The sequence below is a fragment of the Mytilus californianus genome, unplaced genomic scaffold (genome assembly GCF_021869535.1).
Source record: "Mytilus californianus isolate M0D057914Y unplaced genomic scaffold, xbMytCali1.0.p SCAF_5, whole genome shotgun sequence".
NCBI classification, from domain to species: domain Eukaryota; kingdom Metazoa; phylum Mollusca; class Bivalvia; order Mytilida; family Mytilidae; genus Mytilus; species Mytilus californianus.
In genome coordinates this window covers 24,064,777-24,353,134 of record NW_026262701.1, presented here as the reverse complement: position 1 = coordinate 24,353,134, position 288,358 = coordinate 24,064,777, and the positions used below count along the sequence as shown (strand labels likewise).

General features: G+C 32.7%; 5 protein-coding genes, 1 long non-coding RNA gene and 1 pseudogene across 17 annotated transcripts; 2 read left to right on the top strand and 5 right to left on the bottom strand.

Annotated features, from left to right (window-relative positions):
• Positions 1–25,566: 25,566 nt before the first annotated feature.
• Positions 25,567–29,136, bottom strand: LOC127700813 (uncharacterized). The gene is made up of 3 exons (XR_007981725.1): positions 28,579–29,136; positions 27,586–27,613; positions 25,567–26,396 (listed from the first exon to the last, which is right to left on the bottom strand). It is a non-coding gene; the product is annotated as an uncharacterized LOC127700813 (long non-coding RNA).
• A 91,244-nt stretch (positions 29,137–120,380) lies between these two features.
• On the bottom strand, positions 120,381–123,439 carry LOC127700810 (uncharacterized). Of its 2 annotated transcripts, none has more exons than XM_052204482.1 (2): positions 123,347–123,439; positions 120,381–121,104 (listed from the first exon to the last, which is right to left on the bottom strand). In XM_052204482.1, exon 2 carries the CDS (start codon positions 121,102–121,104, stop codon positions 120,514–120,516), a length of 591 nt encoding a protein of 196 aa, XP_052060442.1. In that variant the 5' UTR covers positions 123,347–123,439; the 3' UTR covers positions 120,381–120,513. The 2 variants fall into 2 exon arrangements, with proteins under 2 accessions (XP_052060442.1, XP_052060441.1); XM_052204481.1 differs by lacking the exon at positions 123,347–123,439 and adding an exon at positions 122,786–122,975.
• On the top strand, positions 122,977–267,689 carry LOC127700812 (Golgi-associated RAB2B interactor protein 3-like). Of its 4 annotated transcripts, none has more exons than XM_052204489.1 (3): positions 122,977–123,033; positions 130,009–130,284; positions 265,144–267,689. In XM_052204489.1, the coding sequence occupies exons 2-3, from the start codon at positions 130,014–130,016 to the stop codon at positions 265,452–265,454; spliced, it is 582 nt and encodes a 193-aa protein (XP_052060449.1). In that variant the 5' UTR covers positions 122,977–123,033; positions 130,009–130,013; the 3' UTR covers positions 265,455–267,689. The 4 variants fall into 4 exon arrangements, with proteins under 4 accessions (XP_052060449.1, XP_052060447.1, XP_052060448.1 ...); XM_052204487.1 differs by lacking the exons at positions 122,977–123,033; positions 130,009–130,284 and adding exons at positions 123,593–123,598; positions 253,164–253,445; XM_052204488.1 differs by lacking the exons at positions 122,977–123,033; positions 130,009–130,284 and adding exons at positions 252,303–252,372; positions 253,164–253,445.
• LOC127700805 (uncharacterized) lies at positions 171,154–200,490 on the top strand. Its single transcript, XM_052204474.1, has 14 exons — positions 171,154–172,355; positions 173,388–173,481; positions 175,000–175,093; positions 176,365–176,444; positions 176,646–176,739; positions 177,724–177,748; positions 178,393–178,447; positions 178,883–178,980; positions 180,248–180,366; positions 180,698–180,763; positions 193,612–193,658; positions 195,038–195,189; positions 196,168–196,393; positions 197,521–200,490. The coding sequence occupies exons 1-13, from the start codon at positions 172,343–172,345 to the stop codon at positions 196,389–196,391; spliced, it is 1,161 nt and encodes a 386-aa protein (XP_052060434.1). The 5' UTR covers positions 171,154–172,342; the 3' UTR covers positions 196,392–196,393; positions 197,521–200,490.
• On the bottom strand, positions 206,939–244,348 carry LOC127700803 (coiled-coil and C2 domain-containing protein 1-like). Of its 7 annotated transcripts, none has more exons than XM_052204467.1 (17): positions 243,387–244,348; positions 240,807–240,896; positions 238,678–240,190; positions 236,170–236,491; positions 233,566–233,646; positions 233,038–233,100; positions 220,070–220,255; positions 218,147–218,249; positions 217,471–217,605; positions 216,677–216,792; positions 215,122–215,265; positions 214,118–214,174; positions 212,966–213,011; positions 211,555–211,601; positions 210,431–210,541; positions 209,743–209,922; positions 206,939–208,777 (listed from the first exon to the last, which is right to left on the bottom strand). In XM_052204467.1, the coding sequence occupies exons 6-17, from the start codon at positions 233,083–233,085 to the stop codon at positions 208,712–208,714; spliced, it is 1,239 nt and encodes a 412-aa protein (XP_052060427.1). In that variant the 5' UTR covers positions 233,086–233,100; positions 233,566–233,646; positions 236,170–236,491; positions 238,678–240,190; positions 240,807–240,896; positions 243,387–244,348; the 3' UTR covers positions 206,939–208,711. The 7 variants fall into 7 exon arrangements, with proteins under 7 accessions (XP_052060427.1, XP_052060429.1, XP_052060428.1 ...); XM_052204469.1 differs by lacking the exon at positions 243,387–244,348 and having other exon boundaries at positions 238,678–238,793; positions 239,285–240,190; positions 240,807–241,929; XM_052204468.1 differs by lacking the exon at positions 243,387–244,348 and having other exon boundaries at positions 238,678–238,793; positions 240,152–240,190; positions 240,807–241,929.
• Positions 249,449–252,796, bottom strand: LOC127700811 (uncharacterized). 2 transcript variants are annotated; one of them, XM_052204484.1, is made up of 2 exons: positions 252,672–252,796; positions 249,449–250,172 (listed from the first exon to the last, which is right to left on the bottom strand). In XM_052204484.1, exon 2 carries the CDS (start codon positions 250,170–250,172, stop codon positions 249,582–249,584), a length of 591 nt encoding a protein of 196 aa, XP_052060444.1. In that variant the 5' UTR covers positions 252,672–252,796; the 3' UTR covers positions 249,449–249,581. The 2 variants fall into 2 exon arrangements, with proteins under 2 accessions (XP_052060444.1, XP_052060445.1); XM_052204485.1 differs by lacking the exon at positions 252,672–252,796 and adding an exon at positions 252,125–252,243.
• A 303-nt stretch (positions 267,690–267,992) lies between the features above and the next one.
• On the bottom strand, positions 267,993–274,743 carry LOC127701887 (uncharacterized; annotated as a pseudogene).
• Positions 274,744–288,358: the final 13,615 nt, after the last annotated feature.

The following is a 288,358-nucleotide window of genomic DNA, read 5'->3' as shown; positions in this document are numbered from 1 at the left end:
AATGTTCTGTAATTACTGTCTATTAAATTTCAAATTCAAAGTAATAAACTATGACGTCTTGTGCATAACAACCATCCGAATTTAATAAAGCGCACACTTGATCAAGCGTCTCCATGAAGGGTAATAGAGTATTTACCATAGGATAAAGTAAATTGTATCCCTCGTATCAACCAATCAAAATCTGGCATTTTGACATGAAGGATAATAAAAGCTGATATTTCACGATCCCTCTGTGTCAAAAGTACCTTCCAGTAACCTTTCAATAAACCAAAATACTCACAAATTTCGCTTGTCCAATGTTATCAATCAATTGGAATCGGATAGGAATCGGATTTTGAAACTGAATTTACTTTTCTGAAATCAGTAACGAAACGAAAGGTTTTATCTGGTTTGGGCACAAGGAGACAAGGAGAGCTCCATTCACTGTTACTCGGCTCAATAATATCATCGTCAAGCATATATTTAATTTCTTATCTCATAAATTCAAGTTTGAGTGGATTGAGCCGGTAAGGATGTTGCTTAATTGGAGAAGCATCACCTACATCGACATCATGACAAACAGCAGTGGTTTTGTTTGGCACATCTGGAAAAAGATTTTTAAAAGAAAATACCAAAGTTTTCAATTTTTCGCTACGATCAAAAGTCAGATGTGCAAGTTTTGAGTCTAAATTTGACAAAATTCCGAATTTTTCAGTCTAACATTTTGTTCCATAGTCCAAAGGTTAATATGCTAGATATACTTACTGGAAGTCTGATGAGATGATTGAAGGTGTTAATTTTCTCCTTGATAATATTTATGTACGCTTCGGCAGCAAAGTTTATCGACAGGTTGTAGGTATTCCCATGGGCACTAATTGCGCCCCTTTAATAGCAGACTTGTTTTTGTACTGTTATGAATCACAGTTTATGACCAAACTCAGTAAAGACCCGTCTTAATTGCATTTAATTGATAAATTCAACAACACTTACCGTTATCTTGATGATATTTTTTCGTTAAATATTCAAGAATTTTCTCAATATACTGCCGAAATTTACCAAAGGAACTTACTTTAAAAAAATCAAATTTAACAACTGTCCTTGCCTAGATTTAGATATTTCGGTTTTACACGGGAAACTCCACACTAAAATTTACGACAAAAGGGACGATTTTTCGCTCCCTATTGTTAATTTTCCCTTTTTGGATGGTGATGTTCCTTTAGCACCATCTTACGGTGTTTATATTTCACAACTCGTTCGCTATGCCCGTGTCTGTTGTGACGTTTTTGATTTTAACGAACGTAATCTATGTATTACTGGTAAATTATTAAGCCAGGGATTTCGTTACCACAAATTACTTAAAACCTTTACTAAATTCTTCCACAGATAGAAAGATCTGGTTTTGAAGTTTGGTTGTACCCGTAGAAAACTTATTCCAAACGGGATTGCACATCCTCATTTTTACGGCAATATTGTTTACGTGCCCGGAAATTTAGAAACGATCCTGGTAAACTTATCGATCCTTTAAATAAACTTATTCTAAAAGGTTACCAATTCAACACTGTAATTATATCATTAAATATTGTTTTATCGGTACTGATATTGATTTTGTTTTCAGTAAATTAAAAGCAAACTAAATATTTTGGCTATATACATAGATATAAGAAGATGTGGTATGAGTGCCAATGAGACAACTCTCCATCCAAGTAAACATTTATAAAAGTAAACCATTATAGGTCACAGTACGGTCTTCAACACGGAGCCTTGGCTCACACCGAACAGTAAGCTATAAAGGGCACCAAAAAATTACTAGTGTAAAACCATTCAAACGGGAAAACCAACGGTCTAATCTATATAAAAAACGAGAAACGAGAAACACTTACGAACCACATCAACAAACGACAACTACTGAACATCAGATTCCTGACTTAGGACAGGTGCAAACAAATGCAGCGGGTTTAAACGTTTTAATGGTACCAAACCTTCACCCTGTCTGAAACAATAGTGTAACATCACAACATAGAAAGACACACTATAAAATATCAACTGAAATAGCTTAACTCAATCAAAGGACATATTAACACCATTGAACATACACTGAACAAATAAATTTGACCTATGACACAATGTAAATACAAAATAAATAAACTTAGGGAAGAATAATAAAAGTTACATGTTATATCGGTAAGAAATGTTAAACAATTAAAGAAAAACAATATGCTCGAACAAAAATACCATCCATTTGCAATAACTTTAAACACAGGTAAATGAAAATAATTTTGTTGTTAGGTATACCTGTACAGTACCAATAGAGAAAGGAAATATTTTTACAAAATAAATAATTTTGAATACAAAATAAATAAACTAAGGGAAGAATAATAAAAGTAACATGTTATATCGGTAAGAAATGTTAAACAATTAAAGAAAAACAATATGCTCGAACAAAAATACCATCCATTTGCAATAACTTTAAACACAGGTAAATGAAAATAATTTTGTTGTCAGGTATACGTGTACAGTACCAATAGAGAAAGGAAATATTATGACAAAATAAATAATTTTGATGTTCATAGTACGAAGTGAAAATTTATAGTTATACCAAACACTTATAAAAGCTGGTATATAGACCAGATATAACCCTGAATAACATTAAATAACAAAAAAGCAATACAATTAGTATCAACAGGTCAAATAAACAAGAAAGTACGATTTGAGAGTACTCGCAGTTACTGACAGCTAGTTAAAAGCCAAAACAATTAATAATAAAAAATCATGCATCAGAGACTAAAATCAACTAAAACACATCCCAGGGATTTAGTATTTTAACGTCATGGACAGTCAAAGAAGACATGACTAGTGCAATGCCAAAAATAAATGTATCGATAGACAGTAGGATGGTTAGGAGTTTAACCTCTTTATAGATCTAAACGAACGTGGGTGTGTCTTTATACATCCCACTTGAAAAAAAATACAAATTTAGTTATGTTTTAATTTGCTGATGACAAAATCGATATTAGTGCCAATGTAAACAATATTCAAAGATCTAATTACAACATTGGTAAGATAACCTTTACTAATAAGCCTTTTTAAAGGTTCGATGAGTTTACACGGATCACATAGTGATTTCCGCGCTTTAAGTACAATATTACCGTAAAATTTAGGATGTGAAATACCGTTTTTAATCAGTTTTCTACAAGTACAGCCAAATTTACTAATCAAATCTTTGTATCTATGAAAGAACTTAGCAAAAGTTTTACGTAATTTATGGTAACGAAATCCTTGATTTAATAATTTACCAGTGATGCATTGATTACGTTCGTTGAAATCTATGACATCACTACACACACGGGCATAACGAACGAGTTGGGATATATATACACCGTATGATGGAGCCAAAGGAACATCGCCGTCTAAAAAAGGAAAATTAACAATAGGGAATGAAAAATCGTCTCTTTTGTCGTAAATTTTCGTATGGAGTTTTCCTTTAGAGATTGAAATGTCCAAATCCAGAAAAGGACAACTACTGCTGTTTATGTTAGATTTAGTTAAAGTAAGTTCTATTGGGTAAATTTCGGTAGTATATTTAGAGAACTCTGGATTATTTAACGAAAAAATATCATCTAGATAACGGAAGGTATTGTTGAATGTATCAACCAAATGTAACAATGACGTGTCTTTACTGAGTTTGGTCATAAACTGAGATTCATAGCAATACAGGAATAAATCTGCTATTAAAGGGGCGCAGTTAGTGCCCATAGGAATACATACTACCTGTCGATACATTCTATCGCCGAAACGTACATATATATATACACATTCATAGATCTACAATATGTCCATACCTGTATCTTGGCATTGTACAAGGTCATGTTTTTCTCTGACTGTTTATGACGTCTTTACACTAAATCCATTGGATGTTGGATGTGTACGGATTGATAATTTAGTCTTAGATGCATGATTTTTTTATTATTTGTTAGTGGCTTTGAACTAGCTGTCAGTAACTGCGAGTACTCTCAGATCTGTACTTAGTGTCTTTTTGTTGTTTGGATGTACAAGTACCCGACCACGTCCACTTGTAATTGTGGTATTTGTATTTTTATCCATCTGATGAGTTAAGCCTCTTTCAACTGATTTTTATAGTTCGTTCTTATGTTGTACTGTTACACCACTGTCTCAGGTTAGGGGGAGGGTTAGGATCCCGCTCACATGTTTAACCCCGCCACATTCTGTATGTATGTGCCTGTCCCAAGCAGGAGCCTGTAATTCAGTGGTTGTCGTTTGTTTATGTGTTACATATTTGTTTTTCGTTCATTTTTTGTACATAAATTAGGCCGTTAGTTTTCTCGTTTGAATTGTTTTGCATTGTCATTTCGGGGCCTTTTATAGCTGACTGTGCGGTATGGGCTTTGCTCATTGTTGAAGGCCGTACGGTGACCTATAGTTGTTAATCTCTGTGTCATTTGGTCTCTTGTGGAGAGTTGTCTCATTGGCTATCATACCACATCTTCTTTTTTATATTTAGAATCAAAAGTTGGTTCAATTATATCTAGTTTGTCATGATTGTTCTCCAATGTAACCATGGCTAAAGTGGCAACTGGTTTGCTCTCACCTTCATTAATACGCTCAAAATATGGTTTTAACATATTAATGTGACACACTCTATTTTGTTTACGCCGACCTGGTGTTTTTATAATATAATTCAAATCATTAATTTTACTCTCTATGGTATAAGGACCACATTATTTAGCCTGTAAAGGATGTTCAGGGACTGACAAAAATACAAGTACCTTATCACCAGGCTCAAAAACTCTGTCCCTGGCATCTTTATCATAACATATTTTCATCTTATTCTGAACAGTTTGTAAGTTTTTCTGAGCAATTTGACAAGCAGTATACATTTTTTCTTTAAATATAGATTCATAGTCTAGAAGATTCAAGTCAGTTTGTTCAGTAAGCTACTTTTCCTTAATCAATTTTAAAGGCCCCCTTACAGTATGACCAAACACTAACTCAAAGGGACTACAACCAAGGGATTCTTGAACAGCCTCTCGGACCGCAAAAGGTAGAAAGTGAACACCATCATCCCAGTCCCTGTCAAATTGAAGACAAAAAGTTCTAATCATGTTCTTCAATGTTTGATGAAAACGTTCTAAGGCACCTTGAGATTCTTGATGATAAGCATCTTGACCAACACTGAGCAATCCCTAATTGGTAAATGACCTGCTGAAATAAACCTGAAAATAAAAATGCCGTCTTGATGATAATAGCATTCGGCCACTTTGTCTGCTTCCTCCTGTGGTTGAGCCCTCTTGCGGAGCTGAAGAACCTCCGGGTATTTATTTTGTTCTACCACAAATTTCCTTCTGTCTAATGAATGGCTGCTCACGTCTGGCCATGGCATAATTACATGTTTGTTAGTACTAGGTGGTCTTATTATGGCCTTCTCTGAGCTACCGGCAAGGAAAGTGTCAGAAAGGTCCATGTAATCAAACTGGTCTCCTTGCATATCCTCATTTTTTTGTGTTCTTGCCATCGCCATAGTAACAACAAAAGCTAAATACAGTTCAGCATCATCTTCCGGTGATTTAACATCCACAACCGGTTCCTAGCTAGATCATTTCCTAGCAATAATGAAACACCCTCAACAGGGAGATTAGGACGAACACCCACAACAACTTGTCCAGTAACCAAATCTGACTTCAGATAAATACGATGGAGGGGAAAATCTATACAAGCTAACTCCACACCATGTAACAAAACGGAGGCAACAACAGAAGTCTCCTCGGACAAAGGCAACACACCTTCTAACAAAAAAGTCTGAGACGCTCCATTGTCCCGTAAAATCTTAATAGGCTGAGGAGTAGTATAGTAACAAACCAATCAGACATAAAGGGTTTATAATCCTCCATGTAATCACAAAAACTGGACTTAAAAGCCTGACTCGCAGGACATTCCAACTTATTGGTAACAATGGGTGTTGTACAAGCACTGGATTTGGGCGCACTATCTCTTTCATTCTTCTTCAGGAGTCTAAAACAATCAGCCATCAGGTGACCACTTTTCTTACAATAAGCACAAGTTTATCAGCATCAAATGCCATATTGTTGACTTTTGTTGGCTAATTCTAATTCTATAAATACAAGAAAATTTTAATCTGTTATTAAAGTTATCCCGGACGAGCCCCCAATTTCTGTCACCTTTAAATTGTAGCCAACAAAAGACACAAATCAATAATAAAATTTAACAAAATTTATTATACACAAGTTTACAAGAAGTATTACACAAATAGAAATGTCAACTTAACTGTCAAAATATATGTCCGATCTTTTGTCTTTTCTTTATCCTGAATTCTTCGCGGGAGTCCAAACAGAATATTACACTGTATGTCCAATAAGTCACAATCTAGTATGATGCAGTTAACGTAGATAAAAGTGTGAATCCAACTGAGAGAACTTCTGAGAATATTAATGTCTGATCTGTAATTTCGATATCTGTATATATAGTTGTCACGGAACTTTCTAGAACAATGCAAGAAGTTTAAATTACGCATCTTTTATTATGATCATTCTGGAATCGTTATGTAAGTCAAATAGAAAGTTCTAATCATTCCATCAGTCTCTGATTTCTAAACTGCACAGTAACAATATTCTTTTATAAACAACTATAAATATTGTGTAAACATATTATAAGGCCACACAAAACAAATTAGGCCAACTAAATAAATATGATAGTTACAATATCATAACATTGGTGTTCGGTTCTTAACATAATTGCTTTCAAATATTTAACTTTTACCGTTCCTGATGAAGGTTAGTTTTCAAATCTGGAACAAATATAGAGAAAGACTTACTGCAAGTGTTTGACCAATCAAAATGGCATAAAAAGATAGAGAGAAACCAACATGAAACACAAAATCCTAAGATGGAAATCATGATTCCAACTGTATATAAAAGTGAAATGTATGGTCTTTGTTAAACTCATCCTTGTAAATAGATATTTTTTTACACCTGCGAAAATTTAAATCTTGTTATATTACCATCGTTAGAGGCCAATTGAGTTAATTTATATAATTAATACATGTTTATTGTAAGACTACATGATATAGAACTGCTCATGATATAAAGCCCCAGTGTGTTATATATAGATAAAGTCAATGAACTTTAAGCACGTGTAACTGTTAATATTGTCAATCAAGATAAGATAGGCGGAGTCTCTATAAATGTAAATAGATTGATAAGATGATATAGCAATATCATTACAAATCTTTCATGACAAGTTAATATATTTGTATCCAGTATAAAAATGGCTGTAGAAGGGTATAGAAATATAGTAACCTTGAATTATCCTGTCCGGCAGTAACCCATTCCGAGGGACATTAAATCCAATGCGTCGGGTAGGGAGTGTGCTAAGCTTTCTGCAAGTTAAAGAACCCTTGCGGCCCCTCATTGAGGAGTGCCTATGACAGAGTTTTTTCAATTATTCAACACATCCTCCTATCAGTTGCAATCCGAATTTACCCGCCCTCTATCCCATTCCACCATTTTTTTAAGACCCTACCTACTGCTCGATGTATTGTTGATGTGTTCTAGTACCGATTATACATGAAGTATTTGCCACTGGACGGTACTCAAACATAACAAAAACCGCCTTTTTCCTCTATAAATGCTGAAAGTTGGACACAGGCTTAACCCTTGGATCATGCTCTCCCAAACAGAATTGTGGTCCCTGACTTCATTTGCCTCACTAGAAATAAGTGTCAGTCTACGCCACTGTCATTATCACAGAGTAAATTTATCAAAACAAATATATAAAGTAGTATCAAATTTCTCAATTTCGTGAAAATGAATTTAATCCGTTATCACGAATATTAAAAAAAAAATGTGAGAACGAATTTAATCCGTGATCAAAAATAAAAATATGTGACACTTATACCTAAGATTCGTTATCACAAATTGAATACGTGACTTATACAATTCCTGATAACGATTTCAATTCATGATCAAGGTTTTTGACTTTCGTGATCTCCAATTTAAAATACATCTTTGAGATGTCTTACATGGGCTAAGAACCTTGTATAGTAAGTATCTTAAAATTGCAAGTATCGTCCAAGGTCTACCAATCTAAGTGAGCAGCATCTGATGATAAAAAGCGTTATAATTGCACCCCATAACACAATTTGGGTTTGTTTTTTTTTTTTTTTGTCTTTTCGGCTCTTCAACGCTTGTATTAAGTTTTGGATTTCAAATGTTTTGGCCTTCCTCGATCATTACTGTTGAAACATTTTAAATTCATTGTCGAAATGCAGAACTGGTTCGGTAAAATTGGTACAACGTTAATCTAATTGTCATTTTGTAATTTTATAACATGTTTTTTTTATCGAGTCTTTAAAATGTAAACATATGTCTTCTTTACTAGTCAAGTATCAACGGAGGCCAGTTAAGAACCTCCCAAAATATATTTGAATTCCAGATCACATATCATCGACATATTAGCATTAACTGATGATTAGCTCACGATGTTGCTATAGCATCAAAGGTACTTATATCTTGTTATATTCAAAAAGCGAACTGGAAAATTCATTTAATCTCGAAAAAACTAATTTACTGACCTATTAAATGTCTGTTTGAAATATATAAGTAGGATATAACAATAAATAATTTGCAAATTATCTCCTTTAATATTTTATTTTCTTGTTTAATGAAATTATTTGTTTGTGAAATATCGTCAGAATATAACATAACCGATCATATGATTGTTAAAAATTCAGCACTAATTAGAAATTTACAATGCATGGATACATTAGTCAGTCCCAAAACAATTGAAACAGGATACTAACATGTCAATGAACTAAAGTTATGTAAAAAATGATTATTCATAAATGCTCATAAAACCATCTGCTCGTTAGAACTGCTGGTGCTATATTGTCTTCTTTCAAATAAAATAACATTGGAGGGGGAATAGAGAGAAGATACAAAATTAAAAATAATAAGGAGATGTGTTATGATTGTCAATAAGACAACTTTCCACCAAAGTTTAAGTGGGTGTAAGCAATTATTGACAACCGTATGGCCTTCAACAATGAGAAAAACCCATACCATATAATCGGATATAAAAACTATGAAACAATTCAATTGAGAAAACTAACAGCCTTATTTATTACAATTCAATTTACGAAGAAAATATGTGATAGACATGAACCAACGACAACAACTGAACTACAGGCTCCTGACTAGGAACAGGTACATACAGAATGTTGCAGGGTTCAACATAAACACACTCAACCCCTTAACCTTGGACAGTGGTGTTACAGCCACCATAAGAACAAACTATAAAAATCAGTTGAGAAAGGCTTAACTCATCAGATCGATACAAAGCAGAAAAGCATATAACAAAAACACAGACCGGACGTTGCAAGAAATTCTATAAACCTCACAACAAAAAGACAGATCTGAGAGTACTCGCAGTTACTAAAAGCTAGTTTAAAGCCACTAACAACTAATAAAACAAATCATGTATCTAACACTGAAATATCAATCAGTACACATTCAACATCCAACGGATTTAGTGTAAAGCCAAAATATAGCTATCGACAGATTGTAGTACCGTGAATGTGCATATATGTGTAACAAGAATATTTACTAATAATATGGTTTTAATTTACTGATAACATAATCAATATGTATACCAATAAAAACAATGTTCAAAGATCTAATTACAGTGTTTAATTGGTAACCCTTTAAACTAATTTTTTTTTAAAGGATTGATACTTTTACTCAATGCTCTTCAACTTTGTACCTGTTTTGGCTTTCGGGCTTTTTTGATCTGAGCGTCACTGATGGGTCTTGTGTAGACGAAACGCGCCATATGCAACTAAACCAGTCATAATTACGTTCGATAACTCTGCATGTTACTGGTTTAATTAGGATTATGAAAAATTTACTGGTAACCCGTGTAATGAATGATTTAGAAAATTGAAAAATATAGATATTTCACCTCGGGGTTTCGAGGTTTTTTGTTTTATTAATATAAAATAATATCATAAAATAATTTCTATAAGAATCGGATCATACTAATCTACATAAGTCTTGTCAAAACTTACATGAACTTACATCGTGATTAGGTGCAGTGTTTGTTTTCTTTGACATGTTGATGACTTAATATCTCCTCAATCAAGCAATGTCCTTGGGTATTATTAGAGTGACAATAACGTGTCATATTTAATTGCAATATAAACAGTGAAATTAAATTGTGTTATTTGCATGGGCAAAATTAGTGTCGAACATCATCTACGTTTGAAAATTTTTGGTCGCCATTTTTTTACGTAACTTCGAAATTTTTTCAAAACAAAAAGCATGTATCCACTTTATCAAAAGACAAAACATTTGATTGTATGCTGCTTTAAGGTAAGACAAAAAACGCATGCATCCAACAGTTTTTTTATTTTCATCGTTAAAATATTACAATATATATTTTCACAAGTCGACCTACGCTGTCAACATGGTCAATGTAAACAATGCATGGTTGATGCATATAAATCTTTGTTTTGGGTGCGAGAGACTGTTTCTAATAAATATATTAAATTAAAGGTGAAATAAGAAATTTCTAAAAACAATAAGACACACTTTAATAAATATTTCACAAATTACTTTTTAATTAATTGCTAAATGAATACATGTTGTGTCTTTGTTTACTTCCGACATCGTCCGCCATTTTCAAAATATTGTTAACGAATGCCAAAATGTAAACTTTTCAATCAAATTTTGAAGCAAAAAGTTTGTTACCTAAACTGATTTGGGTTTCGATTTCATTTAAATGAATGTGTTGTCGATCTTTTTAGGGGTTGGAAGGATATTATTAACAAATAATAAGTTGAGAAAATTGATCATATAAGAAGGTCCCATTGCAATTTTATTGAGTTTTAACGAAGAAGTCAACGGAGGCTGTGTGGTTATGTCACCTCCATTTTCAAACTTAATTTGAAGCAAGAAATCATATTTCTGAACTGAAACTTAAAACATTTTTAATTGTAAAAATGAAAATACTATAAAACGCGGGGTTGGAAGGTAAAATACTCAATGTAACAAAAAAGTTATGATCGTTTAATCTATGTAGCCCGTTCATTTTCATTGATAATCAATCGGCCATTAATGATATACAACTGAATTGTAAAAGTCACGTGATGACCGCGATAGTTGGATATGGTCTGGCTTAATAAAGTATTAGCCTAGTACCTTTTGATAGCTATTATTTGTGTGTGTCTCTGTCCTGTTTGTTCTCCCATTTATCTGTATTGTAGTCCTGTCATGTAATCTTGTCATTTTAATGTTATATTTAACATTGCCATAAAAGCGGGAGGTTTGGCTAGCCACAAAACCAGGTTCAACCCACCATTTTGTCTTAAAATGTCCTGTAACAAGTCAGGAAAATGGCCATTGTTATATTATAGTTCGTTTCTGTGTGTGTTGCATTTTAGTGTTGAGTTTCTGTTGTTTCGTTGTTTTCCTCTTATATTTGATGTGTTTCTCTCAGCTTTAGTTTGTAACCTGGATTTGTTTTTTTCTCAATCGATTTATGAATTTCGAATAGCGGTATACTACTGTTGCTATTATTTACCCGAATCGTATCTAAGTTGCCGGTCTCGGTTAACAACATCACCATAAACATTAGGATGTGATATTCCTTTTAAAATAAGTTTTCTACAGGTACAGCCAAACTTCCAACCCAAATATTTGTATCTATGGAAGAATTAAGTAAAGGTGTCAAGTAATTTGTGGTAACGAAATCCATGACTTAATAAATTACCAGTAATACATAGATTATGCTCATTGAAATCCAAAATGTCACTACAGACAAGGGAATAACCAACAAGTTGTGATATATAATCACCGTAAGACATCACCGTCCATAAAAGGAAAATCAACAAAAGGGAATGAAAAATCGTTCCTTTTGTCGAAAATCTTGTATAGAGTTTCTCGTATAAAACTGAAATATCTAAATCTAGGAGAGACGAGTTATTGCTTTAATATTTGATTTATTTGAAGTAAGTTCCTTTGGGTAAATTTCGGCAGTATATGTAAAGAAATCTTAATAATCTGTCGAAAAATTATCATCAAGATAACGGTAAGTTTTGTTGAATTCATCCATTAAATGCAATTTAAAGAAAGTTTATTATACAGATTTTACAACAACACCTCGTTTATCAGGAAATTTCTCAAATCAATTAACCTTTAAAATGCGAGATTAAACGAGCATTTTAAAATATAAATTAGAGTATTGACAGAAAAAATATGGCGGGAAATTACAAGAGATAAATCTAATCAACATTGGTGTATCATGATTTATCAAACTGGTATGAACAAGTTTAAATGCACACATAATTAGAGAAACAAATTTACCTGAAATTTCTGGGTTATGATTGAACTGCAATCGGAAAACCTCGGGTGTCCCCGCTTCTCTCCATCTTTTTAGATGGAGGTACGGAATCGGCCTAGTTTTGACGAATGGATTGAAATGTTGCTAGTTGGATCTAATGCAGTTTATAACCTGATAATAAGATTGAGAATTGAAATGGGGAATATGTCAAAGAGACAACATCCCGACCAAAGAGCATACAACAGTCGAAGGCCACCAATGGGTCTTCAACGCAGCGAGAAAATCCCGCACCTGGAGGTGGTCCTCAGCTGCCCCTAAATAAAATTGTGTACTAGTTCAGTGAAAATGGATGTCACACTAAACTCCAAAACATATAAATGAACTAAAATTAAAAAACATACAAGACTAACAAAGGCCAGAGGCTCCTGACTTGGATCAGGCGCAAAAATGCAGCGGGGTTAAACATGTTTTGTGAGATCTCAACCCTCCCCCTATAACTCTAGCCAATGTAGAATAAAGAAACGCATAGCAATACGCCAGTAAAACTCAGTTCAAAAGTAGTCCGAGTCCGATATTCATTTGTTCAAAATCGTGGACGCTGATTGAAGTCAAAATCTAACTATTTAAACTATTATAACAAATTAGGTTCCTAATGTTCAAATACATGTCATCGCTTATTACAAAATTCATTCATATTTTGTTTGCATAAAATTTTAAAGGTGTTTGTTTTAGCTTTGTTTTTATATTTTTAAAAAAAGAACCCAAAACCTCTTTCTGAATACATAGTTCTTTCCATGAAACAAAATTCCAATCATGCAGTCAGATAAAAGACTCCAACGACCAGATTTTCCTGATTGTTCAAGAAACATCTCGTAGAAATATCATGATAGTAGACTGTCATACAAGTAAGAGGTTTAGCTAGCTATAAAACCAGGTTTTATCCACCATTTTCTACATAAGAAAATGCATGTACCAAGTCAGTAATATGACAGTTGTTATCCTTTCGTTTGATGTAATGAGTTTTTGATTTTTCTATTTGATAAGGACTTTGCGTTTTGAATTTCCTCGGAGTTCGGTATTTTTGTTATTTTACCTTTTATGTTAATGTTTTAGATGGTTATTTTCAAGCTGCTTTTGAGGTCATTAGTACACTCCCACTTAGCAAAGTTGGAAATAAAGTGATCGGGTTGTGCGTCCGCCTCGTTTGTCCATCCGGAATAACTGTTCAAAATCAAAGAATAATTTTCAACAAAACCTTCACATAATCTTTACTACGTCATGGACTTGTGCATCTCCTATTTTACATTTTAATCCAAGTTATTTCATAAAATAAGGGGTGAACATCCCCATCTGGAACTCTCTCTAAACCCTTGAACATATTCGTCATGCAATAATGCTATTGTGTACATCCTATTTTACTTTTTGTTCAGAAGAATCATTGATGTTTTCCATACAAAAAAACATGTGCTTTGCTCTTTCATATTATGATAATTACATCCCCCGTCCGCTACTCCTCATTAAACAGTGAATGGATTTCAATCAATTTTTTTCAGATTCTTCAGGACACTATGACATTAAGGGTATAGGGATCGGGGTATCAATCTGCGATCTATGTTGACAGCATTTTTTGTTTATATCATTTTTTTAGGTCATCATTACACATTTTGCATAAAAATATTTACAGGATGTAGGATCATACGTGTACATGACTGTATAAATAAAAATATTAACATAAGTTTTTATTTATCAAAAATAGAACTAGTGAAAGTATAGTACCGCAAAACACAAAGAAAGAAATATTAGTTTTGAATGGTGTGGTTTGTGCGCACATAATCGTATTTAAACCGAGAGTATCACAATGTTGGCATGAAATTATATCATTGAAAAGTTTATTTTTCTGCAAATTTACTGTTGATTAAATATAAATTATTCGAAACTCTAAGGTTTGACTTCTCCCAGGTATAGATTGCCTTAGCCGTATTTGGCACAATTTTAGGAATGTTTGGTTTTTTAATGTTCTTCAACTTCATGTTTGCTTTGGGTTTCCAACTTTTTTTATTCGAACGTTATTGCCGAGTCTTATGTAGAGGAAAAACACGTCTGGCGTACAGATAATAAGCCTGGTATCTCGGTCATAAAACTTTACTCAGTGCTTGAATTACAAAATTTGTGCTTCAAACGCCAAATCCAGTATTTTGATTGGTTGATTTCTGAGTTTGAGATTTTTATGACTGCAAGGCCTCGTATCTATGAGGAGATTTTTTGTGTGAACCCCCTTGCATGTGTAGTATTTTAAAATACAACGTGCTATTGTACATTGTGACAAAAAATCTAGGAATATATTTACTGACAATATATTATGTCCCCGAATAAATCCTTCATTTCTGAACGTTTACTATGTGATGTTTTGTATTTCCATCATAGCCTGAATAAATGTCAAAAAGCAAGAAGAACATTAACAAAACGATATTCCTGTTAAAAATATTTATCGTAGGTCGGAAACGCAGTGGTTGGAAAGCAGAACGACAAAATTAAACAAAACGATATTTCTGTCAAAAATATTCAATTTCATGAATAGATACTAACAGACCGAGTAAATATTAATTAAAATTATGAAGTTTTAACTGAAACTATCATTTATAGAAAATGATTAATTATGTTATATTCCCATTGGTTTTAACAGTGAATACATTTAAGATGATCATATGAAACATTTGATCAGCAAGTGAAGGATGCACATAAATAAATTCGTATCTAAACTGTTGTGAATGAAGAAAAAAATAGTTGCATGGTATAATACAAAAGGGTTTTATATCCTTGCATCTCACAAAAACATTATTGACAAATAATCAATAATCATTTAATTACAATATTAATTATTTTATACCCATTTAGTATGGTTAAATACGTATCTGCTTTTATTTTTCATAGCAATATATTTAAAAAAATGAAAAGTTAAAATTGAAGAAGATATTAACTTGATAAAAAAAATGTCCATCAGTAAATACTTGATTTGACTAAAATCCAACAGTGCTTTTTATTGATTTGTGCAACTTATGCAATAATCTACACACAATTAACTTTTTTCAATGAAAGTATTTTAACATCATCCTGATTACCTTTTTCTTTTTACATTCAATTATTTTGAATCCGGCAAAAGTACTAAAATTCAGCAACAATTTTTGGTGATCCGTGGGCTTCACTAATTGCTTTTTTTAAGAAAGCAACATGTTTAACCTTACCACATTCTGTACCTATACCAAGTCAGGCTATCTGAACCATGCGTTTACCGTTGTTGTTTGATTTTATTTGTATATTTGGTTTTCGAATGAGTCGGTTGTTGGTGGTTTATGTGGTATGTTGTGCTATGCGGTATTTTTTGGCGATTCATTTTATTCCTATTAGTGTATTTTTAATATAATCAACGTCAACACAACTAGGAAATGTTCCAAGTTTACTTGTTTATGTTGGACTTGTTACAGATTAAGATCTTCTGATGATTTAAACAAAAAACATTTTTACGATTCTAGTTTGGTTGCTTTATAATTCTTACCTTCCTAAAATATATTTGTGCTAAAAACGTGTGAAAATGAATATAAATATGTTTTCCCTAATTTACAAACTTTTTGACAATTTTGAAATTTGACTGCTTTGATGATAATGCATTTTAGAAATGGCCTAATGAGATGCTTATTTTTTCAATATGAATTTGTATAGATTATATGGTAAAACGTGTAATTCATGAATGCTAATGATCACTTACCGTTTGTCTCAAGAGATATTGTGTTGATTAACGACTTTATAATGATGCGTACAAAATATTTTTGATTTCAAAGATAGAAGGGCAAACCAAAGATGAGCATTTTGACATTTTCTGAATTATTATATCAATAAAATGTAAAATTTGAATGCTTATGTCTTCATAAAAAATGATTTAAAAAAATAACCAATGATTCTTTAACATCACTTAATCATGAAACAGTGTCGTTGGTTGATTCCAGCTATATTAGTTTTTCGTTTATTGTTTGAGTATAAATAATCGTGTTACTCCTAAAACATTTGTTATTTTGTTTTTTGAAAGATTGTCTTTTCGTCGTCTGCCGTTTTTTGAAATGACGTTGTCAGTTTATATCGACCTACCAGTTTTCAATGTCCTCTTGGTATCTTGCGCCTCTTGTTTTTAGTTTAATCACGTGATTAGACATCACGCAATAGCGGATGGTTAATTACTGTGACTTCTCTGCAAGTGTTGCTCTCCATCTATTGTAGTTCATTCAAAATTCGGACCCAATTTCAATTTGTTTTATCAAAAAGTAAAATAACAAAAATACCGAACTACAAGGAAAAATCAAAACGGAAGGTCCCTTATCAATCCAAACTGTTCAACTGGTCAAAAATTGGTGAAGAAAACCACAATCAAGCCATCAAAGTGTAAGGTGATAAAATAAAGAATATTTACAATACTATAAGATTTAAATTCTACTTCATTGCATTTATGAAAATATGACTAAAAACTTCGTCCCAACACATGAAATCTAATGCCTAGACTTTTACTTGGAATCCTTTGAAGGCAATATTTCGTATTAGTTCCTCAATGAGTTTACCAGTGCATGTTTTGACATTGTAGTGTGTAAACATCAGATTCTCCATTACTTTTCACTGGAAAAACAGGAAGCTAATGATTCAATTTCAAATCTAGAAAAACAAACCCAATCAACAGCTATGAAGCAGGTTTACTGGAAAACAAGAAAAACGAACACATGCGACAGTTTGTGTATTGGTCTATTAGAGAAGGAGGTTTAAATTTAAGGAAAAAGTTTTTATTTATCTTTTTAATTAAAGTTACTTTTATACGGAGTTTGTAGCTGGGTAAATTTTTTGAAAGAGACATTAAAATTTATGAGCAATAACGGAAGAGCACTGCGCTAAGTACAATTCAGGCGAGAGTAGTTTATCAATGTTAAAATCTCGTAAAATCAAGAATACTACAGTATAGTCTCTCATTTGAATAATACAGGAAAAACTTTCAGAGCAATTTGAACTCCAACGAAAAGGCAAGGTGTTCTGGAAGTCTTAAGGTTTGCAAGCTAAATGGTTTTTGTTTTCTTAATAACTTAACTTCAGTTTTAACAGTGATTGAAAATATTTTTTTTTCCATTTTATTTTACCATACATAAAGGCAACAGTAGTATACCGCTGTTCAATATTCATAAATCGATTAAGCGAAAACAAATCCGGGTCACAATCCAAAATCGAGGGAAACACATCAACTATATGTCATATATAACCGAGTCCGCTGTATTTTGCCTCTGGTTTCTGCAAAAATATTTAGTGTCATTAGCATGCAAAATTTCAAATTTTGAAATACGACATATTTGGCAGACAAAATTTTATAAGACCGTAAAAATATTTCTTTAAAAATCCGACTCTGAAATAGAATAAGTTGCATTTGTGCCATGGAAAACTCAACATACAAGTCTGGATAAACGAGTTCAAACCTCATTCCTATATTGCTAAAATTCCCCTATGATAAACTCAGAAATTACTAAGAAACTATGGTTCCAATTATGAATTTTGCTTTTCTTATTTAGGTCCATTTTGGGGTCATATAGTTCCTAACGATTCTGTGTATTTATACATCACTGGCTATTAAATATTTGAGTTTTAGCGTACCTGATGAAAGTAAATCCAGGAAAGCACCTAGGACCCTCGAAATTTATAATTACTTTTTTGAACACGATTTTGATATTATTCAAATTCCCTAGTGTATTTTTTTTAACTCACTTTTATATTATTTGGTTTTAGTTCAATCCACAGACTTTTAAATGAAAAACTATCAAATGATTTCTTTTTTGATGTGTGGAGAGCATATTTTTTTCCAAATAAAGAACTCAAAAGAATTACTAAGAGAGGGTAGAAAAATATGGGTCAGCGATGAAGTCAGCAACCTCATATCAATGCCTATTTCGAGTGTTTTAAAACTTTTACGATTTCCATAATCACACAAAAGTATTTGCAAATACAAGAAAAATATTATTAACTTGAAAAAAATCAATTGTATAAAAATTTGTTTTTAATTACAACGAAAAAATTCGAAATTGAACACTAAAGTTGATCCGTTTTCAATAATTTTGCAAAGTTTTTTTGTTCAGATATATCATTCTGTTGAGAAATTCGTCTTATTTTTACACTTTTATCTTATTTTCAGTTTTACTCACAGAAGACTGAGGAAATGACTTAATTGAAATAATATTCAAAGGATTTATTCTTCTTCGATATCTATATAATTGCAATTGCGGGGAAAACAATTATGATTGCTCTTATCAATATGAAAATAAACAGATGTGGTGTATGATTCCCATTGAGACCAGATGGAGTGGATGTTATCCACTATAGGTCAGCGCACGGATCTCAACAATGAGCTAACCGCATACCGTATAGTAAGCTGTAAAAGGCTTGACATGACAAAATGTAAAACATTTTAAACGAAGAAACCAATTGGTTATGATGAGTCAATAAACGATATGACAGACAGCAACCAGCGCATCAACTAAATTGTGCAAGCTAGACAAATACATAATGTATTGGGGTTAAACATGTGTGCGAGCGCTCAACCCTCTCTTAACATGGGCCAGTGGTGTAAGGGTAACAGCACAACAGGGAAACAGTGGCGTTATTCAACTGTAAAGGTCCTGACTCACCAGATCGACACGAAACACAAAAGATAACAAAAAGGCAAAAGACACACATTACTAATCTAAGAGTACTCAGTTTTTGAAAGTTAGTTCAAAGCCAGTTACAAATTATATACAAATCATGATTCTAAAGACTATAATACCAAATGCATTTAGTGTAGAGTCATAAGAAACAGTCAGAGAAAAAATGGTCTTGTACTAATGTATTTATCAAAGTTGTACAAAAATCGAACATGTAAAAATGTTGTTTGTTTATAGTTGACAAGTGTTTGGTTAATTATAGTAAGGTCGGTTCGATTGGGATATTGAGTTCATGCATGAGTGAACTCAGGTGAGGTGGTTTAAAGTCATTCGAGCCATTGCAGCCAAAGTGTACAGTAGCATTTTATTAGTTTATCTTCAACTTGTACTTTTCGTAATATGGCAAGTTCTGAACGTGAAGAAAATCACCTTATGATATTATGATACTGACATAACAATGAAGATATGGTAACCAAAATTGCAGACATAACCTTGAACAATTTTAAACAGTATTTAAATAGTAAAATTGATAGCCTAAAGATGAAACTTCTGGAAGATGCGACGAATAAATCAGAAACCTTGTTTATAAACAGCTTAAATCAAAACTTTCTTATAAGTTACAGTAAGCATGTTCAGCACGAATTTAATTCTGAAATTTGATATTTAGTATCCAGGATCAAACGTGCAGCCGAGCGTGATGAATATTCTAAAGTCGTGGATATTAGCTATGACCTTATGGAGAAAATTCTTAAGCGGAACACGTGTATTAAGATCGCTGACAAGTCACCAGCAGAATTGGATACAGTCAAAGAATACCTATCAGACGAGCTTGCTTAGGATTCCGAGGATGAGAAGAAAATGAGGTCTGCTGCAACACGGACCTTGACGGACCAAGTGGCACAAGGAACAAGAGCGTTTTAAAGATCAAGGTGATAAGTATTGTTTACATCATGTATTGTTTTTCATCATATTGAATTTTAAAATTTATTATAAAAATGAACATTTAGATTGTAATTCAGTACATGTCATTTGATTATGAAAAAGAATCCCTCTTCATGATCTGTTTAGGGAAATGAGAAGAATATATAAGTATTGGAAAGATAATGATACACATTCATTTGTTTTAGACATGATTGATTATGGTTCTTATATCCAGTTTATCACAGTTCCGCCAGTTATACTGTTTATTTAACAAGAAATATTTAAAAATGCTGAATTTGTTTCAGAAGCCAATTCAGAGAGAGGAATTGGACTATAAAAATTTTTGTTATTGGTTTGTTTATCCTTGTTCAGAGTTCTGACATGCGCAGGTTTTATAATGTATAGTTATCATGAGCTGTAGCTAAACTATAATACAGTTACCAAGAGTTTCATTTTGATTATTGTTGCTTAACACTGGGAATGATACTAGTAGATTTCTTTAGGGTTTATTACTTTTTGAGTATCTATTTGTCTTAATCACTGGGCTGATTGATTGTAAAATTTACTGCATGTGTTGGTAAAAATTTTGAAACCACGTGCTCCTGACTGGTTGTCTTGATACTAAGTGACTGGTTGTCATTGAAGCCACTGTGCTGATTTTATTGAAGCCGTTGACTGGTTATTATTGAAACATATGTACTGATTGTTATTGAAGCCACTTGACTATTGTTATTAAAGTCACTAGACTTGTTGTTATTGAAGCCATTGGACTGGTTGTCATTGATGCCAATGGGCATGTTGTAATTGAAGGCGCTGGACTGATAGTTATTTAAGCCTTAGGGCTGTTATCATTTAATACACTAGACAGGTTGTTATTGAAGCCACTGGACTGGTTGTTATTGAAGGCACTGGACATGCTGTATTGACGGCACTATACTGATATTATATTAATCCTATGGGCATTAAATCCACTGGACATGTTGTTATTGAAGTCACGGGAAAGGTTGTTATTTAAGTCACTGGAATGGTTGTTATTGAAGTCACTGGAAAGGTTGTTATTTAAGTCACTGGAATGGTTGTTATTGAAGTCACTGGAAAGGTTGTTATTGAAGCCACTGGAATGGTTGTTATTGAAGGCACTGGACTGGTAGTTATATTAAGCCTCTGGGCTGTTTATCATTAAATCCACTGGACAGGTTGTTTTTGAAGTCACTGGATGGTTGTTATTAAAGCCGCTGGACTAGTTGTCAATGAAGCCACTGGGCATGTCGTAATTAAAGCCACTTGGCTAATAGTTATTTAAACCGCTGGGCATGTTGTTATTGAAGCTAAAGGGCACGTTGTTGTTGAAGCCACTGGACTGGTTGTTGTTGACGCAACTGAGCAGGTTGTTGAAGCCACTGGGCGTGTTGTTATTGAAAACTGGGCAAGTTGTAATTTAAGCCACTGAGCTGATAGTTAATTGAGCCACAGGGCATGTTATTGACGCCACTGGGCATGTTGTTATTGACACCACTGGGCAGATTATTATTAATGCCAATGGGCATGTCGTAATTTAAGCCATGGGCTGGTAGTTATTTAAGCCACTGGGCATGTTATTACAGACGCCACTGGGCATGTTGTTGTTTTTGACGCCACTGGGCGTGTTTGTTTGTAAAGCCACTGGGCAGGTTGTTATTGACGCCACTGGGCAGGTTGTGATAGACGCCACTAGGCAGGTTGTTATTGATGCCACTGGGCAGGTTGTTATAGACGCCATTAGGCGTGTTGTTATTGAAGCCACTGGGCGTGTTGTTATTGAAGCCACTGGGCATGTTGTTATTGACGCCACTGGGCGTGTTGTTATTGACGCCATTGGGCGTATTTATTTGTAAAGCCTCTGGGCAGGTTGTTATTGACGCCACTGGGCAGATTGTTATAGACGTCATTGAGCAGGTTGTTATAGACGCCACTGTGCGTGTTGTTATTGAAACCACTGGGCAGGTTGTTATTGACGCCACTGGGCAGGTTGTTATTGACGCCACTGGGCAGGTTGTTTATTGACGCCACTGGGCAGGTTGTTGTAGACGCCACTGGGCAGGTTGTTTGTTAAGCCACTGGGCATGTTGTAATTGACGCCATGAGGCAGGTTGTTATAGACGCAACTGGGCGTGTTGTTATTGAAGCCATTGGACAGGTTGCTTGTAAAGCATTGAGCAGTTTATTGTTGAAGACACTTGGCTGGTTGTTATTGACGCCAATGGACAGGCAGGTTGTTGAAGCCACTGGGTGTGTTTTTGAAGACACTGGGCCAGTTGTAATTAAAGCCACTGGGCTGATAGTTAATTAAGCCACTGGGCATGTTATTATTGACGCAATTGGGCAGAGTTTTTTATTAGTGCCAATGGGCAGGATGTTACTGAAGCCACTAGACATGCGTAATTAAAAAAAAAAAAAAAAAAAAAAAAACTGGACATGCGTAATTTAAGTTATAGGCTGATAGTTATTTTAGCCACTGGGCATGTTATTAATGCCACTGGGCAAGTTGGTATTGAAGCCACATTGCAGGTTGTTTGTAAAGCCACTGGGCAGGTTGTTAGTGAAGACACTGAGCATGTTGTTATTGACACCAGTGAAAAGTATGTTGTGAAAAACACTTGACTGATTGTTATTGAAGCCACTTGGCATATCGTATTTAATTAAGCCATCGGGCTAATAGTTAGTTATTGACGCTACTGGGCATGTTGTTATTGACGCCACTGGGCATTTTGTTATTGGCGAAGCCGGGCATGTTGTTTTTTTAAGATACTGGGCTTGTAGTTTTTGAAGACTCTGGGCTGGTTGTTGTTGAAGACACTGGGCTGGGTGTTGAGGACACTGGGCTAGTAGATGTTGAAGACGCTTGCAGTGACTTGGCTGTTTGTTAATGAATTAAGCCACTGAGCAGGTTGTTATTGCAGACACTTGGCTGGTAGTTATTCAAGACACTGGGCAGGTTGTTGTCAAAGACACTGGGCATTTTATTGTTGGAAACTATGGGCAGGTTGTTGTTGAAGACACTCGGTAGGTTGTTGTTGAAGCCTCTAGGCATGTTGTTATTGAAGACACTGTGCTGGTTGTTGAAGACATTGGGCAGGTTGTTATTGAAGACACTGGACTTGTTGTTATTGAAGACACTGAGCTGGTTGTTGTTGAAAATTTTGGGCTGGTTTGTTGAAGACACTGGGCCTGTTTTTGTATAAGCCACTGGGTAGGTTTGTTATTAAAGACACTGGGATGGTTGTCGTTGAAAACACTTGACATTTTGTTTTTAATGGCACTTGGCTGGTTGTTTTTGAAGACACTGGGTAGGTTGTTATTGAAGACACTGTGCTGGTTGCTGTTGAAAACACTGGACAGGTTTGTTATTACAGAAAACGGGCGGGTGGTTGTTGATGAAGCCACTGGGCTGTTTATTATTAAAGTAACTAAGCATGTTGTTATTAAAGTCACTAGGGCGAATATTTAGACAATACTGATTGTTATTGAAGCTATTAGGCTGAACTTCAGACATGCATATTGGTATATTATTTAACAAAATAAACTTCTTTAAATAGCTATATTAAAGATGCTGACATACACCTTGATATACAAGAGCCAGTGCTAACGCCTGTATTTCTGATAGGATTTTTCTGAATCATAACTGGTTAAAATGGGACAGAGGAAAGGATGGTTACGTTAGAGAAGACTTTAAAGCACAGTTATCTGTTTATCAAAATTTAGGAATTCAAATAAATATTCAATGCTATGTTCCCGTTCTTTGTGTTTCGAGCGCACTTGTCTCTGCAAGTGGCGTCTCCCATGTAAGAGTTTGTGGTTATTTGATAAATATTTTATGTTCGTTTGAGTTTACGAATTAGAATTTAAATGTATTTATCAAAGTTGTACAAAAATCGAACATGTAAAAATGTTGTTAATTTATAGTTGACAAGTGTTTGGTTAATTATAGTAAGGTCGGTTCGATTGGGATATTGAGTTCATGCATGAGTGAACTCAGGTGGTTTAAAGTCATTCGAACCATTGCAGCCAAAGTGTACAGTAGCATTTTGCCTAATAAATAATATTATTAATTATATTATTTATTTTCAGATTTGTAGACCACTAGTATGGGGAAACCAGTACATGTACAAGCTGCTTAATACCTGTGTATTTATATGAACTTTCCACAATATTATACTCATATTTATAATAAAATGTTCTCTTGTCTCTGCAAGTGGCGTCTCCCATGTAAGAGTTTGTGGTTATTTGATAAATATTTTATGTTCGTTTGAGTTTACGAATTAGAATTTAATACCGAGTTATTAGTATCGACAGAAAGTAGGACCAGAAGCATTCAATCACATTCATGATTAAGTGTATAAACACGTTTATCTTTAGCATATAATACTATACTCAAGCTTTTGATATCTAATTGTAAAGTTTGAGATACATCATGTTAGGAAACAAGTAAAATAGCCACTCTCGGTTAATGAAGCGTCACTTCTGTGACCACAGTTAGATCACCATGTTACTGAATCCAACAAAATGGCTGCTATATAACAATAAAAATCACTAGAGTTGAAGAAAACAAATTGACAAATGGTTGTTAGCTTGTAACCGTGACAAAAAACCGAAGGTCATGTGACCTATATTTGATACTTGCAACATTTTTTCTGGGAAATAAATATAAACAAACTACAACTTGTGTCGGTTAATCAAACTAATTTAAATATTCAAAAATATACGGTGTGGATATTATGGCCTTCGATAGAAATATATGAAAGAAAACTCCGTTACACAATAAAAAAATATTATACTGGTATCATCATATGTAGCTTCTGCACAATCCAAAATCGATAGTGACATAACCGTATGCGAATTATCATTTTTTACTTGCATAAACACACACGATTGGTACCATAAGTGGAGAAGTAGATGCCTATTTTACTTATGACATAAATGCTTTCACGAAAACCACATCAAGAGGTGTTATTTTATAGCCGCATCAATATCCTAATTTGTGAAATTTACAAAGGGATGATTTCAACTTCACCACTTGATTTTCAATTAGTTTTATCATATTAATATGAATGTGTCAATGTCAATGACACAGAAAACTCCACTGAATCAAAAGCCAAACCATCTTTTTTCGATTACGGTTGTCAACGTTCTTCAAGTATAAGGACTGGATAAGGATTGGATAAATCACACGCTAAGTGGTTTATAAATTAATTTGTTCTTATAGGGTTAGATAAGAAAGATATTTACCAATGCCCGATGCCTAATGAATAGACATGTTTCTTCGGCGTATTTTGATAGAAGTGACATGTCACTCAATGACGCTGTTTAATTGTATTCAACTTTGGTTGTCATTGACATTGACACATTCATATTAAAAATTTTAACTTTTAACATGTTGTTATGATAAAACTAATTAAAAAACAAATCATCAGCAATCTTATATTTAATAAGTAATATGTTATAACTGAATCTAAATATAAGTAAGCATATAAACCACAACATGACAAAGATTGATTGATTAAAGATTTATAGATTGATACATTTACATGTACATTGACTTTACAGTTCAAAAGAACATCATTGATTTGATTTCCTTCTTTTCTACATGAAAGTAAGAAAGAAATGTAGAATAAGTAAAAATTGGTATTCAATTTCTTTTTTTGTGTCCTAGGTCATCATTTTGGAATCAAAATCCATGCGTGCATAAATTACAAAGCAAGGGAAACTTACTAAAAAATTCTAATGACACGCTAACATTACTGACCGAAACTATCTTTTAGGCTTTATTCTAAGTCTAAATTAAGTCAGTGACATTCTATCTATATGCTATTCATTCTGGTTTTCCATATCGTGTTTCATTCGACGTGTGTCTTGTGTACCAAATAATAAGCCTGGTATTTTTTATGGGATGTTTTAGAAAAAAAAGTATGAAAGACCTTATAAGCAACTACTCATCTGTCCGGGACATTCATGTCTAGTCCGTTTGAAAAATAATAAAAATCTAGTAAAATCTACGAGGAAGAAAAAACACATCCTATAAATATATTTTTCAAATACTGATAAAACTAATATATCTCTAAAAGAGATTATGCTCACTAGATTGGTAAACTGTAGAAATAAAAATGTTAAGATTTATACCATTATAATTATAAAGAATTCACTATTTTCTAAGATGATAACGTCTGAAATCATTGGACACTTCCTTTGGACTACATGTTTGATCCTCTGTATAAAGATAGCATACTCCATCTGTAGACCGAAAGGACAGAAAAGAACACGAATACAATAAACACATCTTGCCGCATTCAGTGCGAGACTTTGCAATGTAAGTGAAAACTGGTGTTGTCAACAGTATTTGGTCGTCTATTACATCCAATTCAATGATTATTTTTCCTGAAAATATAAGTTTTAATGAATTTAACTGGCTTTTTTAAGGTTTGACTATTTCCTCGAAATAACTATACCTTCCAAGAGATCTTTAGAACTATTTTTGTTTATTTCCAATCAGCTTCAAAGTTACTACACTTGCTTAAAGGCTTCCCGTAAACATAGTTTTCAAAATAGGTTTCAATTGCTTCTGTTGGTTTTTAGATTTATTTGAACGCTTTACCATTTAGACCTCTTTTGGTACATAAGTCAAATTGGATTTTTATCAGGAAAAAAATAACAAATCTTGGTCAGTACCTTAGAAAAAACTTTTATGCAAGGTTTGCCATCTATTCATGAAAAATTGTATTTTTCAATAAGGATTCAATGTAAAATTATCTATTAGCTGCGAGAAATCCGTTCGGCATCAAAGAAACAAAACTTATTGAGGACGTTCAAAGGATCTTATATACAAGTTTGGATTCATTTGTTCGGTGGTTAAAGAGAAGAGGAAAAGCATACCAATGGGACCAAAAAAGTATTTATACATAAGAATGGATCAGGAAAAATTTTGGAAAAACAAACTAAATGTCTTTCATCCAGATTAAACTTACAATAAAAAATAGTTGGATTTTTCAAGTTGTATTCTTCAATGGTAGTATTGGATGCATATATAAATTTTTCATGTTTAATTTCATTTTGATACTTTTGGATGTATAAGTACACACACACACCTTCAATTTTGACATTTGTTTGTTCACGAGTAAGGATTAGAATTCGAATATGTTTTTCATCAGTATCGTTGAACAAATCTTTAGACTTGTATATTTTTTTCTAATTGTGCAGAATTGTAGTTTACACGATCCGATACCTATTGAATTTGTTGGTTTGTCGTTTTCCTAAGGCTCAATATATATATATATATATATAGACATATTCATTATTTTTACTTATCAACTACAGTGATGAATTGCAACAATTAGAAAGAAAAAATAATTTAAATTAATAGTACTTTCATCTTGTACGAAGGACTACAAAGAATTTCAGAATGCATTATTAATATTTGAAGAAGAGAAAAAAACGTAATTGACGAAGGTCGTTTGTTGTTCCGAAATATTTTGATCTTCTACAATAAAAGATTATTTTCCGTATACCCTTTAATCAATATAGTTGAACGAATTTTGTGTTGTCTAAATTGTTTAAGGTATGTACCTACCCATACTGTTTGCATCAGTTGTCTTTTTCTGTAAATAAAACAATGTGTTAACATCAAATTCGACGTTTCGTTTTTTATTATTTTTTTTTTTTATTGTTTCATCTATCATTTCTATTTAATTGTTACATCGTTTAAGTTCTTCATTTTGTGTACTATACATATTTTATGAAATATAACTTTGGAAAACGTACAAAACAACAAAAAGGCTGAATTTGTTGCAAATCACACGCATAAGTATACAGTACCGTGACGCGGTATTTTTTTTAATCTTACGTCGTATACTTATGACGTTAATATTTTCTTTATTGATCATTACAAATTCATACAATTTAGACGTCTTTATTTCTATACATGCAGTTTTAGTATAACCACTTTATGATATAACTGTTTTACTGAAAAGGACATGATTCTTATAAATGAAGAGAAGAACACCGACTAATTCATTATAATTCTTTTGTCCAAATATCAAAACTAAAAAAAGGCCTTAATTTGACTATCATTTGAAAAATATACAGATAACTTTAAAACGGTAAATTGCGTTTATCTGGGGAGATAAACCAATTCATAGAAAGAAACTACAAAAAAAAAAGAAAACAAGAAAACAAGCTAAGCGCTGCCTACGGAAAAAAACACATACAAAAACATGAAAAACAAACATTCAAAATTACAATATCGTTTGGAAAATAAATCTCTTCAATCTATCATTACTAACCCAAAGTACAATTTACATTCTGCTCCAAAATTGGAACTTTCGCATTGCAAGTCAAAGTGGGTGTTTAAAGCAATGTTTTTGTGCTAAGTTGATAATAAACTCACCATATATACCAGGCTTACAAAACTCTAAATAACAAGTCACATTTTTCTGGTATAACACATGCAATTTTATAGATCTAGAAATGTTTATAGTTACATTTAAATTAAAATTTATTCGCAAACAACATACATTTACCGAATATGATTATAAAATAAGATTTTAATTTCAAATCATTTTACTTTTATAAAACTCCTGCCAATAGATGTACCATATTCTTCGTACACACCGATTCCAAAAACATATCCCCAACATTTTAAATTTCCAATGCATTTCAACGTATGAGCTCCTTGAGATAGCGGTAAGACTGTATAATTTAGATTTGTATCGGCGATTTCATACCAGACGAGGGATGGCTCTAGACTCTCGTTGTCTAAAGTTATTTCATCGAGAGCCATACTATAGGCTACAAGAACAAGTCCATGATCAAAACTTCCGCCGTAAGACCTTCCGGGTGTACTAAAAGAATATTCGTTCAGCCAGGAATCCACTGGTGCCGGTAAAACTGATCTGGGATCCCCTATCTTAGAACCAGCATAAGGGTGAGAAGATGATACTTGCGAAACGAGCACGGGTTTGTCCGCGGTAATAACTGCTGCTTCGGCTAAAGACAAAGGTAATTCGTAAAAAGACGCTTGACTAACATGGATTTGTGAACGAACTCCTGATTTGTCAATCATGACAGTAGCATTCTCACACAGCGTAAAAATACGAATAAGTTCGCCGTATCCGGAGTTAAATACAGGGTTACTGATCGCAATATAATGTGCTGACCAATACTTCCATGGAATGAGCATTTCAAGGATCATATCTATAGTTGCAGACACACTAACTGATGGATTACCAAGCTGATGACCACTGATAACTGCTATTGGATAATTTGACAATATAGTTGTACCTGATAAATCATCCTTAGATGAAAACTGAAATATTTCATATTTCGTCAAATTGACCGATAACTGACTTCCAAATGTATAAGTATCGCCATTATACTTTACGGTAGAATCGACAGGTAAACTAAGGTGTACAATAGTCTGGTCCTTTACAGCAATGATTGCACTCATTGACTGATATGCAACAACCTTTGATTTCAAATTAACAGATACGTATTCAGTGCTAAGTACTTCAACGGGATATACAATGAAGGAATCACCGCTATCAGCCTGCATATTTGATGCGAATAATACAATAACATTTTCTGCCTGAACAAGAATACTCTTATCACTTTTGGATGTATCGGAAACGGTTAGATCTGACGGAATTTCAACGACGGTTTCTGCTCCACTTGATACGGTCACATTCATATTCGTATGACTAAGTAATGGGGTTTCGATGTGTACAGAGAATGTTTCATTTATCGATGTTGACATGTACAAACGCAAATAACCATGTCGAACGCCGTTTGGAAATGCCAGTACAAATTCTTTCCCTGAATGTGATTCGCTGTCCTGAAATAAAAACAGCAATGGACTTCTTTAAAAATGCGGTATTAATTTATTGTCAATTGTCTGACAAAAATATACTTTCTTATTTAATTACAAGACATGTTGTATCATTTAGCTGCTTATTAAGAAAACTGTTGATCTAGGCAAAACTCTCGATATTTTTCAAAACTAAATTAGCAAGGCTTTTTATAAACATGATAACAAGCGAAAAAAAAATTTAAATTATAATAGCTTATATAACGTTTACTGTAGTCAGTTTGAGTTCTGTTAATCTTCAAATAATGAATACTTAAAAGTCAAAATTTTCATTTGCCACTAAAATTATATCCCATATGTTTCCTATTGCTATACAAACTCTGCACTTTGGTTCCTCAAAAAGACAAAATACGAACTAGTCTTAAGTGTTCTTGAAAGGTAAACAGATCATGTTCTAAATGTGGCAACCGTTGTTTAAAATGTTATTTAACGTTATATATTACTCTCTGCCCTGCTCCTGAAGACAATATTGCAAATTTCACATGCTTTTGTAAAAACAGATAAAATGAATGAAAATAAATGGCATACGATCAGGAAAATTAGAACATAGACAGACAAACATATGACATACGTTGAAGAAAGATAGAAAATAAATAGACAAACATATGACTTACGATGAAGAACGGTAGAACATAAATAGATAAGAATATGACATACGATGAAGAAAGATAGAAAGTAAGCAGACAAACGTCTGACATACGATGAAGAACGGTAGAACTTAAACAGACAATCGTATGACATACGACGAAGAAAGATAGAACATAAACAGACAAACGTATGACATACGATGAAGAACGGTAGAACATAAACAGACAACCGTATGACATACGATAAAGAAAGATAGAAAGATAGAACATAAACAGACAAACGTATGACATACGAAGAAGAAAGATAGAATATAAACAGACAAATGTATGACTAACGTTGAAGGTTGCACTTTGTAAATACAGCTGTTTCACAAACCACGCCTCTTTTGGTAAGAAATATGATATTCATAGATATTTTGTTTTGTTTACCTACTGGTTCTCGGATATGATCTTTATGTTTCATCTCGTAGAGACATAACTTGGGAATGTTACCAGTATAAATATACATGGATAGCGGCTAAATTGAATTCTGAGGAATACCCAAAGTAAAAGGAGGGGTAGTACAGATTTTTAGTATAAGTTTAAACTTTTTGAAATTCGGGTCATATAAATGTTGAAAATATGCCGCATAGCCCTATTTTTGACCTTTGAAAAAAATAGTAGTGCATATGAGCTTTCCATTCTAGGATATAATTTTTACGAAACTTCATAGTAAAAGTTGTACAGTTTTAGCCGTAAAAGGAGTTCCTATGGGAAATTACATTGTCTATATTTACAGAAGTGCAACCTATAGTTGCACTTTGTAAATACAGCTGTTTCACAAACCACGCCTCTTTTGGGGATATATATAATATTCATAGATATTTTGTTTTGTTTGCATACTGGTTCCCGAATATGATCTTTATGTTTCATCTCGTAGACACATAACTTGGGAATGTTACCAGTATAAATACACATGGATAGCGGCTAAATTGAATTTTGAGGAAGACCCAAAGTAAAGGGAGGGGTAGAACAAAATTTAAGTATATGTTTAAACTCTTAGAAGTTCGGGTCATATAAATGTTGAAAATATGCCGCACAGACTTATTTTTTGACCTTTGAAGAAAAAGTAGTTCATATGAGCTTTCCATTCTAGGATAAATTTTTTTACGAAGCTTCATAGTAAAAGTGGTACAATTTTAGCCGTAAAAGGAGTTCCTATATGAAATACCATTGTCTATATTTACAGAAGTGCAACTTGAAGAAAGATAGACCATACGCATACAATATATGTCATAAGATCAGGAAAGATAGAACATAAACAAACTTACATATGATTTTTATATAAACATGACTCACGATGAAGAAAGATAGAACATAAAGACAAACATATGACATACGATGAAGAAAAATAAATTCAACAGTAGTATACCGGTGTTCAAAAGTCATAAATCGATTGAGGAAAAACAAATCCAGGTTACAAACTAAAACCGAGGGACTCACATCAACTATAAGAGGAAAACAAAGGAACAACAGGAACACTGAAGTGCAACAAAAACAAACGCCAACATACATAGAAACGAACTATTTGATAACAACTGCCATATTCCTGACTTGGTACAGGATATTTTAAGAAAAAGTAGTGGGTTGAACCTGGTTTTATGGCTAGCCAAACCTCCCTCTTTTTGACAATGTTAAAAAATATCGCTAAAATTACAACACTTCATGACAGCACAAACACACGCAAGAACATTCATCACAGAGAAACGCACAAACAAATGATATAATAGACGACACAACATACAAAGAAAAAATAGACAACACAAGTTAAAACGATGAACAGACCACAACATTCAGCAAACTGTATATTTAGCCAAATGAACCTCACCAAAGACAACGGATGGTTTATTTTTTTCTTTGTGATTAGTTATCTATTGTGACTAATTGGGGCTATTTCGCGTTTCACCGAGATATATCGAAAACGCTAAAACGTACATGTGAAACACATATACGCGAAACTTAAAACCATTTTGTGTTTTGCTTTCTTTTTTTTCCCCTTTGTTTCTTTTCACCATTTCGCGTTGTCACCATTTATCATACCTATAGCATATAGAAATTCTAAGTTTATATTTCCTCAATCAAACATTTTTTTTAAACTTTCCTGGTGAATAGATTGTTTTGATAAACCGATTTTCCCATCCGCATTATTGAACTTTTATTACAAATTGATGCCTGGTTATTGAATAAAGAAAAAGAAATCGCCGGTACAACAGGTTTATCAAAGCGATCTTATCATTGAAATTTTTTTTACAAGGAAATAGAAATGATACCGATGCTTCATTAACCGAAGCTATTTGAATCAAAATGATTTTTTTTTTGTTGTAATTACAATGTACCAAACCCTTTGAAATACAATTTTAAAATTAAATTGCTTCTATGACTTCTGAATTTATAATTTCTTAATTAAAATATATAATTAAACTTTTCAGATTAAAGGATTGTTTTGACAAATATAACTTTGTTTAACTTTTTGACATTATTCTTATTAAGAATTAATGGCTGGCTATTAAATAAAGTCTTTATCCATGAATTCAATTGATATAATACTTCAGCCTTAGTTAATCTCAAAGCTGTGGTTATTCATTTTTTTTTAATGAGACTTTATTGGTAATGATAAAACACGAGAATAAGAAACACCATGACTTGGTAGCACGATCACTTTTCTATATTCGGTGAACCATAAATTCTGTGTTAAAACCATCGTTTGTTACATGTCACATCATAATGGATATGTGTACAAAGTATCAAGTTGGTGTGACCATAATAATAACACATTTAATACACTTGTCAAAATGATTTTATTTGGAGCAATACAAAACATTTGTGTTGACAACTACCCATTTAAGGTAAAAATAAAAAGACAAAGATTAAACAATAACAGGTCATCGTATGGCTTTCAACAATCAGCAAAACTCATGCAGTATAGTTAGAAAAAGGACACAGGAATGATAAACGTAAAACAAAAAAAAAACGTCAAAAAAAATATTCAAACGGCATGTTTTAAAACTAAACAGCAATTGAAAAACAAATTATTGCAGACGGCGGGAAGACTGGATAACTGGATCCTGGCTTTGGACAGGCATATTTCTTACCTTCTACGTCATTTAGTTTCTGGTGGAGAGTTGTCTCATTGGCAAGCATACTACATCTTCTTATTTCTAATAAAACAATCTTCACTAAATCAATAACATAACTATAAATGTCATACTGTTTGTATAATTAAGTAAAGAATAAATTTATCGCATATACGCTTCACTGCTCATAAACGTCTGAAACACAAGCCCGAAAAGGTTTCCATAATATAAAGATTTCCTCCGAAGCATTTATAAAACACATTTGAACTTTTTGACTGGCCAGCACGATTTGTATTTACTGACTTGTGACGTCGGGTTGACGGTAAATCGAAGAGATTCTGTGATATATTGATACTAAAACTAACTATTGTTGCATTTTGAAAAACTTAGTGTAATTGATGGTGAACAAATTATGGCAATTCTTCAACTTCTTCGAGACTGGTTGACTTGATGTCTCTGTCCTATGTCGATAATCATCCGTTTTACGCATCATGATGTCATTATGCTTTAATTCGAGAATTAAGTGTATTTTATATAAATAATTACATTTTCAGAAAATTGTGATGAAATGTTGCTTATTCTAACTCTTGTGTAATACTTTAGACACATAGATATTTATTCCTGCAGGATATCTAATTTTTGAGTATTTCATTCATCAAACGATTCAAACGTTTTTCACATATTTTTTTCAGAATTACCGAGAATTAACCCTTACGAAATACTCTTACCCTTAAAGCATAAATATATCCACAGAATTGTAAATCATATCAAAATAAAATGGAAACGGGGAGTTTGCCAAAGAGACAACAATCCGACCAAAGGGCAGAAAACAGCCTAAGGCCACCAATGGGTCTTCAATGCAGCGAGAAAATCCCGCCTCCAGGTGCTGGCTCCTAACCAATAGTGTATTCTAGTTCAGCGAAATAGACACCACACTAAACTCCTCCGAAACATACAAATGAATCAAATTTATAACAACATACAAGACTAACAAAGACTAACTAAAGACTTCTTTTAAAATATTTTGCTTCGTTAATATCTTTGTAGAATATTTCCGGATTAAGAGAAACGGGATAAAAGGATAAGGTAATTATTCAACACGCGATTGACGTACGTTCATAAAATTGATATGCAAATAAACTAAATAATAACATTAAATTTACTTACATGGTTGATTTTTATCCCAGTTACAAAATGACAGAGGTGTAATATGTGAACTAGAAAGAGCTGAAAAAAAGTTTGAATTGTTTTAATCCACTTATAATACAATTATTGATTACACTTAAACAATTTACCATTAGTTTCGTATGGAAATATTATTTAGTATAGGAAACTTTTTTCTTATTCTCAAACTGCTCCAGAGAGTATTCCTCCCGATTTAATTTAAATTATATTCATTTTACAGAAATTAAACAAACTCAATAATCACCTTAAATATATTCGTATAAGCAATGGTAAAAATTTCTGTTACAATATAATGTTAGCATAAAATAAAACTTGTTTATCTTAGAATTATTGAATAGTTGATTAACAAATAACACACTCAAAATATTTACCCTATTCCAATTTGAAAGCATGTTAATCTTCTGAAGCAACCTAAAAAAAACGGATATGAAATCTTCACTCCAACTCTTATGTTCTAACAATAGTTGGTTTACTAGCGGAACGATATGTATTGATCATTTCCATTTGCAATTCTAGAACTTCCTTATTATTAGTAATAACCATTATTCCCTGAACTAGTCTAAATTCCCTGCAGAGGAGTTTTAATTACTCTTCAGAGGATTTTTGTGTCATTAATTCCAGTATGATTAAATTAAAGTATTTGTTATTTTGATTGTGTTATTAATATTCAAAGTAGTTTAAACTTGTCATGGGAGATGTACTATAGCAAGCCAGTAATACATGGGTAAATATCCTTAATGCGCCTCAAAATGTTGAACACAACAATGATATGTAAAATAAAATCATGTTGTGTTATTTTCAATAATTGACTAAGCTTAACCATTTTTTTTTTATCAGAAGACCACAGAATAATGATGCAAAAGCCATAGAGTTTTTAAATTTCAATGTGTGTAAAGCGATGAATTTCCAGAGAATTTAATTGTGTGATATAAGTTTTTTTTTCGCTTGTCGATTTAATTCACTCTAAACAATTCCTATTGGGAACCGACAGGTACTATATTTGCATGCGTAATAGTAATACATAACTGTTTAACCATTTGTGAAATGTTCCTCTGGGGAACACATGATGAAATTACTGTTTAGTGAAATGTTCTACTATCCCCACGTGAAATGTTCATTTGGGGAACATATAGTTTAATGTGCTTCACCTAGGGATGATATAATAAAAGTTGCTATTCATTGAAATGTTCCCCTGGAGAATATTTTAAGGTATTTCAGAACATCTTACTAAACGGTAAAACCATGGAAGTAATATTGAAAGTAATAACAACAACACCAGTTCAAAGGTTTCATCTGCGTTACCGCCTATCTTTCGATTACTCGTTAATCAGTTTACGATATGGAATGGTAGTTGATTCTCCGCATGTGATCGATCAAATCACTGACACTTTTCGGTCGTTTTCGTGTTCACGGAAAATAACGAACAGACAAGTTGTTGTCGTATTTACGTGCGAAGTAACCCGAATAGTCCACTCGTTACATTCCGCTGAAGTACGCTGCCGAAATAGAGTAATTCGTTCAATGTTGATTTTAGTCTAATTTTCCTATTTCTGTTTATTTCGATCTTAAAAACTGGAGAACATGGGTGGACTTTTTTTTAATTTTAATATTTACAGACAGTTAAGACGTCATTTCTTAAAGATTTAAGAATATGATTGTACAAAAAATATGTTTGGACCCCCTTTTATTAAATATGAATAATCCAAGTCATGCATGTATACCAGTCAATTAAAATATTCACAAAGGTTTCTATTCTTTAAACTAATTCGTATAAATGAATATGCGATTAGGCAGATAGGGTCAAACTCATTTTGTCTGTTTTATTTTTGCTGTAGCGTGTTATATTAACTGTATTAAAACACTTTTTTAAAACAGATATTTACGGACTGATAATCCCGATTTTAGTTGTCCAGTTTCAATAATATGACATTTATTACATATACATAAATTTAAAATACTTGAAAGTAAATACCCTTTATTAAATCTCGATAAACTTTGCACATTTTAACAGTAAAAAAATCTATGTCTTCATTTGTCTTCATTATTTTTTTAAACATCATGTGAAACCTGATCGCTTCGTCGGTATTACCTGTTTTACTCAGGATCCGCTTTCAATCGGAAAATACTTTTAGATCAGTTCAAAATGAACGGTAAAAAGCAAAAATATGCAAAAATAAATACAATTTCCATGTTTAACTGCTGTAGTGTAAACAATTCTCGTCCGTTTTTCAAGTTTTTTACATCAAATGATTTCTTTTTGAAGGTAGAAGTTTTATATGATACAGCGCCACCTTGTTAATTAATAAACTAGGATTCCACACAGGTGCTTCATAATGACCGTACTCGAAAAAATCACGTGACTGATAAGAAATTCCAGATGCCATTTTACAACCGCGGTATCACAGATAGTAACCAAAGGGGTCTTGCCGCTGAGACTATAATTGGATCAAATCATATGACTTTAGTACAGAGCTCTGCATGCCATTAATACATGCTAATTAGTCGTTGTTATTCCTTTTAAATATTACTTCCATGCATGGTAAAACACAGTTTACAGACTTTCCGGGAAATTTCTAAATTTAAACCAAAACCGGTGACATCTGCGTAACGAGGAAAAACGGATGTGAAAGTACATCGATAATAAAATAAACACCTTCCGGCAAAATTGACCTTAGATGGATTTTTCTATTATTTTAGGTCCTTTATGGTTATATAGCTCTTATACTGTTTCGTTTTTTGTGTTTTAATACTTCCTTGGCTTCCAAATATTCGGCTTTGAGCATTCCTGATGAAGGTAAATTAAAAAAAGCACTTTGGACGCGTAAAATTTATAAAGAGTTGTTTTCTATTTTTGAAAAGGGCTTGACTCATCAGATCGGCATGAAATACTAATGGTACAGATAAAAGTCTACCCCATATCTAGACTTACTTACTGGCAAATAATGTTAAACTTTACAGGAATAGAGATGGTTTCGATAACTTTCCATTTCAGTGTAGCAACATTCAAGTAGCGCTTGCATTTGAAGTATATGTCTTCACGTTTTAACGATACTCCAAGGGGTGCGTTTCCTATTAAGAGTTCCATCATGGTTGCTTCTTACAAGGAAGCAAATGAACACAAGGATTACAAATAGTACTGTGGAAAGTTTTACAGCTGCAATCATGTCTTTGCTCACCATCATAAAATATATCTGTGTCACATGACCAAATATATGTTCCCCTTGCCGTAGCCCCAATCCTTCTCTTTTTCTCGATTGTGACATCACTGAATACTACTTAAAACAGAAACTTACGAACAACACGAAGTGTGCTAATAGTGTAGCAGGAGTTCACTCTAACATTTTTTAAAGGAATTCGTGTTGCTTTTGCTTGAGTTTTCAATGTTGTGTTTGTGCTATTATTTTTTTGTGTTTTTTTTTTCTACCGGTAACCGTCTTGTCTTTTCTTTGTGCAGGAAAAACCATGTTTATAAAAATAAGATGTGGTATTATTGCTAATGAGACAAAGTTCAAATGAAGTGGATGTAAGCAATTATGGACAACTGAACGGCCTTCAACAATGAGAAAAACCCATACCGTATATAGTCGCTTATAAAAAGCCCTTACACGAAAAATATGAAAAAGATCAATTGAGAAAACTAACGGCCTAATTTACAACCACTGAACTACAGGCTCCTGACTTGGGTGAGGCACATATAGAATGTGGCCGGGTTAAACAAGATTGAAGACGCCAACCATCCCACTAACCTAGGCCGCTGGTGTACAGTACAACAATAGAACAAACTATAAAAATAAGTTGAAAAGGGTTTCTTAACTCATCAGATCGATAGAGTGCAGAAAAACATCTTACAAACACACAAACCAGACGTGGATATCAAATATTACATTCGGTAATGATAAGGGGTTAAAAAAATCACCTGCCTGGTGGTTTATTAATTAAGTGATCTAAGTTTAAATATTACATTTACCAGTTCCCGGTTCCTTATGAATAGAAATGTTTACAAAGAGTATTTTAACAGAAGTAACATGACAGGTATCACTACTTGAACATGAACTATTGACCCTTTCTAAGAGCCTGAGTTCAACACCATTGTTTGGAGAGGTTCGTGTTGTTCATTCTTTTGATTCTGTGATGTGTTTGTTGGCTATTGATTGTCTCTTCGTTGTAGTTTTTTATTCAACTTTGGTATATTCTGACTACTTTTTTTCTCCTCCAATCGATAACATTATGAATTTCAAATATTGTGTAGACACCTGAAAAACGTCGGAAACCGTAATCGATCTTAAAAAGATTGTTGGGCTTTTGATTCAATGGAGTTCTGTGTCATTGACGTTTACAAATTCATATTTAAAAATCTACTTTTTTTATTATAAAACTAATTTAGAAACAAATCATCAACAATCTTACATTTAATAAGTAATATGTTATAACTGAATACAAATATAAGTGAAGCATACAAACCACAACATAAGTTAACATGTACATTGACTTTAAAATTCAACAGAACAAAGTTGATTTGAATTCATTTCTTTCTACATGTAAGTAAGAGATAAAATGTAAAATATATCAAAATTGGTATTCAATTTCTTTCTTTCTGCACTATCACTGCAATTTGGAATTATAACCATGCGTGCATAAATTATAAAGAAAGGGAAAATTACTCAAACTGAAATATCATTATTTTCTATATGCTGGTCTTTATTCTAACTCTTAATTTAGCCAGTGACATTCTGTTTACATGCTATTCGTTCCCGTGTTCCTTATTATGATTTATTTAACGGGCGTTTTATGTACCACAATATAATGGTATTTTTTTATGAGATGTTTTATTCATTGAATCATTGTTATTAAATACATGTAATATCAGTATTACAAACCTAATCTTGACTTCTATCCTATTTTTTGGAAATGTTTAGAAATTTACCTGTGACGTCACTTTTATGCGTCGATCTATTCGGCTCAAATACTATGCGTTGTTCGGCTGCGCTGTTTTATGTGCTGATCTAGGTTGTTTTACGTATTCGTTTTTATTCTGTAGTTAGTCACCACTTCGGTGTTAACATGTATATCAATTATATGGTCATTTTTATATTTTATAAATTTACTGTTTGCAAAAATATGAATTATTCTAAATACTAAATATTTTCTTATCCCAGGCATATAACCTAGCCGTATTTGGCACAACATTTTGGAATTTTGGGTCATCAATGCTCTTTATCTTTAGGCCTGGCACCTTTGATAACTTTTAGCTTGTCGTAATGTTCTATTGTATTGTTTATTTGTGTGTTTCTCTGTCCTGTATGTTCTTCCATTTATTTGTATTGTAGTCCTGTCATGTAATGTTGTCATTTTAGTGTTATATTTAATATTGCCATTAAAGCGGGAGGTTTGGCTAGCCACAAAACCAGGTTCAACCCACCTTTTTTTCTTAAAATGTCCTGTACCAAGTCAGGAAAATGGCTATTGTTATCTTATAGTTCGTTTCTGTGTGTTTTGCATTTTAGTGTTTCTGTTGTGTCATTGTTCTCCTCTTATATTTGATGTGTTTCCGTCAGTTTTAGTTTGTAACGCGGATTTGTTTTTTCTCAATCGATTTATGAATTTCGAACAGCGGTATACTACTGTTGCCTTTATTTAGTTATTTATTTAAAAAAAACGTATGAAAGACCTAATAAGCAACTACTTATCTGTCCGGGACTTTCAGTTCCAGTCCGTTTGAAAAATATAAAACGAATAAATAAAAACACATTTTACATACATACCGTAAAGCAGGTTTTTTTGCGGGTTTAAAATTTCGCGATTTCAGGGCAACAAAGTATACGAAAATGTTGGCGGTTTTTAGTTTGGCGGATTCATAATTCCCAATTAATTGAATTCGGATATTGAAATGATAGCAATTAAAAGTCGTACATAGGTGTACACACTTCTTGTAAATGTTACGGTTGATTAGAATAGAGCAAAGTGCTCTCGACCAATGAAATTGTAGAATTTGGTGTTTCTTAATTGTGAAGAATGAATGTAAATTATGTTCTTAGTAAGAGACTATCTTATTGTTAAGGCCTACTTACAGTTGAAAACAAAAAAAATCTATAAATGAGTTACAACTGACATGAAGCACATTTGTCAGAATGAAAGGATTTGTGATTGAAATTAGCTTAAAGTTTAATTTTGAAACAAACAAAAATAATCAAATTTAGTTAAAGTTTACTTGTGCAGTAAAATTGGTACGTCCCGTTAATTTTATTATGACAATATTTAAATATAACTAACAAAATTACTAACAAAATAAACAATATCAAAGCATTGCAAAAAAGAAAAAAAGTTTCAAAATTAAACATAAGCTAAATCATTAGCTAATACCCATACTAAAACTCAGATTACTGGATCCGCGGTTGGTACGTATAGTAATTTCCAATATTCCGATAAATTTAAAAAAAAGAAACAAACATGAATTTAATTTAACTTTTGAATATATATAAAAGGCATTTTAAATGTATTTCAGGTTTAATCCACCATTTTCTACATAAGGAAATGCCTGTACCAAGTCAGCAATATGACAGTTGTTTACCATTCCTTTGATATGTTAGAGCTTTTGATTTTGCCATTTGATAAATGTCTTTCCGTTTTGAATTTTCCTTTGAATTTGGTATTTTTGCTTTATTTTACTGTTTTTTTTTTTATTTAAACATTTAGTTTCAGATAATTAGCTGACATAATTGAGTAGTATTTGATGTAAAGAGCTGAACTACAATATTGGCTGTGAAATAAAATTTTGTTGCAACTCAAATTTGAAATTTATTGATTTTAACTGTAAATAAACAAAAAATTAATTTCTCACTGAAACATAACATGATTTACATTCATACTCACAATTAGAAAACTAATAGTTATTATTCTTATATAATTTGACACTCGTTAATCAGGATAAAATGCCGGACAACCTAACATTCTTGTATTATGTGACACATTTTATAAAATACATGTATTTACAATACCCTTCGGAATTTATGTTGTAAAAACTAACATATACTGTTATTGACCTGCCTACCTGAAAAAAATAGATCGTTCACAAAACGCTTTATCTATTTTATCTATTAGAAAGTACAGAACGTATGCATACGTTTTCGAGGAATTTATTTTAGCGATTTTCATGTATCCTCCGAAATAAGTGAAAATAAACACCCCGCGAAAATAACCCACTCTAAGGAATCTTTCAAATAAAACTAATATATCTCTGTTAGAGATTATGCTCACTTAAAATGGTAAAATAAAAAAGGTTAAAATTTTACAATGATAATTATAAATTAAAAACCTATTGTTCAGAGAACAATTGAAGGTCTTTCTAAAGCATTTTTTTAATTTATTGAAAAGAAGCTAGTTCGTGTTTACTCAAAGTTAAAATTGGCATCTTATCATCAGTTTCTTTATACTGATGCGATAAATAAGTGGTTTCTATATACTTCTGAGTGAAATAAGGGAAATAATTAGCTTCTTCCTGTGAAGTAAATGTCACTTCCGGTCTCATATAATAGTTTCTTTCACACTGATTCGAAAAATATATAGTTTCTATATACTTTTGCTTGTAAACCAGGAGATAATTGGCCACTTCCGGTTTATCGAAAGTCATTTCTAGTCTTCAGTGATAAGTTAATGTATTAAAATTACTAAATATATGGATTCCGAGTTCTTTTCCATGAAGAAAGTGCAAAAATGGCTACATCCGGTTCTCTCAAGGTAACTTCCAGTTGTCATTTTTCAAGGTCATATGTCATCCAACCTTTTGTAAAAGGTAATCTGGCTTTATAATGAACCAAGTTGAAGTAATAATCAATTAACCTTATAATTGGACATTTCAGGGGCACTTACTCTTATAAGATGCCATTAGATTGTTTCAGACCAAATGTAACATATCTTCATTACAATAAAGCAAACATTTTGCACTTGTTGTTTCATATATATTTTTAAAAGTGTTTGAGAAGATTGAGAAGTTTCCAAGGTTATACGGTTAACGGTTTATGAGTTAAAAAAGCATACCGACAAATTTATTTGGTAAAGGTAGATAACTCCTTTAAAATTTCATCAAATCGCTTCGATCCAAATTAGCCAAAAATTCCTGAGGATGTAACGAACAATTTAGAAAAATAATTTTGTCGATATCTTTTTTTGTTACGAAGGAGATGCACACACTTGATAAACAGTAAATAGGGAGATAACTCTTACAAAGAAAATTGTTCGGCTTAGAATGGGTTAAAATGAAAAGCGCATAAAATGTATGATACTATATCAGAAATATCTTAGCGACATATTGCGAAACAAAAATTTTACGCGATAACAAAAAAAATGGCTGAAGAAAAAAATAATAATCAGAACAAATACAATTGGTCTTTCCACAGAAAAGTGGAATGACCTAATAATTCACTATTTTCTAAGATGATAACGTCTGAAATCAGATGACACTTCCTTTGGGCTACATGTTTGTTCCTCTGTATAAAGATAGCATTGTCCATCTGTAGACCGAAAGGACAGGAATGAACATGAATACAAAAAACACATCTTGCCGCATTCAATGCGAGATTCTGCAACTGCAGTGAAAACTGGTGTTGTCAAAAGTATTTGATTGTCTATCACATCCAATTCGATGATAACTTTTCCTAAAAAATGTAAAAATATAAGTATCTAATGAATTTAAATTGCTCTTTTGAATTTAAGGTTTGATTATTGCAGCTGTCTTCACATCTAAACGAGAGGCACAAGGAGCTGAATCCCAAACTGGATTTATTTAGCCAAACAGTTAACATTTTCTTTATTCAGAACGAACAAGGATAATAATAGCTTTGGTTTCACCTTGTTTAATAGCCCAGTGTGGCGGAGAGTTTCAGCACCTTCAAGTCGTATTGGGCCTTTTATCAGGGTTATGAAACTTTGCATTTACCTTCTGAGGAACATGTCTGCAAAATGTCATATTCAAATGTAAACGTTGTTCTCCGGTGGCGGCTTTTTTTTTTTTATTTCCAATCGGCTTGAAAGCTACTTCACTTGCTCAGAAGCTTCCCATAAACATATATTGCAAGTAGGTTTCAATTGCTTCATTTGGCTTTTAACGAGATTACATTGAAAATTTAACCTTTTGGACCTCTTTCGGTCCCGTTGAGTCAAATCAGATTTTTATCAGGACATTTTTTTTTAAACATGGTTAGTCTCTCATAAGAAACATTTATGCAAGGTTTGTCATTTGTTCTTGAAAAGAGAAGCAAAAATATAATTTTAAAAAAGGATTCAGTGTAAAATCAACCTTCAGCTGGCAGTAATCCGTTCGGCATCAAAGAAACAAAACTTATTGACGACCTTGAAATGATCGTATATTGCAAGTTTGGTTTTATTTGTTTGGCGGTAATAGAAAAGAGGATCTTTGAAAAGCAGACCTATGGGACCAAAAATGTATTTTTACAAACAAAATAGGGAAAAATTTGAATAAACAAACTAAATGTCTTTCATCCAGAAAATAGCAGGATTTGTTAAGTTGTTTTCTTCAATGAGATTATTTGATGCATATATAAATTGTTCATGTTTAGTTTCATTTTAATACTTTTGGATTTATAAGTACACACACACGCGCCATCAGTTTTTACATGTGTTTGTTCAATATTAAGGATTAAATTGTTTATATATCTTTCATCAGTATTATTACATAAATCTTTAGACTTTTTCCGATTGTGCAGAATTATAATTTACTCGATCCGATGCCTATTCAGTTTGCTGGTTTGTTGTTTCTTAAGACTCTCATATATATGTATACACAAATTCTTTATTATGACGTATCAACTGCAGCGATGATTTGTATTCATATAATGAAGTTCAAGAGTTCCGACAAAAAAATACTTTAAATTGATAAGAGTGCTTTCATAGTGTACGAATGACTTAATGTTTTGTTGTCTGAATTATTTTAAATCTGTACTTACCCCTAAAGTTTGCATCAGTTGTTTTCTGTAATCAGAAAATGTAGTTTTCATCAAATTCAATATTTCAAAAGGTCTTTCCAAAAATATTATTTTTTATTTTTTATTTTTTTTTTTGTATCGTACAGTTCATGCGCTTTTAGCTTTCACTCTGCTAAGCCGAACAATTTTCTTTGTAAGAATTCTCCCCATACACTGTTTAATTTGTGTGCATCTCCTTCGTAATAAAACAAGATATCGACAAAATTCTTTTTCTATATTGTTCGTTATATCCTCAGTTAAAGTCTAAGCTTTGGTCAGTTTGGAGCGAAGCGATCTGGTGATATTTTACAGGATTTATCTACCCGTCAATATTTAATTTATCGGTATGTCAGCGTAACTCATAAACCGTAAACCGTAAAGACTTACGGTCTTTTGAATTGAGATCCTTAAGTCATAACTTGGAAAATGAGGTTAAGGTCAAAGGTCAAGATAATATTCTAAATTTTGCCACTTGTTAGTGTGTGCATCTCCTCTCAAACTGTAAAAGCTAGGTACAAACAACTGATGCAAAATGTTTGGGTTGTTAAAAGGAAGAAATGGAACATTCGATCCAAAGCTATCTGATTACATCTTACAGGAGTAATAGCCCCTGAAATGATTAAATTTAAGGCTTATTAATTAAAACTTCACAGTGTTACATTATGAAGCCATGGGGTCTTTTGCAAAGGGTTAAGTGACACGTGACCTTCAAAAATATCAACCGAAAGTGACCTTGTGCAAATCGAAGGTAGCTATTTTTGCACTTATTTAAGGAAAAGGAACTTATAAACTATCTATTTTTGGTATCATCATACAGTCACTTATAAAATGACACTAGAAATGACCTTTTGTAAACAGGAAGTATCTCCCTTATTTGGAGGAAAAGTACATTGAAATCATATATTTTTCTAATCAGTGTACAGTAAGCTATCTTATGGCACCGGGTGTGACCTTCTGTAAACCGGAAGTGGCTGATTATCTCCCTTATTACAAGTAAAATATTATTGAAACCATATATTTTTGGAATCAGTGTAAAATAACTTCGGATACAGTAAAAAATATTAAAAGTACTTTTATTTACATTCAATCTCAAGAAATGTGTTTTAAAGACAAATCAATAGACGTGATCTTTCCCTTTTTTATTGCATTAAAATAACAATTGATGATAAACTCATCATAGATAACAGGCTTACAGAACTCTTATTAACAAGTCTTATTTTTCTGGTATAACACATGCAAATGTACAGATCTGGAAATGTTTAATTTTACATTGAAATTGAAATTTTATCGCACCAAACATATATTTATCAAATATGGTTATAAAATAAAATTATTTTCAAATCATTTTACCTTTGTAAAACTCCTGCCAATAGATGTACCATATTCTTCAAGAACACCAATTCCGAAAACGTATCCCCAACATTTAAAATTTCCAATACATTTCAACGTATGAGCTCCTTGAGATAGCGGTAAGACTGTATAATTTAGATTTGTATCGGCGATTTCATACCAGACGAGGGATGGCTCTAGACTGTCGTTGTCTAAAGTTATTTCACCGAGATCCATACTATAGGCTACAAGAACAAGCCCATGTTCCAAACTTCCGCCGTATGACTTTCCAGGTGTACTAAAAGTGTATTCATTAAGCCATGCGTCCACTGGTGCCGGTAAAACTGATCTGGGATCCCCTATTTTAGAACCAGCATAAGGATGAGAAGATGATACTTGCGAAACGAGGACCGGTTTGTCCGAAGTTATAACTGCTGCTTCAGCTAATGACAGAGGAAATTCGTAAAAAGACTCTTGGCTCACATTTATTTGTGAATGAACTCCTGATTTGTCAATTATGACAGTAGCATTCTCACACAGTGTAAAAATACGAATAAGTTCGCCGTATCCGGAGTTAAACACTGGGTTACTGATCGCAATATAATGTGTTGACCAATACTTCCATGGAATGAGCATTTCAAGGATCATATCTATAGTTGCAGACACACTAACTGACGGATTACCAAGCTGATGACCACTGATAACTGCTATTGGATTGTTTGACATTATAGTTGTACCTGACAAATCATCCTTAGATGAAAACTGAAATATTTCATATTTCGTCAAATTGATCGATAACCGATTTTCAAATGTATAAGTATCGCCATTATACTTTACGGTAGAATCGACAGGTAAACTAATGTGTACAACAGTCTGGTCATTTACAGCAATGATTGCACTCATTGACTGATACGCAACAACCTTTGATTTCAAATTAACAGATACGTATTCAGTACTAAGTACTTCAACGGGATAAACAATAAAAGAATCACCGCTAAGATATTGCATATTTGATGCGAATAATACAATAACATTTTCTGCCTGAACAAGAATACTCTTATCACTTTTGGAAGTATCGGAAACGGTCAGATCTGACGGAATTTCAACGACGGTTTCCGCTCTACTTGATACGGTCACATTCATATTCGTATGACTAAGTAATGGGGTTTCGATGTGTACAGAGAAGGTTTCATTTACCAGTGTTGACATGTACAAACGCAAATAATTAGAGTCAACGCCGTTTGGAAATGCAAGTACAAATTCTTTCCCTGAATTTGATCCGCTGTCCTAAAAAAAAAACAGCACTGGCCATATTTAAGAGATTCGTTATTGATGTATTGTCAAATGTTATCCAATCGCAAGACCTGTTGTATTATTTAGCTGTTTAATTGAGAAAACTGTTTATTTAGGCAAAACTCTCGATATTTTACAATACTGAATTTGCAATGCGTTTTATATATCATACCATAGCAAATTAGATTGTAAATCTTTTTAAAATGGTTCACTTTTAAGATCTAAAACATTTTTACAGTAAATTATGATGAAATTGTAACGTTTACCATAGTCGGTTTGAGTTCTATTAATCGTCAAATAATAAATAATTAAAAGTCAAAATTTCCATTGGCCGTATATGAAATTATATCCCATATGTTTCCAAGTCCTATACGAACTGTGCACTTTGGTTCCGCAAGAAGACAAAACAGACCGCTTGAAGTTGTACTAATAAATTAAGAAAATGTTCACAGAACTTTGCCATAGCAAAATTAATTAGTTATATGTTAGTGAGAAAATATTTACCAAATTTAATTTTATTCACAGGGCCAAAATCAGAAAGTTGATGAATCTTTGTGGAATTTGACTTTCGAAAAGTATCAATGATAAATTTTTTATATTTTTAACAGTAAAATATAGGCGGATAATACCAAATGCGGATAATACCAAAGGCGGACAATACCAAAGGCGGATAATACCAAAGGCGGATAATACCAAAGGCGGATAATACCAAAGGCATTGTCAAACTTGTTAGTTCAAAACGAACTGACAATGCAATAGCAAAAAATGAAATAAGACAAAAGGACAAATAACAGTCTACAAAACTCATTGAAAATTACAGACTGATCAACACGAACCCGACTTAAAACCGTTGGTGTCTCAGATGCCCTGGAAAGATATGCAGATCCTGTTCCACATGTAGCACCCGTCGTGTTTATAATGCTATTTAGCGTTATATATAACTCTCTGTCATACTCTTGGAGATAATATTGCAAATTTTACATGTTTCTGTAAAAGCAAAATTATGACTTTCGTTGAAGAAAGGTAGAACATAAACAGCCAATATATTGCATGCGAAGGAGGAAGATAGACCATAAACATAAACACATATGGCATACGTTGAAGAAAGAAAGAACATAGGCAGACAAACATGTGACTTACGATGAATAACGATAGAAATAAAACAGACATACATTTGGTATACAGTGAAAAAAGATAGAACATCAAAGACAAACATATGACTTACGTTGAAAAAAGATAGAACATAAATAGACAAACATATGACATGCGATGAAGAAAAATAGAACATAAAGAGACAAAAATATGACTCACGATGAAGAAAGATAAACAGACAAACTTATGACCAGATAGATAACACCATAGTCAAAAGTCAAAACTATGAACCGACCAACACAAGTCAACAAACCAATCCTCAAAACTGTATATTTAGCCGAATGAACTATACCAAAGGCAATGGATTGGTTTGTTTTTTCTTTCGGATGGGTTATCTATTGAGACCGATTGAGGCTATTTCGCGTTTCGCCTGATATATCGAAAACGCAAAAACGTGGCTGTCAAACGCAAATACACGAATCGAAAATCATTTGTGTTTTGCTTTCATCTTTTTACCTTTGCTTCTTTTCACCTTTTCTCGTGGTCACCATTTATTATATCTACAACATATAGAAATTCTATGTTTCCTCAATTAAAGAACTATTTTAAATTTTCCAGGTGAATCGATTGTTTTGATAAACATATTTTTCTTTCAGTCTTTTTTATTTAACTCTTATTTTAAATTAATCTCTGATAATTTAATAAAGAAAACACAAATAGCGGGTACAACAAGTTTATCAAAGCGATCTTATACTAGTTATTGAATGACGAAAAACAAATAGCAGGTACAACAAGTTTATCAAAGCGATCTTATCTTTTTTGTTTTGAAACGAGAAAATAGAAATTACACCGATGCTTCATTAACTGAAGCTACTTGAATTGAAATATAGAATAATTTTCTTAATTGAAATTTACCAAACCCTTTGAAATACAATTTTTTAAACAAATCGCATCTATAACATTAAAAAATGTAGTGAAAACGTTTCAGATTAAAGGATTATTTTGAAAGATTTTTTTTTTCTTTTTTGACAATACTAATATTGAAAATAATGGCTGGCTATTAAATATTGCCATTATCCATGAAATCAATTGAATGAATACTTTATTTTATCCCAAAGGTGTGGTTACTCATTGAAAATATTTTTTTCAGACTATATTGATAACGGTCAAACACGAGAAACTAGAACATGTTTACACATGACACAATGACCCGGTCGCACGATCACAATATTCAGTGAATCCGCAAAATTAGTGTTAAAACTATAATTTAGCATTTTTTTTTTCAAAAGATCACATTATAATGGGGATGTGTACAAAGTATCAAGTTGATGTGACCAGAAAATCATGGCGAAGTACTCAAAAAAATAAATCTTTAACATGAAACATGACGGACTAACGGACTAACGGACGAAAAGACAGACGGATGGACAAACAGACGGATAGACGGACGAACGGGTGGACAAACAGACGGACAGACACAGAGAGCGTAAAAAAAATCCTCTTACTATCTTAAACGGAAAAAAACAAAATGAATACACTTGCCAAAATGATTCTATTTGGAGCAGTACAAATCATTTGTGTTGACAAGTTACCAAAAGGACGACTGCTCTACAGGTGACGTAGATACAAAGCTTCCTAAGTCAGTTAAACAAAAATTATAACTAAAGTCATAACGACAATAGTCAAAAATAATTATGGTTGTCAATCGGATAACTATCCATTTAAGGTCAAAAGACGAAGATATGAACAATTACAGGTCATGATATGGCTTTCGACAATCAGCAAAATTCATACGGTATAGTAAGCAAAAATGACACAGGTAGGTATGATTACCGTGAAATAATTCATAAAAAGACATTTAAACGGCATGCTGTATAACAAAACAACAAGCGAAAAACAATTCCTTCTTCCTGGTACGGGAAAGACTCCGGTGCCGGAGTGTGGAATATCCCGGAACAATTATGGCAGACAACATTCAACGGCAACACTGGATTACTGGATCCTGACTTTGGACAGGCATATTTCTTACCTTCTTCGCCATTTTGTCTCTAGTGGAGAGTTGTCTCATTTGCAATCATACCACATCTTATTTTCATATAATACATTTTTACCAATTTAATAAAAAAAAAACTGCACCAATTGAGTAATATAACTATAAGAGTAATACTGTTTGTATGATAAAGTAAAGAAAAAAAGTTTGGTCTTTATATAATTAAAATTGTACAGTCAGTACAACTGGTGAGAAAATGGTGTTTAAGACTGCATACCATATTTTATCTGGTTTCAGTATAGTCTATTAGATTTCATTAACTGACCATAAGTCATATTAAAGTTTACTGAGACAAACTGTGTATTTATTGCATTTAGGCCTCACTCCTCATAGATGTCTGGAATACAAGCCCAAAAAGATTTCCACAATATAAAGATTTCTTTAAAAAGATTTATAAAACATGTCTGAACTTTTTGGCTGGCCAGCACGATTTATATTTACTGACCTATGATGTAGGGTTGGTGGATAGTCGTACATATTGTGTGATATACTGGTACTAAAACTAACTATTGTTCAATTCAAAAAGTAAACTTAGTTTAAATCATGCTGGAAAAATTAGGGCAATACTTAAACTGATTTTAAAGTTGATAAACTACCTGGGTAGTGTAGTAACATCATATTTTCTTTAAGTGGTAATGAGCTCGAACTTCGGTCGTATCAACCTAAGTTTTGAAAATTTGTGTTTGCTTCTTTCCCAAACGTTGCATTGAGAAGAAAAAAACTGAATGGTTTTATGTGCCTGTCCCAAGCCAGGAGCCTGTAATTCAGTAGTTATCATTTGGTTGCAGTCTGTCATTTCTGTTTTTGTTATAAATCCGGCCTTAGCTTTCCTTATTTAAACTGTTTCACAACTTGTCATTTTCTGAGGCAAAGTTGACTTTAGATTGATTTGACTATTTGTTTAGGTCCTTTTGATCATAAAGCTCTTTTACGGTTTCAGTTCTTATACATCTTTGGCATTCAAATATTTTGATTTGAGCGTTCCTAGTGAAGGAAATCAGAAAACCGCTTCGGTTGCATGAATTTAATGGCGTGTTGTTTTACTTTTTTTTGTCATGTCAGACCCTTTATAGCTAACTTTCCAAAATGGGTTTTGCTCATGGTTTAATGCCATATGGTGAGCTGTAGATTACACATAGTTGTCTCATTGGCAATCCTATCACGTCTCCTTATTTTTATATTGAAGTCAGAATTATATTTCTGTTGGATGTTACCTTGCGAACTAGTACGTTAATATCTGCTTTGCGTGCCTGTTTAGTACAAAGCAGTGTTTATATACATATATACCACGTTTAATTGTGTTCCTATATAAGGACAGATTTCTATATAATATGTCCAGCTGTAAATCAAGTCTTCTAAAGATGAATACATAAAGTCTTGAGTCTATCCGATTTTTATCACTGTCCAAAAATACTGGCTACATTGAAAAAAAAACATATCTTTAAACTATCCGGAGTTAGTGGGTTTGATCCCCGACATGGTCAAACCGAATATTTTTTTTCTGTTATTGCCGCCCATCTAAGCACTATTAATAATAAAGAACAAAGACTGGTTGGCAAGAGTCAGCATAACGTGTTTGGGAGGATGATATGTCTATCTAAGGACTTTTACCTTTGAACTAGCTCGTTAAAGTTCTAGATCACGTGTCGGTCTAGTACAAAGCATGGACGTTAATCATCATCATCTAGATTAAGATCAGGAATATTGGTATAAAAGAGGAAAGTTGAATTACAGGTTTTACAACATAAAATTTTTACACTAGAATAAGAACAGACAATTTGATATGAAAGTGGAAAGTTGAATCACAGGTTTTACAACCTGAGATCCTTTCAACTTGAATGTCAGTCATAAGTCATTTGAAAAATATGTCCAGCAGTGTACTATGTCGATAATCATCCCTTCTACGCAGCATGATGTCATTATGCTTTAATTCGAGTATTAAACGAATTTTCTAAATAAATAGATTTTCAGAAAAAGATGTTGCTATTTCTAGTTTTTTTTCTACTTAATTTAGATACATATTTAATTACTTCTGCGGAAAACTCAAATGCATCCGTATTTTATTCAGCAAACGATGCAAACGTTTGTCAATTATCCTTACCCCGAGAATTTACCCTTACGAAATACTCTTATCCCCAAAAAAGTAAATATATCCGTAAAATTGTAAATCATTTCAAAAGACCTTCTTTAAAAAATATTTGCTTCGTTAATTTGTTTTATTAATATTTCTGTTAAGAGTTACTAGATAAAAGGATAAGGTAATTCTTGGATACGCTAATTACATACGTTCACAGAATCAAATTGCAAATAAACTTAAATCATAACTTTAAATTTACTTACATGGTTGATTTCTGTCCCAGTTACGAAGTGACAGAGGTGTAATCTGATAACCAGAAACAACTGAAAAATAGAGCTTTTATTATTGCATAAAAACTTTACTATCAGTTTTGTACAGTTTACAAACTACTACAGAGAGTATTCACCCAATTTATCTATAACTATATAATATACAAGAAATTAAACAAACTCAACACTCACTTTCATTATATTCGTATAAACGATGATCAAAATTTCTGTTGATATAAAGTCATACAATCAAATTAAAACTTGATTATTTAAGAATTATTGAAGGGTAAATAAAATATAGCACACTAAAAATATTTACCGTATTCCAATTTGAAAGCATTTTAATCTTCTGAAGCAAAAAGGATATGAAATCTTCACTCTTAACTCTTATATAAGAACAATAGTTGTTCGTTTACTAGCGGAACGATATGTATTGACCAATTGCATTTGCATTTCTCGAACCTCTGTATTATTAGTTATAATTGCTATGCTCTGAATTATTCAAAATTTCAGCAGATGAGTTTTTAATTACTTTCCAGAGATTTTTGGGGTCATTAATTTCAGCGTGTCAAAAATTAACCCATCTTTTATATTTATTGTGTTTTTAATATTCAAACAGTTTAAACTTGTCATATCAGATGTACTTAGCCAGTAGTACATTGTCAATATCTCTAATGCGCCTCAAAATGTAAAATATAGCTATAAAATATATATGCAATGATATTCAGTTTAATAATTGACTAAGCTTAACAACTTGTGCTTGTTTTTAAACAGAAGACCATAGAATAAAGATGTAAAAACTATGGACTTGTTAAATGTTTTTTAATAACTGAATTTCCAGAGAATTTTAGTGTGTGAAAATAGGTATTTTTGCTCTTTGAAGCCGCAACTGAAACAAGGGTTTTCAAGGTCTCCTAAATTACAGAAAATTGAATCACACTTCGTACATTGAAAATTTAACTACACATGTTAAAATCTGTCAGCTTAGAAACGAGCCATCATACATATCTAAGTTTACGATATGGACAAAGGAACTTGGATAGAAGCGATATCAAGGAAAAATGGAGATCTGCTTAACACATTATCCACTGATCTTACCTGTATTCGTGATTTCAAAATAAATCTTTAATAGTCCTTATGGCCCTTCATACTTAATGAAACAGCACCAGCTGAATTGTATTAACAGCATGGAGTCAAATCTTGCAATTGATAATCCATTTACCATTAGTTCCGTATGTAAATGTACAGTATAGGAATTGATTTTTTTGTATTTAAAAACTACTCCAGAGAGTATTTCACGCTCGAATCAAACAAAATTTAAAATGCCAAATAAAGTACAAAGTTGAAAGCATTTAAGACCCAAAATTCCAATAGATTTTGCAAAATTAGGCTAAGGTAGTCTATTCCTGTAGTAGAAAATCCTTAGTCTTAAAAAAAATCATAGTTTTGTAAACAGCTAATTTCTACAGAGAATTGACGTGTTCAAGCGACGTTAATAGCCAGTGGCAACATTTGAAACCAGTTGAACACTCTTCTCCTGAAACCTACTGTCCTCATCGCTTGATATATCAAGAGGAAGATGATAATATTATCGGATAATTCATTTTTTATTTGAAATTTTTCATATTACTATTTACCAGCCCTTTTTCTGTGAACTTATAATCAGTAGAATCCACGCGGATAACGTTCAGATCATTGAAGAACTTCTAATCTCAGTGTTTCCAGGGGAGGTACTTTTTTTCTACTAGACTTTCCATTGTTTATAAAGTCTTAGTTTTCTAAACGTACGATAAAAACACATCTGGTATAAAATTGTCATTTTCGGCTTTCGATAGCATCAAACTAATTATTAAATTTTGATCATGGTTATTCAGACATCTTAATTATTTAACCGTTACCGGTATTTTTGTAATGAATAAACCGTGATTCGTAAGAGTCTGTTTTTGTTGTATTAAAGAAATGAAACAAGGATTTTTTCCGTACCAATTCCTCCAGGATACAACCAAGGTATATCAACGTTTTCAACATAGTCTTATTGTGCAAGTAGGGCGTCAATCGAGATATCAATGGAAACAAATAATCGTTGTAATCATAAAGACGTTTAAGGTAATGTCATTTATATGACGGTTAAATGAGGCACACTTAGATGCCACTAGTTGAGTAAGAACTTTTCACTTGTACAGAGCACCTGAGATCAATCCGGACTGTTGTTGCTGTTTTTGTTGCTAACTTTTGATTTTTCTATGTTGTGTTTTGATGAACTGTTGCTTGTATTTCCTTCTTTATTGTTCATTCATGGTTGTCTTTTTCTTCGACTTGTGGATTTTTATTCCCACTTCGAATTTCGAACAGCAGTATACTAGTGTTGCCTTTATTCGGCATTGTTCCATTTTTTCTTAAATATAAGTAGCTGAAGATGCATTGTAGATATATATTACATTTGATTTTTTTTATGATATTTGAACATTTCAAAGAATGCATGAACCCAAAGTATATTTTTAATCACTAAGAGTATTAATAGGAAATAGATACACGGGTGTCTGTGAACCCAAATTTAAATGCAAAGCAAGACAAACCATTTCTCAATTAATCAAAAATAAAATTTTAATTAGAAATAAAGTCGTTATCTGATATCAATACAAGTATATCACATCATTTTTTACTTACATCCTGTTTTCTTGTATATATGCTTTAAAGTACATGGGTGATACTAATCGCAATTAAACGCATGACACACCATTTATAACAATACAAGTTTGATGTTTTATTATGAAAATTATTACATGTCTAAAATTTAAAAGCAATCACCTACGCTTTATTGACATTAATCCGTGTTGATCCGCATAATGAGATAATTAAAAGAAAACATTTTTGCTAACTTAGTAATAAGGCATATGAAAATAATGGCATTAACAATTTTTTGGTATCGAAAACTCTGTGGATGTTTTGGATAATTAAGTACTGTTGATGGTTCGTCAATTCGGTTGACAGTTAGGAATTTCTTTATACTACACTCTCCCACAATCTTATCAAACAGAAGTTCTCTAATTTAAATAAATGGTTATTTAAAGAAATTATGTTGCAGATTTAATTGCTGCAACTCATAACAAAGCCTTCTTCTATAAAGAGAAAGGGAAATATGCTAGATGTACTTACTGGAACTGTGATGAAATGGTTAAAGCTGTAAATTTTTTCCTTGAAAAAAACGTACTGATTTTTTTTAAATGGTTGTGATTGTTTTTACTCTCATAATTTGTAAAATGTAAACATAAATAATGGCATTAGTAATAAGATTCAAAAATCATTATACTGTAGTGCTAATTTTGCAAATACCGGTATTCAAATTGTTATTAATACAGATTTCAACCTCTTTTACATTCAAAACCTGCCTCATATTGTCGACATCACACATCGCCGTTAACAAGGAGGAAATTTACATCGTTTTTACCTTTGAAAGTCACCAATAACCTAACGAATTGCCAATGGAAATGTTGCAATGTCGTTGCTTTTAGTAGTCGAATAGCAAGTATCGAGTTGTAAAAAGTGAGTATCGAGTTGTTAAAAGTAAGTACCAAGTTATTAAAAGTAGGTATCGAGTTGTAAAAGTCAGTATCAAGTTATAACAGTAAGTATCAAGTTGTGAATATTAGGATACGAGTTGTAAAAAGTAAGTATCAAGTTGTTAAAAGTAAGTATCAAATTGTTAAAAGTAAGTAATAAAATTAAGTATCGGGTTATAGAAAGTAAGTATCAAAGTAAGTATCAAGTCAAAAAAATTAAGTACCAAGCTGTAAAAGGTAAGTATCAAGTTGCAAAAAGTGCAGTGGTGGTGACCTGAGGAATGAACTATACAACTCGATCGTCATCCAGTGTGATGACCCTGAGGAGTGAACCAAACAACTCGATCGTCATGCAGTGGTCATGACCCTGAGGAGTGAACCCTACAACTAGATCGTCATGCAGTAGTGATCACCTTGAGGAGTGAACCATACAACTCGATCGTCATGCAGTGGTCATGACCCTGAGGAGTGAAACATACAACTTGATCGTAATGCAGTGGTGATGACCCTGAGGAGTGAACCATACAACTTGGTCGTCATGCAGTGGTGATGACCCTGAGGAGTAAACAATACAACTAGATCGTCATGCAGTAGTGATGACCCTGAGGAGTGAACCAAACAACTCGATCGTCATGTTGTGGTGATGACCCTGAGGAGTGAACCGTACAACTTGATTGTCATGCAGTGGTGATGACCCTGAGGAGTGAACCGTTCAACTTGATCGCCATGTAGTGGTGATGACCCTGAGGAGTAAACAATACAACTCGATCGTCATGCAGTAGTGATGACCCTGAGGAGTGAACCAAACAACTCGATCGTCATGCAGTGGTGATCACCCTGAGGAGTGAATATACAACTTGATCGTCATGCAGTGGTGATGACCCTGGGGAGTGAACCAAACAACTCGATCGTCATGCAGTGGTGATGATCCTGAGGAGTGAACCGCACAACTTGATTGTCATGCAGTGGTGATGATCCCGAAGAGTGAACCATACAACTCAAATTGTTATTCATACGGACTTCAACCTCTTTTACATTTAAAACCTGCCTCATATTGTCGAAATCACACATCGCCGTTACCAAAGAGGAAATCTACATCGTTTTTACCTTTGAAAGTCACTAATAACCTAACAAATTGCCAATGGAAATGTTGCAATGTCGTTGCTTTTAGTAGTCGAATAGCAAATATCGAGTTGTAAACGTGAGTATTGAGGTGTTAAAAGTAAGTATCAAGTTGTTAAAAGTAGGTATCAAGTTATAACAGTAAGTATCAAGTTGTTAATAGTAGGATACGAGTAGTAAAAAGTAAGTATCAAGTTGTAAAAATCATGTTTCAAGTTGTAAAAAGTCAGTATCAAGTTGTTAAAAGTAAGTATTAAGTTGAAAAAAATAAGTCAGGTTGTAAAATGTAAGTTTGATTTATAAAAAGAAAGTATAAAGTTGTAAAAAGTAAGTATGAGTTATAATAAGTAAGTATCAAAGTAAGTATTAAGTCACAGAAATTAAGTACCAAGCTGTAAAAGATAAGTATCAAGTTGTAAAAAGTGCAGTGGTGGTGACCTGAGGAGTAAACCATACAACTCGATCGTCATGCAGTGTAATGACCCTGAGGAGTAAACTAAACAACTCGATAGTCATGCAGTGGTGATGACCCTGAGGAGTGAACCAAACAACTCGATAGTCATGCAGTGGTGATGACCCTGAGGAGTGAACCAAACAACTCGATTGTCATGCAGTGTGATGACCCTGAGGAGTAAATCAAACAACCCGATCGTCATGCAGTGTGATGACCCTGATGATTGAACCAAACAACCCGATCGTCATGCAGTAGTGATGACCCTGATGATTGAACCAAACAACTCGATAGTTATGCAGTGTGATGACCCTGAGGAGTAAACCAAACAACCCGATCGTCATGCAGTGTGATGACCCTGATGATTGAACCAAACAACTCGATAGTCATGCAGTGTGATGACCCTGATGTTTGAACCAAACAACTCGATAGTCAAGCAGTGGTGATGACTCTGAGGAGTAAACCAAACAACCCGATCGTCATGCAGTGTGATGACCCTGATGATTGAACCAAACAACCCGATCGTCATGCAGTGTGATGACCCTGATGATTGAACCAAACAACTCGATAGTTATGCAGTGTGATGACCCTGATGATTGAATCAAACAACTCGATAGTCATGCAGTGTGATGACCCTGAGGAGTGAACCATACAGCTAAAATTGTTATCTATACGGACTTTAACCTCTTTTACATTTAAAACCTGCCTCATATTGTCAAAATCACACATCGCCGTTACCAAGGAGGAAATTTTAATTTTTTTTTTTATAGAAAGTGCACACAAAAAAAAACATTACTAAGAAATTATATTTTACTTAAATTAAGTATTCTTTTTTATAAATTATTACTAGGAATGACTTACCAATTACTCACAATTACTTATATTTTAATAGATATGAACATAGTTACTTGAAACAAGTAATTGTTTTACTGAAAGTGTGTGTGTATTAAAAAAATTACTAAAATAAAAAAAATACTAATAATAATTTTACTCACTTGAGTAATTAATTAACAACTTACTGTTTTAAGTAAAAAGAAATTACTTGAATTTAGTAAAATATTTAAAGAACTACATATTTTTATTTTTTCTTACAGAAATGCTGTATGAAAGTTACTGGAATTACTTCTGATAACTTGGAAACAAAACTTCTTATTTCTAAGTAGGCTTAGGCATAATAAATGCTTCCTATGATATTTGACTTCATAATTTTACAATTTCAACATATGTAGGTTTCACAGTCTGAAAATTGCATAAGTTTGAATAATTAGCAATTTTCTTTGGATAATACTTTGAAATACTTATGAATTTGCTTTGTATTACTTGGTATTACTTATAATTTCACTTCAAATCACTAAAAATGATAACTTGAAATTACTAGCCATTACTTAAATTATTTTCATATCCAAATATTACAAACTATCATTTTCATTTTTGTTATAATTTGTATATAAACTTGGTCTTACTAAGATTGATACCTATTGACTATCTATTATAAATGTACAAAATTGTATCATATTTCCCGTATTTAATAAGCAGTTTTTGATTTGAGAATGAAAAAATATTCAGCCAATCAGAATTAAGCTTTCATTTGACTTTGGTAAGCTATTTTTGAAAAATGGCTGGAACTCATTCAGATTTGAATTTGAACAAAAAGTATACTGAGTTTGTTGAGATACTTGCACGATTGACAAGCATGAAAGAAAAAGAGAAATTTACAAAAAGGACACTTTGTGGGTATTCATGTTTCTGGCTACTCTTTGTGTACTATTTCAATTAAATGAAAATGTAGAACAAAGAGTTGCTGGGGAGGTAGCCCATAATAACTCATCTGTACTATTATTTGTCTGTTTGTCTTTTTGGTTTTTGGCCATGGCGTTGTCAGTTTGTTTTCGGTCTATGAGTTTGACTGTCGCTCTGGTATCTTTCGTCCCTCTTTTACAACAAACAAGAATAGAAATGGATTAAAACAAAGGATATAGTATATGATCATTCTTTGAAATGTATGTTACTTTTTTAAAATTATATGCATTTATAATAAAACAGTGTAGAATTTTTATTCTAATCTGTATATATACGAAACGCGCGTCTGGCGTATAAAAATTATAAGCCTGTTACCTTTGATAACTATTTTCACCACTGGGTCGATGCCACTGCTGGTGGACGTTTCGTCCCCAAGGGTTTCACCAGCCTAGTAGTCAGCACTTCATTGTTGACATGAATATTAATTATATGGTTTTTTTTTTTTTATAAATTAACTGTTTGCAAAAGTAAAAATTATTCGAAATACTAAGGATTTTCTTATCCCAGGCTTAGATTACCTTTGCCGTATTTGGCACAACATTTTGGAATTCTGGGTCCTCAATGCTCTTCAACTTTATACTTGTTTGGCTTTTCAACTATTTTGATCTGAGCGTCACTGATGAGTCTTATGTAGACGAAACGCGCGTCTGGCGTATAAAAGTTATAAGCCTGGTACCTTTGATAACTAAATATGTCAAAGAATAACTCAAAACCTTCAAATAAATTTACTGATTCAAGTTATAGTTTTTTTCCCAGAAATTACTTGCCATAAGTGAAAGAATGGCTTACAGGTGATAAAAGAATTACTAAAATATTAAAAGAAATACTCAATATATATTAAAAGAATTACTTACTATTATTAAAAGAAATACTTAATGTGTATTAAAAGAATTACTTACTATAATAAAAGGAAATACTTAATGTTATTAAAAGAATTACTTACTATTATCAAAAGAAATACTTAATGTGAATTAAAAGAATTACTTACTATAATAAAAGAAATACTTAATGAGTATCAAAAGAATTACTTACTATTATTAAAAGAAATACTTAATGTGAATTAAAAGAATTACTTACTATAATAAAAGAAATACTTAATGTGTACTTAATGTTTTTTAAAAGAATTACTTATTATATATAAAAAAAAGATTATTAGTATTTATTAAAAGAATTACTTAAGATACATTGAAAAATTACTTGCATTTAATAACTAGTAATTACTAATTTTTTTACAAACATTTTTATTTGTTTTTTTTACTTGATATGAGTAAAAACAAGACTTGTTTTAGGTAAAATCTAGTAATTTATTTTTTTGAGTGTGAGTATCTAGTTGTAAAAAAGTGTTTAAAGTAATAATCTAAAATGCATTGTTGTATATATATTTTTTTAACAAACGATTATATAATTGATTCATCGAATATCGTGTAACTTTATCACCATGAAAAACTATTAAAAATAAATAACGTAGTTTCCATCAATTTATATTTGATACACTAAGTCGATTTCTGTAATTATTGAGAGAAAGATACTGAATAGCAATCTATAGTAGCCTGAGTTTCTGTAAAGGATATAAGACGATAACAGTCCATTCTGTAAAATGGACAGTTCAATATTTTACAGAATGGACTGTTAGAGGCTTATATCTTACTTAAAACATTGTTTAACACGTCAAAAAGGTAAAAAAATGCAAGCAAATACAAACTTTTGGTAAGATTTATTTTCATCAAGTGTGAAAATTGTTTTGAGAATAGACTTTCTTTACATTAAAATTTATCCTACATGTTGGCCCCTTTAAACAGTAGCTCAACTTAAACAATAGACAAAAAGAAAGTACAACTGAAGGTAAACAACATGTATTGCTACAAGAAGATAAAGACACAGCGTATGCGTATCATGATGTTTGCGTGCGCAAGGACTACTCTAAATAATTTCCTTGAAAACCTTGAATATATGGATATAACGATGAATATATATTCTTAATGCAAAAAACGAAAAAGTGATGTCGTTATCAGTGATTGTGTTGTTTCAAACTTATGATTAAAATCAAATGTGTATTCAGATATATTCGATTTCAGTGTGGATTACAAAGAGGATATAGTTATAGCAGCTAATAATGGCAAGTTTTATATTTACAAAATGTAGTCCTCTCCTATTAGTTTCTTGTTTCTTTTGGGGTTTTTATTTCTTACTAGGTGAATGAGAAAAAAGAAAAACATGTGAAGACAGGTTAACATTGAACCATATTGAGTGCACCGCGGTCGATTTTATTTCAAATATATAATTATGAACAAATGAAGAAATAACAACGTGCAATCATTTTAAATTCTTTTGTTGTTCTTCGGAATTTAAGACACTGTTATTGTTTACCAAAACGGTGCCACCTGAATATCCCTATTTTTTCTGGATTTTTTTTCTGCAAGGTCATGTCGCTCATTTTTCGTTTATTTGTGTATTGATGTCCCTTGTGTTTTTTTTTTTTTTTTAATGTTACCGAATCATAATTTTGTCTCTCGATTTTCTTTTGCAAAAAAAAAAACTCTCTTATTTTCTTTTATAACATAAAACGATTACTACGAACACGACACACGATTGATTTGTTTAACAGATAACCTGCGGTAACGTCTTCCATTATTCTGCTTCCCATATTCATTGTCGTGCATAAGCGAATTATTTCATTATATTCATATTCAAGCAAAAATATCAGACTTAAAAAACAACAACTTGTAAATCAACGCCGAAACCTGAAAGTTATAAAAAACTATTGATGTCCCCTAGTTCATGAAGCAAGTTCTAGATTTGCACTTTGTACACAGGGTAAAGTTTAGGTTGTTTATGATCCTTGTATTGCCGCATGATCTATCAAACGTTAGAAGCATAACTTTATTTGTTTTTTTTTCATTTTAATTGTAGCTGGAAATGATGTTAGGAAGAATAAGAGCAACACCAGAGGTCAATTTTGAAACCAAAGACGGACGAGGATAAATCTTTTGAAAAAAGAAATACATAAAAGCAACAAAAATAAGACTTATAACGAGCTTTATCAACCAATTGAATTAGTGATAAAGGAGACAATCCAAAACATGAGAATTATATAAGTATTGGTAATGTTAAAATCAATTGGAAAGGGATTTTTTTTCTCAAGAAACCGTTTTGATGAGTGACAAAATTATTGTATTGGAAGGTGACTTTGATAAAATGTGTTTTTTTTTTTTTTTTGTAATTGTCATTTGTTCTTTGGTTGTATTTTTTTTTTTTGCACATGAAGAAATAAATTGGCGGAACTGATAGTTTTTTTTTCTTCTGTGATTGGACTATCATTTACCCTTAAGAATCAGTTATGCTACCTTCAGCTGTCCAATATTTTTAAGAAAGAGAAGGGCTATTCTTAAAAATATTGGATAGTTAAAGGTAACATAATGGTTTCTTATAGGTAATGATAGTCCAATCACTGAAATATAGAACGGGTACAACAATAGAATGACGTCACAACAATGTTTTAACAATGGATATCAAAACAAGATATTGAGTGATTTACGGAGTGGAGATCACGAATCTGTGTGTTCTTAGTGTGTGTAAGAACATACAAAACGATGTTATTTAGTTATGAGCATCTCATGAAATCAACTAAGTGGTGATGACCCTGAGGAGTGAACTCTGTAACTCGATCGTCATGCAGTGGTGATGACCCTGATGAGTGAACCATTGACGTCATAACAATGTTTTAACAATGGATATTAAAACAAAATATTGAGTGATTTACGGAGTGGAGATCACGAATCTGTGTGTTTTTAGTGTGTGTAGGAACATACAAAACGATATTATTTAGTTATGAGCATCTCATGAAATCAACTAAGTGGTGATGACCCTGAGGAGTGAACTCTGTAACTCGATCGTCATGCAGTGGTGATGACCCTGATGAGTGAACCATACAACTCGATCGTCATGCATTGGTGATGACCTAAGGAGTAAACAATACAACTCGATCGTCATGCAGTGGTGGTGACCTGAGGAATAAATAATACAACTCGATCTTCATGCACTGGTGATGACCCTGAAAAGTAAACAATACAACTCGATCATCATGCAGTGGTGATGACCCTGAGGAGTAAACAATACAACTCGATAGTCATGCAGTGGTCATGACCCTGATGAGTAAACAATACAACTCGATCGTCATGCATTGGTCATGACCCTGAAGAGTATGTATTTATTTTTTTCACATGAAGAAATAAACTGGCGGAACTGATAGTTTTTTTTTCTTCTGTGATTGGACTATCATGTACCCGTAAGAATCTATGCTACCTTCAGCTGTCCAACATTTTTAGGAAAGAGAAGGGCTATTCTTAAAAATATTGGATAGTTAAAGGTAACATAATGGTTTCTTATAGGTAATTATAGTCCAATCACTGAAATATAGAACGGGTACAACAATAGAATGACGTCACAACAATGTTTTAACAATGGATATCAAAACAAGATATTGAGTGATTTACGGAGTGGAGATCACGAATCTGTGTGTTCTTAGTGTGTGTAGGAACATACAAAACGATGTTATTTAGTTATGAGCATCTCATGAAATCAACTAAGTGGTGATGACCCTGAGGAGTGAACTCTGTAACTCGATCGTCATGCAGTGGTGATGACCCTGAGGAGTAAACAAAACAAATCGATCGTCATGCAGTGGTGATGACCTGAGGAGTAAACAATACAACTCGATCGTCATGCAGTGGTGGTGACCTGAGGAGTAAACAATACAACTCGATCATCATGCAGTGGTGATGACCCTGAGGAGTAAACAATACAACTCGATCATCATGCAGTGGTCATGACCCTGATGAGTAAACAATACAACTCGATCGTCATGCAGTGGTCATGACCCTGAAGAGTAAACAATACAACTCTTCATGCAGTGTTGATGCCCTGAGGAGTAAATGATACAACTCGATCTTCATGCAGTGGTGATGACCCTGATGAGTAAACCATACAACTCAATCGTCATGCAGTGGCGATGACCCTGAGGAGTTAACAAAACAACTCGATCGTCATGCAGTGGTGGTGACCTGATGGGTAAACAATACAACTCAATCATCATGCAGTTGTTATGACCCTAAGGTGTAAACCAAACAACTTGATCGTCATGCAGTGGTCATGACCCTGAGGAGTGAACCATACAATTCGATCGTCATGCAGTGTGATGACCTCGAGAAGTGAAACATACAACTCGATCGTTATGCAGTGTTGATAACTCAGAGGAGTAAACCATTCCAATCGAGTATTATGCAGTGAAGATGACCCGAGGACTGAACCATACAACTCGATCGACATGCCGAATTAAAAAAAAATGTGCACAACGGATATGGGATCTTTATCGTTTTCAGGATATTAGAACATTCATAAAATGATAGGAAGGATATGACTCGTAGGGGAGGGAGTTAACTTGCCTTTAAAAAAGAGCATCCGATACAGTTTCAAGTTGCATTGTCATTTTCATAATTTTGAAATATGGTGTAGGCCTAGACGAGTTGTAAATAATATCACCAAATAAAACATACGGATTTCATCACATGTAAGGTCTACCTCATCTTGTCTTAGGAATGTGAATAAATCGAACTTTGTACAACATCATTCTGAATCAAACAAAAAAATGACTGAAACTGACATTATCGAGATGCTTGATTTCTTGATTGATGACACATTTCTTCCGTTTGGAGGACGTGTTTTCAACAACCAATTGGTATTTCTATGGTAACCAATTGTGCTCCTTTTCTTACCGATTTGTTCCTTAATTCATATAAAGCTCACTTCATACACTACGTATCATGAATAATGAACAGAAGCTAACGTTATCCTTAAACTTTACTTTCCGCTATATATATGATGTCCTCTTACTAAATAATTCAAAGTTTGGTGATTATGTTGAACTCATCCTTCGTATCGACTTTGAAATAAAGCATTCAACAAATTCATTTCTCTGTCGCATATTTTGACCTACGTCTAGAAATTGACAATGATGGTCGGTTGAGAACAATACTTTACAACAAAAGAGATGATTTCAGCTGCGTAATTGTGAACTTTTCATTTCTGTGTAGCAACATTCCAGCAGCGCCTGTATATGGAGAAGATTTCTCCAAGTTGATATGATATTCCAGAGCTTGCATTTCCTAACATGATTTCCTTGATATAGGGTTGGTTGTCCGTTATGGAATATCTGTTTCACAGATAACGACGAATATGCTCCAATTGTCATCACAGTCCCTCCTTTTCCCCGAATGTGACCTATCGAATAAAAATTATTACCGAATTTATTCTCGCATGAACAACACGACGGTTGTCACGTGTTGTTCATGATCTTCCTACCATTCCAGAGCACCTGAGATCATCCAATATTTTTGGTGGGGTTCGTGTTCCTCAGTCTTTAGTTTTGTAAGTTGTGTTTTGTAACCTTTTTTTCCTTTTTTTTGCCATGGCGTTGTTAGTTAATTTTCGACTTATGAGTTTGAATGGTATCTTTTGCCTCTCTAGGAATGCAACATATATCTTATATCTTTTACTAGTTTACTATTGCATATTTTGATATTGAATTGTGTAAGTCTCAGATTCTCCATTATTGTTTAAAGAAAAAAAGGATGATTCAAATCAAGGGAACAAGGCCAATTAATAAAAAAACTAAACAAATAGAGCAATTTAAACTCCTTCGAAAACTGAAGGTGAGGCAAAGTATTCTGGAAGATTTAAATTAAAGCCCCGACATTTTTGCTTTCTTAATAACTTTACTGCAGTTTAAACAGAGATTGCAAAAAATGAAAACAATTTTTTTCTTCATTTACCTTCATCAGGAACTCTCCAAGCCAAATATTGGAATGCTAAGGATTATAAGAACCAAAACAGTTGAAGAGCTATATAACTAAAAGGAGATTCAAAATAGCCAAATCCATCTTAGGTCAACTTTTTTCTGACATTGTTTCTTTATAATTTATAAATTTATAAATGGACAATTCTAGAAAAGTCATGTCAGTACCAAGTACCTGAGGTAAAGGTGAGGCTAAAGGTTCAATCAAAAAGGATATTCAAAATCATAAGTCGAAAATAAACTTACAACGCCATGACAAAAAAAAAGAAACAACCCAAGAAACAACCAACAATATACAAAACACATCATAGAAAACTTAAGACTGAGCAACACGAACCCAACAAAAACATGAGTGATCTCATGTGCTTCAGAAGGGTAAGCAGATCCTGCTCCACATGTGGCACTCGTCGTGTTGCTATGTGAAAATGTGTTAACGATGAGAAAAAGAATTCGAGTCCTTCTATGGTAAGATTTTCCTGTGTTTTTTTTTTCATATAATTTTCACATCTTTCATTGCTTTTCAGATCTATGTAAAAAAAAATATTCAATAAAAGATCTGTAAATGTGTTATCAAAAACAGTAATTTACTAAACAATTTTTCTTCCTCCGCAATGATAAGGCAGAACGGTCATTGACAGCAGAACATTTTTTTTTGCTGGTTGGAAAAGACTTAACATATGCCTTACAAACAATTTCAAAACTCACAAAGATTATGGTGTTTCGAAAGAGTACAAATATTCTTTGAAATATTTGATAAAATGAAGAGCTTCACTAGTTTTGCTATCATTCTACTATTTTGTGAATTAAAGAAAAATAAAAGAGAATACCTGTACTATATAATTTACCCAAATGTGGACGTAACCTTTTCAGCTGGCTGGTGTGGAATTGGAACGGCTCCATCCAAATCATAAAATGGTCTCCAATAGCTAATATGAATCGATTCTTAAGGGGAAAAAGGACCAATAATATCAAAAGCGACACGGTCCATTTGATACCCAACAGTATAACTCTGTAAAGATGCTTTATGTTTCTTGTGCAAAGCCTTAAATCGATTGTAAACAGAAAAAGTGTTTACATTTGAGTGAATATCCTCCCCCATCTTGTACTAACGGTAACAGATTTTTATTTTGTCTTCGGTTTTATAACACCAAAAAGTACAGAATACATAGTATTATCACAACTTATCATTTCTTCTTTCCTCAAGACTTTAAGAATTTATAACTTTTACAAGATGTTTGTAATCGTTTCTGGTATAAAAAAAAATTCTAATCAAGAGATCAAAGTTTAGCCGATAATTTCTTGTTGGTGGACTATATAAAGCAATTTCATCTCTTTTTGATTTACAGTTGTTAACATTTTTTAATCAAACTAGAACTTCATCTAATTTATTAAAATGGTCTTTTAAATTTGAACCATAAATGCTAATAATCGTACAAATAAATCAAGAGCCTTTTCCATTGTACTCCATGAAAAATTAACTCCATAAATCTTGGAAAAGTTTACTGGGCATTACAGTGTACGAAAGGCGTTTGAATTTTAATGTACTCAAAACAATATTTAGTAATAAATGCAGTTTTATGGCTATCTTCTAAGGCCGTTTACAACTGCCAATAACCAGACTGACGGTCCATGACGGAAAATATACTAGCAGTGGCTAGACAATCTAGACCCACACGTAGCCTCTGGTTGTTGGCAATCCTCTTTAAATAAATAAAGAATTATATTAAATCCAGTCACATAGATTTATTTGGTATAGAGTAGCGTCCTTGATAGTAGACTCCTTGAGTTTCCTGTAATCAATGCATCATCGAACCGTAATTCTAGTCTTTTATCTAATTTTTCCTCCGTTACAAACCAATATTTCCTGTTAACTTTCTTATTTCATTCTCTTCGCTTGTGTTGTCCCTCAGTTTCAATTCATTTGTCTTACCTCCTTACCTCTGTACGCTTCTTAAAATGTTGCCTGTACAACATGCATGACATTCAATTGCATCGTCTTTACTTTGTGGTTTTCTGATTTCATCCTCTTATGCAATACCTTGGTCTGGAAGCCACTTTAAGAAATTTTAAGCTTTTTAAGTATTCGACAAATCAGTCTCCTTTAAATATGTGTTCCCCCTGCACACTAAATTTTCACCTCTTGCAGCGTACCTCAGCAAGGTCTCTTTGAAGTGTTTTTTTTTTAATATTTGCCAGATTTCTCACTACTGTTTAGGTAAACGATTATCTCCATATCGTCTGTGCAAAGTATCTCTAAATTGCAAAATATTATAGAGCACCTCCGAGGACAATTTATTGATTGTTCCACTGCAACTTTTAAGCACCATGCTCAGAAACAGTCAAGAACCCTCAAATTGACTTTTCCCATTAAAAAATGGCATTCTGAATTTGGGTTCATCGGAAAAATTGTTATTTCTGTGTGCAACTCTATCAAAATAAATTGAAGGATCGGGCATATTTGAAGTCATAGACAAAACCGTGTCATTCACGCCTTTCTTTGTGTAACTTCCATACCTAGGAGTTTGCTGATTTACCTACTCATTCTATATTCAAGAGCTTGTAACTGCTACTCAGACTTTATAAAACGTCACCAGTGTCTGAGCAGAAAGTTGATGAACCAGGGTTATGTCAAAAAACATCTCGTCCTTTTCCTTTAAAAAAACTCATCCGAAGATACCAAGACCTGGTTGATAAACATTCCGGATCAACTTCACAAATATAACATGATGGTCCTGAAGTATAGATTATAGGTACTGACGTTGTTTATCATCTTAATTACGTGTTATGGTCCTCCTTTTTTTGTTTTTCTTTGCGTGTTTTTTACCTTTACTGTTAAGTCCATTTTTGGAAATGTCCTTTTGGCGTTGCTTGCTATTTATACATCCCGGCATTGTGTTATTGTGCAATGGTAATTTTCTGTATTCTTGTCTTTCAATTTTGCTTGAGTACTTGGTCTGTGGAATGTCTGTGTGATGTTTTTTTTGTTGTTTTTTTTTTGGTCTTTGTTGGCATATTCCCGTAACATACACAAAAAACAAAATCTATTCATAATAAAGGAAGGTCAAGGAGGGAAAAATATTTACAGCCCAAAGGAAATAATATCCATGAAATTTGAAAAACAATGCGAGGTATGAATAAGCTCGTTGCCACCAACATTGTAAAAATAACTACTGAGCGGAATAGTAGAAAAAGCTGCAAATTGAAGTATGAGTTCTAAATGAAAAGGAATATTAATTTCAATACGTTCAAAGTAAATTGACTCACAAAATACTAATATAACTAAGATGTGTAAATAAATGATAAAAACAGCTTAACTTTAACTTCTTACTAAATTCACAAAGCCAAACGTGAAATTAAATATGTACTACTCTGCAGTATATTCTTTTTGACCGAACCCAATTTGGTGGTGTTGCATCTTACAAAGTCTATCCGAATTATTTTGCAAGGAATTCCGCTCAAACCGCTGCTAGGGGCCGTCTTAAATTGCAGTGAGGTTTTGCTCCGTGTTTAAGGCCTTACTGTGACTTTAAGATGAAGTACACCATTAAAAGCGCTGTTTCTTTGCTTTTTGTGTGTTTTTTTGCTATGCATGTACTGATTTTGTGTCATGGATGGATACCCCATATCTCGACTTAAGAAATTGAAAAGTAGTGCTTATCTTTAGAGGAATAAAGATAGTTTCGGTTACTTTCCATTTTAGTGTAGCAACATTCCAGCAGCGCTTGCATATTGCGTATATATCTTTACATTGTAACGATACTCCAGGGAGTGTGTTTCCTATGAAGGTTTCCTTCGTGGTTGCTACTTACAAGGAAGCAAATAAACACAAGGGTTACAAATTGTTCAATGGAAAGTTTAACAGATGCAGCCATGTCTTTATTGACCGTCATAGAATATCTCTGTCACATGACTAAATATATGTTCCCCTTGCCGTATCCGCAATCCTCCTCTTTTTCCGAGATTGATTGTGACATCACCGAATACGACTTAACACAGAAATTTTACGAACAGCACGAAGTGTGGTATAAGTGGGGCAGGAGTTCAACCTTAATTCTTTAAAAATGGATTCGTGTTGTTTTTGCTTTAGTTAGCCATTTGATTATGGACTTTCCATTTTAAATTTTCCTCGGAATTCGGTATTTTTGTTATTTTACTTTTTGCAAAGATGTGTTTGTGCTATTTTTTTTTAATTATTATTTTTTTTTGTGTTGTTTCTACAGGTAACCGTCTTGCATATTCTTTGAACAGGAAAACAACATGTGCACATCAAACTTGACATTCGGTCATGATAAAGGGTTAGACAAATCACCTTCCTAATGGTTGATAAATTAAGTGATCTAAAATTAAATAATAGACATTTACAAGGTTCATGTAGTTCATTCTTTTTATTCTATGTTGAATTTGTTGGCTGTTGTTTATCTTTTCGTTGTTGTTTTTTTTTCAACGACGGTATATTGTGACTCCTTATTTCTCTTCGAATCGAAAAAATTTTAAATTTCAAATATTGTGCAGACACTTGAAATACGTTAGAAACCGAAATCAATGTTATACAAGAAGGTTGGGTTTTTGATTCAAAGGAGTTCTGTGTCATTGACGTTTACAAATTCATATTCAAAAAATCTACTTTATAAATTTTTCATGATGAAAATAATTTAGAAACAAATTATCAAAAATCTTACATTTAATAAGCAATAAATATGCGTGCATAAGTAACAAAGAAAAGGAAAATTACTCAAACTGAAATATCAACATTTTTTATCTATTATTCTAACTCTAAATTTAGTCAGTGACATTCTGTTTACATGCTATTCATTCTGGTTTTCTTTATTTATGTTTTATGGACCACAAAATAAGCCTGTTATCCCAAATCGTTCGTTATGCCCATGTTTCTAGTGATGTTTTGGATTTCAATGAGCGTAATATTTGCATTACTGATAGATTATTAAGTCAGGGATTTCTTTACTACATTCTTCTATGGATACAAAGATTTGGTATACAAGTTTGACTGTACCTGTAAAAAACAGACGGAAAAGCACATCCTAAATGTTACGGTGATGTTGTTAACGAAATAAACTTATTCTAATGTTACCAATTCAACACTGTAATTAGACTTTGAATATTGCTTTTATTGGTATAAATATTGATTTTGTTATCAGTATAATAAAATCACACAAAATAGTTTTGTTTTACACGTATGCACTTTCAAGATACAACAAGGTACAACAATCTGTCGATGCCTTTATTTTTGCATTGCAAAAGGTCATGTTTTTCTCTGACTATGACGTCTTTACACTAAATCCTTTTGATGTTTGATATTTAAGTCTTAGATACATGATTTTTATTAGTTTTTATTGTCTTTGAACTGGCTGTCAGAAACTGCAAGTACTCTCAGGACTGTACTTAGTGTCCTTTTTTCTGATGTTTTTCTGATTTGTATCGATCTCATGAGTTAAGCCTTTTTTAATTGGTTTTTATAGTTTGTTCTAAAAGAGAGGCGAAAGATACCAGAGGGACATTCACACTCATAAGTCAAAAAACAAACTGACTACGCCATGGCTAAAACAAAAAGACCAACAAACAAACAATAGTACACAAAACACAACATAGAAAACTTAAGACTGAGCAATACGAACCCCACCAAAAACTACACCACTGTCCAATGTTAGGGGAGAGTTGAGCGTTCACAAACACGTTTAACCCCACCACATTCTTTATGTGCCTGTCCTGAGTCAGAAACCTGTAGTTCAGTGGTTGTCGTTGGTTCATGTCTGTCATATTTGTTTTCCGTAACTTGTTTTTATATAGATTAGACCCTTAGTTTCCTCAATTGAATTATTTCATATTTTTCATGTCGGGACCTTTTATTGCCGGTATGGGTTTCTCATTATTGAAGGCCTTCTGGTTGCCTATAATTGCTTACATTCACTTTATTTGAACTTGGTTGGATAGTCGTCTCATTGACAATTATACCACATCTCCTTATTTGTATACTGGTATCTTTTATGAAATGGTTTAGTTTATTTTAGAATAACGTATGAAAGACCTAATAAGAAACTACTCATCTGTCCGGGACATTCGGGTCCAGTCCGTTTATAAAATACAAAAACTAGTAGAGTCTACAACGAAATAATGACATTCTACATATATTTTTTTTTAGATAAAATTAATATATCTCTGTTTGAGATTATACTCATTAGAATGGTAAACTGTAGAAAATATAAAAGGTTAAAATTTTACAATAATAATTATATGTAATTCACTATTTTCTAAGATGATAACGTCTGAAATCAGATGAATCTTTCTTTGGACTACATGTTTGATCCTTTGTATAAAGATAGCATAGTCCATCAGTAGACCGAAAGGACAGGAAAGTACATCAATTCAAAAAAACACATCTCGCCGCATTCAGTGCGAGACTTGGCAATTGTAGTGAAAACTGGTGTTGTAAAAAGTATTTGATTGTCTATCACATCCAATTCGATGATAACTTTTCCTAAAAAATAAGTGGGAAAATATAAGTATCTTTTGAATTGAAATTGCTCTATTGATTTAAAGGATTGACTATCTTCGGACCAAAACAAGAGGCACCAAAGAACTGAATCCCAAACTGGATTTATTTGGCCAAATAGTAAACATTTTCTTTAATCAGAACGAACAAGGGTAATAATAGCTTCGGTTTCACTTAGTTCAAAATAGACCAGTATTGAGGAACGTGTTGGCCCCTTCAAGTCGTATTGGACCTTTTATCAGGGCGGCTATTTTGTATTTCCAATCAACTTCAAAGCTACTTCACTTGCTAGGAAGCCTCCCATAGACGTAAATTGCAAAAAGCTTTCAATTGCTTTATTTGGCTTTTAACGAAATTTACTTGAAAGTTTAAACTGCAGTTATGAATTGGATTTGTGTTATGAAGTTCAACAGTTGTAACAATACAAACAAAATATAGTTACTTTAGATTGATAGAAGTGCTTTCATGTTGTTCGAATGACTACAAAGAATTTCATTATCATTATTTGAAGAAGAAAAAAAACGAAATTGATGAAGGTCATTTATTGTTTCGCAATATTTTGATCTTCTACAAAGAAAGATTCTTTTCCATATACCATTTCATCAATATAGTTAACCGAATTGTTTGCTGTCGAAATTGTTTAAGATATGAATTTTTCGCGGGATTAGGCAAGGGTGTCCATGCCGTGCGATAATTTTTGTAATTGCTGTTGAAATTGTAGCATGAAGGATCAGACAAGACCACGTCATCAAAGGCTTTGAAATTAAACTTGATGGCAAAACTCACACATTAAAGATTAGTCAACTAGCAGATGATACCACTCTTTTTCTTAAAACAAAACAAAATATTTCGAAAGCTCTTATTATGATTGAAACATTTGGAACATTGTCAGGGTTAAAATTAAACAGAGCTAAAACTGAGGGTGTTTGGCTTGGGAAACACAAAAACTGCAAAGATAAATATGAAAATATTAACTGGACAAATATACCTGATAAAAACGCCTAAGTATATATTTTGTTCATAATTAAAAAGAGTGTCAAAAATTAAATGCTGAAAAACTTTTATAAAAATCAGCAAACATTATTCTTAATTGGAAAAAAAACTTAACCATGATAGGGAGGATCATAGTTACTAAATCAATAATTATTCCTAATATTACATTTTTAGCATCTGTCTCGACCATAGATAAAGAGTATTTAAACCAGTTTAAACAAATTGATATATACAATTCTATGGAATAACAAAACGGAAGAGGTTAAACGCTCTGTATTAAGTTATGACAAATTAAATGGGGGGTTAAAAATAGTTAATTTAGAAAAATACATAGAAACTATAAAAATAGGTTGGATTAAAAGATTAACTGCAGAGAAATTTTTAAACTGGACTGTCATGCCAAAATTTTATTTTAACAAATTTGGAAACAATCTATTTATATTGCAAATGAATCTGGATAGTGTAAATTCAATACCAGATATAAAAATACTACCAGAGTTTTATCTTGATATAATCAAAGTTTGGATTAAAAATGAAAATAATAATAAAAAAAATAAATACCCAAATAACTACAGACTAATCCGCCAACAAGTTATTTGGGAAAATCAGTAGATAAAATTTCAGAAAAAAAATGGATAGAAAGCAATATAATATACATAAATGATATCATTGATGAATTTGGAAATATAACAGAAAGATTTATTAGACAAAAGCTAAATAAAAAAAAGAAAAATTGGATTACTGAATTTTTAAATTTAAAAAGAGTGGGTTAATATATTTGCTGAAAACTGTTCAAGAACAACTAATGTACTTATAGATAATGTTTTGTATATTTATGACAAAGATAACTTCAAAAAAAAATATAAATAAATTAGAAACAAACAAAATATTTATAGAACAAGATAAAGAAATACCAATTTGCTTTTACAAATTGAAGTGACTACTAAATTTCGAAAACACAGAGAATAAAGCTCAAAATATATTAAAATTTGTTCATAACTATTTGAAAGAAAATATATTAAAAATGTTCAGATGGAAACTCTTACACTTTATTCTTCCAAACAAAGTTTTATTAAAACAATGGAAAATTTGTTCAAACTCAAACTGTACTCACTGTAATATTACAGAAGATTATAAACACTTTTTTATTACATGCCATTTTCTTGATAAAGTTTTGGGAAGAAATATTTAATCTGTTAGAAAAAGTTAAACTTGGAAAACACATTTTAAATCTGAAGAATTTGATTTGGAGTTACAAAATAAATGATATACAATACTACGATATTATTTTTTTTCACAGTGATTATGTTTTCAATTCACAAAATACACTATCTGTCAGAATTTAGAACAAAGAATATTAATGTATCTTCTGTATTATTTAAAACAGAGCTTAGAAATGGGCTTATTCTACAAAACAAATGTTTTAACACTGAAAGAAAAGGTATATTAGAAAAAATATTTAGGTGTATTTGAATATATGATCTGTTATCATGGTTAGTAATGTTAACTTTGTGTATTAATTAATTTATTATCTAATCTTGTTTATTTATCTAACTTACATATACATGTATGAAATTGATGTACATTGCAATATTTATAATCTGGCACCATGTATGTACATTTCAAAAACACAGCACAATTGTTTTCGATTACCGTATGACTATCAATCTTTCAAATTATAACTGTCTTACCTGAATAATAATGTAGATAAAGCTAATATACAATATATTCCAATATTGATTAAAATAACCGTTATCCGGAAACACATGGAAATTGGTAATAGGTTATAAACCATCCCAATCTCGGATGAACTATGAAATTCCGATAATAACGCCAGATGATATAAATAATTTATTATAATATAATAGCATTATTCAGGGGCGGATTCGTGCGGGGGCGTGGCGGGCGTGCGCCCCCCTAAAATTTGCAAAGCATGGGTTGTCCTCAGCTTAATGAAGAATATTTCTACTACCTGAAGAATCCTTCAACTTCTGGTACTAATGGAACAGGGACCTTCACTGAGATAGCTGTGTCAGTGGATTTATCGTTAACAGCGTGTGCAATACTGTTGTTAAATAATAAAAAAACAAAAAAAACAAAGATATGCACTTACCCATAAAATTTGCATCAGTTGTCTTTTTCTATAAATAAAACATTATAATTCAATTCGACGTTGAATTTTTTTTTTATTTTTTTTTTTTTTTTTATTATTTTTATCTTTTCCATTTTTCATTGCATAAAAAAACACTTAATAATTAAAAACCAATTGTTCAGAGAACAATTGAAGGTCTTTCCACTCATAAAGATCTATTTTGAAATAGAACTATTAAAATTTGGTTTAAAATATCATATTCAGCGTCTAATGATAGTTTATTGTACACTGATTCCAAAAATACATGGTTTCTATACATTTTTTTCAAAATAAGAAAGATAAATTGTTACTTCCGGTTTGAAAGATGTCACTTCCGGTTTTATTTGATAGTTTACTTGATACTGATTCCAAAAATATATGGTTTAATATACTTTTACATTAAATAAGTACAAAAAATAGTTACTTCCGGTTTACATAAGGTCACTTCCGTTTGGCTTTTCCATGGTCAAGTGGCTTGCAACGTAATGCAAAAAGTCCTATGGCTTTATCACGTATACATACGAGGTAAAAGCAAAGGTCAAAATCTAGAACGTCAAATGTACCTATGACCTTTAGCTCAATTTCAAGGTCATTAACCGAGGGCTTCAAATCAAAAGACCATAAGTCTTAATTATATATGGTTAATGAGTTATATCACTTTACGCCTAATTTTTAACATAAGAGGGGAGAAAACTCCAATTTAATGTTAGCGTACCATTTCAACCAAAATTTATGTGTTACGACATGTCACAACTTACAATTAAGTAAAAATATCTTGTCGATATCTTATACGGTTTTTGAAAAGAAGTGAAAATAAGCCAAAATCAAAATTTAAAATATGACCTTGACCTCTGACCTTGACCTTATTTTCTTATTTTTGGACCAAGGACCTCAAATCAAAAGATCCTAGGTCTCTATAACTTATGGTTAACAAGATAGAAATGCATATCACTAATAACAAATGCATAAGGGGAAATAACTCTCATATGGAGTGTTCGTATCGCTTCGGTCAAAATAGGACAAATCATGCGAAGGATATAACGAGCAATTTTATAAAATAAATTTGTCGCTTTCTTTTACGGTTACAGAGGAGATGCAGTCACAAGGAAAACAGTGTTGGGGAGATAACTCCTACAAAGAAAATTGTTCGGCTTAGAATGGGTGAAAATAAAAAGCGCATAAACTGTATGATACTATATAAGAAATATCTAAGCGACATCTTGCCAAAAAAAATTTTACGCGAGAACAAAAATTTGACGGGAGAAAATAATAATAATAATAATTAAAAACCAAGTGTTCAGAGAACAATTGAAGGTCTTTCCACCCACAAAGATCAATTTTGATATTGAAATATTTAAAAAACTCAGTTAGATATATCACATCCAGCGTCAAATGATAGCTTATTGACACTGATTCCAAAAATATATGGTTTCTATTCATTTTTTTCTAAATAAGGGAGATAAATTGTTACTTCCGGTTTGAAAAATGTCGCTTCCGGTTTTATTTGATAGTTCACTTGATACTGATTCCAAAAATATATGGTTCAATATACTTTTACATTAAATAAGTACAAAAAATAGCTACTTCCGGTTTACACCAGGTCACTTCCGGTTGGCTTTTTCATAGTCAAGTGGCTTGCCACGTAATGCAAAAAGTCCATTGGCTTTATCAGGTATACATATGCGGTAAAAGCAAAGGTCAAAATCTAGAACGTCAATTTTACCTATGACCTTGAGCTCAATTTCAAGGTCATAAACCAAGGGCTTCAAATCAAAAGACTATAGGTCTTAGTTATATATGGTTAATGAGTTATATCACTATATGCTTAACTTTTAATAAAAGAGGGGAGAAAACTCCAATTTAATGTTAGCGTACCCTTTTAACCAAAATTTATGTGTTACGACGTGTCGCAACTTACAATTTAATAAAAATATGTTGTCGATATCTTATACGGTTTTTGAAAAGAATTGAAAATAAGCCAAAATCAAAATTTAAAATATGACCTTGACCTCTGACCTTGACCTTATTTTCTTATTTTTGGATCAATGACCTCAAATCAAAAGATCCTAGGTCTCTATCACTTATGGTTTACAAGATAGAAATGTATATCACTTATATCAAATGCATAAGGGGAAATAACTCTCATATGGAATATTCATATCGCTTCGGTCAAAATAGGACAAATCATGCAAAGGATATAACGAGCAATTTTATAAAACAAATTTGTCGCTTTCTTTTACGGTTACGGAGGAGATGCAGTCACAAGGAAAACAGTGTTCGGGGAGATAACTCCTACAAAGAAAATTGTTCGGCTTAGAATGGGTGAAAATAAAAAGCGCATAAACTGTATGATACTATATAAGAAATATCTAAGCGACATCTTGCCAAACAAACATTTTACGCGAGAACAAAATTTGGCGGAAGAAAATAATAATAATCAGAACAAATACAATAGGTCTTTCCACAGAAAAGTGGAAAGACCTAATTAAAAACCAATTGTTCAGAGAACAATTAAAGGTCTGTCCACCCATAAAGATCTATTTTGATATAGAACTATTAAAATTCGGTTTAAAATATCATATCCAGCGTCAAATGATAGATTATTGTACACTGATTCCAAAAATATATGGTTTCTATAAAAAAAATATAAATAAGGGAAATAAATTGTTACTTCCGGTTTGAAAAATGTCATTTCCGGGTTTTTTTTATAGTTTACTTGATCCTGATTTCAAAAATATATCGTGTAATATACTTTACATTAAATAAGTACAAAAAAATAGCTACTTCCGGTTTACACATGGTCACTTCCGGTTGGCTTTTCCATGGTCAAGTGGCTTGCAACGTAATGCAAAAAGTCCATTGGCTTTATCATGTATACATATGAGGTAAAAGCAAAGGTCAATATCTAGAACGTCAAATTTACCTATGACCTTCAGCTCAATTTCAAGGTCATAAACCAAGGGCTTCAAATCAAAAGACTATAGGTCTTAATTATATATGGTTAATGAGTTATATCACTATATGCCTAATTTTTAATATAAGAGGGGAGAAAACTCCAATTTAATGTTAGTGTACACTTTCAACCAAAATTTATGTGTTACAACATGTCGCAACTTACAATTTAGTAATAATATGTTGTCGATATCTTATACGGTTTTTGAAAAGAATTGAAAATAAGCCAAAATCAAAATTTAAAATATGACCTTGACCTCTGACCTTGACCTTATTTTAATTTTTTTGGACCAAGGACCTCAAATCAAAAGCACCTAGGTCTCTATCACTTATGGTTTACCAGTTAGAAATGCATATTACTTATATCACATGCATAAGGGGAAATAACTGTCATATGGAGTGTTCATATCGCTTCGGTCAAAATAGGACAAATCATGCGAAGGATATAACGAGCAATTTTATAAAATAAATTTGTCGCTTTCTTTTGCCGTTACGGAGTAGATGTAGTCACAAGGAAAACAGTGTTTGGGGAGATAACTCTTACAAAGAAAATTGTTCGGCTTAGAATGGGTGAAAATAAAAAGCGCATAAACTGTATGATACTATATAAGAAATATCTTAGCGACATATTGCGAAACAAAAATGTTACGCGAGAATAAAATTTGGCGGAAGAAAATAATAATAATAATCAGAACAAAAACAATAGGTCTTTCCACAGAAAAGTGGAAAGACCTAATAATCAGAACAAATACAATAGGTCTTTCCACAGAAAAGTGGAAAGACCTAATAAAGTCATCATAGATACCAGGCTTACATAACTCTAAATAACAAGTGACATTTTTCTGGTATAACACATGAAATTTACAGATCTAGAAATGTTTATTTCTACATTGAAGTTGAAATTTATTCGCAAAGAACATACATTTTACAAATACGATTATCAATAAGATTTAATTTCAAATCATTTTACCTTTGTAAAACTCCTGCCAATAGATGTACCATATTCTTCGTACACACCGATTCCAAAAACATATCCCCAACATTTCAAATTTCCAATGCATTCCAACGTATGAGCTCCTGCGGATAGCGGTATGACTGTATACTTTAGATTTGTATCGGCGGTTTCAGACCAGACGAGGGATGGCTCTAGACTCTCGTTGTCTAAAGTTATTTCATCGAGAGCCATACTGTAGCCTACAAGAACAAGTCCATGATCAAAACTTCCGCCGTGAGACTTTCCAGGTGTACTAAAAGTGTATTCATTAAGCCATGAGTCGACTGGAGACGGTAAAACTGATCTCGGATTCCCTATCTTAGAACCAGCATAAGGATGAGAAGATGATACTTGCGAAACGAGCACTAGTTTGTCCGAGGTAATAAATGCTGCTTTGGCTAAAGACAAAGGAAACTTGTAAAAAGACTCTTGACTAACATTGATTTGTAAACGAACTCCTGATTTGTCAATTATTACAGTAGCGTTCTCACACAGCGTAAAAATACGAATAAGTTCGCCGTATCCGGAGTTAAAAACAGGGTTACTGATCGCAATATAATGTGTTGACCAATACTTCCATGGAATGAGCATTTCAAGGATCATATCTTTAGTTGCAGACACACTAACTGATGGATTACCAAGCTCATGACCACTGATAACTGCTATTGGATAATTAGTTGTATCTGATAAATCATCCTTAGATGAAAACTGAAATATTTCATATTTCGTCAAATTGACCGATAACCGACTTTCAAATGTATAAGTATCGCCATTATACTTTACTGTGGAATCGACGGTAAACTAAGGTGTACACTAGTCTGGTCCTTTACAGCGATAATTGCACTCATTGACTGATGCGAACCAACCTTTGATTTCAAATTAACAGATATGTATTCAGTACTAAGTACTTCAACTGGATATACAATAATGGAATCACCGCTTTCAGCCTGCATATTTGATGCAAATAATACAATAACATTTTCTGCTTGAACAAGAATACTCTTATCACTCTTTGAAGTATCGGAAACAAACAGATCTGACGGAATTTCAACGACGGTTTCCGCTCCACCTGATACGGTCACATTCATATTCGTATGACTAAGTAATGGGGTTCGATGTGTACAGAGAAGATTTCATTTACCGGTGTTGACATGTACAAACGCAAATAACCATGTCTAACGCCTATAAGAAATGCCAGTACAAATTCATTCCCGGAATGTGATTCGCTGTCCTGAAATAAAAACAGCCCTGGCCATGTTTTAAAAGGCGTTATTGATTTATTTTCAAATGCCTGACAAAAATATATTTTATTATTCACAAGACATGTTGTATTGCTGCTTAATAAAGAAAAGTGTTTATTAAGGGAAATCTCTCGATATCTTACAAAACTGAATTTGCAAGGCTTTTTATATATGGTAACAAACGAACTAAAATTTAAATCTTAATAACTAATATAACGTTTATAGTTATAGTCAGTTTGAATTCTGTAAATCTTCAAATAATGAATAATTAAAAGTCAAAATTTCTATTTGCCGTATCTCAAATTGCTATACGAACTCTGCATTTTGGTTCTTCAAGACAAAACATACCGCTTGAAATTATCTTAATGAATTAAGAAAATATTCACAGAACTTTGCTAAAGCAAAAAAAAAAAAACGACAGAAAGATAAATAACAGTCTACGAAACACAAAGTAGAAAATTGTAGACTGATCAATACGAACTAGTCTCAGGTATTCTGGAAGGATAAGCAGATACTGTTCCAAAAGTGGCACCCGTCGTATGTAAAAATGCTATTTAGCGTTACATATTACTTTCTGTCCTACTCCTAAAGTCAATATTGCACATTTTACATGCTTTTGTAAAAACAGACAAAATAAATAAAATTAAATGGCATATGATCAGGAAAATTAGAACATAAACAGAAAAACATATGACACACGATGATGAACGGTGTAACACAAACAGACAAGCATGGGACTTATAATTGAGAAAGATAGAACATAAACAGGCAAACCTCTGAAATACGTTAAAGAAAGATAGATTATAAACAGACAAACATCTGAAATACGTTAAAGAAAGATAGATTATAAACAGGCAAACATTAGAAATACGTTAAAGAAAGATAGATTATAAACAGACAAACATCTGACATACGTTAAAGAAAGATAGATTATAAACAGACAAACCTCTGAAATACGTTAAAGAAAGATAGATTATAAACAGACAAACATCTGACATACGTTAAAGAAAGATAGATTATAAACAGACAAACATCTGACATACGTTAAAGAAAGATAGAACATAAACAGACAAACATCTGACATACGTTAAAGAAAGATAGAACATAAACAAACAAACATCTTGACATACGTTAAAGAAAGATAGATTATAAACAGACAAACATCTGAAATACGTTAAAGAAAGATAGATTATAAACAGGCAAACATTAGAAATACGTTAAAGAAAGATAGATTATAAACAGACAAACATCTGACATACGTTAAAGAAAGATAGATTATAAACAGACAAACCTCTGAAATACGTTAAAGAAAGATAGATTATAAACAAACATCTGACATACGTTAAAGAAAGATAGATTATAAACAGACAAACATCTGACATACGTTAAAGAAAGATAGAACATAAACAGACAAACATCTGACATACGTTAAAGAAAGATAGATCATAAACAAACAAACATCTTGACATACGTTAAAGAAAGATAGAACATAAACAAACAAACATCTTGACATACGTTAAAGAAAGATAGAACATAAACAAACAAACATCTTGACATACGTTAAAGATAGATAGAACATAAACAAACAAACATATGACTTACGATGAAGAGTGATAGAGCATAAAGCAAACGTATGACATACGATGAAGAACAGTAGAACATAAACAAACTAACATATGACTTACAATGAAGAAATGTCGAGCATAGACAGGCAAACATATGACATACGATTTTAAAAGAAAGATAGAACATAAATAGCCAAATGAACTTCATCAAAGACACCGGATTGTTTATTATTTCTCTGTCACACAGTGATGGGTTACCTATTGTGACCAATTGAGACAATTTCGCGTGTCACCGTGATATATCGAAAACGCTAAAACGTACATGTGAAACACAAATACGCGAAACGAAAACCATTTTGTGTTTTTGCTTTCTCTGTTTTACCTTTGCTTCTTTTCACCTTTTCGCGTTGTCACCATTTATCATACCTATAGCATATAGAAATTCAAAGTTTATATTTCCTCATATGAAATATTATCATAAACTTTCCCGGAGAAAATTTTGTTTTGAATAACCGATTTTCCCATCCGCATTTTGTATTTAAATCTTATTACAAATTAATACCTGGTCATTGAGTAAAGAAAAATTAATCGGTGGTACAACAAGTTTATCAGAGCGATCTTAACATTGATTTTTTTTTTAAACATGGAAATAGAAATGATAACGATGGCCATGCTTCATTAACTCAAGCTATTTGAATAGAATGTAAAAAAATGATTAATTGCAATGTACCAAACCCTTTGAAATACAATTTTTAAAACAAATTGCCTCTATAACTTCTGAATTTATAATTTCTTAATTAAAAAAAATAATTAAAACTTTTCAGATTAATGGATTGTTTTCACAAATATAATGTTGTCCAACATTTTTAACATGACTCTTATTAAGAATTAATGGCTGACTATTAAATAAAGTCACTATCCATGAATATAATTGATATAATACTTCAGCCTTTGTTAATCGCAAAGGTGTTGAAATTTGTTTTCTAAGTGAAACTTTATTGATAATGGTAAAAAGTAAAAAGTAAAATAACGAAAATACCGATCTCCAGTGAAAATTCAAATCGGAAAGTCCCTTATCAAATAGCAAAATCAAAAGTTCAAACGCCTAAAACGAATGGAAAACAACTGTCATATTCATATTATGACTTTGTACAGGCTTTCCTTATGTAGAAAATTATGGATTAAACCTGGTTTCATAGCTAGCAAAACCTCTCACTTGTATGACAGTCGGATAAAATTCCATAATATTGACAACAATGTGTGAACAAAACAAACAGACATCTATACTTCTAAAATAACGAGGTCCAATTTGTTAGCCGGCATGACGTTGAAACGACGAATCAAAGAATTTAACTTTATATATCACTAATATAGGAAAATGGTGCTGTTTAAAAATTACACCATTCCAGGCCCTTTTGTTTTCCACTTAATTAAAAATACCAATAATTAACAAGTTCCGAGTCGAATCCGATACCGATACCAATAGTATATGTCACATGTAGTTTCAGGTTACCTGTTACCTTCTGTATATCCCTCCTCTATCAGGAGAACCTGGAATTCTTCTAGTAGTTGTTTTATATCTATGTTACACTATGATAGTACACTTTTTAACAAGTCTGTTTTCTTCCACCTCAATACCACTATAATTAATTAATTATTACCACTGTTAATTAGTAAAAAAAATTAATTTAGTTTATAGTAGATGGGTTCAAACAGAATGATTTTGAAAGCAGAGTAAACTGTGCACCTTACAATTAGCATGACTTTATCAGATGACAATACGAATACTAAACATCCAGGCTAAAAATAAGGCATAGGTACTTTAATTCAGTCACGGATCCGCGATGTCGCGGGTGTGTTCTAGTAATAGATAAAAATGTCACAAATAGGGGTACAGCAGCCAACATTGTGTTATAATCTTAATCACAATAAAAACAAACAAATATGTCAACAAAGAAGAACAAACTGGCATACAAACAAAGCACACAAGCAAAATTTAAAGACAAGAATAAAAAATAAATGACCACAGCACAACAACATATTGACGGGATGCATAAGTAACGAGTCACGCCAAAATTGATGTTACAAAAAATTGACTCAACAGTAAAGTTCATAATTTACAAAGACAAATAAAAGAACACTATAACACGTAATTTAGGTTAAAAACAACGTCAGTACCTAGAATCTATACTTCAAGACCATCATGTATTACTTGTGAAGTTGATACGGAATATTCATCAACAAGGTCTTGGTATCTTCGATGAACCTAAAAAAAAAACAAGAGACTCTCAAGAGCCTGAATCGCTCACCTGTTATGTTTTGCTTAAATCTTTCATCAATGATTATTTAAATGTTCTTTGTATCTGACATATTTTCTTCAAAAGCAAATAAATGCATTTTACCCATATGTTCCATTTTAGTCATAGTGGCTATGTTTCTTGACGCACAAGGAAATCAGATATAAAATTTATACTAGATTCATTTGAGAAGATTTTTTAAAGTTAGAAAACATATACTTATTGCGGAAAATTGTCCTGAAAGGGCAATAACTTCTTATGGGGTCAATTGACAATTTTGGTCATGTTGACTTATTTGTAGATCTTACTTTGCTGAACAATTTTGTTGTATACAGTTTATCTCTATCTATTATAATATTTAAGATAATAACCAAAAACTGCAAAATTTCCTTAAAATTACCAATTCAGGGGCAGCAACCCAACAACAGGTTGTCTAATGCGTCTGAAAATTTCATTAGGCAGATAAATCTTGACATGATGAACATATTTACCCCATATCAGATTTGCTCTAAATGCTTTAGTTTTTGAGATATAAGCCAAAAGAGGGACAAAAGATATCAGAGGGACAGTCAAACTCATAGATCGAAAACAAACTGACAACGCCATGGCCATAAATAAAAAGACAAACAGACAAATAATAGTACAGATGACACAACACAGAAAACTAAAGACTAAGCAATACGAACCCCATCAAAAACTGGGGGTGATCTCAGGTGCTCAGGAAGGGTAAGCAGATCCTGCTCCACATGTGGCACTCGTCGTGTTGCTTATGTCAAAAACTGCATTTGACCCCTATGGTCTATTTTAAGCCATGGCGACCATGTTTGTTGATGGATCAAAAATTCGGATACAAGTTATAAACTAGATTCCTAAAGGAACATTCATTTAAAGCTTAGAAGTATTAGGCACAGTAGTTTCAGAGAAGAGGATTTTTAAATGTCAGCAAACATGAAGAACAAGTTGTGTAAAATTGTCTTTAAAGGGCAATAACTCCTTAAGGGTTCAATTGACGATTTTGATCATATAAAACTTTTTTGTAGATCTTACTTTGCTGAACATTATTGCTGTTTACAGTTTATCTCTATCTATAATAATAGTCAAGATAATAACAAAAAACTGCAACATTTCCTTAAAATTACCAATTTAGTGAACAAGGGGTTGTCTGATGCGTCTGAAAATTTCAGGTAAGATAGATCTTGACCTGATGAACATTTTAACTCCCATGTCAGATTTGCTCTAAAAGCTTTAGTTTTTGAGATTTAAGCCAAAAACTGCATTTGACCCCTAAGTTCTATTTTTAGCCATGGCGGCCATGTTTGTTGACACAATTTATAAACTAAATACCCTAAGGAACATTCAGTTAAAGTTTGAAGGTATTTGGCACAAAAGTTTCAATGGAGAAGATTTTTGAAATTGTTTACGACGACAGACGGCGACGACGACGGACAACGGACGACGGACGACGACGGACGCCAAGTGATGGCATAAGCTCACATGGGGCCGAAGTGCCCCGGTGAGCTAAAAAAGGACGAGACGTTCTTTGACATTACTATGGCGCATCAACTTTCTGCTTAGACACTGATGACGTTTTATAAAGTCTGAGTAGTAGCTGCAAGCTCTTGAATACCGAATGAGTTGGGAAATGTATATCTCATATGCAGGTGAAGTTGGTATATTGCTTCTAAGGTGGAGGGAAATTGATTGATTCAAAATCAAAATAGTCTCGTTTGTCATAGATTCTGGTATTGAGATGACCGCTTATGTCAAATTCAAAATATAAGTCTAAAATGAGGCGGAGGAAGCTGTGTATTTTGTTTCTTTAATTTCTAGTTCTGGGGAATATACTAATGGAACCCAATCAGAAAAGTTTGGATTGTTAATGGAAAGAACATCATCAATATATCTGAATGTAAAATTAAATTGTCTGGATTCTTTGATCTTTTTTTTTACAAGTGTCAAGTCAAAAGGAACTCAGACTGATATGAAAATAAGAAGAGGTCGGCAAGGAGAGGCGCACAGTTCGTTCCCATAGGAATGCCAACAATTTGTTGGAAAAGTCTACCTCCAAATTCAACAAATATGTTGTCAATAAGAAACTCCAGCATACTGATCACTTGTTCCTATTTGTAGCATGTTTTACTTTTTTGTTCGCTATTAACAAAATATGCCGTATAGTATCCCAAAGTAATAAATTTATAGCGTATGCTACCATTTCTATATTGAAAAGCATTGTGAATTATTTCTTTTAGACGATTTTTTCAATTTCACACGGGGAAAGGAGATATACAGGGTTGAAAAATTAAAAGTTTTGATAGAACTTATTTCAGAGAAAGATCGAGATTTAAAATTATCCCGAGGTTCTTTAGAGTTTTTTAGAATCCACATGTGGTTAATACCACTACGCGAGTAAACAGTTTCACAGTATTTCTGAAGTGCGGACAGAATTTTTGTCAATCTAATGGACAATTTCTTTGTAGAACATGCAGATGACACGGCAATGTACCGTTGTTTGTACGAAATTTCATGAGGTTTCGGTATCCAATTCAAACAAGGTAAGTCCTCAGATTTGCTGTTCAATGTAATGTTCATTGACGCCATGAAGGACTTGTGATTCGCCAATATCTCATCTTTGTCAAATGATATATTTTTGTATGTGGGATTACCTAAGTGCCTATTCCTAATTCTTTTACAAGACACTTGTAGTTGAACGATTTACATACAAAGACATTATTATTTGAAGCTTTTTCCGCAGGAACAACAACATATTTATCGTGAAGAGAAACATGAGAAACAAGAAAAGATCCGGTCGAAAAATTTACTTTCAGTGAACCGCAAAATCTGTGTTCAAACCGTAGTTTCGCATATTTTTTTTAAATCTCACATTATAATTGATATGTGTTATATGTATCAAGTTGATGTAACCATAAATTCATAGCAAAGAACCAAATATTTAACACGAAACGTGACGGACAGACGGACAAACGGACGATTGGAGCAATACAAAACATTCGTGTTGACAACTAGCCAGTTATTAAAAAGACGATTGCTCTACAAGTGACGTACTTAGAAAGCTTATTAAAGCAATTAAAACAAAATGATATAGTAATTAAAGTTTGAAAGATAAGAGTCCAAAATAGTTGTATGCTTTTCGTGCGGTCACATAACTATAAAAAAGGAGATGTGAAATGGTTGCCAATCAGACAAAGATGTAATCAATTACAGGTCATCGTATGGCTTTCAACAAAACTCATACTGTATAGTTAGCAAAAATGACACAGGAATGATTAACGTACAACAACAATAAAACGTCAAAAATGATATTCAAACTGCATGTTTTAAAACAAAACAACAATTGAAAAACAATTACAGCATGCACCATTCAACGGCAACACTTTATTACTGGGTCCTGACTTTAGACAGGCATATTGATAACCATCTAACGTGATGGTACCCAAATTGCACCTATTTTGACAGTTTTTTTCGCCAACATGTATTTATGAACCAGACAAAAGTTTCCATTCTGTGTTTATTTTGTAGATGTATCCTTTTTTACTATATAGTTCCACCAATTTAATTTTGCATTCATTTTGAATCATAGAAAAATAGGTTTGAACTGACCTCAAAACGATCCATGATTCTGTAATGAGGAGTACCCTAATTGCATCAATGCTCAAATTCACATCCTCAAAAATCGAATAACAGATGTTTTGTTATATTTTTAAATATATTTACAACAATTTGACATTAGTCCATGCTTGCTATTCATTTTTTAAGAAATGGATGATCGCAACATATTTGATTTGCTTATTTTTAAAAAGGAGACTTTTTGTGAGCGTCGCATGGCGACGTTTCCGTAGATTTTAATTTTTTCCAGTGAATACTTCATCTGTTGATATATACTGTGAAAGTTTTGTGAATATTTAGATATATTTACCTATTTGAAAGACGAGCATAATGTCATATTATAAAAATACAAATTGTTTTGTCCCTAAGAAACTTGGGTACTGTGACGTTATGTCATTTGGTTTCTAGCGGAGAGTTGTCTCATTGGCAGTCATATCACATCTTATGTTTATATATACATATGTATCAATTTAATGATAAAAAAAACATCCACATATTGAATAATATAACTATAAGTGTCATACTGTTTGTATGATAAAGTGAAGAAATACAAATTTGGTCTTTATACAATTAGAATTGAACATTCAGTACAACTGGTGAGACTTCATACCATATTTATCTAGTTTCAGCATAGTCTATTGGATTTCATCAACTTACGAAGTCAAGATACAGTGTACTGAGACAAACTGTGTATTTATAGCATTTAGACTTCACTCCCACATAAACGTCTGGAATACAAGCCCAAAAAGATTTCTTCAAAAGGATTTATAATTATAAAACATATTGGAACTTTTTGACTGCCCAGCACGATTTGTATTAACTTAACTTATTACGTCGGGTTTGCGTTAAATCGAAAAGATTGTGTGATATATTGATACTTAAACTAATTTGTGTTGCATTTAGAAAGTAAACTTATTGTAATTGATGCTGAACAAATTAGGGCAATACTTCAACTGATTTTATAGTTGAGAAACTACATGGGTGAGGTGGTAACAGCGTAATCTCTTCGAGTGAGCTCGACCTTCGATCGTATCAAACCGAAGATTTGAATATTGGTGTTTGCTGCTTACCCAAACGTGTTAATTAGGAGTTAAAGAAAAGACTGGTTGACTTTATGTCTCTGTCTCAAGACAAGATCCTGTAGTTCGGTGGTTTCATTGGTTGGTGTCTGGCATTTTTGTTTTTTATTGTCATTAATTCCGCCTTCAGTTTCCTTTTCAAAACCGTTGCACATTTTGTCATGCCACACACTCTGTAGCTGACTTTGAGTTTTGTTCATTGTTGAAGGTCATATGGTGACCTTAATGTGCTTACATTTTGATGTCTCATTGGTAATCATACTACATATCCTTTTTTTTGATATCGAAGTCAAAATAATATATCATATATAGTAGATGTATTTCTGGTGACTGTTACCTAGTGAACTAGTACCTTAAAATCTGCACAACGTGTCTGTCTTGTACAAAGCAGTGTTCATATATATATATGAACAAGTCTTAATTGAAAACAATGTTCAAACCTATGATTGCGTTGGATAAAAACCGCAATATATATATATGAACAAGTTTAAATTGAAAACAACGTTCAAACCTATGATTGCGTTGGATAAAAACCGCAATTTTTATACGTGTGCATGAAAAACAAATTTCTTGGTAGAGTGGTCTAAATACAGCACAAACAACATTTTCCAAAAGACTAAAAAAGTGAAAAAAGTATATTTTAACAAAATGCATTTGACTAGCAGGTCGAACAACGGATGTTCTTAAACCCTGCTGACTACCATTGGCGATTGCTAAATAAACGGATCACCAGATGTAACAAAATGGATCTTAATACATAATTCAATACCAAACAGAAAACAATCTAAAAGGTTTGCGTTATTTTGCAAAAGTTTGCGTTATTTTGCAAAAGTTTGCGTTATAACGCAAACTTTTGCAAAATAACGCAAACATTTGCGATATAACCTTTGCGAAATAACGCAAACCTTTTGCGTTATAACGCAAACTTTTGCAAAATAACGCAAACATTTGCGATATAACCTTTGCAAAATAACGCAAACCTTTGCGTTATAACGCAAACCTTTTGCGTTATAACGCAAACTTTTGCAAAATAACGCAAACCTTTGCGTTATAACGCAAACATTTGCGATATAACGCAAACCTTTGCGAAATAACGCAAACCTTTTCGTTATAACGCAAACATCTTGATTTCAATTATTCATTAAGTTTTGTATATACGTCCGTCTGTCATTAAATTTCTGTTGTGATTTAGTTAGGAAAAGAACCATAAATACAAGACAAAGTCATTATAATAAATATGCATAGGAATCAGAAAAGTATATAATTGAACAAGAAAATAGATATGTTATAGGCATATTTTATTTGAAAGGCCAACATTTTTAAAATTTTGATTAAGTAGATAAGAGCAAAAATAATGTCATACAATTGTAAAACTGTCAAGTCAAATAGACAAAATGATCTTTCTGCTGTAAAATTAATTATTAAGAAAGATTTTTTTTTAACTTTAAAGTAAGAAATCGGTTTTTAAAATCTCAGAATATGATAAAGATTCTTTGATAAAAAGTCATGAAATTTTCAATCTAGTGTAGTAACTTGGTAGCAATTTAAATGGAGAGAACATAATTTTACTGATAAAACATATATATTTATTAAAGGTATTGGTCACATGACGTAGTAACGGTCAAGTGATTGTTTACTATAAACACGTGTGTGTGTGTGTTTACATCAAGCACATGGTGTGTGTTTATGTTCTATTTGATTGGATGGCATATACCCGCAATGCAGTTTTACGGGTATATGCGCTCATGAGATTCGTGAAAAGCATGATTAAGTATTATTTAAGGGGTTCGTTTGAGAAAATAAAGTTATTCGAAGTTTGCCTATAGTTAACGTACAGTGGAGATCACTTCTAACCTCTCATTAGAACTGTCAGAATAATCTGTCATAGAACTGTTCTAAACTGTCCTAGAACAGTTCTACCTAGAACAGTTCTACCCTAGAACTGTTCTAAGTAGAACTGTCAGAATCAGTTCTAGGTAGAACTGACCAAATCAGTTCTAGGTAGAACTGTCAGGATCAGTTCTAGGGTAGAACTGTCTAAAACTGTTCTAGGTAGAACTGTCAGCAGAACTGACCAAATCAGTTCTAACCGTAGAACTGTCAGCAGAACTGACTAAATCAGTTCTAACCGTAGAACTGTCAAGATTGTAGAACAGTTCTAAATAACGTCACTTCAGTTAGAGAAATGTTAAAACAGTGCTTTGATGAGAATTTTTTAATACATATTATATTCTTTTGACTTATTTATATTTAAGACAAAGAGTTCTTAAAACTGTTCTATGGATAGAACTGACTAAATCAATTCTAGCCGTAGAACTGACCAAATCAGTTCTAATCGTAGATCTACTAGAACTGTTCTAGTCGTAGAACTGTTCTAGCCGTAGAACTGTTCTAGTCGTAGAACTGACCAAAGATTTGGTCAGTTCTAGGTAGAAATGTCTTGAACTGTTCTAGGGTAGAACTGTCAGGATCAGTTCTAGGTAGAACTGTCTAAATCAGTTCTAGGTAGAACTGACCAAATCAGTTCTAGATTAGAACTGTTCTAGCTAGAACGTAGTCTGTCTAAAAGGTGTCAGGATGACAGTTCTACATACTGTCCTAGAACAGATTCTGACAGATTTGATGAGAGGTTAGAAGTGATCTCCAATGTAGCAGCAGTTCGTTATATGTTTACCCACCCACCCACCCACCCCTTTTATGAGTTGGTTATTGTTAATGTGGGCATATACAAATATTACACTACATTAATATGAATTTTTCCTCTTTTGTAGATAGATTGTGTTACTGTATATTCTATTATATGATTGGATTGGTAGTGTGCTTGCCTGAATTTATAGTGAAGGACTTTAGTTTGAAGAATTGTGAATTTAATTAATATTAAAGACTGCTACACCTGTAGGCACACTTATCCTATTTATGTGTTGTTTTATTTATTAAATAATTTATATTCGTTTGAGCTGGCGAATTAGAATATAACTCCATTTTATTCATTTATTGCAAAAGGGTAGTTAACCAACCTTACACAATCCTCAAACGAGAGCTTACTTTGGAAGAATATATATATTCGGCTATAGCTATATTAGCAGGGTTGTTTTTTTTTTCTTCGGTATAACTTTAATTTACTCAGTTTTCATTGTAATATATGTACATGTATTATCATGTATATCATTTTGGGGGCACTGTATTAATAGCTTGATGTTCGGTGTGAGCCAATGCTCCGTGTTGAAGACCGTACTTTGACCTATAATGGTTTACTTTTACCAATTATGACTTAGATGGAGAGTTTTCTCATCGGCACTCATACCACATCTTCTACTATCTATTATCCTGCTCATTATTAGTTAAATAGTAAAGCATTTTACTTTGCAATGAGTACAAAGAAGATAAATTCTAATATATGCAGCCTCCTCCATTAATTACTGCTGCTTCCTTTGAATCTTAATAAATAAGAAATAAGATAAAACAAATGTTTGCGTTATGTCGCAAAGGTTTGCGTTATAACGCAAAGATTTGCGTTATTTCGCAAAGGTTTGCGTTATATCGCAAAGGTTTGCGTTATAACGCAAAGGTTTGCGTTATTTCGCAAATGTTTGCGTTATAACGCAAAAGATTTGCGTTATTTCGCAAAGGTTTGCGTTATAACGCAAACGTAGGAAGAAATATAAAAAAAAATTGTGTGGTGCTAATACGCTTCCGTAGTATATAGATTGAAGTATGTTTTTTTTGCTGCTCCTTGCCATTGAACGTTAAACAGCTATCATCATTATCGAACCATGGCAATCAGAATAGTTTGTGATTGTGTTTCATTGAATAGAGTTAGAACGTAAATTTTGGTACTTGAATCACCGGTTTTACATCTTTGATGTCAGTCATAAGTCATTTGAAAAATATGTCCAGCATTGGACTATGTCGATAATCATCCCATCTATACGCAGCATTATGTCATTATGCTTTAATTCGAGAATTTACATATAATTACATTTTCGGAAAATTATGATAAGACGTTGTGCTTATTTTAACTCTTTTGTAAAACTTTAGACACACAGTTATTTATTCTTGCAGGAACTCTTATTTATGAGTATTTCATTCATCAAACGATTCAAACGTTTGTCAAACACTTATTTCAGAATAACCGAGAATTAAATAAAGGCAACAGTAGTATATACCACTGTTCAAAAGTCATAAATCGATTGAGAGAAAACAAATCTTGGTTACAAACTAAAACCGAGGGAAACACATCACCTATAAGAGAAAAACAAATGAACAATAGAAACACTGAAGTTCAACAAAAACAAACGCCAACATACATAGAAACGAACTATTTGATAACAACTGCCGTATTCCTGACTTGGTACAGGACATTTTAAGAAAAAATGGTGGGTTGAAGCTGATTTTATGGCTAGCCAAACCTCCCGCTTATATGGCAATGTTAAAAAATATCGCTAAAATGACAACACTACGTGACAGAAATACAGCACAAACGCACGCAAGAACACTCATCACAGAGAAACGCACAAATAGATAATATAATAGTCGTTACAACATGTAAACCGCAGAATAACAACGAACATCTTCCATTAACGACAGACAGCACAGAAAAATCACAAACAGTGACGTATTTTTGTAACGAATATATAATCTTGAAATTCATACAATTATTTTCACAAAACTAGTCCAAACAATTATCATGATAATGACAGTATTGAAAGGCTATTTTAAATAAATGCTGTGATGACGTCATAATTATTTGGACAAACACAATACTTTATCCATGGAAAATGGAAATTAACTCGACTATACTGACAAATAAGACATATGTGAAATGTACCGAAAGTACAGAATTCTAACCACAAACGATAAGACATAGCACATTATCCAACTGAAACCACACCAGAAACATCATAAATAAATACAGGAATGTTGGCTATATAAAATACTGAGCCACGTCGTATAGCAACGCAAATTCACACTAGGCAAAACAGTCATATTCGGGAATAGGTCACGTTCGGTAATTAGCAGACAGACGACATAGAATGTTAAACCACAATTTAAGACATGTTAAAAATTTCCTTAGTTAGTTAAGACACAAACACATTGTATAGATCAACCAATTCGTGATGGTGTCCATAAACAGTATAACAGTATATTTATTATGTATTAGTATGTCGAGACAAGCTGCTTAATTAGGACAAAATGAAAGTGTCGAAGATTGTCCTATTTCAGACAAATTTGAATTACTTAGTCATTTTTGTCAAGGAATATGAATGTACTTTTATAGTTTTCAAACCACGTTATTCAAACTTTGTGTTAATTTTACTCATGTTTTTGGTACTTAAATTTAAAAAAAAACACACCTGTATCATTTTATATATAATGGGAAAGAAATGACACTTTTCCACAGATTCACTTGAAGGTTACCTGTCGATTTTTAAACTTTTGTAAGTTCTGATTGTCCCACATGAAAAGTTCTGATTGTCCCACATTAATTTATGAAGTAAAATGTTATTAAATAAACGTAAATGTAACTGTTGTTTGTTTTGTTAAATAAACAATAATCAATTATTGCATGTTTAAAGTATTATTTAATATCAATTTTATAAGTGCATAAACTATGATATGTATTTTTTTAAATCATCAGATTAATGCACTTTTGATAAGATAATATAACATATATCTATAATGTTACGTTTATTTATAAAACAAATATCAATAACGTAATTTTAACTTTTTTTAAAGTTTTAAAATAATTTAGAAATAATGCTTGGAATTAAAAAAAAAGTATAATCTCATTTACACTCATACACACAATTGTTGATGGAGAGATGTTTCCACTAGTCTTTGCACTTTTACACAAGATTCTTTTCACCGAAGACTTCTTGCAACTGAAGACTTCTTGCAGATTCACCTGAACCCAACAACTTTCTTCATCGATTTCGAAGCTGATGTCCAGAATTTTGCCAGATCAAATTTTGGTGTCGTCTTTTACAATGAAAAGAATGTAAACTCTTCTCTCTTTTATATAAGTTATTATTTATTTATTCGAATAATTATGGTTTGGAGAGTAAATGGTTATGCTTTATAAAAACACATTAGACAATTGTTGAATGTCAAATATTTGGAATCAACAGGGTTCTTTTTCTGCTTTGTGGATTTCTAAATGTGTAGAACAAAAACTGAAAGACCAATTTATACAGGAATGGGATGAAAATATTAATTCCACCTCTAAAGGTACATGTTATAGAATATTTAAAACAAAATTTAGATTTGAAGAATATATATCTTTCTTACTATTGAATTGTATGTATATGTTTTGTAAATTTAGATGTGGTAGCTACCGTTTACCAGTCGAGACAGGAAGATGGCATAATCTGTCAAGAAATTATACATTGTGTCGTCTCTGTGGCTCGGCTGAAATCGGTGACGAGTATCATTATAGTTTGTCTTGTAAATCTTTCAGCAATGAAAGAAAAAAATATTTACCGGAATTTTGTTGGAAAAATGCAAACACCTTAAAATTATGTAAACTGTTTTCCTCAAGAAATATTACAGTTTTAGAAAAATTGTCGATATATTAAAGTTGTTAATGTGAAAATCTCTCCTCCTGGTTAATGTATATCATTCATTCACACATGCACTGTACATTATATTGTTGTATATACTTATTGTCTCTATAACTATTTCATTAGTTTTATGAGAATAAAAAATCCTTCATTCATTCAGAAATCATTCATTCATTTACTATAAAAGCAATTTAATCACTATCAAAACAATTCTCGATTGTCCCACATTTGAACTTCCCAATTGTCCCACAAAAATATTCCCGATTGTCCCACAAAATTTCATTACTTTTTTACCTGTAATTTCAAAAAAAGTGGGACAATCGGGAAGACACCGAGTAGTCAGGTCAATGTCCGAGGCGATAGCCGAGGACCTTGACCTGACTACAAGTGCAGAAGAACTATACGGCAGTTTGTTACCGGCCTAATTTTTTGTTACCTTTGTTTTGTATCTGACTTGTACGACGTTTCAAGAAAGAAGTAGTACATTTTGCATTTAGAAGAGGTAGCAAAATTAAACAGATTAGAAACTTAAATAGCCATATACCAGTTAATGTAAGTTACAGTCTAAACAAACTGGGTTTTGTTTCACTTCTCTTCAGCGAGAGTTTTTTTTTTCTCAAGAAATTGAAGAGTCTAATAATTTTATAAAAAAGAACCATGTAAAGTAAAAGATGAATGTCGAACACATTATAGACTTTTAAAATGCAACTTCGCAAGTAAGTAATGTATGAAAAAGATTTCAGAGGTAAACAAGCTAACATTTGATTTTTATTTGGGGAAAAACGGTTAAGGGGGGGGGGGGGTTAAAAGAAATTTAAAATAAACAGGCTTGATCCTTTTTTGTTGAAAAAATGAGGGATGAGGGATGTACCATTCCATTCCCCCTATTCCCCCTTAAAAATAAAAACATTCGTACGTTTGCTCCCAAATATATGAAATCAATATATATGAATTCAGTATAAATGAATTCAATTACAATATAAATGTATAAGAGAATGAAAAGCTATGAAAAATGGATTTTTTCTTGTTATTAGATATATATATATATATATATATATATATATATATATATAAGTGCCTATAAATAGCAGCACATGCCATACAAATCTATGGGAGTGTGGATTAATCAGTACAGAGATTAATTCAATTACACAAATAAAATTATAGATTGCCTAACAATGTAATTTTAACACACTATTTAGTATGTAAATATAAGAATGTTTAAAATATTTACAAAATGATGAAAATAAACGCAATATTTCGCTAGACTAACTAGCTTTATCAAGCGTGCATCTATCCAGGTGAAATCGGATGTAGATGATAAGAAACTTTTGCAGCTCAATGTATATGTTGAACCTGAATTTAGCTACCTTGAAAATAATACATAATTTGGATGAAGTTCAAGATTTTTACAAAATTTGTAGTTGAAGTTAGCAACGTCCATTGGCCAATATTACAGGATGAAAAGGACGATGCTGTGTACTAAATTATTCTTTATCTTTCCTGTATCTTTTCTCATCTTTTTCGTTAAGACCATCAGGTTCTAAAGTGTGGAGTTGGTGGATCCAAAAATTTTCTCTTCTTCTTCTCGCCGTGGTGTCCCACTCGGTGTTGACTTCTATGATTTGGAAAGTAACATTATCAAAAGAATGTTTCGTTGAACGAAGATGTCTTGTGAGAGGACAGTTTTTGTTGGTGTTGTACCATGAACGATGGTTATTGAGCAGAATATTAAATTTGTCCATTGTTTCTCCCACATACTGCATGCCACAAGTGTCACATGTTAATATATAAATTGAGTTCTCCGTTTTACAGTTGGAATTTGAGTAGATGGTATAATTTTGTTTAGTAACGGAGCTGATGAAAGAACTGCTTGAATTGGCAGCTTTACAACACAAGCAGTTCCTTCGACCACATTGTTTGTAGCAACCAGGAGATGGCCATGCCATATATGGCAATAAGCTAAAGGCTGCAACACCCACACATTCGTTTGATGTGTTTTGTCATTTGATTTTGCCATGTGATTAGGGACTTTCCGATTGAATTTTCCTCGGAGTTCAGTATTTTTGTGATTTTACTTTTTACACCCACACAAATATTTGATTGAATTAAACCAGATTATTGAAAATATAAAATTTTGATAATCTCTATTATTTAAACTACACTTCAAGAATTCTCTAGATTTACTGCCAAAATTTAACCAAATGAACTCACTTAAAATAAATTAAACAAAAATAGCTATAGCTGTACTTCCCTAGATTTTGATATTTCAGTTTTAAATTGGAAACTGTACGCAAAAATTAAAGACAAAAGGGACGATTTTTCGTTCCCTTTTTATTTTTTATTTTTTTATTTTTGGACGTTGGTGTTCCTTCGGCCCCATCTTACTGTGTTTAAATATTCCAACTCGTTCGCTATGCCCGTGTCTGCAGTGACGTTTTGGATTTCAATGAACGTAATCTATGTATTACTGTAAAATTATAAAGTCATGGATTTCATTACCACAAATTACTTAAAAACCTTTACTGCATTCTTTCATAGATACAAAAATTGTGTTTGGAAGTTTAGCTGTTCCTGAAAAAAACATATTGCAAACGGGATATCACATTCACATTTTTACGGCAAAGTTGTTTACCGAGCCCGTTAATTTAGATACGATCCGGTTAAACTTATCGATTTCTTTAAATAAACTTATTACCAATTTACCACTGTAACTAGATCTTTGAATATTGTTTTATCGATAAATATTAATTGTGTTATCAATAAACCAAACCCAACTAAATATCATTGCATATGTACATTTAATCTACTGTCCTACATTTCATCAATAACTATATCTTGACATTGCACACGGTCATGTTTATCTCTGACTGTTAATTACGTCTTTACATTACATTCATGGAATGTTGGGTGTTTACTGATTGATAATTTAGTCTTAGATACATAGTTTTTTTATAAGTTGTTATTGGGATTGACATAGCTTTCAGTATCTGCAAGTACTTTGATATATGTATATTTTGTCTTTTGTGTTATTGGTAGTTAGTGTTTGTGCTTTGTATCGATCTGATGAGTTAAGCCCTTTTTGTGCTTTTTATCGATCTGATGAGTTAAGCCCTTTTCAACTGAATTTTATAGTCTGTTCTTACGTTGTGATGTTTTACCACTGTTCAATGTTAAGGGGATAGTTTGGCGCCCGTAAACATATTTAACCCCGCCACATTATGTATATGTCTATCCCAAGTCAGAAGCCTGCAATTCTGCAGATGTAGTTTGTAGGTATATATCATATTTGTTTTTCGTTTATCGTTTTTGACATAAATCAGGCCGTTAGTTTTTTTGTTTGAATTGTTTCACATTTGTAATTTCGGGAATTTATAGCTTGCTAGGCGGCATTGTTGAAGGCTGTATGGTGACCTATAGTTGCTAACTTTTACGTCATTTAATCTATGGTGGAGAGTTGTCTCATTGGCAATCGTATCACATCTTTTTATTTTTGTATTAGTACAAAAAGGCAAGTCATCCTATTTTATCTTGAACACTATGTGCATATAAAATGTACAAGAACATTATAAAGAAATAATATCGTATCAAAGAGTTCTCGCAATAACTGAAAGCAAGCTTACAATGCGGTATGGGTTTGCTCATTGTTGAAAGCCGTACGGTGACATATAGTTGTTAACTTATATGTCATTTGGTCTCTGGTGGAGAGTCTTATTGGCAATTATACCACATCTTCTTATTTTTATATCAAATGATCTAATCTTCTAATATAATTTCAAAATAATTTCACCGTCTCTTCAAGTAGAAGTAGTCAAAAAAGATCGTGAAGACGAAATAGTTGAACACCAATGTTATAAGTATTATCTTATCAAAAGTCTACTGTATTGTGTAAAAACGGAGTTTTTTATGATATTCGCGATAAAGAATTTATCGCAAAAAGTAACCTTTTGTCTTAAAGAAAGGTTAGATTCTGATACATTCATCAAATATACCAGGCTTTAACCTTTCTACATAAGACTTGTCAGTTGCTCTCGAATCAAACTAGTTTGAATGCCTCATAAATGGTAAGTTTAAGAGCATTAAAAACAAAACTTCAGAAAAGTTGTGCCAAACAAGGCTCTTGTCGTCTATCCCATAGGATAGAAAAACAGACGTGGCATCGAGCCAGTGGTTTTAAAACTCATCAAATATTCGAGAATTATTGTAACAAACAACAAATACTGAGGGAATCGCATGAACTCCAAAAGAGAGCGAGATTGGGTGCGTCGACAGGGTAAGCGTCTCCTGTTATGCATACATCACCCGCCATGCAAGTTCACATTCAGTCAACTTTTAAAATCGGGAATACGCTTGTTACATTGATCAGAAGGTATGTTACTGCATGCTTAGAATAGAAGTTGGTGTTGGAAAGTTGGAATCATTACGATTATTAATTCTAGTTCAAAGTCGTGCATCTGTATCAGAAAAGATAACGATACCTATAAAGCAGATCGTTTAGTTTTGGTAGTATCCATTATCTCAAGTTCAGTTGGCTGTATGAGATGCAAGGACACAGGTTGTCGAGGGGAGGTACAAACTCAATACTCATTGGAATACTGACTTTTTGTTGACATGTAAGTCACCACACTCAACAAATATGTTGTCTTTCAAATAGTCCAGCAATTGCATGATGTCATCTTCTGTGTATCGGTGATGAAGTTATTATGGTTTCACAAAATAAGATTTTTCATGGCCTAACCTATTGGGCGAGAGTAGTTTACTTATGTTCACATCTATCAAATCGATTAGGAAAAGACCATTCAAGGTAACTAACAAAATATGAGTGTATCGTTTGGACCGAGACCTTGTGCGTCGATTGAGATTAAAGAGTCTTCTGATATGCATGATGCATCACCCGACATTAATTCACACTCATGCAAGGAATTTGTTTCTTTGATGATCATTTTGTAGAAAAAAGATCTGTGAAATGAAACGATTTAGTTGACCTTTCAATTGAGCAATAAGGAATAGTAGTGTCAAGCATAGAAAAATCAAACGTTTTGAAATTACTGCAAATGTGTAATCGAAGATTTTGGGGAACGTCCTGAAATTTTTAAAAATCAAAATCTGACACCGCAGATTGAATATAAACCATTACCATATTTCTGAAGTATTTTCATTTTACTGCAGAGAATGATGTAGGGCTACATGTAGGATTCCAAGTTTTTCTCTGAATTTCAAGTTTTTCTCTGAATTCCAAGTTCTTTCCTTAGGCATTCAAAAGAATTGGTTGTGTATATAATATCAATATTGTTTGAAGTTGTGTCTGTAGGAGCAATAACACATTTGTCTTGAAGATAGCAAAAAGCATTCAGAACATCGACTATCTTGAAAGGGGTAGAACCCATGTGTTCATTGTACACAGCAAATATTGACTGCGCGTCTGAAATCTTGACCAAACAGCTTTGATCATTCAAATTAAGTGTTCAGTTTTGGTACATCTGATTCCCGCTGAACCCGTTTTCAGTAATAATCATTAACTGCATCAATCAGTTACCTTTAGTTCTTCTTTCAAATAATTGTCTAACAACTCTCTATATATTTATAATTACCAATGTCAAAGACTCCAGTTATAATCATGACCAGTGGAATCATATTTGTATTGCGACGATGACAAAGAAAGTTGATTTTACATCATTGAAAATAATCAGGGTAAACATTCATCATATTGAACCAACCGACAAAAGCATATTGCATATCGAGATACCAACAGTTGTGTGATAACAATAGAAATAAAAAGAATAATTAAAAAATATAAGATTTGAAAAATCGCCCAGGTCATCAAATGTTCAAATGTTATAAATACCTCGGCACAATTTACAATAAATACATTATTTTCGAAAAATTGGTTTATGTGTAGACAACTTCACGTATTTTGAAAAATTTCGTTATTCCTGGAAACAAAATTGTTAAAGATATATGTTACAAGCTGATGATGTAACATACATTATTTGAAATCGCATCTCTGTAACATTTACCTACTTTGTATATAAGTACCAATTCAAGAACGAATCTAGACTTAGCATTTTCTGAAAGTAGAGTTGCTGTAAACTTGTTTTAAAATAACTACTTTATCTTATGAAAATTTTCTGTATATAAGTACCAATTCAAGAACGAAACAAGACTTAGCATTTTCTGAAAGTAGATTTACTGTAAACTTGTTTTAAAATAACTACTTTATCTTATGAAAATTTTCTGTATATAAGTACCAATTCAAGAACGAAACAAGACTTAGCATTTTCTGAAAGTAGATTTACTGTAAACTTGTTTTAAAATAACTACTTTATCTTATGAAAATTTTCTGTATATAAGTACCAATTCAAGAACGAAACAAGACTTAGCATTTTCTGAAAGTAGATTTACTGTAAACTTGTTTTAAAATAACTACTTTATCTTATGAAAATTTTCTGTATATAAGTACCAATTCAAGAACGAAACAAGACTTAGCATTTTCTGAAAGTAGATTATTCTATTAATGTTGATAGTTAATATCTATGTTCAAATATTACATTTTCTTTTATTGTTTTTGTTTTTCATTGTATGAGTTATGTGGATTTATTAACATTAATTTCAATTCCTGCTTGGTTAATATACAGCCAGTTATTATTATAATACATAGGCGGATCCAGGCCCCTCCTTTTGTGGGAAAATTTTGGTTGATTATATAGGGAATCACTGAAGCATGACTGGAGCGTGCCCCCTCTTAGGCAGTCAGTGGGCCCCACTTATGAAAGTTTCTGGATCCGCCACTGTAATACAAAGTAAAGACAAAGTTATTTATTCTAAGCAAATCTTCTCTAATGGATTGTCGTATAAATTTAGCTGGCTTAAACTGAGATACAACTATAAGTGTGTATTGAGTTCCAAAAATAAACAGATGTTCATTTTGGTGTATTTATCTAATGGTCTCTCTTTGAAGTTTATCTCGCTTTTGTTTGATATAAACAACAAGAGCATTATAATACATCCAATTTGACGTTAAAGCTTTAAAGCATTCCGCACAAACTCGAATTGGTTGCATGAGTTTGAATATCCTTTTGGTATCTTTCCCTTCTCATTTACTGACATAAGCCAATATGTCACCGTTTGTCTACGTATAAATACTCATGAGTGGTGCTCGAATCGAGAATATAATTTTCATAGGAATCAACCTACAGATATAATTTGCATTCACTTTTTTGTCTTAAAGGCGTATATATTTAAAATTTAACAAAAATTTGAATTGTTTTATATTCTTTTACTATATAACACGTGTACATAGACTATTTTCTAACAGGAAATATTCTATTTTATCAAAATCTTCAGAAATGTACTGCTACTGATTTAGTTTCTTCTCGTACTCTTAGTTAATAATAGCTTTTCAGAATGCAGTGACTTTAACCATGATCTATCATTAGAAATTCGACAACCACACATCGTAAATGCGAGAGAGAAAACAGTGACGATAGAAAAGGTAAACAAATGTGGAAGTAAGATAGTATTGATCGAATCTGACAGAAAATTTTCATTATACCAAGTCATTTGACAATGCTTTGATTAACAAATGGGAATGCATGGATATAAAAAAAATACAAATATACATCGCTCTATCATCTAGCTTATTTTTCACATTCTCCTCGATTCTGTTTTGATTGTTTATCAAAAGGCAAACAATTGGAAAACTTCGGATGAAAAATACCCGAAAGTTAGTTAGCAGCAAAAGTTTTCGATCAACAATCACAAAATGAAATATTGTTTGTCTTATATATGTTATCGAGTCGCTATAAATATAATTAAAAAAAATGTGAGCAGAGGACTTTGTAAATGTGCATGCATTGGTTCAATAATTTCCTTAACGTTATGATTAGCAGACATTCGTTTCATATAACTTTAATAAGTTATATAATAAGAAGCACAGAATATACTACTTTCTACATTTTACCTACATTCCAAACTCATCAAACAGTGTTCCTATTAAATCAAATAGTTCTTCGAAAAATCGGAATGCAATTGTATTGGTATATTTCATAAAAACCCTTCTTTTCTGATGAAAAAGATCAACATGTTAGATATACTGGAACTGTGATGAGATTATTAAAGCTGTTAACTTTTTTTTTCGATGATATCGTATAGCGGGTTATTTTTGCGGGGTGTTTATTTTGACGGATAATTGAAAATCCCAAAAATGTATGCATAGTTACGTTCGATTCTTTCTAACGGCAGGTCAATAAGTGTATATGGGAGTTGGTTGACCGTTATGGAATATCCGTTTCACAGATGATTGCGGATATGTTCCTAATGTCGTAACTACAATCCCGTCCCCTTTTACCAAATGTGACCTACCGAATTAGACTTATTACCGCAACACGACGGGTGCCACATGTGGAGCAGGATCTGCTTACCCTTCCGGAGCACCTGAGATCAGCCCCAGTTTTTGGTGGGGTTCGTGTTGCTCAGTCTTTAGTTTTTCTATGGTGTGTTTTTTGTACTGTTATTTGTATGTTTGTCTTTTTGTTTTTTAGCCATGGCGTTGTCAGTTTATTTTCGACTTATGAGTTTGAATGTCCCTCTGGTATCTTTCGCCTCTCTTTAACAACATTAATGCCAAAGGGCATTTAGCACATACTTACAACTTCTCGTCCAATCAAATTGCTTATATTTGCCTTCTAATTTTCATAGTACATACTTTTCCTGTGTACTAAGTAACTACGCATGAATGACCACAAGGGTAAGATTTCATTGTATCGTAATCAAGATATTTAAAACAAAAATTGCCACTGGCTATTTTGAAATAAAATGCTGTGTTCCAAATTAAATTAAATAGTTTGTAATTAGTTTTCACGTTGATTTTTAAATATCCTGCTATTAAAATCTTTGGATCTAAAAAATGTTTTTGACAATTGCAAATTTTATCATTTAAATAAAGGGTAATACATATTGTTCTTTATACCTTGATTAGAGTACAACGATATCATAAAATTATGATAATGTATCATCCATGCAATTACTTTGTACACAGAAAAGTGTGTACTATGAAACCTTGTGAAGGAAAATTAAAGCAACTTGGTGATAATTTTTTAAACTTCTTAAGGAAGGTGATCTATTTCGTCATGAATTGATTGATTTATTGATTATTGGTTGCTTAATGTCCAGTGGCAAATATTTCATACATGTTTAGGACGATGTCATGAATTGAAAAACTGTGATTATGTCTGAAGATAATGTGCCACCTATATATATATAAAAACATATTCTGATAAATCTTTTAGTTTTTACTTTGAAATAATAAAAAAAAACAACACAAAACACAAAACCTATAATCTCTGATCTATTGGTAGTTGCTTTTTAATGCCTATCTGCTAGACTATATCCATGGGGACAAACTATCTATATGTTTCAAATTTATTATAGCTTTAGTTTTACTGTGAAATTAAAAAATGTTTTCAAAACATGTAAAGCTTCCACTGCAATTTAATTATTGCCTGCTTTTGGTCAATTTATTTTGTCATCTTACCATGTAAAAAGAACATGTATACTAAAACACCGCTTTATATCAGTATACATACTTACACCGGCAGCTACCATCTTTTCATTCTGGAGTGAAGGGCCTTTTGAAATCACATATTTTACAATGATACTAGTGAGTAAATTTACAAAACTTCGTTAATGAGCTCCGTTTTACAAACACCTGTGATACAAGTAGTCAGCCAAAATAAACTATCAATAGACCAATTAAAAGATTACTTGAGTTGCAAATATGTGCTAAATTGGATAGTCTATGGAAAGGTATATACTATGAAATTAAGAGCTCGGGGCAAGCCCCTCGCTCTAAATTTCATAGTATATACCTTTCCATAGACTAACCTAGACTTAACATACATGTATTATAAAATGACGTCTTGAGTTCTAATTAAACCGGATACCCTTATTAATTAGTGTCAAATGATTTAAGTGTGTAAGGTACTCTGTCAGGTGTTTTATCCTTATTAATTAGTGTCAAATTATATAAGAGTTGTAAGTCACTCTTGATAATTTATCACCTATGTATCAGTACCTATGTATTAGTACAAAAGTCAGTCAATTTCGTAACTATTCAACTGTAATATTTATATATATTTTGTAAACCTTACCTAAGTTACCGTTATTCTATTGATTTACTGTATCAGAACATAATCAATAAATAAGACGTCATACAGGTAAAAATATCATATCTAACCATAACAACAGATATAAAATTAGAAGATGTGGTATGATTACCAATGAAACAACTCTCAACAAGAGACAAAATGACACAGAAATTAACAACTATAGGTCACCGTGCGACCTTCAACAATGAGTAAAATCCATACCACATAGTCAGCTATAAAAGGTCCCGAAATGACAAATGTAAAACAATTCAAACGAGAAAACTAACATTGGCATTCATACCACATCTTTTTATATCTATAAACGACCTGATTTATGTACAAAATGAATGAACAAAAAACAAATTCACTTCTTTGATTGACTATTTTAATTGCAACCATTTCAGTATCCGCCAAAATATTTGATTTGAAATTAAGAATCCGCCAAAATTTTTCGTATGCTTTGTTGCCCCTACATGGCGAAATTTTACACCAGCGAAAAAAAACCGGCTATACGGTATTATGTATGCACGTTTCGGCGATTAATTTTATCGACAGAATGTAGGTATTCTTATGGGCATCAATTTGGTCCCGTTTTAGTATTCGCATCAAAATAGGGAATCCAATATGTAGCTCTACATCATTCATGAAAGAGGAGATCATAAATGTTCTTCTCTTCTATGGTATTAACATAAAAACGGCATAGCCAGTCGTCAAGATGTTCGACTAAACATCTTTCAAAAACCCTTACCACAATTCCTTCAATAGTAAAAGATGGCTGTCAGAAATATTGTGATTAGGATAAAAATTCGAAAGATCAAGAACAAAATCTTCAATTACAATATTTACATTTTTTCAATTATATCAAAACCTTTGATTTTTGTACGCTGTATACTACTATTCCCCATTATCAATTGAAAGATAGACTTCATCGTGTCATTAAACAAAGCTTTCTCTGCAAAAATGGGAAACTTAGATACAAATTCTTTGTATGAGGTCATCAAAATCTTACTTTGAAAAGAACTACACTGGTTACACGGACGATGATACCATCGAAATTTTGGGTTTTTTTTTATCAAAAACATATTTGTTGCTTTTAATGGATTGATATTTCAGCAAACAGTTGTTATTCCAAAGAGTACACATTGTGCAGCACTACTGGTCTACTTGTTTGGTGCTCGTATGAAGCAAAATTCATACTGAACCCCGTCTCAATTGCAAAACGAAAAAGCATCTTGCAAAGTTCTTTTATTTCATTTTCATATATATTTCTGATGATATGTCACTCAATAATGCACATTTCAATGATTGCTTACATCTCATATATCATAGTGAACATGAGATTAAGGATACAACCAAAACTATAAGGGTTGCATCTTATCTCATCTTTTTCTCGATATTGACATAGATGGAAGACTTCAAACTAGAATTTATAACAAGCATGATGATTTTAACTTTCCAATTGTCAAGTTCTCTTAACACAGCAGTAATATACCCTCTACTCAATCGTTTTGCTTTTACATCTCAGGTAAAACGTTACGTTCGTGCATGTTTACACTATAAGGACTTGGTTCACATAGGTGTGTTTCTTACATAAAAATGTGAGAAAGATAGTCTGAAATAGACACTACATCAGTTTTACCATCACCACAATAAACTGGTTGACCGATACGATGAATCAGTGTATCTCTGTACACTCCGGCTTCCTCCAAAAATGACCGATACGAAATAGCCAATAGTGCTGAAAGTGGCGTTTAACATCAATTAATCAATTCACTCACAAGTGACAGGTTTTCGTGGTCTTAATTCTTTTGATAGAAGTAACGTCGTCTGATTTGTAATTTAACGATTGTTTCCCTATTTACGGTTATGACATTTTGACTGAGTATGAATCTCGCAAATCGATAAGAAAGAGACAAATTAAGGTAACAAACATAAACTGTTGGAATCGTTTGAACTCCAAAAGGTGAGAGACCGGTGCGTCGACAGATTAAACGTCTCCTGCTATGAATGCATTACCTGACATTAATTCAGACTCAAACAAGGGATTTGTATCTTTGATTCTTGTTTGTTTCTCTGTTAAATTAGAAGATGTAGTCAATCTTTCAATTGGGCATTTTGAAGTGTAGTGTCAAGAGTAGAAAAATCAAAAGTTTTGATATTACCGAAAATTTGTAAAGACTGTGATCGAAGATTTTGGAGTAGATTTTTTGAATTTTGAAGAATCAACATCTGACACTGTTGTTTGAATATGACCGAATACCATACTTCTAATCTCTTGTTTAATGTACAGACAATGGAAGTAAGAACTCTAGAAAGGCGTTTAGTTGAAAATCTTGACGACCCGGTATGTAGCATGAAAGTCTGTTTTTCTACTATGAAAACTGGAGATTCTTATGTTAATACTAACGGATTTGTAATTTTCTAAAATCTCCTCTTTCGTGAATGAAGGAGGGGTATATGTGGGATTCCAAGTTTTCCTCAAAATTCCAAGTTCTTTCGTTGGACTTTCAAATAATAATATGTATATATCATTTCAATATTGTTTGATGCTTTATCTGAAGGAACAACAACATATTTGTCTTGAAAAAAGGATAAAGCATCCATAACCTCGAGTTTCGTGACAGTGATAAAACACGTGTGATAATTGTACATCGTAAATGTTGACTTCGATTCCGAAATCTTGACCGATCTGCTTTGATCCATTCAGACAAAAAGTTCTGTTTGTGTACATCTGATTTGCACAGTACCATTTTCAGGCGTAGTAATTAACTGCACCAATCAGTAACCTGAACTTCTTCTTCCAAATAATTGGCTCGGCAATTCAGTATTATGGTCCAAATGCTAACAACTCTCCGAGTTGTTCATTGTTAACGATGCCAAGGACTCCAGTTATAATCATGACCTGCGGGACAACATTAGTATGGCAACGATGAAAAAGATCAATCTGGAGGTGTTGATTTTACATTCTCTGACGGTCATTAAGGTATACATGCATATTGAACCAACCGAAGAAAAAATGCATACTGCATATCGAGATACCAACGGGGTTGTATAATTATAAAAGAAATAAAAAGAAATATAAATCAATTGCTTAAAAAAAGCAATTGTAAACGGTCTTTCCCCTTTCGAAACATGATTGATTGCTATGTTTATTTGTTTGTTTGTTTGTTTTATTTATTTGTTCAATGAATGTCTTAACCTCTACCAGTCAATTGTTCATATTACAAGGAGGAAAAAAAAGAAAAAAGAAACAGTTTTAATGATCCTCCACCCTCTAAATAAAAAGAGGGGCGGGACCCAAGTTCACATTTTCATACAAGGGTCCACATCCTTGATTTGATGAAGTTTCTATATCTAGATTGGAAAATTTTTATTCTATTTCAGGTCCCGCGCGCGTCTCCCGAGCGGATTATGAAGTCACGAGGCTTGTACATATAAGCGAAAACTTAGCATATTTCTATCTTTTGTATATCGACGGAATAACACATAACGTATTTCTTTTGTTACTGTAGGTAATTGATATTTTGATCGGAGTTCATGAGCAGTGCATGCTTTTGATTTATTTTATCTTGTGTACTGTTAAAACACGTTTATGTTCATACAATGTACATATTTCAGCAGCAGTTTGTAACACAGATTTGTATTTTAATTTAGGTAAAATTGAGAATGGAAATGGGGAATGTGTCAAAGAGACAACAACCCGACCATAGAGCAGACAACAGCCGAAGGCCACCAATGGGTCTTCAATGCAACGAGAAACTCCCGCACCCGGAGGCGTCCTTCAGCTGGCCCCTAAACAAATATGTATACTAGTTCAGTGATAATGGACGTCATACTAAACTCGAAATTGTACACAAGAAACTAAAATTTAAAATGATACAAGACTAACAAAGGCCAGAGGCTCATGACTTGGGACAGGCGCAAAAATGCGGCGGGGTTCAACATGTTTTTTGAGATCTCAACCCTCCCCCTATACCTCTAGTCAATGTAGAAAAAACAAACGTACAACAGTACGCACAGTAAAACTCAGTTTAAGAGAAGTCCGAGTCCGATGTCAGAATAGGAAACAAAAGAAAATAAACAAAATGACAATAATATATAAATAACAACAGACTACTAGCAGTTACTGACATGCCAGCTCCAGACCTCAATTAAACTGAATGAAATATTATGTCTTCATCATACGAATATCAGGCACAATCCCTCCTCTTAGGGGTTTAGTATTATACCATCATAAAGTGCACACATTTTATTGTAGGATTTCACTGATATTCACGGAGCTCGAAAGCGATTTTTACGGCATTGAAATTTGTTTTCTCTACGAAAATTCTTGAGAGGTAGCTGCACAACGTTGTGATAATTAGATGGAATACATGTATACCCTGGTGGCTGCAAAGTTTGGGGTCAATTGGACATGTCGTTTCAGTGAAGTAGCGCACACAAGAATTTGGTCCATGTTTTCCGAGAAGAATTGTAATAACAATATTCAAAACCAATTGTTTAGAGAACAATTGAAGGTCTTTTTACATCAATTTTCGAAATAATTATAATTAATTATAGGTTTCTTTATACTGATTTTATAAATATATGGTTTCTTTATACTTTTGACTGAATTAAGGCAGATATTTGCCAACTTCCAGTTAAGAAAATGTCACGTCCGGTCTCATATGATAGCTGTATTTACACTGATTCCAAAAAAATTATGGTTTATATATGCTTTTGCATGTGAAAAGGGAGAAAATTGGCTACTTCCGGTGTAGAAAATGTCACTCTCGGTCTTATATGATAGCTTTATTCACACCGATTCCAAAAATATATAGTGTGTTTATACTTATGCCAGGAGATAAATTGCTACTTTCGATTATAGAATGTCACTTCTGGTCTCAAATGATAAGTTTATGTATGCATTTAAAAAATATATGGATTCTAGGTACTTTTCCATGAAATAAGTGCAAAAAATACTAATTCCTGTTCACTCAAGGTCACCTCCGGTTGACATTTTTCAAGGTCATATGTCACCCAACATTTTGCAAAAGACCTAATGGCTTTATCATGTACCAATCTGAAGTAATAATCAATTTACCTTAAAATAAAACATTTCAGGGGCAATAACTCCTATAAGATGACTTTGGATTGTTTCAGACCAAATATATCATATCTCCATCACTATGAAACAAACATTTTGCACTAGTTCTTTTATATATAACTTTAAAAGTGTCAGAGAAAATGCAAAAACAAGCAAAAGTCAAAACTGAGAACATCACCTTGACCTTCACTATGACCTTATTTTCTAAGTAAGGACCCAAGGACCTCAAATTAAGAGACTCTAGGTTTATACGGCTTACGGTTTATGACAAAAACATTACGACAAATATATTTGTTAAAGGTAGATGACTCCTACAAGATTTCACCGGATCGCTACGATCCAAATCAGCCAAAATTTCCTGAGGATGTAACGAACAAATATGAAAAGAATTTTGTTGGTTACGGGGGAGATACACTAACAAGAAAAACAGTGTTTCAGGAGATAACTCTTAGAATAAAAAAAGTTTTCGGCTTAACAAGATGAGTTTTAAAGACCAATAACTGTTCGATATAATATCCAAAATATCTAAGCCACATCTTGCGAAAAAACCTTATACCGCAAGAAAAGGGTTTGGCGGAAGAAGAAAAAAAAATAATGATCAGAACAAAATCAAGACGTCTTTCCATAGAAAAGTAAAAAGACCTAATAATCAAAACAAATACAATAGGTCTTTCCACAGTTAAGGGGAAAAACCTAATAAGTGAAAATATAAGATTTGGCTAATCGCCCAGGTCATCAAGTGTTCAAATGTTATCAATTCATTTTGTACGTTGACACAATTTCCAGTCAACACTTTATTTTCGAAAAACAGGTATTTGAAAATTTTATTATTTCTTGAATCGAAAAGTATTTAAGTGAACTGTTTCAAACTGATGATGTAACATAAATTATTTAAAATCGCATCTTCGTAATAATTACCTACTGTTGTACATGTATGTACCAATTTAAGAACGAAACAGAAATTAGCTTTTACTGAAAATAGACTTATTGAAAACTTGTTTTAAAACACCAACTTTATCTCGTGAAAATTTTCAACAAGTTAGGTATTATACTATCATTGGTTCGTGTATAAAGATTATTCTATAAATGGTGATAGTTAATATCTATGTTCAAGTATTACATTTCCATTTATTGTTTTTGTTTTTCACGGCGTGACTTATGTGGATTCAATAACATTGATTTCAATTTCTCTGTTATGTTGATGTAATGTATTGACTTTTAAAAACAAACGTTTAAATAATTAACGTTTATTTTTGTGTATTTTTGCAAAAAGCCTCTCCTTGGCGTTAATCTCATCTTCTTTTACTATAAACAACAGAAGCAGTATAATACGCCCGATAATAATTAAATATGACTGTTAGCGTTGAAGCATTCCTCTCAAAACTCGAAAAGTTTTTCCCGTATTTGTACTATTACTTACAACCTTTTATGGGGGTTGTGAGTATGTCTTTTTTCTTTTTTTGTCATGGCATTGTCATAGAAAAACAAAAGGATATGGAGTATCCATCAATGTCCGTTTGTTTTTTTCTTATGAGTTTGAAAATTTCTTTGATATCTTTTGCCTCTCTTTTATCGACATAAACCAATATGTCACAATTTGAGACATACAGTGTATACGAAGTATGGATCCAGATAGTTCATTTTCACTGTCATAAACGAGTACTACTATTAGAATAAAACATGATATAAAAATCTGTGTTTGTTTACTTTTTAAAAATACAAAATAATTGATTTGAATATATGGTTTTAACTTTCAAACATGTTTAATCCCGCCACATTCTTTATCTGCCTGTCCAAAGTCAGGAGCCTGTAGTTCAGTAGTTGTCGTTGGTTCGTGTCTATCATATTTTTTCCCTAAATTGTTTTGTAATGAATTAGGCCGTTGGTTTCATTAATTAAAATTTAAAGCCGACTATACGGTATGGGTCTTTCTCTTTGTTGAAAGCCGCTCGGTTGCCTTCTATTTGTTACATCCACTTCATTTGAACTTGGGTGGATAGTTGTCTTATTGGCAATCATATCACTTCTCTTTATTTTTATATTTAATACACTTTCATTACAATATGACTTTGTAATGTACACTAAGAGGATTAAAGGCCAAAAATGTGTTATCAAAGCAACATAATCTAGGATTTCGATTGGTGAAAGCAATTCATTTTAACTATAAGAGCGATGAATTATCACAGTTAGTGCCATTATTCTTTATGTGAGAGTTTTGGAGGTGCGATGACTTTTCATTGTTGAACATGCAACAACTGGCAATATCTTATAATGACTTTAATATTGATGATATTAACAATTTAATATCCAAACGTATCGTACATGTCTTCTTAAATATACACGGGATATAACCGTCGTACAGTTCATTCATTATGCGTTCTGAAGCGATTAACAACACCAAGCTGAGAGAAACCAATGTATGATATTAGATATGCTGAGTTATGTACACCATTTGTATACAAAAATGTACATGTATTGTACACGTTTTGTTCATGTTAAGTTATCAATATATTTTTTTTAATTCAATTTTAACTCGAGCTGTACTTACTTACTGATAAACGTATTTTTACAAACTTAGGTCACAAAAACTCCTTTAAAGTGCTTCAAATTGTGTGCAGATAAAGAATTCAGAACATATGTTGCTTCTTTTGAAATGCCCATCTTTTATTTTTGTAACTACTTAACTATTTGACATTTCTAACATTTCATATTGAAAAGTAAAACACCTGAATTTTGTGTATGTTTAACTTGAAACAGACATTAACTGGAACAAAAGGAGTCCACTCATCGGGAGCACCTGATTACAATCCACTTTCTTAGCGATTTTGCGAAAATATCCGTAAAAATTTAGTATTTTGATCTTGAGGCTAAGGTCACACGAAGGTCATGATGATATGCGATATATTGTTATACGACCGCAAAAAAATTTTGTGGTCGTATATTGGTATGACGTTGGCGTCGTCGTCGTCGTCGTCGTCGTCGTCGTCCGGCGTCGTCGTCCGAATACACATTGGTTTTCGCACTCTAACTTTAGTTTAAGTGAATGGATCTCTATGAAATTTTACCATAAGGTTCAATACCTCAAAAGGAAGGTGGGGATTGATTTTGGGGGTTATGGTACCAACAGTTAAGGAATTAGGGGCCATAAAGGGGCCAAAAATAAGCATTTTTGTAACTTCCAGACATAACTTGTGTGTTAGTGTATGGATCTCTCTGACATTGTACCACAAGGTTCCATATCACAAAGGGAATGCTGGGATAGATTTTGGGGGTAATTGCCTCCAAATTTTAGGAATTAGGGGCCAAAAAGGGGCAAAAAACAAGCATTTTTCTAGTTTCATGACAGTAACTTGTGTGTAAGTGTATGGATCTCTCTGACATTGTTCCACAAGGTTCCATATCACAAAGGGAATGCTGGGATTGATTTCGGGGGTAATTGCCTCCAAATTTTAGGAATTAGGGGCCAAAAAGGGGCAAAAAACAAGCATTTTTCTAGTTTCATGACAATAACTTGTGTGTAAGTGTATGGATCTTTATGAAATTGTACTACAAGGTTCCATATCACAAAGGGAAAGCTGGAATTGATTTTGGGGGTAATTTCCCACAACGTTCAGGAATAAGGGGCCAAAAAGGGGCCAACAATAAGCATTTTTCTAGTTTCCAGACAATAACTTGTTCAAGTGTATGGATCTCTCTGAAATTGTACTGCAAGGTACCATACCACAAAGGAAAGGCTGGGATTAATTTTGGGGTTAAATCCCTAGAAATTTGAGGAATTAGGGGCCATAAAGGGGCAAAAAACAAGCATTTTTCTAGTTTCAGGACAATAACTTGTGTGCAAGTGTATGGATCTTTATGAAATTGTACTGCAAGGTTCCATATCACAAAGGGAAAGCTGGGTTTGAGTTTGGGGGTAATTGCCGTAAATGTTTAGGAATTTTGGGCCAAAAAGGGGCCAAAAAATAAGCATTTTTCTAGTTTCCAGACAATAACTTTTGTTCAAGTGTATTGATCTCCCTGAAATTGTACAGTAATCATACATGTGAACCTCCCGAAGGGTATACAATAATCCCGTTTTCAGGGGTCTCCTCCCGACCTCCCGTTGAAGACAAAAAAATCCTGTGTATGAAATATTTCATGAATGAAAAATTTCAGCCCAACATATCTGGTGTAACTGACATTACCTGAAGTTATATTTTACCTGTAAATCAATTAACATGATAATTATATGGCTTCACTTGTCACCTTGGGTGTCAAACATACTGGTAATCAACGATTTTTACATCAGGCTAACTGCCGTTGTGTAATAAAACTTTGTATATTTATAAATGAATGTTGGGTTACTTCCCTTGATTTATCCTGTTTTAAGTTACTTTCCCTTAAATAATGTAAATTTTTAAAAGAATATAAATAAAATATAAATTGAACAAATAATCATAAAAGGATGGTAATTAAATGATTTTAAATGTCTTAGGACAAATAAAAAAATAATAATTTGAAAATTATTTGAGGGTTCTATACTTCCTTTCAAGGCTTAAATTGAAATTTATATAATAACTATGACACATGAATACAGTTTGAATGTGTTACTTATCATGCATTAAAAATCTACTTACATAAAGATTAAAATAAAAGATCTACTTGCAGATAGATAAGCAAATATTCTGATTGCAATGAATAATGGAAAAAAAGATATGACCTAAAAAATTTAAAGAACATACTTAAAAAGAAGAATGTTAGATTGAACAAGTTGAAAGTTTAAAAAGATAGAGAAAATTTATAAGTACAAGGGTACTATAAACATAATACATTCGGATGGAAAGTTGAAGAAAGCACACTTTAACAGACAATTTCTACAGCACACGGTTACATTTATGACAGAATTTATGTCGATTAAAAACCTCCTGATCTGAGTCCTAATCTCCTGACCAAAATTTCCCAAACTCCTGATCTTAGTTTCACAGTCCATCATATGTACTTCAAGGTACCATACCACAAAGGGAAGGCTGGGATTGTGTTTGAGGGTGATGAATCATAAGGGGGTTCAAAAAATTTTGGGGGGAGGGGGATTTTTTTTCCCTTTTTTTTCTTTGAAATTTTCCATTTTAAATTGGTTATTTCTGATTTATATATAAAAGCAAATAATAATGATATGGTTTGAATAGATAAATTAAAAAATTTTAAGTTCTTAGACCACATTCATTCTGTGTCAGAAACCTATGCTGTGTCAAATATTTAATTACAATCCAAATTCAGTGCTGTATCAAGCTTGAATGTTGTGTCCATACTTGCCCCAACTGTTCAGGGTTCGACCTCTGCGGTCGTATCAAGCTGCGCCCCAGCGAAGCATTTTATTTTAAGGTGTCTTTCATAACATGCATAGTCAAATATTCTCGATGAGTTCGCTATTAGTGTGTCATAGATTCGAAAATATGCTGGAGTAGAAAATCTATGAATACCACGTAATTCTATGGCAATTATTCTTGTAAAGTTTTTGTACTTGCTGAAATAAACTTTGAAAAGTTATCACGCAGTAGCAATATACATATTTCTATTATATTGATCAGCAGAATAGCGGAATAAAAACACGTACGCATCTCTTATATGTCTCATGAAATTATAAAAACAATACATTTGATATATTATTATCTTTTATCTATTAAAAAATCTTCAATTTTTTTGTCTGTTTATTTATCATTCTATATTAGAAATACATGACAGGAACAGTTAGAATGGTATTTAAGGAATCGCACTTTGTATACACTGAAAGTAGATGGCACATTGCCTATGTGGATACAGTTAACTCTCGTTGTCTCGAACTCGGTTGCCTTGAAATCTCGGATGAGTCGAAGTTTTCCCATGGTACCGAATTTTTTCCATATAAATATATGTATTTCGACTCCTAATGAGTCGAAATTTCGGTTGACTCGAACCAAATTTACCGTCCCAAGGTTAACAAAAGCATTCAAATTCCCTTATTTATCTCGAACTAATACACGTATGTCAAAACATGACCTCGGGGATTTAATTTGATTAAAGAGTTCACCTGACAATACACGTGTAATTAAACTTCCGGTCACTAACCACTGTATTGATTTATAACATTTCTTTTTCTAGATTATCTTTGATCATATGATAAATAATTAGTGATACATTGTTTTAAAGTCATAAAAAATTATTCATAATGTTTGTAAAACAATTAACTGTAATCATAAATTTATGAGCTTGTTTAAGACTTAGTGATCAACTCAAAACTACTCAATCGGCGTCTTTAATCTTTTTGTACATTCTCTCGCAGAAAAAGATTGAAATAAAAGAAAATTAATTGAAATCTAAATTTTCTAAAATCTCTTGTATACGAGAATTAACAAATTTGTCAACTTTAGATCACGCTAAGATCGATTGGAAGTTACTCTTTCGGCTAAAAACTACGGGAAAATTGTAACTGTACAAAGAAATGAATAAGAGACGACACATCATATGAATTTATTATAATAATTAAAGAACATTACATACAGATACATATCGATCTCAGACCAGAATATCGACCCCCATTCCCATATTTCATTTTAGCCTTACCAAGCTAAATAAGAGTTGTATCCCTTGGTCTGTCGTTTGAGTCAAACTAACGGTATCTCGAGATATTTCTCTGGGCCGACTGGCTTCGAGATAACGAGAGTCGACTGTATTTATATACAGGTAGCTACACAGTGTTGAAACTCTGTAGCATTCCACTGAAAATTAGAATGATTTTCTTGTATGTTTAGACAAGTCACATTTACTATTAATTAATAAAATTTAGAAATTCCAATCATTTTATATATATTTGTCTTCGTTTTAAATCCATAATTTCATATTTATGTCTGTCTTTTCATTTGATATTTATTGAAATTACTAGATGATGTTGAACAAAAGTAAATGTATGGGACACAGTATAGACCTTGACAAATAATTGTTCTGGAAACTATTATTTACTGGACCCACTATATTTTTTGTATTGCAAAATTGAGATTTTCTGTTTGCGACTTAAATATAAAAATAAGGAGATGTGGTATGATTGCCAATGAGACAACTATCAACCCCAGTTCAAATTTAGTGGATAAAAGCAATTATAGGCAACCGTACGACCTTGAACAATGAGAAAGACCCATACCATATAGGCGGCTATAAAGGCTCCGACATGAAAAATATGAAACAATTCAATCGAGAAAACCAACGGCCTCATTTATAACAAAACAATTTACGAAAAGCAAATATGACAGACATGATTCAACCGTATAACCACTGAACACAGGCTCCTGACTAAAGCTTGGACGCTATGATAGTTTCACTATCATAAATGTGATGAGTTGCAAAGATGGGGTCTTATTATTGGAGAATTTACTTAAGTTTCCGAAGCATGTGAGTTTCTTTCTCGTGTTTTTTTTTCTTCAGAGTTCTTGTTGCTCAATTAGTAGATTTCTGTGCAGTAGTTTATCTGTTCGTCTTCTTTTTGTTTTTGATCATGGTGTTGTCTGTTCTTTAAAAAAAGACTCTATTACTCTTTCAGTATTGTCTTGCTTGTTTAAGCTGGATATTATTATCCTTGGAGCACATCTGAAAGCATTATCGATTTTGATGGGACTTCACTTAGACACAAAACAAGTAAAATATGATAATATATTGCTTTCTCTGATAATAGTCTTTTAACGAAATCCTGATCGGAAATTCAATCTATGGAAAATCGTATAAACCAATATGATAAAAATTCCATATGCTGCTGGATTGTTGCTTATAAACACAGTGCCGTTACAAAATTGAAGTTATTTTGCTGTAAAGTTAAATGAGTACTTAACCTACCCTCATTTTCAATTTGTATATCTAAGCCAAGGTATTCAGTGGACATGGCTGTTAAGTGAGATATCTTTTATGTTTATATAAATGTGATCAACATAGTAACCAAACTTTAGGTATCAACGAAATCATCATCAATACTGTACGTCTTGTGCACTGAATTATGTAATCGCATGGTGTATGCGTTTGCTCATCATTACGGTTCCGCATCCATTTTTCATCAGCCAGCAGTAGTGTATGGAGAAGAGCAAAATTTTGTAAGTGCAGGTGATTCTAGGGAAGTAAACCTTGTCACAGTACTTCAAATTTCCTTCTTTGACAAATGTTGAAAAGAAAAGATTGAAACACTTGCGATTCCCGTACTCTACATTGAGATTGGATTGTCTGGCAAATATTGGAAGTATTTTTCCGATATCCGTGTCTATAGTGTCTGTAATTTGTTGATATTACCTCTGTCAGTCTTCAATGCTTAGATATAGCGTCTAAGACATCTGGCAACGAATTTTATTTAATACCATGATAGGGTCTGTCACACTGTCAGGTGTGAGCTTTTGTTGTATTTAAAATGACTCAGAATATAAGCAATAAAAGTTTGGCTATTTGTTTAGGGATGTGTTAATTATGTGTAGGGATTTTGTGTTATGTATTAATATATTCCTTCTTTTCCGTAGGTTTCCAATAAATGCATGAGGCTTACCATTGTTGTCGATGTTTTACAGTCAAAGGAAAATCAGACAGTATCGTTATTCACACAGTTTATTTTATTTTGAATTATACCTTACAATAAAAATTGGTCACGTGTAATATTACTTAACATTTTTAAAGTTAACATCGGACATATTATTATAATTGTTGTAGTGGCTTCATTCAGTTTCAGAGTGGCTGAACGTGTAAGAACAATTTGTCGGAGTCAAGTAGTGCTACATATTCGAGTTCAAATTTTTCATTCCAGGTATTCTCAATGACAACGTATGGAAGACTTCCACATGGTTTCACTATTACGTCAGCAACATTTGGATGAGAGATCAACTCTTTCAGAAGTATCCCATTTGATGGCTCCTCTGATGTTTCGTGTACTACTTGTTTCCAACAATCGTGTGTTATCTGATTCCCCCTTGAGTTGGTTCCGACAGTCAACAAACCTACAGGGCTTGATGACAATGTACCAGATGCTACAGCAATACTCCCAGCCATGACAGACCCAACACTTCCGGCAGACAAGCCTCCTATTAGCGCACCTGTGAAAGCATTTGCCGCAGTTTTAGTAGCAACAGCTCCAGCAATAGCTCCTGACGATGTACCAGTTCCCACAGCTGTTGCCATTGCTACCTTGAGAGGTTGAGATTGTATCCAAAGTTTAACACCTGAAGCAATTAATCCCGCAGCGGAACCCACAACTGCAGGTAAAGCATTCCCAGTAGAGGTGATTATAAACGCACATGAACCGGCTGTTAATATCGTCATCTACAACATATAATAAAAGAACAGAGTTCCAATGTCCCCAGCGTTGCACATATTTTATCTATCCAAGGTACAAGGGCAATAACTAGAAAAAACACGTTTTTTTTTCTTTAAAACTTTTTATTGATATCTTAAGGGAATGAAGGCTTCAAAGCAAATGCAATGTGATTTCCATTATAATTTATATTTCCAAGGGGCATAACTCGTTAAAAATATTTGATCAGGACTTTTTTTTCAAAAGTGTCAAAGACATTGCTGATATAAACCTATGATATACGTTTAATATAATTCTGGCAAGGATTGAACAAATGAGAGCGATAACATTGCAATTTTCCATATAATCAATATTTTCAAGGAGCATAACTCTTTTAAAAATAATTAATCGGCACTCATTTTTGAACTCTTCGGGTATATTGATGATATGAACCTATGATATCAATTTCATAAATATCTGGCAAGAATTGTACACATTTGAGCGATCTTAGCAATTTTCCATATAATTAATATTTCAAAGGGCATGACTCTTTTAAAAATTATTGATCGGCACTGATTTTCAAATTCGTCAAAGACATTGCTGATATAAACCTATGATTTAAGTTTCATATAATTCTGGTAGGAATTGTATATATGAGATCGCTAACAATGCAATTCTCCATATAATTTATATTTCCAACGGGCATAACTCTTTTAAAAATAATTGATCTGCACTAATTGAACTCGTCCAAAACATTGCTAATATAAACCTATGATATAAGTTTCATAAAATTCTGACAATAAGCGCTAACGATGCAATTTTCAATATGACTAATGTTTCCAAGGGGCACAACTATTATTATAATTGTTATATTGCAAAAGTGAAAGATTAACTTTATTGAAATTGTACATATGAGATTAAACTATATTGATTCACTCGATTTTACACTACGTAAATTTTTCGGACGCCATCACGAGTTGGTTGACCGTTATGGAATATCCGTTTCACAAATGACAACGCATATGTTCCAATTGTCGTAATTACAATCTCCCGTCCCCTTTTCCCCGAATGTGACCTACCAAATTAGACTTATCACCGGGTTTGTACTAACATGAGCAACACGACGGGTGCCACATGTGGAGCAGGATCTGCTTACCCTTCCGAAGCACCTGAGATCAACCCCAGTTTTTGGTGAGGTTCGTGTTGCTCAGTCTTTGGTTTTTTATGTTGTGCTTTGTGTACTGTTGTTTGTCTTTTTCTTTTTTTACCATGGCGTTGTCCGTTTATTTTCGATTTATGAGTTTGAATGTCCCTTTGGTATCCTTCGCCTCCATTTTTGTACATGTTTTTAGAATATTGTAAAAGATAATTCACAAATAACTGTAATAGACAAAGACACGGCATCCAGAGGTCAACATACGGGTTTCAATATCGGACAGGTGCATAAACAATATAATACAATGATGGATCAACCGACCATGTGTTAATTTGTCAAGGTTTCAACTGCATGGAGTCTATAAAAGTAAACAATTTTACAGAGACTATCAACTATGTGTCGGAAGTGTTTTTTCGTTCAATAAGGTAAACGGAAATTTCATAAGAAAATCAAAATAATCGCGTATAAACGTTTGCAGAATTAGACTGATGAATTAATGACCTGAACACAGTATATCTACTGAATTTAATAACTATTTATGTTAAAATACTAACCTTGTTTAAATGATGCCAAGCGACCACTGAATTAATCACCAAATGATAACAAAATTTTTCCATTTAAAAATAAATACAGTTGTTATCCAACATATGAAAATAACACCAGTACAATAACGGAAAATCGAATTGGAAAATTTCTTCTTACACTGACTTATAAATAGTAATCATTTATCAATTAAGTGATATATTGGCAATACAACGTTAATTTTTTTCTTACTTGTGGGTACTGACAAAACGGTAAGTCGGTAAGTATGGGAAATTAACATTCATGTTTAAAGGAAGATATCGTTGCAATTCTCTAATAGTTTTTTTTTTTTTTTTTTTTTATAAAGAATATCACTATTTATTTTTATGGCTGTAGATTACTTTTAAAATAAATCTAAATACTTTGAGATGATTCATTTAATATGCTAAAAACTCTTGTAAATAAAGAATAAGACTATACCTATTTTTATCTTGCATAGCTAAAATGGTCATTGCAACGACTGTTTGTATTGCTGCAAATATGCAGAGAGTTTATCTACTAAATTTAATAATTATTTCTGTTAAACTACTAACCTTGTTCAAATGATGCTAAGCGACCACTGAATAAACCCCAAATGATAACAGTACACTTCGATGAAAGTTTTCCGTTTAAAAATAGTTACTGTTTTTTCCAACATATAGTAAAATAACGCCAGTACAATAACGGAAAACCGAATTGGAAATTTCTTCTTACACTGATTTATAAATAGTAACCATTTATCAGTTAAGATATATATAGGCAATAAACCTGTAATTTTATTCTTACCTGTGGGTTCTGACGAAACGGTTAGTATGGTAGATTAACATTCATGATTAAAGGAAGATATCGTTGCAATTGTCTAATTAAGGTCTTTCCACTCCGTTAGGAAAGACCTTATTGTTTTTCTAATGTTTTTTCTTTTTTAAGGTCTTTCCACTCCGTTAGGAAAGACCTTATTGTTTTTCTAATGTTTTTTTTTTTTCTTTTTTTTTTAAGGTCTTTCCACTCCGTTAGGAAAGACCTTATTGTTTTTCTAATGTTTTTTTTTTTTCTTTTTTTTTTTTTTTTTCTTTTTCTTTTTTTTTTTTTTTTTTTTTTTCTTTTTTTTCTTCCAACATTTTTTTGGGAATGCCCTCCCCCCGTTTCTGTTCAAGTTATCAAGACCAAATATGGACCATCGATAGACATCATCATGAAGTATTACCACATGACCCTGTTAAGGATTTCATCATCCCCTGTAGAAGTTATCCCCCTTTTATTGGATTTTTTCAACATGGCCCCCCTTCGTTGTTTTTGAAGATATCATGACCTTATTTTGACAATAGGTTGATCTCATCATGATGTACTACCATATGTGACTGCATAGGATTTCATCATTTCCTATGCGAGTTATATCCCCTTGAAGCGATTTCTTTCCTTTGCATTTTTCTCAAAAAGTATTAGAGATAGAATCGATTTGAAAACGGCAACATATACAGGAACTGATGGCAATGTTAATGAACATATAAAATAATTTTGTTATTGACCCTTATAAGGAGTTATTTCTCTTAAAAAAATATACACAATTTTTGAAAAATTGTATTTCGAGAACCCTAAGTCGTAGAGACTTGGGACCTACACCAATAATCTTAAGTTCATGTGACCTTCAATTTGCACCCAAGGTCAAAGGTCACAGAGTGCAAAAAAACTTTACGCTGCAATTTCAAGCTTGCATATTAAGAAAACCATAAGAGTTTGCTGCATACATACTGTGTATAAAATGTTCCTCTCGACGAGCTCTACATTTTATACATTAAGCTCAAAAATGTCCGACTGTCTGTTCAAAAGTTACATTAACATAATTCTTAAAACTATAGTAACATATGTATATCTTTTAAAAGGTAACAGATATTAACCTACTATAAACTGCAAAGATGATCAGTAATTCAAGGCCTTCAATTTGAGGTCAATGTCAGGTCATGATGAAATTTAACCTTGACCTTCAGAGTGTACTATGACCTTGACCTTGTGACATTTGAAAGGTCAAGTAGTCTTGAGTTGAATGGTGGTAGTCCCATGTCTCTACGACTTACGGTTCTCAAGTTTGATATTGCATCATATATTTGATAATTCATTGTGACCTTGATGAACTTTGGAAATGTCCAATTTTTTTTCTAAAATGTTGTCCTTTTACTGTAGATCATTTTTCTTTTAACAAATTTGAGATACCTGTTGTCGTTTAAGAGATAATGCACTTTGAAATTTTGCGAGCGGAGGCATGTATTTCTGAATCAACAACAGGTAACCATCTGAAATTATAAGAAATTGAAGAGTTTAACATGGTTATATGTTTGACAAAATACCAAAAACATTCAATGAAAAAAAAAACCAAAAAATCAATTTGAAATTTTCATGTTTTGCATTGACTTTGTAAGTTTCATAAGTTCTATTTATATAATTGATATTGCATCATTTATGGCACTTTGCCAAATGGGGTCATTTGATATATCAAATTGAAGGTCTTAACGAGCTCTACTCAAAAATGAAAATGTAAAACCCCCTTTTCATCCCAGGGGGAAGGGTGGGGTCATTTAGTGCAAAAAATTAAAACTTCTCAGATGGTTAGGTTGTCGCATATCAAATGAAAGTCCATAAAGCGTACATTTCAAATATCAAATTGACGTCCCCAAAAAATGGGTTGGTTGGGGTCATTGAGTGCAAAAAAAATAAATTTTCTTTTAAGGTAAGGTTGTTGTATATCAAATGAAAGGTCTTACCGTGTACATTTCAAATATCAGATTCCCGTCCTCAAAACATTAGTTGGATGGGGTTATTAAGTGCAAAAATCAAACTTTCTAGAACATGGCGTTGTCGCATATCAAATGAAAGATAATCAAGTCTAGATTACATATATCATACTTCCGATATCAAAAATGTAGGCGGATGGGGTCATTAAGTGTAAAAAGTGAAAATTTTCAGAAAGTATGCTTGTCGTATATCAAATGAAAGCTCTTAAAGAGTACATTACAAAAACATCACTTTTGCAGGAAAGACCTTTCAATTGTTTTACAAACAATTGAGATACTAGTTTTTTTTTCTTTTTCTTTTTTTTTTTTTTTTTTTTTTTCTTTTTTTTCTTCCAACATTTTTTTGGGAATGCCCTCCCCCGTTTTTGTTGAAGATATCAAGACCAAATATGGACCATCGATAGACCTCATCATGAAGTATTACCAGATGACCCTGTTAAGGATTTCATCATCCCCTGTAGAAGTTATCTCCCTTTTATTGGATTTTTTCGACATGGCCCCAACTCGTTGTTTTTTAAGATATCATGACCTTATTTGGACAATAGGTAGATCTCATCATGATGTACTACCATATGAGGCTGCATAGGATTTCATCATCTCCTATGCGAGTTATATCCCCTTGGAGCAATTTCTTTTATTTGCATTTTTTTTTAAAAGTATTACAGATAGAATCAATTTGAAAATGGCAGCATGTATAAGAACAAATGGCAATGTTAATAAACATAAACAATTATTTTGTTATTAACCCTTATAAGGAGTTATTTCTGTTGAAAAATTATACACATTTTTTTAAAATTTCTACTTCGAGAACCGGAAGTCGTAGAGACTTGGGACTTTTACCAATAATCTTTAATTCATGTGACCTTTAACTTACACCCAAAATCAAAGGTCACTGAGTGCAAAAAGAATTTACGCTGCAATTTCAAGCTTACATATTAAGAAAACGATAAGAGTTTGCTGCATACATACTGTGTATAAAATGTTCCTCTTGATGAGCTCTACATTTTATACATTAAGCTCAAAAATGTCCGACCGTCTGTTCAAAAGTTACGACGAGAAAATTCTTTAAAGTATAGTATTGTGTGCATATCTTTTAAAAGGTAACAGATATCAACCTACTATAAACTGCAAAAATGATCAGTATTTTAAGACCTTCAGTTTGAGGTCAATGTCAGGTCATGATGAAATTTTACCTTGACCATTCAAAGTGTACTATGACCTTGACCTCGTGATATTTGAAAGGTCAAGTGGTCCTGAGTTGAATGGTGGTAGTCCCATGTCTCTACGACTTCCGGTTCTCAAGTTTGGTATTGCATCATATATTTGATGATTCCTTGTGACCTTGATGAACTTTGGAATAGCCCCAATTTTTTATACAATGTTGCCCTTTAATTGCAGATCATTTATCATTTAACAGATTTGAGATATCTATTGTCGTTTTAGAGATAATGCAGTTTGAAATTTTGAGAGCGGAGGCATGTATTTCTGAATTAACAACAGGTAACCACCTGAAATTTTCAGAAAGTGAAGAGTTTAACATGGTTATATGTTTGACTAAATACCAAAAACATTCAATGAAAAAAAACTCCAAAAAATCAATTTGAAATTTTCATGTTTTGCATTGACTTTGTGAGTTTCATAAGTTCTATTTATACAATTGATATTGCATCATTGTTGGCACTTTGCCAAATGGGGTCATTTGATATATCAAATTGAAGGTCTTAATAAGCTCTACTCAAAAATGAAAATTCTAAACCCCTTTTTCATTCCAGTGGGAAGGGTAGGGTCATTTAGTGCAAAAAATTCAAACTTCTCAGATGGTTAGGTTGTCGCATATCAAATGAAAGTCCATGAAGCGTACATTTCAAATATCAAATTGATGTCCCCAAAAAATGGGTTGGGTGGGGTCATTGAGTGCAAAAAATAAAATTTTCTTTTAAGGTAAGGTTGTTGTATATCAAATGAAAGGTCGTAACGTGAACATTTCAAATATCAGATTCCTGTCCTCAAAAAATGAGTTGGATGGGGTTATTAAGTGCTAAAATCAAACTTTCTAGAACATGGCGTTGTCGCATATCAAATGAAAGATCATCAAGTCTACATTACATATATCATACTTCCGATCTCGAAAATTAAGGCGGATGGGGTCATTAAGTGTAAAATGCAAAAAGTTTCAGAAGGTATGCTTGTCGTATATGAAATGAAAGGTCGTACAAAGTACATTACGAAAACATCACTTTAACAGGAAAGACCTTTCAATTGTTTTACAAACAATTGAGATACTAGTTTTTTCTTTTTTTTCTTCCAACATTTTTTTGACATGCCCTCTTCTCGTTTCTGTAGAAGTTATCAAGACCAAATATGGACCATCGATAGACCTCATCATGAAGTATTACCAGATGACCTTGTTAAGGATTTCATCATCCCCTTTAGAAGTTATCTCCCTTTTATTGGGTTTTTTCAACATGGCCCCCCGTCGTTGTTTTTAAAGATATCATGACCTTATTTGTACGATAGGTAGATCTCATCATGATGTATTACCATATGAGGCTGCGTAGAATTTCATGAACTCCTTTGAGAGTTGCATCCCCTTGAAGCAATTTCTTTTATTTGCATTTTTCTTAAAAAGTATTAGAGATAGAATCGAATTGAAAATGGTAGCATGTACAAGAACAGATGGCAATGTTAATAAACATAAACAATTATTTTGTTATCAACCCTTATAAGGAGTTATTTCTCTTGAAAAATTATACACATTTTTTGAAAAATTCTATTTCGAGAACCGGAAGTCGTAGAGACTTGGGACTTTTACCAATAATTTTTATTTCATGTGACCTTTAACTTGCACCCAAAGTCAAAGGTCACTGAGTGCAAAAAGAATTTACGCTGCAATTTCAAGCTTACATATTAAGAAAACGATAAGAGTTTGCTGCATACATACTGTGTATAAAATGTTCCTCTTGACGAGCTCTACATTTTATACATTAAGCTCAAAAATGTCCGATCGTCTGTTCAAAAGTTACGACGAGAAAATTCTTTAAAGTATAGTTTTTTGTGCATATCTTTTAAAAGGTAACAGATATCAACCTACTATAAACTGCAAAAATGATCAGTATTTTAAGACGTTCAGTTTGAGGTGAATGTCAGGTCATGATGAAATTTTACCTTGACCTTCAAAGTGTACTATGACCTTGACCTCGTAATATTTGAAAGGTCAATTGGTCCTGAGTTGAATGGTGGTAGTCCCATGTCTCTACGACTTCCGGTTCTCAAGTTTGGTATTGCATCATATATTTGATGATTCCTTGTGACGTTGATGAACTTTGCAATTGTCCCAAATTTTTATACAATGTTGCCCTTCAACTGCAGATCATTTATCATTTAACAGATTTGAGATATCTATTGTCGTTTTAGAGATAATGCAGTTTAAAATTTTGCGAGCGGAGGCATGTATTTCTGAATTAACAACAGGTAACCACCTGAAATTTTCAGAAAGTGAAGAGTTTAACATGGTTATATGTTTGACTAATTACCAAAAACATTCAACGAAAAAAAAACCCAAAAAATCAATTTGAAATTTTCATGTTTTGCATTGACTTTGTGAGTTTCATAAGTTCTATTTATACAATTGATATTGCATCATTTTTGGCACTTTGCCAAATGGGGTCATTTTATATATCAAATTGAAGGTCTTAATAAGCTCTACTCAAAAATGAAAATTCTAAACCCCTTTTTCATTCCAGTGGGAAGGGTAGGGTCATTTAGTGCAAAAAATTCAAACTTCTCAGATGGTTAGGTTGTCGCATATCAAATGAAAGTCCATGAAGCGTACATTTCAAATATCAAATTGACGTCCCCAAAAAATGAGTTGGGTGGGGTCATTGAGTGCAAAAAATAAAATTTTCTTTTAAGGTAAGGTTGTTGTATATCAAATGAAAGGTCGTAACGTGTACATTTCAAATATCAGATTCCCTTCCTCAAAAAATAAGTTGGATGGGGTTATTAAGTGCAGAAATCAAACTTTCTAGAACATGGCGTTGTCGCATATCAAATGAAAGATAATCAAGTCTAGATTACATATATCATACTTCCGATATCAAAAATGTAGGCGCATGGGGTCATTAAGTGTAAAAAGTGAAAATTTTTAGAAGGTATGCTTGTCGTATATCAAATGAAAGGTCTTAAAGAGTACATTACAAAAACATCACTTTTGCAGGAAAGACCTTTCAATTGTTTTTCAAACAATTGAGATACTAGTTGTTTTTCTTTTTGTTTTTTGGGGGTTTTTATTAAGAATATCATTATTTATTTTTATGACTGTAGATTATTTTCAAAATAAATTTAAATATTTTAGATGATTAATTCATTAAATATGCTAAAAACTCTTGTAAAAAGAATAAGGGCTATATTTTTTTTTTTATCTTTCATAGCTAAAATGGTCATTGCAACGACTGCTTGTGTTGTTACAATTACAACCGGAGGTGCAGCTTTGCCTATGATTGGTTCAATTGCTGCAACTGGTGTTGGCGGTGCTGCTGGAGTGGGTGCTGGCATTGCCTCAGCCGTTGCAGGTGCAGTTGGAGCAGCAGCTTCTGGTGGAGCGATTGCAGGAGCAACAGCAACAGGGACAGCAGCTGGGGCCGGAATTGGCGCTGCTGTTGGGGGGACCGCCGCTGCAGGAGTTGGAGGAAGTTCTGCTGGATTAGGTAATATTTAATATTCATAAAGCAAGATATACACTGGCGGGCAGATTTTTTTATCCATTATGAACTACCAAAAACTTTACCAAATGATGACATAACGTTGCTAATTAACTTTATCAGTTTAAAGAATAGTCATTCGCATTACTGCATTTCTGCACTACAGTGAATTTCAACACATTTTGTGAAATATTGATGTCTTTTATTTATACATTGAAACTGTTCAGAGTAACTACTCATATATTTCTTTATGTGTTTTCCCTTTGCTTAATTTTCATATTCCATATACTCCTTTTAATAGGTTGTACATTTCTCAGTTGGTTTCATATGCGCGTATATGTATGTATGTATGTGCTGTATTTAAATGTTGTTTGTGCTGTATATATACCCCTAAACCATATATATTCTTGTATGGGGGACAATAAAACAGATCAAATGAAATATAGGGGAAGTCCACGGGGGTAACCTCAAACCCCTCCTGTTTGAGAACTTGTAAACGATCGAGATCCCCACCCCTAAACCATATTTATTCTTGTATGGGACAATAAAACAAATCATTTGAAATATAGGGGAAGTCCACGGAGGTAACCTCCCCCCCCCCCCTTCTTTTCGAAAACTTGTAAACAGTCAAGAATCCCACCCATAAACCATATATATACTTGTATGGGACAATAAAACAAATCAAATGACATACAGGAGAAGTCAACGGGGGTAACCCCCACCCATTCCCCCCCTTCTTTTTGAAAACTTGTAAACGGTCAAAATCCTCACCCCGAAACCATATATATTCTTGTATGGGGGACAATAAAACAAATCAAATGAAATATAGGGGAAGTCCACGGGGGTAACCTCAAACCCCTCCTGTTTGAGAACTTGTAAACGGTCGAGATCCCCACCCTAAACCATATATATTCTTGTATGGGACAATAAAACAAATCAAATGAAATATAGGGGAAGTTCAAGGGGGTAACCCCCACCCCCTTCTTTTTTAAAACTTGTAAACGGTCAAGATCCCCACAACGAAACCATATATATTCAAGTATGGGACAATAAAACAAATCAAATGAAATTTAGGGGAAGTCCACTGGGGTAACCCCCATCCCCCTTCTTTTTGAAAACTTGTAAACGGTCAAGATCCCCACCCCTAAACCATATATATTCTTGTATGGGACAATAAAGCAAATCAAATGAAATTTACGCGAAATCCCCTGGGGTAACCCCCATCCCCCTTCTTTTTGAAAACTTGTAAACGGTCGAGATCCCCACCCCTAAACCATATATATTCCTGTTCGTCATTTCAAGAAGATTTGAATGACATACAGGGTCAATCCATATGCGTCACTTATGCATATCACAAACCAATTTGTACTGGACTTTGCCCAATGTCAGTCGACCATGGGAATGACGAATTATGGGAGCTTTGTTTGGGAGACTTCGTAACAGGATGCTGTTACAATTATTTCTTGTTACTGATAAGTTTTATAGATTTTGAAAACACATTGTATTAATGATAAATAAAATTTTGGATTTTTTTCTTCTTTTCTTTGGTAAATTGTTTGAAGAATTTTGTGGCAAGTTTGTTTGTTATTCTGTAAAAACTAACTTTCGGTATATATTTTTTTTTTATGAAGTGAACTCCTTTAAAAACTAAGCTTATATTGTCTATTAATAAACAGATATTTATAATTTTAATTTTGGGTCCAATTTTCAAGTTGGTCCAAATCTGGGTACAAAATAAAACTGTGTTTGATTTCAACATAAATTGAATATATATAGGGTTCTTCGAAATGCTTAATCTAAACCTGTATTTATTTTTATTATTAATAAGATAATACCACATTGAGGTCCAAAGGGTACTAAATTAAACTTTTGTTTAATTTCATCAAAAATTGAATTCTTTGGTTTTTTGATATGCTGATTCTAACAATGTTTGAGTGTTAGATTATATCTAAATTTAGAGATCTTAGTCATCACTGGTTGTTGTTATTATATCATTGATTATAATTTGAAAAATTGCATCATATCTTATTTTAGAGAACTATTTATCCAGTTTGAGTTATTTCCGTTTGCACAGAAAATATTATGGATAAAATTAAATTTTGGATATTGGACCATAATAGGTAAATGTCCATTTTCAAATATTTCAGTTCTTTGACCACATTCATTTTGTGTCACAACCTATGCTGTGTCAAATATTCCATCACAATCCAAATTCATAGCTGTTTTAAGCTTAAATGTAGTGTCCATACTTGCTCAAGAATTCAAGGTTCGACCTCTGCAGGAAAATCCGGTTTGCTGTCACTCTGACAGCCTCTTGTTTTTGTTTTTGTTTTTTTTTTGTTTCAGGACAATAAACTTGTGTATAAGTGCATGGATCTCTGTGAAATTGTACCACAAGGTTCCATTCTTCAAAAGGAATGTTGTGATTGATTTAAGGGGTTATGGCCCAAACCGTTTAGGAATTAGGGGTCAAAAAGGGTCATTAAAGTCTAGGACAATAACTTGAGCATAGGTCTACGGATCTATATTAAATTGTACCATAAGTTTCCAAAAAAAGAAGGTTGGGAACGATTTCGGGGGTTATGGCCCTAATCGTTTGGGAAAAGTGGGCCAAAAATAATACTTTTATAATACTTTGTATAAATTGGTGGTCTTTAATATGCTGAACCTAACTGTGATTTTGGATTTTGGATTTTGGACCCCGTTTTTTGAATTGGTCCACATTGAGGTCCAAAGTGTCCAAAATTTTATTTCAACAAAAATTGAATTCTTGGGGTTCTTTGATACACTGAATATGACCGAGTAATTTAGTTTTTTTTTTTATTTTGGGCCAGTATTTCAAATTGGTCAACATTAAGGTCCAAAGTGTCAAATTAAAATAAGTTTTATTTTAACAAAAAATGAATTCAAGGGATTTTTGATATGTCGAATCTTAACATGTATTTAGATTTTTCATTTAAGGCCCAGTTTTCAAGTTGGTCCAAATTGGGGTCCAAAATTAAACTTTGTTTAATTTCGTCAAAACAAATATATGGTGTTCTTTGATATGCTGAATCTAACTGTGTATTTAGATTTTTGGCTTTTTGGTACCATTATCAAATTGGTCCACATTGAGGTCAAAAGGGTCCAAAATCAAACTTTGTTTTATTTCATCAAAAATAGAATTCTTGGAGTTCTTTGATTTTGGATATTGGACAGGAAAAGGTAAAAGTCCAATTTCAAATTGTTCAGTTCTTAGACAACATTCATTCTGTGTCAGAAACCTTTGCTATGTCAAATATTTAATCAAAATTTAAATTCAGAGCTGTATTGCACAATTAAGAGAAATTGTTAGTAAATTCATAGTTAGAAATAGATATAGCATCATATTCTAATTGTAGAAATTCTGTATAAATATAGCTTGAAATTTATTGTTCACCATTTGATATTTTGAAAAATTATTAGAGGTAAGTTTTATAGATTTTTTAAACACATTGTAATTATGATGACGGATATTTTGGAAATTGTTTTTTTTTTTCATTTTTAGCACTTTTGCCATCACTTGGCGTCCGTCGTCGTCCGTCGTCCGTCCGGTATAAACTATTTCAAAGATCTTCTCCTCTGAAACTACTGAACCAATTTCTACCAAACTTAAGCTGAATGATTCTTAGGGTATCTAGTATAAACTTTGTGTTTTATTTTCTGTTTCGTCAAAAAACATGGTCGCCATGGATAAGAATAGAACATAGGGGTAAAATGCAGTTTTTGGTTTATGTCTCAAAAACTAAAGCATTTAGAGCATATCTGACATGGAGTAGAAGTGTTAATTAGGTCAAGAACTACATGCCTTGAAATTTTCAGACGAATCAGACAACCGATGTTTGGGTTATTGCCCCTAAAATGATAATTTTAATGAAATTTTGAAGTTTTTGATTATTATCTTGAATATTATCAAAGATAAAGATAAACTGTAAACTGTAAAAATGTTCAACAAAGTAAGATCTATAATTAAGTCAAATGTCCAAATTGTCAATTGACCCATTAAGGAGTTGTTGCCCTTTAAAGGCAATTTTACACAATTTGTTCATCATGATTGTTAACTTTAAAAAATCTTCTTCTCTGAAACTACTTTTATTAGTTTAATAATATTTTATTGCATTGATCAAGCAATAGGATTGGACACAAGTTATAACAACTTATATTAAGTCCTCTCCTTGCATATACAATACACATATATGATGACAGCAAACACATACATAATATAGCGACAGTTATATAGAATAAAAGAAGGAGTCACACATTAGCATGGCGACAAAAAAGCAAATAGGACAGAAAGAAAAAAAGAAAGCTGCTGACTTAGAACGTTAAAATCTTTTTGACTGTTTAATGAACTTTAGTTAGTTTCGTAATTATATGCATCTTTTCCAAACAATAGCGTTTCAATATCAATGTGTATGTTCATATTTATAAGTCTTAGATCATTAATCAGAGATATTCTCTGATTATAATATAATTGTCATTCTAGAAAGTAATGGATGGCATTTTCAACAAGAGAACCACAGGAGCATTTAGAATCATTCACTTCTTTTTTCTTATTTAAGTCTGCATTTAATGAACTGCACTGGTGCCTTAGTCTTGTATGCAGTATATTAAATTTTCTAGGCCCTTCGCCATAATATGTTGGAGGTCTAAATAGTTCACCCTTTATTTTTCGTTTAAATTGTGGGATAGTTGGTGCGTTTCTTATTGTTGGATTTAAATTATTCCATATTCTGACAGCAGATGTTACGAATGACTTTTCAGTTGCTCGTATTCTACATCTAGGGGTATATAATTATCATTATTTCTTAGGTTGTATCCACTGACATCAGATGTAACTGGAGGTAGACAGTCGATTAAATATTGGGGACAAAATTTATTATGCATTTGATAGAAAATTGTTAATTTTCGTTGTTTACGTATCTCTGCTAAAGTTTCCCAGCCCGTTTCAAAATATAAGGATTCTAAACTTGAAAATTTTGTAAACCCTGTTACTATCCTTGCAGCTTCCAATTGTATTTTTTCTAGTTTATTAGATTCATATTCAAAACATCCATCCCATACTTCGCATCCATATTCCAATAGTGGTCTTATAAAAGTGACATAGATATTGGATAAACTTTTTTTGGAAAGTGTACTTTTCATCAATTGTAAATTCGTCTTTATGGTATCTATTATAAAGTTTGTGTTTTATATTTTGTTTCATAAAAACAAGGCCTCCATGGCTAAAAATAGAACATAGGAGTAAAATGTGGTTTTTGGCTTATATCTCTAAAACCAAGGTATTTGAGCAAATCTGACAATTAGTTAAAGTGTTCATTAGGACAAGATCTACCTGCCCTGAAATTTCAGCCAAATTGGATAACTGATTTTTAGGTTATTGCCCCTGAATTGATAATTTGAAGGAAATTTTGCAGTTTTAGTTATTATCTCGAATATTATTATAGATAAAGATGAACTGTAAACAGTAAAAATGTTCAGTAAAGTAAGATCTACAAATAAGTCAAATGATCAAAATTGTCAATTGACCCCTTAAGGAGTTTTTGCCTTTTAAAGGTAACTTTACATAATTTGTTATAAACCTATCATCAATAAATTGTGTACTTCTAGCTAATGTGGAATAAATAAACACACTGATACATTCAGGAAGTCTATTTAAAAACAAAATAAATGTTTGTTCTTATGTTGTGCTGTAAAAGCACACTCCCATGTTAAAGACAGGGTTTGGATATAGTACATAAATTTTATCCCATCCTTGCACAGCACAAAGTCCAATAATTTTAGTGGTTGTCATTTGTTGCTGTGTTTCATATTTGCTTTTCGTTTATTGTTTTTAGCTCACTTTTCAATATTCTCAGAACGCTTGATACTATCCACACTGGTTTGTGTCCACACTTATTAATTTTACATTAAAAACTTAAAAGCAAAAGAAAAACTTCGATGAAAACTTTAAATAAAAAACTACAGGTGAGCGATTCAGGCTCTTGGGAGCCTCCTTGTTTTTTTTCGTATTAGGTTTGTTTGTTATTCTGTATGAATTTATTTTCAGAATGCTATATGTATATATTATTTTTTTATGAAGCGAATCTCTTTAAAAACTTAGCTGATATTGTCCATTAATAAATAAATAAATTGAATTCTTGGTGTACTTGGATATTATGGTCCATTAATAAATGAATAAATTAAAATACGTGTTGTACTTGGATATGCTGAAACTGACCATGTATTTAGATTTTGGATATTGGACCATAATAGGTAAAATCTAATTTCAAATTTTCTAGTTTTTTTACCACATTAATTCTGTAACAGAAACCTATGCTGTGTAAAATATTTAATCACAGTCCAAATTCAGAGATGTATCAAGCTTGAATGTAGTGTGCATATTTGCCCCAAATGTTCACGTTTTGATACCTGCGGTCGTATCTAGCTGCGTCCCGCTCCCAATTTTATTGATCATAATTTTCTTTCATGTTTTCTCACATTGTGATATTATTTTAGCTGCCTTTGTGACTGGAACTGGAGGTATTGGATTATTGGTCGTAGGAACGAGTACGAATCAAGAGGATGGACATATAACATACGATTGCTGGAAACCAGTAGTACATGACGTATCCGAGGTACCATCCAATGGGATGTATCTCAAGGACCTTCTCAGTCATGCAAACATACAAAAAGTAACAATGGCCACAGACTGTTATACAAGTTTACCGAACATTGTGATTGAAAATATATGGAAAGAAGAATTCCAGGTTGAGTACATGATGTTAAACACGACGGGGGCGATAGTGTGCCATGCAAAACAAATGTAAAATGTCCGTTTAAAAGAACTGATCAAAGACTTAGGCATGGACATATTTCAGTAGTCCATTTACAGTGTCTAATTTTGTAGTATAATAATTTATTTTTTATTACACAAGTTGGCATTTAAAAAAAACATGATTTATAATAATCTATTTGCCAATAACCGATTTGATTCTGTTATTACACACTTTTAACACAAGTTGTTTGTCTGTAGACCAGTTTCAAACCTGAAAAAATATGCGCATGCAAGTTTGTTCTTAAAGTCTGTTATTTTATACATATAGTTGTTTAAAACCAATTTTCAATGACAAAGTAACTATTGAATTCAAAAGTTTTTAGCTTAACAAAAAATTAAATGTAGTTAAAAGATTTGAAAAACTTGAAAAACATAAAAGATTATACACATCACGCACAGATAAATTTACTCTTTTCGCTTGCTCTTGATTGTCAACTAAAATGTATGCCCCTCCTAATAGAAGCAACTCATAAAAATAGATCTGAAATTACGGAGTTGGCAAAAAGACTATTGACTATTGCACATAAACAAATAAAAATATTAAATTTCAATATTATTTCTGTATATCCCTTCCTAGTTAGTGAAGAGAGATACCAGTCTTATTATTATGTATCTATAATTTAATAAGTATCGAATCGTCTAACGACGATGCCGCACAAAGAGAAAAAATGTGAGTATTAAAAAATAGCCAAATAATACCAAAGGAATAACTCATCAGTCGAAAACGAACGCCATATTCCGTATGTGCCTGTCCCATGTCAGGAGTCTGTAATTCGGAATTGTCCTTTGTGGCTGTATATCATATTTGTTTTTCGTTCCTTGTTTTGTATATAAATCGGGCCGTTCGTTTCTCGTATGAATTGTTTTCCATTTGTCATTTCGAGACCTTTTATAGCTGACTATGCGATATGAAGGCCGTACAGTGACCTATCTATGTCATTTGGTCTCTGGTTGAGAGTTGACTCATTGGCAATCAAACCACATCTTCTAATTTTTATATTGACAAAGCCATGGCAAAATAACGAAAAGCGACCAAAAGATAAACATCAGTATGCTAAACACAACATAGAAAACTAAAGAGTGAGTAACACGAGCCCCAAAAGCCCAGATCCTGCTCCACATGTGACACCCGTCGTGTTGCTCATGTAAGTACAAACCCGGTTACAAGTCTTATTCGGTAGGTCACATTCGCGGAAAAGATAACGGGATTGGGGCTACGCCAATTGTAACGTATCCGATTTTAAGATTTGTGCAAAGATACTGATCAAAGTTCAAAATATACGAACAACATGACATGCATCAGTATTTTTGCACAAATCTTATAACTTTTAAATTTTGTTCTGTTTGTACGGCATTGTCGTAAGATCCGATACTAATTAAATGTGTTGGTTGGTTGTTTTCTACAGACTCCTAAATATACATTAATATTTGTATTAAAATTAAGTGTCATTTATCTAGTAGATATTACTTGTATGCATTGTTTCAGAGGTGATGTGACTTTTGTTAATAGCAATGAAAGGTAAAGCAAATAAAAGCAATATGAATTAACCTACGTCTTAATCTTTAAAAATAAAAGAGCCTTGTTCCGGACTTAAAAACAATGAAAAGAAATCTTTTCATCAAAAAGAGCAATTTCGTACAGTGATTTGTCAATGCTTAAAAGATTTAAAAGGAGTAAGTTCGGTAAGGGCTATATTTGAAACCGAAAATTAAGTGTATTGTTTCAAGATAAAAAATGTATCAATTTGCTGAATAGATACGGAAGAAAGTGAACGAGAACTAGTTTTGTCAAGCTTTTCTTTTAAAGCGTTAACGTTTACAACACAAATAGGCCAAAATTAGAGATTTTGGTTAAATTTGATCAAATTGTCAGGATTTCGACCAAATTTAGGCCTGGGAAACATAGAGTGCAGGCCTCAGCAAACTAAATATTATTCCAGTAAGATCTGTAAAATGTTATAACAAGCATTATGTTAAAAAATGGTGTTTTTCGACACCATAACGCTAGAGATATGTCTCCAGTCCAAAAAATCAATGGAAATTTACCTGTTTTCATTAAATTTTCGTGGAAAATCAAAATGTGTACTATTTAGATGCATGATGTTTTTAATTAGTTGTTATTGGCTTTGAACTAGCTGTCAGTAGCTGCGAGCACTCTCAGATCTGTACTTAGTGTCTCTTTTGTTGTGGGGATGTATAAATAACCTGCCGCGTCCGGTTTGTGTTTTTGTTATATAGATATAAGAATATGTGGTATGAGTGCCAATGAGACAACTCTCCATCCAAGTCAAAATTTATAAAAGTAAACCATTATAGGTCACAGTACGGTCTTCAACACGGAGCCTTGGCTCACACCGAACAGTAAGCTATCAAGGGCCCCAAAAATTACTAGTGTAAAACCATTCAAACGGGAAAACCAACGGTCTAATCTATATAAAAAACGAAAAACGAGAAACACTTATGAACCACATCAACAGACGACAACTACTGAACATCAGATTCCTGACTTAGGACAGGTGCAAACAAATGCAGCGGGTTTAAACGTTTTAATGGTACCAAACCTTCACCCTTTTTCTGAAACAATAGTGTAACATCACAACATAGAAAGACACACTATAAAATATCAACTGAAATAGCTTAACTCAATCAAAGGACATATTAACACCATTGAACATACATTGAACAAATAAATTTGACCTATGATACAATGTAAATATATGTCTTTCTGCTTTGTATCGATCTGATGAGTTAAGTCATTTTCAACTGTTTTTTTATAGTGTGTTCTTCTGTTGTACTGTTAAACCACTGTCCCAGGTTATGGGAGGGTTAGCGCCTTCAAACCTGTTTAACCCCGCCAAATTCTGTGTGTGCCTATCCCAAGTCAGGGGCCTATAATTCAATGGTTGTCGTTTGTTGCTGTATATCATATTTGTTTTTCGTTCCTTTTTTTGTACATAAATCAGGCCGTTAGTTTTCTCGTTTGAATTCTTTTACATCTATCATTTCGGGGCCTTTTAAAGCTGACTATGCGGTACGGGTTTTGCTCATTGTTGAAGACCGTACGGTGACATATACTAGTAGTTGTTAACTTCTATGTCTATTGGTCTCTTGTGGAGATTTGTCTCTTTGGCAATCATACCACATCTTCTTATTTTTATATTTGCCATGAAAAGAACGCTAAATTTTCAACAAAAAGAACAATTTCCTATTAAGTAATTTTTTTTGGGCTATGATTCATTGTGATATTGATTGATAAATCCTGATTTTAAATTTATCTAGGATTGGGGGCCATATTAAGGCCTTTACGAACCTACTCCTCTGAAAGATCAGGATGTTCCCTCCGACGCCGCAGACGCTTTTTCTTTAGATTTTCGTCGGTTTTGACTATCAAATGTTATTTGAATACTATGTACATAACGAGATTAAAAACTGTCCGGTAAATCTTTTTGACAGAATTTAAATCTAGTATAACCGTAAGCGGAATTGTATTGACACTGAAAGATCAGGAATTTCTCACTGTCATTGAAGCGGTTTCCAGTAGTCTTTTGCAATACATTTTGAATATCAAACTGCACTTAAAGTCATCCGTACTTATCGAAACTTCTCCTGAATAGCCTCTGTATCTACAATTAACAATGCATGGGCTGGTTATAATATATCTAAGGAAGCCGGTTAATGTCATGGTGGATTTTTATTTTTAAGTCGTTATACCGACTTAGCTTACTCGTTTTAACGACTTAGCTAACTTTTTATAACGACTTAGCTTATCTAACTCGTTATAACAACTTACCTAACTCGTTATAACGACTTAGCTTACTCGTTTAAACAACTTATCTAACTCGTTATAACGACTTAGCTTATCTAACTCGTTATAACAACTTAGCTAACTTGTTATAACGTTAATATTTACACCATTTCAGTTAACTTGCTTTAGTTATGCCATATTAGAAATACAGTTTTTAAATTTATACTTTTTAGATAAATATAAAAATAAAATGCCTTGATTAAGTTGGATTTATCTATCATAAGTTAATAAATGAACTTAATTAAAACAATTTGAAACAGTATAATTGATGAAAACTCCTTAATTAAGTTTCCTTAACATTATAGTGTTTTATTTAAGGCAACTTAGTAAATTTAAAAAATAAAGATATTTAAATTCACATCCATAAAATTAGTATGAAATAAGATTGGCATAAATAAATGAGTTAAATCTCTTATAAGTTAGTAAATTATCTAAATTAAAACAATTTAATGCAATATAGTGCGTGATATTGTATTAATTTAGTTTTATTAAGCATTACTAACTAACTAACATAAGGCCCCTATACGCTTCCGTATTCATAAGTTAGAAAATGAACTTAATTAAAACAATTTAAAACAGTATAATTGATGAAAACTCCTTAACATTAAATTGTTTTATTTAATGCAACTTAATAAATTCTAAAAATGAAAATATTTAAATTTACATCCATAAAATAAGAAAGAAATAATATTGACCTGATGTTCAGTGGTTGTCGTTTGTTGATGTGGTTCATAAGTGTTTCTTGTTTCTCGTTTTTATATAGATTAGACCGTTGGTTCCTGTTTGAATTGTTTTACACTAGTCATTTTTGGGGCCCTTCATAGCTTGCTGTTCGGTGTGAGCCAACCCTCCGTGTTGAAGGCCGTACTTTGACCTATAATGGTTTACTTTTACAAATAGTGACTTGGATGGAGAGTTGTCTCATTGGCACTCATACCACATCTTCTTATATCTATAAATTAGTTAAATCTCTAAGTCTTATAAGTTAGTAATTATCTAAATTAAAACAATTTAATGCAATATAGTGCATGATATTGTATTAATTAAGTTTTCTTAAGCATTGCTAACTAACTAATATTAGACCCCTATACGCTTCCGTACATACAAGCACAAGCAAATGGTGTTACCGGAAGTTTTGTTTTAACGAATTAGCTAAGTCGTTTTAACGAGTTAGTTAAGTCGTTATAACGAGTTAAAAATAAAACTCCACCCTGACACCAACCGGCTTCCGCATATATCAGCATTTCTTCGGGGTTAAACATGTTTGTGAGTGATCAACCCTCCCCTTATCTGGGACAGTGGTGTTACAGCACAACATAAGAACAAACTGTAAAAATCAGTTATAAATGGATAAACTCAATAAATCGGTACGAAGCACAAATGAATAAAATAACATAAAACAATAGACACAGATCACCGATATAAGAGTACTCGCAGTTACTTGAAACTAATTCAAAGCCAACTACAACTAACACAAAATCATGTTTTCCAAGACTAAATTATCAATCAGTACACCGCCAACGGATTTAGTGTAAGGACGTCATAAACAGTCTGAGAATCACATGACCTTGTGCAATGCCAAATATAAGTATAAATAATATAGACATGATGTAGGACCATGAGTACTCTTAACTGTACATATATAGCAATATGTATTAAGTGATGTTTTAATTTATCAAAAACAAAATTAATGTAAGTAAAAATAAAAACAAAATTTAAAGATTTCACTACTGTATTAAATTGATAGCCTTTAAGAATAAGCTTATTCAAAGGATCAATGAGTTTACATGGATCGTATCTAAATCTGATAAGACTGTGTGGAATTGTAGTGTAGAGAGTCAACAAGTCGTTACTGTCAACCGAATTGAAAAGACCACCAAAAACACATAATTTATCTAAAACATCCAAAGATTTTTTTGGTTGTTTTTAATACTCTTTAAATAATTAATTCCTTTATTTCTATATGCTTTATCATAAAAGTTAGTGATAAGTTCCTTTGTAGTAGTAAGGGAACCAGTTAAAATCACTGAAAGATAAGCAGCTGTAGAACACTCCGACATGAAACGATATTTGACAGTGTTTTTTGTGTAGTTAAGGTAGCAAATTCTTGTATGGACATTCAAATGGTCAGAGGAGACCTAAAGCTGAGATGTGGTAATGGTATGATTGTTTACTACTAGCATTTGACTCCGCGTGGAACGCACAGACCTGAAAGTAAAATAATTTGTTATTTGCAATTTCATTCTTAAGAACTTCCGTGTAGTATTTACGTAGTACCACTACCACTTTGTTGGCTACCTAGTCGACCAGTACGAACACACATTGCAGTTTGGGTTATTATTGATGCATTTCTGCCTTTCATGGGTGTAAACTATATTTTTAAATCAAATAACCCATCAAAGTTTTCTTGTTAACTCGGGTGAGCCCTCTGTAATGGCTCCTACCACTATCCTGTAGTTTTTTATTACAAGATCTTACAATACTACAAGCCATTTATTCCAAACCTGACTCAGGTGTAACAAGTGTGTAACATGGTTAAAGAAATACCTTATGATTTCAAGATTTCAAGACGTGTGCATTTGTATTCAATTTGAAATACTTTTGGTATAATGCGTCTCTTTACCAACGAACATAACAGATATCCTAAACCGTACAACAGAACTCCTAAAATGATGTTCATTTTGCCTTTTTTAAAGTGTGTCATCTGGTATGTTGTGTAAAAAAATACATTTTAACACACTGTTGTAATTATATGTCCTTAAATGAACCAAAAGAACTTCTTCAAGAAACCGCTATTCGAGGTTTCATTTTTATTGATCCTAAATAAGGGCAAAGCTTCAAAAAGACCAAAAGAGGTTATGATATAACCGTACTGATAAAGACTAACAATACACCAGTTGATAGATATTTAGATTATTTTAAAAATATTCTCTGTGACCAATTCAGATTTTTCTCAAATCAATATATAAATGAAATGTATACACCTGAACTCATTGTAGCTCACCGGGGCCCGAAGGGCTCCATGTGAGCCTATGCCATTAATTGGCGTCCGTCGTCATCCGTCTGTCGTCGTCGTCGTCTGTCGTCATAAACTATTTCAAAAATCTTCTCCTCTAAAACTACTGGGCCAAATACCTTCAAACTTTAACTAAATGTTCCTTAGGGTATTTAGTTTACAAATTGTATCCGAAGTTTTGATCCATTGAAAACATGGCCGCCATGGCTAAAAATATAAGGGGTCAAATGCAGTTTTTGGCTTATATCTCAAAAACTAAAGCTTTTAGAGAGAATCTGACATGGGGTAAACTTGTTCAATTGGTCAAGATCTATCAGCCCTGAAATTTTCAGACCAATAGAACAACCCATTGTTGGGTTGCTGCCACTAAATTGGTAGTTTTAAGGAAATTTTGCAGTTTTTTGTTATTATCTTGAATATTATTATAGATATATATAAACTGTAAACAGCAATAATGTTCAGGAAAGTAAGATCTACAAAAAAGTTGAATATGACCAAATTGTCAATTGACCCCCTAAGGAGTGATTGCCCTTTAAAGAAAATTTTACACAATTTGTTCATCAAGTTTGCTAACATTTAAAAAATCTTCTCCTCTGAAACTACTGGGCCAAATACCTTAAAACTTTAACTATTAGTTTTAGTGTATGGATCTCTATGAAATTTAACCAAAAGGTTCAATACCACAAAAAGAAAGGTTAGGATTGTTTTTGGGGGTGATATTCCCAACCGTATAGGAATTAGGAGCCAAAAAGGGGCCAAAACAAGCATTTTTCTAGTTTCAGGACAATAACTTGTGTATGAGTATTTTGATTGCTCTGAAATTGTACCACAAGGTTCAATACCACGAGTAGAAGGTTAGGATTCATTTTGGGGGTAATTGCCCAAACCGTTCACGAATTAGGGGCCAAAAAGGGTGTAAAACAAGCATTTTTCAGTTTTCAGACAATAACTTGTGTTAAAGTGTATGGATGTCTCTTAATTTGTACCACATTTTACAAAAAGAAAATTTCTTCAAAATTAATTTTTTTGGAAAGGGGAGGGGTATTTTTTTTTGGGGGGGGGGGGGGGGGGGGCTGGGAGTGCAATTTTTTTCCTCAAAAAGAAAATTCTCTTCAAATATATTTTTTGGAGGGGGTAAAAAAAAAAATCTTTTGGGGGACGGTCAATTTTTTTTCCCTCAAGATTTAAGATTGCGGGTTACAATTTATTTTGCTAATTCTTTGTATATAGTCTGAAAACAGATTTACTAAGTATTGCGCAACAGCACAGTGTATTGCACAACAGCAAGAAATCTTCAATTGAATATAAATTCAAATCATACAACCAATTTCAAGTTCTTTGACTACATTTATTCTGTGTCAGAAACCTATAATGTGTCAAATATTTAATTACAATCCAAATTCAGACCTGTATCAAGCTTGAATATTGTGTCCATTTTTGTCCCAACTGTTCAGGGTTGATCCTCTGCGGTCGTATCCAGCTGAGCTCGGCGAAGCAGTTTATTCAAGCTGTCATAAATATTTTTATTTTAGATCATAATCGGAAGTTGAACAGTAATAGAAGAATTTTTATAAAATATTCATTTATAATTTTTTTCAGAATTTATTTATCATTTTACATTTATTATTAAAAAGTATAGTATGAAATGTATGTAATACATAGTATACAGGTCTCGTGGGCGTATTGCAATTGCGCCAATTTTTACAAAATCCAATCTTTCATTTCCGCCACAAGGTTGTACTTCATTTGCGCCAAAAAATAAAAACTACATTTGCGCCTTTTTACAGGTAACATATAACAGAAAAGTTTAAATGTTCATTCTATATTGTGGATAAGGACTTTTTACAGTATTCCCCCTGGGTAATCAATTGAGTTCATACTCATTTTTAATACAAAACTGAGAGTCACTTAGGTTTAAAGTTATATAGACTAAGTGTTCATATGTTTGAGGCAAACAAAATGTTTTAAATTATTTTTGGCGCAAATGAAATATGGTTTGTGGCGCAAATGAAAGATCTTTTTGGCGCAAATGAAATTCCAACTGGCATCGTGAAAAGCAAAGCAACGGGTCCCACTTTAACTTCCTAAAAACAACTATTTAATTGCTATATAAACACCAAGCTCATCTATTGTTTATTGTTTAAACGTTGTGTTTTGTTGGATAAAAGTGAGTTGGATTTTTCAAATGTAGGAGAACCGTGAATAGGACTAATGTATTAACAGTATAATGGTCCCAGTTCTCTTGGAGTATTATTATCTTCGACATCTGATTGAAGTGTCCCACTACGTAGTTTTGTAAGTAAGCGAACATCACAACAGAAATTAAAATAGTTTTCAAGACAAAAATCTTACTTGATTCTTTTATACTAACAAAGTTTTTCACAATCATATAACGATGCTGACCACTCTTGTAAAACATGACCAGTAATACGTTTTTTTAACACTACCAAAAACTACATTAGTTACATCCTGTGAGATTTTTTTGAAATATTTGTATATGTTACATTTTTTTCTAAATCTCGGCATTTTCCAAAAGGCCTGTAAGATTCAGTCGTTTTATATATTGATTATTTTGTTCAAGCATTTTACAAAATGACTGGAAAATTGAAAGGCATTTTACAAAATGACTGAACTTATCATAAAGAATGAATTGTTCACAAATACTGAGCAAGTAAAAGTTTTGAACAACGAAGCAGTATTTCTATGGTAATTTCTGAACTCAATGAATACGTTTGAAGATTTTTAACAATCAAGAATTAACTCCATTGAATCCATAATTATTTATTATTTCATACGTTTGGATGGCAGGATCTTCTAAACATTTGTCTTGATTTTTCTGAGCAAAGACATCATTTGGCATTAAATCTGGTCCTAACAAAACAACCACATTTGATGAAACTCGCAGATTCATATTGTGAAAACATAGGGTTTCACAAAAAGTACACAAATGAATATCTTCTTTTTCATGGGTTCCCAAAAGATTAAAAGTTACATTAGAATCGTTTAGCTTATCAAAGGATTCAAGAAGCTGAAGCAGATTTTCATCAGAATTATAAAGACCCAACAATTCCATCGGGGCAGTGAAGCTGACGATAATCAAAACACGGTCTTGTACATTTGCGCGCACTACTTTGGGGATCAACATGTTTTACGTTTGCTCGCAGCTTTTTCTTACATTTGTGCGCATGCATTTTACAGGTAATACAGGTAAATAAAAAGATAATTCATTCTGAATATGTCGAAAGTTATCAATTGTGAACTAAACTACGAGGTCTTGATACAACAGTTCTGTTGTACATATAGAAGTGAGAAAGAAAAGACAGGGTATCTGATGGAACATTTCCTCGATGGTGAGTAGGGGTCTTAGACTAACGGCAGAGGTACTTGTAAATAGTTAAATAAATTGATAAATAAGTATAATTTACATGTGTTTGCCTAAATTTACCTGGGTACCTGTAAAATGAATGCGCGAAATTGTAATTAAAACGTAATAATTTTTACGCGCAAATTATAATGAACCGCTTGTAAGGCGATCTCTTTATGCCTGTTTTGTTCAAAATATTATCCTTCATAAGGGCTGATTGACTAAACAGAGAAATACGGGCTCTAGCATCAGTCAGTTATACCCATGTTTTGTTTTGTTTTTGTTTGTTTTTTTAATTTGTGTGAACGTTTCATGGTGTTCCGGGGGTTGGAACCGCCCCTTTTCAAAATGGCTGGATCCGCGACCGCTGGGGTCCTGGCTGACTAATTGCAAACGCTGACAATACACCTATCGACGAAGTTTAAAATTGGACGCCAGGCTTATCAAAACGCCTTTCGGAAGTCCACGAATGTGCAATATAATTTCAGATTTTGTTGAAAAACTGTATTTTAACATGCCATATGATACCGCGAAGAACAAATATATGGTGGCCAAAACCCAAACTGGGTGTCTATTAATTTGTTATTTTCTTCACACAAAATTAATAAACCATCGATAAGTATATATATAAATAAGAAGATGTGGTATGAGTGTCAATGAGACAACTCTCCATCCAAGTCACAATGTATAAAGAGTAAAACAATTATAGGTCAAAGTACGGCCTTCAACACGGAGCCTTGCTCACACCAAAAAACAAGCTTAATAAAGGACCCCAAAATGACTGGTGTAGAACAATTCAAACAGGAAAACCAACGGTCTCATCTATATAAAAAACGAGAAACGAGAAACACTTATGAAACACACCAACAAACGGCGACAACCACTGAACAACAGGCTCCTGACATAGGACAGGTGCATACAATTCTACCAAAATAGGTAGTAGAATTAAGATTCTAATGCAATTATTTTGTATCAATGGTTCTGATTGGATAACAACAAGCGTTAAATTCTCTATCTCCCTGTCTGTAACTAAGGAAGCCGACATTTTGAATACCGGAATGTATTGACATGTTATTTCTCCAATAATAAGCAAAATAACTCACATTTTGCACCAAAAAATCTTCTTTTTATCAAATTTTATTACATTCTAAAGCGGACAAGAAGTCAGAAAACGCCGGGTGTTTACGTTTGATGCCGGAAGCATACCTATGACGTCACCCAGTTTATGCGCTAAAGAAGATAACATCATTTCGCTGAATTTAACAAGAATTTTTTTAATTTTGCATTAGAATAGAAATAACTGTATTGTATTTGAAGCTTTGCTTTTTATCTCTAAAATGCAACGGGTTTAAACGGGCGCCAACCTTCAACCTAACATGAAACAGTAGAGTAACATTACAACATAATAAGACATACTATAAAATATCAATTGAAATGACTTAACTTGATCAAAAGACATATAAACAAGTAAACATACACTGAACGAATAAGTTTGATCTATGACACAATATAGATACAATATTAATAAAAAAAAAAAAGATGATATGACTATCATGTTAAAAGAATCTTTAGTTTCAATATTTAGGAGTTCTTGCTTTTGTTACTTGTTTGAAAAGGGTTGTAAATCTGCCATATTTTAGATACGTGACAAAAATCCAATATCAAGTTTAGATCAAAATAAATCGCATGTTCAAATGCTATTGACTGCAGTAAGTGTTGAGATTGATGTCTTCACACACAAATATGTATGAACTGCAACCTACATTATACAATCATATACATATCATACGTTGTACTATAATTATTATTATCTAGTAACTAAAGTAACATTCGGTGACATAGGAGGAAGAGACCAATGTGCCAATCAAAAACTAAAAGTCAAAGAAAGACATCAGCGCAAAATTGAAAAAAATTCTGTACAGAAAATGGGGATGAACTCAGGTGCTCTGTATGATAAACAGTTCTTGCTCCACTAATGCCACCAGTGGTATCGCTCTGTATGGTAAACAGTTCTTGCTCTACTCATGACACCAGTGGTATCGCTCTGTATGGTAAACAGTTCTTGCTCTACTAATGCCACCAGTGGTATCGCTCTGTATGGTTAACAGTTCTTGATCTACTAATGACACCAGTGGTATCGCTCTGTATGGTAAACAGTTCTTGCTCCACTAATGCCACCAGTGCTCTGTATGGTAAACAGTTCTTGCTCCACCAATGCCACCAGTGCTCTGTATGGTAAACAGTTCTTGCTCCACTAATGACCCCAGTGGTATCGCTCTGTATGGTAAACAGTTCTTGCTCTACTAATGACACCAGTGGTATCGCTCTGTATGGTAAACAGTTCTTGCTCCACTAATGACACCAGTGGTTTCTCTCTGTATGGTAAACAGTCCCTGTTCTACTTATGACACCAGTGGTATCGCTTTGTATGGTAAACAGTTCTTGCTCCACTAATGCCACCAGTGGTATCGCTTTGTATGGTGAACAGTTCTTGTTCCACTTATGACACCTGTGGTATCGCTCTGTATGATAAACAGTTATTGTTCTACTAATGACATCAGTGGTATCGCTCTGTATGGTAAACAGTTCTTGATCCACTAATGACACCTGTGGTATCGCTCTGTATGGTAAACAGTTATTGTTCTACTAATAACACAAGTGGTATCACTCTGTATGGTAAACAGTTGTTGCTCTACTAATGCCACCAGTGGTATCGCTCTGTATGGTAAACAGTTCTTGCTCTACTTATGACACCAGTGGTATCGATGTGTATGGTAAACAGTTCTTACTCTATTTATGACACCAGTGCTCTGTTTGGTAAACAGTTCTTGCTCTACTAATGACACCTGTGATATCGCTCTGTATGGTAAACAGTTATTGTTCTACTAATGACACAAATGGTATCACTCTGTATGGTAAACAGTTGTTGATCTACTAATGCCACCAGTAGTATCGCTCTGTATGGTAAACAGTTCTTACTCTACTTATGACACCAGTGGTATCGCTGTGTATGGTAAACAGTTCTTACTCTACTAATGCCACCAGTGCTCTGTATGGTAAAAAACAGTTCTGGCTCTACTAATGACACCTGTGATATCGCTCTGTATGGTAAACAGTTCTTGTTCTACTTATGACACCAGTGGTATCGCTCTGTATGGTAAAAAGTTCTTACTTTACTAATGACACCAGTGCTCTGTATGGTAAACAGTTCTTGTTCTACTAATGACACCTGTGGTATCACTCTGTATGGTAAACAGTTCTTATTCCAATAATGTCACCAGTGGTATCGCTCTGTATGGTAAACAGTTCTTGCTCCACTTATGCCACCAGAGGTATCGCTTTGTATGGTAAACAGTTGTGGCTCCACTAATGACACCAGTGGTATCGCTCTGTATGGTGAACAGTCCTTGCTCTTCTAATGACACCAGTGCTCTGTATGGTAAAAAGTTCTTGTTCCACTAATGACACCAGGGGTTTCGCTTTGTGTGGTAAACAGTTCTTGCTCAACTAATGACACCAGTGGTATCGCTTTGTATGGTAAACAGTTCTTGCTCTAATAATGACATCAGTGGTATCGCTATAAACAAGTATAATTCTAGTGATAAGTCTACTAAAATATCATAAACTAGAATAGATGGCGGGAATGTAATCACGACAAATGGAACATATCCTTAGTCATCTGTGACATTTTCAATAACCGTATCACCTGATTATGATGACTGCGGTTAAATATTTTAAGAGATGACTTCAACTTTATCATTGAAATCCAGTTTTCGATATCTTCCTCGAAGAAGCCACACTCTCAAGGAAAACGAATGAACCCCCTTCTGAAAAATTGACATCTTTTGTTTTTATATATACTTTATATGGAATGTACATACCAAACTATCTCTTTTTTTATTCATTACAAATCAAAATAATAATAGTTTTCGTTTTTAATTCTTAGCCGAATTTCCAAAAGAAAATATTGGTTATTAATTTGGTAATGTACGGCGGGCGGGCGGCTGTCAAACAGTGTCCATGCTGTCAATTTTGTAAATTTATGATTTTTTTCTCTGTTTTAAGAACAAAATGCATAATCTTTCAACTTCTTTGTTATAAATGATTGAAAAAATACATATCTCAGAAATTTGAAAAGAAAAAAGTGATATGGGATGTACATGTTTCTGGTAAAATCATTTATTGTACCATTCACCCATTTTCTCAAAAAATATAGCTAAAAAGACTGACTTGATTGGTAATAAAATTTGAAAAATTTATTACTCAAAAACTACTTATTGTAAATACACAATTTTTTCACAGAGTTCAGTTTGATTATGATATTTATTAAATTCATTGCTATTTTCCACTTGTATCACATGTTTTGGAAATAATTCCAGAACGAGATTTCAACGAGACTGAAACGTCAGAAGAATACATCCTTAAGAGCACCTGTATCTACTGTGGTTTTGAAAATCATGTAAAATAAGGTTAAAATCATATAGATACCCTTATAATGATTGAGGCCAAGTTTGGTTTAATTTGGCCCAGTAGTCAAATTAAAAGCAGAAGATTTTTGAAAAGATTTACAAAATTGCAGAAAATAACTCTAAAGGACAATAACTCCAATAAGACGTCAATTGCCAATTGGTCATGTTAAATTATTTGTAGATCTTTCTTTGCTTGATATTTTTGCTGTTTACAGTATATCTCAATCTATAATGATATTCAAGATAATTAACAAAAAATTAAAAAAAATCTTTTCCTACGTTCCAAAATGTCTTTCACCCAGATCCTGTCTAATGCAGAAAATGCCTTTAAATGTTTTCATGGAACACCATTCAAAAAAAAATGGGGTCTGGGTGGCATTCACCCAATATAAGTATTCTGAAAGAAAAGATATAATAATGGTTTATAGAAAGAGTAACACTGAATAATTCTGAAAAATGGAACATATCAAGGAGAAACTATTAGCGCCCCCCTGAAAAAATTGCACCTCCTGGAAAAAAAGTCATCCCATTGTAGTCTTACAATAGTTACTGAATCATTATTTAAATTAGTTTTCAAGTTGTGACCATTTGAAATTGTTTTTTTTACATTTTCCCCATAGACTTCTATAGTAAACCCCTATGTTCTATTTTTACCAATGGGGACCATGTTGGTTGTAGCGCAGGGTCATCGGATACATTTTTCAATCAAGATACTCTAATAATAATTGTGGCTAAGTTTAATTCCATTTGGCCTTGTAGATTAAGAGGAGAAGATTTTTGTAAAAGATTAAAAGGGCAATAACTCTTTAAGAGGTCAATTGACAATTTTGGTCACGTTGACCTGATGAACATTTTAACCGCGTTAGATTTGTTCTAAATGCTTTAGTTTCAGAGATATAAGCCAAAAACTGCATTTTACCCCTATGTTCTATTTTTAGCCATGGCGGCCATCTTGATTGGTGGACGGGGTCATCGGATACATTTTTAAAACTATATACCCTAAGGATGATTTAGGCCAAGTTTGGTTTAACTTGGCCCAGTAATTTCAAAGGGGAAGATTTTTGTAAAAGATAACAAAAATTTACAAAAAATTGTAAATAATTGACTTTAAAGGGCAATAACTCCTTAAGGGGTCAATTGACAATTTTGATCATTTAACTTATTTGTAGATCTTACTTTGCTGAACATTTTTGCTGTTTACAGTTTATCTCTAATCTATTAAAATATTCAAGATAATAACCAAAAACTGCAAAATTTTCATAAAATTACCAATTCAGGGGCAGTAACCCAACAAAAAATATCAGAGAAGATAGATCTTGACCTGATGAACATTCTTACCCTATATCAGATTTGCTCTAAATGCTTTAGTTTCAGAGATATAAGCCAAAAACTGCATTTTACCCCTATGTTCTATTTTTAGCCATGGCGGCCATCTTGATTGGTGGACGGGATCATCGGATATATTTTTAAAACAAGATACCTTAAGGATGATTTAAGCAAAGTTTGGTGTAATTTGGCTAAGTGGTTTCAGAGGAGAAGATTTTTGTAAAAGTTAACGACGACGACGACGACGGACGACGGACGCGAAGTGATGAGAAAAGCTCACTTTTCTTGATCGAGGGTTGCTGATCATAAGGAACCTATTAAACCATGAGTTCCACCCCTTTGGGTCAGGTGAGATAAAAAGCTTCTTACCCAAGGCTTCCAAATGGTGAAGTTGAACCTTCGAAAATTTTACGGACGCCAGCATGTTTTGATTGACCGTTATGGAATACCTGATTATGGATATGTTCCCCTTTTTCGTATCCACGATCCCCTTTGATTATGACATCACTGAATGTGACTTATCACCAAAGTTTCACCTACAATGAAAAGAAACGACGAGTGACAATTTAAATTTCGACAGGTATATCGTTTGTGCGAATTTACCGGTAATTTAGCTGAATTTTTATAGATAAAAGAGATAGTAAAGGGACATTCAAACTCATAAATCGAAAATAAACTGACAAAGCCATGGCTAAAAAGGAACAAGACAAAACAGAAAAACAACAGTACACGAAACACAAAATAGAAAACTAAAGACTGAGCAACTCAAACCCCACCAAAAACTGGGGATGATCCTGTGTTTAATCCTGAAAAATATGCTGAACTTTTCATAAACTTTGTTAACATTTCGCACAAACGTAATGCATTTTGTCGCTGAAACGTACTAGGACAAATTCGAGCAAACATAACGCACCGGTTTGAATGTTCCGTTTAGTCTAAACTCGGACTGATCGAGTAAAAGGAGGCAACTCTAATAGTATTCGAACCGTATCGAAAAGAAGCCGGAATTCTCTCTTTAGTATTCAAGATGGATAAATCTATGTCAACAACAGATTCTATATCAATATCCATAGTCGCTTGGCATAAAGGCCAACCCCCTTTTTTTATGTGCTTAAGGTTTTTCAGCAAATTTTCTTTTTAACTTATTCTCTCATATTTTAATAAGTCATGTGGGAAAAAACGTTGAATTTATTAAGTAAATTGACTGAAAAATCTATAAAAAATAACTTTTGACGAAAAACGAGGGTCCGTGTCCAAAGCGCCTGTGTGAAAAGCAATGTAGTTATGAATAAAAGGAGATGAGGCGTATAGGTCAAAGAGATAAGAACCCAAATATAACCAAGACTTCTAGAAGACATCACACAGTCTTCCTCAACAGACAGTATATCCATACACTATGACAAGCACTTACTCGTCTCGATTATATATAAGTTGTGAATAAAGTTAACAGAAACAAGCAAAAATCTCCATTAAAACCCAATTAAAAAAAAAATTGCCGCTAAAATATGACATACTACAAATACTGACGAGGTTCCTAAAACAGAGGCGAAAGATACCAAAGGGACATAACATTCAAACTCATAAGTCAGAAATAAAATGACAACGCCATGGCAAAAAAGAAGAAGACCAAGACAAACAGCAGTATACAAAACAAAAAATAATTAAAGACAGCAACACGAATCCCACCATAAACCGAGATATATCTTCGGTGTTCCGAAAGGGTAAGCAGCTCCTGCTTCACATATTGCAGCCGTCGTGTTTTTGATGATTCCAACTTCACCACTTGGAACTCTTGGTTTAATTAATTCCTTATGATCAGCACTCCTCGATCAAGGAAATCATGATAGGAAATGCAAGCCCTGAAATATCGTATTAACTGGAGATATATACTGAATATGCAGGAGCTGTTGTTGCTACATAGAAATGGAAAGTTCAAAATTGGGAAGATGAAGTCATCTCATTTGTCTTAAAATTTTGTTTCAAACGACCATCATTGTCAATTTTTAGATGTAAGTCAAGAAAGGAGGCAGAATTAACTGTATCTATTGTACCCTTTATTTCAAGTTCGATGGGATAGATGCGTTCAACACATTCATCAAACTTTGAACTATTTAGTAAGAGGACATCATCTATAGAGCGGATAGTGAAGTCATAGGATAATGATAGCTTCTTTTCATTTTTCCTAAGAGACTCCTATATAAAAATTATCTTATGAAAATTTTCTGTATATAAGTACGAATTCAAGAACGAAACAAGACTCAGCAATTTCTGAAAGTAGAGTTACTGTAAACTTGTTTTAAAATAACTACTTTATCTTACGAAAATGTTCTGTTTATAAGTACCAATTCAAGAACGAAACAAGACTTAGCATTTTCTGAAAGTAGATTTACTGTAAACTTGTTTTAAAATAACTACTTTATCTTCTGAAAATTTTCTGTATATAAGTACCAATTCAAGAACGAAATAAGACTTAGCATTATCTGAAAGTAGATTATTCTATTAATGTTGATAGTTAATATCTATGTTCAAATATTACATTTTCTTTTATTGTTTTTGTTTTTCATTGTATGAGTTATGTGGATTTAATAACATTAATTTCAATTCCTGCTTGGTTAATATACAGCCAGTTATTATTATAATACATAGTCGGATCCAGCCCCCCCCCCCCCCTTTTGTGGGAAAATTTTGGTTGATTATTTAGGGAATCACTGAAGCATGACTGGAGCGTGCCCCCTCTAAGGCAGTCAGTAGGCCCCCCTTATGAAAGTTTCTGGTTCCGCCACTGTAATACAAAGTAAATACCAAGTTATATATTCTAAGCAAATCTTCTCTAATGAATTGTCGTATAAATTTAGCTGTCTTAAACTGAGATACAACTATAAGTGTGTATTGAGTTCCAAAAATAAACAGATGTTCATTTTGGTGTATTTATCTAATGGTCTCTCTTTGAAGTTTATCTCGCTTTTGTTTGATATAAACAACAAGAGCATTATAATACATCCAATTTGACGTTAAAGCTTTTTAAAAGCATTCCGCTCAAACTCGAATTGGTTGCATGAGTTTGAATATCCCTTTGGTATCTTTCCCTTCTCATTTACTGACATAAGCCAATATGTCACCGTTTGTCTACGTATAAATACTCATGAGTGAACATAGACTATTTTCTAACAAATCTTCAGAAATGTACTGCTACTGATTTAGTTTCTTCTCGTACTCTTAGTTAATAATAGCTTTTCAGAATGCAGTGACTTTAACCATGATCTATCATTAGAAATTCGACAACCACACATCGTAAATGCGAGAGAGAAAACAGTGACGATAGAAAAGGTAAACAACTGTGGAAGTAAGATAGTATTGATCGAATCTGACAGAAAATTTTCATTATACCAAGTCATTTGACAATGCTTTGATTAACAAATGGGAATGCATGGATATAAAAAAAAATACAAATATACATCGCTCTATCATCTAGCTTATTTTTCACATTCTCCTCGATTCTGTTTTGATTGTTTATCAAAAGGTAAACAATTGGAAAACTTCGGATGAAAAATACCCGAAAGTTAGTTAGCACAAAAGTTTTCGATCAACAATCACAAAATGAAATATTGTTTGTCTTATATACGTTATCGAGTCGCTATAAATATAATTAAAAAAAACGTGAGCAGAGGACTTTGTTTAGTAAATGTGCATGCATTGGTTCAATAATTTCCTTAACGTTATGATTAGCAGACATTCGTTTCATATAACTTTAATAAGTTATATAATAAGAAGCACAGAATATACTACTTTCTACATTTTACCTACATTCCAAACTCATCAAACAGTGTTCCTATTAAATCAAATAGTTCTTCGAAAAATCGGAATGCAATTGTATTGGTATAGTTCATAAAAACCCTTCTTTTCTGATGAAAAAGATCAACATGTTAGATATACTGGAACTGTGATGAGATTATTAAAGCTGTAAACTTTTTTTCGATGATATCGTATAGCGGGTTATTTTTGCGGGGTGTTTATTTTGACGGATAATTGAAAATCCCAAAAATGTATGCATAGTTACGTTCGGTTCTTTCTAACGGCAGGTCAATAAGTGTATATGGGAGTTGGTTGACCGTTATGGAATATCCGTTTCACAGATGATTGCGGATATGTTCCTAATGTCGTAACTACAATCCCGTCCCCTTTTACCAAATGTGACCTACCGAATTAGACTTATTACCGCAACACGACGGGTGCCACATGTGGAGCAGGATCTGCTTACCCTTCCGGAGCACTTGAGATCAGCCCCAGTTTTTGGTGGGGTTCGTGTTGCTCAGTCTTTAGATTTTCTATGTTGTGTTTTTTGTACTGTTATTTGTCTGTTTGTCTTTTTGTTTTTTAAGCCATGGCGTTGTCAGTTTATTTTCGACTTATGAGTTTGAATGTCCCTCTGGTATCTTTCGCCTCTCTTTAACAACATAAATGCCAAAGGGCATTTAACATACATGTATTATAAAATTACGTCTTGAGTTCTAATTAAACGAAGTAAGGGATTATCATTCTCTTACAAACTTAGAATATTGTAAAGTGCTCAAGGCTCAAATGATCTATTCAAGAATTAGTGTCATTGTCAGTGCAATGTTTATAATTGATGCATGACTTCCTTTTTCAGCATGTCATTTATGGATTAGTTTTAGTGATGTGAGGACTTTCTTATCATTTGGGATATATTAAAAAAAGGGGTTATAGATATTAGGTGACACTACAGTAGAAAGAAAAGGTAGGAATTGTATGTTTCCTGATTGTGAGTATGAATGTAAATCATGTAATATTTTAGTGAGGAATTATCCTTTTTTATTTACAGTTTAAATCAATTAGATCAGCGGTTGGGGAGAATAGTTATTTCCAATACAATTATTCCGATAAAAAAACAGGAATTAAATTTTAAACATATTAAAAACTTTTAAGGGCATTATTTTTTAGCATTTCCCTGACATAATGAAACAGTATTTGATGTAAAAAGCCGGACCAAATTATTGGCTGTGAAATAAAATTTAGTTGTAACTCTAATGTATGAATTGATTTAAACTGTAAATAAAACAGGATAATTCCTCATTAAAATATTACATGATTTACATTCATACTCACAATCAGGAAACAAACAATTCCTACCTTTTCTTTCTACTGTTGTGTCACCTAATATCTATAGCGATTTTTTTTTTTTTTTTTAAATATTTCCCAAATGATAAGAAAGTCCTCACATCACTAAAACTTATCCATAAATGACATGCCGAAAAAGGAAGTCATGCATCAATTATAAACATTGCACTGACAATGAAACTAATTCTTGAATAGATCATTTGAGCCTTGAGCACTTTACAATATTCTAAGTTTGTAAGAGAATAATAATCCCTTACATATACTAAGTGTACGTGTAAGGTACTCTGTCAGGTGTTTTATCCTTATTAATTAGTGTCAAATTATATAAGAGTTGTAAGTCACTCTTGATAATTTATCACCTATGTATCAGTACATATGTATTAGTACAAAAGTCAGTCAATTTCGTAACTATTCAACTGTAATATTTACATATATTTTGTAAACCTTACCTAAGGTAACGTTATTCTATTGATTTACTGTATCAGAACATAATCAATAAATAAGACGTCATACAGGTAAAAATATCATATCTAACCATAACAACAGATATAAAATTAGAAGATGTGGTATGATTACCAATGAAACAACTCTCCACAAGAGACCAAATGACACAGAAATTAACAACTATAGGTCACCGTGCGACCTTCAACAATGAGTAAAATCCATACCACATAGTCAGCTATAAAAGGTCCCGAAATGACAAATGTAAACAATTCAAACGAGAAAACTAACATTGGCACTCATACCACATCTTTTTATATCTATTAACAGCCTGATTTATGTACAAAATAAATGAAAGAAAAACAAATTCACTTCTTTGATTGACTATTTTAATTGCAACCATTTCAGTATCCGCCAAAATATTTGATTTGAAATTAAGAATCCGCCAAAATAAAAACCGCCAAAATTTTTCGTATGCTTTGTTGCCCCTACATGGCGAAATTTTACACCCGCGAAAAAAAAACCGGCTATACGGTATTATGTATGCACGTTTCGGCGATTAATTTTATCGACAGAATGTAGGTATTCTTATGGGCATCAATTTGGTCCCGTTTTAGTATTCGCATCAAAATAGGGAATCCAATATGTAGCTCTACATCATTCATGAAAGAGGAGATCATAAATGTTCTTCTCTTCTATGGTATTAACATAAAAACGGCATAGCCAGTCGTCAAGATGTTCGACTAAACATCTTTCAAAAACTCTTACCACAATTCCTTCAATAGTAAAAGTTGGCCGTCAGAAATATTGTGATGAGGATAAAAATTCAAAAGATCAAGATCAAAATCTTCAATTACAATATCTACATTTTTTAAATTATATCAAAACCTTTGATTTTTGTACGCTGTATACTACTATTCCCCATGATTAATTGAAAGATAGACTTCATCTTGTCATTAAACAAAGCTTTATCTACAAAAATGGGAAAGTTAGATACAAATTCTTTGTATAAGGTCATGAAAATCTTACTTTGAAAAGAACTACACTGGTTACACGGACGATGATACCATCGAAATTGTGGTCTTTTTTTTTATCAAAAACATATTTGTTGATTTTAATGGATTGATATTTCAGCAAACAGTTGGTATTCCAAAGAGTACAAATTGTGCAGCACTACTGGACCACTTGTTTGGTGCTCGTATGAAGCAAAATTTATACTGAACCCCGTCTCAATTGCAAAACGAAAAAGCATCTTGCAAAGTTCTTTTATTTTATTTTCATATATATTTCTGATGATATGTCACTCAATAATGCACATTTCAATGATTGCTTACATCTCATATATCATGGTGAACATGAGATTAAGGATACAACCAAAACTATAAGGGTTGCATCTTATCTCATCTTTCTCTCGATATTGACATAGATGTAAGACTTCAAACTAGAATCTATAACAAGCATGATGATTTTAACTTTCCAATTGTCAAGTTCTCTTAACACAGCAGTAATATACCCTCTACTCAATCGTTTTGCTTTTACATCTCAGGTAAAACGTTACGTTCGTGCATGTTTACACTATAAGGACTTGGTTCACATAGATGTGTTTCTTACATAAAAATGTGAGAAAGATAGTCTGAAATAGACACTACATCAGTTTTACCATCACCACAATAAACTGGTTGACCGATACGATGAATCAGTGTATCTCTGTACACTCCGGCTTCCTCCAAAAATGACCGATACGAAATAGCCAATAGTGCTGAAAGTGGCGTTTAACATCAATTAATCAATTCACTCACAAGTGACAGGTTTTCGTGGTCTTAATTCTTTTGATAGAAGTAACGTCGTCTGATTTGTAATTTAACGATTGTTTCCCTATTTACGGTTATGACATTTTGACTGAGTATGAATCTCGCAAATCGATAAGAAAGAGACAAATTAAGGTAACAAACATAAACTATTGGAATCGTTTGAACTCCAAAAGGTGAGAGACCGGTGCGTCGACAGATTAAACGTCTCCTGCTATGAATGCATTACCTGACATTAATTCAGACTCAAACAAGGGATTTGTATCTTTGATTCTTGTTTGTTTCTCTGTTAAATTAGAAGATGTAGTCAATCTTTCAATTGGGCATTTTGAAGTGTAGTGTCAAGAGTAGAAAAATCAAAAGTTTTGATATTACCGAAAATTTGTAAAGACTGTGATCGAAGATTTTGGAGTAGATTTTTTGAATTTTGAAGAATCAACATCTGACACTGTTGTTTGAATATGACCGAATACCATACTTCTAATCTCTTGTTTAATGTACAGACAATGGAAGTAAGAACTCTAGAAAGGCGTTTAGTTGAAAATCTTGACGACCCGGTATGTAGCGTGAAGTCTGTTTTTCTACTATGAAAACTGGAGATTCTTATGTTAATACTAACGGATTTGTAATTTTCTAAAATCTCCTCTTTCGTGAATGACGGAAGGGTATATGTGGGATTCCAAGTTTTGCTCAAAATTCCAAATTCTTTCGTTGGACTTTCAAATAATAATATGTATATATCATTTCAATAGTGTTTGATGCTTTATCTGCAGGAACAACAACATATTTGTCTTGAAAAAAGGATAAAGCATCCATAACCTCGAGTTTCGTGACAGTGATAAAACACGTGTGATAATTGTACATCGTAAATGTTGACTTCGATTCCGAAATCTTGACCGATCTGCTTTGATCCATTCAGACAAAAAGTTCTGTTTGTGTACATCTGATTTGCACAGTACCATTTTCAGGCGTAGTAATTAACTGCATCAATCAGTAACATGAACTTCTTCTTCCAAATAATTGGCTCGGCAATTCAGTATTATGGTCCAAATGCTAACAACTCTCCGAGTTGTTCATTGTTAACGATGCCAAGGACTCCAGTTATAATCATGACCAGCGAGACAACATTAGTATGGCAACGATGAAAAAGATCAATCTGGAGGTGTTGATTTTACATTCTCTGACGGTCATTAAGGTATATGCATATTGAACTAACTGAAGAAAAAATGCATACTGCATATCGAGATACCAACGGGGTTGTATAATTATAAAAGAAATAAAAAGAAATATAAATCAATTGCTTAAAAAAAGCAATTGTAAACGGTCTTTCCCCTTTCGAAACATGATTGATTGCTATGTTTATTTGTTTGTTTGTTTGTTTTATTTATTTGTTCAATGAATGTCTTAACCTTTACCAGTCAATTGTTCATATTACAAGGAGGAAAAAAAAGAAAAAAGAAACAGGTTTAATGATCCCCCACCCTCTAAATAATTGATTGATTGATGGTTGCTTTACGCCGCATTAGCACAACAAGGCTATATTGCGGCGATCCCTCTAAATAAAAAGAGGGGCGGGACCCAAGTTCACATTTTCATACAAGGGTCCACATCCTTGATTTGGTGAAGTTTCTATATCTAGATTGGAAAGTTTTTATTCTATTTCAGGTCCCGCGCGCGTCTCCCGAGCGGATTATGAAGTCACGAGGCTTGTACATATAAGCGAAAACTTAGCATATTTCTATCTTTTGTATATCGACGGAATAACACATAACGTATTTCTTTTGTTACTGTAGGTAATTGATGTTTTGATCGGAGTTCACGAGCAGTGCATGCTTTTGATTTATTTTATCTTGTGTACTTTTAAAACACGTTTATGTTCATACAATGTACATATTTCAGCAGCAGTTTGTAACACAGATTTGTATTTTAATTTAGGTAAAATTGAGAATGGAAACGGGGAATGTGTCAGACCATAGACCATAGAGCAGAAAACAGCCGAAGGCCACAAATGGGTCTTCAATGCAGAGAGAAACTTCCGCACCCGGAGGCGTCCTTCAGCTAGCCCCTAAACAAATATGTATACTAGTTCAGTGATAATGGACGTCATACTAAACTCCAAATTATACACAAGAAACTAAAATTTAAAATGATACAAGACTAACAAAGGCCAGAGGCTCCTGACTTGGGACAGGCGCAAAAATGCGGCGGGGATTAACATGTTTTTTGAGATTTCAACCCTCCCCCTATACCTCTAGTCAATGTAGAAAAAAACAAACGTACAACAGTACGCACAGTAAAACTCAGTTTAAGAGAAGTCCGAGTCCGATGTCAGAATAGGAAACAAAAGAAAATAAACAAAATAACAATAATATATAAATAACAACAGACTACTAGCAGTTACTGACATGCCAGCTCCAGACCTCAATTAAACTGATTGAAATATTATGTCTCCATCATATGAATATCAGGCACAATCCCTCCTCTTAGGGGTTTAGTATTATACCATCATAAAGTGCACACATTTTATTGTAGGATTTCACTGATATTCACGGAGTTCGAAAGCGATTTTTACGGCATTGAAATTTGTTTTCTCTACGAAATTCTTGGGAGGTAGCTGCACAACGTTGTGATAATTAGATGGAATACCTGTATACCCTGGTGGCTGCAAAGTTTGGGGTCAATTGGACATGTCGTTTCAGTGAAGTAGCGCACACAAGAATTTGGTCCATGTTTTCCGAGAAGAATTGTAATAACAATATTCAAAACCAATTGTTCAGAGAACAATTGAAGGTCTTTTCACATCAATTTTCGAATTAATTGATAAGAAGTTACTTCCGGTTTACTCAAAGTTACTTTTGGCGTCCAATCATAGATTTCTTTATACTGATTTTATAAATATATGGTTACTTTATACTTTTGACTGAATTAAGGCAGATATTTGCCAACTTCCAGTTAAGAAAATGTCACGTCCGGTCTCATATGATAGCTGTATTTACACTGATTCCAAAAAAAATTATGGTTTATATATACTTTTGCATGTGAAAAGGGAGAAAATTGGCTACTTCCGGTGTAGAAAATGTCACTATCGGTCTCATATGATAGCTTTATTCACACCGATTCCAAAAGTATATAGTGTGTTCATACTTATGCCAGGAGATAATTTGCTACTTCCGGTTATAGAATGTCACTTCCGGTCTCAAATGATAAGTTTATGTATGCATTTAAAAAATATATGGATTCTAGGTACTTTTCCATGAAATAAGTGCAAAAATTACTAATTCCTGTTCACTCAAGGTCACCTCCGGTTGACATTTTTCAAGGTCATATGTCACCCAACATTTTGCAAAAGACCTAATGGCTTTATCATGTACCAATCTGAAGTAATAATCAATTTACCTTAAAATAAAACATTTCAGGGGCAATAACTCCTATAAGATGACTTTGGATTGTTTCAGACCAAATATATCATATCTCCATCACTATGAAACAAACATTTTGCACTAGTTCTTTTATATATAACTTTAGAATTGTCAGAGAAAATGCAAAAACAAGCAAAAGTCAAAACTGAGAACATCACCTTGACCTTGACCATGACCTCATTTTCTAAGTAAGGACCCAAGGACCTCAAATTAAGAGACTCTAGGTTTGTACGGCTTACGGTTTATGACAAAAACATTACGACAAATATATTTGTTAAAGGTAGATGACTCCTACAAGATTTCACCGGATCGCTACGATCCAAATCAGCCAAAATTTCCTGAGGATGTAACGAACAAATATGAAAAAGAATTTTGTTGGTTACGGGGGAGATACACTAACAAGAAAAACAGTGTTTCAGGAGATAACTCTTAGAATAAAAAAAGTTTTCGGCTTAACAAGATGAGTTTTAAAGCCCAATAACTGTTCGATATAATATCCAAAATATCTAAGCCACATCTTGCGAAAAAACCTTATGCCGCAAGAAAAGGGTTTGGCGGAAGACGAAAAAAAATAATGATCAGAACAAAATCAAAAGGTCTTTCCATAAAAAAGTGAAAAAACCTAATAATCAAAACAAATACAATAGGTCTTTCCACAGAAAAGTGGAAAAACCTAATAAGTGAAAATATAAGATTTGGCTAATCGCCCAGGTCATCAAGTGTTCAAATGTTATCAATTCATTTTGTACGTTGACACAATTTCCAGTCAACACTTTATTTTCGAAAAACAGGTATTTGAAAATTTTTATTATTTCTTGAATCGAAAAGTATTAAAGTGAACTGTTACAAACTGATGATGCAACATAAATTATTTAAAATCGCATCTTCGTAATAATTACCTACTGTTGTACATGTATGTACCAATTTAAGAACGAAACAAAAATTAGCTTTTTCTGAAAATAGACTTATTAAAAAATTGTTTTAAAACACCAACTTTATCTCGTGAAAATTTTCAATAAGTTAGGTATTAAACTATCATTGGTTCGTGTATAAAGATTATTCTATAAATGGTGATAGTTAATATCTATGATCAAGTATTACATTTCCTTTTATTGTTTTTGTTTTTCACGGCGTGACTTATGTGGATTCAATAACATTGATTTCAATTACTCTGTTATGTTGATGTAATGTATTGACTTTTAAAAACAAACGTTTAAATAATTAACGTTTATTTTTGTGTATTTTTGCAAAAAGCCTCTCCTTGGCGTTAATCTCATCTTCTTTTACTATAAACAACAGGAGCAGTATAATACGCCCGATAATAATTAAATATGACTGTTAGCGTTGAAGCATTCCTCTCAAAACTCGAAATGTTTTTCCCGTATTTGTACTATTACTTACAACCTTTTATGGGGGTTGTGAGTATGTCTTTTTTCTTTTTTTTGTCATGGCATTGTCATAGAAAAACAAAAGGATATGGGGTATCCATCCATGTCCGTTTGTTTTTTTCTTATGAGTTTGAAAATTTCTTTTATATCTTTTGCCTCTCTTTTATCGACATAAACCAATATGTCACAATTTGAGACATACAGTGTGTACAAAGTACGGATCCAGATACTAGTAGTTCATTTTCACTGTCATAAACGAGTACTACTATTAGAATAAAACATGATATACAAATCTGTGTTTGTTTACTTTTTAAAAATACAAAATAATTGATTTGAATATATGGATTAAACTTTAAAACATGTTGAATCCCGCCACATTCTTTATCTGCCTGTCCAAAGTCAGGAGCCTGTAGTTCAGTAGTTGTCGTTGGTTCATGTCTATCATATTTTTTCCCTAAATTGTTTTGTAATGAATTAGGCCGTTGGTTTCATTAATTAAAATTTAAAGCCGACTATACGGTATGGGTCTTTCTCTTTGTTGAAAGCCGCTCGGTTGCCTTCTATTTGTTACATCCACTTCATTTGAACTTGGGTGGATAGTTGTCTTATTGGCAATCAAATCACTTCTCTTTATTTTTATATTTAATACACTTTCATTACAATATCACAAAAACTCCTTTAAAGTGCTTCAAATTGTGTGCAGATAAAGAATTCAGAACATATGTTGCTTCTTTTGAAATGCCCATCTTTTATTTTTGTAACTACTTAACTATTTGACATTTCTAACATTTCATATTGAAAAGTAAAACACCTGAATTTTGTGTATGTTTAACTTGAAACAGACATTAACTGGAACAAAAGGAGTCCACTCATCGGGAGCACCTGATTACAATCCACTTTCTTAGCGATTTTGCGAAAATATCCGTGAAAATTTAGTATTTTGATCTTGAGGCTAAGGTCACACGAAGGTCATGATGATATACGATATATTGTTTTAAGGTGTCTTTCATAACATGCATAGTCAAATATTCTCGATGAGTTTGCTATTAGTGTGTCATGGATTCGAAAATATGCTGGAGTAGAAAATCCATGAATACCACGTAATTCTATGGCAATTATCCTTGTAAAGTTTTTGTACTTGCTGAAATAAACTTTGAAAAGTTATCACGCAGTAGCAACATACATATTTCTACTTATATTGATCAGCAGAATAGTGGAATAAAAACACGTACGCATCTCTAATATGTTTCATGAAATTATAAAAACAATACATTTGTATGGAAAGCCACAGTGAACCCCCCGATTATTATTATTTTTCTTTTAAAAATACATGGATACAAATAAATCTTCGGCTTTTAAAATCCCGCCGATTATTATCAATTCTAAAATCTTCGGCTTTTCAAAATCTTCGGCTTTTCAAAATCTTCGGCTTTCCAAAATCTTCGGCTTTTCAAAATCTACGGCTTTCAAAATCTTCGGCTTTTCAAAATCTTCGGCTTTCCAAAATCTTCGGCTTTTCAAAATCTACGGCTTTCAAAATCTTCGGCTTTTCAAAATCTTCGGCTTTTCAAAATTCACCGCCGATTATTATATTATAAAATCTTCGGCTTTTAAAAGTCTGAAAATCTTCGGCTTTTCAAAATCTTCGGCTTTCAAAATCTTCGGCTTTTCAAAATCTTCGGCTTTCCAAAATCTTCGGCTTTTCATAATCTTCGGCTTTTCAAAATCTTCGGCTTTCAAAATCTTCGGCTTTTCAAAATCTTCGGCTTTCCAAAATCTTCGGCTTTCCAAAATCTTCGGCTTTTCATAATCTTCGGCTTTTCAAAATCTTCGGCTTTTTAAAATACACCGCCGATTATTATATTATAAAATCTTCGGCTTTTAAAAGTCTGACCCCCGCCGATTATTATGAATTGTAAAATCTTCGGCTTTTAATCAAGAGCCCGCAGATTATTTTCAATAATAAAATCTTCGGCTTTTATAAACCAAACCAAAAATAATCTCCGGGACCCGAATATTATGATTATATAATCTGCGGGGAAATATAAAAATGCAAAGACTTACATCAAATGCAGACGCGGAACCGAGAAATACATTCGAAACTCTCTAGATTTGCATATTCTGGTTCATTACACCAAGAAAGGTTGAGATAGATAGATAGGTGTTATTGTTGAAAAGACAACTGAAAACCTCAAACACGCAAGCACATGCAGACTATATAGTATGTATGTATATATTTAAGTGTGTGCGTAAGCGTCTGTATGATTTTTAAGCCCCCGTGACAAAATAGGGGTGGGGTATAAATTTACCCCTGTCCGTCCGTCTGTTCGTCCGTAAGATGCATTGTTTGTCCGGCTATCTCCTACAGTTTTGGAGGTACAACTTTAATATTTTGTAGGATGTTCATACAAATAATAAAGGTGTGCAGTTAGTAATCATCAAAATCTGATGGATAACTGGATACCATAAGAAGAAGAAGAAGTGCATGGCCACAGGATTTTGATTTCTTCCAAATATTGTGACAATTATATAGCTGATCACAGCTGTAGTTGCCTAAGTTGGACTTGGTAATTTTCTTGGTACTACAGCTGCAAATAGAGATCTTGGTTCAGAGGCAGATTTAGAGTTTTTTTTCAGGGGGCCCGGACCCCCCCCCCCCCCCTTTTTGGTGGTTGATTATATAGGGAATCACTGAAGCATGACTGAAAACGGACCCCCACTTAGGCAGTCAGTAGGCCCCCCTTATGAAAATTTCTGGATCCGCCACTGTGATTGTCCAGATATCTCCTCCTACTGTGCTACAGTTAAATCATCATATATATTGTAAAATTTATAAGTTCCTATGGTCAGGCAGGGGTATCGTTTGTGTCTTATAGACAGCATAACAATTTAAAGGTTTTTTTGGCCCTTTTTAAGGAGCTTCATTTATGATAAAGGCAGAGTTTTTACAAGTATCACTTAAAGGGGGCCCCTTTGATTGGTATGTAGTTATATCATGTCAAGTTACAGATCAAGTTATAATTAGAATTTTGGTCTGGTTTAATGATTTTGTGGTATAGTTTATATGATCTTGACTTTGATGTTAAATGGTACATGTATAATACATTTGTAATATACAGCTGAAGGTAACAAAGTATCAATTAAGGTAAATTAATTAAAACATGCACAATAACAATCATGTGTAAATTCACTAATCCCACCATATTCTATAAATGCATACTCTTAAGTCAGGAGCCTATAAATTTGATTTTCATTTATTGTGTTGTCTTAAATTAGAGCATTTCTTTTTTTTGTTTGCATGGACACACATTTGGTCATCTTTTTAGCCAATTATAACTGACTACAGTATGGGTTTTGCTCATTTTTGAAGGTTGTATGGTGACCTATAGTTGCTTACACCCTAGTCATTTGGATTCTGTCAGCTACTGGTAGTTGTTTCTATTGGCAATCATACCACATCTCCTTATTTTATACAAAAGTCTGGATACGGTTTTGGGGTCTTTCATTTCTGTATTGTTCAAAATTTTAGGTCATTTTTTCTGTATTCTTCATATTTTTCCCCATTATTTTTCAATCACTCAATACAACACTCCATTATTCTATATTCTCTATTTCAATGTTCTTTTCTTTATTTTTTTATACGCCCGTTTACGGTAGGTATTATGGTATACAGTTGTCCTTCTGTCCATCCGTCAGTCATCAACATGTTGGACAATAACTCAAAAACGCTTTAAACAATTCGCATGAATCTTTGTTGAATTGTTTATATCTATTGAAGTGAACTCCCTTTTGTTTTAAACATGGTATCTTCTTAATCTTAAAAGAGGGACGAAAGATACCAGAGGGACAGTCAAACTCATAGATCGAAAACAAACTGACAACATCATGGCCAAAAATAAAAAGACAAACAGACAAATAATAGTACAGATGACATAACATAGAAAACTAAAGACTAAGCAACACGAACCCCACCAAAAACTGGGGGTGATCTCAGGTGCTCCGAAAGGGTAAGCAGATCCTGCTCCACATGTGGCACCCGTTGAGTTGCTTATGTTATTACAAATCCGGTAAATAGTCTAATTCGGTAAGTCACATTCGTGAAAAGGGAAGGGTATTGTAGTTACGACATAAGGAACATATCCGATATCATCTGTGAAACGGTTATTCCATAACGGTCAACCAACTCGTGATGGCGTCCGTAAAATTTACGAAGGGATGACTTCAACTTCACCACTTGGAACTCTTGGTTTAATAGCTTCCTTGTGAGCAGCAATCCTCTATCAAGGAAATCATGATAGGAAACACAAGCCCGGGAATATCGTATCAATTGGGAGATATATACTCCGTATGCAGGCGCTGCTGGAATGTTGCTACATAGAAATGGAAAGTTCACAATTGGGAAGCTGAAATCATCTCTTTTGTCGTAAAGTTTTGTTTTCAACCGACCCTCATTGTCAATTTCTAGATGTAAGTCAAGATATGAGGCAGATTTAACTGTATCTGTAGTATCCTTTATCTCTAGTTCGATGGGATAGATTCGTTCAACATAGTCACCAAATTTTGTATTATTTAGTGAGAGAACATCATCTATATAGCGGAACGTAGAGTTAAAGGATATTGCTAACTTCTTATCTCTCTTCCTAAGAAGCTCCTGTATGAAGTCAGCCTCATAATAATAAAGAAACAAGTCCGCAAGAAGAGGGGCACAATTGGTTCCCATTAGAATTCCGACAGTCTGTTAAAAAACACGTCCTCCAAACGTAACAAATATGTTGTCAATCAAGAAATCAAGCATCTTGATAATGTCAGTTTCAGAGAATTTTTTGTTTGAATCAGAGTGATTCTTTACAAAGTAGGATTTATCCCTCCCCAAGACAAGATACTTGTATCTATGTTCGCCATTCTTTTTAATGAAACAAAGTAATACCAACTCTTTCAATTTGTCTTTTAGTTTGGAATGGGGAATACTTGTGTAAAGTGTAGAAAAGTCAAATGTTTTAATACTATTGCAAGATGAGAGAGTCTTAGATTGTATGTACTCTAAAAGATCTTTGGAATTTTTTAGTATCCACATCTGATTCACGCCACCTCTAGAATAGGCAGTTTCACAATAACTTTGGAGCCATCTGCTAGATTGGATTCAACAACTTTTGAGTATTCCAAAATCAGAAACTATATGTCATTCTATGTTGTGATGTTACACTATTGTTTCAGATATGTAAAGTCCATGAACTGCAATAGAAAAATAGAAAAAAAATCATACTGCATTTTCCATCTTTTGATTTTCATTAGGAAAGACAACTTGCATAAACCTTAAGCTTTCAGTAAAATATCATGAGATCCTCCATTTGGGGTACATTTCTGTTGAATGCTATGTAAAACTTCCTGCCAGTGGACAGTTTTCAGCATTTGAGTAAATTGTATAGAATAAACACTTGAGACTTAATTATTTCATTTACTACCAATGGGAAGAAACCATTGTAGGTAGGCAGTGCATAAGAAGAGGATTTAACAAAATTTAGTGATTAAAAAAAAATTGAAAAAATAGCTAATTATACAGATTTTTGTAAATATAATTATAAACAGACCGTTTACAGTTATGAATCTATGATCGTCTCAGACATTGAGTTCCTTGAATCACAAACATTGATAAATATCATCAATTTCAGTGACAAGCGACTAGACTGCATTCTATCATTTTATTTTTCATCTGCTAGATTGGATTCAACAACTTTTGAGTATTCCAAAATCAGAAACTATATGTCTTTCTATGTTGTGATGTTACACTATTGTTTCAGATATGTAAAGTGCATGAACTGCAATAGAAAAATAGAAAAAAAATCATACTGCATTTTCCATCTTTTGATTTTCATTAGGAAAGACAACTTGCATAAACCTTAAGCTTTCAGTAAAATATCATGAGATCCTCCATTTGGGGTACATTTCTGTTGAATGCTATGTAACAGACTGTTAACATAGGAAAAATCTAAAACCCTTTTAAAAGATATTAAGACCCATTTTTAAGTTTGACTGTCCCTCTGGTATCTTTCGCCCCTCTTTTCTAAATCATGCAACAGTACAGCTTTGGTTATTGCATCTCCAAAATGCAGCTACAATGTACTGATCAGCTTCATGAATTTGGGTTTTCATCAAAATTAAACAATTATGAAGTAAAAATGTACATGTATATGAAGTACATGTATTTTGCACAGCCACCAATTTAAATTAAGAAACAATAGCATTACATATAAGTCATTAATGACTGACAAATTAAAAAAATCTACGTGCTATAAGTTTCATGTTTTCTATAATTTTCTCGTGTGTCGGATATTTTATTGAAGAAAAATTATTTCCAGATAAAACTTTGCTTTTATATGTCTCCATTCCAGCTATATTGATGTTCAGGTAATTTTACTGGTACCTATAGTTAAATGTATAGTTAATTAGCTTATGTCATAAATATATAAATTATTGTTTTAGTTCTGATTAACCATGTCAGAGTTAATTCTCTAAAGAAGGATGTCATTTGTAAAGTTGTCCCATGTTTCTTGTTTATTTTAAAACATTAAGATATTAGTCAACCAATTTCCTATGACAGTTTGGAGGTGCTAGATGGTAATGGAAAACAAAACAGTACAGTAATAAATAAATAGTATATACATGTATGCATAAAAATTCTAAAACAACACAAATATTAAATCAAAGTACTGAAGTACTGAATATCCTATTACCACAAGTTCTTTTGGATAGTGACAAGCACAAAAAAAATAACATCTCCTATCTATACCTGAAAGTTAGGTAAAGGTAATTTCATAAAAAAAAATCTGAGACAAGTTCGTGCGTGGATGAATGAATGATAGGGAATTTAACCTTACCGTAATAACTATTAGTAGTGATACACATCAGTATACTCATTAGTATGCTATTAGTTGTAGCATCTTACAGAATACATAATCATTATCACAGTGATAATAGGAAATGTCAAAGTCTATCTTTCTAGTTCTTTTTTCTTTTCAGGTTGTCTATCTATATACATGTAATACCTGATTAACTCAAAATGATACCTGATGGTTAGTGTTACATATATATATTTGATTTTAATAGATGTTTTTAAGTTTCTGTTCAAACTATGCATTAAAAACTGATGTTTTACTATACAATAAGTTATGGATATTACCCACAAGACATTGTTTTCAAAACAGTTTTTCTCTAAAGTTAATACAGTTTGATCTGGAATTAATTTCAAGAAAAAAGTTCTCTTCCTTTAATTCATGTAACAAAAATAACTATATAATATTATATTAACTTTTCTATAAGATTTGAAGTATAACTGTATTGATACACAAAGTTTTGTTCAGAAAGTGAATGAGTAGTGTAAGGTGGTTGATTTTCAGAAATTATTTCATAAAGTTGTTTTGTTCAGCTGACCTTACCCGTTTTATATTCACCACCAGAGATCCCTATTTTTTTGGTTTTATCATGGAGGTCACATTAAACAGTCAGGGGTACTGCTTGTACAGGTTATTTTTATTTACTTGAAGAAGTAAATATTAATATACTTATATAAGTAGATTTTTAAGATTCTTAGACAAATGTATTTTATTTACTTGTATAGGTAAATTATTAGCTTAGTTGCCTTGCAGAATTGATTAGATCTTTTCACAATTAGTTTCTTTGTTAAATTAATGAGATGTAACATTGAACTCTATTAAAAAATTATAAGCTAACCAGAGAAAAATTGTTTAAGTCTGACATGTTTTTACATCCCAAAACTTGAGAATTTTATGGATGTAAAAAAATACTTGTACATGTAAATTTTTTGAGAAAATTAAGGGGAGATTATTCAAACCACAAAGAAAATATGAAAATAACAATTTACTTATAAAGGTATATTATTAATTACCTATACAGGTAAATAAAATTAATTTGTGCAAGTAGTATCACTGACTGTAAAAAGATGATTCAATAGTGAATAATTGAATATATATAATTAGCATATATATTAGAAGAAAGAATATTTATAATTCCTAACTTTAATTTATTATGAATGAGATTTGAATTCTGTGTTTATTGTTTTTATATAAAATGCAATAAAATTTCAGAAATAAAGCAGTTGATAAGTGAAATGTTTTATGTAGGATATCCTTACAGACTGATACACTACATCCTGGAAAAAGAAAAGAACTTTCAGATTAGGTATATTGCTGTAAAATATTAATTTGTCCTAATTATTATACCCCGCTTTAAAACAGTGGGGGTATACTGTTTTACCTCTGTCTATCCATCAGTCTGTCCATCTGTCCCATGAATATATTTTGTCGCATTTTTCTCAGACACTGCAATACAAGGATTTCTGACATTTGGTTTCAGGTTTTATATAAGTCAGCTATATTGTGCGATGCATTTTCAGATTCAACACTAAACAGCTTCCTTCCCAAACACTTACATATTTTTACACTATTAATAGTATCCAGATGCAGCAGGGGTATCACCAGTGAGCAATAGCTCACAGTTTCACTTGTTGGATCATGGTTGACAAGAAAGGGAACACACACTTTAATACATACAGATTACAAATAAGATTACAATGTTTTTTAGTTCTAAATTTAGTAATTGTTTGTATGGCATATGTGAGAATGAGGATATACATATCACAATTTTTATACGTGTGCATGCAAAACAAATTTCTTGATAGAGGGGCTAAATACAGCACAAACAACATTTTTAAAAAGACCAAAAAAGTGAAAAAGTATATATATTATTACCTCAATCATATTAGAAAATTACCATGATGCCTGCAAAACATGTGGCAATTTTGTTACCATAAATTTTTCTCTTAAACACTCATATGCATTTATAAATGTAATCTAAGATATTGGTATAAGTAAAGTGTAAATGTAAAATGACAAGGATTTACAAATGTACACACATCGCTTAAATTATACACACAACTGCGTGTTTACACTTCAAGAAAAGTAAGTATAAATGTTGAAAATGCTATACAGAGGGGGATTAGGATTAGGCCTGTCTGTCAGTATGACAGTCATTTTCATTTTTGCTTTCTAAATCACTTACTTTTTATTGCACCATTACTTTGATTTATATATAACATTTAATGAGATGAATGTCTCTTTACTGAAATTTAGGTAAATAATGAAGTTCACCACTTTAAAAGGTCTACTGGGGACAAAAAACTTAAAAAAAACAATACTTATTTTAATTAACTAAGTGAATGAAAAAGTGTTAATTTCCATCCCTGCAATAGCAATAAATTTTTTTACAAAAAGATCAACAAGATAAATCATAGAAGCTTCAAAAACTCACTTCTAACTTTCACATAGCACCATGGAATATAGAAACTAATATAGCACTATTTAAAAAAAAAATATATCACCATGGCCCCTATACATTCTTTTATAAAATAATCATAGACAGCACCAAGGGTACCATGATGCTTCCAAGCTCTAGGTAGAACAGAAAAAATTAATTCAGCTCACTGAGAGCTTTTTCCTCTGTTTATCAGGGAGAGGTACTCTTTTAAAATGAGTTTGTTTAAAGTCACTATAAATTTATGAAATAACTCAAGTTATTCAGAATTTCACTTATGTAATTTAAAACATCCTGTCTACATACCAACAGAAGTTAACAAGCAGGTTCTGTTTTTTTCATCCCTTATATGATTATATATTTTATCCTGACTTCAATTTTTTCCAGTTTCCAATATTTACAGCACAAAGTCATCCCAAGGTTAGGTTTAAAGAGAAGAAACTGCAGAATTAACATTGATACAGCAATTACATTGGCAGTGGTATGTGACAAGTTCAAGATAGCATAAAATGGTGTATTTGTTTTTTTTTCTAAGAAATTAAAAAAAAAATGAATTTCTAAAATAATTTATTTTAACTGTGATTAAGGGAAATGTCTTGATACTGATTTCAGATTCAACCATTCAAATAGTAACTCAACAGTCCAATCAGTGCTTTTCAAATTTTAAGATGTAATTGATGACAATGTAAAGTTCAATATTGATATTTTTCACTTCTGCTGTACAGGAGATAGTATTTTATGATTATATATTTGTTTGTTATCACAAATACTATATCCATGTGATGAGTTAAGTCTTTTTCAACTGATGTCTATAGATCGTTCTTATTTTGTACTGTTACACCACTGTCCCAGAGTTGTCTCATTGGCAATCATACAACATCTTCTTTTTTAATATTTATATGGGATATCAAATAAATCCCTTACCACACATACAGTAATAGATTTATTTTCATTTAAGAATTGAATGCTTCTTTTTGCATATTCATCGTGGCGTAAAAGCTTTAACCGAAGTACATTTTGTATGAAGCGCTTGTGCGCTTCATTCTAAAAATCTGCACACGGTCAAATTCTTTTACAACCCTATAAAATTACAAAAAGAAGAATTCAATACTTCTTATTCCATTTTGTAGCTAGGATCATGAAAACACGATTTCTATCAAGTTTTTCTTTAATTTACCTGTGCATTTTTTTGTGGGACCTCGTGTCATGAATGTTACATTTCATTGTGTAATGAATGTCAATTTCAGAAGGACGCGAGATTGCTGTTAGCCAATCAAAATAAGGTATCATAATGAAACATACATGGAATGTAATTCTTTAACCATGGCTATCGCTCGGCATAAAATAATTGTATATAAAAACCCAACCTGTGTTTTAATGAGAACAAATCTATGGCTGCCATGAATTATTTCTAAAATAAACCATGCCTGAGAGGGACATTTCTAAATAATCTCCACAGATATAAAATGAACCACTGAACTGCAAACAAAAATCATTAACGTACAATGTACATCTAGTGGTTACTCTTAAACTGAACTCATTACATCCTACTACATTTTGTACATTGTTGATGACACTCCTGCCACATGCTGACCTAGGTCTTTTCTTTTTTTAATTCTTTGAAGTTACAGGAAAAAAATTTAACTTTTATAGAGGTGTTGATTTTTTTGTAATTTCACTATTTAGATATAATCATATGATCATGGCAATATTACCTTTCTTAAAATTGTTTATTTTGTTTTGTTATTTTAGAAAGAAATCAGGAATGGTTGTAATGGATGTGAAAATTTACGTCGTTCTTTGAAAATAAAATACCAGTTGCAAATAACAAGGTAATTCAATCTTGTAACTAAATGTTGATCTATAAACAGTTGGCATCAACTACAAACATGTTTAGGAGTTTTAATAATAATTTTCAAACCTTGATCCAAAAACTTTTTAATGGGTCATTGTGGCTCCTTGATATCAAAAGGTTCTGCACGTGCATCCTAAACCATTTTGGCACATTATTTATATAGATACTTTTTCTCTAGGTCTCTTTCCAGAGAACTTGTTAGAATCTTAGATGCAGATGGTATTAAAAGGCGTAAAGGTAGAAGATTAAGAAGAAGACAATACATATCCAAGGTATGTTATTTAAAGAAGAAAAGGACTTAATTCAGTTCTTATTTGTAGCTGATCTACATACATGTTTGTAGTAACATTATTTAATCTCATCTTGCCTCCTATACATTTCTAGGAATATGAATGGTTAAAATATTTCATATTAGGTTAGTAGGCGGGCTTATTTTGATACAAGGTTAGTAGTGATGTTATGTCCCTTTATAAAAACAACACAGTGTTGAGTGAAAATATGAATGGTTTCAACAGACGAAAAAATGAATAATGAACGATTGAAATAAATTCATAAAACACATTTAAAGCTAACAAGTTTTTTTGGTAACTTTGTGTTGTCAAAATTATGCTTTCACCCATATGGAATTTTCTGACCCCATATATGATGTATTTGGTCACTAGCACACTAATAGTATTTACAAGTTTGATGCATTTTTAATAGAAAAATTAAAAAGGTCATATTGAATGTTTTTTTTTTCATCATCCATAATTTCTAGTTGTACATGTTAAGTAAGTATTATTTTTTGTATTGATACATATATATTCTGCAAGAGGGTAACTAAGTAACCTACATCATTGTAACATGTACATTCCTTCAAACTTTTCAAATTCTTCATGATAGTAAAAAAAAAAAGATTTACTGTCATTTGATAGTTGTAAATTCTTAAATTATACAGTGTAATTGAAATCTTCAGGTTACTAAGAAAAGTCAGTACCTTGATCAATTCCTACAGTTTCAATTATGTCATCAAAATCATTACAGTTTTCAACTATTGCATTCAACCCTACATCATTCCTCAATGTTTTTACACATACAGTTATGAAGTTTCATGCACTCAAGGCTACAATACTTTTGATACCGGTTCATAAGCATGTATAATGTCCTCTTTGAAAATTAAATTCTGACCTTTAAGTCCACATGAAATGAACAAAAATATACGGAAATATTCCAGTTGCAAATTACATCAACTTACTTCTGTTCATATTTCTTTTCAGGGTCCTAACTATATTTGGCACTTAGGTAAGCAGCATAATTTTATATTTCATTATTTAATTCTCATGATACATACAGAGTGTGGCCATAAGTATTCATCAACTTGAGATTTTTCGCTAAATATTGTATATAGAACTATACATTGTTTCCAAAAAAATATTTTGGGGTCATTTTTGGTTTAATTTTAAGCAACTTTGTACCATTTATTTTATGTGCATTTATTATTGTGATTTTTTTCGTTTTAGACTTCTTTCTATGCAATTTTAATTTTTACGATTTTCAGAAAAATCCTGTTTAATTCATTTAAAAAAAGTTCAAAATGCGAGTTCAAATTATTGCGTTTAACACTCTGTCACATTTTTCACACTAATAAAAACCATGCAATAATTTCTGGAATTCTCTGAAAGTGTCATGAAATACAGAAATAATAAAAATAAAAGAATGCGGTTCCTATTAATGAATCTGTTACCATTGTTGCAAAAAGCCTTGATGAATAAAATTGATTCAAATAAGAAAGTTATACTAGAAAGCAGATGAATATTTCAAAATAATTTTTTTTTGTCTGATGGGTTTGATGTGAAGCAAACATTCACAGCTAATTACATGCACCTTTGATATACATCTACTATTTCACTTCTTTATATAACTTACAGTATGAAATTACTTTGTAGATGGTTATGACAAACTAAAGCCCTTTGGCATATGTATACATGGATGTGTAGATGGGTAAGAAGAACAATTTATTCCACTTATACATTTAATTTTTTGTAATAGACGCAAAATGATAGTAATGATAAACATGACACAGTTTTTGTTTATTTACTTTTTACTCAAGTACACATAATGAAAATGGTTTCTGGCAGAATTATAAACAATAACAGATATAACTCCCATTAATATAACAATACAAAAAAAAAACTATCATAAAAGTTTTGTGATCTTGACATATTTTTACGTAATTAACAGTATATATTCTTGTGCCTAAATTTTGTTAAAACAATATTCTTATGAAATCTGTGCAAGAATAACAATGACCGACAGAGCATAATCTTGTCAAATGTGTACACTTAGGACTCTTTTTTTAGTAATCAACATTCAGATTTTGCATATGATGAACTATACAAGAATAAATGCTTTGTATTAATTCTATTTTCCATTCAGTTTTTCAAGAAAAATTATATGGATGTGTGCCAGTATTACCAATAAAAGACCAGAAGTTGTAGCTGATTTCTTCCTGAAAGCAGCTGATAACATTAAAGGTTGGCAATAACTTCAATTTATACCTTTTTTTTTTAATCTGGTCCTCAAATAGTGAACCTTTTAAAAAGGTCATTTCAGTATGAACTTATGTTTACCAATGAATACAAGATTATTAACATCACAGTTTGTATTAGCTATTCTTTTTGAATTATCAGACCAAAAAAGTCAGTGTCAATATCTAGAAAGAATCCTGTAAGTATCCTTTGAATATTCTTGCATTAGGCCAATAAGAAAAAATTGAATTGTGCAGTGAAACCCTTATTGACAGTGAATTTTTGGCAAGTTTAAACATAATATATAAAATATTTTTTGAAAGAGCTCTAATATTTTTAGTACACACAAAATGATATTAGTGTCCCTATGTACAGCGAATTCAATTAATAATGTTATACATGTAATTATACAACCACAAAAAATTTGCGTTTGTATAATGCTATGATGTCGTCTTCCTCGTCCGAAGACACATTTGGTTTCCAGACAATAACTTTAGTTTAAGTGAATGGATCTCTGAATTTTGCTAGAAGGTCCAATACCACAAAAGGAAGGTTTGGGATTGATTTTAGGGGTAATGGTACCAACAGTTTTTTATAGCTGGCTATGCAGTATGGGCCTTTGCTCATTGTTGAAGGCCGTGCGATGACCTATAGTTGTTAATTTCTGTGTCATTTGGTCTCTTGTGGAGAGTTGTCTCATTGGCAATCATACCACATCTTCTTTTTTATATTTGTGTAGTTTCAGGACTATTACTTGTTAGTAAGTGTATGGTTCTCTGAACTTGTATTACAAGATTTTCTTATACAAAGGGAATTGTGGGCTGGAGTTTTGGAGTAATTGCCCCAAATGTTGATGAATTAGTGTCAAAAAAAGGTCCCAAAAAACCAAGCATTTCATTAGTTTACAGACAATAACTTGTGTTTAAGGTATAAGACCACTTATTTATAGACTATTGCTCTCAGTTAAATTCTGCAATTTTAAGCATTTATGGCTACTTTGTAAGTTCAAATAAAGTGGCAGTCATTTCATGTCATAACTATACCTTACCCTGACTTGTGGTGAAAAATTCAACATACCTTTAATTGCATATAAGAGCGTACTGGTTCAAGGAAGTTTGATAGTACAAAAACCGGTACATCTGATCTGAACAACACAGCAAATGTGCCATTCCATTATAATTTGTGAGAACTGAAATTTATACAAACAATTCCTTGCATAATTATTTTAAAGAAAAACTGTCATGAAGTTGAAAGGATACAATGTATTTTACAGCTTTTCCAACCAAGATCAGATGTGACCCTGGTACCGAAAATGGGTTAGCAGCAGCTATTCAAGTCACTCACACTTCCAATGAGAAGTCTGTGATTTATGGCTCCTCAGTTTTTAATCAGGTATTTAAGGTGTAATTTGTATATATACCTGTTTACATAATTTGTCTTTGACTGACTGATTCTAAGCAAATCCAGATTGATTTCTTAAACTCACAAAAGCTATCTGACTATTTTTTCTCAATTTTTTTAATTGAAGAAATTTATAATTCTGCTATATTTCATTAGGATATCTGTTAATAATAAAGTATATGCTATTGGTCAGTTATTTTGATTTTTTGGTAATTTTGTATGTATTGAACCCAGGTAGTACTTAACAACATTGTTACAGGATTTTCTGTTAGAATGCTATAATTCATCAGATTTTCAGTGATTAATATTTTAACTTTTTCAGAGAATTGAAAGGCAATGGGGTTGGTTAAGGCAAAGCAAGTCAGACTTTTGGATCAATCATTTCAAAGTATGTGCATTTTTTATTTTATTGTTTGTAATTTTGATATAAGGTGATTTGTTCTTTTTATGATTCATTGAAAAAGCATCTAAGACATGTTTCAAAGCAACTTCACTGTTGAATAAAAACACATTCAGGACTGTTCCACTAAAACATGCAATTGGTATTCAGGGAAGTCTCATTGAAAATAAGGTAACCAATTTGTAGAGGAAACTGTAGATTTCTTTTTGAATTGCTCTGATCAATAATATGTTTTCAAGAGCCAATTGGATTATTCATGAAAATTTTGTCAAAACCTTGCAAAATGGTATATATCGGTCTTACATCTTTTTAAAATTTTTGTGATTCGACATTGGTGAAATTGAAACCCATTGCTATCTTTGACAAATCAAAAAAGGACCCATTCAAGTTCCATTTCTGTGTATACCTTCATAATGGTAGCATCTTCGCTGTTAAGAAGTTAAAAGAAAAGTTAAGATGCATAAGGGTGTAGAGTTTTAGGTAAAAAAAAAAAAAAAGTCAAGTTAGTCATAAAGGGATGTGATAGCAATACCAAACTTATACATGGGTTATATAACTGATAGAAGAAGTGTTTCTTTCATATGAATATGAATACTTTATTTCTCATAAAGTACAATTATATAGAGAACATACATAAATATAACTATAAGGTATAATTATTACATGCATGTGTGAACAATACGATGAAATTAACTTGAAGGACTGACTTTTACATTATTGCGAACCCAATGAAAGTTTTCCACAGTGCCATCTCTATCTTGACCAGGTATTTAAAATTTTGTAAGTTCACCTGATCTATTGAATGAATACAATAGCTATTGTTCTCCATGTAGTTTTTTCACTGGGACCTTTAAATTTCTTCTAAGAGAAATCTATCACTTATTGATTAATTTACCTCAGTAAAAAAAAAAATTTGTAAATAGAGGAAAATACATATATACTCAAAACTGCATGTGATGTTATATTTATTCAAAATGATAATATATTTTCAATCTGTTGAATGTAAACAGTGATGCAAAGTTGAAACATTAATAAAATATAAAAAATAAGATTTGGTATGATTGCCAATGAGACAACTCTCCACAAGGGACAAAATGACACAGAAATTAACAACTATAGGTGACCGTATGGCATTCAACAATGAGCAAAGCCCATACCGCACAGTCAGCTATAAAAGGCCCGGAAATGACAATGTAAAACAATTCAAACGAGAAAACTAATGGCCTAATTTATGTACAAAAAATGAACAAAAAACAAATATGTAACACATAAACAAACGACAACCACTGAATAACAGGCTCCTGACTTGGGACAGGCGCATACATACAGAATGTGGCGGGGTTAAACATGTTAGCGTTGATTTATGTTATATTAATAATTACTATATATATATAAAAATATTAATTTTCGCGAACCATTTAGGTCACGGAAATTCCATTTTTTGCCATCAGTAAGGCGAGTTGTACAAATGATGTGAATACACAGAACCCCGATCCAATTCATCTTTTGCTAAAAATATTTATCATTTTCTGTTTTATATCTCCTAACATCATTCCATTTTTCTCTAATTTCGATTAAAATATGCCAAAACCTGCAGTAAAAATAGATGTATGCCCCAAATAAACATTCCCCGATTGGTTGAAATACTATGGCGTCGATGTAAAGCAACGAAAGCCTCGATGTAAAGCAACGCAAGCCTCGATGTAAAGCACACGCTTCCCAAGAGTAAGGAGAGTTGTACAAATAATGTGAATTCACAGACCCCCGATCCAATTTATCTTTTGCTAAAAGTGTTCATCATTTTCTGTTCTGTATTTACCAACAACATTCCATTTTTCTATAATCCCGATTTAAACATGTCGAAACCTGCAGTAAAAATAGATGTATGCCCCAAGTAAACATTCCCCGATTGGTTGAAAAGCTGTGGCCTCGATCTAAAGCAACGCAAGCACACGCAAAAATTTCCGTTGAAATGTTGAACTTCGACCCCGAGCCGATTCACATAGAGATTTTCTTGCGCTCAAATGTAATTCTAAGTGAAGTATACTGGTAAAGTAAAATTATGTTCTTTTACAGAAATATTTACACATTTTATTATTAATGTATTGTCATGCTTCTGCATATTTACGCTGAGCTTTAGTTAAATATAATTCTATACAAATTTTGTTACGTCAAGCATTAAGAGTAAGAATATATTTCGCGCCAAAACCAGAAAATAATCTGTGTCACCAAATAAGTTTATCAGCATCTTTCTGAAATTTTCCAACAGAAAATAGCGTTAATTATAGAGAAATTTTGGTGAGTATTACTTATTAATGTTAAGGTTCCCCAGAGGTGGTTCTCTACACCTTCTTGGCGGTCAATTTAATCCCATTTATCCCCGATGGCGATGACATCCAGTCGATATTGTGTCATGAGTGAAAATCTTATCTATTTGATGAAATAACTTCTTCATTAACTGTACATGCAATATTTTTATAGTTTTTGATAACCGTGTACATTCCCATTGCATGTCCGCAAGATAAATGGGTTATGCATTTGTGAATTGTGCAAGTACAGTTAATATTGTGTGATAAAAATTTGTGACGGTCAGTGCGTGATCACGTGACATTATTATTTGTAAACAAACGGGCTCCCCACGTAACACGTGTCGGAACTATCCATATAAGGTGCAATCAATCTTTTATTTCACTATTTGATGATATTTTTGTGTCTGTTTGTAGGTTTTGCAGATCATTTCATAGGTAAAAAAGTACCATGATCGTTCCTGTTCAGTAGTTGTGAATTTTTTTTATAGAATTAGAAGGTAATTCTACATAAGTCATTATTTGAATTAAGTCTGAAAAAAATGACTCAACTCTCTGTGTAATTTTTCCCCAATTTTTGAAACATGCATAATTTAAAGAGCATTTGCTTCCCTTGAACCCTCCCCCCCTTACAAATTGCCCAAAACTCATACTCATAGTCCGAGATTACTCTGGTGTTCAACATCTGTTTTTGCGATTCCGGCATTTTAACTCTTTATTTTCAAATTGAACACACTCTGCCATTCAGCTTATTTGCATCATAAATGAACGAGGTGTTAGATTATGTTTTCCTATTGAATAAGGGTCATTTTCATAAATCAGCTCTCATACATGTAATGCATTGTAAATTACTTTTCTGTTGGTCATGTCACAATCTTTTAAAGTTAAAGTAAAAATGCCAGTATTGATGTGTCGATGTGAAACTGTCCAAGTATGAGAAAATAGCGGGTGGAAGGTCGATTAAACTTACTTTAATGAAGAGAAAAATGAACTAATTGAGGCTCGATTTATATAGATATGTTTTCCTATGGAATATGGGTCATTTGCATAAATCAGTTTCCATAATGTTGGTCATGTGACATTCTTATAAAGTGAAAGTTAAAATGAGGGTGGTAATGGGGGTACCTTCATGACGAATAACGGTAAAAAATCCTGCCAAATGACGTTAACGGTAATTTTTGGTGCATGACGATAAAATACTTTCTTCAAGACGATAAAAAAATAGACAGATTTTGACGAAACACGTTAATTTTTCCCAAAAAATAATGGTAACGATAATTATTTGAGACCTCTGACGAATCACGATAAGGATATGTTGACGAATCACGGTAAAATGTTAACCAATTTGATGCTAATGGTAACCGAAAATGACTGTTTGACGCCTGACGGTAAAGGGCATTCATACCCTCTAAAATGCCAGTATTGATGGGTCAATGTGAAAACTGTCCAAATATGAGAAGATAACGGGTGGCAGGTTGATCAAACTTACTTAAATAAAGAGAAAAATTAATAAATTGAGGCTTGATTTATATGAATCCAGTCGCCTCCACTTCGGACAGGCAAATATCATCTATCTGATATGGGACCAGCTGAAGTCCCACAGCCCTAGCTTGTGTCGCAAAACAGTCGTTGGAGGTTAGAGTAATCTCCGACTACAAAACTCAATTCCAATGACAAAAATGCCCTAATCTTAAATTGAAAGCATTGGAAAAGTAAACTGTAAACTATAATTTTGACAATGACCACAATTTGTTTTAGTTCAATGTACATGTAATAATATGCGGGATAATACATGAACTTAATACTGCTTCAAGGTTATACAGGTTTGTCAATGTAAAAATAAAATAATTTGTTTGCTAACTTAGGGAGCTACCATTTGATTTTTTAGGGGGGTCTAGGATGAAATTTGAAAAAAAGGCAGGATGAGAGAATATGAAAAAAAAGGCAGGATGACAATTTATGTAAACAAGTCGGGATAAACTAATAGAAAAAAAGGCAGGACAAAAAAGAGTGAAAAATAAAAAGGCAGGACAGATAACATCTCGAACTAAAAAAAAATGCAGGAAAAAATTTTTTCATCCTAGCCCCTCCCCCCTCCCACCCCCCCACCCCTTTTTCCCCCATAAAAATGGAAAGGAAGCTCCCTTATAGTGTTTCCTTCAGAGGGTGTTGGCCTGGAATGGTACCCTGCAGTTTTCATACGCCTGTTCATGAGAAATATTATGGTATGCCTTTGTCCGTCTGTCTGCCCTGATCTGTCTGTTTCTAGCATGTTGTTCACTAACTCAGTAATATTTCACCAATTTGCATGAAACTCTGGTGAATTGATTATATCTACTGACGTGAGCTCCCTTTTAGATTTTTAGGAATTTTATAATATACATTTTCAAAATGTGAGGTTTTATTCATTAAGTAAGGGGGATTTTCGTGTTAACGCCCATTAACTCTAAAAATGCTTTGTTCACCAACTCTTCAACGCTTTCACCAATTTGCATGAAACTGTTGTGAATTGATTATTTTATAAATTTTAGGTTTCCCGTTTCAGAGTTATATGGGATTGTATTTATGTATTGATGTGAGCTCCCTTTAGATTGTTTTGGAATTTTAGAATTTACATTATCCAGTTACAATGTAAGGGGTTTTATTCATTCAAAAAGGGGGATTTCCATGTTTTCGGACATTAACTGGAAAATGCTTTAAGCAGTTGTTATTTGTCATGAAACTTTGGTTAATTGTTTATATATATCTATTGATGCAAGCTCCCTTTCAATTTAATAAATTGTGTAATTTTATTCGTGAAAAAGGATGGCTTTCCCAGTTTGCAGATTAAATTAAAAAGTTTGTACATGCACTTCTCTGGCATGTTTCAGTAAATGTGTAAATTATAACTGACATAACTAACTTTGACAATGACCACATATTTTTAAGTTCAATGTACATGAAATATACAAGGTAATGCATGTATACTAGATACTGCTGCAAGGTTATACAGGGTTGTCAATGAAAAAGACCCTGTCATTTTTATACGCCTGTTTACGGGACGTACTATGGTATACCGTTGTCCGTCTGTCTGTCCGTCTTCAACATGCCGGACATTAACTCAAAACCACTTTAACCAATTTGCATAAAACTTTGGTGAATTGTTTATATCTATTGACATGAGCTCCCTTTCCTTTTTTATAAATTTCAGATTTTACGTTTCTGAGTTATGGGGTTTTATTCATTAAAAAAAGGGGGATTTTCCAGTTTTCAGACAATAAAAGCTTTCACCAACTTGCAAGAAATTGTGGTGAATTGTTTATATCTATTGACATAGTTCCCTTTCGATTTTTATATATTTTAGATTTTACATTTCTGAGTTGCAGGGTTTTATTCATGAAAAAAGGGGGGATTTTCCAGTTTCGGACAAAAATCAAAAATGCTTTCAGCAGTTTGTATGAAACTTTGGTGAATTGTTTATATCTATATTGATGTAAGCTCCGTTTAAAATTTTATAAATTGTACATTTTACATTTCTGAGTTGTGGGGTTTTATTCATTGAAAAAAGGGGGATTTTCCAGTTTTCAGACAATAAAGCTTTCACCAACTTGCAAGAAATTGTGGTGAATTGTTTATATCTATTGACATAGTTCCCTTTCGATTTTTATATATTTTAGATTTTACATTTCTGAGTTGCAGGGTTTTATTCATGAAAAAAGGGGGGATTTTCCAGTTTCGGACAAAAATCAAAAATGCTTTCAGCAGTTTGTATGAAACTTTGGTGAATTGTTTATATCTATATTGATGTAAGCTCTGTTTAAAATTTTATAAATTGTACATTTTACATTTCTGAGTTATGGGGTTTTATTCATTGAAAAAAGGGGGATTTTCCAGTTTTCAGACAATAAAAGCTTTCACCAACTTGCAAGAAATTGTGGTGAATTGTTTATATCTATTGACATAGTTCCCTTTCGATTTTTATATATTTTAGATTTTACATTTCTGAGTTGCAGGGTTTTATTCATGAAAAAAGGGGGGATTTTCCAGTTTCAGACAAAAATCAAAAATGCTTTCAGCAGTTCGTATGAAACTTTGGTGAATTGTTTATATCTATATTGATGTAAGCTCCGTTTAAAATTTTATAAATTGTACATTTTACATTTCTGAGTAATGGGGTTTTATTCATTAAAAAAGGGGTGATTTTCCAGTTTTCAGACAATAGCTCAAAAATGCTGTCAGCAATTCTCATGAAACTTAAGTGAATATCTATTGATGCAAGCTCCCTTTACAGTTTCATAAATTTCTAATATGACTGGGAATTAATTGAACTTTATTTGTTTATAGTCTGACGACAGATTTACTAAGTATTGCGCAACAGCACAGTGTATTGCACAACAGCAAGAAATCTTTAATTTCATCACGTTCTAATGAAGTAACAAGCTTATTTTGCCGAAAGTTAGAATGATTTGATCTACAATTGAGTAACAAGTACCAGAAGTGATAAAAAAATTGTCTTTATGAAAATAACATGCAACCAACTTTAAAATCAATGCTTTAACCTCCTAAAGAAAATAAATTGTTTACGTCTTTGAATTTCTTTACTTTCAAATGAAAAATTGCTGTTTCATCGACTTGGTAAATGTTGAATATTGCCGATGACGAAAGTGACTGAAAGTGAGTATCGTAAACAACAGGGCAACTAGATTTCGCTTTTGAAGGTAGGTCAAAGCGAAGTGGCGACCAGGAAAGCGACTTTGTCGCCCCAGTAGCATGGTAACGTGAGCCCTGCACAATGGGTATTACTTTAAAACACAGTCCTGTAATATTTTTTATTCTACTTTGAATATTGCCTGCTTATTTCAGCAACTATTCTTACAAAACAATCCTCTATTTATCCTAGGTGTTGCACTCAGTATTGTTGATTATATTTATATGTATATGTAGTAAAGTGAATGCAACCCCCTTTTTGAAGGTAAGTAACAGTTAACAAACTTTATCAATTATCAGTAGTTTAGAATGGTTTAAAAAAAGATCTAATAGACGTTACATGCATTATGCCTTCCTCTCAAAAAGTTTGCATGTGTTTTAAAGTGGTTATTTAGCAATGTAATTTTTTCCCTCAGTATTAACATTAATTTGGAAGTAAGTTAGATTTCAGTTAACCAAATAATTTGGAAGTAAGTTAAAGGATTTCAGTTAACCAAAATTATTTCACGCCTAATTTATATAAACAAATCCCACGTCGATAAACCCAGTCGGAAACTGGATGTAATTGAAAGACATCTAGAGGTCAATATACAGTCTCGACCAAAAGACAAAATGAGGAAAAATATAGCGAATTTTTGAGAATTATTATTGCATGTATCTTTGCAATATTTAAAATGCATAGTTTAAAATCTTTTGAGTTTTAGGTTCCACCTACCATTTTAGAAAACTGGGATTTCATTGCAGCTAGTCTATTAGATAACATTTTATAGTTTTGAATGTTTCTTCATCAGTTAACTAAAATTAGGTGGAGGTATGTTCTTATTTCTGACAGAGGGGTACTCAACCTATATCAATTTGTGCATGAAGGGATTGATAGTTGCTAGATACTGAATAATTTTACCACAAATTTGTGAAAGTTTTAACCGATGCATATACTTAAAATATGTTAATAAAGTTCATGTCTTTTTCAGGACTTCTGATCCAACCATGTAGTATGGCATGTTTGTGAGATATGGTTTTGGCCAGTACATGTAGGATGTTCATGAAGGACCTGTAGTACAAAGTATATCACTGGATTGAGCTCATTGTCTAAGTGTATTATTAAAGTGCTTTGCTTTGAGCTCAGTTCATTGTTATGCAATTCATGCTTTGTGAAATAAAGATTTGACAGACAACTCTCATGTACAAGGAATTGTCAAAGTAGTATCCATTCTATGAACAATGTAAGTAATAGGGAGATAAAAGCATTTTATTTAGATTTTTTGTCCATTAGCCAAACTAAAAAAAAGAAGCACAAATTCACCAAACAATGCTACTGGCGCTACTAGCAATATGATGCTAGGTTCTTTTGTTACATTTTATTATGCCCCAGCCGTATCATAGGGGGCATTAAGTTTTACCCTTGTCCGTCTGTACGTACGTACGTCCCAAAATTGGTTTAAAACTTTAGTTTGCCTCAACCAAATGTTATGAAACTTATACACAATGCTTATTATTACAAAACACAGATCAAGTTTGAATTTTGGTGGCGTCACTTTTACCGTTCTAGAGTTATGCCCCTTTACAAATGGAAAATTGCTGAATTTATCATTTCCATTCTCTAACTTTAGTTTGCCTCAACCAAGTGTTATGAAACTTATACACAATGCTTATTACCACAAAACACAGATCCAGTTTGAATTTTGGTTTTGTAACTTTTACCGTTCTTGAGTTATGCCCCTTTACAAATGGAAAAATTGCTGAATTTTTCGTTTCTGTTTTCTAACTTAAGTTTGCCTCAACCAACTGTTATGAAACTTATACACAATGCTTATTACCACAAAACACAGATCAAGTATGAATTTTGGTGGCGTCACTTTTACCGGTCTAGAGTTATGCCCCTTTACAAATGGAAAAATTGCTGAATTTTTCATTTCCGTTCTCTAATTTTAGTTTGCCGCAACCAAATGTTATGAAACTTACACACAATGCTTATTACCACAAAACACAGATCAAGTTTGAATTTTGGTGGCGTCACTTTAACCATTCTAGAGTTATGCCCCTTAAGAAATGGAAAAATTTCAAAAATTTTATTTTCTTCTAAATATCAATTTATTTTTTAATTGGAGTTATCTTCCTTTGTCCATGATTATAGTTGAATCAGCTACAATCAATGCTTTATACAATGCAATGTTTAATTTTGACTTCCACTGATAAAACACAAATCAAGTTGAATTTGGGTAGTGTCACTTTAATCATTATTGAGTTATGCCCCTTTATAAATTGAAAGATTGCAAAATTTTTAGTTTCCATTCTGTAACTTAAGTTTGCCCCAACCAAACATTATGAAACCTATACACAATATTCATTACCACAAAACTAAGATCAAGTACAAATTTTTTGTTTCCGTTTTCTAACTTTAGTTTGCCTCAACCAAATGTTATGAAACTTATACACAATGCTTATTACTACATAATACAGATTAAGTACCAAATTTGGTGGCAACACTTTTACCATTCTTGAGTTATGTCCCTTTATAAACATAAAAATTGCTGAATTTTTTGTTTCCGTTCTCCAACTTCCAAATGTTATAAAACTTATACACAACCGTTCTAGAGTTATAATTATTTATTGCGTGTTTACAAATAGAAATTGCTGAATTTTTAGTTTCTGTTCTCTACTTAAGTTAGCCTCAACCAAATGTTATGAGACTTGCACACAATGCTTATTACCACAAAACTAGGATCAAGTTCAAATTTGGGTAGCGTCACTTTTACCACTTCAGTTATGTCCCTTTATAACTATATGATATGCAAGTGGGGGCATCATCTGTGTCCACATGTGGACACTATCCACATTTTTTTTTTTTTTACATCTGTACTGCCTACTGGTGACTCAGTTCTGAGTGTAAATGGTCATTCAGTATGTTAAGAAAAAGATCAGAATTTATAAGGCCTATCTGGCCTAATTGATTTCTAAAATATATTTCATTGTACATGTTCAACATTTATCATTCATTTGTTTATTTCTTAATTTGTGTGAATTAACAGTAAATGTTAGTTACTACACTTTCATACCATAACAAAACTGCCTTACTGTATTGGTATCACTTATATTTGTATCCATATAACAAAAAAACTGAAAAGAGAATACTTTTGCAATAGCTTTTTCATATTGAATACTAAAACTTTTTAGATATTTAGACATATTAAGTAGATGTTCATAATACCCACTTGACATTTTATCATCTGACTTCTGTAGTTAGTTATGAGTCTTTGAAGCATGCTCACAAAGGTTCTTTTGTTGATATCATTTTCATACTGGTCAAAACTTTTTTTTTGCTTTGACCAGCTTTGGAGGAGATATTTTCAAAGAATTAATTAAAAATAACACAGAAATTCACTTTCTAGCTCATCTAGCCCCAATCATCATGTCAGGCATTGTCATTACTAAAAAACATTAAATGTCTTCTAAACTGAGAAACAATTTCCACATTTAACCGAAATCTTTTACTTATGATACTGACAATCCCCCACAAAGTAATATAAATAGAACCATACAAATAGTAAGCAAATACATGTTCTCAGATACCATCTCCCATATAAAAAAAAATCACATTAAGAAAAAAATGAACCAATTATGTGTTCCTCTCCTAGCTACAAAATGTATCCAAAATCAAAGATGTGGAACATATATATTCTATCATAATCATTTAGTAATTAATGCAATTAGTATCTGTTGAACATAAAAAACTAAATATTACACAAACAACACCCCTAATGCTCATGTTGGTTGTCATTGTGCAACACAGTTAATACATAGAAAACATAAAACATAGAACTCCTTTTGTCATATAAAACACTGTCAAACATCCAATCATACTGTCCACACTGATCTGTGTCCACACTTGTATATTAATAATATATTTTCATTCAGTTTAATATAAACATTGATTCAATCATAAAAAGTTGATTTCCGACAAAACTTTCAACATTGTTCCTTTTAAAAAAAAAATTGTCTGACATGAATAAAAACTTAAAAATTATAATGTTCAAATTAGGATCTTCTTAAATGTTCTCTATAACTAGACAAAAAAAAATCAAATTTCAATAGGAACATTGATAAAACTTTTGATTGAAATCCACTTTTTATGATTGAATCAATGTTTATATTAAACTGAATGAAAATATATTATTAATATTGAATAATACATCATCACACGCAGTTAACGAGTATAAAAAAAGTATTTTTGTCTATATATAAGAAATTTTTTTTACTCAGGTAAATTAATCAATGAGTGATAGATTTCTCTTAGAAGATATTTAAAGGTCCCAGTGAATAAACTACACAGAGAAAAATAGCTATTGTATTCATTCAATAGGACAGGTGAACTTACAAAAGTTTAAATACCTTGTCAAGATAGAGATGGCACTGTGGAAAACTTTCATTGGGTTCGCAATAATAACTTTGATAAATTTACATAGTTTTTCTAATATTACAATATTTGATGAGTTGAACAGTTGATCAAATTGATAGATATTAGGGGCTGAATTTTAGCTCACCAGGGCCCAAAGGGCCCCATGTGAGCTTATGCCATCACTTGGCGTCCGTCGTCTGTCGTTGTCTGTCGTCGTAAACTATTTCAAAAATCTTCTCCTCTGAAACTACTGGGCCAAATACCTTCAAACTTTAACTAAATGTTCCTTAGGGTATTTAGTTTATAAATTGTATCCGAAGTTTTGATCCATCAAAAAACATGGCCGCCATGGCTAAAAATAGAACATAGGGGTCAAATGCAGTTTTGGCTTATATCTCAAAAACTAAAGCTTTTAGAGCAAATCTGACGGGGGTAAATTTGTTCAATTGGTCAAGATCTATCAGCTCTGAAATTTTCAGACAAATCCAACAACCCATTGTTGGGTTGCTGCCACCGAATTGGTAGTTTTAACAAAATTTTGCTGTTTTTTGTTATTATTTTAAATATTATTATAGATATATATAAACTGTAAGCAGCAATAATGTTCAGCAAAGTAAGATCTACAAAAAAGTTAATATGACCAAAATTGTCAATTGACCCCTTAAGGAGTTATTGCCCTTTAAAGACAATTTTACACAATTTGTTCATCAAGTTTGCTAACATTTAAAAATCTTCTCCTCTGAAATACAGGTGAGCGATTCAGGCTCTTGAGAGCCTGTTTTTGTATTTAGGTTGAAATTTCTTTCTTTCCGACTTAAATGTTCCACAATTCATATTGTAATGGTCCTCGTCACCAATGTCCTCTCAGTAGACCCTGCCACTGTCCAGACTCAGTTGGCAAGTGGTGACTACCACATATATATTTGCATAATGTAAACATGAATTTGTAAGGAAAAACAAAATTTTTTTCTTAAATTATTTTTAAAAATACCATAACATGAAGTTTTAGCAATTCTTGTTGAAACTGGTCTTTGAGATTTTGCTTAGTACATTTTGACACCCATTTATGAGCAAACTGTGCATTCTATATATTGGATTCCGACATACCACAGTATTTTTAATTTGATAAAAAGGATCCACTTCTAGAATCTAGAAAGTAAAATTCCTAAATATTTGTTTTCTTTTACAATTTACTGTGAACTTTAGATTTGCTGGCATTCTGCCGCTCGAAAAGATCAAAACTTTGCAATGCTTTGTATTTATTTTCATGTTCCATTCTTCACAATATTTGTAAATGGTGTCTAACATGTATTGTAGATCAGTGCTGTTTTCTGCTAATAAAACAATATCATCTGCATGTAAAAGTACAAATCATTTCTAAAATGCTGTCAGCTCATTTTCGATATCTTGTGATATAGATTTTAAGCCAGTTATATTTTTCATTACAGTGCCTTCAAGCAGATGGCTTATTGAATGTTAACAGTCAAATCCACAAGTGAGTTGCATCCTAAATGAAACTATATAGTGGGAAAATTGTAGCAAAGTTGCTTCAACAGTGGGACACATCATTGTAGTATTCCAATTGACTGTTGATTATTATTTGTGGGATATCAATTGTCGCTGACTTTTATGAGTATAGGTGAACCACAAATATCAATGTCCCATGAGGTACAAATTATCTGTAGGCTTGTAAGACACTGTGTCAAAACAATAAAATAAAAAACCATGCAAGATAGAGACAAACTTTAAATAACAAAAATGATTAACAAGACAAGTTCTACAAATAGGACAATACGATCAAAATCATCCGTTGACTCATTACATTTTTTGCCTTATATTAAAAAAATTAGAATAGATAATAGGAAACCAAAATCATCAAGAAAAGATCTACTATTAAGACAATTTGGAGGAAAACGTCTGAAAACTCCTTATTCTAGTCATTGGTGGTTGATGACAATTTTATTCAATTGTTTGTGTTTTCTTCAAATTTATTATAGTTATATAACGAATTGACTGAGTGAAAGTCCTTGATTGAAATATTACATATGTTTGACCCCAATTTCATAGTCCACTGAACATTGAAAATGATAGTGCGAGAGGGGCACATTCTTGTTTAAAATGTATTTTGCAAGAATTTTAACATGTTATTGAAAATATCAATATTCTTTGAACTATTTCATAGCTTGTTGTGTTGTAAGCTTCCTTGTATTCTCAGCAACTGCATTTAACATAAAATTATTGATATCTCTTTCTGATATACTTGCAAATTTTCTTTTCTATTTGTCTACTAGTGCTCAATCCTTCATGTATGTTCGGTGTCATGTTATGACGTCATGAATCTAAATTTAGCAAGATTTTTTTATATTTACAGTCAATAAACATATAAATAGAAACATAACATCAATATACATAAAAATAGAACCAGGGCTTTGGATACATAAAATAACCTTTGAAACATGTGATCCTAATATCCAATGCAAACAAAAGAATGCTACACCATATGTAATATTGTTTAATATTCATGCACATAAAATGTGAAACAGAACTATTTCTTGTAAAAAAAACTTTGAAATTTACACTCAAATTATGCCAAAAATAGAGTTTTGATGAAAGTTGACAAAATCATCAGTATGTGAAGAAAAGTTGCGTGTAGTAAATTAAATCGATTGAAATTCGTCAAACTAAATATTAAAGTCAAGATATGTTCTTCATGTCATTAAAAGAATGCTATTACATGTACATAATTTTTCAACAAAAAGACCCACATCTTTTTACAACAATATGATTTTATGTATGATTCATTGTGATATTCATATTGCTCTAAATAGGGATCATATTAGGATCTTATTGAAATATACTCCATTAACATTTCAGAATATGCCTGCAGTTTGTATATTTGCCGATAATTCAACAAGATTTAGCAGACCTTATAGTTCTTTGGAACAGCCATAATATAAGAAAACAAAATCAGGGAGATATATTGTCAGGCATACCTGATGTTCTATATCATTATCCTGAAGTTTATGGTAAGAATACAATGCATATTTTTTGAATTTTTTCCCCTCTCATAATATTAACCACCTGGTTATACATGTACAAGTAATTGTATTAGTTTTTTTTTCATACCTATGATTTAATGAATTGGCTTCCAGATTCTTGATTTATTAATCAATTACTTTTCTACCACAACTCGAGTTGGGCCTACATTGCATTCACCTTGTTTGCCCAACAAATATATGTGTCACACTTTTCTCAAAAAATTCTTAAAGAATGCTTTCACATTTATTCAACAGCTTGCACTTGTAATAGCAATGAGTTTTTAAGTGTGAGGATTTTTTTATCTGTCAGAAACTCCCTACTTATTTTAGTCAATATGTTGAATGAATTTAAAAAAACACACACAAACTTTCCTGATACTTAACAGAATGACTTTAATTTCGACCAAGAGCTCCACAGTTAGATTTTTAAAGTGGAACAGCTTATTGATCTACCAGACATCTAACTACTGTTTTCAAATCTTTTGATAGTGTGTGAAAGTGTTATTATCATGACACATGTGCATGCTTGTTTTCTCAAAAGTTTTAAGAAGATTTACTTGAATTAACTGATTATTAAAATAATTGATACCTGGTAAACATTAAGTGAAAAACACTAATATATTCATGACATATATATTATTTGCATGCTAGGTGACTGAGTTACTTTCCACAACTGTTATTCCAACTTTTCATTGTATGCTACATTGTGTTTGGCAGAGCAACAACACATATAAAATTAAAGATATAAGTTTACAATTCATGAAAATTGTTTCATAAATTACAAAATGATAAACTCAAATTGAGAATAGATTGACTACATGAAAACAAAATTACACCACAACATCATAGCACTCTTGGAACAATACAGAATACTGTCTAAAGATGAAAATTTATGATGATAAGGATATGAACTTCTTTATGTTTTCATTTTCTGTAATATTTATACCAGTTTAAAATCTGTTTTAGGTACTTCAGATTTCTGTATTCCTGCAGATGAGCTGACATTAAATTTTTTCAATGAGCAGTGTCACCAAGAAGCAAGTCTATTTCATAAAATTGATGAAGACTTTGAGGCAGTTTTAACTGAACTTAGGGACAATATAAACATCCAAGCTGCAGTTGATTCTGTACAAAATGCTCGGCATTTATTTATATATCTTAAGGACAGAATGGAGAACTTGCTATCCTAGAGGTACTATTATGGCAAATTTGGTGATATACACAATAGAATTAGTCATGCACAATAACTTATGTTGATTTTGTATACAAGTAGCAATTTGCAGATTTCCCTTGAAATAAGAGTATTTGCTATACTCATCAAAATCATAATTACACATCTAACAACAAACTTTTAGGTTTCATATGTATGTGAGAATGGAAATAATGATATTTTCAATCAATTTAATGAAGGTTAAATAGTTCCTGTTGATTCATTATAATCCATCGGATACCACCAATTTCCACTGATTCCATGGTTATAGGTAAATCACAAATTTAAAGGGGCACTAGCTACGAGATATAAAAAAAATCGAAAATGGGATTTTTTTTGTTCAATCATTAATGAAAGTGAAATAGTGAAATAATTATTCGCTTTTAGCAGCCAGTATTGTTTAATTTTGTCAAAATAAGCTAAGAAACATTGATGCAAGTGAATCATTCGACCTCATTGAATCCGTATTCATGTGAACTTCAATTTAACCACTTAGCTAGAGATGGATAACGCATGAATTGTTCGTGTATAGTTATTTAAAGGAAAAGAATGTCAACATTGAAAGTGAAACAAAAGTAAATCATTTGATTGACTGATTCAATCCACAAAAATCATTCTTATACAGGTAAAAACGATGATAAACATATATTTTTAATCAAAATACGAAATTAAAAAGACATAGAAAAATCCCATTGCACAAGTTCGCTTAATCTATTTATATCTATATTTATGTTGACATCGCTTATATGGTCATCGGACGACTTTGGAGGTCAACTCGATAGTTAATTAGATGGCGTCTAGACTACAATACACACGAAACTTAGCTACATATTATCGAGCCCATGTCCTGTAAATTGTTTATTTTAGACTTTTAATAGTTTGAATAATTGTTTTACATTGTTATAAATCAAATATGAGAATTTGAGTCAAATCGGTGAACATGAATTTGACAGCTAGTGCCCCTTTAAACGTTCAACTATTGGCAAAAAAAAAAGAAAGGACAATTTCAATCAGTTTAAAATTGGTAATAATGAAAATAAATGAATGCACATTAACAGAAGTTAGATGTATTAAAAATATGTCACTAATTTTTATCATTATTTTTTCAGATTTTAAAGACTTATTTGTGTCAGTCAAATCATAAAGTCATCATTATCCACTCTAACTAGAAGAGACAATATTTGTTACTGGTATCTTAATGATGTGTCAGGTGACAAAATCTTTGAAGACTAAACTTTTCAGAATCAACATAAACTTGTATGAGAATTTGTGATAACTACAAACATTGAAACTGATTTTTGTGTGTGTTTAGATGTTGAGATGCTATGAATGTAAATGTATAAGCATGAATTAAATCACAATTATTAATGATATATATTGTTTTACCATGTTGATACATAGCTGTTAATTGTGTGAAATTATATTTCATTTGTAATATATCAATTTACCTGTCACTTGGTTGATTGGCCAGTAGATAATTGTCTCATCTGAGATTAACAATATGAGGATTACCGTCAACAAATTACATTCAATTTTGGCAAACATTTCAATATAGACTGTTTTCTATTCTGTGCAACTGGGCAACTTGAATCTTTGATTTATGTTTTGGATCAAATTAAATTTTAGTCTATTTCTGTCGGAGAACCTGACACAATAAAGGTTAATGAAATATATAAAATGATCTATAGTTGCAAATAGTTCAACTGCTTTTAAGATGGTATGGGTGTCTTCTTCCATCTTAAAATGGGACTATACTTTAATTAAGTCAGCAAATTCTGATGCAGGAATGCAACTTAGAAACAATGATTTTCATTTGAAGGAAAGAATATATTTGGCCTTGATTACATTATTTTTAAAAAGTTTTGCTTGATTTCAATTTTCTATAAATTTGCATGTTATAAGGGGAGGTAACTCAGAAAATGTATAATTTAGAAAGTAATCTTCTGGAAAGTTTTCTATTTTATTTTATGTTATTGTAAAAAAAATGTATGATGACCACGTTTTGTCTTTTTATATTCTGAAAGCATTTTATAAGAGACATATTACTGACATTGGATTAGATATACTAGTAGTAACCATGGACTTTTTAAACTAGTAATTTTATTCCGCCCAGACAAACTAGGACAAAATTCTCTTACTCATAAGATAGCATGATGACCTCATTTTTAGTCTTCTTGATCAAAGGGACTTAGTGTACTTCTTTCATAACATGTCATTTTGTAATTGGATTTTAAAACCTTATTTCTAGATTGGTCCACTTTGATGTTCTTATGGTTCAAAACTAAACTTTGTTTGATTTGAAAAAAAAATGAATTTTCAGGTTCCTATTCTTAGTGGCATTTTATTACCTTTAATTAGATTTCATACAGCATTAGCACTAATAGAACAGGAAAAACAACCTTGTTTAAAACCCACATCTAAACCCATACTGATTTTCAATGCATAAAGGAAAGAAAAGTATTGGGAAAATTCAGCTTATAATAACAAGATAATAATTTTTTATAAGCAAATTTTCTGTCTTGTCTTCTGAGGGAGTTGTGAACCCTACTCTTCTTGTTTAAAATTTTTATGTCCCCTGCTATAGGGGAGGGAGCATTTAGTTTTACCCTTGTCCGTCTGTACATCCCAAAGTTGGTTTCCATTCTCTAACTTTAGTTTGTCGAAACCAAATGTAATGAAACTTAAACACAATGCTAATTCTGCAAAGCACAGATCAAGTTTGAATTTTGGTACATGTAGCATCCCCTTAACCGTTCTAGAGTTATGCCCCTTTTCAAATGAAAAAATTGCTGAATTTTTCATTTCCATTTTCTTACTTTAGTTTGTCTCAACCAAATGTAAAGAAACTTATATGTAATGCTCATTACCACAAAATACAGATCAAGGTTGATTTGGATGGTGTTACTTTTACCAATCTAAAGTTATGTGCCTTTACTAATGGAAAAACTGCTGAATTTTTCATTTCCTTTCTCTTACTTATGTTTCCTCAACAAAATGTTATTAAAACTTGTACAAAATGCTAATTACCTCAAAACATTGATTAAGTTATGATTTTGGTGGTGTCACTTTAACTGTTCTAAAGTTACGCCCCATTACAAAAGAAAAAAATGCTGAATTTTTCATTTCCATTTTCTTACTTAAGTTAGCTTAAACCAAATGTTATGAAAGTTTGATTTTTGGGGGTGTCACGTTTATTTTTCTAGAGTTATGCCCCTTTACAAATGGAAAAATTACTGAATTTATCGTGTCTGTTCTCTAACATTAGTTTTCCACAACAAAATTTTCAGAAATACACAATACTTATTACCACAAAACTTAGATTACATATAAATTTTCATAAACTTTCACCATTCTTCAGTTGTGTCCCTTTATAACTTAATATGATATGCAAGTGGCGGCATCATCTGTGTCCTATGGACACATTCCCCATTTATTTTATCCTTTAATATATCCTTCTGTGAGAGGAGTAAAAAAATGTTTTTATTTGTGTAACTTTATCATTATAGAAAATTTTATGTGAATGAAAATAATATTGTGCATATATTAGTATATATTCATTTATACTGCACCTAGTTGTGTTTATTTCCTAAATATAGTAACACAGTCATATTTTGTGCAATGTCAATTTCATCATGGAACACTTTTTCCACAATCAGGGGTTCAATAAGGGATCCAAATAAGTTTGAAATTTGTGTTACATTTAAATAGCTATCAATGTATTTATTTAAGTTGCAGTATAAAAACATTATTATGTCAATTTAAAAAAAATATAAACTTTTTTGTATTCGGCACAAAACTGGGAAAGGGCTTGGTTAAACCTCTCCCTTACCCAGTTTCTGAGCCTCATACAAAAAAGTTTATATTTTTCTGACATTGACCTCATATTGTATATATACATATGTAAACATACCAACTAGTGAAAACATTGTACTAAGAGTTATATATCATTAGATATGAATGTAAAGGAATAGATGTTGATGTTTCTTTTTTATTTACATGAAAATAAATACATTTTCTCTAAATGTTCTATTCATAAATTTGTATTCATATTGCATGGTGACAATAAAAATATTACTTTATACTTTTATTTCTCTACAATAAGTGCTTTTTTATGCCCCGCCGTAACAGAGGGGTATTAAGTTTAACCCTTGTCCGTCTGTACGTACGTACATCCCAAAGTTGGTTTCCGTTCTCTAACTTTATTTTGCCTCAACCAAATGTTATGAAACTTATACACAATGCTTATTACCACTAAATACAGATCAAGTTTGAATTTTGGTGGAGTCACTTTCACCATTCTAGAGTTATGCCCCTTTACAAATGGAAAAATTGCTACATTTTTCGTTTCCCTTCTCTAATTTTAGTTTGCCTCAACCACATGTTACAAAACTTATACACAATGCTTATTAGCGGAGGCATCATCTGTGGACACATTCCACATTTATTTTTTGTAGCTCTACCTTCATCAGGAATGCTTAAAGTTGAATACATGAAAATCAAAAAGTGACATATCCTATTATTTTTTTAAATACTTTTTTGCAACCCTCTAAAAAAGTGGTTGAATATAATGCAATGAAAAGCTTAGAATTAATACAGCTTTATGATTACGTTCTTTTACAGCCATACCATGACTATTAAAGATAGACTACAAGAGGCATACCGTGCAGGAAAGTTTTGTAATGTTAAATTGGTCTGTGAAGATGACAATGCCATAAGTTGCCATTCTGTTATTTTGCAGACATCAAGTAATTATTTTGAGGAAAAATTGTCGGAGAAATGGAGTGCTTCCAATATTAATCATGATCAGATAGTAGTCAACTGCAACAATTTTCAGATAGGTACCATGAAAATGGTCATTGATTTTCTATATGACATTCCTATAGATATAACCTACACCAATGTAACTGATATTCTTCATGCATCAACATTCTTCTTGATTGACGACTTATTAGCAGCTTGCCAGTCATTTTTGGAAAAGTCAGTTTGTGATGCCAATGTTTTTAATATTCTGATGATTTCAGATCAGTTTAATTTAAATACTGTTAAGGACATGTGTTTTAACTATATAGATGCTAAATTTGTTAACCTTGGTGCCAACTTTGTAGAGGACTTTTATGCACTTCCTATACAACTTATGATCAAGGTTGTCAGCAGAGACTCTTTGATTGTAAGCGAGGAATTTCTTTTTGATTTGATATCGGTGTTCTGTAGTAACAATGATGCACCTGACATTTGGGATTTATTTGCACCCCATATCAGATTCTGCTTAATGAGCATTTCTTTTTTTGCCAGTAGATGTGTGTTCGACCACATTCTTCCAACATATATGTGTAATAAAATATTTCAGTACATCAGTAGCACTGAGGACATTTCTTTCACTGAAGATGATAAATACAAAAAGATTTGTTCACCTAGATTATACAAAGCCAACAATGATATCGTGGTCAACAGATTTATGGTATGTAATACCAATACACTATTGCTGTGCGATAATATAGATGGAGAACGACTATCCTTTACAGTAGACACAACATGTAATTTGCGGTCTGTAGGTGTTTACGGCAAGGCACATATATCCTTCTCTGCCAGACTTAAGCTCTTTAAAACCACTTCGAATGAAATAATTGGTAAAATAGATCGTCGTATTGAGTGCCAGAGCAATGTTGTTGTTTTAATGTTTAGAGCTCCGCTATTGTTGTTAGCTGGAACATGCTATACATTGCAACTATTTTTGGAAGGTGGAGAATGTGTACAAGGTAGTGTTGGAGCAGAAATTAGACAATGTAGTAATGTGGATGGGGATCAGAATCAAATTACATTCAAGGAACCTGTTAGTGGTAATACAACTGTGAATGGTGGTCAGTTTCCTATACTTGTATTGTCTAAGCCTTAGATTTTCAAAATTCAATTAAACAAAATTCATAAACACCATCGACTGGTCCATACGGATTAACCTCAAAGCACACAAAAAGTCCAAAATTACACTGGAATAACCATGAAACATATCCTTTATAGTGAAAAAAGAAGGGTTTTTTTATTTGTTTTCCCATGATATAGCTACTTGCCATAAATCTTTAATAAAACAGTTTTCCGTAGCTATATTATGGTAGAACAAATAATTTGAAAAATGATATGTGTTTATAGTATTCTTTGATTTTTAGGGTACCGGTAAATTCATATAGAAACCCATTGTCAACTTCTTTGGTATTAACAAAGTCCATTTGCAATTTCTATCATAATTAATGATAAAAATCGTCAGAATATTTTTCCTGTTTTCTCTACAGTTTTTGAAAAGTGAATGTTTTAATTTTCAAAAAATGGTTGTGTTATCAGTTTAAGGTAGAATAGCGGGTCTCGATGTCAATTGTTATGATTTGTAATAATTTTCTAAAATATAGTCTATACCATGCTTTCTAAAAATATGGTAAACAGCATACTAGTTGATCAAAGAACTATTCAAAAGCAAAAAAAATAGTTCCTTTTGTCTCACATGATTTTTTTATTTTAGTTATGGAAAACAACATAACAATTTGATTTTAAGTTAAATTATGAGACGTTGGCTCTTAATATTTGCTTTCAAGGGAATCGTTCTCTTGCTACACACCGAAATAGTTAATTTTACCACACTATACTTTATAAGAGTTGTTGGAGTTGTCTCCCCTTGTAAAGTAAATTTTTGTTGCTTTTTTTTCAAAAAAAAATAATAATTATAATGAGACCCAACCCAAAATGTTCATCTTTTTGATGAAATGTATTACTAATGAAATCCATTCCATTTCCAAAATTTGAATAGGTTATTTAAACTGTAGATCTATTATTATTTTCTATATTAAAATACAATAAGACGAAAGACATCTCATCTACCTTAAGCACATTTAAAAAAAAATATGAAAAGTTCACAGTTGTTTAACCATTAACAGCTGCATTAAATGGCCATTTAAAACAGAAACAAATACTTCTCGGATATGCATACAAGGAGATGTTGTTTATAAAATTACTTTGTATATAAAGTAGCTACTGAACAGTGCTCTGCCAATAACAATATTTTTGAGTATGTATGTATATAGACTGATAAACTGGAAGAGACAGGGTTTTTTCCCGCATTACTCATATTGTATAAAGTAACCTGTTATATTTTAAGCTTAACTTGCATTGTATAAAATTTGCTTTCAGATTTTAAGCTTTAATTCTCGCTAGACTTGCAGTATTAAACATATTGTATTATATGTCTCTGTTGCAGAGTATCAAGTACCCTTTTAGATTTTAAGCTCTGATTCCCATTTAACTTTTACTGTATAATATTATAGTATCTTCCTAGATTTTAAATTTATACATTCATATAAATTTGAAAATTTTATTCCCCATATTGATACTGTATAAAATTAAGGTGTACACTTAGATTTTAAATTTATTAGTTTAAATTAGTCTTAAAATTGTGTGAAGCGTCTCCATAATTTGAATGATATCCATGCAATACAAGAAAAAGAAGACTTCATATGCAAAACTCTGATGTCAATTTAAAGATGTAGACTACTAGTGTTCCTGTAAAAAAGCTTTGTGTTAAAAAGTTATAATAAGAAAACAAAAGAAATAACTTCAAATAAGGCATACATGAAAAAGTGTTGGTTTTCCTAGCTAGTTTAGTATATGTTATAGGTATAGACTATAGAACCACTAGTTCAGGTCCAGTTGGAAAGAAAATACAAGAAAGTAGTACTGGTACATATTTCAAACAAAATAGTTCCTACATATAGCTGTATCTTTTTCAATAGGTGAAATATTTGGGAAGTTTTGCTGTCAAATTAAATCTAGGGGACTTTGGATTATAGTAAAATCCTTGTTGAGGGTTTGTTTTAAATAATAAAGAAGCATATGAAATTTTAATAGGAGGGCACAATTGCCCTGTTCTTCAGATCAGAAGAATTTGTTTTTGTACTATCAAACTTCAGGGAAACAGTACACTCTATCATGCAATTAAAGGTATGTTGAATTTTTCAGCACAAGTCAGGATATAAAGGTATAGTTTTGACCTGAAATAACTGCCACTTTATTTGACCTTTAGACAAAGTAGCCATATATGCTTGAAATTACAGAATTAAACATTAAGAAATTGGGCTATGAATTAGTGGTTTTAAACTTAAAATGTGAATTTCTCTAATTGTAACACAATCGTTTTTCAGGTTGTATATGATACTATTTAACATTTCTGCAGTGATAGTAGCTTTGTATATGTCATTTTTTGTTGATACACCTATACATAATGGTCAGTTATTATGTAAGTAATAGCTTGATAACAATCATACCAATGAAAATGCTTTCGATTCACATGTTGTTGTTTTTTTTCTTTTTGACATTCTTGATATGGTTTCCATATTTATGTTTTCAATTGGAATACTCTTGTTTAGATATAAGAAGATGTGGTATGAGTGCTAATGAGACAACTCTCCATCCAAGTCACAATTTATAAAAGTAAACCATTATAGGTCAAAGTACGGTCTTCAACACGTAGCAAACTAGGCTCACACCGCACAGCAAGCTCTTGTATTTATAGTTGTCTTAAATTGTACGTTTTCCTTACCAGGAAAGTATGCATGTCTTTATGTTGAGTTATACAGTATTTTGTATAAGCTATAAAAACCCAGTTTCTCCCAGTCTCTTTGCCAGATTTATATGTTAATACAAATAAGGAGGATGTGGTATCATTGCCAACTAGACACCTACCGGTATCCATTAGAGCTCAAATGAGTGGATGTAAGCTTGTATAGTCCCCATGCTATAAAGTAAGTCAGCTGTAAAAGGACTCAACATGAATAAGAGAGCATATGCTGAAATCTCTTGCTTCTTTACTCACCTTTGATAGTCCTTAATATAAAGCTTTACTACAATTATCACATAAACTTAACATGATCCAAGAAAATGAGGTCAAGGTAATAGAAATCAAACTAGAAATACATGTACACCTTACAATCATTCAATACACTAAATATAGATTACATATTGCTTAGCTTCAAAGAAACAGACTTAACCTGAAAATGAGGTCAAGGTCAGATGAACAATGCCAGGCAGACATGTACATCTTACAATCCTTGCATTCAACTAATATAGTTGACCAATTGCTAATAGTGTAACAGACCAAAACACAAAAACTTTACTATTACCACTGAATCATGAAAATGAGGTCAAGGTCAAATATAACCTGGGAGACTTGACATGTACATCATGAAATATTTCCATACACCAAATATAGTTGACCTATTACATTTAGTATTAGAAGAAAAAAGACCAAAACTCAAAAACTTAACTTTGACAACTGACCCATGAAAAAGAGGTCAAGATCAGATGACACCTGACAGTTGGACATGTACACCTAACAATCCTTCCATACATCAAATATACTAGACATATTGCTTATAGTATCTGAGATATGGATTTCACCACCAAAACTTAACCTTGTTCACTGATCCATATAATGAGGTCGAGGTCAAGTGAAAACTGTCAGACGAGCATGATGACCTTGCAAAGTATGCAAACATCAAATATTCTGGACCATGAAAATGAGGTCAAGGACATTTGACATGTGACAGATGGAAACTTTGTAACATAAGGCATTTATATACACAGAATGAAGCATGCAAGTCTTCCACCTTTTAAAATAGAAAGGTTTTAAGAAGTTAGTTAAGCCACCACCAAATCACTATCCCTGTACCGCCTAGGCTGGACAAAAATGTGAAAAAATTCTAACAAAGAATCTAACTGCCTAAATTATAACAAAACAATCTACAAAAAACAAAATGACAGAATCAACAACTGAATTTGGAACAGCTTAGAGTTTTTTGGCTGCTGGATCTCAATTATTGTCACTTGTGTCTATTTTGGGTAGCTCACCAAATTTTAACAAACCATTTTCTTCAGTAATTACTTGTAACATGGCAGCTGATTTACATACTTTCCATTGGTTGATATAGTTCTAGTATATATTCCAGTTGATACTAAATTTCAAATATATTTCCATTGTTACTTAAGTAATTGATTTTGCACCAAGAAACAATAATGGCTGCAAAGATGGACGGGGCTTGTCTACAATTATATTTACCATGCCCCTGCAAAATTATACGGATGGATACAAAAAATTAAGGTATTGACAGATATCCAAACGTAATGACAAGGCAGATTTTCAGAAAAATTAATGTTTTTCAAATCTTTTAAACATATTCCATACCAAATCCCAAACAGAGATAATAACAAGCTATATTGTGCAGACAAACTTTTGGAGTCTGAACACACACTTATACTGATTATCTAATAGTTGCAGAAGTTGCACAAGAAGCAGGTATCCTTATCAAGCATATGATATAACAAATGCAAGAAAATCATTCATGTTTTATTACTGTTAGTGTGGTATTTCTGGGTAATTTAAAGATAAAGTGTACAAGTGTTAAATTGAAAAAAGGGAATTAACCCTGTGAAGCTACTTTCAGATATAAAGTTGTTCAAATACAAAGTGTGATTTATTGTAAAACACATTAAATCATTTGAAGTTTTATTTTGTCCATTTATAAAATTTAAAAGCAGAACTGTACATCATTGTGTATATTTGTTGTATACAATTTGTAATGTTGTAAACATTATCATTTTCACAAAGTGTACAAATTATCAGTGTTTTATGAGCTGCTTATACAAGCACAAAGTCTTTTGTTTCACATATTTCTGTCTATTTCCATGACAACATGATACAGTATTAAAAAAAAAACATAAGAACACAAGATATTTATTATGGATAAGATTTGTGTATAAGACAAAAATAATGTTATTTTTTGGCTGATCATCACATAAACTTGGCCATAAATCTATTGATAACTCTTTGTTCAAAGAGCCTGAATTGCACACCTAGTCATCAATGATTATCTTTGCTTTTTGTTTAGGTCATATTAGCTTTGGTTTCAGAGATATAAGCCAAAATCTACATTTTACCCCTATGTTCTATTTTTAGTCATGGCTGCCAACTTGGTTGGTTGGCCGGGTCATCGGACACGTTTTTTAAACTAGATACCCCAATGATGATTGTGGCCAAATTTGGTTAAACTTGGCCTAAAAATTTTAGAGGAAAAGATTTTTGTAAAGGTTAACGGATGATGGACGCCGGACAATGACAAACGCCAAGTGATGAGAAAAGCTCACTTGGCCCATTGGGCCAGGTGAGCTAAAAATGTACAAATCATATATAAAAAGCAATAGAAAAGTATGTGTGGTTTCAGTAAAAAAAAATTAAGGGTAGGTAGTTAGTAATTTTATTTCAATTTTAAGTTGTTTTTTTTTTACATTATGTGTATAGGAGCAACATTCTGACTATATCTGTGCTGAACTAATGACAAAAAATTTTCTTTTGGGTAGGCTTTATTGTTCAGACTAAAAAGTACGGAAGGTAGGGTAACTGTAACCACACATATATTTGTATTTGGCCTAACTCTTATAAAAGATATATTTTTGTCATTCACTTATTTGAGGATTACATCTTTATCAAGCCTGCAGCGAGACCTAGTGATCCTACATTTTTCCAAATTTTTTGAGCCTGCCACAAACATCAAAAGTAGGTGAGACACTTGGTTCCACTGAACCCTTATGAATTTTCACTGTTTACAGTTTCTCTTAATCTAAAAAAATACTCAGACAATTGAAAACTAAGAAATTTATTATATAAACCCAACAACGGGTTGTCAAATTGGTCTTTAAATTTCATGAACAGATAAATTTTGAACAGCATTTTACCCAGTGATCTATTTTTAGCCATGGCTTCCATGTTTTTTGATGAAACAGAAAATAAAACACAAACTATATTCTAGATACTCAAGGATCATTTAACTTAAGTTTGGTTCTTGTTGGTTGAGGAAGATGGAAGCAAAGTAATGGCAAAAGCTTTTAGGTAATTGTGACCTCATTTTATAGCGTTAAAATACCAAAACCATCAGTTTGATAAAACCAAAACCATCAGTTTGATAAAACCAAAATATCAATGAAAATTACATATGCAAAAAAGTGTTCAACAATTTGTAACTATCAGGGTTTTTTTGTAATAGAAACAACCTTACTTATTGACAACCATGTCAGTTTTTATATGGAATGAAACCATTATAGATGTTTTTTTTCAAAAAAGATCTGACAATTATGAACATTATTACATCAAAACTTTTACACTTCCAAGTACATGTATAAATCAATAAAAAAATTATTCTTGCAATATTTTACAATGTTTTCTTTAATTTAAATACACATTAGTCTGCTTTCATTTACTGGTCCTGTTCCTTAAAGGTCTCCATAACTGAAATATACCTCATCATAACAGGTAAAGGTAGTTTCAGGATTGTCACACTGCAAAAGTAAATACATGAACTTAAAAGCCAAAAAAGAAATCATAAAATATTATTTCAAGATGCTTATCTGTCATTGAAGTTTGCCTTTTACACAAATGAAGTGTACATTTTCTTTTATACTGGATGCAATTAGTGACTACATATTTAATATAGACATTGTATTGTCTATTGCAATTGTGTGATATAAACAAAATCAATGTACTGACTATGCCTATAATGGGTCCTCTATTGGAAATAAAATCTATCTTATCTTATTTCATCTTATAGACATCTACATATCAGGTTAAAAATTACAGCCAATTTCACTGAATGTGTAGCTAAAGTTAATATCTTTGGTTATGGTCAGACAATCACATTTCCACCACAAGCTAGCTGAACCAGGAAGTCATTATTAGGTAAGGTAAACTGCCCTCCTTTAAGAATAGACTAGTCCAACAGATAACCAATCTATCTGTCTGTAGGAAAAAGCTACTCAGAAAGGAGGGTAGTATACCTTACCTTATAATGACTTCACAGTTCAGCTAGCAAGCAAGCTAACCGAAGATATTACCTTTAGCTACACACTCAGTGAAATTGGCTGTAATTTTTAACCTGATATGTAGATGTCTATAAGATAAAATAAGATAAGATAGATTTTAGAAAGAAAAAAAGAAAATCTTTTTCAGTTTCAGTTGATGTTGCCTTGAGTCAGAATTTATAAATCAGTGACTGTGATTGTCAATAAAAATCAATTTTGTATTATTTTTGTACCTCTATCACAATGCTGATTTTCCCATTTGCATTTTTTTATTTATTATGGCAGTTAGCTTCCAACCGGCAAGGTTTTGACAAAGGAAACTTTTTATTCCTATTTGTATGTGCTAGAAATTGAATAAATGCGACAGTAATGGAACATATTCTGTCTGTTTTGGTTGTACAGAAAATAATGTATCAAGTTTTCATGTTTGCTTATCGTAAACTTACAATTGGAGAGATCATTAACTTTGTTGGGACGGAGCGTAAAAATACATCTCTGTCCATCACTGTTGATATTGGAAAAGCGTGGCAACAGTCCACCTCCTTGCATGATTGTAAACATTTTAGGATGAACTTAGCTGGCAACATTTCATAAGGAATTGTTGCCACTATCCAATTGTAAAGACCCTGTAATATATAAATATATAATCAACATTATCATTTGTTAAAACATAACAAGAATGAACAGTAAGAAATGCTAATTTAATATAAAGAAGAAGTGGTTTGAGTGCAAATCAGCATACTTAACACCCATACTTCAAAGTATACACAAAAAAGGTTGTTGGTGCTCAACAAATTTGAATAGTGTATACACATCACAACTCATCATTGTCAAGGTAGTGACCAAGTATAAAAATCTTTCTCTTCGCAATTCATTAGGCAGGTATCATTAGATATCAATGTATCATGACAGTACTATTAAGTAATACTAGGTGTCTAAAGGCATTATCATTCTCTCTGTCACAGTTTGGAGTACATTGGAAAACAATATACACTGCATAACTTTGAGCTTAACTACTGTAAACTTAACTTATTAACCATACATATGTTAGACAGAAAATGAAGTTATTTTATAATTCAAATTTATGAAAGTTATTCTATTGGAAAGTCAGTTTATTCTGATTAAAATACTTGCCTTAATTGTGGTGGAACTGTCAAAATATCTTGAATAAATTGAATCCTTATTCAGGACCATAAATTCTTTTGAAATCAATCCAGGTTTCCCTGGGACAAAATCCTTTGCCATCTGGAAATAAAAATTAATTAAAAGGCTTTAAGCATAAATAAAATAATGCTGGGTATAGAATGAAACCACATTTTTTGTTTGTAATATTAAAGAAGAAGGAAACCCACAAACATGTGTCATAGAGAGAGCAACCCCAACAAGTTGTGGACAACAATCCAAGTCCACAAATGGATCTACAACTAAGATGAAAATTATACACATAGTTTAGGCAAAGTAGAGTTAGACAAAGAAAACCAATTTTTGGAATATACATATAGACAGAAGTAAAACTTAGAGGGAACTGCTCACTGATAATACCCTCACCCACTTCGCTAAACAGGAAGTTGTTGAGTGATGGATGTGCAAATGCATCACATGGTACAACTGACTTTATACATAAAACTTGAAACCAAATTCCAGAAATCCTTGTGATGTAGTACTTGTGAAAAATATCAAGAAATTTTTCAACTTGGCTACAAATGTGTAAAGTTATGTAAGTGTTCAGTAAACAGGAAATGGTTTATAGATGAATCTGGAAAGCATCACATGGCATAACTGACTTACATATAGGATCTGAAAACGCATCACACATCATAGCAGAAACATATCAACTCTGAAACCAAATTTCAGAAATCCTTGTAATATAGTTCCTGAGAAAGATGCGACAAAAAATATTCATGGTACTACAGACGGACTGACGGATGGATGGACTGACAGTGAGACAGAGAGAAGTAATGAAGTATAACCCCACTTTGACAAAAAATATTCATGGGTGGATAGATGGACTGACAGAGGTAAAGCAGTATACTCCCACTTTTTTAAAGTGTGGGTGGGCACTTTTTGAGGAAGCACATGTCATCATAAATGTTACATTTCATTTTGAAAAGAAGGTTAATTTAAGAATGACATACAATTGCTGTTAACCAATTAAACTACTGGATTTTTGTGAAACATAATCTAATGTATTTATTCAGTCATGAACTTATGACAGTAATTAAAGAATATAAGCTAAATGTAAATTTAAGTATACTTGCATCATGTCTCAATTTCTTCTTCTCTTCCAAGGTCAGCAGGTTACAACCTGTAAAAGATTATAGTTGTGTTAACCAACTAAACGGACTTCAAAGAAGTATTTTTCTATTGTGTTTTTTTTTATGCCATTTGTTTCCAAAATTATAAATTTAAATATAAAATAATGACATCTTCTTTCACTAAAAAAATTGTTAACATACTTTGTTGTGTCACTAATTGTATGAATATGATATTTTACTTAATATTTTTGAAACTGTTTTTTTGAAAGACAAGCAGGTAACCATTAAAGTTTTGTATTTAATTGAAAATTGAACTTAAGGATGTTCGCTTGTCATGTTTAGGAATTTTTGTCAAATTTTCGGAATCATCTGATTATATCCATTTGAATGCCTTAAAAAATTTTGAGCATTGACCCCCATTTTCTTTTAAAATAAATCTTTTACATGTATAATTATAAGCCATCTATAAAAGTCTTATAAAATCTTTTGATATTTTTTAATAGGTTTTGAGAACTTAAAACTTGTCAATGATAAAGCTATGAAAAATCAAGAGAGAACATTTTCCCGCCAAATTTTCAATGGCTATTATTTCAGAACAAGCACATTGACCTATATTTATTTTTGGCTCTTTTGGTTCCTTTATTAATACCCTATCAATATATACTAGTGTTATGAAAAGCTTGATATTTTGAAACTGAGAAGCAAACATCCTTCAACAAGGTGAACCAACACCTGAAGTGGTAATTGTGTGGTTGGTTAAAAGTGGGTGGATACCAAAAGGTATCCACAGTTGTCTTTCACAAGATAAGTAAAATGAAAAGATAATAAAGACAACAACACACATCAATTACCACATGGTAAAAGTTTATTCTGGTCGACATGTTTCGCCAACAAGCATGGCTTCTTCAGGACAATATTACATATGAAATTTAACAGTGAAGTTCAAATTTGGCGGTTTATGTGTTGAATTGAAAATTGTAAGAAATCATTAAAAAAACAATAATGTCTTCGTAGTACACAGATGCCCCACTCACACTATCATTTTCTATGTTCAGTGGACTATGAAATTGTGTCAAAACTCTAATTTGGCATTGCAATTTGAATGATCATATCAAAAGGAACATGCATCATAAATTTCAAGTTGATGGAGCTTCAACTTCATCAAAAACTGCCTTGACCAAGAACGTTATCCTGAAGTGGGACAGACAGACAAATGAACGGACAGACCATACACACAATGCCCAGAAGTCATGCATAAAAATACACAGTTTATTAATTTATTTTATATTAATTCTATAATAGCAAGTGCAAAATTTCAACAATAAGGAAAATTTGTCTGTAAAGTTTTAGAGATCAGGGTTGAAAACTGTGTAGGAGTTGAATTCATGTTGGTGCAACCAGCCATTTACTATACCTGTTTCAACCCTTTTCATCTTTTTCACAATGTTCATTGTTGGCAACTATTAAAACAATAAAAATGCAAATATCACACAGTTTTAATATCAAATTATTAAATAATGAACAAAAATTAACTGTATCCATTGATGAAATTTGAAGAAGGAAATTTGAAGAATTATATAACATACACTTATTGACTGGCTATGAGTTCGAGGGCAATGGCAAGTTTATCATTCCCCAAGACATTAACTTTTTCCCAACTTAATGGAAATAAATTTACTGCTGTCTGAAGAGCCATTTAATAAGTGCAGACATCTGAATGATTGTAGTGTATGACAACATTGGGCCAGGTGAGCTAAAAATGTACAAATCATATATAAAAAGCAATAGAAAAGTATGTGTGGTTTCAGTAAAAAAAAATTAAGGGTAAGAAAGGTCAATTATCAGGACAATTTAAACACACAATTTTAGAGGAAACAAGTTCCATTTCAGGGAAGAGACATACCGTTACACTATATATCAGAAATAATCTATGTTAAACCAGCTTAGCCATTATAAGAAAGGTTTTTGGCCCCTATTTGGCATTTAGTTTCTAAATGGTTGAAATCATAACCCCCACAATCTACCCCAACCTACTGTGTGTGGTACAGAACCTTTTGATATGATTTCAGAGAGATCCATCGACTAATACTTAATTGTCCAGAAACCAGAAAAAAAAAAACTTGTTTTTCCCCATTTTGCCCCTAAATCCTGAACTTTAGGGCCATAACCCCAAATGTTCACTTTGTGGTTTGGAACTTTGTGGTACAATTTGACAGAGATCCAGACACTTACACACAAGTTACTGGCGGGAAACAAGAAAAACGTTAATTCGAAACAGTTGGGACCATAACCCTTATAGTTAAATTTCATATACATCTATTCACTTATACGTAAGTGATTTCAGACAATTAATCTCAGATTTAATGACAATGAATATCTTATTAAACATATGAATACAAACATGCATAGGTAAAAGATTTATGATTTTATTACACTAAAGAAAATCCACGGATTTAAAATGTCAATAAAAAAGCAAATCAGAGGCCTTTTAATTGTTCTACATATTATAGGCTTGTGATGAATCTATAAAATAGCATGCATATTACTTATATTACTGATATCTTACCGAAGCTTCACTAGTGTCCTCTTCGCTGTCACTTATATCTATTCTCAAGGAATCCTCCTGAAAGAGATAATCCCTCTTGAACTATAAAAAACTATGCACTTGACAATTTAAAAATGATAAGGTTTTATATTTTGTTATTATTTATTTACTACATGACAAAATTGATGAAATGAATGCATTAAAATCTATTACAAGAATAACAATCTGTCATAATAAAATGTAAAATTGTTTTTGGTATTCAAAATTTCAGATATAGTTTAATATATATTACTGTACCCCTTATGAAATAAAGGATAGAGATAACATAAATGGAAATGGAATTTGTCAAACAGTTCGAAACTTTTAATTCTTCCATATTTTTTAAAGTTAGAAAACATGATAAACAAATTGTGTAAAATTGTATTTAAAGGGCAATAACTCCTTTAGGGGTCAATTGACAATTTTGTCCACGTAACATTATTAATCAATCTTACTTTGATGAAAATTTTTGTTGTTTGCTTATCTGTAATAATATTCAAGTTAATAACCCAAAACTTAAATTTCCTTAAAATTACCAATTTACTGGCAGCAACCCAACAATCTAAAAATTCCAGGGCTGATAGAACTTAACCTCCTGAACATGTTTACCCGATTTCAGATTTGCTCTTCATGCTTTAGTTTTTGAGATATAAGCCAATAACGGCATTTTACCCCCGATGTTCTATTGTTAGCCATGTCGGCCATGTTTTTTTACGAAACAGAAAATAAAACACATACTATATTCTAGATTCCATAAGGATCATTCAGCGGAACTTTGGTTGGAATTGGTATAGCTGTAGTTTCAGAGAAGAAGTTGATTGAAATAGTTTACACCAAATTGAAGACGACATCGGACACCCAGTGATGGCTAAAGCTCACATTTCATTCAGAACACTGAGCTTATAAGAGGCTGGCAGAAAAAAAAAGAATATTTTTTTTGTGTCATGCCATTTACATGATGTTTAACAATATGCACCTAAACATACCTGAATATATGGAGAATCCTCAAATTTTCTGTCAGGCCTTTTACCAGTACTCATTTTCTCCCCTCCAAAGCCTACTTGATCAGCTATTTTAGGAACTGGTTTCCTGTCCTGAGGAGAACCATGACCACTCATTTGTGATGGAATCTGTAAAGATTAAAGTTATCCTTTATTTCTATTACTGCTAGTCACACCTGTATATAAACATTGATATTAAATTTGTATAGTTCGCACAGGTACATTGTCCTCAATTGTATCCTTTCTCATCATGAAATATCAGGAAAAAAAACCTTTTTATTATTATTAGGAAATGTCTAATGAAACTCCAGTAATTTCAAATCCTGTGTGGTTGTTTGCGGTATTTTCATGGAAAAACCTGTTTTCTATCTTCATGTAGAAGTTAAAACTGCTTGAAATAATTCTAGAACACTTCACTTCACTTCACTGGTGTTAAAATAAATTAAAATCCAAAAGACAATTTAGAAACTTGTATATGTTAATGAGCAAACTGGAAGTTTGAATAACCACGTATGAAAAAATAAATACAGTAATAGTGTACGGAAAATATATACTAAATAGATACCACTAGAATACAACTTTGAAAGTAAACTAGAGGCTCCAAGGAGCCTGTGTCACTCACATGATAATTTTATTTACAATTGATGTTTAAGAGATTAAAGTCAAAAACTGCATTTTCCCATATGTTATAATTTTAGCCATGTTGGTTTGCAGGCATGGTCAGGCTGTTTATAGTTTATCTATATCTATAATAATATTCAAGATAATAACCAAAAACTGCAACATTTACTTAAAATTACCAATTCAGGGGCAGCAACCCAACAAGGGGTTGTCTGATTTGTCTGAATATTTCAGGGCATATAGATCATGACCTGTTGAACAATATTAAACCATGTCAGATTTGTCCTTTAATAACGCCTTGGTTTCAGAGATATAAGCCGAAATCTACATTTTACCTATATTTTCTATTTTTAGCCATTGTGGCAATCTTATAATTAGTTGGTTGGCCAGGTCATTGGATACATTTATTGAACTAAATTTCACAATGATGATTGTGGCCAAGTTTGGTTAAATTTGGCCCAGTAGTTTCATAAAAATAGTGCCCACTACAATATCAATACCAAACATGGCAGAAAGTGAACAAACCACCTTTTACCCCCCCCCCCCCCCCCCCCACCCCCCCCCTCTCTTTTTCTTGCTTATCCCACTCTATAGTCCGCCCTCCTGTCTGCATTATGCCCATATGTTCTTTTTTAAGCTACAGTGGCCATATATGTACCCAAGGAATGGTCAATGCAAAGTTGGATTGAATTTTTTAGCTCAATACTTTCAGATGAGAAGATTTTTGTAAAACTGAACAGAAAATGAGTGATGAGGAAAGCACACTTTTGGGTCATGGGAAGAACATCTCAGATACTGTTTATTAATTCAAGTTATTAGCAAGAAATGCTCATTTTAAGACATAAACATACTATCAATTAGGAATTACATTTGTTTTCTTTTGCTAAAAGTCATATACTGATATCAAATTATTTTATACCTTGGCTGTCTGTACATTACTTATAGCTGTGTTAATATCCCCAGACTGCTTTGGCTGCAGAGTTGTTGTTTTGTACTGATCTCTTTTTGTTTCTATCATCTGCTCTGTTTCTATTTCTAAAATACAGACACCATAATTGTAAGTCTCCTAATTTGCAAGAATTATTGCAGTCACTAAATTTTGAAGGTTTTTTAGAATAATTTTTGAAAAAAACAGGTTATACAAAATCATTTTGACTAAGGATTAACTCGTAATATGAATAAAGTTTTACCATTTAAAGTGATTTCTGATGCATGGAACTGTATGTTTTATCTTATTAATCTTATAAACACCGAAATTAGGAATGTTATAAAAATTTTTTAATATGACTTCAACAATATTCAGATGAATATAGACAAACCCTGAAAAAACTAGATATCATTGAGATGGGAGCCATCTCTGTGGGCCCCGCTGTGAATAATGTGTGGTAAAAAATTTGTATCTTTATCATTGGACATGGGGTTGTCAAATGAAACCAAAGTTTTTGACCTTGACCTTTGACCTAGGAAGTTGTACATAAATTATGACACACCCTCTGGTGTTTGTTTATATACATATCAAGTATAAACTTTGAAATCATAACAGTTCTCTAGATATAGAGCGGACACGAATTGTTACAGACGGATGGATGGACGGACAGACAGACGGACAGACTGATCACTATAGGGCGGCAATCGGCGGGGCCCTAATAATGAGAATGTATGTCAACTGTGTTTTGAAACCATTGACCCATTTACGAGATCTAGAATAAATACCATGTGATGGTGATGTTGGTTCATTGTTCAATTCTTGGGTTTGTTGTGAAGAAGGTGATGTACTTGGTTGTTCACTGTGTGATTTTGTAGTAGGCTTGACAGTTGGTTGTATTTCACTTTGCTTTGTTGCCCCTTCTGTTAAATAAACAATTGAAATATACATGTCATCAATGTTAGTAAATAAACCTACTGCAATCTTTATTCCAAGATTTATCTCAAGAACTCTTCCTTTTTATCTGGTTTAAACAAAAACAATTTACAAAACATATGAAAAGCAGGCTTCTCATATAAAAATTATAATTTTTTTGTTTGCAAGACTGTCCAGAATTTATCCCTTTATGTAAAATTTGTTTATTTGTTAAAGTTTTAACAAAGATAACCATCAACAAAGGGGAATACATCTGGAATGACTGGCCTAACACTTTTTAACAATTAGATCATCAGAATAATCAATATTAAAAATGTTCAGTTGAAATGAAATTGTGATGTGTGTATAAAAAATCTGATTGAACTTCTTTCTTTCTTTTGGTATGATGTTTGGGGACATTCCAACATTGATAACTTGTGAATCCATGTCCTGTGAGACTGTTAGAAAACTTTATAAAATATTGTAGGACTGTAACAAAATTCTTATTACGGTTTCATTTAACGTAACATTGATCTAGTGTGGTTATACCTGGTCTTTGTTTCTTTGGCTCATCAACAGGTATTCTAGGTGGTATATCACTTTCATCAACTAGCTTTCCTTGATGCGTCTGCTGTAGTAAATCTTGTATTGTCTGTAAATATCAGGGAAAAACATATTGTAAAAAACCAAAATAAACATGAAATGTAAAGGAATATTACTTGCCTGTATGTAGTTAACTGCCAAAACCATATCAAAATCAATTTGCCACTTGGCTATATGAGTACAATGTAAAAGTGTTTGTCAAATCATATGAAACTTCAAATTAAAAAAAAATATGCATTATCTATACTATTAAATGAGAAGACCTCATTTTGTGTGTTGCTTCTCTTTCTTCCACAATAAATTAATCATCATGCCTCTGTGTCCTTTAGGTAGAATGCATAGTCGCATGTATCATCCTTGCTTATGATTATTCAGTTTTGGTTATTTTGGGAGGAAAATGGAAAAAAAAGGCGTCCGGATATTGTTTCCTTCATCAGACTGACCTTTGACATGTTTGAGAAAAGGACTTCCTTTTAGGACTATTCTAAAATTACATAAATTTTTTTACAAGTACTTGGGGACAGATGAATAATTTTTCACGTTTTTCTGTATACTATGATCATACATATACATGTACTACAAATAAAGTGCATTTGCTATATATTATCAATTCTAATAGTTTACTATCTATGGCGGTCACTGATATATTATATAGAGAGTCTCTATATAATCATAGATAAGCTATTATATATGTATATGATAAAATATATCACTGACCGTTTCATGATAGTATTTATAGTATATGTATGTTCATAGTATACAGAAAAAACAGAAAACCCCAAAAAAAAAATCGATCTTTGGAAAAAAGGGGGAGGGCAAAAAAAAAATTGTCCTGTCCCCAAGTACCTATGACTTTTGATACCTTTCCTGAAATTGACCAGTTATAAATTATTTTATAAAAAATTATCCTGCAAAAATTTACATATGCTCTAAAATATAAATGCCCGCGATTTTGCGGGTGTGTTCTAGTGTTTTTTATTACTAAATGGCTAGCAATTATTATAAAACTTATGTACATATACCTTTTTCTCAAGAAAATTCTCTAATTTGTCAAAATTTAGAAGGTTTACTTTGTTTAATTGCTTGCTTCCAGCAAACTATTCTAAGACATGTTTTGCGTATGCAGTTACCTCAGCAGGACTTTATGTAAAAAATCCTGTGATCGCAATACACAAGTGTGAATGGAAAATGAAACGTAAACATCGCTCCGTCATCAAGATAAACCAGATCTTATTGTACCTGTTATACACGTGCTTACCTGAATATCCGTGCTTCTTTGTTGATTGTTTACAAATAGGTGTCAATCGTTAAACTTCGGCTTCAAAACACGACCATTAATTAGCTGCCATATTTTTACAACAACACTTATACATTGAAATATTTTTGACGATTTTACGAAATGTATGTGAAAAAAATGATAAAATCATGCACAGAAGACAAGTTCATGATATATGTATGCATTGGTTCAAGAATTGGATTTTTTTTACCGGTCACTCGTTTCATATGACTTTAAACCAGAAGTTGTTAAGTGATGAATTTGAACCTGTAGCACACAGATTAACTCGCTCATATGAACCTTGATTCCCAGATTGGAGAAAGCCTTGATAGTTAGTTCCTGCGAAAAATGTGATGACATTTAATAAGACACACTGACTGATGAACAAAAATGCAGCAGACAGATAGATAAGGGTATAACAGTATTTCAATACCTGTGTAATGGTTTTTTCTTTATATTTAGTTTTTTCTACAAAAATAACCCAAAATAAGAAGCAATACCAGTTCAGTAAATGTCAATATATTTCATAAGACAATTCATGAAGATAAAAAGAAGGTCTTGTCAGTCATTTCATCTAAAAATACATAATGTACCTTAAGGGCTCTACCATATCTTTTCTGTTTAGAGGTATCACCTGCTGACTTAGCACTCTGAACTCCTGCCTCATACATTGACAATCTTTCAACCAAAATTAAAACTTTATCTTCTTTGCCTCCACCTGCCTGACTAGTAAGTTGGAGTGTAGTATCTTCATCTGATGATAAACCTTCATATTCAGCCTGGTAAATTATAAGAGATATAACAAGAATGGGTCCATAGTACGATGCCCCTCTTGCATCATCATTTTCTATGTTCAGTCGACCGTGAAAATTGGTTCAAAACTCTAATTTTGCATTAAAATGTGTGCAAAGTTTCAAGATGATTGGACTTAAACTTCATCAAAAACTACCTTGACCAAAAACTTTAACCTGAAGCAGGACATACAGATGAATGGATAGACCCACAGACCAAAAAAGTAATGCCCCTAGTACGGTAGTATAGTCCCTGGACTCACCTAGGGGCATTATGTATTTTGTTCCCTTTCAAAGATTGAGTAATATTCTGGTGTAAAATTTTAGTCAACCTATCAGAAAACAAGAAGTTTAAATTTAATAAAATGCTCCGCTGGGGCGCAGCTTGATATGACCGCAGAGGTCGAAACCCTGAACAGTTGGGGCAAGTATGGACACAACATTCAAGCTTGATACAGCACTGAATTTGGATTGTAATTAAATATTTGACACAGCATAGGTTTCTGACACAGAATGAAAGTGGTCTAAGAACTTAAAAATTTTTTATTTACCTATTCAAACCATATCATTATTATTTGCTTTTATATATAAATCAGAAATAACCAATTTAAAATGGAAACTTTTAAAGAAAAAAAATGAAAAAAAAATCTCCCCCCCCAATTTTTTGAACCCTCTTATGATTCATCACCCCCAAACTCAATCCCAGCTTTCCCTTTGTGGTATGGTACCTTGCAGTACAATTTCAGAGAGATCCATTCACTTGAACACAAGTTATTGTCTGGAAACTAGAAAAATGCTTGTTTTTTGGCCCCTTTCTAGCCCCAAATTCCTGAGCGTTTAGGGCAATTACCCCAAAACTTAATCCAAGCTTTCCCTTTGTGATATGGAACCTTACAGTACAATTTCATAAAGATCCATACACTTACACACAAGTTATTGTCCTGAAACTAGAAAAAATGCTTGTTTTTTTGCCCTTTTATGGCCCCTAATTACTAAAATTTTGAAGGAATTACCCCCAAAATCAATCCCAGCCTTTCCTTTGTGGTATGGTACCTTGCAGTACAATTTCAGAGAGATCCATACACTTGAACACAAGTTATTGTCTGGAAACTAGAAAAATGCTTATTTTTTGCCCCTTTTTGGCCCCAAATTCCTAAACGTTTAGGGCAAATACCCCCAAAGTCAATTCCAGCTTTCCCTTTGTGATATGGAACCTTGTAGTACAATTTCATAAAGATCCATACACTTACACGCAAGTTATTGTCAAGAAACTAGAAAAATGCTTGTTTTTTGCCCCTTTTTGGCCCCTAATTCCTAAAATTTGGAGGCAATTACCCCCAAAATCAATCCCAGCATTCCCTTTGTGATATAGAACCTTGTGGTACAATGTCAGAGGGATCCATACACTTACACACAAGTTATTGTCTGGAAGTTACAAAAATGCTTATTTTTGGCCCCTTTTTGGCCCCTAATTCCTTAACTGTTGGTACAATAACCCCCAAAATCAATCCCCACCTTCCTTTTGTGGTATTGAACCTTATGGTAAAATTTCATTGAGATCCATTCACTTAAACTAAAGTTAGAGTGCGAAAACTAATGTGTCTTCGGACGAGGACGACAACGCCAACGTAATACCAATATTCGACCACAAAAATTTGTTTGCGGTCGTATAAAAAATACAAGTACTTTTATTTCAACCTTTGCTAAATCAAGACCAAATATTTAATTGTTTCCTCCCGAAAATGCTAAGAAAATAAGAACTCGCATTCTGATATCTGACAGATATAAATGTGTGCAGTTTTTGTACAACTTGCAATAATTAATCTCGCATTTTTGTCCATTCTACAAAAATCGCAATAATAAATGCACGCAATAATTTCTGAATTTACAGTAGTGGTTATATGAGCAATATGCATGTCTCTTATAATCCTACAATAAGAATGCACACGCAGAAATGTCCTGCTTTCTCAACTAACCATTGATATTATGTTAATAGTTCTAAATATAAACTGTACTACAACTATCACATAAACTTAACCTAATCAAATAAAATGAGGTCAAAGGTCAGATAAAACTGGAAAACATGTACACCTTACAATCATTCCTTACACCAAATATTCTTTAAATTACATATAGTTGTCCTTTTGCATATCTAAGATTAAACTTAACAATGAAAACTTAACATTAATCAATGAACCATGAAAATGAGGTCAAGGTCAGATGAATCCTGCCAGGCAGACATGTATACCTTACAATCATTCCAAATATAGTTGACCTATTGCTAAAAGTATATGAAACAAAAATGTGTCCATAGTACACGGATGCCCCACTTGCATTATCATTTTCAATGTTCAGTGGACTGTGGAAATGGGGAAAAAACTATTATTTGGCATTAAAATTAGAAAGATCATATCATAGTGAACATGTGTACTAAGTTTTAAGTTGATTGGACTTCAATTTCATCAAAAACTGCCTTGACCAAAAACTTTAACCTGAAGCGGGACAGACCGACGAATGAACAGACGAATGGACGCGCAGACCAGAAAACATAATGCCCCTCTACTATTGTAGGTGGGGCATAAAAATAATCAAAGCGCGAAAGCGCTGTAAAGGCAGTTAATTACAGGTTGTGTGTATTTTTAGTCCAATTATATCATTATCTTGCATAGTACATTGTACATTGTACTTATCAGAGGTGGCTTTCAGTATTTAAGATTTAGAGTTCTCTAATGATATTGAACAAGTTTTATGAATGTCATATTCTGAGCACTATATGAAGGCGATTGTTCTCATTTGTTTATGAACTAGTGCATTATGTCCAGTTTGTACCTTTTTTATCTATGTTTATAGTCAAATACTGTTAAAAATAGTTTGGCATTTTCTTTTTAGTAATAAGTAAATGTTATCAACTGTATTTTATTCGACTTTGCAAATGTGGTTTGTTACTGGTAAGTACAATGTATGGGTGATAGTTGTTTCATTGGCAATCATGACACATCTCCTTATTTATATAATGATCTATATTCAACGACCTCAGGTACAAAAAATGTATGTAACTAAACTATGATGGGAAAACTTTGACTTCTTTCTTTTATATAAACTTTTGATTTGGTACCATAAAACTATGTAGAATAAATGTACATTGCAACATGTCAACTCTTTCAATGACAATACTTTTTTTAGAAACTATAACTCCAAGCAAAATTATATTTCCAAGTATAAAGTAATTTATGAATGAAACAAGAGTGCACACGCTGAAATGTCTCGCCTTCTTTACTAATCATTGATATTATGTTGATAGTCCTAAATATAAAGCTTTATTACAACTGTCACATAAACTTAACATTAACCAAGTAAACTAAACATTGACCAATGAACCAAGAAAATGAGGTCAAGGTCAGATGAACCATGCTAGGCAGGCATGTACAGCTAACAATTCTTCCATACAACAAATATAGTTGACCTATTGCTTATAGTTTAAGAAAAACAGACCAAAACACAAAAACTTAAAACTGAGCAATGAACCTTGAAAATGAGGTCAAGGTAAAAAAAAACCTGCGTGACTGACAAATAGATCATAAAATATTTCCATACACCAAATATAGTTGAACTATTGCATATAGTATTAGAAAAAAAGACCAAAACTCAAAAACTTAACTTTGACCACTGAACCATGGAAATGAGGTCAAGGTCAGATGACACCTGCCAGATAGACATGTACACCTTACAATCATTCCATACACCAAATATAGTAGACCTATTGCATACAGTATAAGAAAAACAGACCAAAACACAAAAACTTAACTATAACCACTGAACCATGAAAATGAGGTCAAGGTCAGATAACACCTGCCAGCTGGACAGTCCTTCCATACACCGAATATACTAAGACCTATTGCTTATAGTATCTGAGATATGGACTTGACCACCAAAACATAAACTTGTTCACTGATCCATGAAATGAGGTCGAGGTCAAGTGAAAACTGTCTGACGGGCATGAGGACCTTGCAAGGTACGCACATACCAAATATAGTTATCCTATTACTTATAATAAGAGAGAATTTAACATTACAAAAAATCTTAACTTTTTTTTCAAGTAGTCACTGAACCATGAAAATGAGGTCAAGGACATTGGACATGTGACTGACGGAAACTTCATAACATGAGGCATCCATATACAAAGTATGAAGCATCCAGACCTTCCACCTTCTAAAATATAAAGCTTTTAAGAAGTTAGCCAACGCCGCCACTGGATCACTATCCCTATGTCGAGCTTTCTGCCACAAAAGTCGCAGGCTCGACAAAAAGGAGTTCTTAATTAAGAAATAAACTGATTCGCTGAGCACAGCTGGATACACCTGCAGAGGTCCAACCCTGAACAGTTGGGGCAAAAATGGACACAATATTCAAGCTTGATACAGGTCTGAATTTGGATTGTAATTAAATATTTGACATATTATAGTTTCTGAATAAATGTAGTCAAAGAACTTGAAATCGGTTATATGAATTGAATTTATATTCAATTAAAGATTTCTTGCTGTTGTGCAATACACTGTGCTGTTGCGCAATACTAAATAAATCTGTTGCCAGACTATAAACAAATAAAGTTCAATTTCTTCTCAATGTCATATTTGAAATTTATGAAAATCAATAGGGAGATTACATCAATAGCTAAAAAATAATTCACCAAAGTTTCATGCGAACTGCTTAAAGCATTTTTGAGTTGTTGTCCAAAAACTGGAAAATCCCCCCTTTTTTAATGAATAAAACCCCACAACTCAGAAATGTAAAATCTAAAATTTATAAAATTCTAAAGGGAGCTTACGGATTGATAATTTAGTCTTAGATGCAAAGATTTTTTTATCAGTTGTTAGTGGCTTTGAACTAGCTGTCAGTAAATGCGAGTACTCTCAGATCTGTACTAAGTGTCTTTTAGTTGTTTGGATGTACAACTACCCGGCCACGTCCACTTGTATTTGTATTTATCCATCTGATGAGTTAAGCCTCTTTCAACTGATTTTTATAGTTCGTTCTTATATTGTACTGTTACACCACTGTCCCAGGTTAGGAGGTGGGTTGGGATCCCGCTAACATGTTTAACCCCGCCACATTCTGTATGTACATGTATGTGCCTGTCCCAAGTCAGGAGCCTGTAATTCAGTGGTTGTCGTTTGTTTATGTGTTGCATATTTGTTATTCGTTCATTTTTTGTACATAAATTAGGCCGTTAGTTTTCTTGTTTGAATTGTTTTACATTGTCATTTCGGGGCCTTTTATAGCTCACTGTGCGGTATGTGCTTTGCTCATTGTTGAAGGACGTACTGTGACCTATAGCTGTTAACTTCTGTGTCATTTGGTCTCTTGTGGAGAGTTGTCTCATTGGCAATCATACCACATCTTCTTTTTTATATTTACATCAACAGATATAAACAATTCACCAAAGTCAAACTTAGTTGTAAGATCTCTGAAATTTTTTACATGGTACAAGTTTTTCTAATTGTTGGAGATTGTACGGTGACAGTAACACCTGTAACTGCTTAACCCATTTCTTATGCACTTTGGTTCGATAAACTCACTGAATATCATACCACATCTCCTTATTTTTTTATGCATTACAATTTACATGTGCATGTAATTGTAAATAATATTTATATATATATCAGAACAAACTTCATTGCGTCACTTTTATTTATGCATCCTTTGGCACAATACAAGTTCTAAAATTACACAACATAAAACAACTAAATGTTATTTCAGATGAAAGTTTTGTTTCAGTTCCATTCATAGGATTTATTAGAATTTTGTATGTTTTGCCAAGTCCAATAATTAGCTCTATGTGCACGTGTTAATTGGAGACTTTTCTATCCCGTATAAGAGTTTTGGAACTAATTCTGTTTCTTTTTTTTGAAAAAAGTGAGCAAACAAATCTTGCACATTTAAACCTTTGTCTGCCATCACACTGTCACCTGGATCACATAATTGAACTACACATGTATTCTACATCTTTCAACTATTTCACAGTCACTGGTACAATGTACAACCAAGATATGCATTAGAGACATACATTTTTGTAGTTGACTAAACCACCAGGTGTCGAACATACAAGTATTTTCAGTGTTTCTGTTTTTATATGATGAAAAGGTTGCCTGAGCTCTAGGAGCTTTATGTTTTATCACGGGATATTCTGTGCTGTCAATAATAATCCAAGTTGTAGGAAACTTTAATTTGAAGTTGGATGGCGAAAAATACCTGACTAAACCACTAAATGGCCAAGTGTTAGCCTCACGCCACTGTTTAGACATAAAAACAATCCATGTTTACACAATATTCTTAACACTAGTTTCAATCTAGAATCTAGTTCAAAGTTGGTTGTATAATGCCTCAATTTCATCAAAGTCATAAAAAAAATGATTTTCAAATGACACCCTATCAATTTGAAAATATATGTATCTCAAACAATGTGCTGCTGGACCAAGTGTGGTCAAAACAAATAAAAATTTAGTATACAACTCTAAACTGGTATAAAAATGCATGGCTGTGTCACGTGTCTTCATTTTAAAATTCTCTGCTGAAAATATAGGCATTGATGGTGTTTGCGTAATTCCATCTGTGAAGCTCAACATTAGCTCAGCAGTTGGTGGTGTGCAGTCATAAATCCTGTCTGCAGTATGAATGACTTCTTCAAGAAAACCAACTTTACAATCAAAACTTTCCTCTAGATTTCTAATACAATATTCATCAAGTTTAGTTCTTTTGTTTTCACAGGAAACTGCCCTGATTTTTCTTTTTGCGGACGATTCAGTCTATTGCTTGATCCCGGAAAATAGGCTGGGAATGGCAGAAGACTTAAGTCTCTGTATGGAGGGTTTGCGCTCTGAAAAAGGTTATAAAACATTAGTTTTTTGATAATTAAATGAACTTCCATTAGCAATGCATACTTTGTACTACCTGGCAAAATATTAACTAGATTTATTCATTACAATCTGGATAAAACTATGTTAGCCTGATTCAATGTACATCAAAATGTATGTTATGTAAATCCAAAGGACAAACAATGAGAGACGTATGCAACAAACATACATTGTTTGTACCTAAATAACTATAATATAGATGAGAGGGAAGCAAGTTAACTCGTACCATTGTAAACTCGTACCACGTAAACTCGTACCAAAAAAGTTAACTCGTACCAACGTAAACTCGTACCACTGGGAAGTCGTACCAATCAGAACTCGTACCACTGCAAACTCGTACCATTAAAAATATATTAAAAAATACGAATGTTTTATGATTTTGTTTTGGTATCACCAGCCCAGTAGTCAGCACTTCTGTGCTGACATGAATTATCATTGATATGGTCATATTTATAAATTAACTGTTTACAAAACTTTTGCAATTTTGAAATACTAAGGCTTTTCTAGCTCAGGAATAGAATCACCTTAGCTGTATTTGGCAAAACTTTTAGGAATTTTGGTCCTCAATGCTCTTCAACTTCGTGCTTTATTTGGCTTTTTTAACTTGTTTGGATTCGAGCGTCACTGATGAGTCTTTTGTAGACGAAACGCGCGTCTGGCGTAAATACAAAATTTAATCCTGGTATCTATGATGAGTTTATTTAAAACACAATAAATAAATTCTTTCGTTAAATAAAAATTCCTTTTAGAAACAAAAGAAAAATACACAAATCTATTCAATGATACTGATTTGGAATGATTAAAAATTAAATCAAATAGTTGTCAGTAAAAGTTTAAAAAAAGAGTCTACTCAAGGGAGACAACAAAGCCAATCTGCCACGGTTTTCTCTATCCAATTAGACAAGGAAAATTAGCTACAAATTGGTCATTGTAATTTCAAATTATATACACTTTAAAGATTTACGAGGTATTGAGGGAAATTAAAGTATATATTCATCATTAAACACCATTTGAATGCATTTAAATAAGTTGGTACGAGTTTACAATGGTATGAATTTACCGTGGTACGAGTTAGCAGTGGTACGAGTGGTAACAAGACATTCCGGCACCCAGACAAATCGGCACCCAAGTCCGAAGACATTTCGGCATCCATTTTGGACAATTCGGGATCCGGACATTTCGGGACCAAGACAATTCGGCACCTCATTTTTTTAAATATATATATTAGGAAAAATAAAAGAATTGTTACCGTAATATTATAATCCGTTGATAAAATATGCAATAACAAAATTTGAAATCATCATTTAATTAAATCCTAAATGATTGTGTATGAATAGTAAAACATCATTTAATTAAATCATAATTGATTGTTAGATATGACGGTGTTTTTGAATAAACATCATTTAATTAATCAGTATTTTATGTATAAATCTGATAATTTCTCAATAGAGACAAATGAGAGATCGAAAGTGTATAGCTTGTGTTTCAGCTTGTGTTCTTGTTTGATCCTTACATCTGTAAAGACAACACAATACCTGAAAACTATATTTTATTGTTTTAATATTAAAACCCATAAACATAAAAGCGCGTGCAAGCCATAATGAGTAAAAACGTCTTTTAGCGCCAATACATGTATGTCCTAAAAAAAATCAATAACGTTTACGGAAATTCTATGATGGGAAAAAATAAGAGCGTGTGAAGACCGATTTGTTTATGACTTCAGTTAGAAACTACTGCAATCTCCGTTATGTAATAGAGGCCGTTTTAAATAAAAGTTGCGGAAATTTAAAAAAAATGTTGCCTTCCAAAATACAACTGATGGCACCATGAAAGAGTGAATTGCTACATTCTCCCTACACAAGGTATCTGATTTAATATCTACAATTAACTGAGCATGGCTGCTTACATTTACATTGTTGAAGGCCGTACGGTTGCCTATAATTGCTTACATCCACTTTATTTGAACTTTGGTGGATAGTTGTCTCATTGGCAATCATACCTCATCTCCTTATTTTTATAAGGATAAAAATGATAAGCATGTTAAGATTTATCTGCCACGTAATTTTTCAAACCAATTGGACAACCCTATTTGCAGTTATTGCATCTGGAATTATAAATTTTACGAAATATCTGTTTTTTTTTTTTTTTTTTTTTTTTTTTTTTATTATTATTATCTTAAATGCTGATAAAGAAAAATTTTGAACAGCAAAAATGGCCAGCAAGTTGAGATCTACAACTAAGTTAACTAAGTTAACTGACCGAAATTGTAAATTTATCCCTTATAGGAGTTATTGGCTTGAAATGCATTTTTTTTTAAATTAACATTTTCAAGTTTTTTTTAAGAAAGTATAATAGATGAAGGGAAACTTTAAGTGACAAAAATGTTCAACAAAATTAGACCTACGAATAAGTTGACAAGACAGCTATCCAAATGACTAAGCTGCAATACAGTCTTCACAAATAAAATAAAAACAAAAAGAATAAGATACTTCTTCGAAGATACCATATACAATATTGACAATAATGTCATAAATAGTGCAGGAATTAAATTGGTAATTTGTAAAAACAGTCAAACATAATCGCTATATTAACACTAAACTTGTAAATTGAGTTCATACCCACATACATATATCAGTGCCAGGTAACTTAAATGTTTGGTTCACTATATTTTGATCAAGGTTTATCTTTATAAGGTTCTGATTTGTCTATGTTAGATGGCCGATTTGTCTAGGTGCCGATTTGTCTGGGTGCCGAAGTGGTTTTCTCGGGTGCCGATTTGTCCGGATGCCGATTTGTCTGGGTACCGAACTGTCTAGAATTCGGTACGAGTTTGCATTGGTACGAGTTTTTTTTTAGTGGTACGAGTTGACATTGGTACGAGTTTACAATGGTACGAGATAACTATAATTCAGATGAGAGCATGTCATTGTTTTGTTCCTGTTAACATTGTCATTGATATTTTTCAAGAAAGTCTATGAGGCATAGCTTATGCATTCCTGTCATTACTACATTAGCATAATTACTGCTAAAATAATTCTCAGTATGATATACCTCTTGTAAGAAATCATTATAATTGTAGCAAGCACCAAAAAATCTCAAACAGTTCACATTGAATCGTAATCCAAAATATTATGACGTCTTGAATTAACCACCCCCTTTTATTCTAAAACGATAATTGCGGTTGTAAACAGACTTTGGTTTATTCGCATGGCGATTACATATATAACTATATATTTTAAAAAGAAAATAGAGTTTTACCATGAATAATTTCCTGCACGTAGTCTTTTTCAGTAAAATGTGCCTTGCAAACAACAGCTGATTGAGATGGACTCCACGATTTTACCGTGTTCTCGTCCAATCTGCGTATGGGCCATGGCGTTGATCCAACTTTTCCTTCTTTTTAAGTCATTTGGAGATGCATGTCCTCCTCTTAAATGACATCCAGGTACACAACAACAAGTACTTGGCATCGTTAATTAAAAATGCAACTGTAATAGTTGCACAGTGCAGAAACCGGAAGTTGAATAACAGGATCGGCTACCAAGGCGCCACCTATTCAGGAACGATAATTTGCTACTTTATATAACTGCGAAATAACAATAACGTTAGACGGGTTCGCGTGCATAAACAGAAATGCGCTTTAAATTGTATAATATAATTCATGTTCAGTCGACCTTTAATTATTATATCAACGACTGAAATGAATTATAAACATCTAGATTGCAGATAACACTCGAAATTAACCCGACCTCTTTACACACGGAATTCAAATAATTCTAGTTTGTCAATCGGTTGACTGCTTAAAATGTAAAATACAAATATATCAAAAGTTTTTAAAACTAACAAAACAAAATGATCTTTTCTCTATTTCCCAATGTAAATGAAATGAAACAAAAAACATTTTATATCACAATAAGAAGAGGAGAGAATCAACATTTTCCGGATCTACTTGGAGCCTAATGACCCCCCACGTAGAGAAGTTGGATATCGCGGAAAGAAAGATTAACACGGCAACTAGAAAGGCATTAAAGCACTGCCTTTAAAAACTTAACACCGAGCAATGAATGAACTGTAAAAATCAGGTCAAGGTCAAATAAAATATGCCTGACTGACATGTACATCATAAAATATTTTCATACACCAAATATAGTAGACCTATTGCAAACAGTATTTGAAAAATAAACAAAAACACGAACAACTTAACTAATAAATTGCTTCGCCAGTGCAGCTGGATACGGCTGCAGAGGTCCAACCCTGAACAGTTGGGTCAAAAATGGACACAATATTCAGGCTTGATACAGGTCTTAATTTGGATTGTAATTAAATATTTGACACATAATAGGTTTCTAACACAGAATAACTGTAGTCAAAGAACTTAGAATTGGTTATATGATTTGAATTTATATTCAATTTTTTGCTTTTATGCAATACACTGTAGGCACAAAAGCAAAAAACTGAATATAAATTCAAATCATATAACCAATTCTAAGTGTGAATTGACCCCCTCCCCCCCCCCCCCAAAAAAAAAAAAATTAATAAAAATTAACCCATTTTTTTTTTTGCTTTTGTGCAATACACTATGCTGTTGTGTATTGACCCCCCCTTCCCCCACTCCAAAAAATCCCTCCTTTTTTATATGTGAAAGTAAATAAAAGAAGAAATTTTGTTTAATTTCTGAAATCTGAAATGAGAAAAAATTGCCACCCCACAATTTCTTTTTTAACCCCCCCCCCCCCCCCCCCCCCCCCTTTAAAAAAAAAAAAATTCTTTCCCTCAAGATATGGTCATAATCTCAATTCAAATTACCAATGGAGTTTGCAACCATAATTACCCATTTAAATACATCATAAAAGTCTGAAATAGATAATTTAAAAGCAGTGTAAGGGAGGTAATCCAACATTGTACAACATTGTACAATTTTGTTTTTGGATTACCTCCCTTACACTGCTTTAAATTGTCCATTAACCAGGAAAACCCTTGTTTTCCCCCCCTTTTTTGGCCCCTAATTCCTAAACAGTTTGAACCATAACCCCCAAAAGCCAATCCTAACCATCCCTTTGTGGTATGGAAACTTGTGGTACAATTTCAGAGAGATTCCTACACTTAAACACAAGTTATTGTCTGGAAGTTACAAAAATACTTATTTTTGACCCCTAATTCCTTAACTGTTGGTACCATAACCCCCAAAATCAATTCAAACCTTCCTTTTGTGGTATTGAACCTTATGGTAAAATTTCATAGAGATCCATTTATTTAAACTAAAGTTATTGTGCGAAAACCGATGTGTCTTTGGACGACAACAACAACAACGACGACGCCAACGTCATACCAATATACGACCGCAAAAATTTTTTGCAGTAGTATAAAAACCATTGAACAATGAAAATGAGGTCAAGGTCAGGTGAAATTTGTCAGTTGGGCATTTACACCTTAAGAAGTTAGCTAATGCTGAAGCAGGATCACTATCCATATGTCAAGCTTTCTGCGACAAAAGTTGCGTTCTCCACAAAACCATAAAGGGGGCATACAATTCATTCTAATGTTGTAAGTTGGCTTTTTATACTTTTTCAAACCTATATAGCTGTTGTTAACTGAATGTTTTGTTTTTAATGTTGGACAAAATTGCTCTTTCTAAAATTTAATTTTGAGCTTTCAAGGGGGAAATCCCCAAAAAATGGTAACAGTTTGAAAGTGTGAAAAAATAAATAAAAGTAAAGCCAATGTTTAATTGAGAAAAACACAGCTATTACTACATGTAAAAATTATTTAAAAAGTTCTTGTGTGAAATAAGAAAGTAAAATAATCCATATGGTATAATGGGAAAATATAGGTAGAATCTCCAAAGAGACACTTATTTACCTGAAATGCAACTGTTTTGATGGCTCCGTCTTCTTTTCTTATTTTCATCTCAATAGATTTATCCTACAATAATAACAGTGAACTCATCATGCTCATCAATCATAAGGTTTGTTAGAAATTACACAGAAATAACTTTAAATGCCGTTTGCCAATAAATCAAGAAGCCTAACTACTGAGCATCAAATATTTCTCTATATTTTAATCATACAATTAATCAGTATTTCAATAACTATATAATCTGTCTATAAACCAAACTTTTGATATGATTTGTGCTTCAGGGCATATCCAACAGTATATTTCAAATGTTGAGAATTTCTTCACAATTACATTCAAAGCAAATAGAACTAGATATCATTTAGATGGGAACAATCTCTGTGGGCTACGCTGTGAAAGTTTTTGACTTTGAGGAAGTTGTACATATATTATGAGACATCCTCTGGTTAATATACACGAGCTTGAGTGCCTGTAGAAAACCACGACCTTTGATTGGAAAACTAGGAAAAAAATACCACCATATACATGTAGTACCTGGACAGCAGTAGTTGAAGTTGTCCTTGATTCTGTTACCCTGGTAACATGATCTTTATCTTTTTTGACACATGATCTTTCCTAAAATTATGATAAGTGAATTAAGTTACAGTCATGTGAATCTGATGATAAAAAAAACACAAAATTTAATCAACATTTTGACACAGAAAAAATTGACTTGGTTATATAGATAACCAAGAACACAACAGGCAAAGTAAGCAGGTGTATGCAAGGTTATGCTCTTTGTTCCAAAAAATCAGCTGGTATGAACATTTGAAACATAATTGAAGACAGTTTTTAATGTTTACTTTTACAAAATAAAATTGATTCGATAAATTTCAACAGAAGAACAATGATTTTAAAGCTACAAGCAGACTGTTGACACAAAAAAATGATAAAATCCTCGCTTAGTGAATTCTTACACATATACATTGTTAGCCTTTTTATTTTTACATTTCTTTATCAAGTAGGTAACAGTCTAGTTTAATATAAATTATATATAAAAATAGTACACAATGTTGATTGTTCTATCCCTATCATTTTCACAAATTACCTATCATCTCTTTTTTAAACTCACTGAAAAATGGTAATGACCATTAAAGGAAATGTTAATAAATATAATATTACATATGGAATTTAAAAAAAACAAAAGTGTATTTAAGTATAATATCTTCTATGATTTGTTAAGAGAGGTTTTATGTTATAGTTTGGTAAAACAAACAGTCAATTCTAATTTGTCTCTTTGCCCTGAAAATGTTAAGTTAACAAACAAATGCATTTACCAAACAGAAGAAAATATTTTTTTGAAGGAAGTTAAGGAAATTCCAGTGAATAGTAAAAAAAAGAACAGATGTAAATTATTTTGGCACATAAAGGCTATAATTAAATATATTATTAACCATTAAAACTGATAACTGGAATATCTGAATATCCTTTAATTAAAAGAAACAAAACAAAACAAAAACAAAAACAAAACAAATTTATTCTTAGTAAGAGAAAAGCACCTGTCCTGCCTGTGACTGATTACATGTAACTATCTTCTTAAGTTGTGAGCGTTCTGGGAGAGAAAAATAAAATCAAATGAATTCTAAAATCCCACTAATCACAAGAACATATAAAGTGATGTAAAGTAATATGCTTCAAGTAATAACTTCAAGTTACAACAACTGATTTAAAAAAAGCAAAATAATACAAAAAGTTGAATTAAAGGTTTCTAAAATATAAATTTTATGTTCCATATATGGACTGAACTTCTGATTCCTGCAACAGGTCATCATGGTCATAAACTTTTTAATTTTTTTAATCAAATCTGGAATTGCTCATATTCTTACACAAGTGACAGTGAACACTCAGTTACTTGTTATATTGTATCTTTTATAATTGTTTTGCCAACCATGAAAATGGTGAAAAACACAAAGACTTCATTAGTACATAACGCTTCAACATGTTCATATGACTAAACGTTAATTTTTGACTTTTGAATTTAAATGTATAAATAACCATGCTAAAAATTAAAGAATGTAGCAATCTCTCTCCATCTGTCGTAGTATCCAAGATAATGACACAAAGCAATACAGAGCTGTGCAAATAGCAAATTATATTTTGCTTAAATAAAGTCCCACAACTCGACATCAATTAGTAAATGACACTATTGAAATTCATCTGAATTGAAATGTAGCTTTTTGCTATTAATCTGAGTGTTGCAACTAAATTTCAATAAAATTAATAAAAGCAAATTAAAACTATGGTTCTACATTAAACAAAATGATGAAATTTTAATGATTTAAGCATGGCAATTGACATAAAATCATCAAAATGAAAAGGAAGCTTTCTTTAATCAATCTGACATGTGTGTTACAATTTCATAAAAGATCAATTCAAATTGATTGATGATGGTTATGGTACACACATTTATGATAATTCTCAACTTATAGTGAACTGTACCTCGAGAATGTCAAAATTTGAAGTTATCAAACAAAGGGACCTTTCTGAGGTCAATTATATATTATAAATTTAAAGAATTACATGTTCCTTTGAATTGGTTCATCAAATTTTATTAATGAAGGACACAATGTGAGTTAAATTCAAATCCTGTGTCTACGCTTTGCTTACTAGGCTCTGACTACACTCCATTCTACTTTCTGATCCAGTTATTATTACATTTGCAAAAGAAACTTAAGCCTTCAAAATTTGAAGGTGTGTATCAACATGATCAATGTAACAAAAACATGAGGATCCATGAAAGTCTTTTGAACAGATATCATTATGCAAAGTTTTCAAATCCTTGTAAGCAACACTTTGACACACAAGTATATAAAAATTTTAATCATTTCATTTAAGACAGGTGTACAAAAATTGAAACAAATTGATAAAATTAATCATTATTGACAATAACAAGACATATCCGTATTTAACAGTACAGTTAATTAAAATTTTGTAATGTTATCCAGCTGACAATTTCTGGTTTTTAATCCCAAGTGAGGGCAATAACTACCAAAGGGGGTCGTGCAAATATTTTGACATTGCTGATATTTGATGGGTTATTCATTTAAATTCTTTCTTTTTAGTTTTCAAAAAATCGAGCAGAATTACAACATCATTTACCTTTGTCTACAAATTTAACATATGCTTGCAAATCACTGGCCTTCTTCTTTAACTTTTTCATCTCACACTTCAAATTAGCAATATTGTAATCTTCTGGGTTTTCAACCACACTATAACCAAAAGAACAAACTCTCATAAGCTGTAAATTATAATTTCCATGAAAATATTCCTGAACTTTGTTTATCCAGTAGACACCAGTTGACTTGATCGGCACTGTAATAGATATCTTGCCTGATAAGATATCTTCTGAAGTAGGGAAAACCCTCTTAACTGCTATGTCATGCCTGTCCAAAATTTGAACTTGTAAATGCACTTGTATATCCTATAAAATTAAGTAAGAAAAAAATGAAAGATGCTTTCATGCAAAGTTTGTTTTAGGAGTATTCCCTAGGAGAACATTTGTAAGATTTGGAAATGCAATAAGGATTTTATATCAGATACAAATCATTTCATTTATGTTAAATTACGATAATGTTTAGGACTTTACTTCATAACATAATAGATGACTGTATAAAAATGACCCTGCTGATATATATCTAATAATGAATAAAATGCTCCGCTGGGCGCAGCTTGATATGACAGCAGAGGTTGAACCCTGAACAGTTGGGGCAAGTATGGACACAACATTCAAGCTTGATACAGCTCTGAATTTGGATTGTGATTAAATATTTGACACAGCATAGGTTTCTGACACAGAATGAATGTGGTCTAAGAACTTAAAAAAATTTAATTTACCGATTATGGACCAATATCCAAAATCTAAATACATGGTTAGATTCAGCATATCAAAGAATCCAAAGAATTCAATTTTTGATAAAATCAAACAAACTTTAATTTTGGACCCTTTTGTTCTCAATGTGTACCAATTTGATAACGGGGCCCAAAAATCAAAAATCTAAATACATGGTTAGATTCAGCATATCAAAGGACCCCATATATTTTTTTTTTTTTTAAATCAAACAAAGTTTAATTTTTGACCCCAATTTGGACACACTTGAAAACTGGGCCCATAATCTAAAATCTAAACACATGTTTAGATTCAGCATATCAAAGAACCCCATGAATTCAATTTTTGTTAAAATCAAACTAAGTTAAATTTTGGACCCTTTGGACCTTAATGTAGACCAATTTAAAAAACAGGACCCAATATTAAAAATATAAATACACGGTTAGATTTGGCATATCAAAGAACCCCAAGAATTCAATTTTTGTTAAAATCAAACTAAGTTTAATTTTGGACCAAAAAAAATCCATCCCCCCACCCCAAAATTTTTTGAACCCCCTTATGATTCAGCACCCCCAAACTCAATCCCAGCCTTCCCTTTGTGTTATGGTACCTTGCAATACAATTTCAGAGAGATCCATACACTTGACCACAAGTTATTGTCTGGAAACTAGAAAAATGCTTATTTTTGGCCCCTTTTTCCTAAACGTTTTGGGCAATTACCCCCAAACTCAATTCCAGCTTTCCCATTGTGATATGGAACCTTGTAGTACAATTTCATAAAGATCCATACACTTACACGCAAGTTATTGTCAAGAAACTAGAAAAATGCTTGTTTTTTGTCCCTTTTTTTGGCCCCCAATTCCTAAAATTTTGAGGCAATTACCCCCAAAATCAATCCCAACATTCCTTTTGTGATATGGAATCTTGTGGTACAATATCAGAGAGATCCATACACTAACACACTAGTTATTGTCTGGAAGTTACAAAAATGCTTTTTTTTGGCCCCTAATTCCTTAACTGTTGGTACCATAACCCCCAAAATCAATCCCAACCTTCCTTTTGTTGTATTGAACCTTATGGTAAAATTTCATAAAGATTCATTCACTTAAACTAAAGATATTGTGTAAAAAACCAATGTGTCTGATGATGACGACGAAACATCATACCAATATACGACCGAAAATTTTGCGGTCGTATAAAAATAGATTTGCATTAGGTATTATTCATATCATTGTCAAAATCCAGTAGAAAAATACTAATTATAATAAAAAAATAAGATAAAAAGGTGCTGGCCCAGGTTTGAAAGATACTGAAGTGGATTATGAATTTATCTAAGTATATTTGTTTTTGTGATTGTGTTGTTCAACTTGTCAGAAAAATGTGTTGCTGAGCTTATTGGAAAAAGTTTATTTTTCTAAATTATATCAGGCATGCAGAAACCTTCAATTGATCTTAAGCCAAACTGGCATTTCCTGTTATGAGGTTATTAAGGAGATGTTTGATATATTGCTATTAGACATTTTATAATAATTGAATAGGTTGAAACAGGCTAGGTGAATATGATCAGATCTTGTGGTTTGACTAATTATAGAGCTGGTATACTAAGTTTCAAGAAGCTGTTACTAGAACTTCATAAAAAAGGACTTTAACCTGATACCAGACAGAAAAAACTGACAAAAGGATACAAAGAGGGACACACAGACCAGAAAACATAATGCACCTCTACTGTCATAGGTGATGCATAATAAGTGATCAAATACTAAACCACAAAAATATTTTACCTCTGTTGTCTCTTTCTTTTTTAAAGCTGGCTTCACACAGCTTTTTTTGGGTGGAGAAGCTTCAGACTTGCTATTGAGAAATCTTTTCCTTAAAGCGTCAAGACTTCTTCTACCATCTACAAAAAGAAAATAAATCTATATCCTGTCCAAATGATTTCTGATTTTTTGTTTGGTTTATAAAGAAAGACCAAAAAGTTCCCTCTGAAGTAGTTTCGCTGGGTTAAATTTTCAAAATCATTTATGATTTATAATATTTCTAATCTGTTCGTATACAGTAGATCGAAACTTAATGTAATTTGACAAATCTAAGTTCAAAAACAAAGATCTAAAAACCAAATTTGCCTTGAATTACCACAGAAAAGCAGTTAAAATCACTATTCATGATTGCTTTTCATGCAATTAAATGAATGACCCCTAATTTTATGTCATATTATGAATCTACAAGTACAATATCCCAAGGGAGGAAAGAAAATGTAACTTGTGTACAAATGATAAATAAAGAGCTGCTATACAAATGCCTCCTATCAAAATGGTAATGAAGATGAATTCCATATTTTGCTGATATGTAAAAATGAAAATATTGTGTCATTAAGAAACAAGTACATACCTATGTGCTACACAGCTCATCCAAGCATCATCAAGTTTGAAGGTTTACTGTCTTATTGTAATACTGAACTATATAAAAAGCTACCCTTGTTCATCAGAAAAGTTAATATATATCTTTGATTTATGTCATATCCATCTATATATATATATATATGTTGTATATCTTTTTTCATAATCATTCACACTGTTGGATTCTGAAGAGCTATGTATTGACTTTAATATGTTTAAATATTCTTCTGTCATGTTATTTGCATATATTGTATTATATTTTTGACCTCATGTTACACATTTATATGTGTGTCTGAGTGATTTGTAATAAATCATTACAAATCATACTTACATTTAGGTACAAAATATGTGTACATGTACCCTACTTTGACCTGAAATTGTTGTCTTTTACAAATCATGACTTGGATGGAGAGTTGTCTCATTGGCACTCATACCACATCTTCTTATATCTTTGTAAAATAATAAATTTTGAAAACAAAACTGATATAAGTTATTTTAAGAATTTTATAGCAGCAAACCTCCTTAATATTTAAACAAGTGTCTGTAACTTTCATCAATTCAGATTAAATGTCACATAGAAAAAGTCTGTTGGGAATATCAATTCAATCTTGCCTATTATTTCTTTGCAAGGCTCATCCAGCATTTTTTTTTTCGCCCAGAGTTTGTTTATTTTTTTAAGTTCAATCAGTTCCTTTCGAAAGTCTATAACAAACTTACAAACATGTATGAAATATACTCATTTTTGGAAGACTTGAACAAATTGTCTGTATATGCCTATATTATTTCAAAGATAATTCATTTCACATTTTGCACATGCTTAATAAGAAATTCTAGCACACTTCATCATAAGTCTACAAACCTGAGGATAATTCTGTTGACATTTTTAAGCTTTCAGATTCTGCAAGAAATACATTTGAATAAATATTTAGTTAACTTATAAATAACATCTAAATAATACAAATTTATTTATACAATAACAGGTTGAATAATACCAAACAATACAGTTAGGCCACACCAATTTAATTTCTTGTTCTACGGATTTTTGGACTCCAAAAATTGGGGCGAGTGAGCAATTTGAAAATTTTTATAAAAAAATATTTAATTTGCAAATTTTTGAGGCGAAGCTTGAAAAGTAAAGGCGAGCGATTATAATTTTTTTTTTTAAACATAATAGACCCATTGGTGGCCTTCGGCTGTTGTCTGCTTTATGGTCGGGTTGTCGCTCTTTGACACATTCCACATTTCCATTCATGGAAAATACATACAAATGTCTTTTTATATGTTCAAATAAACCAATTAAAGCCAGGTGAGCAATTCAGGCTCTTAAGAACATCTAGTTTTGTCGTGTAATGAAAGATTTAAGAAACCCTAAATGTTTTATTCATGTATATATTCTGTCTGTTCCAATTAAAAAAACAATTTCATAATGTGATTTTAAGGGAATTATAAATGTTAAATTATCACTTTGTGAAGTGCACATGCACTAATTAAACACATGTGTAAATATCTCTTACCTGATGATGATGTGACTGACTTGCCACATTCTGTGCAAAAGTGTGCAGTATTGGGAAGATTTTCCCCACAGTGTTGGCAGTACATTGCAACTGAAACATAAATGAAATATATACATTTGTATGGCAATGTTATGGTTAAATTAAATTTTTGAAGTTGGAAAAATTGCTAATTTCAGCATGAAAATGCTATGTGTATTACATTACAACAAAAGATCAAAATTAACAAATCATCATTTTATGACAAAAAAATTAAATTACTTTTGATGTGATGTTCTTTTCTATCTCTCCTTTGTCATGAAAACCTAATTAAGAATTCAAAATTGAAAAAATTTCTCCTTCTCACTGTCATGACTGTTGGACTTTTGATGGCAAAAATTTATGAGTACCACTGGCACTTTCCTTCAAAAATCCTTTTTCATAATCCTGCATGGTACATGACACAGAAAAAGTGATGTAAGGACAATGTTTCTTTGCCATACATGCCATAAGATATCAATTGGTGATTAAAATGTTTTATTTGCATGTTTTTGTAGATGTTTATGAAGCTGATCATTAATTGAACTATAACTCTTAGTGTTAACATAGTATTACCAAGCTGAAAAAGGACATCTAATGCAAGGTAGGTAAAAAATCCTGTGGCCATGCCCACCTGCATTATGTGTATGAGCATCCAACAAAATGATAAAGTTATACCTCCCAAACTGTAAGAGATAGGCAGACGAACTTTACGATTGAGTATGTATCTTACAGACGGACTGGGGTAAATAAATATCCCCAGCCTATTTTGTCGATACAGACGCCCAATCTATTGCACACACACTCATATATATATATATATATATATATATATAAAGTCACAGTACCCAAATTGCACCGAGTGTCCACAAATTGTGCCTATTTAGTAAAAGTAGTAGTGGAAATCTAACTTTTTTCTTAGAGACGAAACAATTTGTATCGCCCCAAACTGGTTTACCAACTCGCCCCACTTTTTAAAAAATCGCCCCACTTGTGAAAAGGGTTAAATCTCGTTAATATTACTCCTGCCAACTCGCCCCACTTAATGAAAAACGGTAACATGTATCTAGATGAATATATAATTTTCATGCCTGCCAACTCGTCCCACTTAATGAAAAACGGTAATATTTAGATGAATATATAATTTTCATGTCTGCCAACTCGCCCCACTTAACATGCTTAATGAAAACTAATCTATGTATTCATGTTCTTGTTTCTAGTGCTGACATTTCATCTAGTACTTCTTTTTATGTTATCATGCCAGTGCTTGTCATAATTGATTTAATGTATGTTTGTTTTAAATGTTATTGTTATGCATACTTATGTAGATGTGCAAACCTATCATCTGAGAATAAAATTATGTAAACACACATGATTCTTGACTTATCTTATAAAACATTGAATATATTTACCAGGAAAAAAACGTCACATAAATGCTGATGCTACCTTCTTTCTGTTTTATTTCAACCAAAGGAAAGAACAAAAAACAGATGCATTTCTAACGTTTTAATAAGGGGGGCGAATTGGAAGGCCTACACTCGTTTGTTGGCATGACTCAATCAATATTAGGATTTTCCTATTTTTCATAAGTGGGGCGAGTTGGCATAACTCAATTCATCAGGATTTTTCTATTTTTCACAAGTGGGGCAAGTTGACATTCACGTCACCGAAATACTGATACTCACTTCTTACTGCTTTATTTAAACAAAAAGAAAGGAAAAACAAAAAGAAAAGAATTACAAAAGATGTTTATCTAAGGTTTTCATAGGTATTGATTTTATTTATAAGTGTCAGGAACATATACAAAGGGATAGCATCTTTTTCCATAAGTGGGGCGAGTTGGCATTACTAAATTCATCGTGGTTTATCTATTTGTCATAAGTGGGGCGAGTTGGCAGACCTTATTCCAGCGGGATTTTAACCCTTTTCATAAGTGGGGCAAGTTATCCAACCTATTTTCAATGGGATTTTACCCTTTTCATAAGTGGGGCGAGTTGGTAAACAAGAGTGGGGCGATTTTTCCATAAGTGGGGCGAGTTAATTGGCATTACTAAATTCATTGTGGTTTATCTATTTGTCATGAGTGGGGCGAGTTGGCAGACCTTGTTTCAGTGGGATTTTAACCCTTTTCATAAGTGGGGCAAGTTATCCAACCTATTTTCAATGGGATTTTACCCTTTTCATAAGTGGTGCGAGTTGGTAAACAAGTGTGGGCGATTTTTTAGGAAGTGGGGCGAGTTGGTGAAAAAGTGGGGCGATTAGGTGTTGGGTGATTTGCCAGTAGGGCGATTTGTCATGGATTCCTGTGATCAGCTATAATTGTCACAACATTTGGAAGAAATCAAAATCCTTTGGCCATGAACGCCTTTTTTATGTGTATGAACATCCTACGAAATATTAAAGTTGTACCTCCAAAACTGTAGGAGATAGCCGGACAAACAATGCATCTTACGGACGAACAGACGGACGGACAGGGGTTAATTTATACCCCCACCCCTATTTTGTCACGGGGGCTTAAAAATCATACAGACGCTTACGCACACACTTAAATATATACATACATACTATATAGTCTGCATGTGCTTGCGTGTTTGAGGTTTTCAGTTGTCTTTTCAACAATAACACCTATCTATCTATCTCAACCTTTCTTGGTGTAATGAACCAGAATATGCAAATCTAGAGAGTTTCGAATGTATTTCTCGGTTCCGCGTCTGCATTTGATGTAAGTCTTTGCATTTTTATATTTCCCCGCAGATTATATAATCATAATATTCGGGTCCCGGAGATTATTTTTGGTTTGGTTTATAAAAGCCGAAGATTTTATTATTGAAAATAATCTGCGGGCTCTTGATTAAAAGCCGAAGATTTTACAATTGATAATAATCGGCGGGGGTCAGACTTTTAAAAGCCGAAGATTTTATAATATAATAATCGGCGGTGTATTTTAAAAAGCCGAAGATTTTGAAAAGCCGAAGATTATGAAAAGCCGAAGATTTTGGAAAGCCGAAGATTTTGGAAAGCCGAAGATTTTGAAAAGCCGAAGATTTTGAAAGCCGAAGATTTTGAAAAGCCGAAGATTATGAAAAGCCGAAGATTTTGGAAAGCCGAAGATTTTGGAAAGCCGAAGATTTTGAAAAGCCGAAGATTTTGAAAGCCGAAGATTTTGAAAAGCCGAAGATTTTCAGACTTTTAAAAGCCGAAGATTTTATAATATAATAATCGGCGGTGAATTTTGAAAAGCCGAAGATTTTGAAAAGCCGAAGATTTTGAAAGCCGTAGATTTTGAAAAGCCGAAGATTTTGGAAAGCCGAAGATTTTGAAAAGCCGAAGATTTTGAAAAGCCGAAGATTTTGAAAGCCGTAGATTTTGAAAAGCCGAAGATTTTGGAAAGCCGAAGATTTTGAAAAGCCGAAGATTTTGAAAAGCCGAAGATTTTAGAATTGATAATAATCGGCGGGATTTTAAAAGCCGAAGATTTATTTGTATCCATGTATTTTTAAAAGAAAAATAATAATAATCGGGGGGTTCACTGTGGCTTTCCATACATTTGATATATTATTATCTTTTATCTATTAAAAAATCTTCAATTTTTTTGTCTGTTTATTTATCATTCTATATTAGAAATACATGACAGGAACAGTTAGAATGGTATTTAAGGAATCGCACTTTGTATACACTGAAAGTAGATGGCACATTGCCTATGTGTATACAGTTAACTCTCGTTGTCTCGAACTCGGTTGCCTTGAAATCTCGGATGAGTCGAAGTTTTCCCATGGTCCCGAATTTTTTCCATATAAATATATGTATTTCGACTCCTAATGAGTCGAAATTTCGGTTGACTCGAACCAAATTTACCGTCCCAAGGTTAACAAAAGCATTCAAATTCCATTATTTATCTCAAACTAATACACGTATGTCAAAACATGACCTCGGGGATTTAATTTGATTAAAGAGTTCACCTGACAATACACGTGTAATTAAACTTCCGGTCACTAACCACTGTATTGATTTATAACATTTCTTTTTCCACGAGTGTTTTCCTAAGATTATCTTTGATCATATGATAAATAATTAATGGTACATTGTTTTAAAGTCATGAAAAATTATTCATAATGTTTGTAAAACAATTAACCGTAATCATAAATTTATGAGCTTGTTTATGACTTAGTGATCAACTCAAAACTACTCAATCGGCGTCTTTAATCTTTTTGTACATTCTCTCGCAGAAAAAGATTGAAATAAAAGACAATTAATTGAAATCTAAATTTTCTAAAATCTCTTGTATACGAGAATTAACAAATTTGTCAACTTTAGATCACGCTAAGATCGATTGTAAGTTACTCTTTCGGCTAAAAACTACGGGAAAATTGTAACTGTACAAAGAAATGAATAAGAGACGACACATCATATGAATTTATTATAATAATTAAAGAACATTACATACAGATACATATCGATCTCAGACCAGAATATCGACCCCCATTCCCATATTTCATTTTAGCCTTACCAAGCGAAACAAGAGTTGTATCCCTTGGTCTGTCGTTTGAGTCAAACTAACGGTATCTCGAGATATTTCTCTGGGCCGACTGGCTTCGAGATAACGAGAGTCGACTGTATTTATATACAGGTAGCTGCACAGTGTTGAACCTCTGTAGCATTCCATTGAAAATTAGAATGATTTTCTTGTATGTTTAGACAAGTCACATTATCTATTACATGTAATTAATAAAATTTCGAAATTCCAATCATTTGATATATATTTGTCTTCGTTTTTAATCCATAATTTCATATTTATGTCTGTCTTTTCATTTGATATTTATTGAAATTACTAGATGATGTTGAACAAAAGTAAATGTATGGGACACAGTATAGACCTTGACAAATAATTGTTCTGGAAAACTATTATTTACTGGACCCACTATATTTTTTGTATTGCAAAATTGAGATTTTCTGTTTGCGACTTAAATATAATAAAATGCTCCGCAGGGCGCAGCTTGATACGACCGCAGAGGTCGAACCCTGAACAGTTGGGGCAAGTATGGACACAACATTCAAGCTTGATACAGCTTTGCATTTGGATTGTGATTAAATATTTGACACAGCATAGGTTTCTGACACAGAATGAATGTCACGTCTAAGAACTTAAAAATTTTAAATTAGACATTCACCTATTATGGTCCAATATCCAAAATCTAAATACATGGTTAGATTCAGCATATCAAAGAGCCCCAAGAATTTAATTTTTGATGAAATCAAACAAAGTTTAATTTTGGACCTTTTGACCTCAATGTGGACAAAGTTGATAACGGGGCCCAAAAATCAAAAATCTAAATACATGGTTAGATTCAGCATATCAAAGAACCCCATATATTCAATTTTTGTTGAAATCAAACAAAGTTTAATTTTGGACCCTGATTTGGACCAACTTGAAAACTGGGCCCATAATCAAAAATCTAAATACATGTTTAGATTCAGCATATCAAAGAACCCTAAGAATTCAATTTTTGTTAAAATCAAACTAAGTTTAATTTTGGACCCTTTGGACCTTAATGTAGACCAATTTGAAAATGGAACCAAAAATTAAGAATCTAAATACACGGTTAGATTCGGCATATCAAAGAACCCCAATAATTCAATTTTTGATGAAATCAAACAAAGTTTAATTTTGGACCCTTTGGACCTCAATGTGGACCAATTTAAAAACGGGGCCCAAAATCCAAAAACTAAATACACGGTTAGATTCAGCATATTAAAGAACCCCAAAAATTCAAGAACAAAACCCCATTGAAATTGGTCAAGAAATAAGCAATTTATACGAAGTATCTTCTTTTGCACAATACTGTGCAATTAAATATTTCTTGCTATTGCGCAATACTTCACAATTGACAATTTCTTACTATTGCGCAGTATTGTGCTATTGGATATTTCTTGCTATTGTGCAATACTGTGCAATTGAAGATTTCTTGCTATTGCGCAATACTGTGCAATTGAAGATTTCTTGCTATTGTGCAATACTGTGCAATTGAAAATTTCTTGCTATTGCACAATACTTATTATATAATAATTTACACATCCTGTTTGGTGTGTATCTCCTACTATATCATTATTATTTGCTTTTAAATATAAATCAGAAATAACCAACTTAAAATAGAAAATTTTAAAAGAAAAAAAAAAGGAAAAAAAGAAAAAAAAAGAAAAAAAAAGAAAAATCCCCCCCTAATTTTTTGAACCTCCTTATGATTCATCACCCCCAAACTCAATCCCAGCCTTCCCTTTGTGGTATGGTACCTTGCACTACAATTTTAGAGAGATCCATACACTTGAACACAAGTTATTGTCTGGAAACTAGAAAAATGTGTTTTTGGCCCCAAATTCCTAAACGTTTAGGGCAATTACCCCCAAACTCATACCCAGCTTTCCCTTTGTGATATGGAACCTTGTAGTACAATTTCAGAAAGATCCATACACTTACACACAAGTTATTGTCCTGAATCTAGAAAAATTCTTGTTTTTTGCCCCTTTTTGGCCCCTAATTCCTAAAATATTGAGGCAATTACCCCCATCATCAATCCCAGCCTTCCCTTTGTGGTATGGTACCTTGCAGTACAATTTCAGAGAGATCCATACACTTGAACACAAGTTATTGTCTGGAAACTAGAAAAATGCTTATTTTGGCCCCTTTTTGGCCCCCCAATTCCTAAACGTTTCGGCAATTACCCCCAAACTCAATTCCAGCTTTCCCTTTGTGATATGGAACCTTGTAGTACAATTTCAGAAAGATCCATACACTTACACACAAGTTATTGTCATGAAACTAGAAAAATGCTTGTTTTTTGCCCCTTTTTTGGCCCCTAATTCCTAAAATTTTGAGGCAACTACCCCCAAAATCAATCCCAGCATTCCTTTTGTGATATGGAACCTTGTGGTACAATGTCAGAGAGATCCATACACTAACACACAAGTTATGTCTGGAAGTTACAAAAATGCTTATTTTTGGCCCCTTTTTGGCCCCTTATTCCTTTACTGTTGGTACCATAACCCCCAAAATCAATCCCAACCTTCCTTTTGTGGTATTGAACCTTGTGGTAAAATTTCATAGAGATCCATTCACTTAAACTAAAGTTAGAGTGCGAAAACCAATGTGTCTTCGGACGACGCCGGACGACGCCAGACGACGACGACGACGACGACGACGCCAACGTCATACCAATATACGACCACAAAAATTTTTTTGCGGTCGTATAAAAATAAGGAGATGTGGTATGATTGCCAATGAGACAACTATCAACCCCAGTTCAAATGAAGTTGATGTAAGCAATTATAGGCAACCGTACGACCTTGAACAATGAGAAAAACCCATACCATATAGGCGGCTATAAGTTTCCGAAGCATGTGAGTTTCTTTCTCGTGTTTTTTTTCTTCAGAGTTCTTGTTGCTCAATTAGTAGGTTTCTGTGCAGTAGTTTATCTGTTCGTCTTCTTTTTGTTTTTGATCATGGTGTTGTCTGTTCTTTAAAAAAAGACTCTATTACCCTTTCAGTATTGTCTTGCTTGTTTAAGCTGGATATTGTTATCCTTGGAGCACATCTGAAAGCATTATCGATTTTGATGGGACTTCACTTAGACACAAAACAAGTAAAATAAGATAATATATTGCTTTCTCTGATAATAGTCTTTTAACGAAATCCTGATCGGAAATTCAATCTATGGAAAATCGTATAAACCAATATGATAAAAATTCCATATGCTGCTGGATTGTTGCTTATAAACACAATGCCGTTACAAAGGGAAAATTGAAGTTATTTTGCTGTATAGTTAAATGAGTACTAAACCTACCCTCATTTTCAGTTTGTATATCTAAGTCAAGGTATTCAGTGGACATGGCTGTTAAGTGAGATATCTTTTATGTTTATATAAATGGGATCAACATAGTAACCAAACTTTAGGTGATCAACGAAATCATCATCAATACTGTGCGTCTTGTGCACTAAATTATGTAATCGCATGGTGTATGCGTTTGCTCATCATTACGGTTCCGCAGCCATTTTTCATCAGCCAGCAGTAGTGTATGGAGAAGAGCAAAATTTTGTAAGTGCAGGTGATTCTAGGGAAGTAAACACTGTCACAGTACTTCAAATTTCCTTCTTTGACTAATGTTGAAAAAAAAGGATTGAAACAAGTGTTGTGGAAACCGATATCTGAAAAAAGAAGAGTCTTGTGCAGTTGTGTTGTTCCCATACTCTACATTGAGATTGGATTTTCGGGCAAATATTGGGAGTATTTTTCCGATGTCCGTGTCTGTAGTATCTGTAATTTGTTGATATTACCTCTGTCAGTCTTCAATGCTTAGATATAGCGTCTTAGACATCTGGCAACGAATTTTATTTAATACTATGATAGGGACTGTCACACTGTCAGGTGTGAGCTTTTGTTGTATTTAAATGGCTTCGCTATGACTCAGAATATAAGCAATAAAAGTTTGGCTATTTGTTTAGGGATGTGTCAATTGTGTGTAGGGATTTTGTGTTATGTTTTAATATATTCCTTCTTTTTCCGTAGGTTTCCCGTGAATGCAAGAGGCTTATCATTGTTGTCAATATCTTACTGTCAAAGAAAAATCAGACAGTATCGTTATTCACACAGTTTATTTTATTTTAAATTATACCTTACACTAAAAATTGACCAACTGTAATATTACTTAAAATTTTTAAAGTTTACATCGAACATATTATTATAATTGTTGTAGTGGCTTCATTCAGATTCAGAGTGGCTGAACGTGTAAGAACAATTTGTCGGAGTCAAGTAGTGCTACATATTCGAGTTCAAATTTTTCATTCCAGGTATTCTCAATGACAACGTATGGAAGACTTCCACATGGTTTCACTGTTACGTCAGCAACATTTGGATGAGATATCAACTCTTTCAGAAGTATCCCATTAGATGGCTCCTCTGATGTTTCGTGTACTACTTGTTTCCAACAATCGTGTGTTATCTGATTCCCCCTTGAGTTGGTTCCGACAGTCAACAAACCTACAGGGCTTGATGACAATGTACCAGATGCTACAGCAATACTTCCAGCCATGACAGACCCAACACTTCCGGCAGACAAGCCTCCTATTAGCGCACCTGTGAAAGCATTTGCCGCAGTTTTAGTAGCAACAGCTCCAGCAATAGCTCCTGACGATGTACCAGTTCCCACAGCTGTTGCCAGTGCTACCTTGAGAGGTTGAGATTGTATCCAAAGTTTTACACCTGAAGCAATTAATCCCGCAGCGGAACCCACAACTGCAGGTAAAGCATTCCCAGTAGAGGTGATTATAAAAGCACATGAACCGGCTGTTAATATCGTCATCTACAATATACAATAAAAGAAAAGAGTTTCAATGTCCCCAGCGTTGCACATATTTTATCTATCCAAGTTAGAATGGCAATAACTAAAAAAACACTTTTTTTTCTTCTTTAAATTTTTTTATTAATATTTTAAGAGAAAAGAAGGCTTCAAAGCAAATGCAATGTGATTTCCATTATAATTTATATTTCCAAGGGGCATAACTCGTTAAAAATATTTGATCAGAACTTTTTTTCGAAAGTGTCAAAGACATTGCTGATATAAACCTATGATATAAGTTTAATAAAATTCTGGCAAGGATTGAACACATGAGAGCGATAACATTGCAATTTTTCCATATAATCAATATTTTCAAGGGGCATAACTCTTTTAAATTTTTTTTAACTCTTTAAATACATTGATGATATAAACCTATTATATAAATTTCATAAAAATCTGGCAAGAATTGTACACATTAGAGCGACCATAAGGCAATTTTCCATATAATTAATATTTCAAAGGGGCATAAATCTTTTAAAAATTACTGATCGGCACTGATTTTCGAATTCGTCGAAGACATTGCTTATATAAACCTATGATTTAAGTTTCATAAAATTCTGGCAAGAATTGTACATATGAGAGCGCTAACAATGCAATTCTCCATATAATTTATATTTCCAAGGGGCATAACTCTTTTAAAAATAATTGATCTGCACTAATTTTCGAACTCGTCCAAGACATTGCTAATATAAACCTATGATATAAGTTTCATAAAAATCTGACAAGAAGCGCTAACGATGCAATTTTCAATATGATTAATGTTTCCAAGGGGCACAACTCTTTTAAAAATTATTGATCGGCACTGATTTTCGAAGAATTTTGAAGAGAAAACGACAATCACAGTTATCATGCAAAAGTGAAAGAATAACTTTATTGAAATTGTACATATGAGATTAAACTATATTGATTCACTCGATTTTACACTACGTAAATTTTTCGGACGCCATCACGATTTGGTTGACCGTTATGGTATATCCGTTTCACAAATGACAACGGATATGTTCCAATTGTCGTAATAACAATGCCGTCCCCTTTTCCCCGAATGTGACCTACCGAATTAGATTTATCACCAGGTTTGAACTAACATAAGCAACACGACGGGTGCCACATGTGGAGCAGGATCTGCTTACCCTTCCGGAGCACCTGAGATCAACTCCAGTTTTTGGTGGGGTTCGTGTTGCCCAGTCTTTGGTTTTCTATGTTGTGTTTTGTGTACTGTTGTTTGTCTTTTTCTTTTTTAGCCATGGCGTTGTCCGTTTATTTTCGATTTATGAGTTTGAATGTCCCTTTGGTATCATTCGCCTCTATTTTTGTACATGTTTTTAGAATATTGTAAAAGATAATTCACAAATAACTGTGTTTTTTTCTTTCTATTATGTAATAGATGCGTTCCCTTGAAGGAATTGAACTGTAGTCAGACGAAAAAAATTATATTTGTTGTTGTTAAAGACTACCAGCGAATAAAGGGAAAACGATTGTTAACACACAACAGAAAATGATAACGGTCTTATGAATTTTCCTTAAACATAAAGACTTGTCAACGATGAATTCAAACTAGTATGAATAAAAGGAGGCGTAAGTGCATGCGTTAATTAGACAAAGGCACGGCATCTAGAGGTCAACACACGGGTTTCAATATCGGACAGGTGCATAAACAATATAATACAATGATGGATCAACCGACCATGCGTTAATTTGTCAAGGTTTCAACTGTATGGAGTCTATAAAAGAAAACAATTTTATAGAGACTATCAACTTTGTGTCGGAAGTGTTTTATTCGTTCAATAAGAAAAACGGAAATTTCATACGAAAATCAAAATAATCGCGTATAAAATCGCAGAATTAGACTGATGAATTAATTACCTGAATACAGTATATCTACTGAATTTAATAATTATTTATGTTAAAATACTAACCTTGTTCAAATGATGCCAAGCGACCACTGAATTAATCACCAAATGATAACAAAAGTTTTCCGTTTAAAAATAAATACAGTTGTTATCCAACATATAAAAATAACACCAGTACAATAACGGAAAACCGAATTGGAAAGTTTCTTCTTACACCGACTTATAAATAGTAATCATTTATCAACTAAATGATATATAGGCAATGCAACGTTAATTTTTTTCTTACTTGTGGGTACTGACAAAACGGTAATTCAGTAAGTATGGGAAATTAACATTCATGTTTAAAGGAAGATATCGTTGCAATTCTCTAATCGTTTTTTTTTTAAGAATATCACAATTTATTTTTATGGCTGTAGATTACTTTCAAAATAAATCTAAATACTTTGAGATGATTCATTTAATATGCTAAAAACTCTTGTAAATAACGAATAAGACTATACCTATTTTCATCTTGCATAGCTAAAATGGTCATTGCAACGACTGTTTGTGTTGCTGCAAATATGCAGAGAGTTTATCTACTAAATTTAATAATTATTTCTGTTAAACTACTAACCTTAAGCCTGTTCAAATGATGCTAAGCAACCACTGAATAAACCCCAAATGATAACAATAAACTTCGATGAAAGTTTTCTGTTTAAAAATAAATACAGTTTTTTCCAACATATAGAAAAATAACGCCAGTACAATAACGGAAAACCGAATTGGAAATTTCTTCTTACACTGATTTATAAATAGTAACCATTTATCAGTTAAGATATATATAGGAAATAAAACTGTAATTTTATTCTTACCTGTGGGTACTGACGAAACGGTAAGTATGGTAAATTAACATTCATGATTAAAGGAAGATATCGTTGCAATTGTCTAATTGTTTTTCTTTTTTCTTTTTTTTGGGGGGTTTTATTAAGAATATCATTATTTATTTTTATGACTGTAGATTATTTTCAAAATAAATTTAAATATTTTGGGATGATTAATTCATTAAATATGGTAAAAACTCTTGTAAAAAAGAATAAGGGCTAGACTATTTTTTTATCTTTCATAGCTAAAATGGTCATTGCAACGACTGCTTGTGTTGCTGCAATTACAACCGGTGGTGCAGCTCTGCCTTTTATTGGTGCAATTGCTGCAACTGGTGGCAGTGCTGGCGGTGCTGCTGGAATGACTGCTGGCACTGCCTCAGCCGTTGCAGGTGCAGTTGGAGCAGCAGCTTCTGGTGGAGCGATTGCAGGAGCAACAGCAACAGGGACAGCAGCTGGGGCCGGAATTGGCGCTGCTGTTGGGGGGACCGCCGCTGCAGGAGTTGGAGGAAGTTCTGCTGGATTAGGTAATATCTAATATTCATAAAGCAAGATATACACTGGCGGTCAGATTTTTTTATCCATTGTGAACCACCAAAAACTTTACCAAATGATGACATAACGTTGCTAATTAACTTTATCAGTTTTAAGAATAGTCATTCGCATTACTGCATTTCTGCATTACAGTGAATTTCAACACATTTGGTGGAATATTGATGTCTTTTATTTATACATCGATACTGTTTAGAGTAACTACTCATATATTTCTTTATGTGTTTTCCCTTTTCTTAATTTTCATATTCCATATACTCCTTTTAATAGGTTGTACATTTCTCAGTTGGTTTCATATGCGCGTGTATGTATGTATGTATGTATGTATGTATGTATGTATGTATGTATGTATGTATACATGTATGTTCGGGTTGAAACCTCCGTTATTCGGAGCTCCCCTCGAAAGCTGACAGGGTACAGTGGTATCCATGAACACTCCCTAACAGGATTAGTGGAGATGTGTCACAAACATATGTACAACCCACCACCAAGGACAAAATCCCCAACCCAACACCACGGGAGTGCTAGGACACCAGAAAGTCTGTTATTATGGTGGAAAAAGCCGAAGTACTCGGAGAGAACCACAGGGCAACTCGATGGGAACAGACAAACCGGAGATATCTGAAGATTGGTCTCCTGGTCAAAGTCGGGGGCCACTTCGACCAACCGAGGCCCCCAAAGTACCCATTCTAGTTTAAACTCCGGTATGGGTACCAGAAATGTGTGTGGGAGGGTGAAAATCACCCTTCTAATGTACTGAAATTTCCAGCGCCCCGAGTCATAATCGAACCCGGGACCTTCAGCACTGTAGCCATCGGTCTTAACCACTAGCGTGTGTGTGCAATTAAGTCTACGATCGCAACGAACGTAATATTTCCATAACCAAAAGTAAAATTATACAAGAGAAAAAATAGTGAATCTTTAAATGAATGTTTACACAGTTATAGGGATTTGTCATGGATGCAGGTACTTCAAAAGAGAATTTCACACAAAGCTTTTTATGGTAACATTATTTACAAAGCAAACACAAATGGAGTTAAATAATTGAAGGTTTTTCCATCCGAAACGATATATTTTGATATGAAAATCTTAATATCTGCTTTAAAATGTCATTTTCAGTGTCAAATGATAGCTTATTGTACGCTGATTCCAAAAATATATGGTTTCTATACACTTTTGTTTGAAATATGGGAGATAATTTGTGACTTCCGGTTTGAAAAATGTCACTTCCGGTATTATTTGATAGTTTACTAGACACTGATTCCTAAAATATATGGTTTTATATACGTTTATATTAAATAAGTACAAGAAAATAGCTTCTTCCGGTTTATACAAGGTCACTTTTGGTTGGCTTTTTCAAGGTCATATGGCTTGCAACCTAATGCACATAGTCTTATGGCGTTATCATGTATACATAAGAATTTAAAGAAAAGGTCAAAATCTAGAACGTCCTATTTACCTATTACCTTGACCTAAATTTCAAGGTCATAACCAAGGACCTCAAATCAAAAGACCCTAGGTCTCCATCACTTATGGTTTACCAGTTACAAATGCATATCACTTAAATCAAATGCAAAAGGGGAAATAACTCTCATATGGAGTCTCCGGAACGCTTCGTTCAAAACCAAACTCAACATCCTGAAGATATAGCGAGCAATTTGGTAAAATAAATTTGTCGGTTTCTTTTACGGTTGAGAAGGAGTAGTGGCCAAATGAAAAACAGTGTTTGGGGAGATAACTCTTACAAGAAAAAGTGTTCGGTTAAACAGGGTCAGTTTCAAAAGCGTATAAACTGTTCGATATCATATATCAAATATCAAAGCGACATATTTTCAAACAATAATACTGCGCAAGAAAAATAATTAGGCGGAAGAACAAAAAAATAAATAATCAGAACAAAAGCAATAGGTCTTTCCACGGAAAAGTGGAAAGACCTTATTATTTCTTTTTGTCTCAAAAGACAAACTGTTAGACGTTATATGTTGCAGTGTAATCATTGCGTCTTGTATTTTTGGGATTGATAACAATTCGTTTTTAACATCGTTGAAAACATGTCTAAGTTGTTTTTTATTTTTAATTGGAAAATGAAATTATTCTTTTATTTGCATATTAAAGCAGGACTACAAATTTCAATTAATTCGTTTCTGTAGTGACATTTTGAACCCAAAAAAAATATTTTAAGCGTTCCAAAAGGTCTCGTTTTCCTGTACTTTTCATGTCGTCGCAGTATAAAATCTTCTCAGAAGTACAGCGTTTCTAGTGTATGAAGTATGATAAAGTTCTTTGAGCTTGTTTCAAGTAACTGCAAGCATTCTTTGACACGGTTGTATTAAGGCCTGTTTCATTTGTACCTGCATTTTATGTTGTTTGCAAGACCAATATCATAGAGTGAAACAAGTTTCCCCGTGTTCTTCTATATATATATATACCTTTTATTGTTCCACTGGTTGAAAAATAAAGGTTGAAGTGGAAAGATATTCAAAAATCTAGTTAAACCCCACAACGTTTTGATATGTTTGTCCGAAGTTGGGGACAAGGTTAGTTCTTACTTCCGTTATATTTTAGTGTGTGTTCTCCTGTCCCTTAAAATATTTTTTTTCACAACACACTCAATTTAGTTTCGAGCCTTATTGACGTGTGGTATCGACAAGTGTTTCAATCTTTGAAGACCGTTTATTGACTTGCAGATGTTTGTTTTATTGTGATTGGATAGAACATTGAAGAACATCCAACTTCCCCCTTATTCTTTAGCATGATGGCAAATCGGACCAGATACAATCGACTTGTCTCTATGTTAATCTATCTCCTAGTAAAGTAACAGTTATTGAATTACCACATAATAGATCGTAAAAGCAATTTTAATCGATCCTCTAGTAAGTTTTATACTGTATAACTACTAGCATAGTATGTTATTCTACATGCTAGCATAGTATGTTAATTCTACATGCTCTATATTTTGAATGCCAATTAATTTCATTTTATACTGAAAAAGGAAAACAATTTGTAATAGAATGAAATGCTGGTAATGTTTCGGCCACAAACGTTTTTATACGACCACAAAATTTTTGCGTTCGGTTAATGTTATCACGACAACGTTCTCCTCGTCGTCTGAAGAAATTTGGTTTCCAGACAATAACTTGAGTAAAAGTATATGGATCTCTATGAAATTGTACCAAAAGGTTTCACACCACAACAGGATTTTGGGTGTTATTGTCTTAACTTTTTAGGAATTAGGAGTCAAAAAAGGGGCCAAAAAACAAGAGTTTTTAACCGGATTTTCGAAGGAAATATCGGTTATTGATTTGGTGATGTACGGCGGGCGGGCGGGCGGGCTTGCGGGCGGCTGCCAAACAGTGTCCGTTCAATAACATGAAAACGCTTTGATGGAATTTTTTTCAAATTTAGATATGTTGTTTCCTGTGACTAAATGAAGGTCGAGTTCAATTTTCACGATTTTAGCTTTTCTCCTTGTTGACTTATCGCCCTTTTTAATATCCAAAAGTGGTATTTATAATGTGATTGAGTTATTTCTCTTTGTACAGAAATGGTTAATTATATATATAAAGTTTGATTACACTAAGTGTTTTTAAATAATTTTCTCCTGTTATCAGATTATGACAAAGCATATGGTAAATGTCTTATCTCACAATTATAATTGGAGTGACAGATTTATTTGAAAATTCTCTGTTTCCTAAGTTCTGATGATTATGAGCTATATTGGACTGTATAAATATAGTAAGAAATTTACTGGTAATTTTTAGACATTTTGTAGATAATAAAGTCTCCCTAAACCATATATATTCTTACCCCCACCCCTCTTCAATTTGAGAATGTGCCTTTATCTGGTAAATGGTCGAGATCCCCACCCCTAAACCATATATATTCTTGTATGGGACAATAAAACAAATCAAATCAAATATTGGGGGAGTCCCCGAGTTCACCCCCATCCCGTTTCTTTTTGAAAACTTGTAAACGGTCAAGATCCTCACCCTGAAACCATATATATTCTTGTATGGGACAATGAAAACAATCAAATGAAATAAAAGACGAGTCCCCTGGGTAAACCCCCAACCCCTCCTGTTTGAGAACTTGTAAACGGTCGCGATCCCCACCCCTAAACCATATATATTCTTGTATGGGACAATAAAACAAATCATATGAAATATAGGGGAAGTCCACGGGGGTAACCCCTGCCCCCCCTTCTTTTTGAAAACTTGTAAACGGTCAAGAATCCCACCCCTAAACCATATATATACTTGTATGGGACAATAAAACAAATCAAATGAAATACAAGGAAAGTCCACGGGGGTGACCCCCACCCCCATTCTTTTTGAAAACTTGTAAACGGCCAAGATCCCCACCCCGAAACGCTATATATATTCTTGTATGGGACAATAAAACAAATCAAATCAAATATAGGGAGAAGTCCAAGGCGGTAACCACAAACCCCTCCTATTTGAGAACTTGTAAACGGTCGAGATTCCCACCCCTAAACCATATATATTCTTGTATGGGACAATAAAACAAATCATATGAAATAAAGGTGAAGTCTACGGGGGTAACCTCCACCCCCTCCTTTTTGAAAACTTGTAAACGGTCGAGATCCCCATCCCTAAACCATATATATACTTGTATGGGACAATAAAACAAATCAAATGAAATATAGAGGAAGACCACGGGGGTAACCCCCATCCCCCTTCCTTTTGAAAACTTGTAAACGGTCAAGATCCCCACCCCTAAACCATATATATTCTTGTATGGGTCAATAAAACAAATCAAATGAAATAAAAGGCGAGTCCCCTGGGGTCACCTCCAACCCCTCCTTTTTGAAAACGTGAAAACGGTCTAATCCCCACCCCGAAACCATATATACTCTTGTATGGGACAATAAAACAAATCATATGAAATAAAGGGGAAGTCCACGGGGAAACCCTCATCCCCATCTTTTTGAAAACTTGTAAACGGTCAAGAATCCCACCCCTAAACCATATATATACTTGTAAGGGACAATAAAACAAATCAAATGAAATACAGGCGAAGTCCACGGGGGTAACCCCACCCCCTTCTTTTTGAAAACTTGTAAACGGCCAAGATCCCCACCCGAAACGCTATATATATTCTTGTATGGGACAATAAAACAAATCAAATCAAATATAGGGAGAAGTCCAAGGCGGTAACCACAAACCCCTCCTATTTGAGAACTTGTAAACGGTCGAGATTCCCACCCCTAAACCATATATATTCTTGTATGGGACAATAAAACAAATCATATGAAATAAAGGGGAAGTCCACGGGGGTAACCTTCACCCCCTCCTTTTTGAAAACTTGTAAACGGCCGAGATCCCCATCCCTAAACCATATATATACTTGTATGGGACAATAAAACAAATCAAATGAAATATAGAGGAAGACCACGGGGGTAACCCCCATCCCCCTTCCTTTTGAAAACTTGTAAACGGTCAAGATCCCCACCCCTAAACCATATATATTCTTGTATGGGTCAATAAAACAAATCAAATGAAATAAAAGGCGAGTCCCCTGGGGTCACCTCCAACCCCTCCTTTTTGAAAACGTGTAAACGGTCTAATCCCCACCCCGAAACTATATATACTCTTGTATGGGACAATAAAACAAATCATATGAAATAAAGGGGAAGTCCACGGGGTAACCCCCACCCCCATCTTTTTGAAAACTTGTAAACGGTCAAGAATCCCACCCCTAAACCATATATATACTTGTAAGGGACAATAAAACAAATCAAATGAAATACAGGCGAAGTCCACGGGGGTAACCCCACTCCCTTCTTTTTGAAAACTTGTAAACGGTCAAGATTCCCACCCTGAAACCATATATATTCTTGTATGGGACAATAAAACAAATCAAATGAAATGGAGGGGGAAGTCCCCTGGTGTAACCCCCATCCCCCTTCTTTTTGAAAGCTTGTAAACGGTCGAGACCCCCACCCCGAAACCATATATATTCTTGTATGGGACAGTAAAACAAACCAAATGAAATATTGGGGGAGTCCCCGGGTTCACCCCCACCAACCCTTCTTTTTTAAAACTTGTAAACGGTCAAGATCCCCACCCGGAAACCATATATATTCTTGTATGGGACAATAAAACAAATCAAATGAAATAAAAGGCGAGTCCCCTTGGGTCACCTCCAACCCCTCCTTTTTGAAAACTTGTAAACGGTCGAGATCCCCACCCCGAAACCATATATATTCTTGTATGGGACAATAAAACAAACCAAATGAAATATTGGGGGAGTCCTCGGGTTCACCCCCATCTCCCTTCTTTTTGAAAACTTGTAAACGGTGAAGATCCCCACACTGAAACCATATATATTCTTGTATGGAACAATAAAACAAATCAAATGAAATAAAAGGCGAGTCCCCTGGGGTCACCCCCAACCCCTCCTGTTTAAAAAACTTGTAAACGGTCGAGATCCCCACCCCTAAACCATATATACTCTTGTATGAAACAATAAAACAAATCATATGAAATATAGGGGAAGTCCACGGGGTAACCCCCACCCCCCTTCTTTTTGAAAACTTATAAACGGTCAAGAATCCCATCCCTAAACCATATATATACTTGTATGGGACAATAAAATAAATCAAATGAAATACAGGCGAAGTCCACGGGGATAACCCCCACCCCTTTCTTTTTGAAAACTTGTAAACGGCCAAGATCCCCACCCCGAAACCATATATATTCTTGTATGGGACAATAAAACAAATCTAATGAAATATAGGGGAAGTCCGCGGGGGTAGCCCCAAACCCCTCCTGTTTGAGAACTTGTAAACGGTCGAGATCCCCACCCATAAACCATATATATATTGTTGTATGGGACAATAAAACAACTAATGAAATAAAGGGGAAGTCCACGGAGGTAACCCCCACCCCCTTCTTTTTGAAAACTTGTAAACGGTCAAGATCCCTATCCCTAAACCATATATATATACTTTTATGGGACAATAAAACAAATCAAATGAAATTTAGGGGAAGTCCCCTGGGGTAACCCCCATCCCCCTTCTATTTGAAAACTTGTAAACGGTCGAGATCCCCACCCCGAAACCATATATGTTTTTGGATGGGACAATAAAACAAATCAAATGAAATAAAAGGCGACTCCCGTGAGGTCACCCCCCCCCCCCCTGTTTGAGAACTTATAAACGGTCGAGATCCCCACCCCTAAACCATATATATTCCTGTTCGTCATTTCAAGAAGATTTGAATGACATACAGGGTCAATCCATATGCGTCACTTATGCATATCACAAACCAATTTGTACTGGACTTTGCCCAATGTCAGGCGACCATGGGAATGACGAATTATGGGAGCCATGTTTGGGAGACTTCGTAACAGGATGCTGTTACAATCATTTCTTGTTACTGATAAGTTTTATAGATTTTGAAAAAACATGTAATAATGATAAATAAAATTTTGGATTTTTTTCTTCTTTTCTTTGGTAAATTGTTTGAAGAATTTTGTGGCAAGTTTGTTTGTTATTCTGTAAAAACTAATTTTCTGAATGCTATATATTTTTTTTGATGAAGTGAACTCCTTTAAAAACTAAGCTTATATTGTCTATTAATAAACAGATATTTAGATTTCTGATTTTGGGCCCAGTTTTCAAGTTGGTCCAAAATGGGGTACAAAATAAAACTGTGTTTGATTTCAGCATAAATTTAATATATATAGGGTTCTTCGAAATGCTTAATCTAAACCTGTATTTATTTTCATTATTAATAAGATAATACCACATTGAGGTCCAAAGGGTCCTAAATTAAACTTTTGTTTAATTTCATCAAAAATTGAATTCTTTGGTTCTTTGATATGCTGATTCTAACAATGTTTGAGTGTTAAATCATATCTAATTCTAGAGAACTGATTCAGCACTGGTTGTTGTTATTATATTATTGATTATAATTTGAAAAATTGCATCATATCCTATTTTAGAGAACTATTTATCCAGTTTGAGTTATTTCCCTTTGCGAAGAAAATATTATGGATAAAATTAAACTGTGTTTCATTTCAACATACATTTAATATATATAGGGTTCTTTGAAATGCTGAATCTAAACCTGTATTTAAATATTAGATTTTTGGGCCCAGTTTTTAAGTTGGTCCAAAATTAAACTTTGTTTGATTCAACAAAAATTGAATTTATGGGGTTCTTTGAAATGCTGAATTTAACCATGTATTGAGAGATTTTGGATTGTGGGCTCCTTTATCAAATTGGTCCACATTGAGGTCCAAAGGGTCCCAAATTAAACTTTTGTCTCATTTCATCAAAAATTGAATTCTTGGGGTTCTTTGATATGCTGATTCTAATATGTACATAGATTTTGGATATTAGACCATAATAGTTAAATGTCCAATTTTAAATATTTCAGTTCTTTGACCACATTCATTTTGGGTCACAAACCTATGCTGTGTTAAATATTCAATCACAATCCAAATTAATAGCTGTTTTAAGCTTAAATGTAGTGTCCATACTTGCTCAATAGTTTAGGGTTTGACCTCTGTGGGAAAATCTTGTTTGCTGTCACTCTGACAGCCTCTTGTTTTTTTTTTTTTTGTTTCAGGACAATAAACTTGTGTATAAGTGCATGGATCTCTGTGAAATTGTACCACAAGGTTCCATTCTTCAAAAGGAATGTTGTGATTGATTTAAGGGGTTATGGCCCAAACCGTTTAGGAATTAGGGGTCAAAAAGGGTCATTAAAGTCTAGGACAATAACTTGAGCATAGGTCTACGGATCTCTATTAAATTGTACCATAAGTTTCCAAAAAAAGAAGGTTGGGAATGATTTTGGGGGTTATGGCCCTAATCGTTTGGGAAAAGTGGGCCAAAAATAATACTTTTTTAATACTTTGCATAAATTGGTGGTCTTTAATATGCTGAACCTAACTGTGATTTTGGATTTTGGATTTTGGACCCCGTTTTTTGAATTGGTCCACATTGAGGTCCAAAGTGTCCAAAATTTGATTTCAACAAAAATTGAATTCTTGGGGTTCTTTGATATACTGAATCTGACCGAGTAATTTAGTTTTTTTTTTATTTTGGGCCAGTATTTCAAATTGGTCCAGATTAAGGTCCAAAGTGTCAAATTGAACTAAGTTTGATTTTAACAATAAATGAATGCAAGGGATTTTTGATATGCTGAATCTAAACATGTATTTAGATTTTTTATTTAAGGCCCAGTTTTCAAGTTGGTCCAAATTGGGGTCCAAAATTAAACTTTGTTTAATTTCGTCAAAACATGAATATATGGTGTTCTTTGATATGATGAATCTAGCTGTGTATTTAGATTTTTGGCTTTTTGGTACCATTATCAAATTGATCCGCATTGAGTTCAAAAGGGTCCTAAATCAAACTTTGTTTTATTTCATCAAAAATTGAATTCTTGGAGTTCTTTGATTTTGGATATTGGACCATAATAGGTAAAAGTCCAATTTCAAATTGTTCAGTTCTTAGACAACATTCATTCTCTGTCTTTGCCTTTGCTATGTCAAATATTTAATCAAAATTTAAATTCAGAGCTGTATTGCACAATTAAGAGAAATTGTTAGTAAATTCATAGTTAGAAATAGATATAGCATCATATTCTAATTGTAGAAATTCTGTATAAATATAGCTTGAAATTTATTGTTCACCATTTGATATTTTGAAAAATTATTAGAGGTAAGTTTTATAGATTTTTTAAAGACATTGTAATAATGATGACGGATATTTTGGAAATTGTTTTTTTCATTTTTCAAGATCTTCTCCTCTGAAACTACTGAACCAATTTCAACCAAACTTAGGCTGAATAATCCTTAGGGTATCTAGTATAAAGTTTGTGTTTTATTTTCTGTTTCGTCAAAAAAACATGGCCGCCATGGATAAAGATAGAACATAGGGGTAAAATGCAGTTTTTGGCTTATATCTCAAAAACTAAAGCATTTAGAGCATATCTGACATGAAGTAAACGTGTTCATTAGGTCAAGAACTACCTGCCTTGAAATTTTCAGACGAATCAGACAACCGATGTTTGGGTTATTGCCCCTAAAATGATAATTTTAATGAAATTTTGCAGTTTTTGGTTATTATCTTGAATATTATCATAGATAGAGATAAACTGTAAACTGTAAAAATGTTCAGCAAAGTAAGATCTAAAAATAAGTCAAATGTCCAAAATTGTCAATTGACCCATTAAGAAGTTGTTGCCCTTTAAAGGTAATTTTACACAATATGTTCATCATGATTGTTAACTTTAAAAAATCTTCTCCTCTGAAACTACTAAAGCAATGTTAGCTAAACTTACGATGAATGATCCTTAGGGTATCTAGTATAAAGTCTGTGTTATATATTATGTTTCATAAAAACAAGGCCTCCATGGCTAAAAATAGAACATAGGAGTAAAATGTGGTTTTTGGCTTATATCTCTAAAACCAAGGTATTTGAACAAATCTGACAATGAGTTAAAGTGTTCATTAGGACAAGATCTACCTGCCCTGAAATTTCAGCCAAATTGGATAACTGATTTTTAGGTTATTGCCCCTTAATTGATAATTCAAACGAAATTTTGCAGTTTTAGTTATTATCTTGAATATTATTATAGATAAAGATAAACTGTACATGTAAACAGTAAAAATGTTCAGTAAAGTAAGATCTACAAATAAGTCAAATGATTAAAATTGTCAATTGACCCCTTAAGGAGTTTTTGCTTTTTAAGGGTAATTTTACATAATTTGTTATAAACCTATCACCAATAAATTTTGTACCTCTAGCTGATGTTGAATAAATAAACACACTGATACATACAGGAAGTCTATTTAAAAACAAAATAAATGTTTGTTCTTATGTTGTGCTGTAAATGCACAGTCCCATGTTAAAGACAGGGTTTGGATACAGTACATAAATTTTATCCCTCCTTGCACAGCACAAAGTCCAATAATTTTAGTGGTTGTCATTTGTTGCTGTGTTTCATATTTGCTTTTCGTTTATTGTTTTTAGCTCACTTTTCAATATTCTCAGAACGCTTGATACTATCCACACTGGTTTGTGTCCACACTTATTAATTATACATTAAAAACTTAAAAGCAAAAGAAAAACTTCGATGAAAACTTTAAATAAAAAACTACAGGTGAGCGATTCAGGCTCTTGAGAGCCTCTTGTTTTTTTTTCGGTTTGTTTGTTATTCTGTATGAATTTATTTTCAGAATGCTATATATATATATATATATATATATTTTTATGAAGCGAACCCCTTTAAAAATTTAGCTAATATTGTCCATTAATAAATAAATAAATTAAATTCTTGGTGTACTTGGATATTATGGTCCATTGATAAATGAATAAATTTAAATACTTGTTGTACTTGGATATGCTGAATCTAACCATGTATTTAGATTTTGGATATTGGACCATAAAAGGTAAAATCTAATTTCAAATTTTCTAGTTTTTTTACCACATTAATTCTGTAACAGAAACCTATGCTGTGTAAAATATTTAATCACAATCCAAATTCAGAGACGTATCAAGCTTGAATGTAGTGTGCATATTTGCCCCAACTGTTCACGGTTCGACCTCTGCGGTCGTATCTAGCTGCGTTCCGCTCCCAATTTTATTGATCATAATTTTCTTTCATGTTTTCTCACATTGTGATATTATTTTAGCTGCCGTTGTGGCTGGAACTGGAGGTATTGGATTATTGGTCGTAGGAACGAGTACGAATCAAGATGATGGACATATAACATACGATTGCTGGAAACCAGTATTACATGACGTATCCGAGGTACCATCCATTGGGATGTATCTCAAGGACCTGCTCAGTCATGCAAACATACAAAAAGTAACAATTGCCACAGGCTGTTATACAAGTTTACCGAACATTGTGATTGAAAATATATGGAAAGAAGAATTCCAGATTGAGTACATGATGTTAAACACAACGGGGGAGATAGTGTGCCATGCAAAACAAATGTAAAATGTCCGTTTAAAAGAACTGATCAAAGACTTAGGCATGGACATATTTCAGTAGTCCACTTACAGTGCCTGATTTTGTAGTATAATAATTTATTTTTTATTACACAAGTTGGCAGTTAAACAAAACATGATTTATAATAATAGCCTTTCTACATAATTTTGTAAATATCAAAATAAACCAATGGAATTTGTTTTTAAACAGTCATCTACAATTACAGCAAAATATAACAAAACATTTGACTGTATATTCAAGCACGCCTGAGAAAATAGTAATATATTTTTTTTGTTTATAAACAACAAATGAATGCAAGGGGAACAAACAAAGTTTTTCTTTGACATTTTTTCATACTAAGAGGAATAACCCAATGTTTAATCACTACTCTTATTTTGTATAGTCTGTTTCATCAATTTTCTGGCAAAAAACGAAATCATTTTCTCTGTAATGTTTTTATACGACCGAAAAGTTCTATCATGTCAATTTTTTTGGGTGGATTCATATTTTTTGAAATGTCAAATTCAGTCAACGTGCATCACTATGCATTATATATAAATTATGCGACAAAGAGGAATGATTTTGTTTAATACAATGACTGTACCTATTATAACAAATAGATGTTAATAACAGAATTAATGGTGGAAATAAGCAAAGATTTACGGTCCGTTCAGGATAACTGTATTTGTCTCGTGAAAATAGGTTGTGATTGCATTGCGCATTTCAGCTTCCGGTAAAATATAGAGTTATCGTCCTTTAAAACCTAACGGCAGGTAGAAAGGCTTATAATAATCTATTTGCCAATTACCGATTTGATTCTGTTATTACACACTTTTAACACACACTTTTAACACAAGTTGTTTGCCTGTAGACCAGTTTCTAACCTGAAAAAATAAGCTGTTGCGCATGCAAGTTTGTTCTTAAAGTGTGTTATTTTATACATATAGTTGTTTAAAACCAATTTTCAATGAAAAAGTAACTATTGAATTCAAAAGTTTTTAGCTTACTGTGACAAAAAATTAAATGTAATTAAAAGATTTGAAAAACTTGAAAAACTTAAAAGATTGTACACATCACGCACAGATAAATTTGCTCTTTTCTTGCTCTTGATTGTCAATTTAAATGTATGCCCCTCCTAAGAGAAACAACTCATACACATAGATCTCAAATTACGGAATTGGCAAAAAGACTATTGACTATTGACTATTGCACATAAACAAATAAAAATATTAAATTTCAATATTATTTCTGTGTATCCCTTCCTAGTTAGTGAAGAGAGATACCAGTCTTATTATTATGTATCTATAATTTAATAAGTATCGAATCGTCTAACGACGATGCCGCACAAACAGAAAAAATTTGAGTCTTAAAAAATAGCCAAATAATACCAAAGGGATAACTCATAAGTCGAAAACGAACGCCACATTCTGTATGTGCCTGTCCCATGTCAGGAGCCTGTAATTCAGAATTGTCGTTTGTGGCTGTATATCATATTTGTTTTTCGTTCCTTGTTTTGTATATAAATCGGGCCGTTAGTTTCTCGTATGAATTGTTTTACATTTGTCATTTCGAGACCTTTTATAGCTGACTATGCGGTATGAAGGCCGTACAGTGACTTATCTATGTCATTTGGTCTCTGGTTGAGAGTTGACTCATTGGCAATCAAACCACATCTTCTAATTTTTATATTGACAATGCCATGGCAAAATAACGAAAAGCGACCAAAAGATAAACATCAGTATGCTAAACACAACATAGAAAACTAAAGAATGAGTAACACGAGCCCCAAAGGATGGGTAAACAGATCCTGCTCCACATGTGACACCCGTCATGTTGCTCATGTAAGTACAAATCCGGTTACAAGTCTAATTCGGTAGGTCACATTCGCGGAAAAGATAACGGGATTGGGGCTACGCCAATTGGAACATATCCAATTTTAAGATTTGTGCAAAGATACTGATGAAAGTTCAAAATATACGAACAACATGACATGCATCAGTATTTTTGCACAAATCTTATAACTTTTAAATTTTGTTCTGTTTGTACGGCATTGTCGTAAGATCCGATACTAATTAAATGTGTTGGTTGGTTGTTTTCTACAGACTCCTTAATATACATTAATATTTGTATTAAAATTAAGTGTCATTTATCTAGTAGATATAACTTGTATGCATTATTTCAGAGGTGATGTGACTTATGTTAATAGCAATGAAAGGTAAAGCAAATAAAAGCAATATGAATTAACCTACGTCTTAATCTTTAAAAATAACAGAGCCTTGTTCCGGACTTAAAAACAATGAAAAGAAACCTTTTCATCGAAAAGAGCAATTTCGTACAGTGATTTGTCAATGCTTAAAAGATTTAAAAGGAGTAAGTTCGGTAAGGGCTATACTTGAAACCGAAAATTTTAAGACGTTACGCACGATACTGGTGATACCTGACGTTACATTAAAATAACGTCGAAATACACTTTTTGACTGACGTTTTATCCAAGTCGCTTGTTGTTAAACAAACGTATGAATTTATGTTTGTCACGATTGTCCCCCCCCCCCCCCCCCCCCATTCGTTTTTACCTCTTTAAAGCATTCCCTACATGTACATGTATATATTTTCATATATTATTGGTTTCTATAACTACTGTTTCTTTATAGGGATAAATACTGATTAATAAATTTCTAGCTTTTTATTTCATTAATACATTCTAAAACATTTAAATGTGTTTCTTCTGTGATTCGAATGACATTGTTTGCGGTTACTTCCGAACAAATATAGACCACTGACGCAGCAGGTACAACCGCTTTCCTGTTCACAAGACGATATTGAAAAGGAGAGTTCGTTTTGTTGTAATATAGACCACGAAACACAGGTGTTCCCGCAGGGAGTAAAGATCCCCAAGAATCCGTTGTGTCAATGCGTAACGTTTCCATGCTTTTCTCTACTTTCAGCATGTAGTACTCCTCCTCATCGTCGTCAGTATATAACGCAACTAATTGACCAACCGAAACTAATTCTTGCAAAGACACTTGTTCATTTTCTTCATTTTCTTGTGCATCCGCTCTGTATTCTCGCTTCATTTCCCATTCAGTATAACCACCAGTTTTTATCGAATTAGAACACTGGTCATACATGTAATGACAACAGTTTACACAGAAACAAGAGAATTCACTGATATTTATCAATCCTTTAGCAGAATCACGACTAGCTCTTACTTGGTGAAGAGATCGTCGGAATGCTAGGCACCGGCTTAAAAGACATTCTGTTGTCACGGTGAATCGTTTCCGCATATCGGAATATTCTTCTCTTACAATGTGACCTCGGTTGTGTTAGAAATGAATTCGCGTATTCATAGAGATCTTTTGCTGTCCTTATCTGAGTCTGTCCGCGTAAAATGGCACAGTCGGCTTGTCTCTTAATAATTCCTCCAGCAGCGTCTTGTGGTCCTGAAATGCACAGATAAGTTTTTTATGTCAACTGCATGACATTGGACCTTATCATTTTACCGCGTTCAAGGTTTATGATTTTTATAATAGTAACAATACCGAAAGTCACGAGAAATATAAGAGATACATTGAATACCCTACAGCGACTGCCAAGATGAAGAACAGAAATAAAAGCCCTGTTCCTTGATACAACGTATTTATTTTTGTGTCAGGTGTAATTTAGTCCGACGCACATGTTTTATCAAACTACATTTATTTCAAATTCGATATAATAAAAAAAACATGTAAAAAAAAAAACTTTCTAGAATAATGTTTTCAAACATTAACCCATAATGTGACGGATTGAAAGAAAACAGTTTACCGATAATGTGAATACCCGACCGCTTTTAAAATATTTACATTTTACACAAATAACTCATAAATATTCAATCAAAAGCTAAATAATATGTATTCCATTGTACTCGAAAATGTGAGAAAAATCATTAAATCTGTGTCCAAGATATCTAGCGTAGAGACTGACAGACGGACTGACATTCAACTGTATTTAAAGGCAATCATAGTAGTAAGTTCGAGGATAATAAACTAAATTATATATTATAAATACCTTTTGCATGGGAAGTTTCGAAGAAATTTCTTGTGAAATGTTGATATCGAAAGTCGTCGCTTGTTTGACTAATATCTCCGAAACAGTGTCTGCTCTTATACTGGGCTGCACACCCGTCAGTAAACTCGTGCATTGTTTCTACTGAATATGAAATCGACTGTAAATATTCCGCTATATAATTTCGGACTTGGTGAACAAAGTATTGATCATGAACTAAGTCTGGGCTTATAACGAAAAATTGTTCCGTGATAATTTCAGGAAAGTCTTCTGAACTATCAACACCATCGTATTCTAGCAATGCATGTCTATGTAGAATAGTAACATGGACCGACACTTCGGTTTTTTGAAAGTAAGCACTTTGAATCTCAGTAAGCTCGGAACACCTGTAATTTTCACTAAAGTCATGCACACAAACACATTGCTTTTCTGGCATATTTCTAACAAGATTTTGAAATTGTTCATTTTGCCATGTAGCTCTGTGCTGATGCACTGGAAAAGTTTCAATTAGTTTTCTGAAATATGAAAACAATTCACCAACTTGACTTTTTTTTTTCACGAGCATTAGTTTCTTTATGGTTTTGTTCCCTTTAACATTAACGCTTACATTTCCAAACTTTTCCCACTTTACAAATTCCGCAGTGTCAGATACATCAAGTTCACAAGGCAGAAAATTCAAGATTTTAACTCCACAATCGGAACAGTTTCTTTTAAGGCACTGTAAATTGTGTGAACCATCAACTTTTTCGCATAATGTTGCATTAACGACATCAGATATTGAATCGTACACAGGAGTAGAATAGCATTCATTCGGTTCATTTTCTATCAAAAGTTTCTTTCGGAATTCCATACACGATTTAAAGACAGTTTTAAATTCTACATGGTACTTGCAGCAACATGTTTGTCTATCCTTAGGTCGGACGGGTCGCACAAAGTAGGGTTTGCACCTTTCGAACATTCTTTGAGCTATTTTAATAGAAGGGTTTTCTCCGATAAAGTCCAAATACACATCGGTCTGTGTTTTTTCTAGTATGTGTGTCATGTGGCTTGAATAAGTTTTCGGACCAATGCGGACCCTTTTGATATCTGCCTTGTTACCAGTCGGACGAGAAATACCAGGCTTACACCAGAACTCATAAATACGTTTCTTCGTGTCAGGTGTTATTGCATCTGATCTAGTTTTTCTATTTGTGTAAGTCCAGCTTGATTTTTCAGATTTAAGTATTCTTGTTCTAATTGCATGACCACGGCTAACTCTTCTTACCGGTAATCCCAATTTCCTAGCCAGTTTCTTTCTGCATTTATTGTCACTGATTTTTTCACCACTTACTGATGAAATAATAACATTCATCGTTTTCAAAGAGTCGTCCGATCTTTTCCTCTTACAGTTGTCAATAACTGTTTTTAAATCTTCCGTCAAGGCTTTTGATGTTTTGTGTTCTTCTATTTCCTCTGGCGAAGAAATCGTGGAAAATCAAAATGTGTACTATTTAGATGCATGATGTTTTTTATTAGTTGTTATTGGCTTTGAACTAGCTGTCAGTAGCTGCGAGCACTCTCAGATCTGTACTTAGTGTCTTTTTTGTTGTGGGGATGTATAAATAACCTGCCGCGTCCGGTTTGTGTTTTTGTTATATGTCTTTCTGCTTTGTATCGATCTGATGAGTTAAGCCATTTTCAACTGTTTTTTATAGTGTGTTCTTCTGTTGTACTGTTACACCACTGTCCCAGGTTAGGGGAGGGTTGGCGCCTTCAAACCTGTTTAACCCCGCCAAATTCTGTATGTGCCTATCCCAAGTCAGGAGCCTATAATTCAATGGTTGTCGTTTGTTGCTGTATATCATATTTGTTTTTCGTTCCTTGTTTTGTACATAAATCAGGCCGTTAGTTTTCTCGTTTGAATTCTTTTACATCTATCATTTCGGGGCCTTTTATAGCTGACTATGCGGTACGGGGTTTGCTCATTGTTGAAGGCCGTACGTTGACATATACTAGTAGTTGTTAACTTCTATGTCTATTGGTCTCTTGTGGAGATTTGTCTCATTGGCAATCATACCACATCTTCTTATTTTTATATTTGCCATGAAAAGAACGCTAAATTTTCAACAAAAAGACCAATTTCCTATTAAGTAATTTTTTTGGGCTATGATTCATTGTGATATTGATTGATAAATCCTGATTTTAAATTTTATCTAGGATTGGGGGCCATATTAAGGCCTTTACGAACCTACTCCTCTGAAAGATCAGGATGTTCCCTCCGACGCCGCAGACGCTTTTTCTTTAGATTGTAGTCGGTTTTGACTATCAAATGTTATTTGAATCCTATGTACATAACGAGATTAAAAACTGTCCGGTAAATCTTTTTGACAGAATTTAAATCTAGTATAACCGTAAGTCGAATTGTATTGACACTGAAAGATCAGGAATTTCTCACTGTCATTGAAGCGGTTTCCAGTAGTCTTTTGCAATACATTTTTAATATCAAACTGCACTTAGAGTCATTCGTACTTATCGAAACTTCTTCTGAATAGCCTCTGTATCTACAATTAACAATGCATGGGCTGGTTATAATATATCTAAGGAAGCCGGTTAATGTCATGGTGGAGTTTTATTTTTAAGTCGTTATACCGACTTAGCTTACTCGTTTTAACGACTTAGCTAACTTTTTATAACGACTTAGCTTATCTAACTCGTTATAACAACTTACCTAACTCTTTATAACGACTTAGCTAACTCGTTTAAACAACTTAGCTAACTCGTTATAACGACTTAGCTTATCTAACTCGTTATAACAACTTAGCTAACTTGTTATAACGTTAATATTTACACCATTTCAGTTAACTTGCTTTAGTTATGCCATATTAGAAATACAGTTTTTAAATTTATACTTTTTAGATAAATATAAAAATAAAATGCCTTAATTAAGTTGGATTTATCTATCATAAGTTAATAAATGAACTTAATTAAAACAATTTGAAACAGTATAATTGATTAAAACTCCTTAATTAAGTTTCCTTAACATTATAGTGTTTTATTTAAGGCAACTTAATAAATTTAAGAAATAAAGATATTTAAATTTACATCCATAAAGTTAGTATGAAATAAGATTGGCATAAATAAATGAGTTAAATCGCTTATAAGTTAGTAAATTATCTAAATTAAAACAATTTAATGCAATATAGTGCGTGATATTGTATTAATTAAGTTTTATTAAGCATTGCTAACTAACTAACATAAGGCCCCTATACGCTTCCGTATTCATGAGTTAGAAAATGAACTTAATTAAAACAATTTAAAACAGTATAATTGATGAAAACTCCTTAATTAAGTTTCCTTAACATTAAATTGTTTTATCTAATGCAACTTAATAAATTCTAAAAATGAAAATATTTAAATTTACATCCATGAAATAAGAAAGAAATAATATTGACCTGATGTTCAGTGGTTGTCGTTTGTTGATGTGGTTCATAAGTGTTTCTTGTTTCTCGTTTTAATATAGATTAGACCGTTGGTTCATGTTTGAATTGTTTTACACTAGTCATTTTTGGGGCCCTTCATAGCTTGCTGTTCGGTGTGAGCCAAGGCTCCGTGTTGAAGGCCGTACTTTGACCTATAATGGTTTACTTTTACAAATAGTGACTTGGATGGAGAGTTGTCTCATTGGCACTCATACCACATCTTCTTGTATCTATAAATAAATGAGTTAAATCTCTAAGTCTTATAAGTTAGTAAATTATCTAAATTAAAACAATTTAATGCAATATAGTGCATGATATTGTATTAATTAAGTTTTCTTAAGCATTGCTAACTAACTAATATAAGACCCCTATACGCTTCCGTACATACAAGCACAAGCACATGGTGTTACCGGAAGTTTTGTTTTAACGAATTAGCTAAGTCGTTTTAACGAGTTAGCTAAGTCGTTTTAACGAGTTAGTTAAGTTGTTATAACGAGTTAAAAATAAAACTCCACCCTGACACCAACCGGCTTCCGCATATATCAGCATTTCTTCGGGGTTAAACATGTTTGTGAGTGATCAACCCACCCCTAATCTGGGACGGTGGTGTTACAGCACAACATAAGAACAAACTGTAAAAATCAGTTATAAATGGATAAACTCAATAAATCGGTACGAAGCACAAATGAATAAAATAACATAAAACAATAGACACAGATCACCGATATAAGAGTACTCGCAGATACTTGAAACTAATTCAAAGCCAACTACAACTAACACAAAATCATGTTTTCCAAGACTAAATTATCAATCAGTACACCGCCAACGGATTTAGTGTAAGGACGTCATAAACAGTCTGAGAATCACATGACCTTGTGCAATGCCAAATATAAGTATAAATAATATAGACATGATGTAGGACCATGAGTACTCTTAACTGTACATATATAGCAATATGAATTAAGTGATGTTTTAATTTATCAAAAACAAAATTAATGTAAGTAAAAATAAAAACAAAATTTAAAGATTTCACTACTGTATTAAATTGATAGCCTTTAAGAATAAGCTTATTCAAAGGATCAATGAGTTTACATGGATCGTATCTAAATCTGATAAGACTGTGTGGAATTGTAGTGTAGAGAGTCAACAAGTCGTTACTGTCAACCGAATTGAAAAGACCACCAAAAACACATAATTTATCTAAAACATCCAAAGATTTTTTTGGTTGTTTTTAATACTCTTTAAATAATTAATTCCTTTATTTCTATATGCTTTATTATAAAAGTTAGTGATAAGTTCCTTTGTAGTAGTAAGGGAACCAGTTAAAATCACTGAAAGATAAGCAGCTGTAGAACACTCCGACATGAAACGATTTTTGACAGTGTTTTTTGTGTAGTTAAGGTAGCAAATTATTGTATGGACATTCAAATGGTCAGAGGAGACCTAAAGCTGAGATGTGGTAATGGTATGATTGTTTACTACTAGTATTTGACTCCTCGTGGAACGCACAGACCTGAAAGTAAAATACTTTGTTATTTGCATTTTCATTCTTAAGAACTTCCGTGTAGTATTTACGTAGTACCACCACCACTTTGTTGGCTGCCTAGTCGACCAGTACGAACACACATTGCAGTTTGGGTTATTATTGATGCATTTATGCCTTTCATGGGTGTAAGCTATATTTTTAAATCAAATAACCCATCAAAGTTTACTTGTTAACTCGGGTGAGCCCTCTGTAATGGCTCCTACCACTATCCTGTAGGTTTTTTATTACAAGATCTTACAATACTACAAGCCATTTATTCCAAACCTGACTCAGGTGTAACAAGTGTGTAACATGGTTAAAGAAATACCTTATGATTTCAAGATTTCAAGACGTGTGCATTTGTATTCAATTTGAAATACTTTTGGTATGATGCGTCTCTTTACCAACGAACATAACAGATATCCTAAACCGTACAACAGAACTCCTAAAATGATGTTCATTTTGCCTTTTTTAAAGTGTGTCATCTGGTATGTTGTGTAAAAAAATACATTTTAACACACTGTTGTAATTATATGTCCTTAAATGAACCAAAAGAACTTCTTCAAGAAACCGCTGTTCGAGGTTTCATTTTTATTGATCCTAAATAAGGGCAAAGCTTCAAAAAGACCAAAAGAGGTTATGATATAACCGTACTGATAAAGACTAACAATACACCAGTTGATAGATATTTAGATTATTTAAAAAATATTCTCTGTGACCAATTCAGATTTTTCTCAAATCAATATATAAATGAAATGTATACACCTGAACTCATTGTAGCTCACCGGGGCCCGAAGGGCTCCATGTGAGCTTATGCCATCAATTGGCGTCCGTCGTCATCCGTCTGTCGTCGTCGTCTGTCGTCGTCGTCTGTCGTCATAAACTATTTCAAAAATCTTCTCCTCTGAAACTACTGGGCCAAATACCTTCAAACTTTAACTAAATGTTCCTTAGGGTATTTAGTTTACAAATTGTATCCGAAGTTTTGATCCATTGAAAACATGGCCTTATATCTCAAAAACTAAAGCTTTTAGAGAGAATCTGACATGGGGTAAACCTGTTCAATTGGTCAAGATCTATCAGCCCTACAATTTTCAGACCAATAGAACAACCATTGTTGGGTTGCTGCCACTAAATTGGTAGTTTTAAGGAAATTTTGCAGCTTTTTGTTATTATCTTGAATATTATTGTAGATATATATAAACTGTAAACAGCAATAATGTTCAGGAAAGTAAGATCTACAAAAAAGTTGAATATGACCAAAATTGTCAATTGACCCCCTAAGGAGTTATTGCCCTTTAAAGACAATTTTACACAATTTGTTCATCAAGTTTGCTAACATTTAAAAAATCTTCTCCTCTGAAACTACTGGGCCAAATACCTTAAAACTTTAACTATTAGTTTTAGTGTATGGATCTCTATGAAATTTAACCAAAAGGTTCAATACCACAAAAAGAAAGGTTATGATTGTTTTCGGGGGTGATATTCCCAACCGTATAGGAATTAGGGGCCAAAAAGGGGCCAAAACAAGCATTTTTCTAGTTTCAGGACAATAACTTGTTTATGAGTATTTTGATTGCTCTGAAATTGTACCACAAGGTTCAATACCACGAGTAGAAGGTTAGGATTCATTTTGGGGGTAATTACCCAAACCGTTCACGAATTAGGGGCCTAAAAGGGTGTAAAACAAGCATTTTTCTAGTTTTCAGACAATAACTTGTGTTAAAGTGAATGGATGTCTCTTAATTTGTACCACATTTTACAAAAAGAAAATTTCTTCAAAATTAATTTTTTTGGAAAGGGGAGGGGGATTTTTTTTGGGGGGGGGGGGGGGGCTGGGAGTGCAATTTTTTTTCCTCAAAAAGAAAATTCTCTTCAAATATATTTTTTGGAGGGGGTAAAAAAAAAATTCTTTTGGGGGGGGGGGGGGTCAATTTTTTTTTTCCTCAAGATTTAAGAAATTGTCAATTTTCCAAAGAAAAAAATTGCGGGTTACAATTTATTTTGCTAATTCTTTGTATATAGTCTGAAAACAGATTTACTAAGTATTGCGCAACAGCACAGTGTATTGCACAACAGCAAGAAATCTTCAATTGAATATAAATTCAAATCATACAACCAATTTCAAGTTCTTTGACTACATTTATTCTGTGTCAGAAACCTATAATGTGTCAAATATTTAATTACAATCCAAATTCAGACCTGTATTAAGCTTGAATATTGTGTCCATTTTTGCCCCAACTGTTCAGGGTTGATCCTCTGCGGTCGTATCCAGCTGAGCTCGGCGAAGCAGTTTATTCAAGCTGTCATAAATATTTTTATTTTAGATCATAATCGGAAGTTGAACAGTAATAGAAGAATTTTTATAAAATATTCATTTATAATTTTTTTCAGAATTTATTTATCATTTTACATTTATTATTAAAAAGTATAGCATGAAATGTATGAATACATAGTATACAGGTCTCACGGGCGTATTGCAATTGCGCCAATTTTTACAAAATCCAATCTTTCATTTCCGCCACAAGGTTGTATTACATTTGCGCCAAAAAATAAAAACTACATTTGCGCCATTTTACAGGTAACATATAACAGAAAAGTTTAAATATTCATTCTATATTGTGAATAAGGACTTTTTACAGTATTCCCCCTGGGTAATCAACTGAGTTCATACTCATTTTTAATACAAAACTGAGAGTCACTTAGGTTTAAAATTATATAGACTAAGTGTTGATATGTTTGAGGCAAATAAAATGTTTTAAATTATTTTTGGCGCAAATGAAATATAGTTTGTGGCGCAAATGAAAGATCTTTTTGGCGTAAATGAAATTCCAACTGGCACCGTGAAAAGCAAAGCAACGGGTCTCACTTTAACTTCCTAAAAACAACTATTTAATTAATTGCTATATAAACACCAAGCTCATCTATTGTTTATTGTTTAAACGTTGTGTTTTGTTGGATAAAAGTGAGTTGGATTTTTCAAATGTAGGAGAACCGTGAATAGGACTAATGTATTAACAGTATAATGGTCCCAGTTCTCTTGGAGTATTATTATCTTCGACATCTGATTGAAGTGTCCCACTACGTAGTTTTGTAAGTAAGCGAACATCACAACAGAAATTAAAATAGTTTTCAAGACAAAAATCTTACTTGGTTCTTTTATACTAACAAAGTTTTTCACAATCATATAACGATGCTGACCACTCTTGTAAAACATGACCAGTAATACGTTTTTTTAACACTACCAAAAACTACATTAGTTACATCCTGTGAGATTTTTTTGAAATATTTGTATATGTTACATTTTTTTTCTAAATCTCGGCATTTTCCAAAAGGCCTGTAAGATTCAGTCGTTTTATATATTGATTATTTTGTTCACAAATACTGAGCAACTAAAAGTTTTGAACAACGAAGCAGTATTTTCTATGGTAATTTCTGAACTCAATGAATACATTTAAAGATTTTTAACAATCAAGAATTAACTCCATTGAATCCATAATTATTTATTAATTCATATGTTTGGATGGCAGGATCTTCTAAACATTTGTCCTGATTTTTCTGAGCAAAGACATCATTTGGCATTAAATCTGGTTCTAACAAAACAACCACATTTGATGAAACTCGCAGATTCATATTGTGAAAACATAGGGTTTCACAAAAAGTACACAAATGAATATCTTCTTTTTCATGGGTTCCCAAAAGATTAAAAGTAACATTATAATCGTTTGGCTTATCAAAGGATTCAAGAAGCTGAAGCAGATTTTCATCTGAATTATAAAGACCCAACAATTCCATCGGGGCAGTGAAGCTGGCGATAATCAAAACACGGTCTTGTACATTTGCGCGCACTACTTTGGGGATCAACATGTTTTACGTTTGCGCGCAGCTTTTTCTTACATTTGTACGCATGCACTTTACAGGTAATACAGGTAAATAAAAAGATAATTCATTCTGAATACGTCGAAAGTTATCAATTGTGAACTAAACTAAGAGGGCTTGATACAACAGTTCTGTTGTACATATAGAAGTGAGAAAGAAAAGACAGGGTATCTGATGGAACATTTCCTCGATGGTGAGTAGGGGACTTAGACTAACGGCAGAGGTACTTGTAAATAGTTAAATAAATTGATAAATAAGTTTAAATTACATGTGTTTGCCTAAATTTACCTGGGTACCTGTAAAATGAATGCGCGAAAATGTAATTAAAACGTAATAATTTTTACTCGCAAATTATAATGTACCGCTTGTAAGGCGATCTCTTTATGCCTGTTTTGTTCAAAATATTATCCTTCATAAGGGCTGATTGACTAAACAGAGAAATACGGGCTCTAGCATCAGTCAGTTATACCCATGTTTTGTTTTGTTTTTGTTTGTTTTTTTAATTTGTGTGAACGTTTCATGGTGTTCCGGGGGTTGGAACCGCCCCTTTTCAAAATGGCTGGATCCGCGACCGCTGGGGTCCTGGCTGACTAATTGCAAACGCTGACAATACACCTATCGACGAAGTTTAAAATTGGGTCAGGACGCCAGGCTTATCAAAACGCCTTTCGGAAGTCCACGAATGTGCAATATAATTTCAGATTTTGTTGAAAAACTGTATTTTAACATGCCATATGATACCGCGAAGAACAAATATATGGTGGCCAAAACCCAAACTGGGTGTCTATTAATTTGTTATTTTCTTCACACAAAATTAATAAACCATCGATAAGTATATATATAAATAAGAAGATGTGGTATGAGTGTCAATGAGACAACTCTCCATCCAAGTCACAATGTATAAAGAGTAAAACAATTATAGGTCAAAGTACGGCCTTCAACACGGAGCCTTGCTCACACCAAACAACAAGCTTAATAAAGGACCCCAAAATGACTGGTGTAGAACAATTCAAACAGGAAAACCAACGGTCTCATCTATATAAAAAACGAGAAACGAGAAACACTTATGAAACACACCAACAAACGGCGACAACCACTGAACAACAGGCTCCTGACATAGGACAGGTGCATACAATTCTACCAAAATAGGTAGTAGAATTAAGATTCTAATGCAATTATTTTGTATCAATGGTTCTGATTGGATAACAACAAGCGTAAAATTCTCTATCTCCCTGTCTGTAACTAAGGAAGCCGACATTTTGAATACCGGAATGTATTGACATGTTATTTCTCCAATAATAAGCAAAATAACTCACATTTTGCACCTAAAAATCTTCTTTTTATCAAATTTTATTACATTCTAAAGCGGAAAAGAAGCCAGAAAACGCCGGGTGTTTACGTTTGATGCCGGGGGCATACCTATGACGTCACCTAGTTTATGCGCCAAAGAAGATAACATCATTTCGCTGAATTTAACAAGGATTTTTTTTAATTTTGCATTAGAATAGAAATAACTGTATTGTATTTGAAGCTTTGCTTTTTATCTCTAAAATGCAACGGGTTTAAACGGGCGCCAACCTTCAACCTAACATGAAACAGTAGAGTAACATTACAACATAAAAAGACATACTATAAAATATCAATTGAAATGACTTAACTTGATCAAAAGACATATAAACAAGTAAACATACACTGAACGAATAAGTTTGATCTATGACACAATATAGATACAATATTAATAAAAAAAAAGATGATATGACTATCATGTTAAAAGAATCTTTAGTTTCAATATTTAGGAGTTCTTGCTTTTGTTACTTGTTTGAAAAGGGTTGTAAATCTGCCTTATTTTAGATACGTGACAAAAATCCAATATCAAGTTTAGATCAAAATTCAAATGCTATTGACTGCAGTAAGTGTTGAGATTGGTGTCTTCACACACAAATATGTATGAACTGCAACCTACATTATACAATCATATACATATCATACGTTGTACTATAATTATTATTATCTAGTAACTAAAGTAATATTCGGTGACATAGGAGGAAGAGACCAATGTGCAAATCAAAAACTAAAAGTCAAAGAAAGACATCAGCGCAAAATTGAAAAAAAAATCTGTACAGAAAATGGGGATGAACTCAGGTGCTCTGTATGGTAAACAATTCTTGCTCCACTAATGCCACCAGTGCTCTGTATGGTAAACAGTTCTTGTTCTACGACACCTGTGGTATCACTCTGTATGGTAAACAGTTCTTGTTCCAATAATGTCACCAGTGGTATCGCTCTGTAGAGTAAACAGTTCTTGCTCCACTTATGCCACAAGAGGTATCGCTTTGTATGGTAAACAGTTCTGGCTCCACTAATGACACCAGTGGTATCGCTCTGTATGGTGAACAGTTCTTGCTCTTCTAATGACAACAGTGCTCTGTATGGTAAACAGTTCTTGTTCCACTTATGACACCAGGGGTTTCGCTTTGTATGGTAAACAGTTCTTGCTCCACTGATGACACCAGTGGTATCGCTTTGTATGGTAAACAGTTCTTGCTCTACTAATGACATCAGTGGTATCGCTATAAACAAGTAAAATTCTAGTGATAAGTCTACTAAAATATCATAAACTAGAATAGATGGCGGGAATGTAATCACAACAAATGGAACATATCCTTAGTTATCTGTGACATTTTCAATAACCGTATCACCTGATTATGATGACTGCGGTTAAACATTTTAAGAGATGACTTCAACTTTATCATTGAAATCCTGTTTTCGATATCTTCCTTGAAGAAGCCACCCTCTCAAGGAAAACGAATGGACCCCTTCTGAAAAATTGACATTTTTTGTTTTTATATATACTTTATATGGAATGTACATGCCAAACTATCTCATTTTTTATTCATTACAAATCAAAATAATAATAGTTTTCGTTTTTAATTCTTAGCCGAATTTCCAAAAGAAAATATTGGTTATTAATTTGGTGATGTACGGCGGGCGGGCGGCTGTCAAACAGTGTCCGTGCAATGACTTGAAAACGCTTTTACGAAGTCGTGTCAAATTAAGATATGTTGTTTCCTGTGACTAAATAACGCTCGAGTTAGATTTTCACGATTTTTATCTTTTATCGTTGTTGAGTTGTAGACCTTTAAGTAGCGAAAAGTGAAACTTAGAGCGTTGTCCGTGCAATCACTTGAAAACGCTTTGACGAAATCTTTTCAAATTTAGATGTGTACGTTGTTTCCTTTGACTAAATGAAGGTCAAGTTCGATTTTCACAATTTTAGCTTTTATCGTTGTTGAGTTGTAGACCTTTAAGTATCGAAAAGGGATACTTAGATTGATTTTGGCCTTTCCATTTCTGAACCCTACAAAAAATCATTTTTTTTTACTTGATCCTATTATGGGGTCCAGATTTGCAAATATCATGACATTTTCATGCAGGAAAATCCGGTTTGCCGTCAATCTGACAGCCTCTTGCTAATTCATGTGATTAACGTTCAACGGTTTTTTTTTCAATCTGTATTAGTTCAAAATCCTCCACCAATGAAAACTGTCCAGTATGATACAACGGCTTCCTCTACCAAAGAATACTGTCCGATATGACACAACCAAGGTCGCTAAAAGTGGCATTTAACACCAAAACACAAAACAAACAAACATTTCAATTTAATTTGAAAGACATAAATAGCGTGTCGAATCGTAAACAAACTTGCAAGACATTGGATTTGTTAAACTAGAGGCTCTAAAGAGCCTGTGTCGCTCACCTTGGTCTATGTGCATATTAAACAAAGGACACAGATGGATTCATGACAAAATTGTGTTTTGGTGATGGTGAAGTGTTTGTAGATCTTACTTTACTGAATATTCTTGCTGCTTACAATTATCTCTATCTATAATGAACTTGGCCCAGTAGTTACAGTTGGAAATATTTTGTAAAAATTTACAAAAATTTACAAAATTTATGAAAATTGTAAAAAATTGACTATAAAGGGCAATAACTCCTTAAGGGGTCAATTGACAATTTTGGTCATGTTGACTTATTTGTAGATCTTACTTTGCTGTACATTATTGCTGTTTACAATTTATCTCTATCTATAATAATATTCAAGATAATAAACAAAAGCTGCAAAATTTTCTTAAAATTACCAATTCAGGGGCAGCAACCCAACAACGTGTTGCTTGATTGGTCTGAAAATTTCAGGGCAGATAGATCTTGACCTAATGAACACTTTAACTTATTGTCAGATTTGTTCAAATACCTTGGTTTTAGAGATATAAGCCAAAAACCACATTTTACTCCTATGTTCTATTTTTAGCCATGCAGATTTGTCTAAATGCTTTGGTTTCAGAGATATGAGCCAAAAACTGCATTTTACTCTATGTACTATTTTTTAGCCATGTCGGCCATCTTGGTTCGCGGGCGGGGTCATCGGACACATTTTTTAAACAAAATACCCTAATAATGATTGTGGACAAGTTTGGTGAAATTTGTCTTAGTAGTTTCAGAGGAGAAGATTTTTGTAAAAGATTACAAAAATTTACGAAAAATGGTTAAAAATTGACTATAAAGGGCAATAACTCCTTAAGGGATCAACTGACCATTTTGGTCATGTTGACTTATTTGTAGATCTTACTTTGCTGAACATTATTGCTGTTTACAGTTTATCTCTATCTATAATAATATTCAAGATAATAACCAAAAACAGCAAAATGTCCTTAAAATTACCAATTCAGGGGCAGCAACCCAACAACGAGTTGTTCGCTTCATCTGAAAATTTCAGGGCAGATAGATCTTGACCTGATAAACAATTTTACTCCCATGTCAGATTTGCTCTAAATGTTTTGGTTTCAGAGATATAAGCCAAAATCTACATTTTACCCCTATGTTCTATTTTTAGCCATGGCGGCCATGTTGGTTGGTTGACCGGGTCACCGGACACATTTTTTAAGCTAGATACCCCAATGATGATTGTGGCCAAGTATGGTTAAATTTGGCATAGTAGTTTCAGAGGAGAAGATTTTTGTAAAAGTTAACGGACGACGGACGACGGACGACGGACGCCAAGTGATTAGAAAAGCTCACTTGGCCCTTTGGGCCAGGTGAGCTAAAAACTAAGTCGTGTTGATTATCAAATTATGTCTATGTATTTTTGTGAGCAAAATTTATGATAACGAAATTTCATATCCATCTTATATTTTAAAGATCCATACATTTTGATAACTTACCATTTTCCTAAATCTGCCCATGGTGAAGACTATTTATATTTGCAAAAAATCAGCTTTAGCCTTTGCATCAACGCAAAGACATCATGATTTCCTTGCAAGGGTTTGCCGCTAACAAAATAGAGGCTCTGAAGGATGTACACCTCTGAGGAGCCAAACATTTCTAGAATTAAACTTTTTTTCTTAACCTGATTTTTGGGTTTATATGACTGTAAAAAAATAATTGGCGAAGAAAAAATCATATGATGGTGCACTTCTTTTTTTGCTACGGTCCTTTGAAAGTACCCAATTTTGATGATTTTCCCATTTTTCATCAGTTTTGGCCAATTTTTGGCTATTATCGTGAAAAAAATCACAGTTCTATAATTAAACTTTTTTTCATACTTTCAATAAAGATGAAGTGGACCAATCTGAATAAATTTAACTTAAAAAAAACTAATAGGTAGGTGTTAATATAAGAAAGTTTTATCATATTTTGATGCTTTTTCGTGTCAAATTTACTATGCTGTCAATTTTGTAAATTTATGATTTTTTTCTCTGTTTTAAGAACAAAATGCATATTCTTTCAACTTCTTTGTTATAAATGATTGAAAAAATACATATCTCAGAAATTTGAAAAGAAAAAAGTGATATGGGATGTACATGTTTCTGGTAAAATCATTTATTGTACCCTTCACCTATTTTCTCAAAAAATATGGCTAAAAAGACTGACTTGATTGGTAATAAAATTTGAAAAATTTATTACTCAAAAACTACTTATTGTAAATACACAATTTTTTCACAGAGTTCAGTTTGATTATGATATTTATTAAATTCATTGCTATTTTCCACTTGTATCACATGTTTTGGAAATAATTCCAGAACGAGATTTCAACGAGACTGAAACGTCAGAAGAATACATCCTTAAGAGCACCTGTATCTACTGTGGTTTTGAAAATCATGTAAAATAAGGTTAAAATCATGTAGATATCCTAATAATGATTGAGGCCAAGTTTGGTTTAATTTGGCCCAGTAGTCAAATTAAAAGCAGAAGATTTTTGAAAAGATTTACAAAAAATACCAATAAATTGCAGAAAATACCTTTAAAGGACAATAACTCCAATAAGACGTCAATTGCCAATTGGTCGTGTTAACTTATTTGTAGATCTTTCTTTGCTTGATATTTTTGCTGTTTACAGTATATCTCAATCTATAATGATATTCAAGATAATTAACAAAAAATAAAACAAATCTTTTCCTCCGTTCCAAAATTTCTTTCACCCAGATCCTGTATAATGCAGAAAATGCCTTTAAATGTTTTCATGGAACACCCTTCAAAAAAAATTAGGGTCTGGGTGGCATTCACCCAATATAAGTATTCTGAAAGAAAAGATATAATAATGGTTTATAGAAAAAGTAACACTGAATAATTCTGAAAATGGAACATATCAAGGAGAAATTATTAGCGCCCCCCTGGAAAAAAATTCAAGTCATCCCATTGTAGTCTTACAATAGTTACTGAATCATTATTTAAATTAGTTTTCAAGTTGTGACCATTTGAAATTGGTTTTTTTTTTTACATTTTCCCCATAGACTTCTATAGTAAACCCCTATGTTCAATTTTTACCAATGGGGACCATGTTGGTTGTAGGGCAGGGTCATCGGATACATTTTTCAATCAAGATACTCTAATAATAATTGTGGCTAAGTTTAATTCCATTTGGCCTTGTAGATTAAGAGGAGAAGATTTTTGTAAAAGATTAAAAGGGCAATAACTATTTAAGAGGTCAATTGACAATTTTGGTCACGTTGACCTGATGAACATTTTAACCGTGTTAGATTTGTTCTAAATGCTTTAGTTTCAGAGATATAAGCCAAAAACTGCATTTTACCTCTATGTTCAATTTTTAGCCATGTCGGCCATCTTGGTAGGTGGGCGCGGTCACCGAGTACATTTGTTTAGACTATATACCCTAGGGATGATTTAGGCCAAGTTTGGTTTAACTTGGCCCAGTAATTTCAAAGGAGAAGATTTTTGTAAAAGATAACAAAAATTTACAAAAAATTGTAAAAAATTGACTTTAAAGGGCAATAACTCCTTAAGGGGTCAATTGACAATTTTGATCATTTGACTTATTTGTAGATCTTACTTTGCTGAACATTTTTCCTGTTTACCTCTAATCTATTAAAATATTCAAGATAATAACCAAAAACTGCAAAATTTCCATAAGATTACCAATTCAGGGGCAGCAACCCAACAACGGGTTGTCTGATCCGTCTGAAAATTTCAGAGCAGATATATCTTGACCTGATGAACATTCTTATCCTATCAGATTTGCTCTTAATGCTTTAGTTTCAGAGATATAAGCCAAAAACTGCATTTTACCCCTATGTTCTATTTTTAGCCATGGCGGCCATCTTGATTGGTGGACGGGGTCATCGGATACACTTTTAAAACTAGATACCTTAAGGATGATTTAAGCCAAGTTTGGTTTAATTTGGTCTAGTGGTTTCAGAGGAGAAGATTTTTGTAAAAGTTAACGACGACGACGACGACGGACGACGGACGCGAAGTGATGAGAAAAGCTCACTTTTCTTGATCGAGGGTTGCTGATCATAAGGAACCTATTAAACCAAGAGTTCCACCCCTTTGGGTCAGGTGAGATAAAAAGCTACTTACCCAAGGCTTCCAAATGGTGAAGTTGAACCTTCGAAAATTTTACGGACGCCAGCATGTTTTGATTGACCGTTATGGAATACCTGATTATGGATATGTTCCCCTTTTTCGTATCCACGATCCCCTTCGATTATGACATCACTGAATGTGACTTATCACCAAAGTTTCACCTGCAATGAAAAGAAACGACGAGTGACAATTTAAATTTCGACAGGTACATCGTTTGTGCAAATTTACCGGTAATTTAGCTGAATTTTTATAGATAAAAGAGATAGTAAAGGGACATTCAAACTCATAAATCGAAAATGAACTGACAAAGCCATGGCTAAAAAGGAACAAGACAAAACAGAAAAACGAGACTGAAACGTCAGAAGAATACATCCTTAAGAGCACCTGTATCTACTGTGGTTTTGAAAATCATGTAAAATAAGGTTAAAATCATGTAGATATCCTAATAATGATTGAGGCCAAGTTTGGTTTAATTTGGCCCAGTAGTCAAATTAAAAGCAGAAGATTTTTGAAAAGATTTACAAAAAATACCAATAAATTGCAGAAAATACCTTTAAAGGACAATAACTCCAATAAGACGTCAATTGCCAATTGGTCGTGTTAACTTATTTGTAGATCTTTCTTTGCTTGATATTTTTGCTGTTTACAGTATATCTCAATCTATAATGATATTCAAGATAATTAACAAAAAATAAAACAAATCTTTTCCTCCGTTCCAAAATTTCTTTCACCCAGATCCTGTATAATGCAGAAAATGCCTTTAAATGTTTTCATGGAACACCCTTCAAAAAAAATTAGGGTCTGGGTGGCATTCACCCAATATAAGTATTCTGAAAGAAAAGATATAATAATGGTTTATAGAAAAAGTAACACTGAATAATTCTGAAAATGGAACATATCAAGGAGAAATTATTAGCGCCCCCCTGGAAAAAAATTCAAGTCATCCCATTGTAGTCTTACAATAGTTACTGAATCATTATTTAAATTAGTTTTCAAGTTGTGACCATTTGAAATTGTTTTTTTTTTTACATTTTCCCCATAGACTTCTATAGTAAACCCCTATGTTCAATTCTTACCAATGGGGACCATGTTGGTTGTAGGGCAGGGTCATCGGATACATTTTTCAATCAAGATACTCTAATAATAATTGTGGCTAAGTTTAATTCCATTTGGCCTTGTAGATTAAGAGGAGAAGATTTTTGTAAAAGATTAAAAGGGCAATAACTATTTAAGAGGTCAATTGACAATTTTGGTCACGTTGACCTGATGAACATTTTAACCGTGTTAGATTTGTTCTAAATGCTTTAGTTTCAGAGATATAAGCCAAAAACTGCATTTTACCTCTATGTTCAATTTTTAGCCATGTCGGCCATCTTGGTAGGTGGGCGCGGTCACCGAGTACATTTGTTTAGACTATATACCCTAGGGATGATTTAGGCCAAGTTTGGTTTAACTTGGCCCAGTAATTTCAAAGGAGAAGATTTTTGTAAAAGATAACAAAAATTTACAAAAAATTGTAAAAAATTGACTTTAAAGGGCAATAACTCCTTAAGGGGTCAATTGACAATTTTGATCATTTGACTTATTTGTAGATCTTACTTTGCTGAACATTTTTCCTGTTTACAGTTTATCTCTAATCTATTAAAATATTCAAGATAATAACCAAAAACTGCAAAATTTCCATAAGATTACCAATTCAGGGGCAGCAACCCAACAACGGGTTGTCTGATCCGTCTGAAAATTTCAGAGCAGATATATCTTGACCTGATGAACATTCTTACCCTATCAGATTTGCTCTAAATGCTTTAGTTTCAGAGATATAAGCCAAAAACTGCATTTTACCCCTATGTTCTATTTTTAGCCATGGCGGCCATCTTGATAGGTGGACGGGGTCATCGGATACACTTTTAAAACTAGATACCTTAAGGATGATTTAAGCCAAGTTTGGTTTAATTTGGCCTAGTGGTTTCAGAGGAGAAGATTTTTGTAAAAGTTAACGACGACGACGACGACGACGGACGACGGACGCGAAGTGATGAGAAAAGCTCACTTTTCTTGATCGAGGGTTGCTGATCATAAGGAACCTATTAAACCAAGAGTTCCACCCCTTTGGGTCAGGTGAGATAAAA

Coding starts and splice junctions, on each gene's coding strand:
- LOC127700812 (XM_052204487.1), top strand. CDS start 253,169: ATGGTCATTGCAACGACTGCTTGTGTTGCTGCAATTACAACCGGTGGT. Junction 253,446..265,143: donor AGGAAGTTCTGCTGGATTAG/GTAATATCTAAT, acceptor ATATTATTTTAG/CTGCCGTTGTGGCTGGAACT.
- LOC127700803 (XM_052204467.1), bottom strand. CDS start 233,085: ATGAAAATAAGAAAAGAAGACGGAGCCATCAAAACAGTTGCATTTCAG. Junction 216,793..217,470: donor ACCAACATCACCATCACATG/GTATTTATTCTA, acceptor TCTGTATTTTAG/AAATAGAAACAGAGCAGATG. Junction 214,175..215,121: donor AGGATTCTCCATATATTCAG/GTATGTTTAGGT, acceptor TATCTCTTTCAG/GAGGATTCCTTGAGAATAGA.
- LOC127700811 (XM_052204484.1), bottom strand. CDS start 250,172: ATGACGATATTAACAGCCGGTTCATGTGCTTTTATAATCACCTCTACT.
- LOC127700805 (XM_052204474.1), top strand. Junction 178,448..178,882: donor ATACATGGATGTGTAGATGG/GTAAGAAGAACA, acceptor TTTTCCATTCAG/TTTTTCAAGAAAAATTATAT. Junction 195,190..196,167: donor TCATTATCCTGAAGTTTATG/GTAAGAATACAA, acceptor AATCTGTTTTAG/GTACTTCAGATTTCTGTATT.
- LOC127700810 (XM_052204481.1), bottom strand. CDS start 122,848: ATGGAAAAATTTTGTTATCATTTGGTGATTAATTCAGTGGTCGCTTGG. Junction 121,105..122,785: donor CTTGGCATCATTTAAACAAG/GTTAGTATTTTA, acceptor TATATGTTGTAG/ATGACGATATTAACAGCCGG.